The sequence below is a fragment of the Ovis canadensis genome, chromosome 16 (genome assembly GCF_042477335.2).
Source record: "Ovis canadensis isolate MfBH-ARS-UI-01 breed Bighorn chromosome 16, ARS-UI_OviCan_v2, whole genome shotgun sequence".
Classification (NCBI taxonomy): Eukaryota; Metazoa; Chordata; class Mammalia; order Artiodactyla; family Bovidae; genus Ovis; species Ovis canadensis.
Window position 1 is genome coordinate 35999795 of NC_091260.1, and position 246608 is coordinate 36246402.

At 41.7% G+C, this 246608-nt stretch overlaps 1 protein-coding gene and 1 long non-coding RNA gene across 3 annotated transcripts; both read left to right on the forward strand.

The window, feature by feature from the left end:
- The first annotated feature begins 43876 nt into the window (after positions 1–43876).
- On the forward strand, positions 43877–155992 carry ANKRD55 (ankyrin repeat domain 55). Of its 2 annotated transcripts, none has more exons than XM_069555951.1 (12): positions 43877–44172; positions 44478–44560; positions 75868–75990; positions 82513–82643; positions 85654–85763; positions 98992–99052; positions 109251–109379; positions 124293–124477; positions 134373–134540; positions 140332–140993; positions 153316–153408; positions 155515–155992. In XM_069555951.1, exons 2-12 carry the CDS (start codon positions 44503–44505, stop codon positions 155634–155636), a joined length of 1842 nt encoding a protein of 613 aa, XP_069412052.1. In that variant the 5' UTR covers positions 43877–44172; positions 44478–44502; the 3' UTR covers positions 155637–155992. The 2 variants fall into 2 exon arrangements, with proteins under 2 accessions (XP_069412052.1, XP_069412051.1); XM_069555950.1 differs by having other exon boundaries at positions 44139–44297.
- A 35441-nt stretch (positions 155993–191433) lies between these two features.
- LOC138421992 (uncharacterized) lies at positions 191434–201645 on the forward strand. The gene is made up of 2 exons (XR_011249707.1): positions 191434–191677; positions 201318–201645. It is a non-coding gene; the product is annotated as an uncharacterized lncRNA (long non-coding RNA).
- The last annotated feature ends 44963 nt before the right edge of the window (positions 201646–246608 follow it).

Sequence of the window (246608 nt, forward strand, 5' to 3'; positions counted from 1 at the left end):
ACATTAGATATTTGTTAGATGACCAGATTGGCTTAAAGTTATTCAAAATACTCTGGGCAGAAGCGAAGAGTTTCCTTTAAAGATCATGGAACTCCATTTGTACCCCTCCCCTGTGGTTTGTAGACTCATTCAGAGAAGACCTCAGGCCACACCTCAACCCTCAGGAAGCCAGATTTAACCGATGAAGTTCAGCTATAGGAACATGATCACACATGACCATTTTTCGCAAAAGACTTAAAAAATAAAATCTATCCAAGCATTCCATCACAAATGTGGGCTCCAAATAGAAGATTTTACTGTAAACTTTCCAGACGCTCAGACTCCACTGTTATTTTTGAAAAGGCATTCCAATAACAGATGCCCCTTCACTTGGGGCATGGTTTGATAGAAAGCAGCAGGCACCATTTAAAAGGAAAAAATAGCTCTCTTGAGGCACGTCAAAACAAATTAGCGGTGATGCCAAAATTATTTCCTGTTGGATTTAATAAAGTTAACAAGATAAGTAAATATGAAAAACAGCAGTAGGAAGCAGGGAATAATTTCCTCCCTAACACGGAGCTCTTTCAGACATTGATAACAATAGATCTGGATTTCCGTTTCTCTATTTTTATTTACCACAATACCCTTGTTCCATTTCTATTTTTCAAAACGTCCTTCAGGATTTTTTTCTGAGATGAAGTTATTTATGATATTATGACTGTTTTGAAACCTGTGATTCAAGCATTTTTGCTGCTTTTCATGTTCTATTTCCACATTAAATGTTATTGTTTAGTCGTTAAGTTATGTGGACTCTAGCCTGCCAGACTCCTCTGTCCATGGGATTTCCCAGGCAAGAATACTGGAGTGGGTAGCCATTTCCTTCTCAAGGGGATCTTCCTGACCCAGGGATCAAACCTGTGTCTCCTACATTGACAAGCAGATTCTTTACTTCTCTGCCACCTGGGAAGCCCTACATTAAATACAGAACCGTCAAATAAACTGTTCAAACAGTCATTGGGGAGAAGATTGATGCTATTATTTAAAGAGCATTTAGAGACTGTATCTTTCACTTAACTAAGTTTACTTGGTCCCAATTAGCATAAATAATCAAGACAGCAGAAAGTGAAAGAGATACAGTCCCTTCCCATAGTAAAATCCAATCTGAAAGCAAGCTTCCTCAAAGACAGATTTATTATTGCTTACAGTCATTACTCCCTTAGCTTATGCACAAAGAGCCTTAGAGATTTAGGAAGGCACAAGGTCTTGAGATCATCAGACTTGTTTCTAGTCCCAATTCTTTCACTATTATTTAATCACTCTATCTCTTTAGTTCGAGTCTTACCATCTGGAAAACCAAAAGGTGGAATCCTTGGGACTTCCCTAGTGATCCAGTGGCTGGCTTGAAAATCCCACTGCAGGGGGCCTAGGTTCAGTCCCTTGTCAGGAAACTAGATCCTACATGCAGCAACTAAGATGCGGTGCCCTTCTTTAGGACTCGGGGACAGAAGTTCAGTTCAGTTCAGTCACTCAGTCGTGTCCGACTCTTTGAGACCCCATGGACCGCAGCACGCCAGGCCTCCCTGTCTATCACCAATGCCAGAGTCTACCCAAACTCATGTCCATCAGGTCATGATGCCATCCAACCATCTCATCCTCTGTCAGCCCCCTTCTCTTCCTGCCTTCATCCTTCCAATGAATATTTAGGACTGATTCCCTTAGAATGGAATAGTTCGATCTCCTTGCAATAAGGGGCTCTCAAGAGTCTTCTCCAACACCACAGATCAAAAGCATCAATTCTTCAGCGCTCAGCTTTCTTTATAGTCCAACTCGCACATCCATACGTGACTACTGGAAAAACCGTAGCCTTGACTAGACGGACCTTTGTCAGCAATGTCTCTGCTTTTCAACTTGCTGTCTAGGTTGGTCATAATTTTTCTTCTAAGAAACAAGTGTCTTTTAATTTCATAGTTGCAGTCACCATTTGCAGTAATTTTGGAGCTCAAAAAAATAAAGTCTGTCACTGTTTCCATTGTTTCCCCATCTATTTGCCATGACGTGATGGGACTGGATGCCATGATCTTAGTTTTCTGAATGTTGAGTTTTAAGCCAACTTTTTCACTCTCCTCTTTCACTTTCATCAAGAGGCTCTTTAGTTCGTCTTTGCTTTCTGCCATAAGGGTGGTATCATCTGCATATCTGAGGCTATTGATATTTCTCCTGGAAAACTTGATTCCAGCTTGTGCTTTATCCAGTCCAGCATTTCTCATGATGTACTCTGCATATAAGTTAAATAAGCAGGGTGACAATATACAGCCTTGACGTACTCCTTTCCCAGTTTGGAACCAGTCTGTTGTTCCATGTCCGGTTCTAACTGTTGCTTCTTGACCTGCATACAGATTTCTCAGGAGGCAGGTCAGGTGGTCTGGTATTCCCATCTCTTGAAGAATTTTCCACAGTTTGTTGTGATCCAGACAGTCAAAGCTTTGGCATAATCAATAAAACAGAAGTAGATGTTTTTCTGGAACTCTCTTGCTTATTTGATAATCCAACAGATGTTGCAATTTGATTTCTGGTTCCACTGCCTTTTCTAAATCCAGCATGAACATCTGTAAGGTCTCAGTTCATGTACTGTTGGAACGTGGCTTGGAGAATTTTGAGCGTTACTTTGCTAGTGTGTGAGATGAGTGCAATTGTGCAGTAGTTTGAGCATTCTTTGGCATTGCCTTTCTTTGGGATTGGAATGAAAATTGACCTTTTCCAGTCCTGTGGCCACTGCTGAGTTTTCCAAATTTGCTGGCATATTGAGTGCGGCACTTTCACAGCATCCTCTTTCAGGATTTGAAATAGCTCAACTGAAATTCCATCACCTCCACTAGCTTTGTTCGTAGTGATGCTTCCTAAGGCCCACTTGACTTTGCATTCTAGAATGGCTGGCTCTAGGTGAGTGATCACACCATCGTGGTTCTCTGGGTCATGAAGATCTTTTTTGCACAGTTCTTCTGTGTATTCTTGCCACCTGTTCTTAATATCTTCTGCTTCTGTAGGGTCCATACCATTTCTGTCCTTTATCGAGCCCATCTTTGCATGAAATATTCCCTTGGTATCTCTAATTTTCTTGAAGAGATGTCTAGTCTTCCCCATTCTATTGTTTTCCTCTATTTCTTTGCATTGATCACTGAGGAAGGCTTTCTTATCTCTCCTTGCTATTCTTTGGAACTCTGCATTCAAATGGGTATATCTTTCCTTTTCTCCTTTGCCTTTCTCTTCTCTTCTTTTCTCAGCTATTTGTAAGGCCTCCTCAGACAACCATTTTGCCTTTTTGCATTTCTTTTTCTTGGGGATAGTCTTGATCACTGCCTCCTGTACAATGTCATGAACCTCTGTCCATAGTTCTTCAGGGACTCTGTCTATCAGATCTAATCCCATGAATCTATTTGTTACTTCCACTGTATGATGGTAAGGGATTTGATTTAGGTCATACCTGAATGGTCTAGTTGTTTTCCCTACTTTCTTCAATTTAAGTCTGAATTTGGCAATAAGGAGTTCATGATCTGAGCCACAGTCAGATCCTGGTCTTTTTTTTGCTGACTGTGTAGAGTTTCTCAGCTTCTCCATCTTTGGCTTCAAAGAATATAATCAATCTGATTTCGGTATTGACCATCTGGTAATGTCTATATATAGAGTCTTCTCTTGCATTGTTGAAAGAGGGTGTTTGCTATAACCAGTGCGTTTTCTTGGCAAAACTCTGTTAGCTCTTGATCTGCTTTGTTTTGTACTCCAAGGCCAAATTTGCCTGTTATTCTAGGGTATCTCTTGATTTCCTACTTTTACATTCCAGTCCCCTATGATGAAAAGGATATCTTTTTTGGTGTTAGTTCTAGAAGGTCTTGTAGGTCTTCATAGAACTGTTCAACTTCAGCTTCTTCAGCATTATTGGTTGGGGCATAGACTTGGATTACCATGGTATTGAATGGTTTGCCTTGGAAACGAACAGAGAATCATTTTTGAGATTGCATCCAAGTCCTGCAATTCAGATTCTTTTGTTGACTATGGGGGCTATGCCATTTCATCCAAGGGATTCTTGCCATAGTAGTAGATATAATGGTCATCTGAGTTAAATTCACACATTCCAGTCCATTTTAGTTCACTGATTCCTAAAATGTTGATGTTCACTCTTGCCATCTCCTGTTTGACCACTTCCAATTTGTCTTGATTCATGGACCTGACATTCCAGGCTTCTGTGCAACAGTGCTCTTTACAGCATCGCAGTTTACTTCCATCACCAGTCACATTCACAGCTGGACTTTGTTTTTGCTTTGGCTCAGTCTCTTCATTCTTTCTGGAGTTATTTCTCCACTGATCCTCAGTAGAATATGGGGTACCTACTGACCTGGGGAGTTCACCTTTCAGTGTCCTAACTTTTTTCCTTTCATACTGTTCATGGGGTTCTCAAGGCAAGAATACTGAAGTGGTTGGCCATTCCCTTCTCCAGTGGGCCCCGTTTCCTCAGAACTCTCCACCATGACCCATCTGTCTTGGGTGGCCCTACATGGCATGGCTCATAGTTTCACTGAGTTAGTCAAGCCTTCCCTCATAACTCAGTTGGTAAAACAAAAACCACAAACAAGACTACTGCTACTTTTCAGAGGACTATAAAATGCTATGAATTTTAGAGTGAGAAATAACTTTAGATATCAACCCCCACCCAATTTTACAGTTAAGAGAACTAGGGCCCAGAGTGGTAAACCCGCCCAGCATTGTAAGACTAATTAGGGACAGAGTTAGAATAACACTTAGCTACATTTTCCTGAGTCTAGACTTTTTTCTTTCATACCTCAGTACTTCCAAGTATGTACAACTTTATTTCAAGTTGCTTTCAAAAAATTAATCCATCATGCTTTGTGATATGTATGGAGGAAGGGATGACTATCTCCTACTTGTCTGACTTGTGAGAGTAGTATTTCCATTTTCCTCATATACATGATGCTGAGTAAACCTCACTGTATTTTGCATCACTGTCATCTCCTTAAGGCCTTAAGCCGCCGGTAAGAAGTTTATTCAAGAAATCACTAACTAAATTAATACAAGACTAGCTGGATCATTGGTTTTGCCACCCTGGATCTTCTTAAGGCCAGGAACTCAGTAACCTTCGGCCACTCACCCACATGACAACACTCTGGGCTCAGTCACCACCCAGAGCTCCTCAGGAACTTCTGATCCTCCCTCATCACATCCGTATCCTGCCCTCCCTGCTCTTCCAGCACATGGGTGCCACAAGTCCCTCGTTCTCCGTCTTTTCTCTGAACTTGTCTCGTCTCTCATGGATGCCAGCCCCCTTGTGCTGCAGTTCTTCCACTGCACGTGTCCCACAAAGCCCCAGAGCAGATCAGTAGCACTGCATCCTGCCTGGGCTGCTGTTTGGACCCTGGCTGCTAAGACCACTGCAGCACCATGGTCTTCAGTGTTGCTGTGCCCGTCAGTTCTTTGATTTGTCCACTGTGAGCCCCATCACTGCCTCCAAGCCTGAGGCTCAGCCTTCAGGAGCCTTCCTTCTCCTTCTCTAACACTGCACCTGGTCCCCTACTCTACCAAAAAAAAAAAAAACAAAAAACCCTGAGGCAGTCAGGAAGATCCCTTGCTGCTTCCTGCCTCCTTCACCCTAAACATGCTCACATCCACGCTCATCCTTTTTCCCTTTTCCCTGGTTTGTACAAGGGAGGTCTGAGGTTTGTACAAGGGAGGTTTGAGGTCTCCCTCCTTCTTGTTCAGAGCCCAGTCTCTCTCTTGAACCACATTCTGTTTTTCTACCTCTCTCTGTGACTCCCCCATCCTGTTCCTCTCTCAGGGCTACTTCCTTATTCTTACAGGAGAGTTTCTCCAGTCCTGGGAGACCCACCTCTCAGCCAGATGCTCCTCTAGCTTCTGTCGAATCTCTTTCCACCCCCCTTCTCACCCAAATGTCTCAAAAATGTGGCCTACATTTATTTTTCCTTCTTCCTCATTGCTTATTCCTCAGACCACAGCAATCTGCCTTCTGCCTCCTTGCTCAGCTGAAAGGAATCTCCCAAGGCCATGAATGACTTCCCGTCTGCCAACTGAATACTTGTCCCTCCTTACTCCAACAAACCCTCTGCTTGGGTTGTATTGATGATTACTCACTTCTCAAAGTTCCCTTAACTTCTGTGATTATACACTATCATGATTCTCTTCCTGACTTCCATTCATTCTTTCAGAAAAGGATTTATTTGATTCCTGTTATGTGCCAGGGTACTGCAGAGATCTAGAGTTTAGGAAAACAGACACAAGGTCTGTCCTCATGGAGTGTACTATCTAGTGGGAGAGACAATGTAAACAAGCAAACAAACACGCATATAGTCGATTCTCATGATTTACAATCATTATGTTCTATAAAGCCTCTGCAAAAACTGAATTAGCAAATATTATTAATTATCATTCTTAGGGGAAATTCAGGGTCAGGTTCCTGCAAGCAAGCCTCTAATAACATTTTCACTAACTTATCAACACAGAGTCTTGGTCTATATGTGTGTTTCTCCTTAAAAACCTTACTAAATATATATCTTACAAATAATAAACTATATGCTGTATTTTTTTAGAATAAAATACTAGTTGAGAGGAATTTAAGGTTTTCCTCTTCTTGGATCATATTTACCTCCTGAGTCAGGGTTTCTGTTCATTAAAAGCACTTTCTGAGCTGCTGTCTCATTTTGCTCCAACATTCAGGACCAATGGCCCAACACTGATGCTTTTATTAATTTCCTAGATATGTTTTTTTCTTTCTTTCTCTCTACCTCTCCCTCTGACACACACACACACACACACACACACACACACAGCATCTTTCAACTCAGGTCAAATTATCAGAGCTTGTGTCTCATTATTATCCTATAAATTATCTTGACATATTTATTTCTGCTTCTCCAACTATAATTTATAGGGTACTCTGAATAAATTTGAACCTGACATATCAGATTTTCCTGAGAGCCAAGATGAAATCGCATCAGCCAGAGGTAGCGATGAAGATTACTGTGGAGTCTGTGAGAGGCTGAAGTGTAGAAATAAGGGAGAGCTCCAGACTGAGACAGACCTGGGATAAGTTTATTTTTTTGGCTGACCAGGGTTTGAACCTGGGCCCTGGCAGTGTGAACACAAAGTCCTGACCACTCTACTGCCAGAGAATTCCCAGACCTGGGACAAATTATGACTGTCGTTTGCTCACTGAGACCTCAGCTCTGGTACTCAACTTCTCTGAGCCTTAATTTGCTCCCCCATAAAAGTAAAAGTACCTGTGAAGGATGCTGTGAGGACTAAGTATATGTTCCATGTAAATTGCCTGACACATCATTAAGGCCCAGTTGATGCCTTTCTCCTGCTTTAAACCTGTTCAGTTTTCAACACCATCTTGCTGTCCCCTCGACCCGTAGTGATGTTCTGGGCCCACTGGAGTACAAGCTGGTGTTAAAAGCATCTGACAGTGCTGCAGAGGAGGAATCTTCATGGCTTGAATACAGAGTCAAAGACTTAGAAGAGCAAGCAAGATCTTGGAAAAGCAAGAGACGGGGACAAGTGTGACAAGACCACTTTTAGCATCCTAGAAAGGGGGAGAGGGGGTGATGATAAGACAGTGATGGAGAAAAAAAGGGCTGGGAAGAGAAAGAGGAGTAGGCCTAGTGAGGCCATCAACCAAAGTGGAGAAAGCAAATGGACTGTCACCCCCTGAGCGATCATCCCTCTGCACCCAGGAGGAGCCAAGTGTCCCCCACCACCCCCAGATTCAGCTCATCAGTTCAGTTCAGTTCAGTCACTCAGTCGTGTCCGACTCTTTGCGACCCCATGAATCGCAGTACACCAGGCCTCCCTGTCCATCACCAACTCTCAGAGTTCACTCAGACTCACGTCCATCGAGTCCGTGATGCCATCCAGCCATCTCATCCTGGGTCGTCCCCTTCTCCTGCCCCCAATCCCTCCCAGCATCAGAGTCTTTTCCAATGAGTCAACTCTTTGCATGAGGTGGCCAAAGTACTGGAGCTTCAGCTTTAGCATCATTCAGCTCATAAGGAGGTTAATACTACAGGGAAAGACCCAGACAGTCATGGGTCCCTGGGCCCCAAGTGGAGAGGAAAGCATGCTAAGAGGTGTATAATCATGGCTGGACTGTTGAACCTGAGGGTGCAGAGAGAGATGGGGCAGAAGTGAGCATCTGGAGCAGTGGAGACTCCACCTATCAAGCCTGGATGGACTGAAAGTCCAAATTCCAACTGATTTGAATGTGAGGACCCATATATAAGTCAGAATGATTTGCCTCCTCCACGGAAGCACTTGTACTTATCCTTGCATGGCATACAAATACTGCTTAGTGCACACGTAGACCCTGAGGGCCCCTTGCAGTGAGGTCTGCACCCTGCAGGGATCCCAGCCTAGGGATTTAGAAACCCTGGTTCAGCATAAGGTGCCACTCCAAGAGAGAGAAGGGCAACCCCACACACCTATCATAGCCCTCTCTTCTTCAGTTTTAGAAGAGGGAGAGTTGGGGTCAGCATGTCAACTTTTCTAAGGGAAAAACCATCACCTGTCTCTTCCTCTGTGTCCACAATGGCAGAACCTGACCCATATAATTACATTCTTGCCTCACTTGGTTTCATCTCATTCATCCCCCTCCCCATTTCCCCTGGTGCCAAATTCCTCTTCCTGATGAGTCAGGGATTAAAAATGCTTGGCATCCTTGCTGAGTAAATAGTATTTGCCCACAGTGATGCTGGTCAATGACAAACTGCCTTTGCTCTGTGATAAGGAAATGTGAGCACGAACATTAACTGTTCAGGACCGACATGGCCAGGACAAGGAGCAGGGCTCTGGTCCTATGTGGACATTGAACTCATGTCCTTGGCCTTCCTTATATTCTGCTCTGACTAGCTGGGCTGCTTGCCCAAAAGGGAAGGTGAAAACAAAGAAGGCAGGGAGAGAGAGAGGCGGAGAGGGGAAGCGGACATGCTGATCTGGTGAATCTTCTACCACTTGATCACACCTGTGCTGTTGGGTGATAGCCCCATGAGGGCTTCCCAGGTGGCGCTAGTGGTAAAGAATCCGCCTGCCAATGCAGGAGACTGCCAATGCAAGAGATGTGGTTCAATCCCTGGGTCGGGAAGATCCCCTGGAGGAGGACATGGCAACCCACTCCAGTATTCTTGCCTGGAGAATCCTATGGACAGAGGAGCCTGGTGGGCTACAGTCCATGGGGTCTCAAAGAGTCGGACACCAACAAGTATGTACACACACAGAGAAATCAAGTCACTTGCTAAGTTTGCAAGCAGCAGAAAAGCTAGAGTTTGAACTCTCATTTTCTTGGTGACAGCCTGTCATCACTGGGGCCTCTGGGAGACCTGCCCCTGATATAATGCATTTGCAATGGGCATCAGAGGGAATCGGCCTCTTCCGCCTCAACTTGGCGTCAGGCTTCCTCGGAGATGGGGTCTGTGGTGTTTCAGGGGAGTCATTGTGCCTTAGGCAGCTGGAGAAGAGGCGTTTCCCCTGGGGAAGTGGACACGACAATCCATCCCCCACTACCCCTGTGACTCTCCCTGGGGTGAGGGTAGGGGCGGGAGGACAGATATGGCAGGTTCTGCCACCCCTGGTTCCTGTCTTAGCTCAGAAGACTGCAGGGTCCTCTCTGCCATGCAGGCTTTGTTCTCTCCTTTCCACAGCTTCGGAAATGTCTTTGAGTATTTTCTGAGACTCAAAAACTCTCATGGGTCAGTCTCTCCCAAAGATTCCACTCATGTTTGAGCCCAACATTATGCACACAGGGTGACCAAGGTTCAGAGAAGTCAAAGGACTTCCTCAAGGTCACACAGCCCATGAGTGACAGAAGCAGGGCCACAACCAAGGTGTCTGACTATCGTGTAGTCGTCCAACAGATACTCCCGGAGTGCTGAGTATGCGCTAGGCAGCGCTCTGGGGCCAGGTGCCGGACGTTATGTAGAAACATACCAGGCTGCTCTCGCTGCCGCTGCCTTGCTTCCCTCTTCTGGGTGTTTTCTATTCCCAGCCCCAGCGCCTAGCCCCACGACCACCAGGGCCACTCACCGTGGCATTCCTAGAGACTTAGCCACGGTGCCTTTGTGTGCTGCCTGGAATGCACGTTACGGGACTTGCTGATTTATAGCCTCGTTGCCTTTCAAAGAATTCCCTGGCCTGCGCTAAGTCAACAGATATGAGAAAAGGCTTGTTAAAATTCTGTCACGGGAGCCAGTTGTTCCTTGTGTTAGCAGGATGCTTTCTTTAACCCTGGCCCCTCGGGCCTGTAACAGCACACCCTGGTTTTACAATGAACTGCTCAGGATCTGCATGTCAACATGGAAACTCCCTGCAGTATAAATTTATTGGATGCCTACCCAGACTTGCCACTCCTTCCAACAGCCGTGTGTCTTTCTTCTCCCATTTGCTACTTTTTTTTTTTTTCTTTTTACGATGCTGTACTGTCTGAAAGGTTTCCATGACTGTGGTGGCTTGTTTTCTATTTTTACACACTAGTCATTCTGCTTGCCCACTGAGAATGGTGGCCACATCCTATCTGTGCATGTGAGCTTTCTGGAAAGGAACTCTTCATGCATTCATTCATTCATTCATCCACCCATCCAGTCAATAATTCTGACCCTGTTCTGGGAGCTAAGGATGCAGCCATAGACAAAGATCCGGTTTTTGTGGCTGTTGCCAAGATGCTCCACCCAGATCCCCCATCAGGAGCACACTGCTCATTCCCCAGCTGCCTGGAGTGCTGCAGGAAGGTGACCCACAGCTGAAGCCTCCTAGGACTTGCCCTCTGCCTAAGAGGGTTGTGTCATCCCCCATCATGCCCATCCCTGGTGCAGCCTACATCCCATGACTGGTTGCTATGTGGGTTCAAAGGCCCAGCCCCTTTTGTCTCTCTTTGGGACACCACTGAAGCACTGCCCTAGCTTCAGGGCTTCACCTCAGCCCCCGGCGTTAGCTGAGATCTAGGTTACAAATGCAGCTCTACTCTCCTCCCAGTCCTGTGTCCTCAGTCCCCAGCGCTCCCTGTTCCTGAGAGCAATGGCCCTGCACACAATCTCATCTCAGAGCTTTTTCCCGGGAAATTCGTCCTACAACACCTGCCATTATGATGCTCATATGATGGAGGACAGCGATAGCAAATAAACACAATTCATAGTAACGCACTATGTGAAAAGTGACATTGCTATGGGGAAAAAATGGAGTAGGGTCTAGGGGATCAGAGACATGGAATGGAGAGATCATTGATTTTCATTTTTGGGAGAGTGATCAGAGTAGCCTTTCTGAGAATGTGATGTTTAAACAAAGACTTAAAAGTAGCAAGCTACATGGTCAAAAGCTTCTGAATCCAAAAGAACAATAGAACCAACAGAATATGTGTCTGTATACCTATACAGATTGAGGTATGCATACACACACACACACACACACACACAGATTTGTTTCAAAGACATGGCTCACTTTGGATTTGTTTGCTGCTTACTCTTGATTAGATTCAGGTGTGATCATCCAGTTTTAGCAGGGTGATCACAGATGTGATGCTGGATCTTCACATTGCATCCCATAATATGACACATGCTGTTGGTCTATTCTGTCACCAGTTGATGTCAACTTAGATCTCTTGAGTAGTATGGTATCTGCCAGGGCTCTCTACTCTAGAGTTATTCTTTTTCCCTATCCAGTTAATCAGTGTTTTGTGGAAAGTTATTTTGAGACCATGTAAATATGTCATTCTTCATTTGACTTTCACCCACTACTTTTAGTATCTATTCATACTTTTTGCCTAAAATAATTTCACTATCTGTCTCAAATTATGCTTTTCTAATTCCATTAATTCCTTCCACATTTGTTAGCTGGAAATATAGTATAGGGAGGAATATTATCTTCCCATTGTGTGTTCACTTACTTATTTACATTAGGATAAATTAATGGATGTCTATGGTAGTCAGTGGGCTATAATTTGATATTATGATTTCTTTGACTCTCAACTCATCCAGTCTGGACCAGATGCATCCCTTTGAGTTATCTTCTGTGTCCTTTGGACATGTATCCATCACTCTGATTACTTGCTTATCATCTAGAATAATGAGATATACTAAATTTGCCTTATATTTTTCCTATTTCATCCTTGGAATCAACCGTTTCTCCAGAGAACCCTGTGTCCTTTTATTAGAGAATGGTGTCCAGAAATCAAGATCTAGGCCCTAGGCAGCCTCATCATTACTGGGATTTTAGTATTTACAAGCTCAATCAGGGACAGAGCTAGGAACTATATGAGCTTCTCTGTGGCTCAGCTGGTAAAGAATTTGCCTGCAATGCAGGAAACTTGGGTTCAATTCCTGGGCTGGGAAGATCTCAACCCAGGGAAAGGCTGCCCACTCCAGTATTCTGGCCTGGAGAATTCCATGGGTCGCAAAGAGTCGGACATGACTGAGCGACTTTCACTTTCACTAGGAAATATTTATATTTATGTATATGCATACTTGTTAAGATATAGATGTGCATACATACACAGAAATGTACATCAGTATTTATTTTTGCATCTGACTCCCCATACTGAGTGAAAGTGTTAGTCACTCAGTCATGTCCAACTCTTTTTGACCCCATGGACTGTAGCCCACCAGGATCCTCTGTCCATGGAATTCTCCAGGCAAGAATACTGGAGTAGGTAGCCATTTCCTTCTCCAGGGGATCTTCCCAAACCAGGGACTGAAGCCGGGTCTCCCGCATTGCAGGTGGGCTCTTTGAGTCACCAGGGAAACTTCCAGTCTTAATCCTACACCACATGGCCTTTTCCAGCTTTCTCTCTATATTCATATTCCCTTCTGTTAGTGAGAAACCTGGCTACCTAGCTCTCATTACCTCATTATATTGACTTGCTTCCTCAATCTTCCTTGTTCCCTGCTTTTTTTTCTTTATGGACATACAGTTGATTTAAAATGTTAGTTTCTGGTGTAAAGCAAATTGATTCAGACATATATACATTGGGACATATATACATTGGGATCCTAGGTGGCACTAGTGGTAAAGAACTTGCCTGCAATGCAGGAGACACAGGTTAAATCCCTGGGTCAGGAAGAGCTCCTGGAGGAGGGCATGGCAACCCACTCTAGTATTCTTGCCTGGAGAATCCTGTGGACAGAAAACCTGGCAGGCTACAGCCTACAGGGTCACAAAGAGTTACACATGACTAAGCGACTTGCCATGCAAGCGCACACACACACATATGTATGTATGTATGTGTGTGTATATATATATATATGTATATGTATATGTATATGTATATATACATGCCCTGCTGCTAAGTCGCTTCAGTCATGTCTGACTCTGTGTGACCCCATAGACGGCAGCCCACCAGGCTCCTCCGTCCCTGGGATTCTCCAGGCAAGAACACTGGAGTGGGTTATACATGCCCTACCCTGGTTCAAACGGTGAAGAATCCTCCTGCAATGTGGGAGACCTGGGTCCCATCCCTGGGTTGGGAAGAGCCCCTGGAGAAGGGAATGGCTACCCACTCCAGTATTCTTGCCTGGAGAATTCCATGGACAGAAGAGCCTGGTGGGCTATGGTCTATGGGATCACAGAGTCAGACATGACTGAGCAACTTTCACTTTCATATATATGTATATATGTACTATCTGATATCTAAAATATATATATGTGGAATCTCAAAAATAATACAAATAAGCAGGAATAGACTCACAGACATAGAAAATAAACATGGTTACCAAAAGGGAGAGGTAGGAGCAAGAGGGACAAATTAGGGGACAAACTAGACTAGAGTCCTTGCTTCAGAGTATCCATAGGCTTCACTTTGAAAGAGCTGACTGCCCTTTATCCCAAACCAGCAGAGAGGTTCTTGTTGGAAGCAAGTGGGATGGGAAGAGAGCAAATGCAAGAAGATATAAAATCAGCAAATTTCTTGATGTCTAAGCCAACCTTTATGGTAAAGCGCCTGAGATCAGCCACCTCCTGCTTCCACGGTGCTGCTCTTCCTGGAGAGAAGTTTGAACTCCAGGGGAGTTTCAGCAGGATTTGTAGGTCTTGGGGTTAAAGGTGCCCAACTGTACACCCAGCCTGAGCTTTAAGACATAGAGCACCTCTGTCCCCTGCTGGCTGCTAAGTGTGTTGCATCTCTGGGCTGGTCAAGGCCCCTTTAGAGCACTGCCCAGTCCCTATCTGCAAAGGATTCCTCCTCATGGGTGCCTTGCTAACTCTGTTTTTGTTCTATAGTCATCATTTCCTACCTGGTGCCATCTGTTTCTTAATGGCATTCCTTACATTTTTAAACCTCTTCATCTCCTTCTACTCTGGCATGATAGGTATTTCTACTGACTTTATATTGTATATGGATTTCATTTCACTTGATCAGAAAATGAACCAAGAGAAGATTAGAGGTTACCTGTGTGGTTGGTTTTGATTTCTTTCCTTCTGGACCTTTGAGTGACAGACACCAGGCCTTGCGCCTTTGTTTCTAAGAAGCCTTTCAGTGAGCTATTCTGGGTATTCACCTGAGCCCATGTTTTCTTGTGGTCCCTCTGACAGAGCAAAAGAACCAGCCACAGCAACAAAGCAGCAGAGGCCAAGCCCTAACTCTCTGTAAGAAAGTCAGGGCAGTCAACAAAATCCGAGGACAGTGGACCACAAAGCCCAGTCCATAGTTGGGATGTTCCACCTACTGAGCACGCTCAAGTGTCTGATCCCATCCTTTCACTTTGGTATTTCTACAGTACCTCTCACCCTGGTACCTTGGTAATCGGATTCATGGATTAGACTAGACTGGGCAAGCTGAGGGAAGGGCAAAGTGCTTATAGGTGAGGAGCAGGCCTTCCAGTGGGTTTACCTGCACAGACTGAGCAATCCCCACTGATTTCTAACCTTGCCGTTCACTGAAAATAAACTACAGTTGCGCACCACAGGTACTCTTCAAAGGAGATATCTTTCAGTGCTCTGTAGTAAATTAATTTTTGTTTTTGGATTGAGACCTGAATCTAATCATTAATCCTCTTTGTGGAGGGAAACTTGTCTTGCTATTGCTAGCTTAGTTTTCTCTCCCCATTTTATATCGTAACTCAAGGACTATTGCCCCCACCCAACAGGAACATTCTTGTCTATGTATTACATTCAAAAACAAAATTCAGGGTTTCTTAGTTCAAAGAACTGCTTTCTGCTCTTATTTCTCACAGCCAGCAGAGGGACCCCAGGGTAAGGCTCAGAGCCAGTGTGAGATCAGGCCACTTGGTTGTGGAGAAAGATTCCTAACTCTCTAGAGAAGTGACATTTCACCCTAGGGCTTCCCAGCACAGACACAACAGGCTTGAGAAATAGAGCTGAGTCTCCTGGGACCCAGGTACAATCATCTCTATTTGGGACTGAGAAGGGCTTTGCAACCACATCCATTCTGGGCAGGGAAAGAGAAAGCAGTTTAGTGCTGCTTTGGAGAATCATGAAAACTAGAGGAGAAAAGCAGTTGCATCCTGGACCTAGGCCATATTCATCACTCACGTCACAACACCCCAGAGCTGGTGTGGGGAAAGAAGACATTCAACTCAATCTCATGATGCTCTCTTGGTAAACTGTGCAAATATCCTATTCTTCATCGGTATCATTTTGTTGTGTACTTAGTCATGTCCAACTCTTTTCAACCCCATGGACTGTAGCCTGCCAGACTCTTCTGTCCATGGGGATTCTCCAAGCAAGAATATTGGAGTGGGTTGCCATGCCCTCCTCCAGGGGATCTTCCTGACCCAGGGATCGAACCCAGGGATCGAACCTAGGTCTCCTGCATTGCAGGTGGATTCTTTACTGTCTGAGCCACCAGGGAAGCCCAAGACTACTGGAGTGTGTAGTCTATCCCTTTTCCAGGGGATCTTCCCTACCCAGGATTCAAACCGGGGTCTCCTGCATTGCAGGCAAATCCTTTACCAGCTAAATTACCAGGGAAACCCAAAACTGGAGTGGGTGGCCACACCCTCCTCCAGGGGATCTTCCCAACCCAGGGCTCAAACTCAGGTCTCCCGCATTGCAGACGGATTCTTTACCAGCTGAGCTTCCACTTGTCATATTTTTCTCCTTTTTTCCCTCCTTCCCTATCCTACAGATAGTGTGAAATTGTGTAGAAAGTAATCTTTTGACTCAAAATAAATATTTCAGTCATACAGACTACTCTGTGTGAATTTTGAATGGCCAGTGTCTAGTCAGAAATAATAATAATATTATAATTTATTGCATTATTATAATAAATGTATATTATAATTTATTATAATAGTATTATAGTGTGAAAACTCTGTAGAGATTTTTGGCATGCAGCAACAGCATCTTCAACCAGTCTCTATGTGGCTTTGCTAAAAGTTAACTTGAGGATTACTTTTACTTCTTAATATGAAGTAAGCCTGAGCGATAAAAATTGTGGCACACTCTCTTGTTCGGAGAAAGCACAGGCAATACCAGGGCCACAGAGAAACATAAAATATGGTCCCTAAATACAAGAAGCTGACTGTATTCCTAGGTGGAGGAGGAGACATAATCCAAAAAAAGCAGTAAAGAAATATCAAGTAAACTAGTGATAATAATGACAATCATAATAACCACTGCGTGTGGAGTGCTTACTCTGTTGCAAGTATTGTGCTGAACACTTTATATACATTATCTCATTAAATCTTCCAAACAGCTTTATGGACTATTACTATTCTCATTAGGATATGATTCCAGAATGAACACCTCCGAAGACCATGTCTTTACATATTCAGTGATCAGTACTGCCTCATAAGAGCCGCGGGAGTTCTAAGAGGGGTGATCAATGTGGCCAGAGAAAGCCCTCTTGGAAGAGAGATTCTTGGAGAGTGAGTGTGGTTGGAGGGGATGGGGAGGGAAGAAGGAAAGGGAGTGACGTCACACACAGGCAGAGACGTGAATGGGCCCAAGGCATGCTGGGTTCCCGGAGTCAGCCTGCTGCAGATGCGGTGTGCACGGACATGAGTGCGTGGGACCTGGTGGTCACAGGACACAGCAGACTGAAGCTATAGGGGAGGACCTCCTCGAATAACACCTTTAGAAACCGGGGTTGAAGAAGGTAGAGTTGGAGCCAGGACCGACAATAAGTAGATCACTTCAGTGAGTCTCCATGTTAGATGATGTACTTGAGCTGCAGGTGGGAAATGACAACCAGGGATGAAATGTTCCCAGTGACATCTGCCTAAATTCCGGCTCCAAGCACTTTATGTTCTAATCCCTATGCGAAAGTATCAGCCACTCATATATTTTGCAAGTTTGGTCTGGTCACCTAAAAATAATAACTGTCTCTGACAGACACTTAGGAAGTCTTTTTCATATACTTTTTATTCTCACAACAAAACCTTAGGAATTATCACCATCACCATCATCATTATCATCAGTGTGTTACCAAAGAGGAAACTGAAACTCAGAAAGCAAGGACTTACTAAGAGTCTCTGGAATAGGAAATGACCAAGTCAAAAGATCAAACCCAGATCATCTTCCTCCAAGTCATTCACTGATGTGCTCTACAAACACCCAGCACTCTGCCTGATGTGTTCCCAAGGATAAGTAACTCATGCCCTCTGCTTTAGGAAGCTCATGGAAATTAAGCAAATAAAACCATAGAATTGAGAACTGTAGCTGACAATTATCTATCCTAAGCATCTTAACATTTGTAATTGGGATGAATGTGTATAAAATACATGAGAGCACCTTTCAAAAGTAAAAAGGTTAATTCAAATGCAGTTTACGTCATCCCTCACTTCATGCATGAGAGCTGATGAAAAGTGTCGGCTGCTCTTTCTACAGACTGGGACTAAAAAGTAATGAGTCTGATTTCTATAGTTTTCCAAGAAAATTTTTCTCGCGACTTTAGTTGCTTCCTCACGAGTGAAGAAGGGAAGCACTGAATGATACCAACCTGCCACCTGCTGGCGCAGAGGAGAACTAACCCAGCGTTCCAGGGAAGGCTGGTGACCAGTGTGGACCAACTAACAGACTGTTCTCTCCTGCAGATCTTAGAGTTGAGTTGACACGCTGCGACAGCTCCAGCCGCTCCTCTTTTCAATAGATTAAACTTAGTGAAACAGAACACCAGGAAGCTTTCAGGAAAGGAAGTTATAAGGGATTTGTAAAGAGTGGAGTCAGACAGACCTAAGCACAAATCTAGTTTGGCCGCTTATTAATTGTGTCACTTTGAACATTATTCAGCCTCTCTAAACCTCATTTTCACTGTCTGTAAATGAGATTGTGTGTGTGTGTGTGTGTGTGTGTGTGTGTTGTGTGCTCAGTCATGCCCAACTCTGCAACCCCATGGAATGTAGCCTTCCAGGCCCTCCTCTGTCCATGGGATTTCCAGGCAAGAATATTGGAGTGGGCTGCCATTTCCTTCTCTAGGAGATCTTCCTGACCCAGGGATTGAAACTGTGTCTCCTGAATTAGCAGGCGGGTTCTTTACCACTGTGCTACCTGGAAAGAAACTAAATGAGATTACTGGCAATCAAATACAAGTTGACCGTCTAGTCAAGGCTATGGTTTTTCCAGTAGTCATGTATGGATGTGAGAGTTGGACTGTGAAGAAGGCTGAGAGCCAAAGAATTGATGGTTTTGAACTGTGGTGTTGGAGAAGACTCTTGAGAGTTCCTTGGACTGCAAGGAGATCTAGCCAGTCCATTCTAAAGGAGATCAGCCCTGGGATTTCTTTGGAAGGAATGATGCTAAAGCTGAAACTTCAGTACTTTGACCACCTCATGCGAAGAGTTGACTCATTGGAAAAGACTCTGATGCTGGGAGGGACTGGGGGCAGAAGGAGAAAGGGACGACAGGGGATGAGATGGTTGGATGGCATCACTGACTCAATGGATGTGAGTCTGAGTGAACTCCAGGAGTTGGTGATGGACAGGGAGGCCTGGAGTGCTGCGATTCATGGAATCGCAAAGAGTAGGACATGACTGAGCGACTGAACTGAACTGAACTGAGCAAATGAATCAAGAACATGCATGACTATATTTTTGTTGGTAAGATTAGAAAAAATATATGTACAGTATCTATTGTATAATATGGCACCAAGTCAATAAAATGATAGCCATGAGATATTATCAATACTGTAGAAATTACATCAAGGAAGAGAGAAACTGTTTTACCCAGTTGACTTTGTACACTTTTGATAGGTCTTGCCATCCATTAGTGTGTGTCTGTGAGATAGAGACTTCTAAAACAGGTCTTGGGGGAGTTTTTGGAGAAATAATCCATGGATTATTGCATTTATTCCTTATAACAACCTGTAACTGAGATACCATTATCCCCCCACGTTGCAGATAAAGAAAATGAGGTTCAGCAAAACTAAGTGTAGCAGACATCAGTGGTCATTTACCCAGTAATCTCCTTTCTTATTGGCAGCGTTTAAATTTAGTTCAGTTGTATATCTCTTCCATGGTGTCTGTGGCTCCTACACAGATTTGGGAGGAAGCCCATTCCGTATACTGGGAACAGAAACAAGGGATCTAGTTATGTTCAATAATTCATGAGATAAGGTCTGCCAGGGGGGCTTTTGGGAAAAGATTACTAGCTAATAAAAAGAGATACATAAGAGGAAAGTTTTCTTTTTCTTTCATTGGATGTTGTGTCCAAATGTGACTCAGAGAACCAAGAAAAGTAGCTTAAGACAATACTGATATATGAAGATAGCAGGGTAGAAAGAAAGCGTCTATCTGAGTTCTTTGTGATGTCAAGACATTGAATTAACCAACTCTGTGGCTTAGTGATAAAGAATATGCCTGCCAATAAAGGAGAAACAGGTTCAGTCCCTGGGTCAGAAAGATCCCCTGAAGAAGGGAATGACAACCCACTCCAGTATTCTTGCCTGGAGAATTCCATGGACAGAAGAACCTTGTAGTCTGCAGTTCATGAGATCAAAAAGAATCAGACATGACTGAGTGACTTAGCATTCACTCTAACCTCAAACCTTGGGTGAGTTTATGAAAAATGGATTTGAGGCAATTTTTGTTTAATTTTCTCACACACAAAAAATATCATCCTGTATTACACAGCTATAGTGGAATAGCTGGCATCATACTAACCCTGACTTCAAGTTCAATTCAGTTCAGTCACTCAGTCGTGTCCAACTCTTTGCAACCCCATGAATCGCAGCATGCCAGGCCTCCCTGTCCATCACCAACTCCCAGAGTTCACCCAAACTCATGTCCATCGAGTCAGTGATGCCATCCAGCCATCTCATCCTCTGTGGTCCCCTTCTCCTCCTGCCCCCAATCCCTCCCAGCGTCAGGGTCTTTTCCAATGAGTTAACTCTTCGCATGAGGTGGCCAAAGTACTGGAGTTTCAGCTTTAGCATCATTCCTTCCAAAGAAATCCCAGGGTTGATCTCCTTCAGAATGGACTGGCTGGATCTCCTTGCAGTCCAAGGGACTCTCAAGAGTCTTCTCCAACACCACAGTTCAAAAGCATCAATTCTTCAAAAGCAACTTTAAATGTGAGACAAAGAACATAAAGCAATTGCCTGAAGGCAGGAGACAACAAACAAACATGGACAAGACTTGAAGGAAAGCCCACGTTATCTGACCTATTTTCCTCATTTTATCTGAACTATTTTCCTAAAGACATTTACAAATTTAAAAATGGGGATACAGAAAACAACAGACTGGGCTGGAAAGGCAGAAGTCAGAGTTTAGAGTAGTTTAGTTCACTACTAGAGAGTGAAGTCCTAGGGAAAACAAGAGAGGGAACCTAATATTCTGCATACACATTTCCCTAAAGTTATGGATTCCTAAGCTGAGCTTTCACAACCTGAGACTGAGAGAGAGAGAGAGAAGGAAGCACCTGAGTAGCTAAAGAGCTGACCAGAGATTTCTACCAGGGAGGCAAATGTTGTAATTAAAGCCTTGCTAAAGGGGGAGTGTCTTGGTAAATATCCCAGGCTTTAAACTGAAACCTCAGAAGGGTCATTCCCTAAGAGTAAGAACCATTCCTTAAGAATAAAAATTGGACTTCACTGGAGGGCCAGTGGCTAAGAATCTGTCTGCCAATGCAGGTAGACATGGGTTGGATCCCTGGTCTGGGAAGATTCCACATATCGTGGGGCAACTAAAACCCACGTGTCACAAGTACTGAGCCCTGCGCTCTACAACTACAGAAGCCGGCACGCCACAGAGCCCACACTCTGTGGCAAAGAGAGGCCACCGCAATGAGAAGCCCGTGCTCTGCAATGAGAGTAGCCCCTACTCCCCACATCTAGAGATGGCCCAAGCACAGCAATGAAGACCCAGTGCAGCCAAACAAAAATAATAAAATAATTTTTTAAAAAAGAATAAAAACCAATCCATAAAAAAAAACAAAGTAAAAAGTTAAAATAGATAAGCCCAAGAAGCATTCAGTTCAATTCAAAAAGCATAAAACTAAAATTTTACAAGACTTGACTGTTTGCCTGCAAGATGAAAACAACCTTGGAAGAAAATATCATCCAAAGTCCCTGTAATTTTTCATTTGGGACACCTGGCATTTAACCAAAAATTACAATGCCTACAAAAATATAATACAAAATTTAAAAGGTTGAATTACTGAAATCCAAATGAAAAATATATTTAATGGAAAAAGATTTATAGACAAGTTATGTATTAACATTAACTGACAGGGGGTTTAAAATAACCATAATTAATATGTTCAAGAAAATGTAAGAAATGGTAGTCAAAATAGAAGACAAGTTGAAGAATTTCAACAGAGAAATAACTCTCTTTTAAAAAGAGGCAAGCAACTAGATAGTAAAATTTTGAAAGCACCAAAAGCATCAATTATGTAGAATAAATGAAATGAAAAATGACCAGGAGCTCACACCGAAAACTACAGAAAGTTGCTGAGGAAAATAAAAGAAGACCTAAATAAATTAAAAAATATATCATGCACATGGAATTCAAAGATGTAAGATTGTTGTTATCAATACTCTTCAAATTCATCTATAAATTCAAAGCACTCTTAATAAAAATCTCAGAAGCTTTTTTTTTAATTGCTGGAAATCTGAAAGCTATTTGTAAAACTTATATGGAAATACAAAGGACTTATTGTAACTAGGCAATCTTGAAGAGGAAAAACAAACCAAGCATCAAAGCTAGACTAATTTTAAAAGTATGGTCTTGGTAAAGAATAAACAATAGACCATGGAATAGAACAGAGTTTAGAAAGAGGTCCACATATATATGACCATCGTTTGATTTATGACAAAGGCATTACAGAAATTCAGCGGAAGAAGGATGGTCTTTTGAATAAATGGTACTGGCTCATATGGATATTCATATGGGAAAAAGGAAACTTGACCGTTTCTCACACCATACATAAAAATAAACTCAAAACGGATCATATACGTAAAAGTCCCTGGTGGCTCAGCAGCAATGAATCCGCCTGCATTGCAGGTGCTTAGCCCTGTCTGACTCTTTGCAACCCCATGGACTGCAGCATGTCAGGCTTCCCTGTTGCTCACCATCTCCAGGAGTTTGCCCATGTTCATGTCCATTGCATCGGTGATGCCATCCAACCATCTCATCCTCTGTCACCCTCTTCTCCTGCCTTCAATCTTTCTCAGGATCAGGGTCTTTTCTAATGAGTCAGCTCTTCGCATCAGGTGGCCAAAGTATTGGCACTTCAGCATCAGCATCAGTCCTTCCAATGCATCACAGGACACATGGGTTCAATCTCTGGGTCGGGAAGGTTCCCTGGAGAAGGAAATGGCAACCCACTACAATTCTTGCCTGGAAAATCCCATGAAGAGAAGAACCCGATGAGCAAGGGGTGGCATGGTGTGGCAAGGGTCGGACATAACTTAGGGACTAAACCACCACCACCATCACTTAAAAGTACAAGCTAAAACAATAAAGCTTCTAGAAGAAAATACAGGAAATACCTTCAAGACCTTGGGGGTAGGCCACAGTTTCTTCCACAGGGCACAAGAAAATATTGATAAATTGGGTTTAATTAAATTAAGATATTCCATTCAATGGACGACACTATTAACAGAATGAAAAAAGAAAACTTGAGGCTGACACTTGTGCATACACACACACAAATGCACACACACGCACACACATGCACACACATACATGCACACACGCGTGCACACATGCACACGCACACACACACGCACACACACAGACACCTGGCAAAGCATTTGTATCTAGAAAATACTCTTCTCCAAAAATTCTGTAAATGAATAAGGAAAAAACAGACAACACAATCTTTAAATTGGGCAAGAATCCTGAGCAGATACTTCACAAAAGAGAACATCAAAATGGCCAACATACAACTGAGAAGATTTTCGGCATCATTACTCATGAGAGAAATGCAAATTAAACCACATCTTGATACCATATGTTGCTTGTAGTCCCAAAATATCAATGTTTCTCCTTGAAAAAGCAATTGCAAAACCACAGCTCTGCACACAGAAAGCAAATTAGAGTATGTGTCAGTAATTATAAACAGCCTAGTTTAACTTGAAGAGTGAGGTTCCTGTTAAAAGTGCAGTGAAATGAATTTTAATTCCCCATTATAGTCATATCGGTTACCCTTGCTAGCCTAGTACAAAATGTGAAAAGCTATAACAGAAACCTCGCTCTTGTTTTTAAGCATTACTGTACACAGTTAATGAAACATGTTCAAATTCACTTTATGATCTTCAAAGTTGTTTTATCATTGCTTTCTCATGAAGGAACTTTAGAGAAACAAGGCTGCACAATCTTTTCAAAATAACCTGTCCAAGATGTGGGAATTTAGTCCCGTTAGATGTGACAACATTTCAAGAATATGTCTATTTAGTGAGCAGTGAGAAAGTCTATTTATTACAGAGCAGCAAGAAGAACTAGCATGTGAAAATACACAACGTTTACACTGTCTGGGACTGAGACATTGAATTGGGTAAGCGGTGGAAACGAGAAGCGGTTTGCACATATGTCCATTGTAACTCTGGCCCCTCAGTGCTCACTGCACTTCTCCTCCATTGTCACTGGTTCTCAAAGTGAGGATCTTTATGATGTCTTATGTCCTATTTCAAAAAGAGACTTTTTCCATTACCCGATGGTTGGAGACTACTTTCAAATTCTTTAGTCTTGTGTAAGGGAACATGCGTGGAATGGAGAAACTAAAGAGCCAGTGGAAGCATGGGTTAATTCATTGCGCATCACTTAGCAAACTAGTACTCACTGAAACCTGCAAAATGTCTCAATAATATCTGCTGTCACGTGCTGCAACATGATGAACTTTGAGGAACTTATACTAAATGAAATAAGGCAAATATTCAAGTACTTAAAGCAGTTAAGTTCATAGAAAAAGAAAACAGAACGGTGGTTGCCAAGGACTGAAAGGCAGGGGAAGTGGAGATTAATGTTTAATGGATATAGAGGTTAAGTTCTGCAAGACGAAAAAGTCCTGGAGATTAGTTACATAGCAATGTGAGTACACTTAACACTACTAAACTCTACATGTAAAAATGGTTAAGATGGTAAGCTTTATATGTTTGTGAAAGTGAAAGTGAAGTCACTCAGTCGTGTCCGACTCTTTGCGACCCCCTGGACTGTAGCCCACCAGGCTTCTCTGTCCATGGGATTCTCCAGGCAAGAATACTGGAGTGGGTTACCATTTCCTTCTCCAGGGGATCTTCCTGATCCGGGGATCGAACCCAGGTCTCCCACATTGTAGGCAGACGCTTTAACCTCTGAGCCACTAAGGAAGCCTTTATATGTTTTTACTACAATTAAAAATAAAAGAAAAATGTTATAAATATAGAATATCTGCTCCCTGGGGTCTCCAAACTACAAGTGATTGTTCTTTCTTTAAACCCCTTGAGTTCTCAAGTTAGGGTTCAAGACTCCCTGAGGTGTTTACAGATAGAATTAAGGAGTTGCTTAAAACCTGAATAGAAAACTATTTTCACTAACCTCTATCTGAAGGCAGCATTTACTTGTCACACATCACAGTGGCAATAGATGCAATGTGACTGTCCCCAACAGAAATCACAAATATTTTCATATCATATATATCCTGTAGATATCTCATAATACTGTTTATGTTCAGTCCTACTTCAAAATTACTACAGTTATCAAAGCTACTACTAAGTCGTGCTATGTAATGTGTTAAAGCAGATGCTTATATAAACATTTTAAAACACTTTTCACTGTATTGCTATATAATTGGTTTCCTTTACAGTTCTATACTTGTTATCTTCATCATTTATCCTAATAGATTCTATAAATATAAGTAAATTCTGTTAAAGTCCATAGTTGTCACAAATTGTCACAGAGGTCCCTGGCACCAGAAAAAAAGGATTAAGGCTCTCCCCTTCATCCATAACCGACTTATTGTTCCATCATGCTTATCATACAATGTGTTGCTAACATGTGTTATGTAAACGTGCAGACACTGTATGAGACTGGAAGCTCCATGCTTCGTCGAGTCTGGCTGAATGTCTTGCATATCGTCAATGCTCAAAGTATTTTTGTTGATTTTTTACTTGTAAGATTTGGTGCTTGGGCCTGGAGTTGGACTACATCTGTTTACACTCTAGGCCTTGAACCTTGGGCAAGTGACTTCACCCCATCCAAACCTTAATATACCCATCTGAAGATGGAGCTCTTAGTACCACTTATCTCAGGGTGCTCTTGTGAGAATTCAAAGAAAGAAATACTCATAAAGAACCTAGCATAACATTTGCTCCATCATAAACTCTTAATACAAATTGACTATTAATTATGAACACATTATTGTTCATGGAAGTTGAGAGTGAAATCATGAGAGCAAGATAGCAAGTGGGGATCATGGACATAAGTGAGGTGAAAGGTGGCGGAGAGGCAAAGGTTGGGGTTGGCTTCTTCAGAGATTAGTCAGACAGACTAGGGCAAGCAGAGCAATTAGGCTTATTAGGGCTGACTCACACCTGATGGAAGACAGACTGTGTTCTAAAGTAATAAATGATTGCTGTCCCCTCATACCGCCCAGCTCTTAAAGACACAGGTCCTTAGCTAAGGTATCATCCCCAGAAGGCACCTGTGATAATAAATTAATGTCAACTTTCATGCACAGGTCAGGAGGCCACAGGGAGCAATGGAGAAAGCACTAGCCTGGGTCAGCTCACCTCTGTGGTCTTGATTTTCTCCTTCCTCAGGGTGTTGCAATGTTTGCCCTTTAAGTCCTCTCTACTCTAAACCTATGTGATGCTCTGAAAGAAACTGTCCTTGTTTGAAATGATGATTGTATCCACCAAGCTGGGTCTTGGAATAGCCCACCATTGCCGCCTGATTCACAGGCTCCAGCCTTGAAGGGTAAGTGTACCTGACCAAGGGGCAGGAAGGCTTTGGAGCACCCAGGACTTGTTCTGAAAAGTATTCTAGGGAGGCTAGAGTGTGAGGTTCATGAACCAGCAGAAGAGGTGAATAAAAATGAAAATAGGACATCAGAAGATGAAAGATGGACAGGGACCACCAGAGACAAAATGTAGACTTAATTCATATCTATCCATGCATAGAAAATTGGACTTTTAAAAAGAGAATATATTTCTCATTTCTGATGACTGAGGGGGCTAGGGTGCAGTTGGTCATAGAATAGCAGCTAATTTACAAATCACACTGGGATACTGAGTCAGCCCAAGCACTCAACTAATGCCCCATACTCACTTATTGATTAGGATTCAATGAATGATCTTCGCTAACTCAACTATTTGGTTTTTCACCAAATAAGAGAACTTAAGAATTCTGATTTGGGTCTCTGCTTGTCCATGGCAAGCATAGAATTTTATACACAAGAGTGTGTCTCATGCAAACAGAATTATGGAAACAGAACTTCATTGTGGAGCCTACCCTTGCCAGAAGGGGATTCAGAGATGACCAAAATCACCTCTTGCTTCCATCAAATATTTTTAGTAGGCTAGTAATGAAAATCACTTCTCTCATAGCTCAGTCTATCAAGCAAATAGCTAAAACGTCTCCCAGTGTGCTTTTTGTATCTTGAATTATAACAAAGTGAACATGACAATAAAATGATATTCCTAACCCATAGAATTTTTGTTTGTTTATTTAACTGGGTAAAGGAAAGCTTTAGCTTGTTGTCTGGAGAGTCAGAGATTTATTCAGATTCAGCCCTTAAAAATTACTGTTTTGTCTCCCTAAACCTAGCCCTGCCAAAAATTTCATTGTGCAAACTGAGTTCTCTTTTTCCTCCTCACTTCTCAGTTTGGATTTCAATAGAATTTCTTTCCCTGAGGGAAAGAGAGGGAAGTGTCAGAATAGAAGCTCTGGAAGCTTAAATCCTGAAGATAGGTGAAATAATATTCCATCAAGCTAAACTTGCCTAAAGGCTGATCTGTTGCTGTACGTATAACTCCTTTAGCAAATCTCTCACAGACAAATAGGACAAATTAGGCCAAAGAAGGATTCAGGCATTATTTCACTCAGAACCATACAAGTTGGGTCTACTTGGTACCAAAAAGATGGTCATATTAGGGACCCAAAGTCTACCATCAAACTAGCTGTTTAACATAATGTAGACAAAATAAAATACCCAATGACTGACTAAAAATTTAATTTTCTGCTCTGTAATCTTAATATAAATCTGTTCACCCTAATATCATTTTCAGGAGGAAGACAGTATATTTTTTAAAAATTGTGTCCTAAAAATATTGTGAAACCAAAAAAAGGGATTACTGATAACACGCAGCCTTTGAAAACTTATCTGGGACAACTTCATGTGAAAACATCCTTTTTGACAGGATGTAAAGGAAACCCCCAAACCCTTGATGTCATCAGATTGTTGATGCTGTGTTCATGTACCACAGTGTTGCTTCAACCAGCCAGGCAGTAATCCAAACTTCCTTATTTTTCTTCCTACAAATAAAAGAAAAATATTTTCTCTGATGATTATTGGTTTAGTTATCAGCTCTCTCGTTCTGATTGTAAAAAGACTATGGTTAAGATAGCTTTTTGTTCTAATCTGATTTACGCTTCATGACAGGAAGAATTCAAAGGTTAAAGTTCTCCTGAGAGGAAAAAGAGATTAGAAGCAGAGTTAGAGAGAGAGAAGATATGTAGATCGGGCCTGAGAAATGCCAGACCATCTTCAAGCAGCAGAGGATTCCATCTGAGCCCCATCTCTCTACTCAAGGGTTGGATCTTAGTCCTATGGCTGACTTTATCAACCCTTCATCCCCCTGCCTTAATCTCCTTCAGAGACAGTGTCCTTCCAAAGCCCTCGGGTATATTCATTCCAGCACGTAGAAGCCTGAGTTACAAGCCCAGACACCAACCTCAGTTCAGGCTCTGTCAGAGTCAGACCCAACTTGGACAGCTGGTGTATTAGCATAAAAATAAGAAGGCAAGAGTCCTGAGTACCTTGCTGGGCAAATAATTCATTTCAGTTAAATAAGTATTGATAGAGCATCTGCCACGTGTAGAGCAGGAGAATTTGAGCCCACATCCTGTGATCCCAAAGTTCACCATTATTTCTTCTATACCACACAGCCAAGGCTAAACTGCTAAGGCCCCACCTCTACCCCAAAATAACGCTGGATGCTCAAGTGGTAATAGCCCTGAGTAATATTTGAGTAAAATATTATTTCAGCCTGTATGTTTTTCATCACAAATGTTCCCAATCAACTCCCGCAGGCACTGGAAACCCGAATGTGGTCACTGGTGAAGTAGGTCCTAACAAGGTCCATAAGAACAGGTGTTGTCAGAGTGTCTGCACAGTAGTGCCCATCAGCAGCTGTAGAGCTGAAATTGCAAAGGACCAAGGAGATCTTGGGTACTCAGGAAGGAAAGAGCAACTGTAGACTTTCTTCCACCAAAAAGAACATCAGGAAAGGAAGAACAGGCCTGTTTGAAGAAATGTCACAGTTGGGACTTTCCTGGTGGTCCAGTGGTTAAGAATCTGCCTGCCAATCTAGGGAACATGGGTTCAATCCCTGGCCTAGGAAGATTCCACATGCTAGAGGGCAACTAAGCCTGAGTACCACAGCTACTGAGCCTGCACTGTAGAGCCCACGAGCCACAATTCCTGAGACCCATGTGCCCTAGAGCCCATGTTGTGCAACAAGAGAAGTCACTGCAATGAGAAACCCACACACTGCAGCTAGAGAGTAGCCCCTGCTTACTGTAACTAGAGAAAGCCCCCACACAGCAACAAAGAGCCAGCACGGCCAAAAATAGATAAATAAATAAATAAAGTTAATTTAAAGTATATGTGTGTGTGTGTGTGTATGTATATATATATGTATATAGGAAACATCATAGTTTTGCTTTTTATTATGTTAGTTTACTTTTAAGAATTGAAACATGTAAGCATACATATAGGCTAAGAGAAAGAATTTTGAGGAGAGGAAAGGGTAAAGTTGCAAAAGAGTTGGAATGATTGATGGAAATAATAATAGTAAATGTACTGTAATATAATTACTACGAAAAGCATTGCTCTCAGAGCTTGACATATTTAAGTGAACTTAATTCATTCCAAAATTTTATGAGAAACTTGCACAGATTAGAAAATAAGACCTAGTTTAAACAGTGGCAAGTTGTAAGACTTGGGTTTGAACCTAAGCAATCAGGCTCCAGAGTCCACGCTTTTAATGGTTGTGCAAATCCGCTTCTCTAGAGAAAGTTTTTACGTAGGAGGAGATGAACTAATGATAGCCTAGCAGAAGTAAATAAGAAGAGGCTAAGGAAAGAGCTAGACATTTAGAGGCATAGGAGAGAAAAGTTGAGGATTTTAGCATTGAATGGCTAGGCTGATTTTTACTGCTAAGTCTGCTAAGTCACTTCAGTCGTGTCCGACTCTGTGCGACCAGATAGACGGCAGCCCACCAGGCTCCCCCGTCCCTGGGATTCTCCAGGCAAGAACACTGGAGTGGGTTGCCATTTTCTTCTCCAATGCATGAAAGTGAAAAGTGAAAGGGAAGTCGCTCAGTTGTGTCCAACCCTCAGCGACCCCATAGACTGCAGCCTTCCAGGCTCCTCTATCCATGGGACTTTCCAGGCTGATTCTTAAGGTCCCTTTTATTCAAAATCATGCTGTCAGCACAAACACATCAAAGGAAATTACCCCCTCACTTACTATGACAGAGTAATTCTTTTTCCAATTAATCTAACAGCTAAAATTATTTAAACAATTGTGTGAAAACCTGTGACGGGGCCACAAATCTATAGAACTTATATATATTCTGTTTCTACCTGTTCTGATTCACACATACCTATCATTGGACATCCTAGGGAGGGAAATTCATGTCCTGGGATCTACCTTGAGATTGTTCTATTTGGATTCTGATGTTTCTTGTAGAGAGGATCAAAGCTGTTGGCGCAATGGACTCCAAAAATTCTGAAAGTATGCTCAATGTTTTCATTGGAGAGGTGAAATAGAAGGCATTGATTCATCATGGAATGTGGCAGAATATGGTCACAGCTTTGAGAGACTCTAAATCTTGAGAACACAATTCCAGAATATTTTAAGAAGGAAGCTGGTGTGGAATACCCAGCGCTAAATGATGTGTTTCAAACAAGCGCTAGAGGAGTTCAGAAAAGATAGCTAAGAAAGTAGTAATTAATATTTATTGAGCTCTTTTAGGTCCTGTAGGTATGATGGTAAATCAGCGCAAAAAAGAAAAAGAAAAAAACCAACTTGTAGCATTTGCCAGTTTCCTTGGTGTAAATACTCCCATCACAGCCAATTTCAAGCTACCAAACAGCTCACAGAATTCCTGAACATCTTTCAGTCAGTTCTAGAGGGCCAGGAGAAACTGGCTTGAGCACAACCTGGTTTTGTTATCCCAACTCATCCTCACAACAACCTGTTAAGGAGTGTACCATTATTAGCTCCAGTGTACTTATTAGGAAAAATACTCAGAGGTTTAATAATTTGCACAGGTGCACAGAGCCAGAGCAAAGCAGAACTGAGGGAAGCTCAGACTGCATGGCTCTAACAACGTCTGGCTGTAGACCTACTCTTTCTTTACTGAAAAACAGCAACGGAGATTCAAGGTGGTAATGATTGCCAGTCGGTAACCAATTTCCACCTTGGTTCACTTCTATTACAGATAGATTTTCCGAGACCCCTTGAGGACTTACTTTAGATTTCTAGGTTGTTACTCTTCAGAAGAGAATCTCTGCGCAAAAGCCCATACGTGTATATTTTACTTAGTATTTGACAAGTATTCTAGCCCTATGCTACCAAAAGATGGCCCAACTACCAGCATCATCTGGGTACTTGCTAGAAATACAGAATTTCTGGCTCCTACCCAGATCTACTCAATTAGGATGTATAATCTTAGGACAACTCCTAAGTGATACGTGTGCCTGTTAAAATTCAAGAAGCTTTACCTACAGGATCATACCAGGGCTCTCATCTACCAAGAGGGTCTCACATTGCATGATGTTCTTCTTGCAGTTGGCAGGGACTGGCACAGTTACAGCAATGCACTTGATCTTGTCCTGTCCCCTTTGTGGCTGCAGTCTATGGTCACAAAACGGAGACTTCACAGAGTGAGACTTTGGCCTCATTAGCAACATTTCTAAGCAAACAGCTACAGGTTTCTCTTCCATTAACCTGCTTAGTAACCTCAAATTTTGTTTTTCTAACTCTACAAGAAACTTTGGAGAGCCAAGTTCAACTAGATGTCTCACAAGGATTTCCTCTCAGAAAAATTAATGCAAAGAAAAATATCTTCTAAACACTCCAGAGTCTGCCAGGAAGGGGAGGAGGGGAGCAGTTAAGATTGCTGAAGCCAGGCCGCCTATGACTTGCCAATTTAATTCAAACCACAAGGCTTCATTTGAACTTGGCCAATAATTCATGAGTCGAAAATAGAAGGAAAGAATATGTGGCCAAAGTTAGAACTTTTTAAAAATACTTTTGAGATGTTCAGCAAGTTCACATCCACAGATATTTAAAGGCAAAGTGAGTTGGGTTTGTATTAGATTTTATTTTCTGTATTTTCCCAAATCCATTGCATTACTGGGGGAATAACCACAATCCAGATGCAACTGAATGTAAATCCTCAATCTTTCCAGTTGAGATGATATCTAAAATTGAAATAAATATAATTCAGAGAAAGAAGCATTTCAAAAATATATATTCTAGATTTCGAAAGACCAAAATTATTCTACTGTGTGAACACCTATGGTAATAATAGCAATGCCTACCAGCCAGTACTAGCTTAAATACATCCAACTGGAATAACAAGGTGAGCAACTCCTTTACATTTTTCATCTGGGCAAGGTAAGCTAGCAAACTTGTCTCTTCAAGAACAGAGGAGCAGCATTAGTCAATAGGAAAGAGGGGTAAAAGGAAGAACATTCTTTCTGCCCATATCTCTGTCAATCATTCAGAGATACTTCCCCAGCCTTCTGGTGACCAAGAAAAGCACCCAAGCCCTCTGAAATGCCAGGAAGCCACAGAAGAGCCCTTCTAAATCATCCCTGAACTGAAAGTTTCTCATAAATGGAGATCTCATCTCTATTTTGGTCACCACTATCTCCCCAGCACCAAGACCATTGTCTGCTACACAGTTCAGTTCAGTCGCTCAGTCATGTCCAACTCTTTGTGACCCCATGAATTGCAGCACACCAGGCCTCCCTGTCCATCACCAGCTCCCAGAGTTCACCCAAACTCCTGTCCATCGAGTCGGTGATGCCATCCAGCCATCTCATCCTCTGTGGTCCCCTTCTCCTCCTGCCCCCAATCCCTCCCAGCATCAGAGTCTTTTCCAATGAGTCAACTCCTCGCATGAGGTGGCCAAAGTATTGGAGTTTTAGCCTCAGCATCAGTCCTTCCAATGAACACCCAGGACTGGTCTCCTTTCGGATGGACTGGTTGGATCTCCTTGCAGTCCAAGGGACTCTCAAGAGTCTTCTCCAACACCACAGTTCAAAAGCATCAATTCTTCAGTGCTCAGCTTTCTTCACAGTCCAACTCTCATGTCCATACATGACCACTGGAAAAACCATAGCCTTGACTAGACGTACCTTTGTTGGCAAAGTAATATATCTGCTTTTGAATATGCTTTCTAGGTTGGTCATAACTTTTCTTCCAAGGAGTAAGCGTCTTTTAATTTCATGGCTGCCGTCACCATCTGCAGTGATTTTGGAGCCCCACAAAAATAAAGCCTGACACTGTTTCCACTGTTTCCCCATCTATTTCCCATGAAGTAATGGGACCAGACGCCATGATCTTCGTTTTCTGAATGTTGAGCTTTAAGCCAACTTTTTTACTCTCTTCTATTACTTTCCTCAAGAGACTTTTTAGTTCCTCTTCACTTTCTGCCGTAAGAGTGGTGTCATCTGCATATCTGAGGTTATTGATATTTCTCCCGGCTGTCTTGATTCCAGCTTGTGCTTCTCCACAGTTAGTGTTCATTAAATATTTACCATATAATTGATGAATAAATAAAGTCATTGCTACAGATTAACTTGAACATGCTAGAAATGCCGAATACTCACCAAATTCCCATCATGATGTGCATGAGAAAGAAAAGATTTTAGTAGTTTGGAAACTAAAAAGGAAAACATAGGACAAATCCAGAGATGGGGTGTCTGCACTACCCAGAAATGGGACTATACTGACCAGACAGGGGAGAGAGAGAGAAATACTGACTCTGCAGACAGAGGCTTCCATCACCTTCTTCACCATTTTGCCAAAAGTTGGGTTTGTCCATTTGGGCACTCAACATTTAGTGTTTAGCAAAGCAGTATCTGGTACTGGCTACTGACTATGTGTGTAGCATTGTTTTGGCGCTGTGAGAGAAGACCTGTCTTTCAACTGCCTTCTGGGAATGTAGAACTTGGTTGAGAGTGTGAAACTAACCTGATTATATTACAAACAAATATCAGTCAGAGAGGTATCCATAGGTAATTTTGACTGAGTGCTAAATAGGGTAAGGTTGAAATTTTCCAAGTCTTTTTCTCAGACAATTTCAACCTTACCCTACTTGTAGTTAGAGAATATTGTCTTTGTAATTAGAGAATATTTTGAGTTCTTGATATGATGAGTCCTTGACACATAGTAAGTGTTAAATGTTTGTTTGGAGTAGTAAGACCAAAGCCATATGAGAATTGTCCTAAGGATAACACACACTCATATTTTATATGCAGTATATTTTACAGGGGGAGAGTTCATACAATTGTTTCATTATACAAGAACTGGGTATAGTTGGAACTCTAAAGCAGGGGAGTTACAAGGAGAGGCAAGCGAATAAGCTGCAAAGACCTACTGTGACACACAGGGAAATGTGGCCATTGTTTTGCAACAACTTTAAATGGAGTCTAATCAGTAAAAATATTGAATCACTTGGTTGTATACCTGAAACTAATTTTACATTGTAAATCAACTGTATTTCAATTAAAATAAACTTTTAAAAAAGTAAAGGAGGCATAAAAAAATAATAAAGTAATAGGCAGCCTCAGTTTTTAATAGCGTTCTTCCAGGATTTTAGAAGGAATAGAGTTCAGAGTAAAACAGTGGAATTCTTAAGTATATGGGCTTTGTTGTTGTTGTTTAGTCACTGAAGTTGTGTCCAACTTTTTTACAACCCTATGGGCTGTAGCCCACCAGGCTCCTTCTGTCTCTGCGATTTCCCAGGCAGGAGCACTGGAGTGGGTTGCCATTTCTTTCTCCAGGAGATCTTCCTGAGCCAGGGGTCGAACCTGCATCTCCTGCATTGACAGGTGGGTTCTTTACCACTGCGCCACCAGGGAACCCCATATGGACTTGCTTATTAAGAGAATAGGCCTTAATTAGCTTATGAACAGTATCCGCTGAGTTTAACAGATTTTAAAGTGCTTTATGAAGTCCTTGACTCCAAGGACAGCATCAAGGACTCCTTTATCATGTGGTCCACTGTTCTTCTCCACAGTTGAGAATATTCTTGAGCAGCCGCTGCTTCTTCATCCCCAACTGTGTTGTCATAGAAGCATTCAATCAAGGATCAGGTCGGGGAGCTTCATGGTGAGAAGGAGGTGAGGGGCTAGAAGTGGCAAGAAGAAATATACCAAGAAGAAACTCCAGTTCCACAGAGACCTAAGCTAAGGCAGCCTGCACGTGCATGCGTGCGTGCATGCGTGCGTGCATGCGTGCTCAGTCACTTCAGTCGTGTCAGACTTTACAACCCCATGGACTGCAGCCCGCCAGGCTCCTCTGTCCATGGGATGGATTCTCTAGGCAGGAATACTAGAGTGGGTTGCTGTGCCCTCCTCCAGGGGGTCTTCCCAACCCAGGGATTGAACCCACGTTCTTACCACTGAGCTACCAGGGAAGCCCAAGGCAGCCTGTAGATTGACAAAAAAGAAAGGTGATGCTTGAAAGGTGGGTGATTGACTCCTGGGCTACATAATAGCGATGGTAACAGTGAAAATGATGATACTGGCTTCTCTGGGCTCTTCAGTCTTCCACGATCTTCAGTATGGCCATGCTTCCTTTCCTCCTTCTCTACCCTCTTTCAAGTTGTGGCCCATCAGTCCTACTACAATAAGAAATATGGCTGAGCCAGTCAGCTAACCAGACTTTCCTAAAGATTCTTCCAAGATCCTGTAAAATAGCACAGGCCAATAGAAATAAAGTACAGGCCATATGTGTAATATTAATTTTCCTAGTAAACATATTCTTAAACTAAAAAGAAGGTAAAATTAATTTTAGTGATTTATTGTATTTAACTGAATATTTTTAAACTATTATTGTCATAGTATGTAGTTAATCACCAACTCAATGGACATGAATTTGAGCAAGCTCTGGGAGATAGTGGAGGACAGAGGAGGTTGTTGTTTTCCATACAACAACCCTATGAGATAAATATTTTTTATCCTCATTCATAACTGTGGTTAAGTAATTTGCTCAGTATCACAAAGCTAGAAATGTGCTGAGCTGGAACTTAAGCTCAGGACTGTCTGATGCCCAGACCTGTCACTGCCTGCATGCTGCCTTTGTAGCTCCCACTTCCTTAATGTGAGCTCATCCCAGTGAAGGCTCTGGTTTCACCTGAATAAAATGTAGGAATGCCTGAAACCTCTCTGGAAGTTCACCCTCAGTTTACAACACTATCAGAATATTATTGAAACATGGCAGCACATCTGAAATTCACAAATACATGGGTTTTTGTTTACACAGGAAAATGTCAAGGTTATCAGAAGAACTCACCAGAAAGTTCTTAGGAAGAAAGTATTCCAATATGCAATGGTTAATTGAGTTCTAATGCAACATTGTCAATGAACAACAAGTCATCGACTTTGGCAAGGGAAATCCACCAATGAAGTCCTTCATTCACTAAATATTCATTAGTCTTCCCTTGTGCCTCACTCATCTGGACTGGGGTCACGCAGTGGACAGAGTAGACAAGAGTCTTTATGAAGTTTATCCTCTCCTGGAGAAATGTCTTAATCTAAGTTTTCCCAGAACAAGATCCTGAGACAATGATTCCAATGCAAGTGACTTATTGAGAAACACAAGAAATATGAGAAGGAAACGTGGATGGGTGGATGTCATACAGGAGGGGAATGGCAGCCCATAAAAAGAATGTTATTAAATCAGTTATTGTGGGTGGCAGCAGAGCTTAATCTGTAAAGGGAAATGGTGGTAAATGGTGTGTAACAGCACATGTCAGAATCATTACATCTAAAAGCAAAGCAATTAGAACTTATAGACCAGCTCCCAAGAGTCACTGGTTGAGGGCCTCTGTGGGCTGGGGGGAGGGAATGAATAGTTCCCTGGCATTTCTGGCCTAACCCCCAGAGCTGGCAAAGTGGCCTTCAGCATTCTGGAAAAATGCCCTCAGGCTAGGATGTAGACTCAGGCATTTGAAAGTCCACTGAAGCACGCTGAGAAGTCTGGGGAAAGACAGCTCAGGGATACAGATAATGAAGACATAATGAAATGCACAGTAATTACAGATGGTGACAGTCACAGAAGGGAAAATGAAGACATTTTATTAACTGCAATTGGAGTTGGGCAAGGAGTCAGCTTACACAGAATTAAGAGTTTGGGTGAGGCCTCTCTGAGCTGAGACCTGGATGGTAGGAAGAAACCATCGTGGTAAGAGTCAAAGGAAGAGAAATTTAAACCAAACTTAGGCAAAGTGTGAGCCACCACTGGTGCGAGCTTGGCTTGTCACCAGTTCAATACAAGATACGCTAAAAAATTGAGAGTCCTTATAAACATAACCATTTAGAAATAGCTGTAGCAATTAAACATTGCCACACCTCCAAGCCTGTGGTAAGGGGCTTGTCCCCATGATCGTGGTGTAGACCATTTTGGGTGCTCTCACACTGGTATGGAAAGTCACACACAGTAGGATAGTTGTAAATACATGATATTTTAAGGTTAGTTTGTTAACTACAATCTAAATGTGTATACAAATCTAAGAAAAATAAGCACTTATTTATTTTTCTTTCTTTCTTCTCTGGCAACCATCTGTTTGTTTTCTGTGTCTACGAGTCTCCGTTTTATTATGTTTGTTCATTTGTTTTGTTTTTTAGATCCCACTTGTAAGTGGAATCAATACAGTATTTGTCTACCTCTGTATGACTTATTTAACTTAGCACAGTATCCTCCCAGTCCATCATGCTCTCTCAAATGACAAGAGTTCATTTTCTATGGCTAAGTAATATTTCATTCTGCATCTATTCTTCTTTACCCATCCACCTATTGATGGACACTTAGGTAGTTCTATATCTTGGCTATGCAATGAACACAGGAGAGCATGTATTGTTTCAAATTAGTAAGGTTTTTTCCCTTCAGATAAATAGTCAGGAGTGAAATTGCTAGATTATATGGCAGTCCATGGGGTGGCAAAGAGTCGGACATGACTGAGTGACTGAACTGAACTGAACTGATGGTAGCTCTATTTTTAATTTTCAAGGAATCTCCATAGTGTTTTCCACAGTGGCTGTATCAATTACCCTTCCCACCAATAGTGCACAAGATTTTCCTTTCTTACACATATTCACCAACATTTGTTACTTACTGCCCTTTGGGTAATAGTCATTCTGACAGATGTGAGGTGATATCTCATTGTGGTTTTAATTTGCATTTCTCTGATGATTAGTTATACACTAATTAGTTAAACACTTTCATGTGACAGTTGGCTATCTGTATGTCTTCTTTGGAAAAATGTCTGTTCAGATCCTCTGCTATTTTTAAGTCAAGTTATTTGATTTTTTTAATGTTAAGTTGTATTAGTTCTTTGAATATTTTGGAAATTAATCACTTAGATATATTTTTTGCAAGTATCTTCTCCCATACAGTGGGATAACCTTTTCCTTTTTTGATAGTTTCCTTCACTGTGCAAAAGATTTTTAATTTGGATAGTCCCATTTGTTTGATTTTACTCTGGTTTCCTTTGCCTGAAGAGAGAGAGCTAAAAAAGTATTACTATGACCTTTATCAAAGAGAGTACTACCTATGTTTTCTTCACACTTATTTATTTTTAAAACTTGCTATTTTCATCCATTTGAATTTTTACAAGTGTGTTTTAAAACATTTTAGGATAACATTATTATCTAAATTACAGAAATGTATTTTATATTGCTTATTCTTTGAGGTTTGTTGAGATATGATTTAGCAATATTCAACGTATTGAAATGTTTATTTCTCTGAGTTTGTGAAGTGAATAGAGAGTGTATAACTATCACCATAATTAAGATAGAGAGTATTTATATCTCTGCAAAAGTTCTTTCTGGTCCCTTTGTACTTTTTTCCCTCCCATATGGAAAACACTCCTCTGATTTATATTTTCTTTGTATCTTTTACAAGGATTCCTTATGAGTGGAGATATGCAGAATGTAGTGTTTTGAATCAGGCTTCATTCACTCAGTCAAGTGCATTTAAGATTCCCTCATTCCTTGCATGTATAAGGACTTAATTCCTTTTCATTGCTGAGTAGTATTCCAGGAGATAGGTGTACCACAACTTGTTCATTCATTTACTCGCTGTTGAATGTTTGAGCTGTTTCCAGTTTGGGGTGAAAATAAAGTGCTATAAACATTCACATATAGGTATTTGTGAAAACATATGTTTTCATTTTTCTTAAGTAAATGCCGGGGACTTGAATTTCTGGGCCATATTTATCTTCGCTTTTTAAGAAACAGTCAAACTGTTTTCTGAAATGGCTGGGTTATTTTGCATTCCCATCAGCAATGTATCACAGTTCTAGCATCCTCACCAGCAAACAGTAGCTTTTCAGCTTTTCAAAGACATTCCAGTAAGTAGTATTTCATTGTGATTTTGATTTAGCCTTTCCTAATGAGCAATAAGGCTGAGCATGTTTTCATATACTTACTTGCCATTTATATATTTTCTTTGGTGACATCTTTGTTCACATCTTTGTTCTTTTTAAAATTAGGGCTTTTTATTACTAAGTTTCGAGATTCTTTGTGTATTCTGGATGAAGTGAAGTGAAGTGTTAGTCATTCAATCTTGTCTGACTCTTTGCAACCGCATGGAGTGTAGCCCTCCAGGCTCCTCCGTCCATGGGATTCTCCAGGCAAGAATACTAGAGTGGGTTGCCATTCCATTCTCCAGGGAATCTTCCTGACCCAAGTGTTGAACCCAAGTCCCCTGCATTGCAGGTGGATTCTTTACCCACTGAGCCACTAGGGAAGCCCATATTCTGGACACAAATCCTTTATTAGATATGTTTTATAAATATTTTCTTCCTGTTTGTGTTTTGTCCTTTCATTTTCTCACCTGCATCTCTTAAAGAACAAAAGTTTTTAATTATGATGAAATTTAATCACAGTGGCTGCTGTGATTGAAGAAATGATTTTTTAAATTTCATTTAATTTTAATCAAACTTAAAAAGTCATATGCAGCTAGTGATTATCATATTGGATGGCACAGCATATTAATGACTAAATGTACTTTCAGTGAACAATGTGTACATTTAAAAAATTCTTTTATTATTCCTTGTTTGGATTACATTTATTGATATAACTTTATGCTTGTTGAATCCAATAATAAAGATTGAGGCTTGCCTTCTATGAATCATTTTTTCTTTTTAAATTATTTTTTATCCTATTTTATTAATGCATCAGTTTCATGATGCTTTGAAAATTTAAAAACCTGGTTCTTTACCACACCCCTTCATAGGTCACAGCCTTATCGTGGTAAAGGGGCTTGAGTAACTCAGTGAAGCTACAAGCCATGCTATGCAGGACCACCCAAGACAGACGGGTCATAGTGAAGAGTTCTGACCAAAAAAAGTCCCTTGGACTGCAAGGAGATCAAACAGTCAGTCCTAAAGAAAATTAACCCTGAATATTCACTGGAAGGACTGATGTTCAAGCGGAAGCTTCTTTGGCCACCTAATGCGCAGAGCCAATTCATCTGAAAAGACCCTAATGCTAGAAAAGATTGAAGGCAAAAGGAGAAGGGGGCAACAGAGGATAAGATGGCTAGATAGCATCTCTGATTCACTGGGCATGAGTTTGGGCAAATTCTGGAAGATAGTGAAGGGAGCCTGGCGTGCTGCTGTCCATGGGACAGCAAAGTTGGACATGACTTAGCTACTGAACAACAGCAACCTTTACCATAGGCAGTCAGAGAAGCTCTGAACTAGAGAGATATTGTACATGGGCCTGTCTTCCTGCAGAGGGTATTCCTCATTGTTAATCCACCAAGTGGCATGCTGAAGAAGGAAGTGACAAATGGGGTGAAGGAATGAAACACTATTTTAGAAAATGTGGTCAGAGAAAGCCTTGATGTAACAGTGACATTTGAACTGGGGAAAAAGCATTCCAAGTGAAGGGAAAAAATAGCAAAGTTTTGAGAGTTTGGGAAAGGGCATGGCATGACCCAGGAACGGAAAGGAGACCAGTGTGGCCGGATGTGAGGACAGAGGGAGGGTGGTGAGAGATGATCTGGAAAGGGAGCGCAGAGCCAGATTTTGCAGTCACACAGACCTCCTCTCTTCCCTCCTACGTTACAGATAAGGGTTAGTGAATCACAGGCACCCGATATCTGTGAAAAGTGTGTGAATATGTCTGAATAATGGCCTTATTCAAAACACACTTGACAAAAAACAACCAAATGTTATTTTACACTTGGCTCTGGTTCTACAGAAAAAAATTATCTCTATGTGCAGCCTGAGAAGTGGACTGAGCAATAAGAACTCTCACAGGAAGCTAGTGGGTGGGGTACCCACACCACAGATTAAGACAGGCTCAAAAAGTTATATAATTTGCCCAGATCACACGGCTAACAAAAAACAAACTTGTGTCCTTTCTACTCTGATACTTTTCTTCAAAATGAGCCCCAAACAGCCCTTTTACCAACGTGGAATTGTCTGTATTTTCTTTTGGTTTTGGTAATGATATAAATGGGCACAGAAATATCACATTATAGAGACTTGCACCCATTTTGGGAAGCCCTCTTCTGTGTTAGTTTCCTGAAGCTGCTGTAACAAACTGGCACAAACTTGGTGGCTGAGAATATAGAAATTTATTTTCTCACAGGTCTAGAGACCAGAAGTTCAACATCAAGGTGTCAACAGCACCATACTATCTCTGAAGTCTCTAGGGGGCGATCTGTTCCTGCCTCTTTCAGCTTCTAGTGGCTTCAGCAGTACCTTCTTGGCCTGTGGCTGCCTCATTGCAATCGCTGGTCACATGACTTCACTATGTTTGTCTCTTCTAGGGACAACTGTTGTTGAATTTAGGGCCCACTCAGGTAATCTAGGAGTTCCCAGGTGGTGCTATTGGTAAAGAACCCACCTGCCAATGCAGGAGATGTAAGAGACAAGGGTTCAATCCCAGGGTCGGGAAGATTCCCTGGAGGAAGGCTCGGCAACCCACTCCAGTATTCTTGCCTGAAGAATCTCATGGACAGAGGAGCCTGGCAGGCTACAATCCACAGGGTCACAAAGAGTTGGACACAACTGAAGTGACTTAGCACACACAGATAATCTAAGATGAGTTCACCTTGAGCTCCTTAACTTGATTACATAGGCAAAGACCCCTTTTGCAAATAAGGTCACATTCATAAGTTCTGAAAATTAAGAAGCAAATGCATCTTTGTGGTGGGGGCACCGTTGAACCCACCGTACCCTCCCTGTGCCTCAGCCTGAAAATTCTCGCCAAGCAGCCAGCGAGACTCATCAGACTCAGTTCACTTCTCTTCTCCCTGAGATCTCTGGTCTACATTGCCTGTTGTCTGAAAAATATCATTTCAAATATTTTGCTTAGTTTTCTAATTCTTTGAACTGGAGAGTAAATCCAATCCCTACTCCTGCCCTGTAGCCAGAAGCAGAAGCTACACCCAAAGTGAAGTTCATCGAGCCTGGAGAACTTTCCTATCTTGCTTACAGCTGCATCATCAGTGCCTGTCAAAATAACTGGAGCATAGTAATCTTTCCATAGCCATTGATGAGTTAATGAACAAATGAATTAAAAGGAAGTTAATCTAAGTCCTTAATCTTTCTAGTGTTTGGGACCAAGTAGCCACAACTCCTTTTACCTCAGTCAGTTGGGTGAGTTTAGGCCATCTCTCCTTAGCAGAATATCCACTAGCTTAAGCCAAATTGTCTTCACCAATTCACTCATCAGTCCCCAAAGTCTGACTTTCACATTTAATGCAAAACAATAAAGATACACAGCACTGGGAAATTTAAGAAATGCATCTATGGAGCACATTTTGGGTAATGATTTATAAGAAGTAGGTTTTGCCTGCATTTTAAGTAAAATAAACACAGGGTATTTGTTGGGGGAAGGCTGATATGAGGAAGGCGAGTTAGTCATAGTATTGTCACAGGGAACTGAGGCCAGATCCTGTGTTGATGGGGAAAATGTGAGAGGCAAGAGATAAGAAAGAAGTTTGTGTATTGAAGAAAACTGCTGGTTTCTACTTTTATTTTTATAGTCACACACTGATTAAAAATTTTAAATTATTATCATAATCAACAGCATTTATGAGAGCATCTTCTACGTGACTGTTGGACTTGTCCAAATATCTGATTGTCTTGAATGTAGAGCTTTGTTTGTTTTTTTAATTTCTTATATCAGATTTTTAATAACAAATATAAAACAATAGGCTTATTATGATAAGCCTAAAAATACAGAGGTAGAAAAAGAACAAGTTAGAAATCTCCTACTGCAATTGGAAATTGAAAGTGAAAGTGAAATTCACTCAGTCGTGTCTGACTCTTTGTGACGCTATGGACTGTATAGTCCATGGTATTCTCCAAGCCAGAATACTGGAGTGAATAGCCGTTGCCTTCACCAGGAGATCTTCCCAACCCAGGGACCGAACCCAGGTCTCCCACATTGCAGGCAGATTCTTTACCATCTGAGCCACCAGGGAAGCCCAAGAATACTGCAGTGGGTAGCCTATCCCTTCTCCAGGGGATCTTCCTAACCTAGGAATTGAACCAGGGTGTCCTACATTGCAGGTGGATTCTTTACCAGCTGAGCTACCAGGGAAGCCCCTGAGGGAACCAATATTAATGGTATATCTTCATATACCTTCCTCTGTTCCTATGAACATACATAAACATGTTTATATATACAGTAGGTGGTTGCTGGTTTAATAAAAATGTAAACAAATGAAGCATATAACTTTTTCCATTTGTTAATAGAATCATCCTACCAAATAAATTCATATAGATTTACTTCAGAGTTTTAAATCTAGAGTATGAATTTGCTACCATTTATTCAAGCTGCTCCTCAACTGATACACATTCAGGTGATTTTGAGGCTTTTTTCCCCACCACGTATAATACTGCTGTAAACCCCCTTGCGATTGCACACTGTTTTAATTTTATCGTTATGGATATCTGAGCCCTGAAATGCAACCTTTCAAATGCTACTTCCTTCCCCCATCCTCCCTGTCATTTGGAGAACAGAGTTGAAGGGAGACTAGAGATGAGTGGGGAAAGCCTGTAACGACTCCAAACAGCACATGGGCAGCAGCCTCCTGCTACAATATTTACGTGCTATTCCATTGAGATGGCACGCTGCTCACATGACCCAAATGCAGTTCTCACTCCCCCAAGAATACAGCCGAATCCAGACTGCATTGGCAGCTCTGCACATGCTCTGTTTGGCCCTGTGAATCCTCACTCACCCATTGAGATTTCTTTTGGTTTAAAGCAACACACCAGCTGCTGAATCTCCGTGACCTCCAGTATTTTCCTGGCCCAGATCCAAGGCAGGTGGCCCTCCATGAAAACGATTTTTCAGGGTTTGAGCTTTTTTTCTCTCTCTCTTTGTTGGGGGCTAGAGAGTGTATAATAACTTACACACGGGGATAGCTGATGAGTGAGACCATAAGAAGTAAGTCTTTTTCCTGTCAGGTATTAGAGGAATAACATTTACCTATTTTCATTATTTGCCTTGACAACGACCTGCAGCTCTAATGCACACTGAATTCTCAAACAGAGGGCTTGGCAGGGGCTGCTGTATCTGACTGCTGTGTTGACTGTAACGTGTGAGACAGTGTTTTCTCCTCTCTAGAGACCTGGATTCATTCTGATGGTAGATGATGAGACAGGCAACCATGGATTTCAGTACTCCATCTGTGTTTGATCAACAAAAAGGTAAAAACGCTGCTTTAACTTATCCTTTGGTTCTTTGCATCTTTAGTTCAACATAGGGATTTGCAGTTTACAGGGAGAGTGTGTGTGTGTGTGTGCGTGTGTGTGATGTGGAAAGAGGATTTCACATAGGAAACAAACCTGTTCTAAATGTTCACTTCTCATTTGATAAGCATTTGCAAGGGAAAAACAAGCTTATGGTCTGTTAGTCTTGTTAAAGTGCTCCTACCTACAAATTTTTAAAATTGCGTTTCAAGCACACCAGTTATTTCAGATAGCTTTTTGTTCAGATCTTTAAAAATACATACATTATAATAAGTAACATAAAAAGAAAAAATCATATGTATATTTCAGTCTACTAATCCAATATTGCATTGCTATAGTTTTGTAAATATCTCTTGATTCCCTCCAGGAATAGATGTTGCCCAAATTTATCTTGCTGCTGATGCATTATCTCCTCTGAGGTTGTGTAATGACTTATCACTATGTTATTATTTGCAGTGAAAGGATATATCTTTCTGATTCCCAATTTCCAATGTGGAGGTAATTTTCCACATGAAAAAAATTACTGTGAAATTCACCTATTCTTATTAAAAAACATGTATTCAGCCATACAGTTTATGCATGTACATTCTGCATATGAAGTTTGTGTGTGTGTGTGTGTATATATGTATATATATATGTATACCTATGTGTAATCATGCACCTTCTCTTTGTAAGTATAGGAAATTTCCATTCTCTAAGTGTAATAAATATTTTTAGAAGATTTTTTTAAAATATCTGATACCTAAACCACTTTCAATAACATCTGAGTATTCCTCAGAATACTAAGATCCTTTGATTATTTCATTGTTTTGGCTATACCGTGAAAATGGTGGTCCATGAAAGACTCATTAAGAAAATTCCTTTTTCCCCCCTTTTCCTGCTCTAGGCCATAGTGTGTTTACTACCTATTCTTCAAGCTACATCTGGTTTCATGGGTGAATTATTTTAGTTCAGGGCTTTGTCAAGTTACAGATTTACATTTAGATTTCTGAGTAATTGCCTTATACATAAGTTTGTGTGTCTCTTCAGAATGTGCCGATTCACACAGTATTTGGATATGAACACTGTAGACAGAGTGATTGTTACAGCTGTGCCCACAGCAGCCTTTCCCTTTGTTTGTACTACTGATGGCAATCAGCAAGAGTAAAAATATGCTGAAATCCAAAGACCTCAAACTGGCTAAAAAATGACATTATTGAATTACGTAATCCAAACAGGAACACAATAGGTTTATTTATTAAGACTAATTTGAGGGAGCTAGAACTGCGTACGAAGAACTAATCCTTCATAATGAATTCATCTATTCCAGCATTGTGGTTCCTAACAAGACTGAGGCCAGAACACAGTGAAAATGTTAATTGATAATATTTATTTTCTTGTAGCACCTTTCACGTGAGCAACTCATGACTATTTCTCCACTGCAGGCCGGATTCTCCCCCTTGTAAGCTAACTCTTTCCCTGCGACTTCCATCTTTATTTCTCAATCGTTTCTCTCCAGAAGTGTTGTGGTATGGTGGAAATAGCACAGGCAGAATAGCTTGGAACTGTAGAACAACTGCGTCTTCCTGTGTGACCTTAGCAAGTTACCTGACCTCTCTGGGCCTTAATTGCCTCAGCAGTAACTTAGAAGAAATGATGCTTACCTAGCAAGGTTGTTGTGAGAATCTAAAATAATGTATAAAAAGCATCTGTCACTTTGCCTGATGTACATTAGGAAAAAATTGAAGTTGCTCATTCATGTCTGACTGTTTGTAACCCCATGAACTGTAGCCCACCAGGTTCCTCTGTCCATGGGATTTTCCAGGCAAGAGTACTGGAGTGGGTTGCCATTTCCTTCTCCAGGTGATATGCATTAAGTACTTTCAAACTGTGGTTGTTTTTGTTATTATTTTCATTAATATTATAATTAATATTTATAATTTATTAAACCCTGAACTCACCTCTCTATCTCTGGCTCAAATTTAGCAGTCTTCAGGACAAATGAGGATTTAGTTAAGATCAGTTGACCAGATTACATTAATTTTTTTTTTTTTAGAACTCCAGGGTACCATTTAGAGCAGCCCGCAGAATAACTGAATGATAGCTGAGTAGTTCTGTTATCATGTTAATCCTGTTATCATGTTAAAAATACATATCCTGTTATAAAAATATATATCCTGTTATCATATAATTCTGTTATCATGTTAAAAACATGAAAGGTCACGACAGATTTAGACAATTGCATAGATTCTAAATATTATATTGTTGGGTAAAACCATGGTGAAATGACTTTCTCTTGAAAAGTTGAGTGTGGTTGGTGCTTTAGTAGAGGATTTTCCTGGAATTCCTGATATCTGGGGAATCAAAACCCTAGTGGCCACTGGCTTTACATGCAGATGTGGACAAAAGACATTACATCTGGAAAGATCTTAGAAGTCATGTAAGACTGCTGCAACAACGGTGCCTTTATGGAACTGGCATTTATGTATAACTTTGCGTCCTGTTTTATTTTACCTTCAAAAGAAAAACATTTCAAAAACCAAGGAAATCCATGGTATTCTCCACAAGTGGTTGACATTTGACTGCTTGTTTGAATTACATATGGAAACTCATTGACAGGGTGGATTGTTCCTGGGGTTGGCTTGCTTTTTTATTTTGTTTTTATTTTTGATTTTGAGTCATTGCATCTTCTTTCAGCTGTTAACCATCAACAGGGCAAGGAGATGGGGAAGAAATATTGCATTACTGTTTGTAAGCTTTTTTTATTATTTTTTATTATGATTATTAAAGACTTGACTTTCCTCATCACTATGAGATTACAGATCTATCTAGATGAAATATAACATTGAAAAAAAAAAAAACTTGGTCACATATAAAAATCACCTATCCAGTTTTTGAAAATGTTTATGCCCAGATCCCATCACTGGGTATTCTAGTTTAACTGGTGAGGGACATGGCCTGAAAAAGCCCCCAGGAAGTTCTAATGTACAACAAATATGGAGAAGCACTCATTCCATCTATCCTCCTAACTTCTCGGATGGGAAAAGTGAAGCACAGAGAGGTTAAAATGTGGGCCCGCTTATGAGAATGGCTCACAGCTAAGTAGCAATAGGGGGCTTCCCCGGTGGCTCAGTGGTAAAGATTCCGCCTGCAGTGTTGGAGACGCAGGAGACATGAGTTCAATCCCTGGGTCAGGAAGATCCCCAGAGGAGAAAGTGGCAACCCACTCCAGTATTCTTGCCTGGAGAGTCCCATGGACAGAGGAGCCTGGCAGGTGACAGTCTATAGAGTTGCAAAGAGTTGGACATGACTGACTATCACTCACCAGGCTCCTTTGTCCATGGAATTCTCCAGGCAAGAATACTGGAGTGGGTTTCCATTTGCTTCTCCAGGACACGACTGAGCACCTGAACTATAAGTAACAAAGGGGACTGAGACCCAGGTGTCCACTATCCAGACAACAGAGTCCGAGGTTTCTTTTCCTAGGCAATCTCTGGTCTTAATAGCTACTTTGAGGTGGGGGTTGGGCTCAGGTAGCTTTGGCCTATGGTTGCCCAGAGAATGATCAGCAATGAGCACTTGGAAAATACTAATGTATAATGACCTTTGGGTTTTCCAGTTGGCTCTCATGGTAAAGAACCCGACCTCCAATGCAGGAGATGTAAGAGACCTGGTTTGATCCCTCACTGAGGAAGATCCCCTGGAGAAGGAAATGGCAACCTTCTTCAGTATTCCTGCCTGGAGAATCCCATGGACAAAGGAGCCGGGCAGGTTACAGTCCATAGGGTCACAAAGAGTTGGACATGATTGGAGCGACTTAGCATGAACACATGCACAATGACCTTCAGAGCACAAATTAAAATCAGGTAGATTTGGAGTTCTTCCAACTGCATTTTTCTATTTTTCTCATTGGTAGAGGTATTGGTATTTTTCTCATAAGACAACCCTATGCCAGGGTCTTGGGAACAGATGGACATTTGCTCTAGGCCAGTCTCAGTCCTCATCCCAGTTGCGTGAACTTGGACACACTGGTGATCTTCTGGTCTGTAAAATGTGGGTAGTGTTCTACATTCACAAGGTGACTGGGAGGCTCAAGGATTGTGTTATCTGTCTGACCAAGGGGGTTCAGGCCATATCTCTGGCTTTCTCTGTGAGGAGGAAGCCTGGGTCTTCACAGCTCTCCACTCTGGCTTTGTGCTTCTTCCTCTCACCATGGCAACATCTCTCTGGGCCCACGTGCTCCTGGCTGTCTTCTCTCTCAGAGCCCACACGCAGGGAAGGACCTGTAGTAAAATCACTTACTACAGAACACAGAGACTCCTACTGAAGCTGAGACTTCAGTTACGTAACTGAAGACATTTGCATGAGGGCTCCGAGAGAAAATCATACTGAGAAAGGTGCTCCCAAGGGCCTCGCCCAGCCCAGCCCAGCCCTTCCTGGCTCTATGAGAAATGTTTGAGCACGGTGTTCACAGGGGCCTGTCGGGGCAGTGGCCCACCCTCTACCAGGTTTCTCTCTGGTAGGGTTGCTGAGAGAATGTGAGGAGGAGCTCAGCCCTCCAGCCCAGATTAGTGCAGAGCGTCCATGTTCTGGGGCTGCTACAACAAATTACCACAAACTGGGAGGCTCCCAACAACTGACATGTAATCTCTCCCAGTCCTGGAGGCCAGAAGTATGAAATCAAGATGTCAGCAGGCAATGTACTCCTTCTGGAGGCTCTAGGAAAGAATCCTTCCCTCCCTCTTCCAGCTTCTAACCTTTTGTGGCTTCATCACTGCAGTCTGCCTCTGGTCTTCACGTGGCCTTTTCCTCTGTGTGTGCGTCTCAGAGCTCTCTCTGCCTGGCTCTTATAACAACACATGTGATGGCATTAGGGCCCACCCAGATATGCCAGGATAAATATCTACTCTCAAGATCCTGAACTCAGGCTTTCAACATATGAGGTCATATCCCCTCTTTTGCCTTCTAAGGTAATATTCACAGGTCCCAGGGACTGAGACATGGAGATACCTTTAGGACCACCGATCAGCCTACTTTATGGCATGAAAAGAGGTTAGATTTCAAGTTCCTTCTCAGATGTATGCAACCTCCTCAGTGGGGTTTTGGTAAAATCCATTCCTATTTAAGCTAGAAGGAAGTTTGGCATTTGAGAGATGGGGTGGAAAGAAATATGAGATAAAATGGCAAAACTGAGATCCAAACCTAAACCTGCATGACTTCAAAACCCATCTTCTTTCTACTGCAGTACTCTTCCTTGATCAACCATTTATTTTAATGAAGAAGTAAGATATTAACAAAAATTAAAATTAATGAAGCCTATGTTTTTACAATCAAGCTATTATCCCATTGTATTGTGGAATTTAATGCTCCCACATACAGATGTCTGGTTTTAATTTCCAACTTTTCATCCAAAATGGGAATTCTAAACAAAATGAACTTAGAGTGCCTAGATAATGCGTTTTGCTGGAAAAGCAAAAGTTAAAATTCTGCTCTGACAATCAGATGCCTCCAAAGGAAGAATAGGCAAATTTTCCCAGGGACTTGGGGAGGGAGTAGAGAAAAGGCAGTCAGAGGAGACTGGAGAGAGCGGGGACAGTTTGAGCCCAGCACAGATCTTGAGCGAGATGAAACCGGGACCACTGAGCTGAATTTTGTGATAGATTTTCAGACTGATGGTCCAGACAAAGGAAGATTTGATGGCAAATGACCATTCCAGTTTTAAAAGGAGATTATCTGTCATCTTTGGGAAAATACTCAACCTTCTCCCTCTCTTGGTCAAGAAAGAGGAGCCTAGGGAAGAAGAGATGGAAGAAGAATCCTTTTTCCAATCTTCTTGCCCATTCAAGACCTAACCCAGGCAAACATATTAACAGGAGGCCTGCCCCCTCCGTCCTCTGCCTCCTTTGTGCAGTCTCTCTGCAGTACACAGAAACCTCTTTCCCACCCGCCGACTCCTGGGAAATGATGTGATGCATCAGTCCACTCCTGGCTCCTCTACTGGTCCTAGCTAGAGGGAAAGTGAAAGTGGCTCAGCTGTGTCCAGCTCTGTGCGACCCCATGGACTATAGAGTCCATGGAATTCTCCAGGCCAGAATACTGGACTGGGTAGCCATTCCCATGCCCTTCTCCAGAGGATCTTCCCAACCCAGGGATAAAACCCAGGTCTCCCACACTGCAGGCAGATTCTTTACCAGCTGAGCCACCAAGGAATCCCAGCTGGAGGGAAGCCCCTGACTGATCTTATCCAAACAATTACTGTTCACAGCCTTAGAGAGCCAGGAAACCGAAAGTGATTCCGTGGGTGAGGGGAGTGGTGTCATTGTCAGCATTCTCTAGCACAGGACAGCCGCAATGTCCTCCAGAATAGGGCCTCTGGCCTGAGTATGCATCACAAGAAGGAGAATCTGGGACTGGTATGCAGAGGGAATGAAGGCCCACCTGGTGAGCCAGGTCTCCTGAATCAACCCTGATACTGTGTCCCACAGCTTGGCTAGATCAGCTTCAGAAGGCAAACCCTCAACTTAAGCCCCTTGTCTGGAAGTCAGCTGGGTCACCACACTGAGCTTTTCCTACTGTTCATTAACATTCATTATATTATTCATAATCTTCACCATCTCTGGTCATTAACTTCACATTTCATTAGTTACAGCTGTGTTGAGCAACTGATATCCGTGAATTTTCCTGCTGAGGTAACCATTTGGATGCAAGGAGACTGAAGGAAAAACCAGCAAAGTTGTAGCTAGTTTTATTACAAAACTAGTAGAATAATGAACATTTCACTCATCCCCAAATATGGGATAAGGTGAGAAGGTAAGGGTCTAGATACACTGAGACCCAAGATTGGTGTAAAAAAGGGTGTGGGCTCAATACTGTCTTGCACAAAGACCACATCCAACCATACTCATCAGCCTACTATATCCCTGAAAGAGAGCATGGCAACCCACTCCAGTGTTCTTGTCTGGAGAATCTCCATGGACAGAGGAGCCTGGCAGGCTACAGTCCTTGGGGTGGCAGAGAGTCAGACATGACTGAACAACTAAGCACACACAAGCCTAATGCATAGGTTCGTGTGCTTAGTAAGGGCCCTCAAGTTTGTTTTCTCTATGTAAAAACTTTAAATATCAGTTGCTTCTTGATGAGGCTGCTCTTATTTTATTGGGTTCATTGGGGGAGGAAATGAAGAGATAATGTTCCAGACTACATGGGAAATATTTCCATTTCTAAAAGTAGCCTCAGGATCTAAAAATATACACATGTAATATTTAATAACATTCTGATGCTTTTCTAACCTCTTGTTTGAAAACAATTTTAAACTTAAACATTGTAAGAATGGTATAAAGAAAACTGTATATCTTTTAACCAGATTCACCTAATATTAACATTTTACCCCATTTACTTTATTGTTAGCGCTTTCTCTGTCTCTACATCTCTCAGTCTTTGCGTGTTTCTCTCTCTGTTTCTGACTCTCTCTCTCTGCCTCTTTCTCTATATGTATGTATACGAGAATTTGTGTGTATACCTGAGTATATGCTCTTTTGTCTCATCTGCCTGCATTCCAATTTTGTCTATTGATCCAATAATGTCTTTTACAGCATGACCCCCTCCGAGCCCCAACCCAGTGCCAGATCCAGTCTAGAATACTGCTATAGACTTTGTCTTTTATGACATTGACATTTTTGACTTACAGTCTCTCCCTCTTTTTTAATACCAAGTTCCTTCTTGTGGGTTTGTCAACACTTCCTCACAACTAGATTAGATTATGCATTTGCAGACAGAACACCACATGGGTGATGTAGTCATCTCAAGTTATCACAATATTATTTAAATTCTTTTAGAAGGTAATTTGAGGTTACCGGCATTGCACTATTAGATATCAACTGGTTCTTATGGAGTTCTTTAAATACTCAGGTTTCTTTCTATATGTAAAACTAGTGTCACCTTCTTCAAAATATTCCAGCAATACAGAAAAGAATTCAGTATACAAAGTGCTGTATTCTCTTAACTAGCACAGGGCTCTGTTCTTCAGAGGTTCTCTTGGCCCCAGCCTGTTCCCAGCTTCTCAGCTGCCAGTATGGACCCTAGCAATTCATCTTCCATGTGGGTATGGAGAATAGCTTCTATAGGGAAACAGAGATCAGGACAAGAATATTAACCAGTAGTGATAATTAGAAGAAGAATAATAACTCTGGCTTATTAAGCAGCTCCCATTTATTCATCCAGACACCATGTGAAACTTTTATGCCTATCATCTCACTTGATCCTCAACACAGCCCTTGAGAGAGATTCAATTTCTAGTCCACCTAAGGTTACATGACTTATCCAAGGCCACATACAACAAAAACAAAGCTGCAATTTTAACTCTAGTTTCTGACCCTCAAGCGCTCTTCACACTCCTATTCACCATGAAGTTATACTCTCTGCATTCTTATAACACACCCCATCAACCCCTTTGTGACTCTTAGTACAAAGGAAAATAAAGGTGATGGTGGCTAAATCTGCTCAAGTTTCCCCAGGGCTGGGCTTTCATTTGAAATGAGCTCTGCACAGTGGGTTCAGCTTAGTGACAGGTTGACCTCCTCCATTATAAGAATGGATCCATGGCAATCTGCCCTTAGAACAAAGAAAGACACCAGCCTCCTAGGAGGAGGAGGAGGCTAAACGGGGAGGATTACCCTGGAATATGAGCTGTGGAACTGATGTGATAAGAATTGGGAATTTGCAAGGTCAGGGCTTGGCTTGCACCACAGAAACTTTGAAATCTGGTTCGTTATCATTTTCCTACTCAACATGTTTGTTCTGTGCAAAAACAGGTTAACATTTCTCCAAGACATAGTTCAGTAAACCCTGATTCTATAATCAAGGTCACAGACAACAGTTGATAAAGAGGAAAAACAATTATTCTAACCTTGACATCTTAAGCTTTGACCTTGGGTGACGCTGAGATCATTTCTCTGTTCTCTAATTCACAACAGCAAATCAGAACATAATCTGATGTTTGTTTTTAAAAAACAACTCCCCAGACAACTTTGGGGAACAAAGAGCCTTATTTTTTAAGAACCATGAGATGTATATCTGAAATTCATCTGAATTGATATTTTTTTCCTTCTTACTTTGTGCTATTCAAAAATGATGTCCTAGAGTTTTGGCAGCAAGTCGGCTGACTCAGCATGACCACTATCAAGAGGCCTAGAGGTGGGCTTAGAGGTGTCTACTTTCAGTTTAAGAATGGACCCTGGAAGTGCTTTGTCTTAGAATAGTAGTCACTGGTAGGACTGAAAGAAACTCAAGGAATGTATAATTCTATGTGAAAAAAGAAACAGAAGGGTTTGCTATGGTGCAGTATAGTGAACTGTAATGGGTCAAACCAAACAGTTCAAATCCCAGTGCTGCCACTCTTGTTAACGACCCTTTCCTGTCAGGCTCCAGCAAGGGTCCTTCTGACTAATGCCATTGGAGCCAACAGAATGAGACTAACTTTAGTGCAGAAGTAAAGGAGAATTTTATTCTTTGACCAAAGAATGGAGAGGTGCAAGCTCAGGCTCTAGAGCAACAGTCCCAACATTTTTGGCACCAGGGACCAATGTCGCAGAAGACAGTTTTTCCACCCACAGGAGACAGGGGACAGTTTGGGGATGATCCAAGTGCCTTACATTTATTGCGCACTTTATCTCTATCATCATTCATCAGCTCCACCTTGGATCATCAGGCATTCGATTCCAGAGGTTGGGGACCCCCGCTCTGGAGGACATGTTCTCCCCACAGGCCAGAGGGAGGGCTGCTTTATAGGGATCTGAGCAGCGGGGAGCGCGCGGAGCTCTCACAGGGGAGCCAGACAGCTCCATGGCTCAGGCTCCAGATCACAGTGCCGGAGCAGTGTCTCCGCCCAGGGCCCACTGCTGCCATCTTAAATTGAGCTGTTGTCCTCAGGGGCGGGAGGAGGAACTCTGGTCTGAAGTGCCAAGTACCAGTATGAGGCCTCTGTGCAAGGCCCACTGTGGTCAAGTGAAAGCAGACTAAGCACAAAGGAAAAATAAAAACAGTTGGACTTTATTACCCAAATTCTATTTTTCTGTAAATTGGTAATGGGCACGGCTGCTGCTGCTGCTTATTGCATGACCTAGTGGCTTAACATCTCTATACCTCACTTTCCTACTTGTAGATTAAGATAGTGCTACCACAAAGGACTGTTTATAGAGACTGGATTAATGAGTGCATGCATTGCTCCTGCAACCACTGCTGGCCCATAGTAATCACTCAGCAACTGCTAGAAGTGGTTATAGGGTTGTTATAAAGATGGTTATAACAATCTTCAGAGCGTGGTTATAAAGATTTAATGGCATAGTACATACAAAGCACTTGGAACCATGCCTGGTCCAGAATAATCATTTAGCAAGTGCTAGTGGAGAATCCCAGGGATGGAGGAGCCTGGTGGGCTGCCCTCTGTGGGGTCGCGCAGAGTTGGACACGACTGAAGTGACTTAGCAGCAGCAGTGATTCTTACAAATGATCTCCCTAAGGTCACATGGACAACTGGTCTTCCCTGGTCAAGAGACCATCCATTGGTCAAGTTATCTTCCCCTCTATAATGAATTCATAGCATAGTACTCCTTTTTAAACATTATTTTTTTAATTTTTATACAATTTTAAAAGTTAATTTCCATGGTGGCTCAGACAGTAAAGAATCTGCCTGCAATGCAGGAGACCTGTGTTCAAACCCTGAGTCGAGAAGATCTGCTAGAGAAGGGAATGGCTACCTGTTCCAATATTCTTGCCTGGAAAATTCCATGAACAGAGGAGGCTGATGGGCTACAGTTCATGGAGTCACAAAGAGTCGGACGTGACTGAGCAACTAACACACAATTATTACAAAATATTGGCAATATTCCCCATGTTGTATAATACATCCTTGAGCCCATCATATATATAATAGTTTGTACCTCCGACTCCCCTTTCTGTCCTCCCTCACACTGGTAACCACTAGTTTGCTCTCTGTATCTATGAGTCTGCTTCTTTTTCATTATATTCACTAGTTTGTTGTGTCTTTTAGATCCCACATATAAATGATATCATGCACTTATTTGTCTTTCTCTGTCTGACTTATTTCATTTAGCCTAATGCCCTTCAAGTCCATCCATGTTGCTACACATAGCAAAATTTCATTCCTTCTTGTGGCTGAGTAGTATTCCATTGAATATATACACCACATCTTTTTATCCATTCATTTGTTGATGGACACTTGGGTTGCTTTCAGGTCTTCAAAACTGTAAATAATGCTGCTATGACTATTTCAGTACATGTATCTTTTTGAATTAGTGTTTTTGTTATATTTGCATATAAACTCAGGGGTGGGATTCCTGGATCATATGGCTCTGTTTTTAGTTTTTTGAGAAACTTCCATATTGTTTTCCACAGTGGCTGCACCAATTTACATTCCCACCAACAGTGTAGGAGGGTTCCCTTTTCTCTACATCCTTGACAACATTTGTTACTTGTGTGCTTTTTGATGATGGCCATTGTGATGGGTGTGAAGCGACACCACATTATGGTTCTAGTTTGGATTTCTCTGATGATTAATAATACTGAATATCTTTTCTTTTGTGTGTGCATGTGTGCAATTGCTTTTATAAACAAATTTTAGGCTGGAATAAGTAGCTCCTAGTTCATCATGTTGGAGATTGTCCTCACTGCGATAGGCTGTTGAAGTGTGCCTCCCTTAACATCTGGTTGATGTGGGAGTAATGATCTTGGCATAGTGCATACATCTCATATAAGGACTGAGGGGTACTCATGCTGGGCTCAACAATGATCTGGTTTAAGCTGCTTACTGGACCAATTATTCCGTCTGGGAAGTTAACACTGCTGCTCCTGTTGTTGTCACTGCTTGAAGATGCACACATTTTGGTTCCTCTTAGTTGGCCTTCCTTTTGGTTTTCATTGCATCCTGAGACTCCTGGAAGATAGTTTCTCCTACTCCTTTTGGACTGGAGAGATGATGATTATCTTCTTTATTATCATTCCTTCTTCTTATCTGCTTATTGTGCAATGACTATGTTCCTAATTCCAATAGCATGTTGGTAATTGGGCCCTACATTCATATTTAGGATAAGAGAATGCATTAATACTAACTGAAGTGGCTCTGGCAACATTGGTTGAAGAAACAAAGTGAGATGATGGTGAGGACCAGAGATGGGCCAGTACAGGCCAAAGTGGCTCTGAAAAACCGTCCTGGCATGGCAGACTTCCTTTAATCCTGGCCCAGAATTATAGAAATCTTGATGTACCTTCATGCATCTTTTCATGTACTTGTTGACCATCTGCAATTCTTCTTTGGAAAAATATCTATTCAGTTCTTCAGCCCATTTTTTAACCAGTTTTTTTTTTAATGTTGAATTGTATGAACTGTTGTATATGTTTATATATGTTGGATACAAATCCCTCATCAGTCATGTCATTTTCAAATATTTTCTCCCATTAAGTAGGTTGTCTTCACATTGTTGATGGTTTCCTTTTCTGCACTAAAGCTTTTAAGTTTAATTAGGTGCCATTTGTTTAATTTTTGCTCTTATTTCCTTTACTTTAGGAGACAGACTCAAAAAATTATTGCTGCGATTTATGCAAGTGTTCTGCCTATATTTTCTGCTAGAAATTTTATAGTATCTGGTCTTACATTCAGATCTTTAATTCACTTTGAGGGTTTTTTTGTTTGTTTGTTTATTTTTTGTATATGGTGTTAGAGAAAGTTTCAATTACACTATTTTACATATATCTGTCCAGTTTTCCCAGCACCACTTATTGAAAAGACTGTTTTTTCTCCAATGTATATTTTTTCCTCCTTTGTCATGGATTAACTGACTTAAAGTGTATGGGTTTATTTCTGGGCTTTCTATTCTATTCCATTGGTCTAAGAGTCTATTTTTGATAGCACCCCTTTTTACTTGGAAATTGGAAAAGGCAGAATTTGCCTAGCAGGAAAACCACATCAGAAGGAAAATAATTCACCAGGAAAGCTCACAGGTCTTGGAGTACTTCTACTTTCCCTTCCCTCTTTTTCTGGGATTCTATCTTCTCAATCTAAGACTTGCCTTTTAGACATAACTCATTCCATTGCTTACAAGCCAGTCTATGTGTGAGCCTCTGCTTTCCATGCTGGTGACAGGCAGGTTTCTAGACTTTCTATTTTGTTCTAGGGACTGATCTAGTCCTAAAGCATAATCCTACTTTTTAAACTATTACAGTTTCATAACATTTTATTATTTGATAGAGGAATGCTCCCCCAATACCTTTTTTCAAAAATTTTTGTTGGTTTTTTACAATTTGGTGGAGGTGGTTCCTCTTTTTGTTTGTTTCTTCTTTTGGTATAATAATACATTCACATAATTTCAAGGTATAAAACAATATATAGTGAAAAATCTCCCCTCACACTAACCCCTCCAGCCATCCAGATGCCCTACTGGAAACAAAACATTTATGCAGTTTCTTATGCATCCTGACAGAGAGATTCTGTAAGGTAAGCAAATACTTAAGTATATTGTTTTTTTCCTTTTTAAAAACACAATGTTATCCATTTGTTTTCACAAATGAAAGTTAGCATCATTTTTCTCTACCTGCCCCCCACAAAGAACTGTTGGAACTTTTATTGAAATGACATTAAACTTAAAAATGAATCTGTGTAAAAATTAAAATTGGTTATGCTATTTAGACCACCTGTCTGGAAACATAGCATGTATCTTCATGAATCCAACTCTTTCCTTAGTTCTGTAGTTTTCCTCATTTAAATTCTGAATATTTATTAATGGGCATTTTATATTTTTCATTTTAATGAGTTATTTTCAATGAAAGGAGTTAGTTTCCTCATATTTAATATAGAAGAACTATTTAGTTTCATATTTATTTTTTAATCTGGCTAACATTAATTCTAAACATGATGAAACCAGATTGACTTGTTTCAAATCCTGCTCTGACATTTAATAGTGGTACAATTTTGGGGAATTATTAAATTTCTCTCTGCTTCAGTTCCCTCATCTGTTAAAAGGGGTAAAGATACTACCTACATCATAAAATTGTTGAAACAAATAATAACTTAATTCAAAGGAAGCTGTTAGGACAGTGCATAGCACATGAGTCATCTTTAAAAGTTAGCTTTGATTAAATTCTGAGAATTTTGTTCTTTCTTTATGACTGTCATCTCATTTCTTTTCGTTTCATATATTACTGAGTTTTCCAGGAGGCTCAGTGGTAAAGAATCCACCTGCCAATGCAGGAGATGTGAGTTTGATCCCTGGAGAAGCCAATAGCAACCCACTCCGATATTTTTGCCTGAGAAGTCTCATGGACAGAGCTTGGCAACCTATTGTTCATGGGGTCACAAAAGAATCAGCCACAACTGAGAAACTAAACAACAACCTTACTGCATTAGATAAAGCTTGTCTTCTTTCTTTCTCTATTGTTTCGCTATTAGGTGTGATGTTTGCAATTGGTTAGAAATAGATGTAGTGAGAATTCATATTCATATGAATGTTCACATTCATATTGAGAATGAAATCTGTTATTCCTAGTTGTTAAGCAGTTTTAAAGAAGATACCAAATTTTATTAAATGCCTTTCTATTCTTTATTTATGTAATCCTATATTTCCCCTTTGTTCTACTGATGTGATATATCTTATTAATAGGCACTGGAAAACTTAAAACATCTATATTCTAGAATAAACTCTGTCCAGTCATGGTGTATTATTCTTTCAACATCCAACTGAATCTAATCTGACAGAATTTAATTTAAACCCTAGAATTCAGAATTTACAAACTGGGTCCACATAGGTGCCTATATGCATGTGTCTTGAGCAGTGTATGCTAGCCTTAGAAAATAAATTAGAAAAATTTCACTCTCTTTCTGAGTTTCAGTATGAGTTATTTGTTCCTTGGTCATATGACATTTATCTTAATGTTTTAAAAGAATTCACTAATCCTCATTTTAGAATCTTTATGCTATTATCACTAATGTTAATTCTCTCTCTCTCAGGTGTAGAAGCAGCTCTTTGTAGATGCATTACAGATGTTCAGTTAATGTGTAGATTTTATTTTTTGCTACAAATAAGTATAAACTCCAGCACAATAATGCCTGTCAAGGAGATTGCTGAGCTTGTGAACAGTTTGGTGAACTTGTGAACAGCTTATGAACAGTTTGGTATAGGCTGCCGTGAGTAAGAGAAAATGACACGTGGAATATTGTCCAGCACCAGGAAAGATCATGAGTTCACTGAAACACATGAAGGCTTTGCCTCCTGAGTCAACAGGCAGTGACAGACAATAGTGCACATTGGTCAGAGGATCCAATCTAAGGCCTGACAGCCTGCAGGCTTATCTGAGCTTCGCTGCTCACTACTACCTGTGTGAATTTGGGGAAGTTACTTTTCTGCTTGGTGCTTCAGTTTCCTCATCCATAAAATGGGAATCATTCTCATTAGTGAAAGTGAAAATCTCTCAGTTGTGTCTGACTCTTTGCTACCCCATGCACTATACAGTCCATGGAATTCTCTAGGCCAGAATATTGGAGTGGGTAGCCTTTCTCTTCTCCAGGGGATCTTCCCAACCCAGGGATCAAACCCAGGTCTCTTGCATTGCAGGTGACCCATGCAGCTGGGCCACAAAGCATTGAATGAGTCGATTTCTACAAAAGGCTTAGCACAGTGCCTGGTAATAATAAGCATGGTATAATCATTGACCATCATTATGATCGCTCTTCACACAGTGACAGAGACCCCTTGGGGAAAGGCAAATAACAGTGGATGCTTTCATAGTTGCTGGGGGACGTTGTTGTGCCATGGAAGTGATTGTATCAATGTTTTTGCTAACTTTAGGATTGTTCTGAGTTTAATTCCTTCAAATAGGCTAGCAAAAATTCTAGAACTCAAAACCATACAGGAAACACAAAACAAGCTAAGAACCTTAACTATAGGCAGACGACAAGACTCTATGGAATGGGAGTGAGGTGAACTTTGGCCACTTTTCCACATTCACGCGTGTACCGCTGCAGAGAAATGGTTCTTGGATTCCTGCGTTCCAGGCTCCAGTTCCAATGAGTGGGCTGTAGGAGGCACCTCCTCCAAGGTGTCAACTATGTGTTAACTATATGTAAGTTTGCCCTTACAAACAAGTGAGGAAAAGGAGAATTATCTGATATTGGGGGAAAAAGGGTAATTATGGCACACAAAAACAAAGTTTAAAAGTTCCATATGTAAAAATAAATGAATTTTTTAAACTTAAAAAAAAATAAAACACTTGAGGATTAAAAAAAAGGTTTCATATGAATTATACTTAACTGTTAACAGAGGGTTTCCCTGATAGCTCAGTTGGTATAGAATCTGCCTGCAATGCAGGAAAGCCCAGCTTGATTCCTGGGTCGGGAAGATCTGCTGGAGAAGGGATATGTTACCCCCTCCAGTTTTCTGGGGCTTCCCTTGTGGCTCAGCTGATAAAGAATCTGCCTGCAATGTGGGATACCTGGGCTTGATTCCTGGGTTGGGGAGATCACCTGGAGAAGGGAAAGGCTACCTACTCCAATATTCTGGCCTAGAAAATTCGCAAAGAGTTGGACACGACTGAATGTTAACACTTAAGTATAAGGTTCTGTGGGTTATGACCTTTCTAATCATAAAAACAATGAATCATCAATGCAATATCCATAGGTTTTGAAAATGTATTTTTCAAAACCCAACAAAACAAACTGAGGACTTAAGTAGCAAACAGGGAAAAGTAACTGCAGCCTAGATAACAGATGAAGAGTTAATATCCTTACTGAAAACAGAGCTCTTTCAAACCAATCAGATAAAGACAAATGCTTTGAAATAATATATAAAGGACACCTATGAGTAATTCATTCAATGGCCATAAATATATGAAACACTTATTGCTCAGGAACAATAAAAGAAATGACCTTTGGGAATTATGTACTCATTTCCTTCTTTCAGACCAGCATTGAAAAAAAAAAAAAAAACAACCAAAAAACAGTAATGCAGTGTCATTAAGAATGAGGTGAGGGCTTCCCTGGTGGTGCAGAGATTAAGAATCTTGCAACGCAGAGGATGCAGTTTCAATCTCTGGTCCAGGAAGATCCCACATATTGCCGGGCCACTAAGCTCGAGTGCTAAAACTACTGAACCCACTTGCAGCAACCACTGAAGCCCACGCCCTAGAGCCTGTGCTCTGCAAGAGAGAAGCCACAGTAATGAAGAGCCCGCACAGCGCAGCTAGAGAGTAGCCCGTATTCTCCACAACTAGGTAAAGCACACATACAGAAATGGAGACCTGGTGCAGTTCAAAAAATAAATAGGAAAAAAAGAATGAAGTGAAATGTTTGCTGTCAGGTCCTGCTTGGGGAGGGTGAGTTGGGTCAACATTTCAGGAGGGCAATTTGACAAAGAGTCAAAAATTCAATGTTTCATAAGTTCACTTCTAGGAATGTGTCCAAAGCAAATAATCAAAGATTCACAGAAAGACATATGTGCAAGAATGTTATAATATTATTTGGAATAGCCACAGAATTAATAATTCCCTCCAAAAGTGAAAGAATTTAAATGTTTAATATTAACAGAATGATTAAATCAATAGTGTTAAGTCCAATCAATGGAATTTTATGCCATATTTTACAGATAACATTTTCAAATCTTACCTTATGGCATGGGAAAATATTTATGATCCAATAATTAAATGTTTGGGCTTCCTAGGTAGCACTAGTGGTAAAAAAAATATCTGGCAGCCAACACAGTTAACACAAGAGACACAGGTTCAACCCCTAAGTCAGGATGATCCCCTAAAATGGGAAATGGCACCCCACTCCAGCATTCTTGCCTGGAAAATACCAGTGGGCAGAGAAGTCTGGTGGGCTACAGTCCATGGGGCTGCAAACACTCAGACAAGTCTGAGCAAGCAACTGAGCACACATTAAATGTTTAAAAAAGAGAAAACATCAAATGAAAAATCAGCATGATCTCTCTCTCTCTCTCTTTTTTTTTTTTGTAAAATGTAACTCTGGCATTATGCTAAGGACTATTAGTCACTGGGTGTTTCAATCTTAATATATCTCTATATCTTCAGATCAATAGAGATTATATTAACCATTCCCCAGAAATACACCCAAGCCACCATACAGCAGCTTAAAAAGTTATCAACCCTTCTTTAGCTGTTAGGCCTGCCTCCAGTCTGATATGGGACCTGACAAGCCAGTCATTACATCCTTCTAATGTTACTCTTAATCTGGTCCCTTTTTGATTGTTTGTTTTGTTGTTGTTGAGTTGCGTGAACTGTTTGTATATTTTGGAAATTTAAACCCTTGCCAGTTTCATCATTTGCAAATATTTTCTCCCTTTCCATAGGTCGTGTTTTTGTTTTGTTTATGGTTTCCTTTGCTGTGTTGTCACTTTTTTTAGACTTCACAATTTTACATACTCACAGCTAGATGATACAGTTTGAATCAGCCTTAGGTAACCATATACCCATAATATATGAGAGCTGAAGAAAGCTACTTATTTACTTCAGCTCTACCTGAAATATTAGTGATATGCTTTATACAATTGTTTAAAGGAGCAGAAGATTCCTTCTTTTCCTAATTCTATTTCCAAGGATTGGAAACGATGAGACTTCATTTCCTATATCTACTTCTCTTCAATTTGTCAATTGGAAAAGAATATGCTAATTAAATCAATTTATCAATATATACAATATTGGAGAAGGGCATGGCAACCCACTCCAGTATTCTTGCCTGGAGAATTCCATGGACAGAGGAGCCTGGCAGGCTAGAGTTCATGAGGTCGCAAAGCATCAGGCACAACTGAGTGACTAACCCACAAACACAGACTCAATGTATCCACCACTCTCTATCTACTTCTACTATCTAACATTCAAGATATTTTTTTCTGCAATAAGAAGAAAGTCATACTGACAATATTCTAGTGAGGTCACACGAAGGGTGATTATTCACCAGTTTGGGTTTTATTCTGTGCCTTTTATAAAGTGACAAGCCCAATATAGTGAGTGATTCCTGATTCCATTTCAACTACATTAAGGAATCCATGAGATTATCGTGAAGAGGGAGAAAGCAGAGTCCAGACAATGAAGACAGCCACAGAAGGCCAGATGACAGAAGGGAACTGTATCGGGGCTTCAGGAGCCACGGAATCTCCGGGACTGCAGAGGGAGAGATTAATTCACTCTCTAACACTTGGACCAACCACCCAAACTGCATTCGTTTTCTTAAAATATTTTCAGGCTATCAAGGCTCTTGGGGCAGCTTTACAAGTGACCACAGAGGAGGGCCACTAGGAGGATGCCTTTTAAAGACCCAAGGAAGACCCACTTCTCCAAATCCTTTTCAGCCCAATTGTCATTGCCACCAAGAGTAAGTGATTCATTATTTGGCTCTACACAGGTGTGAGAAAGACACATAGAATCTCAATCACAGAGGGAAACTTAGAGGTCAACCTTATAGTCAATACAGACATCTCCTCAAGAGCATCCCAAAATATGCTTGATAAGAACCTCCTTAGACATGGGTAGTGAGAAGGAACGCACATAGCACAAGATAGTCCTTCCCAATGATGAACAGCTCTAGTCATTAAAGTCTTGACTTTGCCAGTTTCTATCCACCATAACTAGCTCTGCCCTCTGGGCTTCCATGGTGGCTCAGTTGTTAAAGAACCCGCCTGCAATGCCAGAGACCCAGGTTCAATCCCTGGGTCAAGAAGATCCCTTGGTGAAGGGAATGGCGATCCACCAGTATTCTTGCCTGGAGAAGTTCATGGACAGAGGAACCTGGCGGGCTACAGTCCATGGGGTCACAAAGAGTCAAACACAACTCAGTGACTGGGTCAACTTTCACTGGATCTGCAGAAAACAAATCTAAACTCTGCTCTAGCTTTTCCGATGTTTGAAAACAGCTGTCTTGTCCAGTTGAGTCTTCTCTTCCCCAAACTGAACAAACTCTGCTTCTTCACCTATTCCTCACCTTTCAAAGTCCCAGGTTAAAATGGCAAATTCCTGACATGAACATCTCCCATTTCTTGAAAGTAAGAGAGGTGAGTGGTGTCATAGGTTTGATCCAGATGAAAGTGAGGAAGACCGAAGGAACAGTGGTCAAAGTAACATGTGGATTACTTTTTAGTTTCCAAAAACCAACCAGGCTAACACAATCCTTCATAAAAGTCATTTAAGATTTATACTTGCCTACTTACAAAGAACTTTTTGACACAACATTGCTGATATCAGTGAGATTTATACAAGGCTCTAATGGGTGAGAAAGCCCATTGGACATGAAAACTATACCAATCAATCAATTCATTCATTGTACATATACTAAGGGTCCTATGTATTAAAAATTGAGATCTTATTAAGAACTAGTATTAAAATGGGGTCTTCCCAAGCAGTGCTAGTGGTAAAGATCTCGCCTGCCAGTGCAAGAGACGTAAGAGACCCAGGTTCAATTGTTGGGTTGGGAAGACTCCCCTGGAGAAGGAAATGGCAACCCACTCCATATTTTTGCCTGGAGAACCCCATGGGCAGAGCGGCTTGGTAGGCTCCATGAGGTTGCAAAGAGTTGGACACGATTGGAGCAATTGAGCACATTATTAAAATGAAAGTTCCCTTTATGAAAATGCTTCCTAGGTATTCATCATTACTGAAGTTCAACACAGACATGCTTCTTAGAACAGAAAATTCCATTTCCCAGCACTATCCCCCACCCCATGTCCAGTAGAGATGCTAACTGTGGAATGGAATTCATAGGTCAGAGGAATCACCCAGAGAAACACAGTGATTTTGAGATTCACAACATGTGTTGCATCACAAGTTTGGTTATGAAGAAAGGTCTGATTGTTGCCAGATATTTACCCTTGAGATAATATTGTTGCAAGACTTCCTTCCCACAGAATGAAATCCCTTCTTTTCCACTCCCACGGCAAGAAGGTTGCTTTGAATATCTTTTCTCAGCTGGTACATGCAGAAAGCTTGGAGCTATTTTTCTCTTTAAAATGTTAGAAAGAAACTCTTCTTTTGTACTTCCATATGACTGGCACTTTATAAAACACTCTTAAAACCTCAGCCAATACACCCTGAGGGACTAAAGGAGAGAACAGGCAAAATAGCAAAATGTTTCAGCTGACAAAATCTCTATCGTCTGCTGAGCAAGACTCATTATGGGGAAAGAAGACAGAGGTTCCTATCCCTATCAAAGTAGCAATAGCGAGGGCTTCCTTGGTGGCTCAGTGATTAAGAATTCGCCTGCTAATGCAGGAGACATGAGTTCGATCCCTGGTCTGGGAAGATCCCGCGTGCTGTAGGGCAACTAAGTCTATGTGCCGCAACTACTGAGCCCACACACCCGAGAGCCTGTGCTCTGCAGCAAGAGAAGTCACGGCAATGGGAAACACGCGCACCACAGCTAGAGAAAGCCCCTGCTCCCCGCACCCAGGGAAAGCCTGCACAGCAACAAAGACCCACCACAGTCCAATGAGTAAATCCATTCTTTTTAAAGTAGTAATAGTGATAGCATATGATTTGTCAAATTTGTCATAATTTGAATACTTTGTGCCAGGCATTGTTCTTTATGTGGATGAACCCATTTAGCTCCCCAAAACAACCCTGTGAAGTAAATACAGCTCTTATCCGTTTGACAAGTGAAGAGTGGGAATAAAGAAGTTATGTAACTCACCCAAGATCATACAGCTAGCAGGAAATGGCAGTGCTAGGATTCAAAATCAGGAGGCTGATTTCTTACTATTTTTCTATATCACTTCCATATCTGTATGCTGTGTATCACATGATGTATAAGGTAAGTCACATGAAACTCATTTGAGTTCAATGCCAGCAACTGTATCAGTGACTTTAAACTTGTTCCTGCATGGCCAGAGTATTCCCAGCTGGCTTTTAATTCTATCCAGCAAAACTGGCACCATCCTGGCTCAGAGCCCAGGTCAAGGCCCAGAGAGACTCTTATCACCAGTGGGTGGCAATATTGTTACATGGAGCCACTGAAGGCCTGACATCTTCCCTAAAAGTGGAAAGGCCTCACGACTTTATGGACGGATCATTCCAGGTAGCTCCCCAAAGACAATGTCTCAACTGTCCCCAAAGCACCTAGGATAATCCTCCAGCAGGATAGACTGGTCTGGATTATGAGAAGGCCCAGGAAACTATTCATTCAAATCATTTTTCCTTGGCCCTGCCATAATATCCCTGGTGTATCTCAATCATAAACGACACACTCCTTTTTGCATTACAGCAGCATGTCTTCCTCCGGCCTCCTTAGGAGCAGTGACTCTACAACTTGTGTACCTGCAATTTCACTAACCTAGGGTAGATGTTAAGCACATGGATGAATGAGTAACTCTCAGTTCTTCAGATGCAATCAATTCCACTCTAAAAAAACCATCTAAGAAATAACTGCAGAAGCCTCTGTAGTTGCCTAAAATGAAGCCTGACTTCATTGGTGACTCTAGGCTAGGTTTAGCCATCCAAGGATCCTCAGAATAGAATGAACCCAAGAAATCCTCCCAACATCCTCTGGTCTGGGCACTTAAAACTGCAGTACCTGTTCTGTCTTTACATTGACCTTGTTGTTCCACAAAACAGTCTCAATTTAAGCAGAACAAATGCCAAGCTGACCTCAGGGTAATTCCAATAAAGTAGGTTCAGTAACTGATGCCATCAAGGACTTTTCCAAGGAAGTCCACAAGAATCCAGGGACAGAGCCTTTATGTGAAAGAACCCACATTTGTGTAAGATCTGAGAAGCTTTGATTTTTTGTTTTTTCCCCCTAATCCAAAACATTTCTAGCAGACTGTCATATGTCTATAATCCTACTATTAAAAAGCTGGGCCCTTGAAATTAGGTAGATAATTTATGACATATGCAAAAAACTGTTACAAGGTTTTTAACCATGAAAAATGAGGGAAATAGGTGATTTTTTAAAAAATATATACCCTTTTAATTTTTAAGTAAAAATTAATAAAAATTAAAATATGTTCCTATTTTTTTAAAAAATTTACTAGGGTATTTATAAAGGTTGGAATTTTTAAAATACATGTATGTCTTTCCTTTCTCAGCACTTTGTCAAATATCAAGGACTTGTTTTCTCACTCAGGCAGTCACTCAGGCAGTCACTCAGGCTGTGTCTACCCTTCTAGTTGTAACATATTAATGTAAAGCTAGTAAGACTCTCTCATCATTAAAATTTGGTTTACGTTGATGATTATTAAAAATATCTGAGGGCTTCCCAGGTGGCTTGGGGTAAAGAATCAACCCGCCAATGCCTGTAAATTCAAGAGATGTGGGTTCGATCCCCAGCTCAGGAAGATCCACTGGAGAAGGAAATGGCAACCCTATACAGTATTCTTGCCTGAAAAATCCCACAGACAGAGGAGACTGGAGGTCTACAGTCCATGGGATCTCAAAAGAATCAGACATGACTTAGTGACTAAACAACAATAATGTATATAAATTCATTGTGGAGAATTGGTAAAATATAGAAAGTACTGAATAATATGTAAGAAATTATCTCTATTGATGTTTTGATGCATATTCTTCTTGTCTTATATTTTTCATTTATATACATATATACAGATAATTTTTTATAAAAATATAATCTACATCTGTTCATGGTAGCTCAGTTGAAAGAATGCCTGCAGTGAAGGAGACCTGGGTTCAACCTCTGGGTCAGGAAGGCCCCCTGGAGAAGGAAATGGCATCTACTCCAGTATTCCTGCCTGGAAAATCCTATGGACAGAGGAACTTGGTGGGCTACAGTCCATGGGGTCACAAGAGTCAGACACAACTTAGCGACTAAACCACATCTGTTCACATACTTCGTTCTTTTTATTCTTTAATGTCTATTTTCCATTTTTTCTATTTCAGTCTCTTTTCCTCTGTGAATGATAGAATTTTTCTTTATGCATCCATATATAAGTCTATCTGTTTAACTCTCACACAGTTGGAGAGACAAAAGCCATTCAAACCATGCTCCTCCTCTAAAATTAAATGGAAAGAAAGATAAACAGATGATAAATAACTGATTGATAGATAAACAGACAAAAAATAGATAGTAGATAACAAGAGGATAAAGAAAGATGGAAGGAGATTAGGAAGAATGTATGTATTGTTTGTTAATGTAGATCTTCTGCATATCTTAAATGGCTTTGTGACTTTTGATAGAAAAGAATTTTTCTTGCCTCTATTTTAGATTCCATCAGGACCATCAGCTGTTCTTCTCATACTTGTTATTTCTAAATCACCCTTCCTCATATCTACAGAAATTCTTTGTACTATCTCAGGTTTAGGCATAATTATTTGCATTGACTGCAATTTAAATTGACTGTTTCTATACAATTTCCTTGGAAGTTCATTCCTTTCCTATTTCCTAATCATTTTGTAATTTAGTATATTATCTTATGACCCAGTGGTAAAGAATCCACCTGCCAAGCAGGAGATTCAGGAGGCATAGTTTCAATCCCTGGGTTGGGAAGATCCCTTGGAAGAGGAAATGGCAACCCACTCCAGTATTCTTGCTTAAAATATCCCATGGACAGAGGAGCCTGGTGGGCTATAGTATGTGAGGTCATAAGAGTAGGACATGACTGGGCACACAAACATAGTATCTCAGGGCTAGAAGAAATTCTGAAATACATTCTGTTTTGCCTAACACATCTTCCCTTCCCCAGACTTTGTGCTTCTCTCTGTGTCTGAATTCCTTCTGAAACACACCCCCTTGGCGACCACCTAGCCAAGATAGACATCTTTAACAATAGAAGTTCACTACTACCTCTTGAGGTGACCCAGGACATTTTTACAGTGCTCTGACAATTAAAATACCCTTCTGTCATTACCATTGCTATTTCTAACTGCTGGAATTTCACAGGAAAGTTTAACCATAAACTTCTTTGCCTAAAAGCTCCTTGAAAAATAATTCTGTTTATAGTAGCATCAAGAAGAATAAAACACTTAGGAAAAAAATCAAGAAGGCAAAAGACTTACATATTGAAAACTATAAAACATTGTTGAAAGAAATTAGACACCAATAAATGGAAACATGTCTTGTGTTTCATGGATTAAAAGACAATGTTGTTAAGATGTCAATACTACCCAGAGGTTTATGGATTTGATGCAGTCCCTAGCCAAATCCTGGTGATATTTTTGTAGAAATATAAAAATCCATCCTAAAATTCATGTGAAATTTCAAAGGACCCCAAATGACCAAAAGAAAAAAAGAAACTTACAAAAGAAGAGCAAAGTTGGAGATCTCACACTACCTGATTTCAAACCATACTGTAAAGCTGCAGCAATCAAAACAGTATAGTACTGGCGTGGAGACAGACATAGGGATCCATGGAATAGAAGTGAGTCTAGAAATAACCTCATACATCTGTGATCAACTTAGGAGTCAACTGAGGGGTCAACAAGGGTGCCGAGACCATTCAATGGAGGGAAGAATTGTCTTTTCAACAAATAATTCAGAAACAACTGCACAGACAAGTGCAAAATGATGAAGTCATTTACACCATCTACAACCAATACCATCTACAACCAATACCATCTACAACCAATACCATCTACAACCAATACCTTAAAACGGATCAAAGACCTAAACATGAGACCTAAACCTATAAAACTCTTAGAAAAAATGTAGAAGGAAAATGATATTGAATTTGGCAATGATTTCTCAGATGTAATGACAGAAGCACAGACAATGAAAGACAGACAATTTGAACTACATTAAAGTTAAATGCTTTTGTATATCAAGACACTATCAACAGTGGTAAGGCAACACACACAATAGGAGAAAATGTATACAAATTACATATCTGATAAGGAGTTAATATCAAGAACATAAAAAAGAATTTCTACAACTGAACAGAAAAAAAAAAAACAATTAAAAATGGACAAAGGACTTAGATATCACTCCAGAGAAGATATACAAACACCAAAAAAAGCATGAAAAAAAAGAAAAAGATGTTCAGCATCACTAATCATAGGGAAATGCAAATCAAAACCACAAAACATTACTTCACACCCATCAGGCTAGCTATTATTAAAACAAACCAACACAAGAACCTAAAAACAGGAAATAACAAGTGTTGGTAAAGACAAGGAAAATTGGACCCTTTGAGCACTGTTGGTAAGAATATGAACTGTAGGAGCCACATTGGCAAACAGTACAGTGTTCCCTTAAAAAAATTAAAGAGAGAATTATCATGAAATCCTGCAATTTCACTTCTAAGTATATACTTGAAAGAATTGAAAGCAGAATCTGAAAAAATTATTTGTATACCAATGTTTGCAGCAGCATTGCTCACAATAGCCAAAAGGTGGAAACAACCCAAGTGCCCACCAATAGATGAATGAATAAACAAAATGTGTTACATATGCACAGCAGATTATTCAGCCTTTAAAAAGAAGGAAATTCTAAGACATGCTACAATGTGAGTGAATCTCCAGGACATTCTGTTAAGTGAAATAAGCCAGTAACAAAAGGACAGATAATGTTGATTCCACTTAAATGAGATATCTAGAGTGATCAAATTCATAGAGACAGAAAATGGAATGGTTTCCAGGAGACAGAGAGGGAGGAGTGGGGAGTTTTTGTCTAATGGATACAGAATTTGAGTTTTGGAAGATGAAAAGAATTATGGAGTTGGATAGTGGTGATAAAAATCATGCTGCTGAACTCTGCACTTAAAACTGGTTAAAATGCAAACTTTATGTTATAAATATTTACCACAATTTTTTTACTTAAAAAAAAATAGTCAAATAAATGAAGGCAACCAACACAGCCTCACAAAGGAATCTCACAGCCATCTCCTTCTGCTGTTCATCCTATTACATAAAGTCCAGTCATCCTCAGGTCACTCTCTGAATATCCTTCAGCTACCAGCCTATAACCCATTTAGTCCATGGGCCATAGACCTCGGCATGACAATGACCAGCTAGTTAAGAAGAAAAAAAGCCAAGACTTCCCTGGTGGTCCAGTGGTTAAGACTCTGCGCTCCCAATGCAGGGGGCCCGGGTTTGACCCCTGGTCCAGGAACTAGGTCCCACATACCACAGAAAAGATCCTGCATGCAGCAATGAAGATTCTGAGTGCTACAAGTAAGACTCAGCACAATGAAAAAAAGGAAAAAAACCTATTATCCCCTACGCTTCTGTTACTAGACTATTACCACTACAGCCAGAGTCCTACTAGTTGATTGTCACATTGTTAATTCCTATAGTGTTAACTGCCCAACTGCTAAAGGCTATGTGCTTTTCTAATATGCCACCACTAAAAACCTTTTGTCAGTTAAAACTCTTTCAGTGATTAAAAAGAAAAACAAATACATGAAATCTGTGCAAAAAACTTAAGCAAAAACAAGAAATGTATTGGTTCATGTAAATGTTCCCAAAATGGTGCTGGCTTAAGGTATGGCTTGATTCAGGGATTTAAACAATGTCACCTGGTCTCAATTATTTTCTTCTCTTAGCCCAGCTCTGCTCTTCTTCTCTTGTCTTCATTCTTAGGCCCTCTGCTCCTGAGATGTCCCCTATAACTCCTGGCTTCAGGGGTGGTAGGACAAAACTTGCTCCCAGCAATCCCAAAATATCCAAACTGTCACAGGTTTTCATGGGCTCTGATTGGGGCACATCCCTGAACCAATCTCTGTGGCCAGGATAGTGCTGGTGTGGATTGGCTTAGTTCTAGTCCCATGTGCCAGCCCTGAGCAGGAACTAGTCAACTCCCTGGGCTGAAAGAGGAGAGGAGATAGTCCATAGAGGATAATAAGGTTAAGGTCACCAGCAGGGTAGGGGGATGTTGAGGAACAAAAACTACAGGTTCAGGCTTCCTTCGCAGTCTTCTGGTTAAGAATCCCCCTTGGAATACAGGGAAGACGGATTTGTTCCCTTGTCTGGGAAGATACCACATGCTTTGGGACAACTGGGCCCATGTGCCACAACTACCGAACCTGCACTCTAGAACCCACAAGCTACAAATGCTGAGCCCCCATGCAGCAACTAACTGAAACCCGCACGGCGAGAGCTCGTGCTCTACAAGAGAATCCACTGCAATGAGAAGCCCGCATACTACAACTAGAGAGTAGCCCCTGCTCCCTGCAACTAGAAAAAGCCGTCACACAGCAGTGATGACCCAGAGCAGCCAAAAATAAACAAATAAACAAATATTAAAAAAAAAACCAAACTACAGGCTCAAAGTGAAAGTGTTAGTCACTCAGTAGTGTCAGACTCTTTGCAACCCCATGGACTGTAGCCCACCAGGCTCCTCCTTCCTTGGGATTCTTCAGGCAAGAATACTGAAGCAGGTTGCCGTTTCCTTCTCCAGCAGATCTTCCCGACCCAGGGATCGAACCTGGGTCTCCCAAATTGCAGGCAGATTCTTTACCATCTGAGCTACCAGACAGGTTCAACCATCGTTCAGTTAGTTCAACCGAATATTTTATGGACTAAAAGATATTGCCTTTAGTTTATCTCTACTAAATACAATGTTGTTAGAATCCTTCCGGTAAATCATACAGAATTCTATTCTATCAGGCAGTGCATTCCTTGTTTCTCTCAGCTGTGTGTACGTAACAGTGTGGTGAGTGTGCCTTACAGATTTTATTGCACTCAGTGATGAGTACACATTTATATATCACATTTATACATGTGATATAAACAGGTTATAAACACCATGTACTTCAGCCCACCACTATGACCTTCCTTTTGAAGTGACATTTCCAGTATCTTCGATATCAAGTCATACAACCTGACACCAGGCCCATCTTTATGCTTAAGTCTTGGCCCTGTTTCTTGTGTCCAGAGATATTATGAACAATCTTCACACAATGTCTGTGGTCCTGGGAGGGCTTCTAGTAGAGAGTGAATGCTCTATGCCATCTATGCATCCTTCATCTAGCCATCATCAGAAAGACCTTTTTCTTTATATCCCCCAGATTCCAAATGTTCTAGAAACATGCACACTCTCAAGAAAAAGGGGTAACAGTAGTAATAGCCAAGTATATGCAGCATTTACAACACACTATGCCCTGTTCTAAAAGCATATAGGGTTAAATATTAACTCATTTATTCCTCACAGCAACTTTATGAAGTACATGGTTATTATCATCATCATCTCCATCTTGAAGACAAGGAAACTAAGACCCAGAGAGTGTAACTGGCCCAAATTTACACAGCTGGTTAGTACAAACCAGGAATTGAACCCCACTGTTGCAGCCCCAGAGTCTTACACTTACAGAGAAGTGGCACTTGCCTTTCACATCCATTACCACTCACTCCCAGGCTTCAGCCAAATGTACATGTGGGTTGGCTTTGAAAGAAGCTCCTACAGTAACGAATCTACCATGGTTAAATTAGGGAGCAGCTACTCACTTCACGAGGCAGTTTGTTGTCGCAAGTGAATCATTTTCAGTGACAAGCTTCTCCTGGAACACGTCAGCTGGTTAAAAAGTCATTAGTGACTTCCCAGAAGTACTGGGAAAAGGAAACCAAGCCAAGGGGTTAGGACCACTGCCAACTAAAGATCCATTAGAACTATAAAGTGTCTCTAGTATAACGTCCACATTAGTAGAAAAACACAATTCTAAGAACTTTTCTTATACACGTATATTTTCCCTGAACCACGGCCACGTGTGGGAGATATTAAGTAGGGGGCCTCGGCACAGCACTTCACAAGAGGTGTCCTCATAAACAAAACTTCTCTCCCAGTCCTTTCATTGCTCCCCTGGGGTCACCTAACCCACAGTTCTCTTGTCACTTTTGTCAATACTATTAGTTGGTTCAAACATGCAAAAAGGTATAATCCAAGTGGCTAAGAAGAGGAGGAGAAAGAGATGGGGCATTTCCTCTTGCCTTCCCCTAGTACAGAGTCTAGCAGCAGCTGCTTCTCTTTCAGCAGGAGGGTCCTTTCCCCAGAACCAGACCTCACTGGGCTCACATGTAAAGAACCTGCCTGCTAGCTCAGGGGATGCAAGAGATGAGGTTCAGTCCCTGAATCAGGAAGATCCTTTGGAGGAGAAAGTGACAACCTATTCCAGTATTCTTGCCTGGAAAATTCCCTGGAGAGAGGAGCCTGGCGGGCTACAGTCCATGGGACCACAAAGAATTGGACACAACTGGGCAACTGAACACACATCAAATTCAAAGGAGTTGCATATAGCTCTGTTTCTGTTAATTAAAAAATCTTTATTGGAATACAGTTGCTTTACAATGTTGTATAAGTTTCTTCTATACAGCAAAGTGACTCAGCTATATGTATACATATATCCCCTCTTTTGTGGATTCCCTCCCCATTTAGGTCACCCCAGAGCACTCAGTACAGTTCCTTGTGCTCTACAGTAGGTTCCCATCTCATTAGTTATCCATTTCATACATAGCATCAATAGTGTATACATGTGAATCTCAATCTCCCCATTCATCCTCCACCCCCTCTCCCCACTGGTGTCTGTATATTTGTTCCCTATGTTTGTGTGATACAGCTCTGTTTCTTTTGGATTCACCATGTCATGAAACCCCAGATGGTTCAAATGAAGGGCTTTTGTGAAGGGACTGCATGCAGAGATGAGGCAGGATTGAAAGGACAATGTTTGTTACCACAGGGAGCCCAGTGAGGCCTGGTTCTGGGGAAAGGACCCTACTGCTGAAAGAGAAGCAGCTGCTGCCAGACTCTGTACTAGGGGAAGGCAAGAGGAAATGCCCCATCTCTTTCTCCTCCTCTTCTCCTCACCAGTCTCCTGCCATTGCCTCCCATGGACACTGAGGGCCAGGAGGCCTGGGTGATGTGCTCAGTAATGTTAGTCCACAGGATTCAGAGCAAGAGGAAAGGGTAGAGAGCCCATCTAGAGGGCCGAGAATAAGGAGCACATTATCTCCTTCAAAGGTGGGTAAACTGAGTCACTGAAAGGGAAAGTAACATATTTCAGATCAAAAAGGGAAACACAGAACCAAGATAAAGGATCCACTTTCCAATCTGTCCTCACTGGTTTCAAGTAGTCTGAACGCTTGGAGAGAATCATTAAATCTCAGAGGACATCTACTCCCTCAAGCTCCTTCCCAATATATGATGACGTTACAAGGCAGCCCACCGGGGCCCACCTTTCTTCAGAAGTAGTGAAGTTGTGTGTGATCAGTATGACTCAGCCTTCTGCTTAGATTCGCCAGAGATTTTCATGAATCACTTGTGTGGGTGACCCTCTGGGTGTTGTTACTCTTTCAGTGAATTCTCTGCACATACCAAGTTTGTCTCTGTTTGATTCATGAAGGTGATTCATCTGAAGAAGTTGATCTGACCATGGTTTATCAGGCAGCATCTAACGGAGATGTCAGTGCTCTGACTGCTGTGATTCGGGAAGACCCTTCCATCCTAGAATGCTGTGACAGTGAAGGTGAGCTATTTATTCATTTTGGAGCCTACAGAATGTCCTGATCTGTCCTTTCAGAAATGGCCTCCAGAGGTGAGCAATGTTAAGAAAATGATATTTGAAACGCTACTTTGATACTGAAGGGTCAAGGAATATCCTGCCTGTAACCATGTACAGTTCCCTCAGTATTTCATTTAATGAGAATCATGAACACAAATCTTCAAACTCTTTTATATCACCTCTTCTCATAAAGCTGTTCAGTCTGAGTTTGTTTTCAGCTTCTTTGTATGAGTGACAAAAGTAGATAGGCAAAGTAGATGACATTAGAAGAAGTATATGAAAAGAAGAGGCTATTTTTGGTAGCAGTGGATGTTAGGGAAAGTGTGGTTATTAAAGCCAGGGAGCTAGGACTTCTGCTTCTGGGAAGACAGGGCAGAAGTAGAACTTTTTTTTTCTATTTCTTCTGCTAAATGCAACTAAAAATCCTGAATATTGTACATAGCATAAACATGAGAACACTCTGGAAGGTAGAGAGAAAATGACAGACTAGCTAAGACCTTGAGACCCAAGGAATGAGATAGTGGTGAATTTCCTGGGCCTCCTTTTTGCCCCAAATTTCCAAGACTTAGAAGTGAAGAAGCTGACAATGTAAAAATGTCAATGGACAGAGAGCGAAAAAGCCCCCAGCAAAAGCCTGCTCTCTAGTCAAAGAACCAAGAAAGGGATCACATAGCAAGACAAAAAACTTTTAAACAATAATGAGTCTACTCCACCAAACACTCCCACCAAAACAACAACAACAAACTACAACCTCAACCCCATTCATTCTAGCAAAGACCAAGCTGGGAGCCTGCACCTCCACCTTCACCTGGTAATGAAGTCCCCACATCACCACCTCTGAGGCAGTGTCAGGGGATTCCTTCTTCAGAATTAGGATTCTCACCACCACCCAGTAATGAAAGGTCTTCTCCCTTAGATGTCAATGAAAGCTAGGTAAGGGGCTTAGACTTCTAATCTTACCTGGCAGTACTGAGGTGGTGTCCCCCCTTCATTTCCCCTTTGGAGCAGTATCAGAAAAAAACAGCTAAAATAGAGGATTTAAGCAAGACTTAGGCAACCTATAATGCAATACTCCAAATGTCCAAGTTTCAAAGAAAATCACTTGACATACCAAGTATCAATAAGACCTCAAGCTGAATGGAAAAAACAATCAATAGATGCCAACACTGAGATGACAGATGTTAGAATTATCTGGCAAAGATTTTCAAGTAACCATGGAAAAATGCTTCAGTAAGCAATTACAAGTATGCTTGAAACAAACAAACGAAAAATAGAAAGGCTCGGCAAAGAAATAACAGATATAAAGAAGAATCAAGTGGAAATTTTTAAACTGAAAAATACAATAATTACAATTAAAAACTCAATGGCTAAGCTCAGGAGCAGAATGAGGAAGCAGAGGAAAGGATCAATGAAATTGAAAATAGAAAAAATAGCAACGAAGCAATCTGAACAACTGAAGGAAAAAAGGGTTAAAAATGAAGAGGAAGACTAAGAAGAGGAAAGAAGAGAAGAGAAACAAAAAGGAGGAGGAGAGGAAGAGGTGGCAGCCTCAAGGGCCTATGGAACTATAACAAAGAAATTATCATTGGTTTCTCTATCCTAGTGTTTCTGGGAAGTAATTGATCATTTTTAACCAGTTGACTTGTCCTAAGAGGAGATTGGAATTTCCTTATCATGACAATAAAATGTGTTGTAAAGTGTGTGGTTGCTCCCTAATTTATCCATGGTAGTTTCTTCATTCATTTGTTTGTTAAAGAAGAATTACTTATACATCTGCTTTGGGGTGAGAAGTTGGAAATGAAAGAAAATTGAGAAAGTCAATGAACCAAGAAACTAATTCTTTGAAAAGGTCAATAAAGCTTTTAAACCTCTACCAATAAGGACAAAAAGGAAAATGAAAGAGATCCAAGTTATCACTATCAGGAATAACCCTGCAGACATTTAAAGGATAATAAGAAAATATAGCAAACAGCTCTACACACATAATTTGACCATTTAGATGAAATGGAGCAGTTCCTCAAAAAAGATAAATAACCACAGTTCACCCAATAGGACTTTATTTGAATAGTTCTATAACTATGAAGGAACTTAAATTCATAATTTTTAAATTCCCAGAAAAAGACATCATCAGGCCTAGATGATTTCACTGGGGACTTTGAGAAATTTTTAAATAAAATTAATACCAACTCTACATAATCTCTTCCAGAAGAGAAAGAAACTTTTCTGAGTTACGATTATGAAACTAATATTCAGTCCAGTTCAGTCACTCAGTCGTGTCCAATTCTTTGCGACCCCATGAATCGCAGCACGCCAGGCCTCCCTGTCCATCACCAACTCCCAGAGTTCACTCAGACTCACATCCATCGAGTCAGTGATGCCATCCAGCCATCTCATCCTTTGTCGTCCCCTTCTCCTCCTGCCGCCAATCCCTCCCAGCATCAGAGTCTTTTCCAATGACTCAACTCTTCACATGAGGTGGCCAAAGTACTGGAGTTTCAGCTTGAGCATCATTCCTTCCAAAGAAATCCCAGGGCTGATCTCCTTCAGAATGGACTGGTTGGATCTCCTTGCAGTCCAAGGGACTCTCAAGAGTCTTCTCCAACACCACAGTTCAAAAGCAGCAATTCTTCAGCGCTCAGCCTTCTTCACAGTCCAACTCTCACATCCATACATGACCACAGGAAAAACCATAGTCTTGACTAGACGGACCTTAGTCAGCAAAGTAATGTCTCTGCTTTTGAATATGCTATCTAGGTTGGTCATAACTTTTCTTCCAAGGAGTAAGCATCTTTTAATTTCATGGCTGCAGTCACCATCTGCAGTGATTTTGGAGCCCAAAAAATAAAGTCTGGCGCTGTTTCCACTATTACTCTGATATCAACATATGACAAAGATGATATAAAAAATAAACCTATAGACCAATACTCCACATGAATACAGATATAGACAGACATCCTTAGCAAAATATCAGCAAATAGGGACTTCTCTGATGGTCCAGGAGTTAAGACTCTGCACTTCCAATGCAAGGGGCACAAGTTCAATCCCTGATTGGGGAACTAAGATTCTACATGCCGTGAGGTATAGCCAAAAAATAAAAAGTAAATAAAAAATTTTAAAAACCAGCAAACAGAATTCAGTAATATATAAAAAAGAATTATATACCAGGACCAGATGTGGCTTGTTCTAGAAATGTAAGTCCATTTCAACACTTGAAAATTGAGGCTTCCCTGGTGGCTCAGTAGTAAAGAATCTGCCTACCAGTGCAGGAGACATGGGTTCGATCCCTGGTCCAAGAAGATCCCACATGCTATGGAACAACTAAGCCCATGCACCAGAGCTACTGAGCCTGTGCTTTGGAGCAGCAACAAGAGAAGCCAGCGTACTCCACCTAGAGAAGAGCCCCCTCTTGCCACAACTGGAGAAAAGCCAATGCAGCAATGAAGACCCAGCATAGTCAAAAACAAATAAACCTTGAAAAAAGAAACTTGAAAAATTAAGCAATGTGTCATTTTAACCAGCTAAGAAGAAAACCCACATGATCATATCAGTTGATACAGAAAAAACATTTGACAAAATTCATCACACATTCATTATTAAAAACTCTCAGAAAGATAGATGTGGAGGGGATCTTCTTCAATTTGATAGATAGTATCTACAAAAAACCCTGGAGCTAACATTTTACTTACTGGTGAAAGGCTGAATGCTTTGCCCCTGAGACGGGCAACAAAGCAAAAAAGTTTATTCTTTCTCATATTCAACATAGCCCTGGGAATTCTAGCCAGTGCAAAAAAGCAAGAAAAGAAAAAAAAAGAAAAAACAAGCATACATATTGAAAAAGAAAACTGTTCCTTTTTTTGCACAACTTGATTGTCTACATAGAAAATACTAAAAAATCTATCAAAAACTCAAACTAATGAATTGAGCAAGGTTCCAGGATACAAAATCAATATACAAAACCAAATTTATTTCTATTAATATATACTAGAAATGAACACATGGACATCAACATTCAAACCACAATACCAAGTAAAATCACTCAATAAAAAAATATTTAGGTGTGAATAAAACAAAATACATTCAAGACTTACATACTCTAAACTATAAAATGCTGATGAAAGAAATCAAAGATCTAAAATAAATAGAGAGAGCATGTTCATGGATTAGAAGATTCAATATAGTAAACATGAAATGCTCCCCAAATTCATATACAAGTTTAATGCAATTTCTATCAAACTCGAATAAGATATCTTTTGTGGATATAGACAAGATTATCTAAAATTTGTATAGAAAGCAAAAAAACTAGGAGAGTTAAAACAATTTTGAAAAAGAAGAATGAAGTAGGGGAGAATTCAGTTCAGTTGCTCAGTTGTGTCTGACTCTTTGCGACCCCATGGACTGCAGCATGCCAGGCTTCCCTGTCCATCACCAACTCCTGGAGCTTACTCAGACTCATGTCCATTGAGTCAGTGATGCCAAACATCTCATCTTTTATTGTCCCCTTCTCCTCCTGCCCTCAATCTTTCCCAGCATCAGAGTCTTTTCAAATAAGTCAGTTCTTTGCATCAGGTGGCCAAAGTATTGGAGTTTCAGCTTCAACATCAGTCCTTCCAATGAACACTCAGGACTGATCTTTAGGATGGACTGGTTGGATCTCCTTTCAGTCCAAGGGATGCTCAAGAGTCTTCTCCAACACCACAGTTCAAAGGCATCAATTCTTTGGTACTCAGCTTTCTTTATAGTTCAACTCTCACATCCATACACGACCACTGGAAAAACCATGTCTTTGACCAGACGGACCTTTGTTGGAGAAGTAATGTCTCTGCTTTTTAATATGCTGTCTAGGTTGATCATAACTTCTCTTCCAAGGAACAAGCATCTTTTAATTTCATGACTGCAGTCACCATCTGCAGTGATTTTGTATTACTAATCACCTCCAATAAAGTGTGTGCTGTACCTGTCTGCCTAGTCAGCATTGCTTTCTAAAGATACTTTCAGATTCTGCATTGTTCAAACCAACTCAGGCTTAACCCTGCCTGTTAAGTCCCAAATTATGCTGATTCCCAAGGTAGTAATAAATAAACTTTATCATCTGCACAAAATGTTTTAATCAAGCAGTTACAGCAAGATTGCAAAAGATTTAACGGGGTCTAAAAATACATAATTTATATTGGGCTGGCTAAAAAGTTCCTTCAGTTTTTAAGTAAAAACTATCTTATGTATTTTCTGCTGATTAATTCTAGACACTTTTCATCTAGTGCTGTTTTCAGTCGGTCTATCTGACAGCAATAGAAAGTGAAAGTCAAGTCACTCAGTCGTGTCCGACTCTTTGCAACCCCATGGACTGTAGCCTACAAGGCTCCTCAGCCCATGGAATTTTCCAGGCAAGAGTACTGGAGTGGGTTGCCATTTCCTTCTCCAGGAGATCTTGCTGACCCAGGGATCAAACCCAGATCTCCCGCATTGCGGGCAGACACTTTACCATCTGAACCACCAGGGAAGCCCTGGGGGCAATAGTTGGAATTAATTGTTTGGTTTTTCCAGGAGCTCATAATAGAGGACGACCTTCCTATCTCACCATATACATGTCACCTTCTTTGGATTGAAGACCGGCTTGTGGTGTGGTTGGTGGTGGTTCATTTTACTTGTCCCACAGTCTTTTATGTTCCCACATTATTGTACAGAATCCACTTGTCATTACCCATCAAAATTTGTTTCAAAAGTAAAATGTTTTTGTTACGTTTAAATAGAGAATCACATGCAGAAATATGGTCAAAAGCGTTTTTTGCTTAACTTATATGGAATCCAAACATCAAAGTGATTAGCATAACCAAGCAGGTGCAAATGATTTTCCATACTTGATTTGGAAATTTTGATATATCAGCTACCTTCTGTGTGGTATAACGTTGATCGTTCTCAGTTAATGTCTTGATTTGATCGTTATCAGCTTCAACTGGTCTACCCAACTGTGGAGCATCATCCAGCAAGAAATCTCCAGCATGAAACTTCACAAAATACTTTGACATGTTTGATCAGTCACAGCACCTTTCCCATACACTGCACGAATCTTTTTTTGAGTTTCCATTGTGCTTTTATCTTTGTTGAAATAATAAACATAATATGCCGAAAATGTTGCTTTTTTCTTCCATCTTCAATATTAAAATAGCTACAAAAATTCACCAATTTTGATAATTTTTTTAAATGCATGCTGATGTGACAGCTATCACAGTACAACCAAACAAAATTGTTTAGAATGAAGTTAGAGACAAGTGAGCACTACTAGAGACAGCTTATAGAAAATAAAAAAAACTGTTGACCAACCCAATATAAATGCAGCAACAATCATCATCTCTCTTCAGCTCAGCAGCTGAATTTGTGTTGAGGGTAGTTCATCTGCAAAGAGCATAATAAATGAACAGGTAAATAAAGTCGACTCATAAATTTCACAAGTCAAACATTTTTTAAAGCTGTTGAAATGTCTCATTCCAGGATGTACACCCTTAATGCATGCGGTTTCTGGACGTCAAGTGGACACAGTGAAGCTGCTGTTGAAGATGGGAGCCAATATTAACACGCAGGATGCTTATGGCCGCACGAGTCTCTGCCTGGCAACCTATCTGGTACCAACTGTATCTGTGGCGGGTGTGAAGGAGTGGGGTGGACTAGATGTGTTGTTACGGGGCCCCTACTTGCAGAAGAGTGATCTTTGATTTGTGCAGCTGGTCAATAGAAATAGAAGTGAAGAAATTTTGCCTTAATCATCTCCAACATTTATATAATCACTTGGAATTGGTAGCATGGATTTAAGTCGTTTTGGATCTTCCTGATAAGCCTCTAGGAGCTTCCCTGGTGGCTCAGTGGTAAAAAATTCGCCTGCCAATGCAGGAGATGCAGGATCAATCCATGGGTAGGGAAAATCCCCTGGAGAAGCAAATGGCAACCCACTCCAGTATTCTTGCCTAGAGAATCCCATGGACAGAGGAGCCTGACGGGTGACGGGCTATAGTCCATGGGGTTACAAAAGAGTTGGACATGACTAAGCAACTAAACAACAACAAACAACAAGCAAACAGAATACACTGGAATCAAGGGACACTTCTAAAATTCAAAATTTCACATTTCTTGGGCTAGATAGCCACTTCAGAGACAGGGAGAAGTTCTCTAGATCACGGTGAGCAGTGAGCTTAGCGAGTTGCCACCGTTGCATACAGCTCTTTCTGGGAACGCATTCTAAGGGCTTGCATAGGAAAGTATGCCTGCATGGCAGCATGGCATTACCCTCTACTGTTGACACCACCTCTGTTTGGAAGCCCAAGGCAGGGCCCCTCACTGGCTCTTCTGAGTTTCCCTGGAGGTGAGAATACATAGCGTCTTAGTGATTACACTGTGAAGCCCACCACTCTCTCTGGCAATGTTTGAATTAAAGTATTAAAGAGAAACTTGACAAAGGGAACATTCAGAAATTGTCTCAGTCACAGATTCAAACTCAATATACAAATAAACTTACCAAAGAGGTGTAGTCCTAGGCAAATTTCTTCACCTCTTTACGCCTCTTTCCTCATTTGTAAAATGTAACAAAAATAATACCCTAAGTTGGTCACAATTAAAGGAGAACCACATGCAGTCACCCAGCACATAGTAGTACAAAACATAGTTTTTTGGTTCTAAATAATGACCATGAAATTCAGATGTAGTCAATAGTTTTCTGATTTCTTTTCTGAAGAAGAAAAAAAGAAAACCGCATACATACTTCCATGAAATGTTGCAAAATGATAAAAAATGTTTAAAACCCTCCTCCATCAGAAGATTTGTTTTTCAAAAGCTATAAAACTTTGGCAACTCTGAAATTTGTCCAGTATGCTTTCCTTTTGGTCTCCTGCTCATATTTTTCCTTTTAATCAGAGAACTAGATGACTTAGGCATTAGGAATTAAAACCAGATTTAATATCTTAGTAAACGATGACTCAAGACTGAAAACTATTTGCCTCTACTTAACACTCAGATATTATTGGTCAGCTCTACAAAGCCATATTCAATCTTAGAACCTATGAATTTTACTGTGCTTTTGTTGAAAGTTTTTTTTCTAGACTTTTCAGAACTGAAAGGTCTTATCATTATCTTTCTTTCTCTTCCATGCATTTAGTAACATTTTTATTACTACCAGTATTGCAAGGGAAAATATTCAGTAATCTTTCTCGTTACTGGGTAATCTTGAGGCTTAACTATATAAGAACGGAATAAAGCAGGGAAAGAAATATAGTTATATTATTACTCGTAATCATAACTGAATTTACTTATAAGTTTATTTATAATTAGGTGGGAAACCCAAGTGATTCTGGATGAATGTTGGAGGTATTCTCCTTGACATGTGAGCCAAGCTCAGTTATCAGCAGGGTTGGGTCAGTTACTTAAAGTATTAATGAATAGAAAGGAAGGACTAGCCTGCAGTTACAGTTTCCCTTTGAAATCAGAGGGACAGTGGAGAAATGACCCAATTTTAAGTGCTAACCGAGGAGGAGTCAAGCATCAGATGTGGCAATATCAGGTCTCAATCTGGTGAATTTGTAGGCAACAGAGTTCACAGGAGGGGTCTTGGGGAATTCATAGGTGGATAAAACAACAATTGGGAGCACATAAGAGGGTGCTGGTAATAGATCCATATTCAAGAGCAGAAAGGGCAGTGAGTGGCTGGCAGGGTCCCAGCCATTGGAGTAGAGCTCAGTTTAGAATTCTAGGGATCAGAAAAGAGACTGACTAGAGTAACAAAGATATTATCTTTGGGGTTGCTAGAAAGAGAACATGGAAAAGGGGATGAAGGGCCATACCTCAGATATAGGTGAACAGAGGCATAGAGTGGAGTTTGGGACATAAAGACTTAGGGGCTTCTGTGGTGGTCCAGTGGTTAAGAATCCTCCTGCCAAATCAGGCGACACAGATTCAATCTGTGGCGTGGGAAGATTCCACTTGCTGATGGGCAACTAAGCCCACGCACCACAGCTGCTGAGTCCAAGCTCCACAAGTACTGAAGCCCTCCCACTCTGGACCCCATGCTCCACAACAAGAGAAGCCACCTCAGTGAGAAGCCTGCACACTGTAACTAGAGAGTAGCCCCCACTCGCTGCAACCAGAGAAGCCCTTGTGCAGCGACAGAGACCCAGTGAAGCCAAAAATAAATAAATTAAATAATGACATAGGAGCCCAGTTTTAAAAGCAGACCATGGTATCCAGTTTTGAAATTAGCATGATTTGGAGTTAAGCCCAAAAGGGTCTAGAGTTGACTAATCATCCTCATTACTTGCCACCTTTGGCTCTGGAAACTGAGTCTAAAAGGGGAATGAGTCTCAGCGAGTGGCCCTAGAATTGGGGAGACAGAGGCAGAAGACTCTAGGATCTGTCTGTCCCTGACAGGAAAATGTCCTCCAGAAAACTCAAAAATCCACACCTCAAGACCTTCTATCCTCTGCTGTCTGAATAGGAGGTATGGGCCTTAACCAACAACTTCAGGTCAAATAGAATATGTTTTTAGCCAAACCAAAAGAAGAGAGGGAAAGAAAACTGGAGAAAGTTTGTTGGACTCTGTTACTATGTCATGCAGGATTGTGTTGTATAACATTGCTTTTGCTCTTCCAGGGATGGCTGGAAGGCTGTGTGAGTCTACTCAGAAATGGTGCCAAGCACAATATTCCAGATAAAAATGGCCGTCTGCCACTGCACGCTGCCACTGCTGAGCCCGATGTGAGGTACGTCTGTAGCCAGGTTCACATGACATTCAAATCGGGATGTATCCAAGTTGGATTAGAAGCTCACCTAATCCAACCCTTGTAGCAAATAAAAACAAAATCTATCCATTTCTTTGGTATTTTCAGCACACAGGACCACATCTCAATGAATCAAAATACCCTGGAATAATCTCAACTCTAATATCACTCTCAATTTGACTTTGATAAAACCCTTTTCTCCTAGTCTCTGATTTAATAAGAAATGCTACGTGTCATCATCTGAATTTGTATATTCATTCACTCAGTCAGTCAATGATTAATTCAATAACTATTTATTGCATGCTTAGAGTGCCTATTATGGACCAAGCATTGCTCTAGGCCTTAGATTTCCACATGAGCCAGACCGTGGCTCTGACTTCACAGATCTTACTTTTGGGTGAAGGAGTTCAGTGACACACTAGCAAACAAATAAATAGTATAATTTCAAGTAGTGATGAGGGCTATGACGGAAATCAAACAAGGTAAGAGAACATTACTGTCTGAACTCAGAGTCATCAACATTTAAGGGTGGTGTCAGCTACAAATTGGCACTTGTCACTGGCCATCTATCTCTGGGTATTTCCCAACTGGCACTAGTGATAAAGAATCCACCTGCCAATGTAGGAGACACAAAAGATGAGGGTTTTATCCCTGGGTCAGGAGATCCCCTGGAATAGGAAATGGCAACTTGCTTCAGTATTCTTGCCTAGAAAATTCCATGGACAGAGAAGCCTGGTGGGCTTCTCTATACAGTCCACGGGGTCACAAAGAGTTGGACATGACTGAGCAACTGAGCACACATCTACCTCTATAAAGATTAACTCACGTGCTGCTATAGCTGCTGATTTTCAAACCCCGCCCCCACCCCTCTCCCACCCACCCCTCACCTCCCCACAACCAGGAAAGGAGTTCAGGAGTTCAGAGCAGAAATGAAACATGCTGTGCTCAGGGGAAAACTGGGAGAACAGGTCTTCAGATGGTTAGATATTTTCAGGAGCCAATGTTATGAGCCCAGTTCTTGTATCTCCTCATATCTAGAAAAGCACTAAAATCCTCCATGGTGATGACTGCTCCTTGTGACTAGCAAAAGCTTCACGAGACTGGAAGAAACCTGGAAAAATGAGCACTTGACTGCATATATTCCCCCCTCCCCAAAATCTCGTATATACGCTGACCTTCCCCGCTTCTTTTCTGGAGTAGTTTCTCAGAGCTACTTGAGTTCTCCCCAGCTACAGTCCTCATTTTGCCCCCAAATAAAACTTAATTCACAAGTCTCATGTTGTGCATTTTTTTAAGTCAACAGCTGGAAGGAGGCAAAGACCTAGCAAAGGAGACTGAGAGGGCAGGGGGTAACCAGTGGGTTAGCAGGAAAACCAGAAATGTGTGATCCTGGAGGCTATGCAAAGGAAAGTCCTCAGATAATTACTTTCTTGTAAGACGATTGTGCAACAAAGGAAAAAGCTTTGCCCAGAGAGTCCTCTGTACTGAGTGGCCTGGATCCCCAATCTTTCAAAAGCCCCTCCTCGCAGCTTGATAACAAAGTTTCCCAGTATGGAATCAGCAACACTCCAGGCACTTCCTGAACCTTTGCTGACAGAGCAGACCTCTGACAGGAATTTCACATCCCAGAGCTAGGCAGTAGGCCAGCATCTCAGGGGCTGCCTTCTGCTGCCTCCTCCTCCAAACCCTGTGTCCAGAAGTAAACTCAAGCCTGTGGGGGTTGAGGCGACCAAGGCCCCTTCCAGGTTGAGAGGTGATAGGGTTTCTTCATTTCAGTCTGGTTTACACTAAAGTAAGAGGACTTGGGAAATTCCAGGACTATTCCCAACCAAGTCTTGCCTTTTATTATCATTGGATCATATCCAGCAATAATAGAAAACTAAGATTTACTCAAAGCCCAACAAAACAAGGAAGTTTAGAGAAGAAACAGGAAGCCCAGAGCTAACAATCTGTGGACATCATAAAAAGATGACTACCTTTTGATGAAAAAAGAATGACTTTTCTAGACGACCCACAAAAATATTTAGTCACAAAATCATACTGTTTTCCCAAGAGTGTGTGTGTTAATCGCATCTGACTCTTTGCGACCCCATGGACTGTAGCCCACCAGGCTCCTCTGTTCATGGAATTCTCCAGGCAAGCATATTGGAGTGGGTCACTACTTCCTACTCCAGGGGATCTTCCTGACCCAGGGATTGAGCCTGGGTCTCCTACGTTATAGGCAGATTCTTTACCATCTGAGCCACCATGGAAGCCTTGCTGCTGCTGCTGCTGCTAAGTCGCTTCAGTCGTGTCTGACTCTGTGCGACCCCAGAGATGGCAGCCCACCAGGCAAGAACACTGGAGTGGGTTGCCATTTCCTTCTCTAATGCATGAAAGTAAAAAGTGAAAGCATTTTAATATAATATAAGTTTATTCCAATGGAGGTTTCCTGGACTGGGAGCAGGGGAGGTGGCTCCCCTCTACAGATGATTTAGAGATGCCAGCTTGTGGCTTCATTATTTCCTAGGATCACAGAATCCTTTTTGTTCAGCCTGCAGATAGGGTAAGAGGAGAGTATTTCTTTAAAAACTCAGCCTGTAAATGACACAGTTCACTTCTGCTCACATTCCATTAATAAGGATGAGTCATTCAGCCATAAGGTACGCTAAGTAACATAGTCCCTGACCAAGAAAGAATCCACATCCTGGCAATGACTCCAATCCAAGAAAGGGGGACAAGAATTTTGATGAGAAGCTGGCTCTGCCATTAAACTATTGCACCTGATGGGTGAACTAAGCCTTTGCATCAAAATCCTCAATTTGGTCAATAGAGTAAGCTTATCATCTGAAATCACTGCAATAATATATTCAAAAACAATCTAAGCATACTTCCTCTTTTGTGGATTTGTTAGACTCATTCTTACTATGTCTCTAGACTCTCTAGGACTTACATTACATCACTGTAACTGAGAGAACACAGAGCTGTGGTTTCCCCTTCTCATGAAACTGTCCCAAATGACCCAGTCACCACCTTTGGAAGAGCTGAAGCCAGAAAAATAAAATTCTCTTTGTACTAATGATATAGTTTCATTGTCCTAGATGGACAGTTTGCTGATTTTGGAAGATAAAATCTGCTTTAAATATGATAATGCTAGCTGCTGTAACTAGTAAAACCCAAAGGGTAAGATTAAATGTTCCAAAACCAAAATTAGCATTTCTGATCAATGTTATCCAAAAATGAATTGGGTTAAACCTTAACAACTGTTGAGAGAAGAAAATTATACAACGTAAGAGTTGTGAATTAAGTTTTATTTGGGGCAAAATGAGGACTATAGCCCAGGAGACAGCATTTCAGATAGCTCTGAGAAACTACTGCAAAGAGGTAGGGGAAAGGTCAGTGTCTATGTGATTTTGGTGAAGGGGGGAGTACATACATTAACCACGTATTTTTGTAGAAGGTTACTGCAAGTCACGAGAAGCAGTTGTCACCATGAATGATTTTAGTGCTTTTCTAGATATGAAGACATGTAAGAATTGGGCTCATAAAGCCTTCTTCTGAAAATATCTAACTCCTATTCTGAAGTTAAGGCCTATTCTGCCAGTTGTTTTTTCCAGAGCATGGGGTGTGTCATTCCTGATCTCCACCCTGATCTCCTTTCAGGGGGTTAGGTCAGCAATCTCAGCAGTTTGGACTGAATCTTTGTAGAGTTAGATGGCAAGGGCCAACCTTTAGTTTTGTACAAAAATATAACTAATCAGCTGACTTTGTTACCTAGAGAACATTTCAAAACTAGCTTGATTGAAAGGATTTCTTACGGAATTACATACTTAAAACTAGATACTTTATCATTGTTTTATTGAGAAATCTTATGGTTGTGGCAGAGCTTGATAACATCTGAATTAAATGTTTCAAGGCAAAACTAACCAAGCCAAAGAACTTGGGCTTGAACATAGCCCAAGAACATAGCCCATTTATCTGTCTACTTGAACTCAGAATCACTTTCTAAGAAAAAAATCTTAGTCTGCCTTACAGGCATCTTCTAATCGTAAAATCATAATGCAGAAGGGAGTGATCTTCCATTAAGTCATATAAATCTGTTCAACTATTTAATTTTCCTAAATGGACACAACTTTAGGCCAGCTTGTCTGACCATTAAAGCATAGAGGTCTATAGTTATAACAAGCATGATGATGACAAGCAGCATTGATTATTTATCATGTTCTGAGAAAATTCTGAGCACTTTCTATGTGCTATCTCGTCTAACCTTTACCACACCTCTGTGTGATAGGTAACATTTCTATCCCCATTTTACAGAGAAAACTAAGGCATCAAGAAGACAACTAATTGCCTAGTGCATGTGTAAAGATAAGTAACCTGCCCAGTGGCTCTGCCGTGCTCCTGGAGTCCACTGCTATGGATCCTGTTGACTTCATTGTAATGGCCACACTTTGTCATTAAGCCCTCAGTCTACCCTGAGAGGCCTTATGAGAAATAGTCTTATGGGACTTCCCTGGTAGTCCAGTAAATAAGACTCCGCTTTTGGAGACACAGGTTCAATCCTCAGTCCAGGAAGTTCTGCATACCACGTAGTCAAAACAAAAAAAGAAACAGCCTTACAGAACTCCTTATTGTCTGACTGTCAGGAAATATTTTGTTCATTACAGTGTCCAAAAACAATCTTTTCTGAAAAACCACACAAGAAAAATTTCTACTGAAGGAGGAATTCCTGTGCTGCTTCTGATGAATTATTTTTACTATGTGGACACTGTGACTTATGATCAGGTTTCTCTCTTTATATATTTAGAAAACTCAAAACCCAATTTGTGTCTCACCTCTGGCATGCGCATAGGACCATAATTATGTGTTCTTTATCCTGCCCTCATTTTCTCTCTGCCTACTTTCTTCTTGTGATCTTGTCTTACTATATGTATCTGAAAACCACCTAACATCCTTTTCTTGGATGGAGGTAAAGGGTGGGCAGGAGTGCCAGACCGGGCGTCAGACTGGCTGAGGATGAATCTGGCTCCATCTCTTATAGACACTATTATCTTGGGCAAGTTAACATATTAAGGTCCAGCTTTCTGTTTTAGAAAGTAGGAGTAATACAGTACTTACCTCCTAGGTAAGGAGGCAGAAGTAAATGAGAAAATATGTGAGAAAGCACTGAGCAGCATCAATTGTCAGTGTTCACTGTTAGTGACGATGATGAGGGTGAGGATATTGATGATGATGATGGAAGACAGAAATAAAAAGGTGCAATTGATCAGCACTAAAGAATGAAACCCCGAATACGCCACCCTGGCCTTTTCCACCTTAGCACACACAGGTCCACAAAAAATGCAACCACACAGGTACATGTACACACAGTCCTGCACTCACTGACATGAGCGTACATTTCCTGTGAAGTTCATCAGGGTTTAAACAGCACTTCCCTTTGTTTTAACCTTGGGACGTAGAGCATTGCAAGATTTTAGAACCCAGTGAACATCAAACTCAACCATTAGCTCCTCTGAAACTCCCTTCTCTGCCTTCGTCAGTGTACATGCATGTATATTTTTCCTCTAATCATAAGCACATGTGCTGGCCACATTGTGGACTTGTACTCAGGTACTCAGACTCCTTTTAAAATCTACTCATCCCTAGATTTCCAAACAGCACACACTCCTTCCACTCGGTGCTTGCTGGAGACTATTTAGAGTGAAGTCTCAAACTTCAGCAGCTTGTAAACTAGCCAGGGGGACACTTCAATTAGCCCTTTGCCTCCAGAGAGATTTTGGTTCTCTGATGGAAACAACTCACTAGCAAACCAGCCAGTCAATGTGCAGCCTTAACTAAGCGATAGCTCAGTGGGGAATCTAAGCTCCTGCAGGGAGGAAGGACCAATAATTAAGAACACGAGGGCAAGCTGGATGGACAAAAGCAAAGGAGCACAAGTTTCATCTCATGAGTCCCCTTGCTTTGAATACTCCACTTCTCAGCAGGTCTGAATTTTCTGCCTTTCAGCTCCCCATGGCTATTCTTGCTTCCTTGGCTAGGGCATTCAGAGGGCGCTGATGTGAAAGAAGGGGCATGATCATTAACAAAGCTGCAAAGAGCATGCAGTTGTGTTTGTACAACGTTGTGCATGCTAGAGTTGGAAGGCAAGCAGCGATTTCCTCTGAAAGCAGTCACAGGGCTCTCTGAAAGTCATTTTCATCGTCTCCACGGTTACCAGCAGATTTTTTTTTTTCTTGCCAAAGTGCCAGCAGCTCTGCCTCTTTTTATTCTCTTGATTGCAGCTAGAGGGAGGAAGGAAATCATTTCTGTGAGATTTCGCTCTCTAGTTTCGAGATGATGCCTCCTAATCTGCAGTGGATATTTCATGGCAGCTTACTCCCACCACTGGGCAGATTCTGGGACAGGAGAGCAGACAGCAGTCTTGGGGACCCTTTTCCTCAGTCATCCCCGGGCCGAGCCAGCTTCAGGACTGTGAGCTCAAGGGGCCAGCAAAACAGAGAAGCTCCAGGAGTCAAGCCTCCCTTCTTTCCAGGATACTTCTAACTGAGCTCTCCCTGGCCAACCAATCACCTCATGGCAATCAGGGGACCCCAAGATATAAGGGGTAGGACCTTTTTGTAGTAAGAAATCAACCATTATATAGAATTTATTATAGTATATAAAGTCCATTCTAAGAGACTTATGGGCATTGACTCATTTACAGTTACAACAGATCTTTAGAGAAGAGGTGTTATGTTTATTTTACAGGTAGGAAAATGTACTCACTGAGAGTTTCCTAATGAATCCAAGGTCTGGCTGATTGGTGAGGGAGCAGAGGATCTCACAGAGGCAGTCTGGCTCCAGCCTCTGTGCTCTCATCACCCCCACTCTGCCTGTCTGCTGGGACCTGGGTCTGCTGTCCTGACAGCTGGGAGGAGGTGGGCCTGATGCTGTGGCTGGAGATCTGAGAGATGGACAGAGTTTTAGCTAGTGGTAATAGATGGACTTGGGGGTTATATGATAAATACTCCTGGGTAAGCTTAGCACGTAACAGGAGCACTAAGAAAACAAAACTAAGAGGTCTGCAAGTCCACTGGTCATTAAGGCAGATGTGGGACAAGTTTCTTGCAGACTGCCTCTGAACCACGGCACAATATTGAAGAACCAGGCTGAAATCAGACACCTGGGTTCTGTCCAAGCTGGATAACCAAGGCAATGTGTGCTGGCCTTGGCAAGCAATGTAGTGCATTGGGTCATTTGTTCTCATAAAATGAGAGAGAGAGAGAGAATATCATCTGTAAATTTGTACCAGCTTTAAGATTGATGGCTTAGTGGCTTAAGGAATCAAATGGAGGCAAGCAGAATAGATTTGCATATATCACTCAGAGTCATGACAGGGAAAACATGAAATAGGGATGACTAAGAAAGTTTAATGAAAGGCTATTTGAAATTAGGGCTTCTCTAGTGACTCAGATGGTAAAGAATCTGCCTGCAATGCAGGAAACCTGGGTTCGATCCTTAGGTTGGGAAGATCCCTTGGAGAAGTGAATGGCTACCCACTCCAGTATTCTTGCCTGGAGAATTCCATGAACAGAGAAGCCTAGCAGGCTACAGTCCATGGGGTCACAAAGAGTTGGACAGGACTGAGCGAGTAACACATTTGAAATCAACTAACAAGAGATGGTGACAATTTCCACCCCCACTCTCCTCCTAACACAGGAAAATGTTTCACCCGGACCTCACAAGAGGTGAGGAAGGAAGCTCTTATTGGAAACTGTGTTGTAGTTGTAATTGGAATGCAGGAGAGGGGCCACCTGGCAGGAGCCCAGGCCTTTTGTAGAGGAAAAAAGTCATTGTCAGAAAGGGAAGTGGCTCCTCTCCTTCCTCTTGCAGGTTCTCCCACTGACCAAACCCAATGGAAGTCAGAGGGCAGAGGACCTGGATGATGACATTGTTGGAGGTCAGCCTTCAAAGCAGGAATCTGCAGGGCAGAGGCTGGATCTGAGAGGCAAAAAGAAATATCCAGCATAGGGCTTACCCCATGATCTTCGGAGGCTCACCCAGGATGTGAGAAGAGGTCTTGATCTCCCCACCTCCATTCCCATCTGGGTAGAGTTCGCTTCCTCCCGTGTGATCACGCTGCTCTGGAGCAGCCCCAGAACAGCCTGTCTGACTACAGACGATCTCAGTCTGCTCAGGGTCAGCCAAGGATAACCAGACTGGACACAACTGACCCCCTGCTCCCTCTCATTCTCCTTCACTCAGCACTTACACCAGATGTACCCTAGACGTCAGACCATGGCCATCAATAAGACAGTGAGACAGAGACAGAGGAAGGGAAGAGAAGAGAGGGCAGGGGAGGGGAGGAGAGAGAAAGAGAAAAAGAAAGAGAGAAAGAAAGTCACCAGTTACCCTCCCCTCATAAAGAAGCTGTAAAGGAAAACAAAAAACAACGTTAACCATAATGCAATTATTTTTGTAGCATCTTCCCACCGGATGGAAGAATTCTAGAATTCAGAAAGGATAAAATAAATATGCCATTTTCAGTCATAGCCACTGTTCCTTTAAAATCTGTATACTAGGAGCTTTACACCTGTCACATTATTTAACTCTCACCACCACCGTCACTGTTATTATCCTTTTTACAGCAGTGAGGACCAGAAGCTCAGAAAGGTCATACAGTGGTGAAACCAGATTTAAATCACAGCATTGTCCTGCCCCCTCAAATCAGTGATAAAACTAGATTTAACACAAGAAGCCCAGTCCGTTGCTCTGTGATGACTTAGAGGGGTGGGTGGAGGGAGGGAAGGAGACTCAAAAGGAAGGGAATATATGTATGATTATGGCTGATTTACATTGTTTTAGAGCAGAAACCAACACAACATTGTAAACATTTTTTTTTAAAGCCAACCACTACTTAAGCTTCCTGTTTATATCACCCTCACTGAAGAAGTCTATCCCATTTAAGTACTCTTTGAAATGCAGCATGATCAATCCCTCTGATCAGTATTAAGCAGTTTAATACTTAGGACTTTAGGTGTAACCTAAGCTGAGCAACAGTGAAAATCTGAATCAGCAGAAAGACAAGCCATTTTGTTTTTCAAATAATTCTTCCAAAATAATTTCTGAATTTTTTAATTGTTTCCACATAGACAACTGTTTATTGTCTTGGTGAATTTAGTTTGCTGTTGGGATGACCACAACGAAGTACCACAGGCTGGGTGGCTTAAACAACAGAAATTTATTTTTTCACAGCTCTGAAGACTGGTAGTCCAACATCAAAGTGCCAATAGGCTTGGTTTCCTCTGAGACTCTCTCCTTGGCTTTCAATTACCATCCTCTTGCTGTCTCTCCAAATGGTCATTCCACTGCAAAAGTGAAGTGAAAGTGTTAGTCACTCAGTCATGTCCAATTCTTTGGGACCCTATGGACTGTAGCCTGCCAGGCTCCTCTGTCCATAGGATTCTCCAGGCAAAAATACTGGAGCGGGGGCCATTCCCTTCTCCAGGGGATCCTCCCAACCCAGGGATCAAACCTGGGTCTCTTGCATCGCAGGCAGATTCTTTACCATCTAAGCCACCAGGGAACCCCACCATAAGCCTGTCTTTGTGTTACTCTGTGTGTCCTAATCTCTTTTTCTAGAACACTAATCAAATGGGATTAGGGCCCACTGTAATCATCCTTCATTTTAACTTGTGTGTGTGTGTGTGTGTGTGTGTATGTGCTAGTTGCTCAGCTGTGTCTGACTCTTTCGAACCAGTGGACCATATATGGAATTCACCAGGCAAGAATACTGGAGTAGGTTCCCATTTTCTCCTTCAGAGGATCTTCCTGAACCAAGGATGGAACCCAGGTCTCCTGCATTGCAGGTGGATTCTTTACCATCTGAGCCACCAGGGAAACCCCCATTTTAGCTACCTCTTTAAAGGCTCTATCTCCAAATACAGTCACATTTTAGGGAACTATAGAATGAGGTTTGTGACATTGTACAGGAGACAGGGATCAAGATCATCCCCATGGAAAAGAAATGCAAAAAAGCAAAATGGCTGGAGGCCTTACAAATAGCTGTGAAAAGAAGAGAGGCAAAAAGCAAAGGAGAAAAGTAAAGATATAAGCATCTGAATGCAGAGTTCCAGAGAATAGCAAGAAGAGATAAGAAAGCCTTCTTCAGCGATCAATGCCAAGATATAGAGGAAAAGAAGAGAATGGGAAAGACTAGAGATCTCTTCAAGAAAATTAGAGATACCAAGGGAATATTTCATGCAAAGATGGGCTCAATAAAGGACAGAAATGGTATGGACCTAACAGAAGCAGAAGATGTTAAGACGAGGTGGCAAGATTACACAGAAGAACTGTACAAAAAAGATCTTCACGACCCAGATAATCACGATGGTGTGATCACTCACCTAGAGCCAGACATCCTAGAATGTGAAGTCAAGTGGGCCTTAGAAAGCATCACTACGAACAAAGCTAGTGGAGGTGATGGCATTCCAGTGGAGCTATTTCAAATCCTGAAACATGATGCTGTGAAAGTGCTGCACTCAATATGCCAGCAAATGTGGAAAACTCAGCAGTGGCCACAGGACTGGAAAAGGTCAGTTTTCATTCCAATCCCAAAGAAAGGCAATGCCAAAGAGTGCTCAAACTACTGCACCATTGCACTCATCTCACATGCTAGTAAAGTAATGCTCAAAATTCTCCAAGATAGGCTTCAGCAATACGTGAACCGTGAACTTCCTGATGTACAAGCTGGTTTTAGAAAAGGCAGAGGAACCAGAGATCAAATTGCCAACATCCACTGGATCATGGAAAAAGCAAGAGAGTTCCAGAAAAACATCTATTTCTGCTTTATTGACTATGCCAAAGCCTTTGACTGTGTGGATCACAATCAACTGTGGAAAATTCTGAAAGAGATGGGAATACCAGACCACCTGACCTGCCTCTTGAGAAATCTGTATGCACGTCAGGAAGCAACAGTTAGAACTGGACATGGAACAACAGACTGGTTCCAAATAGGAAAAGGAGTACGTCAAGTATATTGTCACCCTGCTTATTTAACTTCTATGCAGAGTACATCATGAGAAACGCTGGACTGGAAGAAACACAAGCTGGAATCAGGATTGCCGGGAGAAATATCAATCACCTCAGATATGCAGATGAGACCACCCTTATGGCAGAAAGTGAAGAGGAACTAAAAAGCCTCTTGATGAAAGTGAAAGTGGAGAGTGAAAAAGTTGGCTTAAAGCTCAACATTCAGAAAACGAATATCATGGCATCCGGTCCCATCACTTCATGGGAAATAGATGGGGAAACAGTAGAAACAGTGTCAGACTTTATTTTTGGGGAGCTCCAAAATCACTGCAGATGGTGACTGCAGCCATGAAATTAAAAGATGCTTACTACTTGGAAGAAAAGTTATGACCAACCTAGATAGCATATTCAAAAGCAGAGACATTACTTTGCCAACTAAGGTCTGTCTAGTCAAGGCCATGGTTTTTCCTGTGGTCATGTATGGATGTGAGAGTTGGACTGTGAAGAAAGCTGAGCACAGAAGAATTGCTGCTTTTGAACTGTGGTGTTGGAGAAGACTCTTGAGAGTCCCTTGGACTGCAGGGAGATCCAACCAGTCCATTCTGAAGGAGACCAGCCCTGGGATTTCTTTGGAAGGAATGATGCTAAAGCTGAAACTCCAGTATTTTGGCCACCTCATGCAAAGTTGACTCATTGGAAAAGACTCTGATGCTGGGAGGGATTTGGGGCAGGAGGAGAAGGGGATGACAGAGGATGAGATGGCTGGATGTCATCCCTGACTCGATGGACGTGAGTCTGAGTGAACTCTGGGAGTTGGTGATGGACAGGGAGGCCTGGTATGCTGCGATTCATGGGGTCGCAAAGAGTTGGACACGACTGAGCGGCTGAACTGAACTGAACTGAACTGAAAATGTGCAAGAGACACAAGAGACTCAGGTTCCATCTCTGGGTCAGGAAGATCCCCTAGAGGAGGGCATGGCAACCAACTCCAGTATTCTTGCCTGGAGAATTCCATGGACTGGGGAGCCTGGTAGGCTACAGTCCATAGGGTCGCAAAGAGTCGGACACAACTAAGGCAGCTGAGCATGCACACACACTAGGTTAGAGCTTTAACATATAAATTGGGGGCCAGGGGACACAATTCTATGACAATGAATATTCATTGATAAATTCATTCAGCATCTTCCTCAGTAGTTTCCAAATTTGATTGTTTACAAGAATTTCCTGAACAGTTTATTTAAACATAGAACCTGGGCTTCGCTCCAGACCTACTGAGTCAGAAACCTTGAATATACAACCCAGGTATTTGTGGTTTTAAAAAATCTCCTCAGGGAATTCTGAGATGGAGCCTGGGTTAAAACTTCCAGGGTTAAGTATTCTAGAAATAACACTGTGCTCTAGGCATGCCTAAAATGCTGTCTGCATATTAACTCATTCAATCCTCACCCTGAGCTACAGGGTAGGCACTTTCATTCCCCCCATTTTACAGATGAGGATGCATAAGTACAGAGAAGTTAGGTTACTTGCCTGTGGTCACAGAGTTGGTCAGTATCAGAACTGGAATGTGAACCCAGGCAGTCTGGCTCCAGAGTCTGGGCTCCCAAGTACTAAACTCTATTGCTTCTCTCCCACAGATGGAATGTTGACCTCAGTCAACCACGTATGTGTCCCAAGTAGGATAAGAACTTGAACTTGGGGATCATCAGCAGTTGTTTCACACTGATAACTGTGACTGCATGCTTAGATATTTTGTGTTTTAGAAAGAATAAGCAAAATTGTAAATGCTGACTGCCTCCAGGTATAACCTATACATTTAGAAGGTATGGCACATGTTCCAAGTGGTGAAGCAATTTGAAAGCACTCGAAGTTTATGCAAAATGAATAAAGAATAAGCACTAGAGAACTTTGCTTCTTAGAGTGGACACAAAGGGATACCGGTCTAGTGAATAAGATAAGCCTGAGGATTTGCTTTCTGCGCTCCCTTTCACTCTCCAGAAGCGCTAAGATAGGGAGGAAGGGAGACAAGAGACAGAGGTCTTCCTCCTACCTGCCTTCCTGGGCCTTCTTACCTATCACCCTGGCTTCTTTCCCATAGATCTCTCCCCTAGTAAATGCAAAGGGTGTCTGGTCATTTGGAGGCCTTCAGCAGACAGTATTTTTAATGTCATGTTCTCATACAGGTTCTGTTCTTTAAAGCCACTTCTCCTGTTTTTCTTCACAGGCTCCTAACAGTCCTGGTGCAACAGTCAAACCTCAGCGAGATTAATCACCAGGACAATGAGGTGAGCCTGCCCTCGCAAGGAATGGTTGGACATTTTGCAGGTTAGAGTAGGAAGAAGGGTTTTCTGAACCACAGAGCTTCCTCTCTTAAAGGTGCAAGGAAGGGATGGAGCAGTTTTGTGTTTCTACCCTGAGAAGGAAGCCTGTGTCTCTATTATTAATTCTCAGGCAGAAATTTATCCCACTGCGGATAGCTTTTAATAGGGTAGGATTTATTGCATTAAGTATCTAAGCATTCATCTACCACTGAGATTTTGTAATTTCCCTTTGGACATTGAGAAATAAATATTGCTCTTTCCTGTCTTCTCGAGAACCAAAAATTTTGATGGCTGCTGATGCTTTCTCTTTGAGTGGAAGACGACAGATAGATAATAATTCTAGGCTCCCTGCTCCAGAAGCCACACTATTAATGCCAATGATCACAACTGCTGTTTCCTTTATGTTACAAGGCAAGCCTGTGCCAGGTGTCCAAGAAGACAGAGCAACACTCTCAAAGTTCCTGAGGGAGGGTGGATCAGACCAGGTAGAGCTGCCCCAGAGACACTGAGGGGCTCGTATCTATTTAACTCTTAAAAAAAAAAAAAAGATCTGGTTTTTATTAGCCAGGTTAATTTCTTTAATCAGCTTCTTAAAATAGATTTAAATATCTGATTTTTAATGGAATTTTTAAAATGTAAACTTAATTTGACTTCACTAAGAATGTCTGATAGAAAACCTGATAGTATTGAAAATGTATATGCCCCAAGATGTGAAATAACTTTGTTTTCAAGGAGACCGACTGGCCATAGACAGAGTGGGAGGGAGCTCCCTAAAAGGGACTGGGCCCCTACTTCGTATTTCTCCTGGGCTGCACCTCTTGTCTTCCTTGAGCCTTTGAATCAAAGGCCTCCTTCCAACTGGCTTGGCATTAATGACCACATCAAAAAGTCCCTACTTCACAGTCTGGGTCTGAGGATGGACACTTCTCTGACTCGGTGGTCACATGCTGTTTCACCTACCCCTCGTCTTCAGTAGTTTAAAGCAAAACCCTACATGAGAGAATATTGCACTGTTTCAAACTTCTGCTTTAAAAACGAGAACCAGAGATGAGAAAGTGCTCTTCTTGTGAAAGCAGGGAGCCTGGGGGCTTGCAGTCTGTGTCAGCTGATTAAGAACTTCTAGACTTTGGGCAATTTGCCAACCACTTCTTACACCTTCAGCTTCTTCCCTCACCCCCAGCCCACCCTGGGACTTATTAAATGAAAGGGGGCAAATTCAGTCATTTACACCCTAAAGTTAAATTTCCCAACTCTGTCCCCAACTCAGTGGAGCTGAACATCCCCTAGCAAAGTGACAGTTCCCTATTTTTCCCCACCCTGGGAGGCCCCTGGTTGGTTGGTGAGAATGAAAGTAGACAGAGATCTTTCTAACAGTGGTAGTTGTAACACTTTTCAGACAATATGTGGTTAATATTGGAAAAGTCTGTAGTTCCCTTTTGTGCAAAGCAACCTCTCAGAGAAGATTCTTCTTGGTCTTACACCAGCATTGAACCTACTGGCTTTTTTGAGCCGATGCCTCAACAAGGACACTTGCCTTCAGTGTCATAGCTTCGTCTTCACACCATATCACAGCATGTCTGAAACCCATCTGAATCCAACTACTAATGCTTGCCTGCGTTTTTCTTTAGTATATATGTTGCTGTGTGTGCATGTTAGTTGCTCAGTCATGTCTGACTGCTTATGACCCCATGGACTGTAGCCCTACAGGCTCCTCTGTCTATGGAATTCTCCAGGCAAGAATACTGGAGTGGGTTGCCTCTCCCTTCTCTAGGGGATCTTCCCTACCCAGGGATCAAATGTGGGTCTCCTGCATTGAAGCCAGATTCTTTATTATCTCAACCACCAGGGAAGCCCATATATATTGCTGGCATGAGCCAATCCATATAAATTTGCAAGGGCTAATTTGCTCTTTGCCATTGGGAAATAAGGATAGTTCTGAAATGGAAAGAACACAGCACAGGCTTTCCTTTCCATTTATTACCTTGGTAGAGTTCCTGCATTTGGCTTCTCAGTGTTCTGAATAAGCAGTCACCTTCAGCCCCACCCCCACCCCACTTTTCCAAATGAGTTCCAATTACAGTCTCCATTATATATGAAGGAGTAACAGTTAAAACACACACACCCTACATCTGTTAAATAGCAGGAAGCAAAACAGCAAAGGCAAAGAAATCAGGGAAAAGGTAAGCTAGTGCTGGCGAAGCATTATGGCTTACTGACGACAAGAGGAAAGAGCAAGACATATCCCCTATGGAGTTTGAATAGAATTATTTTCCCAGAATAACTAAAGGACTCCCAAGCTTGTCACAATAATGCTTAAAGATTAAATGATCAATTAACAGAAATCTAACTTAATTGAGACAGACTGTTAACTGAAACTAAGAATGGAGAGAGGGAGCGAAGGAAAAAGAAATGTTTTCTGCAGCCATCCTCTAATTGCTCATGTAAAACAAAACATAATATGTACCACTTTATATCAGAGATGACTATCACTCTAGAGGCTATCCTCTTCTGAGCTCAGTGACTTGAAACATTTTTTGTACTATTAGTTTTTACTTAAATAAATAATATATGAACACATTTGCTTCTTAAAAAGTTAAATATTACAAGTAATACTAGAAGTCCTTGATTATTTCCACCCTACCACCTTCCCCCCCCCGTAATTGTTCTTTTGTGTGTATGTATATAGTATGTATATACATACTTTCTCAATCTTTTGTATCTATTACCACATCTTCTTAATCTAGCCATCTATTGATGGGAACTCAGTTGCTTCCGTGTCTTGGCTATCGTAAAAAAATGCTGCTATGAACATTGGGGTGCATGTGTCATTTCAAATCAGTGTTTTCATTTTTTCTGGGTATATATACCCAAGAATGGAACTACTGGATCATATGGTAGTTCTATTATTAGTTTTTAAGGACCCTCAATACTGTTTTCCCTGGTGGCTCAGAGGTTAAAGCATCTGCCCACAATGCGGGAGACCTGGGTTCAATCCCTAGGTTGGGAAGATCCCCTGGAGAAGGAAATAGCAACACACTCCAGTATTCTTGCCTGGAGAATCCCATGGACGGAGGAGCTTTGTGGGCTACAGTCCACGGGGTTGCAAAGAATCGGACCCGACTAAGCGACTATCTCAATCTCATACTGTTTTCTGTAGTAGCTGCCCCAATTTACATTCCCACCAACTGTGTACAAGGGTTCCCAATTTTACTTTTTAGTATGCATGCGTGGTTGTTCTTCAAAACAACTGCATCAATTTATAACTCCACTCATAGTGTAAAACGTGCTTATCACTGTTTTCCTGTTGTCGGATTTTCTTATTATTGTTTTAATTTGCATTTCCCTAATAGCCAATGAAAATGAGCATAATTTCATAGGTACAGTGGGCATTTTTAGATCTTCTGTGAATTGCCTATTTATTTAGATCCTTTGTCCATTCACCTTTTCTTACGTATTCATAGGAGTATTTTTTTTTTTTTTAATCGCACCACACGGTGTTCAGGATCTTAGTTTCCCGACCAGGAATCAAACCTGTACCCTCTGCAGTGGAAATGCAAAGTCTTAACCTTTGGGCTGCCAAGGAAGTTCCCACAGGGGTTTATTTTATATTCTGACCAATCCTTTATCTGCTATTGAATTGCAAATGTTTTTCATAGTTTATTCTTTATTTTAGAACTGTTTGTGATGTCTTTTCCTCTACAGAAATTGTAAAATATGATATAATCAAGATGATCATTCTTGTCCATTATTGTTTTTGTTTTCAGTATCCTTTTTAAAGGCCTTTCCTACCCCTAGGGACATAACTACATCATGCTAAATTTTCTTTTAGTTTGTTACAAGATTTTTTTTTTAATATGTGGTTTCATTTCTGAACTCTGTTCTCATTCCAATGATCTATTTGTTTTTCTTGTTTCATTAACCACACTGCTTAATTATAAAGTGACTTGTTTGGAAGCTATCCACACTGCAGGATTTAACACTGTGGGAAAGGCACCATGGGTCAGATGGTCAGATTGTCCTGTGCCTTTGTTCTTTGGGAGGGACCTCAGGGGAATCTCTGACAAAGAGAGGGGCTTGTCTATTGCAGCCACAGAGAATTAAGTTGTTAAATTCCTGGAATCTAACCTCTCCTGCTTTCATTTTAGCTCTGACAGGAAAAGCACCCCATGAAGAGGGACTATAAAATATTGGCATCTGCATTAGAATTTTGAATGCATTTATCCAGAAAAGCACTGTTATGCATGGTATTTAAAATAGATAGTTGATCCTATATTAATGCACATTCTGATATAAGTAGATTTTTGTGAGTGACCTGACAATCCAAACTTACATTACAATAGCACTTGCAGAAAATAAATCCGAGTTGCAAAACCAGATGTGAATCTTTGGATATAATTCTTAGCAGTAAAATCTACTTACAACATTCCCAGGATTCAAGCACAAGCAGGGACTGTTTATTAAAAAAGGCAAAATCAATTGAAACAGTCCCTGATTTTAGGAATCTTTTTGCTCTACAGCTGGCAGAAGGTAAAATAATAAAGCCAAAAAATTTAATGCACCAGAATTTTTATTCTAAAAATGAACACCTTAACAAATAGAGTCTGGTGCTACGTAGGAGCTCTCACTTCCCTCTCTCCTCAGACCCTCTTTTCCCCATAAGGTCCCAGAGGCAGATCATGTATTTTTTTATCTCTATATCCCTAGAATCTAGTTCAGTAACTTGCACATAATAAAGTGTCCCTAAAATATATATTTAGATAAAGAATTAAATTATTAAATTCAAGAAAAAGGCATATGATTTTATTTTATTGTCCTTTCCCTCTTTGTTGTGTTGACCCAACTCAATGAATGACTCGTTTTATTTACCAGATTTGACTCCCTGTGACTTTTAATTATTTCCAAATTTACTCTCAAACAAAAAAAAAGATTTTGTATCATTTGAGAGCTTCAAAAATGTATTGTAGATTTTAGGGCGGGAGTCCTTGTCCAGTTTCAAAATGTGGACATATCTGGCATACTGGAGAAGGCTGTGGATCCCTTCTAAGAAAAATGTTTGAAGTTACATAATATGAAATACATAGCATTACAAAAAATTATATTGAAAAACAGATACCAAAATATTTTAAGAAGAAATTTGTAATATTTACATGCAAGCATTTTTTGCTAAAGCCTTACTAATCTTTGTGATCTATAATTGTAAGTTTTTACCCACATAAATTTGAAGAAAATGGTTTTCATTACTGCATTTCTTATCTTGTTTTAGAAGTTCATTTTAGACTCTTTTAAATTATATCCTTTATCCCAGTTTTTTGTACACAGAAGACCCTCTGTAACTTTTATGAGGGGTAGTCACAAAATTAATAGTATGTGAATATAAAAATGTCAGACAGAGCCAAACTGGACTTCTGTGAACTTCTAGATCCTTCAAATGACCTAGAATTGTTTTGCTGACCTCGCAAACACCTGCTAGAATTCTATCACCCAGTGCACCAAAATGCGGGATGAACCAAAGCAGCCAGCCACATCACACGTTTCTTTCTCTGTGCCTTTTAGCATCTGCAAGAGCTGGTCTAAAAGTGCAGTTCTGAAACAGAAAACTACTTAACACTGAATCAGATTTCTGCTTCATAAAGCACAAAAGTTACAGTGGTTTTGGAAAAAAAAGAAAAAAGTTCTGAGAAGACGATAGGACTTGAAAGCCCTTTACTGAAATGTTGGTGGCACAGGCTCAAGGCACAGAATTACTCATGTGCACCAGAGTGTGTTCCAAAGCCAGCCTGCCATGCACACAACAGCTATCACACACAGCTGTTTCTATCAACAATCTCGAAATGGCTCCTAAGTCAACCAAAACTTAACATCTCCCTCCAAAACTTTCTAGAGAGCTATGTTCTTAAATGAATATAAGTTACTCTTCGCTCAGAGCCAACATACCTTCTTTTTCAAAGAAGCAGAATTCTATTGTCACCAGGGCCATCTGGGTGTGTGTTGCAACGTATCTTCCAGAGACTCCTAGACTTTCAGCTCTCAGATTCTTTGAAGGCCCAGTTGGGTCCTCAGTGAGGGGCATCACAGTTTAGACACAGGTGGCTGGCTTGCATTCAACAGACTCTGGTGTTTTATACTCCCTGTGAATCCAAGAGAACCTGGATAACCTGCGATTCACTGATTAACTCTTCCTGTGAACATTTCTCAAATACATTCTGTGTGCTTGGGCATATCATAGTGAGTAAGCCACAGCCTCTGCTGTTAAAGTGCATCACAGCTAAATCTTAATTCTTGTCACAGCTCAGGGCAGACGCAAATTGCCAAGCTGGAAGTCTGCCCCTTAAATGGCCACCAGTCTTAATACAACTACGATGTGCTAGCAGTGTTAAAGAAGCTGAAAGAAGGAGGACGCGATTGTAGGAAACAGTTCCTGAACAAGTGTGTTGTGCCATGCAAAGAGTGGCATTTGAGCTGATTTTGAAAGTTTTGGTTTTCATATTACTAACTCTAAGAGGGTGTATTTTTATTTCTCATTAGCCCAACTGAAAAAAATAGCAACAGGAAATTTCTCTTGACTTGAATGAATGTTTGAAGCCTGTTTGTATTATAATATAAATATACAATGTATTTATATTATATATTATAATGTATTATTATTTAGAGACTAATTGAGTAATTCAAGTCTTGATTTGGAGCCACTCAGAGGATCAACAGTGATTTATAACACTGATCCCAAATTCCAAGGTAGAGGATGGGTGGGAGGGATTATATATATATATATTTTTTTTTTTCAATAGCTTACTAAACTAAATATTTGCCAACTGCACTTTCAGAAGAAAACTAGAAGTGATGCCAAATGAAATAAATAATAATACAGGGTGGCAACCCTTATGCTTGAGAATCACCATTCTAGAAAGTGAGAAGACCCCAAATCCAGCTAAAATCACAAAGAAAAAAATTGTCCAGTATCTGAGCTCATTTTGAAAATGAAAGCTACTAGCTTGATGTGTGGAACAAGCAATTTCCTCCAGAGTGGGAGGGACCCCAATTTGAATCCCAACTTGTCTTATACCCAGTCAGTCAGTGACCTTAGGGAAATCATTTAACCTGTGTTTCAGTTTCCTCACCTGTAAAATGAGTCTAAAAATACCTATCTCTCAAGATTGTTGTAAAGATTCAGTGAAGTGAATGAAGTTCTTGGCACCAAGTAGGTGTATGAAAAATAGTAGTGGCCTTTTGCACTGTTTTTCAAAATATGCAGGAGCCGAGGTTTTTTGTTTTCATTTTTGTTGTTGTTGTTGTTTGGTTTTCCAACAGGGAGGTAAGGGGTGGTGGTTGCTTTAAGAGAAAAATTCTTAAAGCCTAGAAACTCTTCAGGAGACAAGGCTTAACAGTGTCCTAACAAGGATTAAATTAATTCACAGTTTCATGCTGAATTCTCACCTGGCTAAATCAATCTCTCTGCATATGGTGATTGCCATCTACCTCATTTGGAGGACTCATCAAGAATTCTCACAGGTTTCAACAGGTTTCAACTGAACAGTTGATAACAATGATCATAGCAGACAAGTTCATTTTCTATAAAGAAGTCATGTTCTGTCTTTCTTGTGTGAATGATTTTAGAAAGCAAAGCCAAATTTTACAAAAGCAAAAAAATCCATCAAGAAGAATAAGAAGTCACTCATTCATTTAATAAGCTTTTGCTGAGCGTTTACAGTGTGCCTGGCACCGTTCTAGGTTCCAGGGACTCAGGCGGAAAAGGGCCCTGCCTTCATGAGGTTATACTCCAGTAACTCAGAATTGTCTCCGATGTCTGTAGTCCTGGAGCTGGTGGCACGTCATAATGAAGCCAATGATTCTAAAGCAAACGGTACTCAGCTCTGGGAAAGGGGTAATCACTGCACAGTAAAAAGAATCTGATTCCCTGGAGTCCAGATTTCTAATTCCAGCGGGCCAAATTAAAAATAAAGAGGACCCACTGAAATGCTTTGAGGTATTCTGAACCTCAAGTAAATATTCAGCCGCAGGAATAAGAATGAGAAGTTCCACTGTTGTTAGATGGTTATTATTTTCCATATGGAACCAATTTCATGAAATATCTTTAAGAGTATCTGGAGGCTCAGTGTTGTATGACACTTGACACTTGAAAGCAGGCCATAATGTAATGATTTAGAATGTGGAACTGGTCAAGGGGACTTACACTCTAATCTCACTGCCCCACAAACCTCAAACCCTAGATTCAGTTTTGTGCTCAGTCACAGGCTTGAGAACTTCCCTAGAACTCAACTTCCCCTTGCATAAAATGGAAAGGACAGAGACACCTTTCAGCGCTGACCAACTGCTATAGCAAAAACTCGAAACCTCAGTGCCCCACATAATAAAAGCTTTTTCCTGCTCGCTTCATTGTTCAGTGCTGGTTGATGAGGTGACCCTGTCCTGTCTCATCAACCAGGTTCCTGGACTTTTTAATCACACGATTCCAGCACCTTCTTGAGACTTAGCCTCCCCTCTATTCAGTTGCCAGGTGAGGAAAGAAAATATCTAAAAGGCTGCAGAGTTTTTATTTTCTAGGCAGGCCTTGGAGGAGTGGGGCTTCCATTCTTCCATCCTTTCTACTCACACGGCAGTGGTCAGGACCCAGCCTCGGGGGCCACACCTATCTGCCAGGAAACTGGGGATGTGGGCTGAGTATGTGCCCTGGAGAAAGAGGAAATCGAATTTGGTGAGCACCACAGACTTCACCACAATATTTAATCCAAAAGGTTATTTGGAGGATTGAGATGATATACAGAAGAACTCATAAAGCTCTCTAGAGCAATACATATTCATGTATTATCTGTGTGTGTGTTAGTCATTCAGTCGTGTCCGACTCTTTGTGACCCCATGGACTATAGCCTGCCAGGCTCCTCTGTCCATGGGATTCTCCAGGCAAGAATACTGGAGTGGGTTGCCATTCAATTCTCCAGGGAATTTATTATCTGGAATATTATTAATGTATTATCTGGAATAATAATAGCTCTACCCTTCTAGCCAGGCTGCAGCCTGTCTCCTCCATTCAGCTCATCTTGGATGGGCAGAGAAGGCCAAGGTGGTAACGCTGTGTTATATGCAGAGACAACTGCAAAAAGAGAAAGCTGTCCACTTCCTTTGCTCCCTTTACCAGGCACCTTAATCTAGAATCATTTTAGATATATTTCATGTAATTGTGAGCTATACGCAAGGAGAAGAGGCCATCTTTTCATAGTCTACTCTCAAATACTACTGGTTCTTTTTGGCAAATGTTTCCCAGCAGAAGTTCATTTTATTTATGAAACCATACCTAACGTGTGACCTTAAGCTAGGAAAGAAGGTGGAATTCACCAGATTGGCCCTTCCGGATCTGATTTCCAGGCTGCCACCGAGTGATTTCTTCTAAACAGTGTAAATCAGGTCATGTCAACACCTGCTTAAAATCCTTCACTGTCTTTCTATTGACTTCAGAATAAAATCCAAACGCCTTATATAGGTTATTCCCCATCCCACGCTCCAAGGATCAGCCCTGCCTCTTTCTCCAACTGCACCTCGCATGGCTCTCCTCCTCTCCCTATTCATTCATTCATTCATTCAACTGCTTTTCATCTAGCCTGGGTCAGTCTCTGGAATACTTTAGTAAACAGGCAGTGTTCTGGTCTGGTGGTGGGAGATGGCATCCCAGTGTACTCTGATCACAAGTGTCTGCCTCTGTGACTTGTTGCTCTTCAGTTTACCTCGATTCCCAGAGGCCCATGTAGAACAGTCCCTACCTCCGGGGTGGTTACTTGGTCATGGCACCCCAGGTGCATTCTTTATAGCATTCAACAATCCTGAAAATCCTTTGGCTTGTTTGTGTTATTATTATTTGTATTTGTGTTATTATTTGCATTTATTATCTATCTTCCTCTACCACAATGGAGTTCCCACAAGGACATGGATCTCATTGATCTTATTCCCTACAGTATGCTTGGCACCTGTTTGCCTGACATCAAGTAGGAACCCAAGGAGTATCAGTTGAATGAATGATTCAAGGAACAAGTGAACTGACAGACAGCAACCAACACATCTGGTGATGCCTTCGGGCCTGGGGAGAATGTGTGTACTCCACTTTCCTTCCTAATAGCCTGTGCTCATCTCAGCCCCTCTGACTGTGGTTTTGCAGGGGATGACAGCACTCCACTGGGCAGCTTTCCACAACCAGCCTCAACACACCCAAATGCTGCTGAAGAAGGGGGCAGACCCTACCCTTGTGGATAAAGACTTTAAAACAGCTCTCCACTGGGCAGTCCAGGTGAGAAATTAGCCAATGGGCTTGTCTCAAGCGTAAATGGTGTAAAGCAATGTTAACAGTTCTGAGTAGGTCAGACCTGTAAGGCACAGTCCCAGCATTGATGTGGGCTTTATATGTATGATGGACTTCCCTTGTGGCTCAGCTGATAAGGAATCTTCCTGCAATGCGGGAGACCTGGGTTTGATCCCTGGGTTGGGAAGATCCCCTGGAGAAGGGAAAGGCTACCCACTCCAGTACTCTGGCCTGGAGAATTCCATGGACTGTATAGTCCATGGGGTTGCAATGAGTTGGACATGACTGAGTGACTTTCACTTCACTTCACTTATATGTATGACAGAGCAAGCAAGATATATGCACGCTGCCCTCCTCCCTCCATCCATACCCAGAAAGGCAACAGCAGACCGGTCACTTTGGAGCATTTGGGTACATCAGTTGCTGAGAAGAAATCCTGCCAAGGTAAAGAGGGGAGGAGTTACAAAATATCAGGCAGAGCCCACCTTGGCTGTTACACACACACACACACACACACACACACACACACACACACACACACACACATATATACACACCTCACTCTCTCCAGCAGTGCTTGCTGAGGGCTCACAGTGTTCCATGATAATTCTTCGAAGAATTGCTAGAAGTCCCTTCAGAGTCTTTGGACTATGAGTCTCTTCTTCCTTCCAAATCCTCTGAAGCAGAATAATTCCAGGAGACCCTGAGTTCTACTCTGAACCCTGAAAATAGCGACTCATGACACTTACCTCGCTATCCCAAAAGGGAGTCTGTATCAGTACATATAACTGGAGAAATCAGAAATCTACAGCTCAAAGAGAGGAAAACTGAGACTGAGGTGAAAGAATGACCACTGGTAACATTTATTGAGGTGTTGTCTCGGGAAATCATTCAAAGGGATTGATTAACTAGGAGTTATCTGTTCTGTCCTTGAGAGCAGTACTATGCATCCTTTGAACAAAACTGCCAGCCCCTTCTGTCTTTTGATGCCTGATGTAGACATCCCCACTGTTTATTTCCATCAGCCCTATAAAGAGACCCTTGCTGAACTGTGGTCAGCATCCCCCTGATTCTATGCACCCCGACAGTGGTTTCACTTAGGTGTTTTCACGTGCCACACATGGCGGAGAAGGGCACCTGGCACTTTCAGGGTTGACATGTGCGCCTGAGATCAAGGGGAAATAGAAGTGATTTGGAAACTACTCTGTTTTTGTTCTTGCAAGCTTGGCTTCAGTTACTCTGTAGCAGGGCCAGCCCTGACAAAACTCTGAAATGAATAAAGCTTGTTTTTGTCATCCCCACCTGCCCTGAGCACCCTCCTACATACCTTCAGTATTTAATCAGCTGCCTTGCCAATCCCCCATGCCAGTCCCTGCCCAGCACCCAGTCCTCTGGCCAGAGGTCACCATTGCAGCAGTGGCCCCAGGGTAATACGGCTGGGCAACTAAGAAACATCCCACATGTATTGGTTCTCAGCTGGGGTGACAGTGGTATCAGAATCAAGCATTTTCTGTATCTTCACTCTCATCACCTCTGTTCTCTGATTCCATCGATCTAGGATGGGGCTCCTGTACGTGAATTTGACAAAATCTCCCCGAGGAATTCTTACCTGTATGCCTCCTCTGCTCCACCTTTGTCCACTGCACCCACAGTTTAGAGCTACTGCTTGGGACACAGGCTTGCAATTGAATCAGCAGCGCTTGTAAAATGACAAATTCCCAGACCCCACTCCAGATCTAATGAGTTGGGCTCTTTGTGGGTGGGAACCCCTGTTTTTATCCTCCAAGAGGCAATTTTGCAAAATCGAAAGAAAAATGTGCTCAGCTCAGAGGATCTGAGTTTGCATTAACAGAATCGGATTTGTTCTGAGAAAAGTCCCTGATGCCTGCTTGGCTTAACTATTGGTGTATCTTTGGGGTGTGAATGAGACTGTGTACATGACAGTGATACGTAATATTCTATGTGATTGGAAGAGATTATAGTTTTTATTATGGTTCCCAATTTCCTCTATGAAAGCTTAGTTAGCATACTATCTACATAATCTTTCTCTCTACTAAATGATGTGGCTTTTACCTGCTACATTGATTTTAATCCTGCCTGCACATTAGAATCAAATGAAGAGCTTTTAAGCAATACTGATACTCAAGCCCCACACCTATTTTCAGTCAATTATTCTGGGGTGCAACCCAGCTGTTAGTATTTTTGCAACATTTTCCCTTCTTCTAGGAGCTTGTAATGCCCAGCTAGGGTTGAAAACCACTATGATAAATGAGTTCATATGAATATGTGCTAAAACCTTAGCTACTCCTACCTAAGATATTTGCATTCTGACTCATGATTTTGTAAACTAAGTATAATGCCTCACACATTTATATACTTAATAACTTAATAAATGCTTAGTGAGCGCCTACTTTGTATGTGGCATGGGAAGGGGGAAAGATTAACACTACAGATCCCTTCTAGGACCCCTATAATCACATGTGATATTGCATGGGTGGATCTGTGAGGATGTTGGCATACGTTTTTCTGAGGAAGGTGTCCACTATTTCTTCAGCTCTTCAATGAGGATCTGTAACCAGACTCCAGAATGTTAAGAATCTTACTCTGGAGGAACTGTGCACCTTCTCACTCCCTGTGGTTAGCACTAAAATTCAGAAGTGATGTGCTTTGACCTTTACTCTTCAGAGAAGACCAAGGGTAATTCCAAATGTCAGGCAAAACCAGGATTACACTTGCCTCCTTTAGCCAGCTTCTTCATTTATAACACCTGCTCCGCTTGAAGTTTTTCCATATGAATAGGTCTATTTCCTGCTGTCATTTAGTCCTTTCACTGAATTTAGGGCTTTTCTCTGGAACTATAAGAGACCATACTTAAAGTGACAGGACTTTGAGTTAATAAAGCCTCTGTATTTGACCCAGGTAATCAACGCAGTAAAGATTTGAAACACTGGACCCAGAAAGTAAGGCCTTCCCAGGTGGCGCTAGTGGTAAAGAACCCACCTGCCAATGCAGGAAACATAAGAGGTATGGGTTCAATCCCTAGCTCTGGAAGATCCCCTGGAGAATGAAATAGCAACCCACTCCAGTATTCTTGCCTGGAGAATCCCCATGGACAGAGGAGCCTGGTGGGCTACAGTCCATGGGATCACAAAGAGTCAGACACAACAGAACAACTAACACTGTCTTGCAAGTATGCCCTCCCAGAAAGTAAACTACATTTGACTTCTGCCCCATTTCTCAGGTCCCTTGGTCGCTGGTGGGGCCCTCCTGTAGGCCCATTGCCCTCATTCACCTTCCCCATCTGCCCAGGAGACTCCACTGCTTGGCTCTCTCTGGGCTAACACTGAGCAGAACCCTGTCCCTGTCTGCATCCAGTCTCCCCTGATGAAATCTCAGTCGCTTTGGGGCATGTTCTCACCTATTTGTGATGGCACTCACTTATCAGGAGTCTACACAGGTCTCTCTCAGCTTCATCTCCCTCTCACTCCTCAACACTGCAGAAGTCATAAATCTTTTTTTCATTCTCTTTTCCTCAGAAAGCCCATCGGTTCCAATGACTTTAGCTACCAATTTACTCAGAATTTCCTCAGGTCAAAATCCAGCACTAACCTCTCTCTTGACACTAGGCTCACATTTCCAGCTCTACCAGGCATCTTCCCATCATTTCCCATGGATGTGTCAAAGTCAACTTGTTCAAACTGAATCCACAGTCTCTCCTTCCCATCACATTTCCATCCTCCCAGTTGTCCAAGACAAAGGCCTCCAGGTGGCCCATGAACATTCCTTCCTTATCATCATTCACATCCAGTTGGTTGTCAAGACCTTTTCCTTCCACCTCCTCAGGCCTCACAGTTACCTCTTTTCTATTCCCACGGTATAGATCAGGGTCCTAGCACAAAGCAGCCCACTCAGACGGGATTAATTGAGCATAGATTCATAAAAAGGCTGTTTACAGACAACCACAGGTTGCCATTAGGGAATCTGGGCCTAAAAGAGCCTGGGAGGGAAAGGTTACTAAGACACAGCAAAAGTTGTAACTGTAGGAGAGGGCCCAGGACAGAAACTGTTGCCCTGGATGGAATACTCAACCTGTGACCTAGCAGGGAGAGAACTGAACGATAAGTGCCCCAGTCACTATTTCCTCCTACGTCCATCTCCTGTCAGTGCCACTCACTGGCCAACCCCAACTAGAAGCCAAAGGGCCAAGGAGCCCATTTAATGCAACTCATACATGCTGAGAGCAGGTTGAAAACAGGGAGTTGACCAGGAAGAACAAATGGAGATGAGGAAGTACACCCACCATCACTGCCTTAGGTCAAGCTTCCCCTCTCTCTCATGGGATCAGTTTCAGCATCTGTATTTCTACTTCAGCCCTCTCTTTCTCTACGCTATTCTCACATTGCTGCCAGGTGCTCTTTCTACAAATCACAAAGGAATGTACTCCCGTAACCGTTACTGCACCAAAACAATTATGGTCACACTTGGTTCTTGGCTCAAAAGGCTTCAGCAAGTGCTGTTTTTTGGTAAAGAGCAAACTCTTTGATTTACACTGACTGCTGTGAACAATCACTCCCCACCCCACCCTACTCCCTGTTTCTCCTCTTCAATCTGTGTATACATTAATCCAGTCATACTAGAATATTGATAATCCCCTCAATACATGAGAAAGATTCATCCAATCTTCCCCTTGGTCATCCTCTTCCCCTTTGGTGAAACATTTCTTTCTACTTGTTTTTCTTTAAATGGTATATGCTGCTAAGTCACTTCAGTCATGTCTGACTCTGTGTGACCAGATAGACGGCAGCCCACCAGGCTCCCCCGTCCCTGGGATTCTCCAGGCAAGAACACTGGAGTGGGTTGCCATTTCCTTCTCCAATACATGAAAGTGAAAAGTGAAAGGGAAGTCGCTCAGTCGTGTCTGACTCTTAGTGACCCTATGGACTGCAGCCCACCAGGCTCCTCCATCCATGGGATTTTCCAGGCAAGAGTACTGGAGTGGGGTGCCACTGCCTTCTCCATAAATGGTATATACTTAACAGTAATCTTATTGATTTATTTGGCTGCATCAGGTCCTAGTTGTGGTATGCAGAATCTTTCCTTATGGTGCCCTGGCTCAGCAGTTGAGGCTCAAAGGTTAATTTGCCCTGCCACATGTGGGATCTTAGTTCCTCGGTCAGGGATTAAACTTGAAACCCTGCATTAGGAGGCGGATTCTTAACCACTGGACCATCAAGGAAGTCCCAATACTTTTTTCTTCTGGCCTTCCCTGCCTCATCCCTTCTAACTGCAGACTTTATACTTGTTCCTCCTTATTTCTCAAGGCTCAACTAAGTTTACCCTCTTTGCTGAACTCCCTTTTAGAATTTTCCCCTCTGTCCAGCACGTCCTTCCTTCTATTGCTGGTGTTACTATCAGTGGCATACCTACATCTCCTCTTCTAGACCACATGCTTAAGTGTAACATACCTTACTCATCCAGCTGTCTCTCAAGACCCAAAACAGACCTTTGTGAATCTTTATGAATAGCAAAAAAGTTTTCACTGAATTCAGTTCAATAAGCTTATCCATCACAAGCCACTGGAATTGGAATTAGTGTTTTATTGGGTTCTTTCTGTGACATACCATTTTCAGCTTAACCAAGACCTCCAGGAATGCATTGCCTTAGTATCAAGGAGCTTTTCCTAATGATATGTAATCTAGGATAGCTATGATGACAGGTCAGTGAGAGGGCCAAGTATCTACCGCCCCTCAAATCTCACCTCTAGCTCCTTCCTCCTGCTGCTGCTGCTGCTAAGTCGCTTCAGTCATGTCCGACTCTGTGCAACCCCATAGACGGCAGCCCACCAGCCTCCCCCATCCCTGGGATTCTCCAGGCAAGAACACTGGAGTAGGTTGCCATTTCCTTCTCCAATGCATGAAAGTGAAAAGTCAAAGTGAAGTCACTCAGTCGTGTCCGACTCTCAGCGACCCCACGGGCTGCAGCCCACCAGGCTCCTCCGTCCATGGGATTTTCCAGGCAAGAGCCCTTCCTCCTAACCCTAACTAATGTGTTTATTTAGAAGCTTCCTCAGTAGTACTCTTCTTGCAGTGCATTTTTCAAGAGTGAGTAGAAAAAAAAGAACTGCCCTAATATAAAGCAACTATTTCATGTTTTTTCATTCGGTATGTGATTAAGGAAATTATACACACACCCTTGGAGCTCTTGAATGGAACCATGAAGCCACTAGTGTCTGAGACTGATTTGGTCCAGCATGAAATTCTCCTCCTTCCTGTGGTGGCCAAGATATGTGATCAACTGTCTGAACTGTGTCAAAACTCTATAAATATACTTTAAATATATTCAGAATGCCAAAGGATAATTATAAATGTCATAGGCCAGTGGATCCAGACCATAGATGAAAGAACCTTAGAGCTGGGAGGGACCACACAAAGTCATTTAATGCAACCCCTCTGTTCACAGGTGGAAAACTAGTACACAGGGAGGTTACCATTGTCCAGGCTGACCCTACACCCACAGGTGCCCAGACCACACAACTCCCAGTGCTTGATTAAAGGAAAACTAGAAAACCACATAAGCCCAGAATAATCAAAGAGAAAGTCAAATTTACTAAATCAACTCCCATTACCCTGGAAGCAAAGATGGAGTTATCTTAAAAGATAGCCTAAATTAAAGTGGCCTGCATGTGTCAGCTCCCCAGGGCTTGGCTGCAGAGAGGGAAGGAGATGGGTGGACGGCCAAAAAATAGGAACTCACCTAGGAGTAAACACAAGTAAAGAAAGACGTGAAAAGATAGTGAAAGGTGGGAGATAGTGAGAAAAAGAGAAGAAAGCTAAGAAAAGAACGGGTATAATTCTAGTTTGGCTTTGCCCATAGTTTGTAAGGCTTGTTTTATTTATTTATTTATGCTCGGTTCAGCCAATATTTGTTACAAGTTACTCTTTATGAGGCTCCGTTTCAGCAGAAAGACAGTGTTTCTACACATGACCACAGTAAGGAAGGAGGTTTCGTGGGGGTGTTTTCCATATTAATCATTAGAACACCTGTGAAACGATGTAATTCAGCAGCTGAGGGTCACAGTGCCTCACTGCCCCTCACCCACCATTTCTATCTTACAGTAGCCCTCCAGGGGGGTCAGCCCCAAGTTTTGGGATACAGCAGACCCTGGTATCAGGCCAAGCAGAAAGCCTGGGTCCAAACAGGTTAATTATGAAAAGGGTCCTGACTGCAAGCTAGGATATTGGGCCCCTTTCTCTTCTAGTCAGGCTTCCCTGATAGCTCTGTTGGTGAAGAATCCACCTGCAATGCAGGAAACCCTGGTTCGATTCCTGGGTTGGGAAGATCTGCTGGAGAAGGGATAATACTGGATACCCACTCCAGTATTCTTGGGAGTCTCTTGTGGCTCAGCTGGTAAAGAATCTGCCTGCAATGTGGTAGACCTGGGTTTGAACCCTGGATTGGGAAGATCCCCTGGAGAAGGGAAAGTCTACCAACTTCAGTATTCTGACCTGGAGAATTCCATGGACTGTAGAGTCCATGGGGGTTGCAAAGAGTTGGACACGACTAAGCGACTTTCACTTCACTTCTCTTCTAGTCAGCCACAAACCCTCAACTCTCGTGTGTTCACAATCTACTAGTTCACAAGCTAGTAGGTCTTCCCCTCCGACTCCATTCCAGTCTGACACATTTGGCTCCAGATGAACTTAAGGGCCAGTGTTCTTCTCACAGCACAAAACCACCTAGCCCTTTAAAAGGGCCACGTGACCTGAAACCCTTTCATCTCCTTTGAGCAGTCACTGTCATGTGACAAACAGACCCCTACTTCCAAGAGAAGGACAGAGATTGGAGTTCCCTTCCTGAAGAACCCACCATAGAACTAATTTCTCCAACACGTTAACAAATAAACAACTAATCCTAAATCTTGCACTAAGATTTCTTGGGAAGTCACCTGGAATAAAAAGGGTCTACAATAAGGATATTGAAATCTTGTTTTTTATCAGTCTCTGATAACAAAATTACTGTACCTTAATCTAACTTTCTTCTTGGCAAGGCTTCTTATGAATTCTTCTCCTTCATGAGGTGTAAAAAGAAAATGACTAGGACTCAGTGGTTCCCAGCAGTCTTTAGGTTACATGAAGACAATTTCATGGATTACCCACAGATAAAAACAACACAATAAAAGAAAAATAAATAAACCCACAATCTTATTTGGCCACCCAATGCAGAATTCTAGAGCTCCATAATAAGATCTATACAATATTCTTTCCCTGTTGAACAATATTCCCACCAAATGGAAACTCACTCTCCAATTTTCCTAGGGGCCCTTGTGGGCAACACCCATTTCTTCTCTCCTAGTGCTTCCTGGTGTCTGTGACCGAGGCTTCCCAGGCCTGGAGACTCCATCTGATGGATGTTCAGCTGAGTTTGCCAAGAAGACCACTGAGCCAGGGCCTCTATTCACAAACTAGGGACCTCTCTTTGTTGTTGTTGTTTAGTCGTTTAGTCGTGTCCAACTCTTTCGAAACCCCATGGACTATAACCTGCCAGGCTCCTCTGTTAATGAGATTTCCCAGGCAAGAATGCTGGGGTGGGTTGCCATGCCCTTCTCCAGGGGATCTTCTCGACCCAGGGATCAAACCCGCGTCTCCTGCATCTCCTGTACTGCAGGCAGATTCTTTTCCCCTGAGCCACCAGGGAAGCCCTAGGGACCCCTCTAGGGCTCTCTCAAATTCTTGTGAGGGTGCACCATGGCAACCGTCCTAAGAGAGGCTTTTAAAGCACCAAATGTGGAAAGAAGGTCTCAGTTGGTAAGACACACTTTACTGCTACTGATGTTGCTGATACCAACAACAGTTTTCACTTTAATTCCTCCCATGTGAACATGCAGAATCAGATAAATAAACCATTCCTTTAACTGAAGACAAAATAGTGTAGCAGTGAAGTGCCAGGGCTCTGCAGTCAGTCCCAGCCTTGCCACCTATGGCTGTGACATTGGACAACGAATCTGCCTGGGATGCAGAAGACCTGGGTTCAATCCCTGGGTTGGGATTGAACAACAGTGACCTATTCCAGTACTCTAGCCTGGGAAACCCCATGGGCAGAGGAGCCTGGCAGGCTACAGTCCATGGGGTCGCAAAGAGTCAGACACAACCGAGCGACTCACTGGCAGACAGAATCCCTCTGTGCCTCCAATTTCTCCTCTACAATATGAGGATGATAAGAGTGCCTACCTTATGGTACTCACTTGTTTAGTCCTGACACCCACGGAGTTGTTGTCAGGATTAAACAAGTGAGAACAGGCCGTGCTGGGCACAGAACATTCACTTGGTAAACATCATTATCACCGTTACTCTTGGGAGGATATTATTATAAAAACAATGGGGATGTAAATGAGGGTTGGATTTGAAGACAAAGGAATTGTCTGAAAGATTCAGGACAAAGGCATTTTGGAGAAAAGGGGTAAGCGAGTGAAATTTCTCTTATCCAGAAAAGCCATGTAAGAGTCCAGCTCTCAAGGGAAATGCTGACAAGGGACTATCTGCTCAGGAAGTCAGAAGGGGCCCACTCAGACGTGCCAGACTGCAGCCCACCCCCACCCTGCATCTAAGCTGGTTGCTTCCAAAATGGCTCCTGCATGGGTCAGGCAAGGAGAGAGGAAGACAGTGTGTAAGATGTGGGTTCTGTTTTTTCCATCTGTGCTTGACGCTCCATCCCACACAGAAGGAGAACCCGTGACAGGCTGTTTTGCTGTTTAAAACACTTTGGCGAGCCGAATTCCTTTGCTCTTCCAGGAAACTGTAAACAAAATCAATTCATTGAGTGGACCCTCTTTTTTGCTTCTATTTTACTTCTCTAGGGGCTAATGCTTCTTAAAAGGGGAGAGGAGCTTCTTGATTGTCTTAAATATACATACGTCAGACCTTTCAAAATAAGTTTAAGTAACATTAGGTGAAAGAATCTTAGAAAAGCTGATAAAGCAGGCGTGAAAGCTTAGATGTGTTCACTGCAGCAACGTTTTGATGACAAGCATGCCATGGAACTGAACTCATTGATCCAAATTATTTAAAAGTCATTGTGAGAAGAAGGACGGAGGGAGAAGAGGATGTAAGGGGGAGGGTGAGACGCAGGGAAGGCTAAAGGTGGCCGGCAGGGACTACGTTATGGATGTGTCCCCTGGCAGGGCTCTGGGGATAGACTCAGGAAGGATCCGGACGGCGAACCAGAGCCCTAGCCACCTGGAGGGCTTGCACTCACAGTGAGAATGCCCAGCCCAAGGGAGTGTGACGTGCGAGCCTGCTCAGTCACTTCAGTCCTGTTCCAGTCTGCAGCCCTAAGGACTGTAGCCCACCAGGCTCTTGTGTCCATGGGATTCTCCAGGCAACCCAGGAGTGAGCTGCCATGCCCTCCTCCAGGGACCGAGTGTGATACTAAATAGCAAATAAAAATCTCCATGACAGGTCAAAAGAGACACCACAGAAGAAAGGAACACGTCATTCCTCTGGCATGTGAGCAGAGGGCTCCACATTTTTCCTGGGCCCCACAGATTATGTAGCTGGCCATGGTATAGTATTTTAAACCCAGTCAGCACTCTTCCTGGGGCTCAAAGTTGAGAGTTTTGATGCCCTCAGCCTTTGGTCCTGCAAGAGCTTTCAGAACTGGTGTCAGCCACTGTCCCCAGTACAGGGGGCAAACACTCCAGGGTTCACTGTGTAGTGGTTCTCTGAGAAGCCATGCTGAGTCATAGGATATCCGGAGAGATCTTGGTGCAAACAGGGAGAGGGGAGGGAAAGGAAGAGGAAAAGCCAAAATGAATGGGTTCTGTTCCACAGAATTGTGCAAACTGACTCAGAGGTTCTAAAACACAACCCGGGGTCAAATAATCAAGTGGGAAGAATGCCAAAAGAAATGTTACATACTTGGAAAATTTGTTGTGAGATGGCTGTTGAACAGCATTTGGAGTGTATTAGAATTGCAGCTTTTAAAAAGTTCAGTAATCCCTTTCAGCCCAGGGACCCTGAGTCTGGCATGTAACCTGGCTCCTGGCCCCCAGAACTACAGCCTATCTCTCCCATTTCTTTAAACTGCTCCTCATGCCTCCTAGGGACCTCCATTCTACCCATAAGACCTGCCGCCTAGAGATTCAGGGTCTCTGTGGATTCACTGAGAAAATGCAGATGAGTTATTTGGACTGTTTTATAATCTTTACCCAGATACCAGTAGAAAGCTGAAAGATAAGACTTTCCACAGTGTGAGACAGAATGACTTTATTTTATTGGCCTTTGAGGATTTATTGTTATCTTAAATTGCAAATGCTTATGTAGTGCAGCATGCTAAGCTGCTTCAGTCATGTCCAACTCTTTGCAATCCCATGGACTATGTGGCCTGCCAGGCTCCTTTGTCCATAAGATTCTAGAGGCAAGAATATTGGAGTAGGTTGCTGTGCCCAGGATCTTCCCAACCCAGGGATTGAATCCTAGTCTCCTGCATCTCCTGAACTGGCAAGCAGTTTCTTCACCACTAGAGCCACCTGGGAAGCGCTTACGTAGTGCTTTTTTTGTATTTTTCAGTCCAGTGAAAAATAACATGCACAATATTTACTTACTCGCTTATTCAAGCTAAAGAGATATAGGACACTCTCAAGGAAGAGCTGGTGACTTTTAAGGCTCGGACAGGTTGCTAAAAAGAATGTACAGCAATCTCATTCCAAAGATAAGATAAAAACTTATAGATCTACACAGAAAGAGGGATCCGATTTAAATGGTTTCCTGAAGCTCTTTCCTTTTCATACTTGTTTTACTTCTTTATTGATTAGCTACTAAATTATGACCCCGTTCAGTTCAGTTCAGTTCAGTCCCTCAGTCGGATCCGACTCTTTGTGACCCCATGAATCGCAGTTCGCCAGGCCTCCCTGTCCATCACCAACTCCCGGAGTTCAAACAGATTCATGTCCATTGAGTCAGTGATGCCATCCAGCCATCTCATCCTCTGTCATCCCCTTCTCCTCCTGCCCCCATCCCTCCCAGCATCAGAGTCTTTTCCAATGAGTCAACTCTTCGCATGAGGTGGCCAAAGTACTGGAGTTTCAGCTTTAGCATCATTCCTTCCAAAGAAATCCCAGGGCTGATCTCCTTTAGAATGGACTGGTTGGATCTCCTTGCAGTCCAAGGGACTCTCAAGAGTCTTCTCCAACATCACAGTTCAAATGCATCAATTCTTCGGTGCTCAGCCTTCTTCACAGTCCAACTCTCACATCCAACCATGACCACTGGAAAAACAATAGCCTTGACTAGACAGACCTTAGTCGGCAAAGTAATGTCTCTGCTTTTGAATATGCTATCTAGGTTGATCATAACTTTTCTTCCAAGGAGTAAGCATCTTTTAATTTCATGGCTGCAGTCACCATCTGCAGGGATTTTGGAGCCCAAAAAATAAAGTCTGACCCTGTTTCCACTGTTTCCCCATCTATTTCCCATGAAGTGATGGGACCAGATGCCATGATCTTCGTTTTCTGAATGTTGAGCTTTAAGCCAACTTTTTCACTCTCCTCTTTCACTTTCATCAAGAGGCTTTTTAGTTCCTCTTCACTTTCTGCCATAAGGGTGGTGTCATCTGCATATCTGAGGTGATTGATATTTCTCCCGGCAGTCTTGATTCCAGCTTGTGTTTCTTCCAGTCCAGCATTTCTCATGATGTACTCTGCATAGAAGTTAAATAAGCAGGGTGACAATATACAGCCTTGATGTACTCCTTTTCCTATTTGGAACCAGTCTGTTGTTCCATGTCTAGTTCTAACTGTTGCTTCCTGACCTGCATACAGGTTTCTCAAGAGGCAGGTCAGGTGGTCTGGTATTCCCATCTCTTTCAGAATTTTCCACAGTTGATTGTGATCCACACAGTCAAAGGCTTTGGCATAGTCAATAAAGCAGAAATAGGTGTTTTTCTGGAACTCTCTTGCTTTTTCCATGATCCAGCAGATGTTGGCAATTTGATCTCTGGTTCCTCTGCCTTTTCTAAAACCAGCTTGAACATCAGGAAGTTCACGGTTCATGTATTGCTGAAGCCTGGCTTGGAGAATTTTGAGCATTACTTTACTAGCATGTGAGATGAGTGCAATGGTGCAGTAGTTTGAGCATTGTTTGGCATTGCCTTTCTTTGGGATTGGAATGAAAACTGACCTTTTCCAGTCCTGTGGCCACTGCTGAGTTTTCCAAATTTGCTGGCATATTGAGTGCAGCACTTTCACAGCATCATGTTTCAGGATTTGAAATAGCTCCACTGGAATTCCATCATCTCCACTAGCTTTGTTCATAGTGATGCTTTCTAAGGCCCACCTGACTTCACATTCCAGGATGTTATGCCCCACTTCTGTTCAAAAAGGACTTTTGACAACTAAATTACATGCAACTTCTAGCAATTTGACTATTACCAGATCATTTTGGTCATCATTATGCCACTAATCAGTATTCATCATTGTCATTTTGTTAATATTAAAATTAACTGCCAGCTTCTCAGGGGTCAACCTCTACAGTGAGCAGGAAGCAAGATACATATATTTAATGAGGAAGTTATCTAGGTGGCCCACCCATCATGCTAGCTCTGATGTCAGTCAATTACACACATATTTATTTATTTATTTATTTTAATATAAATTTATTTATTTTAATTGGAGGTTAATTACTTTATAATATTGTATTGGTTTTGCCATACATCAACATGTATCCGCCACGATCTACACGTGTTCCCCATCCTGAACCCCTTTCCCACCTCCCTCCCCATCCCATCCCTCTGGGTCATCCCAGTGCACCAGCCCTGAGCATCCTGTATCCTGCATCGAGCCTGGACTGGCGATTCATTTCACATATGATAATATACATGTTTCAATGCCATTCTCCCAAATCATCCCACCCTCACCCTTTCCCACAGAGTCCAAAAGACTGTTCTATACATTTGCGTCTCTTTTGCTGTCTTGCATACAGGGTTATTGTTATCATCTTTCTAAATTCCATATATATATGTTAGTATACTATATTGGTGTTTTTCTTTCTAGCTTACTTCACTCTGTATAATTGGCTCCAGTTTTATCCACCTCATTAGAACTGATTCAAATGTATTCTTTTTAATGGCTGAGTAATACTCCATTGTGTATATGTACCACAGCTTTCTTATCCATTCATCTGCTGATGGACATCTAGGTTGCGTCCATGTCCTGGCTATTATAAACAGTGCTGCGATGAACATTGGGGTAAACGTGTCTCTTTCAATTCTGGTTTCCTTGGTGTGTATGCCCAGCAGTGGGATTGCTGGGTCTTTTGGCAGTTCTATTTCCAGTTTTTTAAGGAATCTCCACACTGTTCTCCAAAGTGGCTGTATTAGTTTGCATTCCTACCAACAGTGTAGGAGGGTTCGCTTTTCTCCACACCCTCTCCAGCATTTATTGCTTGTAGACTTTCCTCCCTGGATTTCCCAGGTGATCAATGGTAAAGAATCTGCCTGCCAGTGCAGGAGACTCAGGAGACACTGGTTCGATCCCTGAGTGGGGAAGACCCCTGGAGGACGAAATGGCAACCTACTTGAGTATTCTTGCCTGGAGAATCCCATGGACAGAGAAGCCTGGTGGGCTACAGTCCATAGGATCCAAAGAGTCAGACCCGACTAAGCACTCACATGCCTTAAGTCCTCCTTAGTTCACTAATTATGGAAGACAATTTAGCTCTTACGGGAGACAAAAATCCCTGCTGGGACTTGAGACAAGTGGAAATTTGTTGGTGGATTTGATAAAAGGCATTTTATTTTTGTGTGTGTTAATTTTGAATTTTTTTTTGCTTTGAATTTTTATTTTAATTTGCATAGACAGGGAAGAGCACTGGATTATACATAATGAGCTTTTTTTGACTGTTTTTCCAGAGTGGAAATAGAATGCTGTGTTCCATCATTCTGAGCCATCACCAGGGTCCGTCCATAATCAACTACGATGATGAGAGTGGCAAGACATGCGTGCACATCGCCGCAGCAGCGGGTTTCTGCGACATCATCAGTGAGCTGGCGAGAGTCCCTGAGTGCAACCTGCAGGCTCTGGATGTGGACGACAGGTATCTGTGGCCACTCTGTCACCTTTTCCAAGTTTTAATCTCAAAACAAAGGAGATGTTTAAGGAGTTATCTTATATGACTGTATCCTTACTGCCAGTAATATTAATATTTATACCTGGGATTGTGACAATAAAAACTGCCCTATATTAGTCAGGACAGGAAAAACCATTGTTATGAAGAGAAACGCTGTGACTGTATTGTCAAACTTTCCACTTTTTGCGAACTGTTCTCAGAAGGCTTTCTGTATATCAGCTTCCTGCTATATGCACTTTTTGTTCTTAACAGTAAGTCTTATTTTTTTCCTTCATTCCTGGACTATGTCATAAAATCAACAAGCTCTTGTTATCCAGAGAAGAGCACAATAGAGGCTTTGTGTTCAGAACTAGACATGACCTTATCAGGGTTCTGTTTTGGTTTTCTTTAGTCATTAAAGATGTATTTACATAGAAAAGGAAGCTGAGTCGAGAAAGGTGAAGAGACTTGCCTAAGAGGTAATTAGCAACTAAGTGAAAACTTGTTATTCAATCTGAGTCCAACTCTTTGCGACCCCATGGACTTCAGCATGCCAGGCTTCTCTGTCCTTCACTATTTCCCACAGCTTTCTCAAATTCATATCCATTGTGTTGGTGATGCCATTCAGCCATCTCATCCTCTGTTGTCCTCTTCTCTTCCTGCCCTCAATTTTTCCCAGCATCATGGTCTTTTCCACTGAGTCGGCTCTTCTCATCTGGTGGCCAGTGTTAGAGCTTCAGCCTCAGCATCAGTCCTTCCACTGAGTATTCAGGATTAATTTCCTTTAGGATTATCTGGTTTGATCTCCTTTCTGTCCAAGGGACTCTCAAGAGTCTTTTCCAGCACCACAGTTGGAAAGCATCAATTCTTTGGCGCTCAGACTTCTTGATGGTCCAACTCTCACATCTATACATGACTACGGGAAAAACCACAGCTTTGACTAGACAGACCTTTGTCGGCAAAATGATGTCTTTGCTTTTTAATATGCTGACAGAAGTGAGAACTACAATCCCATGGCCTCCAAAATGAAAACCCAAATCACAGAAAACTAACCAAAATGATCACATGGATCACAGCCTTGTGTAACTCAAAGGAAACTTGTACCCTTGTCTTTTAAATGTAGAGTTTTTCACCTACTGGCCCTTCATCCATAATCAACTATTAGAATTTTTCAGTTACGATCCTTATCTAACCTTTGCTTCAGTTAGGCATAGACTCAATGAAAATATAAGAATAATATAAAAACAAATAAGACTGTTGAAAACAAGTATAAGGCTTGTACATTATATATAGCTTTTTTTTAACCTTTTTCTATTGAAGTGCAAATTTAGCCACCTACTTCCATGATTTTAGATTCCCCAAGAAGCACTTCCTACTACTTCCTGATACCTGAAACCCTTATAACACAGGAGAAAGAAATCTTGGGTTCCATGTAAGTCTCAGAAGCTGGAGACAGTTAACAGGATGACTTTAATTAAAATTAATATGTAAATCATTGAAAGTAGACCTTTTCTGAAGAGTAGATATTGAACTTGAGCAGGTACAAAAGTAGAAGGATTTTGTTACATGAAGAGGAAAGGTGAATGATCCAAAAAGAGAAGAAAAGAACTCCTGTAGGGGGACTTCCCTGGTGGTCCAGTGGTTCAGCTCAGTTCAGTCTCACAGTCGTGTCCAACTCTTTGCGACCCCATGAATTGCAGCACACCAGGCCTCCCTGTCCATCACCAACTGCCAGAGTTCACTCAGACTCACGTCCATCGAGTCAGGGATGCCATCCAGCCATCTCATCCTCTGTCGTCCCCTTCTCCTCCTGCCCCCAATCCCTCCCAGCATCAGAGTCTTTTCCAATGAGTCAACTCTTCGCATGAGGTGGCCAAAGTACTGGAGTTTCAGCTTTAGCATCATTCCTTCCAAAGAAATCCCAGGGCTGATTGGTCCAGTGGTTAGGATGCTTTGTTTCCAATGCAGGGGGTGGGGGGTTGAACTTTGGTCAAGGAATACATGCCATGTGGCCAAATAAATAAAAGTAGAAATATATATACATTTTTAAGGAACACATTTAGGAAAAGAGGGCTAGAAAAAAGTTTGCATACTTAAAAATACTTCTAGAAGCAGCTCTAATACAGTATTTCCCACTTGAATTATCACATGCTTCAGTTCAGTTCAGTTTAGTCGCTCAGTTGTGTCCGACTCTTTGTGACCTCATGGACCACAGCGTGGCAAGCCTCCCTGTCCATTGCCAACTCCCAGAGTTTACTCAAACTCATGTCCATTGAGTCGGTGATGCCATCCAACCATCTCATCCCCTGTCACCCCTTCTCCATTTGCCCTCAATCTTTCCCAGCATCAGGGTCTTTTCAAATGAGTCAGCTGTTTGAATCAGGTGGCCAAAGTATTGGAGTTTGAGCTTCAACATCAGTCCTTCCAATGAACACCCAGGACTGATCTCCTTTAGGATGGACTGGTTGGATCTCCTTGCAGTCCAAGGGACTCTCAAGAGTCTTCTCCAACACCACAGTTCAAAAGCAGCAATTCTTCAGCGCTCAGCTTTCTTCACAGTCCAACTCTCACATCCATACATGACCACTGGAAAAACAATAGCCTTGACTAGACGGACCTTAGTCAGCAAAGTAATGTCTCTGCTTTTCAACATGCTATCTAGGTTGGTCATAACTTTTCTTCCAAAGAGTAAGCGTCTTTTAATTTCATGGCTGCGGTCACCATCTGCAGGGATTTTGGAGCCCCCCAAAAATAAAGTCTGACACTGTTTCTACTGTTTCCCCATCTATTTCCCATGAAGTGATGGGACCAGATGCCATGATCTTCGTTTTCTGAATGTTGAGCTTTAAGCTAACTTTTTCACTCTCCACTTTCACTTTCATCAAGAGGCTTTTTAGTTCCTCTTCACTTTCTGCCATAAGGGTGGTGTCATCTGCATATCTGAGGTGATTGATATTTCTCCAAGCAATCTTGATTCCAGCTTGTGCTTCTTCCAGCCCAGCGTTTCTCACGATGTACTCTGCATAGAAGTTAAATAAGCAGGGTGACAATATACAGCCTTGACATACTCCTTTTCCTATTTGGAACCAGTCTGTTGTTCCATGTCCAGTTCTAACTGTTGCTTCCTGACCTGCATACAGATTTCTCAAGAGGCAGGTCAGGTGGTCTGGTATTCCCATCTCCTTCAGAATTTTCCACAGTTGATTGTGATCCACACAGTCAAAGGCTTTGGCATAGTCAATAAAGCAGAAATAGATGTTTTTCTGGAACTCTCTTGCTTTTTCATGATCCAGCAGATGTTGTCAAGTGGATCTCTGGTTCCTCTGCCTTTTCTAAAACCAGTTTGAACATCAGGGAGTTCACAGTTCATGTATTGCTGAAGCCTGACTTGGAGAATTTTGAGCATTGTTTTACTAGCATGTGAGATGAATCCAATTGTGCAGTAGTTTGAGCATTCTTTGGCATTGCCTTTCTTTGGGATTGGAATGAAAACTGACCTTTTCCAGTCCTGTGGCCACTGCTGAGTTTTCCAAATTTGCTGGCATATTGAGTGCAGCACTTTCACAGCATCATCTTTCAGGATTTGAAATAGCTCCACTGGAATGCCATCACCTCCACTAACGTTGTTTGTAGTAATGCTTCCTAGGCCCACTTGACTTCACATTCCAGGATGTCTGGCTCTAGGTGAGTGATCACACCATCATGATTATCTGGGTCATGAAGATCTGTTTTGTACAGTTCTTCTGTGTATTCTTGCCACCTGTTCTTAATATCTTCTGCTTCTGTTGGGTCCATACCATTTCTGTCCTTTATCGAGCCCATCTTTGCATGAAATGTTCCCTTGGTATCTCTAATTTTCTTGAAGAGATCTCGTCTTTCCCATTCTGTTGTTTTCCTCTATTTCTTTGCATTGATCGCTGAAGAAGGCTTTCTTGTCTCTTCTTGCTATTCTTTGGAGCTCTGCATTCAGATGCTTATATATTTCCTTTTCTCCTTTGCTTTTCCTTTCTCTTCTTTTCACAGATATTTGTAAGGCCTCCCCAGACAGCCATTTTTCTTTTTTGCATTTCTTTTCCATGGGAGTGGTCTTGATCCCTATCTCCTGTACAGACCTAAAATATGCTGTTTAGGTTGGTCATAACTTTCCTTCCAAGGAGTAAGCATCTTTTAATTTCATGGCTGCAGTCACCATCTGCAGTCATTTTGGAGCCCCCCAAAAATAAAGTCAGCCGTTGTTTCCTCTGTTTCCCTATCAATTTGCCCTGAAGTGATGGGACCAGATGGCGTGATCTTAGTTTTCTGAATGTTGAGTTTTAAGCCAACTTTTTCACTCTCCTCTTTCACTTTCATCGAGAGGCTCTTTAGTTCTTCTTCACTTTCTGCCATAAGGGTGGTGTCATCTGCTTATCTGTGGTTATTGATATTTCTCCCATGCTTAGGAGAGAAAATTTAGTTCCCTAGTCTCAGGGAAGAAAGTATATCCAAAGGGAGTAAGAAAGTGCAAAAGATTGGGCCCTACAAGGGTTCAAAGTGAAGTAAAATCTCAAGAAGGGGCCAGTTTCTGCTCCAGAGCTCAGCTCATCCTGCTCTTCGTTTTGTCTCAGTTTCTGCATGCTGCATTGTATAGCTCTACCTTCACATTGACACGTAAGCTTGTGTTAGTATTTTAGTTAAGCTTATGTTTAGTATTTGTGTTAGTAGAGAATTTTTTAAATTTTTCATAGGTTTAAGTATTGAAGCACTTGCAACAATTGTGGCTTCACTTCCCTTCTTTTTTTATCCAGATAGAAAGTTTTTGAGAAAAGGGAAGAAAAATAAGGCAATGATTTTTAAAAATAAAAAAAGAGGATGAGGGAAAATATGAGGGAACTTGTCCTCCTAGATTAGTAAAACACATCATAAATCTATGACATTTTAAAACATTTTGGTGCTAGCCTAAGATTGATGGTACAGAACACACAACTCATAAATAGCTTGTATAGCTTAAAGGGCCCAAATTTCATCAGTCTATGAAGTCATGCTCTCCTTTAGCACCCAAGTCATTTATCTTCAGGAAGGAGAGTCTTTAATCAAACTCTCCTCCTTACATACTTCTGGGAATTATCTAGGGAATGTTTTCATGTGCAATAAGTGGTTCCTTGGCTTCTGACACCTTACCAACACTGCACTCTTATACCTATCATCTCCTGTCATTCAGAGACTGCCTTATCAGCCCACTGCTTGTCTCTGATGAATTTCTTCTGAATCATGGGCCCTGGTTCTCCAGCTCCTCACTGTGATAACTGAGTCCAATCTGCTATGTTTGAAGACTCTCCTGAAGCTTAGAGATAAGAAAGGGACTACAGCTTACATAACTTGAAACTGGATACTACATATTGCCCACAAAGGCTCTATGTGTATTAGTTAGAAGTTATCTATGCTTCTCTTGTTTCTGCAAAATAATTTTTTCCCTGTGTCCTTCTGGACCTCTTCTTCCATGCTGATGTTCAGAATGATCTCAGGGTGCCTCAGCCTGCCTCACTTGAAGCAGGGCTTCAATTCCTGGCTAGAGATTGAGGTCGGGTTGCAGCAGTGAGAGAGCTGAATCCTAGCCACTAGACCAAAGATCAGGGACAAGACTCTGGCCCTTCAACATGCAGAAAAATAATTCCCACAAAGACAGAAAGTAGTGAAATAGGTAAAGTATTTATTAGGAGGAAAAAGAGTAGAGTATATGTGGACAGACACACAGGCAGACTCAGAGGAAGAATTGCACCCTCATGGCAGTTTAAGTTACTTATACGGGGCATTTCCTCCAGGTTTCCTTGGCCAATCATTTTAATTTGCTTGGTTCAGAGTTCATATCTGTTATATCTCAGGATTCTCCCATGTGCACACACACATCTCTTAGCCAAGATGAAAGAGGTCTATGGGTGGGTGGCATCAGCATCACTCCCGTTTTGACCTCCAAGAAGCCTTTCTTTGTATGTGCAGTTAGGAGGTCTCCTGACTTCAAAAAATGAGAAATATGTGGGCTCTTATCTTCTGTGTGGGCAGGGCCCAGCCTCCTCTCTCGGTTGTCCTGCTATTGATAGTTTGTAGTTTCTGTCCACAGGGAATGAATCTCTAAACTTTACCCTGGGGACCATCTACCTCCTGCCTCAAGAGATATTAATATAATCACTCTTCAATTCAGTTAAGTCACTCAGTCGTGTCCGTTTGCAACCCCATGGACTGCAGCAGGCCAGCCTTCCCTATCCATCACCAACTCCCAGAGCTTGCTCAAACTCATGTCCATAGACTCAATGATACCATCCAACCATCTCATCCTCTATCATCCCCTTCTCCTCCTGCCTTCAATCTTTCCCAGCAATAGGGTCTTTTCCAATGAATCAGTTCTTCTCATCAGGTAGCCAGAGTATTGGAGTTTCAGCTTCAGCATTAGTCCTTCCAATGGATATTCAGGACTGATTTCCTTTAGGATGGACTGGTTGGATTTCCTTGCAGTCCAAGGGACTCTCAAGAGTCTTCTGCAACACCACAGTTCAAAAGCACCAATTCTTTGGTGCTCAGCTTTCTTCATAGTCCAGCTCTCACATTCATACATGACTACTGGAAAAACCATAACTTTGACTAGACGGACCTTTGTTGGCAAAGTAATGTCTCTGCTTTTTAATATGCTGTCTAGGTTGGTGATAGCTTTTCTTCCAAGAAGAAAGCATCTTTTAATTTCATGACTGCAGTCACCATCTGCAGTGATTTTGGAGCCCCCCCAAATAAAGTCTTTCACTGTTTATATTGTTTCCCCATCTATTTGCCGTGAAGTTATGGGACCATTAGTACTGTCACTCAGCAATTGTCATAAAGAAGTATTTCACAATGTGCCAAAGAGAATTGTCACGTGTTGATAAACCTGACTGCATTGATGTTCAACCCTCCATCTACTGAATTTATTGGCAATATATTCTCTAATCAGGAGGGTATAATATGGCTGGTGCCTTATCTTGTTTCATAATAAATATTGTCTGGAGACCTCTCAAATAGAATAGAATGAATCATATCTTGTACAAGCTCAAATAGGCAGTGCAATTGATGACTATGTTGAAGAAATATATGGTCCTATATTAAGTGTCCTCAAATTGCTGTCCATATCATGACATGAGGAGGATGCTTGATTGACACAGGACACAATCTACCCATGGGGACTCTGGTCATACTGTGGACACGGCTACTCTCCCAATACTAAGTCCTGAGCCCCTTCACAGATAGACCCAACTGAGTCCTTCTCTGTCTGGCCCCTAGACTGCCTCCATGTCTGAGAGACCTCTTGGCTCTCCAGGGGTGGTCATCTGCCTGGGGTCAAGCCCCAGAATGAAACCAAGGAGAGGCCTCCCATGCCTTCCTTTCCCGCCCCAGGATTGATCCTCTCCCAGACTGACTGACAGGAAGAATAGCCCTTCTCTTCATGGGAAACCCCATTCACAGAAATGTATCTGTCACCATTCCCTTCTTTAACCCCCCAGGGTCCCACTGTCCAGACACACCACACAGACATCCCCAACCACCTGCTTCCCAGCATCTCTGCCAAAGAAGCAAGGTTCAGGTCTCCTTTGTTCCTGAGTCCAAATGTCCTTTATGCTCTTATCACCTTCTTGTCCCATTTGCCTTGATAGTTCTTTCTACAGCTGGGGAACTGTTTTGCTCCACATCTGCTTTCAGTTCTGGGCTTGGCTTTTGGAAACAGAAAGACACTGACTATTTCTCTTTTCTACCCTGCTATATCCCTCCCTTAAAGTTGAGCATAAAGTCAACCATATCTTTGCATGGAGAAAAGGGGATGGGTAGAAAAGTATGTGTACAGTTCAGGATCTTAAAATTTGATCACACTGCATTAATAAATGGTATTGAGAAAAGCTGGCTATGTAACTGGAAAAATGGTCAGATTGGTTGCACATCTCACCATACATATCAGAATACACATTCAGATACACATGCAGTTTTGTTTAAATACAAATAAATCTAGAATAAAATATTGGTTTCCTATTTATTTACATTAGTAAACTACTTTTTTGGGATGTATAGTTCTATGAATTTTAACACATTCGTGCAACCACCACAAGGCAGAGCCAAAACAATGCCATCAATTCCAACACCAACTCAGGTTGTCCTTTTATAGTCAAGGCTTCCCCCATCTCCAAGCTCTGGCAGCCATGGATTAGTTCTCTCTCTTGGGTTTTGCCTTTTCCAGAGTGTCACGCAAATGGAAATATACAATATGTAATCTTTTGAGATTGCTTTATTTCACCTGGTAGAATGCACTTGAGATTCATCTATGTTCCATATACCAGTAGGCTATTCTTTTTTCTGCTGAGTAGTATTCCATTTTGTGGATAAATTATAGTTTGTCCATCCACCCATTGAAGAACATTGGGTTGTTTATACTTCTGGATGATTACAGACAGTACAGCTATAAACATTTGTGTATAAGTTTTTGTGTAAACATAAGTTTTCATTTCTCTAGTTATAGATATAGACATGAGATTGCTTGGCCATATGGTAAGTATGCTTAACTTTCGAAGGAACTGACAAACTATTTTCTGGTGTGGCTGCTTCTAAAAAATGTATAAAAGTTCAAGTTGCCCTGAATCTTCATCCATCCATGTATTGCCAGCTTGTTTGTTTTTTTTAACTTTTTTTTTCACTGAAGTATAGTTGATTTACAATGTTGCATCCATCTCTGCTATACAGCAAAGTGACTCAGTTATACACATATATAAATCCTTTTTTAAAAAAATTTAGCCATTTAAATCAGTATGTAGTGATATCTCATGTAGTTTTAATTTGCATTTCTCTGAATGAAAAATGTTACTGAGCATCTTTTCGTGTGCTTGTTTACCAATTTATACACTTTCTTTGATAAAGTGTTCAATCTTTTGCTAGTTTTTAAAATCGATTTGTATATATATTTTTTATTATTCAGTTTTTAAATACTTTACATACTCTCTTTGTTGGATGTGTAATTTGCAAATATTTTCTCCCAGTCTCTGGCTTTTTTTTTTTTTTTTAAGAAAATGATGGTTTTGCCACTTATCAAAGGTTTAAACACTGGTGAGTATGTATCTACCTTCTGGCTAATGAAGAACTTTCTAAAACATAAAATCATGAAACAAATAAAAAATGAAGAGGTAAATAAATGTGGTCATTTCTTAAAATTTTTATGGAAAACCACTAAAAAAAATTAAAAGCTAAATAACAAATTAGAGGAAATGTTTTCATAAACCTAACTAGAAAAAACCCAATATCTTAAATATTTTAAAAGCTTATATGAGTTAGTAAGAAAAGCTAACAACCTCATAGAAAAATGGACATAAGGCATTAAGGGTCATTTCAATGAAGAAACTAAAATGTCAAATAAACATGTATTTCAAAGGTTCTTCCTCATGTTATTTAAAGAAATGCAGATTCAACAACACTGAAGTACTAATTTTGCCTACCGAGTTGGCAAAGATCTTTAAAGATGTTGATAACACTTCATATTAGGAAGGAGTAGGGACACAGCGGGTAGTAGGAAAAAACTGAGTCAGTTTTCTTGGAAGGCAATCCTGGCACTATGTATAAAGAGCCTTCAAATTGTTCATACCCTTTGACCCACTACTTCCTTTTTGAGGAAATTCACAGAAAGACCAAAGAAGGGGAAAGGCCACAGAGTATCAGAATTAGAGGAGAGGCCTCTACACACATACACCATCACCCTGAAACCCCATTTAGTGCAACCATTTCCACACTGTAAGTAGCAACAAGTCTGTCCTGCTAGGACCCACCTTTGAGCGGGAGCTGTTGTCAGCTAGGTAGCCTGTATCATTCATGTACTCAGACACTTGTGCTGTCCCCCGCGGCCCCCCAGGACACCTCTGCACTGGGCTGCAGCTGCAGGGAAAGCAGATTGTGTGCAGTCACTGCTGGAGCTGGGAATGGACAGCAACCTGCGAGACATCAATGAGAGCACGCCCCTGGCCTATGCCCTGTACTGCGGCCACACCGACTGTGTCAAGCTCCTCTCCCAAGAGAGCAGGTGAGCGCACCAGGAGGCACTCATTTTTTTCTTCGTCTCAAAGATTTATAAAATTGGATGCAACTGTCTAAACTGCCAAAACCAGCACAAAACGATCTATAACTTAATAACTGTGTTTGCCATTGCCAACTACAAATTGGTACTTGCCATCTACCTCTACAAGGATTAAACCATGCGCTGCTGCAGCTGCTGACTTTCAACAGCCCCACAGCTGAAAGGAGCTCAAGATGGAGAGCTCTCTGTGCTCTGGAATAACTGGCAGAACAGGTCTCTAGATAGCTAGATGTTTTCAGGAACCAATGTTACGAGCTCAATTCTTGCATCTCCTCATATCTAGAAAAGCACAAAAATCTTTCATGGTGACGACTGTTCCTCATGACTAGCAATAAGCTCCTGCAAAAACAATGTGCTTGATGGCATGTACTTCCCCTTCACCAAAACCTTCCCAGCCACCTCTGCTCACCACTCTGAGCAGTTTCTCAAAGTGAACAGAAATGCTGTCTCTTGGGCTATACTCCTCATTTTCCCCCAAATAAATAGTGACTCACAATTCTCATGTTGTGCATTTTTTTTCAATTGACACCATTACCTAACAATGATATGTCCTTGAATCTGTGGAGCAAAATGGTAGTAGTAAGCCTGAATGTATCAGCCTAACATTTACTGAACTCTAATCTCTTCTTTCTGTTTTCTCTCTTTCCACATCCATTTAGGCAATATACTAATTGCTCTTTTGCCTAAGTCAGCATTTCTCCAAATCTTTGTTCTCAGCACCCGTTTATACTCAAAAATTATGGAGGATCCAAAAGAGCTTTTGTTTATGTGAGTTACACCTATCAATATTTATGGCATGAAACTAAAACGGAGACACTTTTGATAAAATATTTACTTAGTAACTTAAAGTGATAGTAACCCATTACACGTTAAGATTAATACCATATTTTTAGTTAAAAATAAACTATTCTTCAAAACCAACCAGAAAAAGTGTAATGAAAAGAGCAGCTTTATTCTTCTTTACTCTTCAAGTCTCCTTGATAGCTTTATAGAAGCTTAACAGAATACAGCAGGATTCCCACATCTGCTCTGCATTCAATCCATTGCAACGTGACTGTTTTGACTGAAGTGTATGAAAATAATCTGGCCTCACATAGACACAGAGGTAAAAAAAAGGGAGGTGTATTTTAATAGACTTTTCAGATAACTATGGATAATTTTCCTCTGATGCTACACCAAAACTTGACAAGTAGTATTAGGTTGGTACAAAAGTAATTGCAGTTTTACACTATTGAACTTTGCCATTTGATATTGGGATACATTCTTAAATAAATGTGGTTATGTTATACAACATTTTAAGGTTCATTTCTCACTTTATGTCTTTTTTCTAATGACTTATTATTTGCTGTTTCTTTTATATCGATTTTGACTATAGAAATGTTGTTAGGCGAAAAGCAAATTCGAATGATTTTTTTTATTCGAGTTTAAAATGGGTTGCAAAGAAGGAGAAACAACTTGCAACATCAACAGCACATTTGGGCTAGGAGCAGCTAATGAATGTATAGCGCAGTGGTGGTTCAAGAAGTTTTGCAGAGGAGATGAGAGCCTCGAAGACAAGGAACACAGTGGTCGACCATCAGAAGTTGACAATGAGCCACTGAGAGCCATCATCAAAACTGATCCTCTTACAACTACATGAGAAGTTTCCAAAGCCTTCAGTATTGACCATTCTACGGCTATTTGGCATTTGAAGCAAATTGGAAAGGTGAAAAAGCTCAATAAGTGGATGCCTCATGAGCTGACCAGAAATTAAAAAAAAAAAATTTGTCATCTTGAAACATCATCTTCTCTTATTCTATGCAACAAGAAACCATTTCTTGATCAGATTATGGCATGCAAAAAAAAGTGAATTTCAGACGATAACCAGTGATGGCCAGCTCAGTGGTTGGACCAAGAAAAAGCCCCAAAGCACTTCCCAAAGCCAAAGGTGCACTGAAAAAAGGTCATGGTCACTGTTTGGTGGTCTGCTGCTCGAGTGATCTGCGACAGCTTTCTGAATCCCAACAAAACCATTACATCTGAGATGTACACTCAGGAAATCAATGAGATTCACTGAAAACTGCAATGCCTGCAGCCAACACTGATCAACAGAAAGAGCCTTGTTTTTCTCTATGACAATGCCCGACCACATGTCACACAACCACTGCTTCAAAAGTTGAATGAATTGGGCTACAAAGTTTAGCCTCATCTGCAGTATTCACCCGACCTCTTGCCAACCGACTACGACTTCAAGCATCTCAACAACTTTTTTTTTTTACTTTATTTTGCTTAACAATACTGTATTGGTTTTGCCATACATTGACATGAATCAGCCACGGGTGTACATGAGTTCCCAATCCTGAACCCCCCTCCCACCTCCCACCCCATATCATCTCTCAGGATCATCCCCGTGCACCAGCCCCAAGCATCCTGTATCCTGCATCGAGCCTAGACTGGTGATTTGTTTCTTACATGATAGTATACATGTTTCAATGCCATTCTCCCAAATCATCCCACCCTCTCCCTCTCCCACAGAGTCCAAAAGTCCGTTCTAAACATCTGTGTCTCTTTTAGGGTTATCATTACCATCTTTCTAAATTCCATATATATGTGTTAGTATACTGTATTGGTGTTTTTCTTTCTGGCTTACTTCACTCTGTATAATCGGCTCCAGTTTCATCCACCTCATTAGAACTGATTCAAATGTATTCTTTTTAATGGCCGAGTAATACTCCATTGTGTATATGTACCACAGCTTTCTTATCCATTCATCTGCGGATGGACATCTAGGTTGTTTCCATGTCCTGGCTATTATAAACAGTGCTGCGATGAACATTGGGGTACATGTGTCTCTTTCAATTCTGATTTCCTTGGTGTGTATGCCCAGCAGTGGGATTGCTGGGTCGTATGGCAGTTCTATTTCCAGTTTTTTAAGGAATCTCCACACCGTTCTCCATAGTGGCTGTACTAGTTTGCATTCCCACCAACAGTGTAAGAGAGTTCCCTTTTTATAGGGGAAATGCTTCCACAGCCAGCAGGAGGCAGAAGATGCTTTCCAACAGTTTGTCGAATCCCAAAGCATGGATTTTTTCACTATGGGAATAAACAAACTTCTATCTCATTGGCAAAAATGTGTTGATTGTAATGGTTCTTATTTTGATTAATAAAGATGGGTTTGAGCCTAGTTATAATCACTTAAAATTTATGGTCCGAAGCCACAATTATTTTTGTACCAATCTAATAGTTTCCCAAAGATCAGTCGCAGTGTGGACTTTGTCACCTTATCAGTGAACTTTTCAAATTCTGTTACATTAAAATCCATTCATCTCTCTAGCACCTTAAATGTGTCTTATACCTATGCATGATTTTATATCTGGCATTGGTCATTTGAAAAACATTGGTGTGCTTAATTATGGAAGATCTTCCATTAAATAATACATTTCATTTTACAACATTAGAAAAAAAATCACATTTATTAATGTCACCACTGATCTCATCAGAAAAGGTTTTATGTATCAGGAAGCTATCAAGCTCAAAGTATGCATACAAATTTTCCAAAATTTCTAATTTTCGCATGAAAGCTAGATTTTTGTCATTGGCAATAATACTGTCAATTGTTTACCTTGAAATGACAGACTCACTCTGTTCATTTTTGAAAAATCAAATGCCCAACTCCAAATAACCATAGCTCGCCTAGAAGCCATTGAAATGATGTTTCATGGGGGAAAAAAGTATCTAGTTCAGCTCAAACAATCCCACAAATGTTTTACCTGAAAACATCCATCATATCTTAGTATAGAGTTGTTGTTTAGTCGCTCAGTCATGTCCAACTCTTTGTGAACCCATGCACTGCAGCACTCCAGGCTCCCCTGTAGTTCTCCCAGAGTTTGCTCAGACTCATGCCCATTGAGTCGGTGATGCCAGTATACAGCAGAATTGCTTATGAGTACTTTCTATTTTGTCTAAAAAAAAGGCATCTCAAAAATCAATATTATTAAATTAAATGGCAGTTTTGTTTTAATGAAAGTCTATTGTTACTACTACCTTGATTTGTGCCAAGGAGCCCATTGTTTTGCCCATTTGCTCTCTTGCATGCTTGGTGTAAAAAGCAGTCCAGTGAAAAAGACATCTTGATATTATTATGAATATAGTTTTAACCTCATGAGGCCTGTCGGAGACCTCACCTCCAGGGTTCAATGGACCACACTTTGAGACCTACTGGCCAAAATCACAACCTTAATAGGAAGAGGAAATTGATTATAGAAGATGCTGAAGTAGCATTGCTGCTGCTGCTAAGTCCCTTCAGTCGTGTCCGACTCTGTGCGACCCCATAGACGGCAGCCCACCAGGCTCCCCTGTCCCTGGGACTCTCCAACCAAGAATACTGGAGTGGGTTGCCATTTCCTTCTCCAATGCATGAAAGTGAAAAGTGAAAGGGAAGTCGCTCAGTCGTGTCCAACTCTTAGCAATCCCATGGACTGCAGCCTACCAGGCTCCTCCGCCCACGGGATTTTCCAGGCAAGAATACTAGCGTTTAGTTAATTTAGTTAGCACAGGGGCATATTCTATACGGGAAAACTTGCAGGAATGCTAGAGATCTCCTGGGGTTCTCTCTCTGCTAATGTCAGGAGTGCAGAATCTGTGTTTCATATTTCACAAAGCTTTTTGGAAGGTGAAAGGAGGAAGATAAAAATTCATCACAGGAATAAAGATTCAATTATACACTGTGTGACCTACAGGAAAAAGAAAAAACTTCATTATATGTGGCCAAAATGAGGAGTGATACTTTTCAAACCACAGGTTACAATATCTCACTGCAAAAAGAAATGTTGCAATATTGCTTTTAGGGCATGCACGCAGGTCCGGTTTCATCATTAACTCATACCGCAGAAAGCACTAATCAATTGTGGCCTCAAAAGAGAATAATACAGAACTTTCCAAGCAACAAAAACAGCATAGTGCCTCAGGGAAACTCCACACACGAAGAGCTAGGCAGACAACTGCAGATCTTTTTCCCCTGCAGAATTTGCCTGCCCATTGGACATTGCTCACTTTTCTTCTGCTGCCACGCCCAAATTCTGGCATACACACTTCCTGTTCTGCAGCCCAAGCCCAGACAAAAGCTTCTCTCCTTGGCTTCTTTTAGTATGTTTTATTTTAAGTGTTTTTCAATAGGAAATTTAGTAAAAACTCAACAGGAAACAAATAACACACAAACAGTGTAAAATGGGCAGGCTTCCTGAGGTGGATAATGTCAGAGCTCTGCCCTTATCTCCGGGGAGCCTTTACAGAGAACACCTGAAAAAATCAGACTCCTCTCCCCCAGCTCTGCAGCCTCCATCCAGCTGCTCTCTACAGCTTGAACACAACATGTGGCCTTTATTTCTTTGACTTAAAGCTGGCACTCCTACTGACTGGCCTTAAGAAGTGAGAACAATAACCCCTGAAGGTATTTGGTATTTTCAACTTGCTTGATCCCCTGGCAAAAACAAATTTTGAAAGGATAGTTCCCAAAGGAACAAGCAAAATCTAACTAAGAAATATTCTAATTATGGACAGCAAACTGACCATGCCAAGGAAGGGGGTAGCAAAGGGTGTTGTGAGTAGCGTTTGCACATCACCTTTAACTTGAGAGGGCGCTGAATGACTTTGAGTGATCTCCTTCCTGGAGATGGAATAGAGGGAGGTATTTTGTTTGATGACTGCTGTTGCGCCACTTCCTGTTCTCACAGAGCATCCTTGTTTTATATTCCTATAGAACAGAGCCTCCCAGACCCCTTCCTGCCCAGAACAGTAGACCCCAGAAAAAGGAGGGACGATTCGGCATGCTCAATCAAATCTTCTGCAAGAACAGAAAGGAAGAGCAGAGGGCCTATCAGAAGGACCCCAGCAGGGACTGGCACAGGGGCGAGCATACCTCGGAAGTCGATGACATCATCACCACCTTTGACAGCAACGTGGATACCAACTGCCAAGAGCAGCCTGGTGAGCAGGTGGCTATGGTTGAGTTTAAGAAGAGGACCTCAGAAAACTCAAAATATCACTTGTCAGAAAAGAAGCCTCTGGCCCGTAAAGGGCTTCCACCAATCAGAACACAGAGCCTCCCACCCATCACCCTGGGCCATAACTTCCTGACAGCCTCCCAGGGGGCCACTTCCCATGCTGGCCTGAGCTCTGGTACTCATCATGCGGCTCAGAGATCTCAGAAAAGCCGAAGTGAGCAAGATTTGTTGAATAACAGAACTGGCTGCCAGGCATTGCTAGATAACTCTTGGAAAGGTGATTCTCACCCGGTGCTCTGTAAAGCCTGGACTATGTCTTCATCTGACAAGCTGCTAGACAGGTTGCTTACCAGCAGATCTGGCCACCAGGAAGTATCAGGGCCCCCACATCTTCCTCATCTACCTAATCCTTCATCAGGTAATGTCCTTCCTCATTCCTGACAGATTCTGTACAAGAAACATGTCATACCATCCTGAGTGAGGGAGAGTAGGTAGCCTGGAGGACTTCCCTTTAGTCCACTGGATTCAGGATGTCTAGGCTATGCAAACAGTCTGCTTTTCCAACCTGAGGGCAATTATCAGGTAGAAGCATGTGCCTTCTCATCTTATCCCATCCCACCAAATATGTGTGGTGACTTGCAGATTGGAGCAGCAATATTATTATTTCCACCAGCAAGGATTTTTAAGCAGGTATCCTCAGCAATATCACCTACAAGGGGTTGATTTGTTTGTGTGACAGTTTGCTTTTAAATCAGGTGTTCAGTGCCCACTGTGGGCCCACTGAACCAAAATTTTGGTGAGGCAGAAGGGAAAAGAGTAATGCCTTCCACATGTATGTGTAGAAAAGGAACACATCACACACTTATGGTTCAAGACTCCAAACAAGTCAAAGGATTACCTGGCAGATTACCTGTGTCTGCCTGCAGCTATGTAGCCCCTCATCCGAAGCAAACTATGTTCTTAATTTTTTGCTTGTCCTTCCAGAAGTATTTTATACATATTTAAGTATTTGTGTGTGTGTATATATATATATATATATACATTTTAAATAAATAAGCACATCACACTAAAGAATCTATATTTTTGTACACATACAAGCAATATATATATGTACTTTTCACCCATTTCTAAACAAACATATCACACTAAAACTTTTATTTATGTTTTTTTTTAATCACCCACAGGTGATTCTGAGGTACAGTAGAGACTAAGATCTATTGTTCTAAAGCACAGGCTTCAGAACAGCTGCCAAAATCAGGTCATTACTATAATAGCTTATTTTGTCATCAAGTGAATTAACCGCTAACATTTAAAAATCATGAAGTTTTTACATAAAAATTTATATTTCTAGCTTCTCTTGAGAAATTGAAAAATCCAGCAACACGAAACACAAATTCCATTTGGCAGTAATTGGCTAGATCTGAGTAACCAGTATCCCTATGGACACCACTTGGACATCATTGTCCCCAGTTTAGCCCAGTCCACACCACTCTCTAGTCTCTTTCCATGGAGTGTCTATTGTTCTTTATCAATAAGTTTCTGTTGCTTTTCTTATAGTGGGGTTAAGAGGGAAAATGATATGTTTCTTGAATCCATACTTCTTTCAAAAGTAGAAAAGTAAAAGACCAAGAGGGTTTATGTATATTTTAAGAAGTAGAGGAGATCAATATATCTTTGGAGGTAAGAATTATTCCTTCCCATTTAATATGCAGCATGAGCCTGGCTCTCCTCACTCATTTACACTTGCCTGGTGTCTGAAACCTGTGAGGCAGCATAACTCTTCTCTCATACATATTTATTTGTATTTAAATGTATCTATTTGAATAATACCTGACAGCTATTTCCTGAGAAGAACTTCCCTCAAGGTCTTACTTCCTGCTCAGAGCACTGGAGTGTGGGTAGTTTTCCTTGTGTTCTGTGGAGGGGAAAGGAAGCAAAGATATTAGTTTGCTGTCTTTTAACACTTTGATGGCCTCCAGGGCCTTGACTCAGCCTGCTTTCTGAAGTTAGTCCTGTCCTGGCTAATATCTTCTTTTTAGAAAAAAAAAAAAATTTTTTTTTTTTTTTAAATTTTTGAAAGTCTTGTTCTTTTTCTGTTCCCAGGACAGTCTGGGGCTGTTTTTTCTTTATCAGTTAGAATTGGTTCATATGTTGTAACAGAAACCCAAAGTAACAGTGGTTTAAGCAACATAGAAGTTTATTCTTCTCATATGAAAGAAGTTGAACGTTATGGTTCCCAGTGCTTGGTGAACCATGATCACTAGAGACCCAGGCTCCTTCCATCTGTATTCTCTACAACTTAACCTATGGCTTTCATCCTTTGGAGAAAGAGCAGGAGACAGGAGAGAGGCAGGGAGAAAGGAAGAGAGGGGGGAGGAAAATGGATGTCCCCAAACGGAATTATCTACCATTAATAAGTTATCTCCCATTGCTGGAGAAGGCAATGGCACCCCACTCCAGTACTCTTGCCTGGAAAATCCCATGGACAGAGGAGCCTGGTAGGCTGCAGTCCATGGGGTCGCTAAGAGTCAGACACGATTGAGTGACTTCACTTTCACTTTTCACTTTCATGCATTGGAGAAGGAAATGGCAACCCACTCCAATGTTCTTGCCTGGAGAGTCCCAGGGACGGGGGAGCCTGGTGAGCTGCTGTCTATGGGGTCGTACAGAGTCGGACGCGACTGAAGCAACTTAGCAGCAGCAACAGCTCCCATCTCTTCTCGGCCTTTTGGCTAACCTCAAGTGTAATAAGTTATTGCCCATAAGTCCTAGAGTCTGCTTCCATCTCATTGGCCAGAACTTTAGTCACATGACTGCCTACCTGCAAGGGAGACTGGGAATTGTTGTCTTTTACTTGATCACATGACTGTACCTCCAAAACTGGATTTTCGTTTCTAAGAGAAAGAAGGGAGTAGATATTGAATAGAGAATTCATAGATTCTGTCACATGTCCCATCTAAAACTTTCCATATTACTTAAAATAAAAGAAAATTCAATAAAGTTGGCTTGAGGATTGATTTCACTTTTCCAGTGAAGTAACTTGAAAAGTCCCTAGGGGCAGGAAAGCAGAAAAGAACTAGCAGAATCCTCCAAGGGAATTTTAAATGATTAGCTGTGCCTGGATCAAAGCTTTTATTTTTTTCAACCAATGTTTTTGAGTGCTGATAATAACTAGGAGCCGCTGTAGGTAACTGAGTCATGACAAGATAAATATCCCAAGAATCTTCAGTCTATAAATGAACTTTCAGGAACATGGATTTTCTAAGTTGATTATACAACTCACTTTAAATTTATTTTCTTCTTATGTTTACATATGAAAATCATGAGGGTTTTAAATGGAAAGGACCCTAGTCTTCACTCATTTTTTAAATGATTATTGAGTGTCTATTATTATAATTTATCAAGAGGCAGCATATCCAGAGGTTAAGAGAAAATCTCTTTTTTTTTTTTTTTTTTCTGTTTTTGGCTACCACATGGCTTATAGGATCTTAGTTCCCCAGATAAGAACTGAACCTGGGTCCACAGCAATCAAAGACCTGAGTCCTAACCACTGGACCACCAGGGAATTCTCCAAGGGAGGTCTTTTAAAGTCACATTTTTGTTGTTGTTTTGTCAATAAGTCCTGGCTCTCTTTTACTTGCTGTTAATGAATCTCTCTAAACCTTTATTTCCTTGTGTCAAAAATGGGAAGAAATACCCAACTTTTAGGGTTGTGAATTGATAGTAAGGTTAAATAAATTGATACATTTATAATACTTAAAATAGTGACTTTAACATAGTACTATACAAATACACACAAATTTGTGGGGGGTTTTAAAAACTATGTGCCAGGCCCTACACTAAGCCCAGTGTCTTAGAAACAAGCTATAGATGATGACATTTAAGCAAATATACTATTCAACTGCCTTTTTGCTCTCAGACCTAATCTCTTACTTCCAACTCTATTCTATATCTCAGGAAACTATGCCTCCCCGGCTCCCTGGAAGCTGCCTCCAGGTATTTTTGGTGAAGTGCCAGGAGGCATTGGCAAAAGTAAGAGCAGGAGAAAGAGGAAAACCAGCGCAGTTCTCCTCAGTGTCCCTCTGCTTCCTATGGAATCTCCAGTAAGGGTTCCACTCCTCCTACTTCCTCCACACAGCCCCTCACTTGTGGTTCTGGCTCCCACTAGCTTCTGGGCCTTGGTAATACCAGCTCTTTCTCTTATACTCCAGACTAGAAGTGGTTGCATCCTCCTTCTGTGGTTAATTTCTGGATGTCCTTTAACCTTGTCATCTGACTTCTCAGCTTTTCCACCACCAGTATAACGAAACTTCTATATGAAATTGCCTCTCTTTCAGAGGCCTAAAGAGGGCTCCATTTTCCTGAATGAGCCCTGATTGATAAGGCAAGACATGTCATCTCTCTCAGTTATAATTTTCCTACTCTCTGGATACACAGTCTGGGGCTGTTTCGTTTCATGAAGGCCTTTCCAGTTATAATGTACATAGCCTAGAAAAGTTAAAACAATTTGTTCAGTCTTAACAACAAATTAGTGACGTATTCAGAACTTTAACCCAGATCTCCTAAGAAGTTACCACACAGCCTCTTGGTGGCTCAGAGGTAAACAGTCCACCTGCAATGCAGGTAGAGGTGGGTTCAGTCCCTGGGTTGGGAAGATCCCCTGGAGGAGGAAATGGCCACCCACTTCAGTATCCTTGCCAGGGACAATACCACGGACAGGGGAGCCTGGTGGGTTACAGTCCATCGGGTCACGAAGAGTCAGGCTGAGCACATGCACAATGGTGGTAGAAGCAGATCAGTCGCTAAGTCCTGTCTGACTCTGCAGCCCCATGCACTGTAGCCCACCAGGCTCCGCTGCCCATGGGATTTTCCAAGCAAGAATACTGGAGTGGGTTGCTATTTCCTCCTCCGGGTGATCTTCCCAACCCAGGGATCGAACCCACAAAATAAGGGCTTCCCTTATTTCTGTCTTTAAATCTCAAAGTCCAAAAAAAAATAAATTAAATACATAAATAAATAAATAAATCTCAAAGTCCAGTTGATAGCATGCTTACCAAATTATTTACAATGTGATTTTCTTAGAAACTATACCATCCTCCCTCAAAGAAAAATATTTCTGCCTTATGGATTTTATTTTTGCAAAAATTTTTAACCCAATTTGAGATTCTTTTTATGACTACTGAAACTTCCAGACTACAGTTGGGAGAGTTCACTTAAGTGGTTTAAATTGTTGGTTTAGGCGGGTTGAAACTCAGCAGATTTCTGCACTGAGCTCCCATACTTGATGTGAAAACCTAATGTGGTAAAGCAATTGGGTACTATAAATCATACCACTACACCACTGGATTGAACTTGGATCATCTCTCTCCCCTGGATTTTTTCTTTTCCTGCCCTGGGTTTAGTAGAAATAATATGGGCTAGCAGTGATTACTACCGTTTGAATTCCTGGAAGCTAATATCCTGTGCTGACTTCAGCAACCCTGAACATTTAGCTGTAATGATTATTGCTTAACATTTATTGAGACCTGTCAGTGGGCTAGATGGAGAGGATGGGGGATAAGGCACTTAACCTAAATGAGGAACTTGGAGCACATCAGTTTAATTCATTGCAAGCAGCTTTCAGAGAAAATGGAACAGAGAGTTCTGTGGTATTTGCTACCAGCCTGGTTATTTACAAGTCATCACAAGGAGTCTAAGAAAGTGCTTGCTTCCTTTCTCGCTCAAGAGAGAACTTTCTTCTCCAGAATTTTCTAGACTATCCCAGCAACAACTCCCTCTCCTCCCTGCATAGGTCTGATGTCATGACCACCGTTGTTTAAACCCATCAGCAGCTTTGCATCTTTCTAGGACAAAGGCCAGATTCTTTAGCTGGCAAAGTCCTCCCAACGTAGCCTGGCCTCACTTACCTTTCTCAACTTCTGCACCTCCCATTTCAATCCTTCACCCTGCCCCCATCCCCTTGAACAGTTCCTGGAATATCTCTAAGCTCTTGAGGACCCCATACCTTTTACTCTATGACGTCTTTGCCCATGTTTTGTTTTGTTTTTCTTTTAACCTTCCATCCACTGAGTGCTTGATAGATTTCTACAATCTTTTAAGAACCAGCCCAAACTTGCCTCCTATGTAGAAGGCTCCTGACTGCTGTAGGAGGTGTGGCCCGTTTTTACTATCCATCATGAAAGAATCCCTCCTCCGCCTTGTTAAGCCTCCTCAGGGGCAGTAAACCACAAACTTCCCTTTCAATAGCACTGCAGGAGAGGAATTTTTAATCCCCATTTTAGAGATGAAGAAATTGGAGGATTGGAGTGGTTACCCCACCTACCTAAGGTCATAAGGTAGCTAGGAAGTGGCAGAGCAGATGTTTAAGCAAGGTCTATGGGATTCAAAATTCTCCAAGACAGGCTTCAGCAATACGTGAACAGTGAACTTACAGATGTTCATGCTGGTTTTAGAAAAGGCAGAGGAACCAGAGATCAAATTGCCAACATCCGCTGGATCATGGAAAAAGCAAGAGAGTTCCAGAAAAACACCTATTTCTGCTTTATTGACTATGCCAAAGCCTTTGACTGTGTGGATCACAATAAACTGTGGAAAATTCTGAAAGAGATGGGAATACCAGACCACCTGACCTGCCTCTTGAGAAATCTGTATGCAGGTCAGGAAGCAACAGTTAGAACTGGACATGGAACAACAGACTGGTTCCAAATAGGAAAAGGAGTACGTCAAGGCTGTATATTGTCACCCTGCTTATTTAACTTATATGCAGAGTACATCATGAGAAATGCTGGACTGGAAGAAACACAAGCTGGAATCAAGATTGCCGGGAGAAATATCAATAACCTCAGATATGCAGATGACACCACCCTTATGGCAGAAAGTGAAGAGGAACTAAAAAGCCTCTTGAGGAAAGTGAAAGAGGAGAGTGAAAAAGTTGGCTTAAAGCTCAACATTCAGAAAACAAAGATCATGGCATCTGGTCCCATCGCTTCATGGGAAATAGATGGGGAAACAGTGGAAACAGTGGCTGACTTTATTTTTTGGGGCTCCAAAATCACTGCAGATGGTGACTGCAGCCATGAAATTAAAAGATGCTTACTCCTTGGAAGAAAAATTATGACCAACCTAGATAGCATAATCAAAAGCAGAGACATTACTTTGCCAGCTAATGTCCATCTAGTCAAGGCTGAGCGCCGAAGAATTGATGCATTTGAACTGTGGTGTTGGAGAGGACTCTTGAGAGTCCCTTGGACTGCAAGGAGATCCAACCAGTCCATTCTGAAGGAGATCAGCCCTGGGATTTCTTTGGAAGGAATGATGCTAAAGCTGAAACTCCAGTACTTTGGCCACCTCATGCGAAGAGTTGACTCATTGGAAATGACTCTGATGCTGGAAGGGATTGGGGGCAGGAGGAGAAGGGGATGACCGAGGATGAGATGGCTGGATGGCATCCCTGACTCGATGGACGTGAGTCTGAGTGAACTCTGGGAGTTGGTGATGGACAGGGAGGCCAGGCGTGCTGCGATTCATGGGGTCGCAAAGAGTCAGACACGACTGAGTGACTGAACTGAATGAACTGATGGGATTTAAGACGCATTGATCTCTCTGAACCCTTCTTTCCTCTGTGATATCTTCACAGCGCTACTCATAGCCTTCAAAAGTACTATTATCTGTTTCCATTCCCATCAGCCACTTTGAGCACCTTGCCTTCTCTTTGTACTCTAGTCTCTGGGATGCAAAGAGTTTGCAAGAGATGAGTGCTGAATGTATTTGTTATTATTATTGATCTTCATTCTCTTCTATTTCCTTATGTAACTGTGAAAAAATTTCTGCCTTTTTATTCTAAGATAGTGGTCATCCTCCACAGGCTGGACACTCCCTGAAAGCTCCCGCAGCACAGATAAGAGGTCTTTGAACTATGCACATTCTACCCTGTTCTTCAAAACTGAGCAAAATGTCAGGGTGGCAAAAAGTAACTCTCCTCCCACCTCCTCCCAAATCACTGCTGAAGTCCCTCTCTGCCACTGCTTCCATCCTATCTATACCATTTTGGCCCCTAAGGAGGCAGCATGGTGTGGATTTTAGGTCCAGACAGACCTGGGTTGGGTCCAGATTCTGTCACCTCCTGTCATATGACCTTGAGCTCCATTCAGAACTCCTCCAAATCACAGTGTCCTCATTTGGAAATTGGGGATGATAGTACCTTTCTCACAAGGGAAAGTGACCGTTAGGATGAAATGAGATTACATATATAGCAGTTAGTCCCGTGCTTGACCATAGTAAGTGCTCAATAGTGTTACCCGTAATTATCATCTCATTTTTGGTTTTTCAAATTTCTGCTCCACTGTTCATGGATAAATAATCAGATATGAGTTGATACAGGTTTTACTGTAATTCTACTCAGGAATTTTTTTTTTTAAACAATGGTTTATGAGCTTCCCTCATGGCTCAGATGGCAAAAACATCTGCTTGCAATGCAGGAGACCCAGGTTCGATCCCTGGGTAGGGAAGATCCTCTGGAGAAGGAAATGGCAACCCAGTCTAGTACTCTTGCCTGGAAAATTCCATGGATGGAGGAACCTCGTAGGCTACAGTTCATGCGGCTGGACAGGACTGAGCAATTTCACTTTCGCTTTCACCTATGAGATTATTTAACCTTCAAAGTTCAAAGGAATAAAAATATAAAGGCAAAATGTACACCCAGGAGACTGGAAATTTTGCTTAATATACATCAAATGACACTGTTCATACTACCACCCCTAAAACCCTACGACTGGACTCACCGAAGCAGATAAGCGGTGGATCTTTTCCCCCTGTTCTAAGGACTACTTTACTCAAACAGAAGACTTAAATCCTATGGGCCTCACTATAGTGACTCTGGTTCCTAGACTGCTAAGTAAAATATCAAATGAATACATGCTCCACTCTCTAGGAGATTATATTTAAAAATGCCACAGAGTAACACTGTAATAATTGCTAATGTCTATTGTTTACTTTATAAGCTAAATGCTTTACCTTTGTTCTCCTAGTTAATCTTTATAACAACTGGAAAAGACAGAGAAAGCTATTATCCACTTTTTACTTATGAGGAAGTTGAGATTTAGAGAGAGAACATCACTTGCTCAAGTTGGGAATTAAACCTAAGGATCCTGTCTGATCCTGTTGTTCTTGTTGTTCATTCACTCAGCTCTGTCCAACTCTTTGAGACCCCATGGACTGCAGCATGCCAGGCTTCCCTGTCCTTCACCATCCCTCAGACCTTGCTCAAACTCATGCCTATTGAGTCAGTGATGCTATCCAACCATCTTGTCTGTCATCCCCTTCTCCTACCTTCAACCTTACCCAGCATCAGGGTCTTTTCCAATGAGTAGGCTCTTTGCATCAGGTGGTCAAAGTATTGGAGCTTCAGCTTCAGCCTCAGTCCTTTCAAAGAATATTTAGGACTGATTTCCTTTAGGATTGACTGGTTTGATATCCTTGTAGTCCAAGGGGCTCTCAAGAGTTTTTTCCAGCATCACAGTTTGAAAGCATCAATTCTTTCAAACAGCTCAGCCTGCTGTATGGTCCAACTCTCATATCCACACATGTCTACTGGAAAAACCATAGCTTTGACTAGACAGACCTTTGTTGGCAAAGTAATTTCTCTGCTTTTAAATATGCTGTCTAGGTTGGTCATAGCTTTTCTTCCAAGGAGCAAGCATCTTTTAATTTCATGGCTGCAGTCACCATCTGCAGTGATTTTGGAGCCTAGAAAAATAAAATCTGTCACTGTTTCCATTGTTTCCCCATCTATTTGCATGGAGTGATAGGACCAGATGCAATGATTTTAGTTTCATGAATATTGAGTTTTAAGCCATGTTTTTCATTCTCCTCTTTCACTTTCATCAAGAGGCTCTTTAGTTTTTCTTTGCTTTCTGCCATAAGGGTGGTGTCATCTGCAAATCTGAGGTTATTGATATTTCTCCTGGTAATCTTGATTCCAGCTTGTGCTTCATCCAGCCTGGCATTTCTGATGATGTACTCTGCGTACAAGTTAAATAAGCAGGGTGACAGGATACAGCCTTGACTTACTCCTTTCCCAATTTGGAAAGTCTATTCTTCCATGTCCAGTTCTAACTGTTGCTTCCTGACCTGCATACAGATTTCTCAAGAGGCAGGTCAGGTGGTCTGGTATTCACATCTCTTGAAGAATTCTCCAGTTTATTGTGATCCACAGAGTCAAAGGCTTTGGCATAGTCAATAAAGCAGAAGTAGATGCTTTTCTGGAACTCTTTTGCTTTTTCTATAATCCAACAGATGTTGGCAATTTGATCTCTGGTTCCTCTGTCTTTTCTAAATCCAGCATGAACATCTGGAAATTCACGGTTGACGTACTACTGAAGCCTGGCTTGGAGAATTTTGAGCATTATTTTGCTACCATGTGAGATGAGTGCAATTGTGCGGTAGTTTGAGCATTCTTTGGCATTGCCTTTCTTTGGGATTGGAATGAAAACTGACCTTTTCCAGTCCTGTGGCCACTGCTGAGTTTTCCACATTTGCTGGCATATTGAGTGCAGCACTTTCACAGCATCATCTTTCAGGATTTGAAATAGCTCCACTGGAATTCCATCACCTCCACTAACTTTGTTTGTAGTAATGCTTCCTAGGCCAACTTGACTTCACATTCCAGGATGTCTGGCTCTAGGTGAGTGATCACAGTATCATGGTTATCTTGGTCATGAAAATCTTTTTTGTACAGTTCTTCTGTGTATTCTTGCCACCTCTCCTTAATATATTCTGCTTCTGTTAGGTCCATACCATTTCTGTCCTTTATTGAGCCCATCTTTGCATGAAATGTTCCCTTGGTATCTCTAATTTTCTTGAAGAGATCTCTAGTCTTTCTCATTCTGTTGTTTTCCTCTATTTCTTTACACTGATCACTAAGGAAGGCTTTCTTATCTCTCCTTGCTGTTCTTTGGAACTCTGCATTCAAATGGGTATCTTTCCTTTTCTCCTTTGCCTTTTGCATCTTTTCTTTTCTCAGCTGTTTGTAAGGCTGCCTTAGGCAACCATCTTGCCTTTTTGCATTTCTTTTTCTTGGGGATGGGCTTGATCACTGGCTTCTGTACAATGTCATGAACCTCTGTCCATAGTTCTTCAGGCACTCTAGATCTAATCCATTGAATCTATTTGTCACTTCCACTGTATAATTGTAAGGGATTTGATTTAGGTCATACCTAAATGGTCTAGTGGTTTTCCCTACTTTCTTCAATTTAAGTCTGAATTTGGCTATGAGTTCATGGTCCGAGCCACAGTTAGCTCCTGGTCTTGTTTTTGCTTACCGTATAGAGCTTCTCCATCTTTGGCTGCAAAGAATATAATCAATCTGATTTGGGTATTGACCATCTGGTGATCTCCATGTGTAGTATCTTCTCTTGTGTTGTTGGAAGAGGGTGTTTGCTATGACCAGTGTGTTATCTTAGCAAATCTCTGTTAGCCTTTGCTGTGCTTCATTTTGTACTTCAAGGCCAAATTTGCCTGTTACTCCAGTTATCTCTTGACTTCCTACTTTTGCATCCCAGTCCCCTAACTTTTGCATTCCAGTCCCCATGTGCTAATAAATGTTTAATAGGTGGCTGTTCAGAGAAAAATCAGTGCTTGTTGATTTCTCTGATGTAAGTACTCCCACCATGGCTGATGTCAAGCCACTAAGTGTGATGTCAACCATCTCACAAAATTCCTGAAAATTGGTATGCACAGCTCTAGTATAGCACTACTGGTCATTTAAATGATATATTCCAGGTCTCCAAAATGCTTTCATTCACCTCTCGTCTTCCATCTCATCATTCTCAATCCTGGATTCGTATTAGAATCACCTGGGAGCTGAAACAAATCTAGCATTCTATCCAGCCCCTGAGATACTCATTTAATCGGTGTTTAGTCAGAGTAGCATCTTTTTTTTTTTTTTTAACTCCTCAGATAATGTCTCAGTGCAGCCAGGATTGAGAAACACTGATCTTGAAGAATATATCCTACTCATCACCCACTCTTCAACACAGATTCACAAATACATGATACATTAATACCCTATTTTATTTTTCCAACGTTTAAGTTTTGTGCAGTATATGACCAACAATGCTTGGGTTTTTGTTTTTTAATTTTTATTTATTTTGGCCGCACTGGGTCTTTGTTGCTTTGTTTGAGTTTTCTCTAGTTGCCACGAGTTGAGTCTAATCTTCATTGCAGTCCACACTCTTCTCTTTGCAGTGGCTTTTCTTGTTGAAGAGCACAGGCTGTAAGTGTGTGGGTTTCAGTAGCTGCAGCACACAGGCTCAGTAGTTGTGACTCCCAGGCCATAGGGTTGTGTGGGCCTCAGTTTGCTCAAGAACTCAGGCTCAGTGGTTGTGGCGCCCAGCCTTGATTGCTGCAGAACATGAGGAATCTTCCCAAACCAGGACTCAAACCCATGTCCCCTGCATTAGCAGGTGGATTCTTATCCACAAGGACACTGGGGAAGTCCCTAATTGTGCTTGTTTATATTTTTTTAAGCTAGTTTACTCAAGAAATTATTTTGGATACATTTTTCCTTTCACTTAAATGGTGACTGGCATGTGCTAGAAACTGAATATTGTGTAGTTATTTTGTTGTTAACATCATAAATTTTATGATCTATAACAACTTGTATGATTCTCTAATCCACTGGATTTTATAATTTGCACTTGGTTGAGTCTCAAATGATTGACGCAAATTATGTTTGTCCCCAGGACAAAATTTTCAGCATCTCTCCCCAAACAGACCCAAAATCAGAGATCTTCCTTTTACTCGGAACAACCTAGCTCCCCTACCAGACCAAAAATGTAAGTATTTTCAGTCTTCCTCAGCTTCCTTTGGAAATAGTAGTGCTGTTATTAGGACTAAATGTTATTTCGGTTTACTTTCATTTTTCCAAGAGAACATCAAGTACCAAAATTTGAAAATTGTAGGAAAATAGACTAGAGACAGTCTTTAAAGCTCCATCCAAAATGGTAATGCTTGTTTAAAAGAAACACTCGCTTCCTTGAGGAATTTTTATGTTTGGACTATAAAAACAATAACAGAAGTTTACTTTGCAATGTACTATTTAATGTCTTTAATGCTTTAAAAATTATTCTAAGACTGGCTTCCTGACATTGTTTTCCTTACAACGTTGGACAGATAGAAATGTGTGTTACTTCGGTACTCACAGGCCTGCAGTCCTTAGCAGAAAGGAATAATCAAGTATGATGTTCATCAGGTTTACCTTTGGCATTATTTTATATAAAACTTCTCACAATATAAACTGTTAATATATTCTATTCACCAAGTGATCAAGTTTGCCTGTGTCTAAGTATTATCTGGGGTGCTTATTATAAAATGGATTCCAGGGCCCCACACTCAGAAATTCTGAGTCTGTATATGCTTATATCTGTACTCTGGGACAGTGTAGATTAGAAAACTGATTCAGAGAGGTCACATGACTCACCCATTATTATTTAGGCAGTAAGTTGCAGAGCTATAGGATACTGAGTCAGCTGCTTCAAGGAACAAATAGTACTCACTGGATTCTAATTTCCTTTCTTCCTGTTCTTCCTATCCCAACGCACTGGTTTATAAAGTGTGCAAGCACTCGCATGCACATGTACACATACACTCTCTACATCATCTTAATTGCAGAGATTAGATGATTTAGAAGCTGCTCTATTTAAGACAAGTCCCTTACCCTTTCTTTACTTCAAATCCTTCAGGTAGCCTGTAAGAGTATTGCAACCTGAAAAGATTGTTGAGAGGATTAAATGAGATGACATACGCAAAATCCTTGGCAACCATTTGTACAGAGTAAATATTCAACATATCTTTTCTGCCCCAGACGGCAGTTCGAATGGGACAAGTCAAGAGTTCTAGAACCCTTTGGTTAAAAACCATGGGGTCTTAGGACAACTCTGTCTTTTTTTTTTTTTCCAGATAAGGAAAGGGAGAAGTGGAGATTTGTCCAAAGTCATACACAGACTTAGTAGCAGAAACCAAGACCTCTTCCTTGACAGATTATTTTCCTTGCCCTTACTAATTGGTCTAAAGAGAGAGTTTTGGATGGTGTGAATTCAATCACTGAATGAAATTCAAGTCTGACTTTGTCTTTAAGCAGAAATGTAGTCACAAAGACATCTAAGGAAAGAGTCACTTAGTCTTAAATCCAGTATGGCCTAGACAAGCCAAAGAGAGAGGATTTTCTTTGGCAGAGCCCAGCAGCTTTGCTTTTCATGATTAAATTTAAGGAGACAGGGAAAGATAAAGATCTTTGATCAACTATAGCTCTATGAAAAAGAAATGGAAAGGTACAGCGCCTGTCCTGAAAGAAAACTGAGAACCTTTTGAGGTTTGCATAAAAGCACAGTACAAACATCTTGGGGCTTATTTAGGGCCTTGTGCTGACTTGGCTTTCAAGGGCTGCTCCACCCAAGGAAAAGAGAACTTTGCCAGGCACGCACAGCCTGATCATGTTTTCACCAAACTCAGCTCCACCTCATATTGTGCATATTTGATTTCCCTGACTGGAGCTTCCTAGGTTGCACCAGTGGTAAAGAAAACCTGTCTGCCGATACAGGAGACATAAGAGACGCAGATTCAATCCTTGGGTCAGGAAGATCCCCTGGAGATGGGCATGGCAACCCACTCCAGTATTCTTGCCTGGAGAATCCCATGGACAGAGGAGGCTGACAAAGAGTCAGACACGACTGAAGCAACTTAGCATGCACACACAACATCCCTGACTACGTGTAAGCTTGATAGGTAGATACACAGGACTATCCCCTGAAGTTTAGCTCTCTGCAAGGAAAACTTCTTAGAAGCGCCTCTATTCCTTCAGATATAACGCAGTTCTTCTACCACCATTCCATTCCTAAGAGAAGAAAACCCTGAAAGTCTTTCCTTCTATTCTTTCCTCCCAGTTCTGTCTGGAGAACCTCTACGGACCAACCGAGTGCTTCCTGCTATTCCAAGCCAGCGGGGACACAGTCCACCAGCTGAAGAGAGTGAAAAATCTGCCAGTTCCACCAGTGATGCAAACTAGCTGTGGGTCACTGAAAATATAGACAAGATCTATTTTCAACTGTCAAAGAACAAGATTACTCTAGTTCATAAGAACAAAGACTGATCTAGTAAATTGCATTCTATAAGCCATTCATGGTTTTATAACTCAAAGTTCTTTGTTCCACATAAGCACTTAGAATCTTTGATTGTGTATATATTGTAAGTCTGTGAGTTTCTGTGACCTCTACAAGTCAAAATAAAAAGTCACAGTATGTTATCAGCAGGGAACCTTAGTTATATTTGGTTTGTTTTGTGGCATGTTTGCTGATTTTTTTTAATGATTTTCTGTTTTTAAAAAATATATGCCTTGCTGAATAAAAAAGAAAGCACATTCCATATGTGTTATTTACATTGACTGCAATTCCACTTTGGGTTAACAAAACTTAATTAAAATTAAAACAGTAAATTTCTTTCATCAGTCAGTGTTTATGGCTTTTAAGTGTACAATCATCTACAAAATATTTTCCAACACTGTCAGTTCCTGGCTAGAGATCAAATCATTCAACAATGTTTATATATCTTCTTTGTTACAAGATTATTTCCACCTATTGTCATTTTCAGATATGATTGTTTGTTCTAATAGAGAAGATCATGTGAGTTAGAAAGGTCTACATCTTGACCTAATGGAATGAAATAGACATTTCTCATGCATTCCTCAAACACTCTACATATTTAATCATTTTTTTTTTCTGTTTCAAAATAATGGTCTCTGTCTACTCAAGATATTCCCTCTTATGACGTAGCAAATTTCAAAAAGACTATTACTAACTACAGATCTCCTTACTAAATGGTTTGTGTATTGTTTGGATTAATTGAAACTTCAAGATTTAGCCATATAAGATCATACTCACTCCATGTTATTACCAAACTTGGTAGTAGTACATTTACTATTCTATGTTAGTATTATTAATATTTATTTAGGGAGATCAGACTGTGCCATTAGCTAGATAGAAGCTCTTTTGAGGCCAAATCATAGTAACTTGGCTTTACACATCTAGAAATGTGTACAGTACTTGGAACATACTTAGGCGCTCAATCATCTATTCTTTTTTTCTTTAGGAAAGAAGGAAGGAAAGAAAATAGGGAGACAGAGAAGTAGTTGGCAAGGTAGAGAGATGTAAGAAGTGATAATGAAAGAAGTTACTAGTCCACAGTCTCATTTTGCTATTGATAGTTATCTGTATCAGGGATTATAAAAGAATAAACCTATCAACCTCCCAAGCTAGACAGTAGCTAGAGGGAGAGCAGTTTCTGGTACAAATGGAAGAGCTCCCAGGACATAGATTCTGAAGGGCTTTCTTTGTGTGTGTGTGTGGGGGGGGGGGGGGGGGGGGGGGGGTGGGGGGCGGGGGGCAGCTAGTTTTGTCTTTGAATAATCATTCTTTACAAATATCAGGCTATTCAGTTGTATCACTTAGCTACTTGTGAATCCATGAGTAGATACTGGCCCTACACTGCCTCAACTAGCCAGGATAGTCTAGCCTCTGCTTCAGTAATAAGCAACTCCAGAATCTCATTGGGTAACACAATATTTTTTTTTCTCATTCACAATACATGTCTCATTTCTAGCTGGCAGAGTTGGCTGATGTAGATTCCCCTTCAACTTGCACTTCCTTAGTCACCAAAATGGAGAAAATCAGAGGTGAGTCTCAGCACTTCCTCCCACATTTTATTTGCTAAATTAAGTCATATGGACATGCCAAACTTCAAAGCAGATACAGAAATGCAATCTTTCTGTTTGTGTCAGGAAGGGAGAAATTCAACTCTTTATGAATTATCCAAAAGATTACCACACTAACCAAAACTCAGGCCCTAAGAGATCACCAAGTGGAGAGTTAAGAGGTCAAAACAATAAAAGAAAACAAAACACCCTTTATAAAACCCAACATCCCCCAACACTTGCACTTATATATATGCACATGGAATCTTCTAATGTTGGGCCTTTCCATCCAAGTTAATTTAAGAATCTTTGCTTAGTTAAAAAGAAGTAACATGCTGCCTATCCCCACCTCTTTAAATAGGGCAACTACCCTTTTGCCCCTAGATAAATTTGCTTGCTTGGTGTAGAATATTCCTCAGCCAATATTTTACTGACCATATCAGATAATTCACCAATTTGTGCCGAATTTTTTTTCAAGAAAGTTTTTCTTCTAAAATTATTTTCTGTTCTTCTACCACTTACATTCCCCTTTATTGCAAAGCACATAAAAATAGTAACTTTGCATACATTGTTTCATTTGGATCCATACAAGAACCTGTATTTCCCAAGTACCGACAAGGTACCAACACAGAGAAGTTAAATAATTTACTCAAAGTCACAGAGCTAATACAAGCGTATCTTGGCAACATTGCAGATCCAGCTCCACAGTTAAGTAAATACTGCTCTCATTTTTCCTAGTCTGTGGACCACCAGCAATTGCAAGAGAATTACCATTCACCAGAGATTTAATAATTAACAAGCTATTTCCTGTTTTTTACATATTAATGTTAGAGCTACCTTTGTTCTTCTAGTGACAGCTATGCCAGAATAACATGGCTGACAGGAAACTCTTCAGCTTTTCATACAATGTATTCCCTGACCTCCTAGATTTGACCTCTGGAAATATCCTGGAACTCATTCAGCTGCCCAAAAGACCAAGGTTGGACTAAACTGAAGGTCAGAATGGGAATGTATTTGCTCTGAAGAACAAGTTTTGATAGAGACCTATAGTTTGTTGACAGTATTCATCTACCAGTATTGATATTTTTATCTCAATGTCTAGGGAATATGTGACTCTGATAGAATTGTCTGATTCTAAAATAAAATTTTCCCTGAAAGTAATGAGTCTAGCTACTGCATGTGAGAGCTGCTATCATGTTCCTTTAATTTAGTGGTTGGCTTGAGTGTTATATTTCATGCTGAGGGGCTTCCCAGTTGGCTCAGCGGTAAAGAGTCTGCCTGCCAAATCATCAGCCAAAAGAGACAAAGTTTTGATCCCTGCCTGGTCCAGCAAGATCCCCTGGAGGAAGAAATGGCAACCCACTCCAGTATTCTTGCTTGGGAAATCCCATGGACACAGAAGCCTGGCAGGTTATGGTCCATGAGGTCACAAAGAGTTGGACACAACTAAACAACTGAACACACACACACACGCACACACACACACACACATGGTCAAATATGTTCCTTCTTAATTAACTCATTTAAGCCTCTGGTGGATTCCAAAGGGTTATTTTCAAAAGACCATCTTTAAGACGCAAGGATACACTTGCTTGAAGACATGCATCAGTACAGTTTGAAGAGTACAGTACAGTTTAAAGAGGGACAAAAATCAAAATCAATGATTATGTTTGTTTTGAGGGGAAATGCTTTATTTCTAATCATTCATTTAGTGAGATTTTCTAAAATTGTATTATGTGTCAAGCTGTGACCTAATAGACTTGGAAGGGATAATAAGCTGAAGCAACAGAAATCTATTTATATTGTCTTAATTCTAGGGAGATGAGCGCCTTGGAATTAAGTGTTTACTGGAAAAAAAATACATCTGTGTTAAACCAGGTAATTACTGAAGGAAACTAAGGAAAATGAGGGGGGGGTGGGCTGGGAGTGTGGACTATAACTTCCAAAAACTAATTTAGCAAAAATTACTGGGTTGGTGGGCTTTTTGTGCAAGTGTTAACTGTAGCTCCACTTTGCTTGGATGACAGATAGGCTGAAAAAATAAATTCAGAAAGGAGGCTCTGCCAAATGTGTGCCACACTTATGAAGTTTCTGAAACAGGAATACTCTTGTTGGGGAATTACGTATGTGGACCATGGGACTAGAGACACTTCACTGCTAAGCCCTGCTCTGCCATTTGCATTGTATTGAGCCAAACATCAATTGCAGTTGAAAGTATAATTTAAACTGCTGAGCTAGATGACAACAGCAGGGTTTCTGAAAGTATGTAAGAGAACAAAAAACAGAAGGTGAAGCTAATCAGCGTTATAGTTTATAGCTAGAAGGAGCCTATTAGATGAGTTTTGTCAGATCTATATGAAAAAGCGAAGCAAACCTTTGAATTCAAGAAAAGCTGAAAACCAAGGCACTGTTCTCATGTGTCTAAATAGTTCACTCAACGAAATCAATCCCAGTGTTCTCTGAACAAGTGACTTGGGGCAAGGTGGGAGCGGGGAGGGGTGTAATACAAAGGAAAAATGAATTGAAGAGATTTAAGAGATCTTCCCTCAAACTCTGAGAGCTAGACCATTACATCTCCATCTTAGGGAGCTTAGCAAGCGCCACCTTCCCTTTGCCATATCCTGTCTTCATCTACGGATAAAGATCAAGCTTCCATAAAGCCCTTTGTATGATTCTAATAAAGGCTTACAAAGTGAGTAAGATTTGCTTCAATGAATGTGCTAGAGTTCGCTCTTACCAGCTTGCAAGATTTGATTGCTGAATCTAACATTCAGGAATTTGGTGAACTGGTTTTTCAACCATTGGTGGCTTGAAATTGGCCATGGTGGGAACATTTACACCATGAAAATTGACAAACACTATAAATCAGGGCATGCATTTTTTTTTTTTTGAAATCTTGTTTACCAGTATACCACTGGATATAACATCTGGGGTAGGGGGGAAATCTTTCAGAATTGAAAACATGTAAGAAAATTTTTCCTCTGCAAAGTGCTTAATTGTTTCTATTTGGTCCACAACTGGGAGAGAGGTTTCAAAGGTGCCTCCTGACTGCAGTGTGCATCTGTGCTCAGTGTGCGCATGTATGCTCAGTTGCTTAACCATGTCTGACTCTTTCCAACCCCATGGACTGTAGTCTGCCAGGCTCTATGCACATGTGTGTGCAGCGTGCATGTGTGCCCAGGATGTGAATGTGTTCTCAGTCACTCAACTGTGTCTGACTCTTTGTGACCCCGTGAATTGTAGCCCACCAGGTTCCTCTGTCCATGGAATTTCCCAAGCAAGAATATTGGAGTGGGTTGCCATTTCCTACTCCAGAGTATCTTCTCCACCCAGGAGTCCAACCCAAGTCTCCTATGTCTACTCTATTGGCAGGAGGATTCTTTAACACTGTGCCACCTGGGAAGATCCTGGGCATGCAGATCCAAAAGGGCCTGGTTTGGCTTCTTCTCCAGAATCATGGCAGCTTCCACAGCATTCAGGGTTTTACCTACTCATCTTGGGACCTCCTGGGAGAGGGCACCACTATGGCATTGGTTTTGCATCTGTAAGAGACTTGTGGAGCCCTCAGCATCTCCTAAGCCACCTTACGGAAGAAGTGATTCTAGAGCCATGTCATCAAGGTCAAAATAGATGCCTAGAGAGAGGTAAATGTAGGAGACTTGCAGATGCAGGTGGACCAGGCCATTGGTGTGGCCTTCACCTTGGGGGAATAATTCTGACACACCTAGTAGCTCATCTAGTTTGATCTGCAATAAGGAACTAAGCTCAAAACCAGTGTTAGTTGATTATGGAGGCAGACAATGGACGAGAAGATGGTTCCAAAGGTTGTGCCTAGAAAAGAGGTTGGAGGATGGTCAGAGACTAGGAGAAGACACATCCCCTGGTCTGTTCTGTCCAAACACTGTTGAAGCAAGAGGTTGCCTGCAGAACTGAAGGGATACCTCTTTGCTAACACTGATTTTACCTGTTGTTGTTTAGTCACTGAGTCGCATTTGACTCTTTGTGACCCCATGGACTGCAGCATGCCAGGCCTCCCTGTTCCTCATCATTTCCCGTGCCCAAGTGCATGTCCATTTAATTGGTGATTTTGCCTAGGTTTCACTATATTAAATTATTTCCAAGTGTTAATGAAACCCAGGTCCTATGTGCATGCATGAATGATTCAACACAGCAGAATGGGATTCCCCTCAGAATTCATCCTGAATGAGTATTTTCCAATGAATGCTGTCTCTCCCTGATGCCTTGTGAGCCTAATTAACAGTTCACAGCCGAATTTAGTCAGTTTTTCTGTTCAGGTTCAGTTCGGTTCGGTTGCTCAGTCATGTCCGACTCTTTGCAACCCCGTGGACTGCAGCACGCTAGGTTTCCCTGTCCATCACCAACTCCCAGAGCCTATTCAAACTCATGTCCATCGCGTTGGTGATGCCATCCAACCATCTCATCCTCTGTTGTCTCTTTCTCCTCCCACCTTTGATCTTTCCCAGCATCAGGGTCTTTTCCAATGAGTTGGTTCTTCTCATCAGGTGGCCAAAGTATTGGCACTTCAGCTTCAACTTCAGTCCTTCTTTCAGGACTGGTTTCCTTTAGGATTGACTGGTTGAATCTCCTTGCAGTCCAAGAGACTCTCAAGAGTCCTCTCCAACACCTCAGTTCAAAAGCATCAAATCTTTGGCGCTCAGCTTTCTTTAAAGTCCAACTCTCACGTCCATACATGACTACTGGAAAAACCTTAGCTTTGACTAGACAGACCTTTGTCGGCAAAGGAATGTCTCTGCTTTTTAATAGGCTGTCTAGGTTGGTCATAGCTTTTCTTCGAAGGAGCAAGTGTCTTTTAATTTCATGGCTGCAGACACCATCTGCAGTGATTTTGGAGCCCCCCAAAATAAAATCTGTCACTGTTTCCATTGTTCCCCCATCTTTGCCTTAGCTTGTTGTGAATCAGTAGCCATTCATTCTTTCAAAAACCATTCACTGCATTGGGGTAGATGCTGCAGGAAAAAAAAATATGTAAAGTATAAAAGATATGACAAGTTCATATGAGGTTAAATGATAAAGATTTTCCTATATTTCTTAGAGAAAACATGGTTATTATTTGAGCTATATACTCTCTATTTTGATTCTTTTATCTTTTTGTGATTTGAAGCCAGTAAATTATGTTCTAATAAAACCAAGTCTTGTCTCAACATTATTTCACTATTTTTATTTCTCCCAGAGTCACACTCTCTGAGCCTAAAACTAAATAAATAAAAAGACTCTAGACATGAGTAAATAAATTTGGAGGAAAACTGAAATGATAACTCATAGTATCAACATTGTACCTCTTTAAGCTCCTGACACTAAAAACCAGAATCTTTTTTTTTTTTTTTTTTGAGTAAAAACTAGAGTCTTTTTGTAGGTGGTACAAGTGGTCAGAGTATGAAGAAACCTGGACTGGTTCTTATAAAGTGGTAACCTTACTGGTTAGGCAGAAAAGAAAACATATTTGACAAAGCAGCACCGATATCAAAAGTGTTGGCATTGCTGACTTTTTCTTCCTCAAACTGATACTTCATGCTAATTTAATCTCATTTCTTCATCAGTAGACCTATTCAGGAAAAGAGAGTTAACTTTGGAAACTCTGTGGGAAGTGAAGAATAAGATTGGGGTAGGAGGTGATGAAGCTGATCCTTTTGCCAGCCAGTCCTGAACCCAGTCAGGAGTGGCAACTAGAGTTTCTCAGGGTGGAGGGGCAGGAAGAACATGATCCAACAATTTTCCTTTACAAGAATTACACTAGTAGAAAGTGAGAGGTGTTGATGGTACTCCATCAACAGGCAGTGTTTTGATGAGTTATCCATTAGTTTCTCTCTCTTCTCTCAAACCTTTTAACACCCACAGCTCACAAGAAGCAAAACAAACTGATTTCTGTGTTCTCATTTCTCTTAACCATTTACCCGTCCTGTGTCTGGGCTCTTGGACTGTGGAAGGGGGAGAAGGAAAGAAAGAGGTGAGGCCTAGACCCATCAACTTTCAGCTTCTGATGATGGAGAACTGGCTGTGTGTAGCTCAGACCAATGTATGTGCACGCAGAGACAGGAAGCATTGGGTTAAAACAATCCACCTCTTGACAGGTTCTCAGTTAAATGCTGGTTCTTACAAGAAATGAAACTTAAAACATAAAGAAGCTTCTCGTGTGTTTTATCTTTAACATTTGAAAGTTAATTTTACAAATCATAATAATATAATAGAATGTAATGCTTTGCTCTGATTTTAGTTACTTTAAAATTTCACCAACATGAACATAAAGCTCCAATACTTTGACCAACTGATGCAAAGAGCCGACTCATTGGGAAAGACCCTGGTGTTGGGAAAGATTGAGGGTAAAAGGAGAAGAGGGTAGCAGAGGATGAGATGATTAGATAACATTACTGACTCAGTGGACATGAATTTGAGCAAACTCCAGGAGATTGTGAAGGACAAGGGAGCCTGGTGTGCTGCAGTCCATGAGATATCGAAGAATCGGACATGACTTAGCAGCTGAACAGCAAACAACAGTGTGAACATATGAGTAATTGTCTTTTTTCAATTAAACTGTATCTGAAGACTACGTCTTCCTGACAATTTTTAAAAGAAAATGAATAATATGATGAAGAGGAATGGCCATTTAGACCCAAAACACATGCTTTTATAAAAATATGCTAGTCCTTCCAACTTTGCTAGTGTCTTTGATACAAAGAAAAAAAAAACTTGTTAAAATAACCTTACTCTTTCAATTAAAAATTCATAAAAAGTGGTGATAGAGAATAATCTTTAATAAATGCTCTCTTGGTCTCATTTACCATTTACCAATTCCCTTCTGCTGCTAACAGTTAAGCAAAAAAAAAGTTGTGAACATCCATTAGGTGCACGGTTCCAGTGAGGGAACTACAGCTATGAAAAAAACAAAATGCCTACTCTCATTGTCTGTGAAGATGCCAACCCAAATTCTCCAGATTGCATTTATACAGGTAAAGAAATTATGAAAACTGTTAATTATCTTAGGTTCTGTTTTCTGACTTTGTCCTTTCAATATCCCAGAAACTCCATAAAATCTGGTTCCCAATTACTGGCATTGCTGCTGCTAATAGCCCAGATTCCGCTAGTTTCATTTCCTCTGAGAATTGATACAATAATAAAAGGAGGGGGAAATAGAAAAGTAGAGGGCACCACTCCACTTAATTTAGAGTGATTCTTTAAGTGGGCAATAAAGACAAGGTTTCATTAGAAGGAACTTTTCAGGAAGTATTTGATGGAGGGCAGGGGACTGGAGGCCAGAGTCAGACATAAATAAAGGAGACTTTTAAAGCTCGTGGGTACATGATGGAGGAGAAAGGAATAAAAATCAGGGACAGAAATAGCCATCCAAAATTTCAGCAAAGAAGAGAACAAGAAAGAAAAGGAGAAGCAGATGGAGGTCAGTGGAGGACACTGAACATGTTGGAAAATTACATTTGGGGATTTCCTTGGTGGTCCAGAAGGGCTTCCCTAGTGGCTCAGAGGTTAAAGCATCTTCCTGGAACGCTGGAGACCCAGGTTCGATCCCTGGGTCGGGAAGATCCCCTGGAGAAGGAAATGGCAACCCACTCCAGTACTCTTGCCAGGAGAATCCCATGGAGGGAGGAGCCTGGTAGGCCATAGTCCATGGGGTCACAAAGAGTCGGACACGACTGAGCGACTTCACTTTCACTTTTTCTTTGGTGGTCCAGGGGTTAAGACTCTGTGCTTCCATTGTAAGGGGCATGCGTTCCAGCCCTGGTTGGGGAACTAAGATCCCGCATGCTGCATGGAGCAGCCAAAAAAAAAAAAAAAGACATTTGTAGTTGAAGTCACAATAAATGAAAGGAGAAATGATACAGCTACTACTCTCTGGCATCCTCTTATCAGATCTGGTCTAAGTGCTCCCATTCATAATCAGCACTGAGTATTCCTCAGGCATTTACCATGTACCACTGTTGTTCTGAGTTCAGTACATACTTACAGGAGTCATCTTGTTTAACCCTCACAAGAGCCTGAAAAGGTAAGCACCATTATTACGGCTGTTTTAGAAAGAAGGTGACACAGCTGCAAGTGGCAGCGCTGGGATTTGGTGCGGACAGCCTGGATCTAGAACTGTGGTCACTGTGTTTGGATTCAGATCACATCCAGCAAGTGGCTCCAAGAGAGAATAAACTGATGGGTAGTCATTCAGCTAATTCAGTCATTTTATTGTATTGTATTCCAAGGGCAGGAAGGTTTTTGTTGTTAAGATCTCTTTTTTCTGGAAAAGTTCCTTGTCATCTAGAACTATAAAGGAAAATATCAGTGAAACAACAGAGTGGTTATTGGCTTTGCTTTAGAACTAATGTTTCTTCAGAATTCTTAGTAACCAGCAACCCAGGCAATGTGAAACCTGCATGTTCTTACAGGCCAGGAAGGCTTATTAGCCCAGAGCTGGTACAATCTGAATCTCCTAGTAGAGTCAACCTGAAACTGTGCTGGGGAATCCCTAAGGCTGAAACAGAGCTCTTTTGCTCAAACCTTCTTCTCCTTCAATCCGCAGGCCATTGAGATGCTGGACTCCTGGGTTCTATCAGTTCATATCGCCCAAGGGATTTCTCCAGGGAAGTTCCACACACACTTGTCACTGCTCTGTGTTTGTCTGAATATGCAAGACCCTGACACACAACCCACCTCCAGACAATGGCCTCTCTGCTCTGAGACTAACCACTCAGTCACTGCTGCTACTTCAAAACCACTGAGGGCCTATGAAGAGAAAGGGAGTACTATTAGCATTGTTAGGGCTCTATCAACCATGGAATGCTCACCAAACTGCACTAGAAGATGCCTCCTCTTCCCACCTCCTTCCAGTCATATTCTACACATGATAAGTGATTCCTGAGTGGTACAGGAGAGGCAATTTGGTGAGGTTAAACTGAGAACTCGGAAGGAAATGTGACAAATGGAGTGTGGCCATAGCCTACTCCTCTCGTTTCCTGCCTAAAAGTCCTCTAAAGATCCCCCCTGGATTGGCTGCTAGAGTGGAGAGAAAAACCCGAGGATGCAGAACCAACACTCCATGGAAAGGCTGACATCTTGGAAGCCTAAATCTCTGGACCAAACATTCTCTGAATGTAAATAGGAATGATCTTGCCTAAACCAAGGGCAATCTTTGGACTCTGTCTTTGGCCTCCCGGGCTGGGCTCTTGGTCAAGCACTGCAGTTATTCAAGCTGGCAGATCCCCAGTCGACATTTAAAAAAAAAAAAAAAAGCAATCAGCCTTATGTTCTTTTCAGAAACAGTGAACTAACTGGTATCTTGAGTGCCTCCTCAACACCAGAGGCTACTTCATTCTGCTTTACAACAGTCTAATGCATGTCCTTAAGAGAGCGGTGTTGTTTCAACATCTTCTATGAGTGATTATCAATACCAAAAAATCTTAGAGAACTTTGGAACTGAAAGAGATCCTAATGAAACAATTTTCCTATGTACAGAGTACTTTGGACTAGAACATCTCTAAATATCCTTTCAACTGTACAAGTCTATGATTATGTATCTGTGATCTGTCCATACACAAGAAAAGAGGCCATAAAGTATTGAGCTGAGGGTTTTTTTAAGCAAACATTCTAAATGTGTATGTAACCCATTTTTCTAATGAGTCGTCATAACAGAATCTGAACACGAAAGCACTTTTCATCTTGTCCACCACTCCATAGTAAACATGGACCATTGTTTGAGGCCCTAGATAAAAACTCAAGCAGGTCCCGTAGGCCCAGGTTCCAGGCCCAAGAACAGCCTGTCATTTTAAAAGTTCAGAACAGTTTAACATCGAAACTCCAGCCCAATTCTTATCTAAATTTCTCGCTCAAGTTGTCTTCAAGTTTGAGAGCCTGCAACCGAAAATTAGGTGTTATTGGCTTCTTCTCTCCTCCTTTATCCACCTTTTCTCCAACTCCCTAGCAAAGTTTTAGACCCCTAGGGGTCAGAGTCAGGGAGAGAGAGTGGAGGCAGGAACAAAGAAACAGTCTACCAAGACCTCTGCCTTCTGGGTGCTGGCTGTGGTGCAGCTGCCTCTTTCCCCAGTGGGACTTCTTAAAGCTTATCTCACTGTCTCCATTGCTGGATCTCCCTACCTACCCCAAGATTCTGATCACCTGCCTTTCTCTTCAGGTCCTTTCTCTACCCTAGGAAGCTCTCTTGGACAGGATCCATCTACCTTGTTCCATTCAGGCTGCTATAGCAAAATATCACAGACTAGGTGGCTTATAAACAACAAAAATATATTTCTCACAGTTCTGGGGGCTGGAAATCTGAGATCACGGTGCCAGCATGGTTGGCTGAGGGCCCTCTTCTGGGTTGCAGACTAGTGACTTCCCACCGGTCCTCACATGGTGGAAGGGGCCAGGGAGCTCTGTGGGGTTTCTTTTACAAGAGCACTAATTCCAGGCATGAGGGCTTCAGTCTCCTAACCTAATCACTAATTACCTCCAAAAGTCCCCACTTACTAATACCATCACCCCTGACTAGGTCATGGGAGTAGAGCCCTCATGAATGGGATTAGTGCCCTTATAAAAGGACCCCAGAGAGCTCCTTTGCACCATTCACTGTGTGAGAACATAGGGAGAAGACAGCCATCTCTGATCCAGGAAGCCAGCACTCACCAGACACCAAAACTGTTGGCACCTTGATCTTGAACTTCCCAGCCTCAGACCGGTGAGAAACAAATTTCTATTGTTATAAACCACCCTGCCTCTGGTACTTTTTTACAGCAGCCCAAATGAACTAAGATACCTTTTCTCCCTGGTCTGAATGGTGGTTTAAGGAAGCATTAAATAATGCAATTTCTTCTCTATGAAGAAGAAATGGAATAACTTAATCCAGGAATGCCTGGCTCTTCCTATGCGGTCTTTGCAAAATGTTCTATGACAAATGTGGGTAAAGACTCATGGGATGGCAACTGCAAGTTCAGAAATGCAAGATACATTGTTTTCTTTCAGCCTCTGCCAGATAAGCTCAAAAGCTCAGACATGTAAATATCTGTTTGCTCTAGTAAACCAACAAAAATTCCACTCACTCATAAGTAATGACATCATCGGTCCCCACAAATGACCTCCTTTTCCTCAGTACATATTAGCAATTGCATGCCTACAAACAAACCAAGAGATAGATTACTAGCTCACTATTCATTTAATTATTAGAGATGGGAAACACGTGGTCCAACTCAACAAGTTAAAAGACAGTCTCTAAAGAAGCACATTTTTAAGCAATGATGATCTGGCATTAACATTCCCAGGCATCTAATGAATGGCTACATGCATGTGGCCAAAATATATCATGGATAATCCATCACCCTGAGGTCAGTGTTGCTTCAAGCCAATGATTAGTCCTTGGGGGTTTTATACACCAATCTCTACAAGAATGATCTCAGCTTTAATCACCACTGGAATAAAAGAAAAGAAAAATGAAAGTGAGTTTATTTAAATGTCATTTCAATGGAAGAATAAGGAAGTGGTTTGGCTTCTTTCCTTAGCCCTGGAAAATTGCATGACACACAATAAGTGCTCAACGAATGGAAGCGTGAGGACAATCATCTTAGTGTTCTCAGGACAGACAGCGTGTTCCAAGGTGCTTGGAACAATTAGGGAAACAAGCCAGGAGACAGGCACTGACAATAGAGGGAGGTGAGATTTTTGGTGGAGGGACTCTTAGCCCCCGGGAGCACCTGAAAATCAGAAAAGGCTTTAATTAGGGACTTACATCTCTAACCTGGGATCTAAGAAATAAGCTTGAGTTAGCCAGGAAGAGGAGAAGGACAGGGAGTCCCAGGAACTGCACAAAGGCTAGGAGTTGAGAAAGGGCATCCAGGATACTGGAAACAGTTCAGTATGATGGGGTGGGGGTAGGGATGATGAGGCAAGAGACCAGGGAGGCTCACAAAGAGCACAAGATGAAGGTCCTTGCAGGGCATGCGGGGAAATCTGGACTTTGTCCTTACATCGGCAGGATAATGAGGCATCATCAAAATGGTGTAAAGTAGGGAGGGCAGGTTGCATACGCCCTGATGCGAATGCACAGAAAGAGCTCCAGCTGCAACATGAAGAACGGAAGAAAGAGGACAAAAATGGAGTCAGGGAGACTAGTTAGGAGTTTGCCGCATTAACCAGGTGAGAGATAGAGTAACTCAAATGAACACAGAGGCACTGGGGATAGAGAGAAATAAATGGATTTTAAATATTCAAGACATAAAGTGAATGGGTCTTGGTGAGTGACTGGATGTGGGGTACATGGAGGGAGGAGCTGAGCGTGACATCAGGATTATGACTAGGAAAACTCAAAGATGATGTCGCTATTTACTAAGAAAGGGAGTACAGGGTGGGGTCAGGAGGGGTGGGGCACTGGGGACAGGCTCAAGGGTGGAGATGATGAGCTCAGTTTAGGAAGTTCCCAATCTAAAATGCCAGTAGGATATCCATGTGGAGATGACAGCACACTACTGAATTTTCTGTGGCTTCTATGATGAACAGGTAAACATAAATGAAACCCACAAAGGATTCTAAGAAATTATCATGGAAAAGATGAATATCACTAAACCAAGGGAAGACAGCTTCAAGGGGATAGTGGTCACTAGTATTGGATGATCCTTAAAGCTCAAATCAGATAATGTCAGGGAAAAAAACCTTAAAATTTAGCAACAGTGTTATTAGTGATCTTGGTAGGAGAAGCAGCAGAGGAATGTTGGAACAGAGGCTAGATTTCAAGAATTTCAGAGTGGAGGATAAGGAAGTGGTGATGGTGAGTACAGACACGTGTTTCAATACACTTGACTGAAGCCAGAAAGAACCAGATAAGGAAGTAAACTTCCCCAGTGGTAAAGAACCCACCTGTCAATGTAGGAGATACAGGTTTGATCCCTGGGTCAGGAAGATCCCCTGAAGAAGGGAATGTCAACCCACTCCAATATCCTTACCTGGGAAACCCCATGGACAAAGGAGCCTGGCAGGCTCTAGTCCAGGGGGTCTCAAAAGAGTTGGACACAATTTAGCGACTAAACGACAAGGAAGTAGGTGAATGTTTTAAAATATAGGTTTCATTATTATTCTAGTAATGTGAGACCAACAGATCAGGAGGGGTGCCAGGCCTCACAGGGTCTTACAGGGAAGCCCCAGGAGGAAGAAAAAGAGGGAAAACATAGACAGGAGATTTGATTATGGTTTTTACAGGAAGAAAAGCAACACAGGGTAAGAAGGTTTAGGATTGGTTAGTTGAAAAAATTTTAGTAGGCTGTCATAGAGGCTGTTTTCAGCCCTCTGGTATCTGGCCCTGGGGTGATTAGGGCAGGAGGATAATGGGCCAAGCGTAAGGACCCTATGAAAACCAATAAAGGAGGTGGTTGGGGTATGGGCTCTGGAACTGGTTACTTTGCATAGAAAAAGTACACTCTCAGGTGAGTAGTGTTATATCGCTAGGAATTAGTTATCTCTGGGGGGTGGGGGAGTGGCAAGGAAACCCTTCCCTGATCAGCAAAGCTTCAAATGCCAGAGTATCAAAAATATAGAAGTATCTGGTATGATGTAACATACCACTGAATGACCTCTCTGCTAACACCCTTTATGTTTCAATAAATTTCTCTAGATCTCAAAAAAAAAAGAATATAGAATTATGAAAATATCATTAATACATTAGAAAGGAATGTAGAAGCTGTGGAAGATATTATTTTCAGCCTAGGAGAAATAACTTTAAACAACTTAGGCTTGTTTAAATACTGATGAAGGGAATCGGTAGCAAGTGAGGCAGCAGGACAGAGGAGGGATCTGCAGTGGAACAAAGTCTATCAGACTTGCAAGAGAAACATAGAACCTTACAATGACCTTGGCAATGAGCAATCACTTCAACTATGATGGAAGGAAAGGAGGAAGATAAGTATCCTTGCAGATGTGGCAAGATTTTGAGGGAGTTACTTTCTAGTGGCTTTTATTTTCCCTTACAAAGTAGAAGATTCCCCAATAGATTATACATAGGGCTTCCCTGGTATCTCAGTGGTAAAGAATCTGTCTGCCTAAGCAGGAGAGCTGGATTCAATTCCTGGGTCCAGAAGATCCCCTGGAAAATGAAACGGCAACCCACTCCAGTATTCTTGCCTGGGAAATCACATGGACAGAGAAGCCTGGCTACAGTCTGTAGCCCACCAGCCTCCTCTGTCCATAGGACTGAAAAAGAGTTGGATGTGATTTAGTGATTTAGGGCTTCCCTTGTGGCTCAGCTGGCAAAGAGTCTGCCTACAATGGTGGGAGACCTGGGTTCAATCCCTGGGTTGGGAAGATCCCTGGAGAAAGGAAAGGCTACCCACTCCAGTATTCTGGCGTGGAGAATTCCATGGACCTATGCAGTCCATGGGGTCGCATAGAGTTGGACACTACTGAGCAACTTTCACTTAGTGACTAAACAACAATTTTTTGTGTGTATGTCTGTGTGTGTGTGTGTATTGGGAGAGAGAAAGATGCCAACTTTACAGTCAAAATTTTTCTCTGATAGTGATTTCACTTATAACTAGAAAATAAGACAAAATAAAACTTGTCATTAAGTGTTCTCTTTCCTTCCTTTAACAGGTAGGGCTTATGTCCTAGCCACAGCTGTAGGCCCAGGAGATGCCTTCCAAGCTCCAGGGAGCAGCGTGTGGACCAGCACAGCTATTGATGACTCCTGGGCACCAGCTCAGATCATAGGAATGATTGCTGTGTGCCCAGTGAGACTTCAGTCACTGGAACACTGGGGAAGGACAGAGAAGGGAGGGTTTCCTAAAGCCCAAGAAGCGCTGGTGGCCCAGGAAAGAATTACTGAAGAAGTCGGGGGCTGACCTCAGAGAAGCAGAGGCTAAAGAGCAGGAAGAAAGAACCTAAAGATAGAAGTCCAGAAAGGGCAAGTGCAATTCACATAGACAACCAAGTCAACTTCCTGAAACTCACACTGCAGATTATTCAGAACTTGAAGACACTAACTCCAACCACTCTCTCCCTCCCTCTCCCACCAACACCCTTTTTGTTTTTGTTTGTTATACAAAATCTTTCGGCTATTTTCTGTATTCATTGCCTTCAAATAAAGTATTAATCTGCTTTAAAGCTCAAGTGATGATTTCCAGTTACTTAGTCAGGTTCCTAATGTACTTCCAGAAAGCCAAAGCTGTTTGAAACTCTGAGGCCCCACTTCCCACCGTGGCTTCACACAGGAATTTCCACCCCACATGGCTGACGCCAGGAAATGGTAGGGCCCTCCGCATGCCCAGGTGATCCATCCCTGATTGTGCGTTAGGAAGGCCCTGACATAAAAGCGATTTTCAAGGTTCCAGCTTTCCTTGCTGTTCTCAGCAATCTGCTTTCCAAATCAACCATGTAGCAAAGCGGAGGCCAAGTGACCTGCCAAAAAGCCCAGGCCTCCCACTGGATCTTGAGGAGGGCACACAGAAGTTTCTACCGCTCCTGCCGTCTCCCTACTCTGGGGATCAAGTTGCTATTGTGCCACAAAGAGGGGAGTCCTTGAGGGGTCACCTGATCTCTCACCAGCACCCTCCCCCCACTCTCCCTAAGCTGTTGCAAAAGAGACAGGCTCAGATCCGCCTTAATGAAACCTCTAGAGAAAAAGATTTCATAAACTTCCGCAGTGACTATTTCAAAACCAAATAATGTTCTGATTTTGCCAGAGAGTGGAATGTGACTGTGTGTAGGGGGGTAGGGAAGAGAGCACCACAGCAAAAGGGAAAACAGGAAACAGAGTTAGGAAAAGGAAAAGCCAGGAAATGAAAAGTTTTAACTATAATCTCCCAGTTGAGAATTTTGTGTAAAAGTATAGCTCTTTGCAACCCCATGGCCTGTAGCCCACCAGGCTCCTCTGTCAATGGAATTTTCCAGGCAAGAATACTGGAGTGGGTTGCTATTTCCCTCTCCAGGGGAATCTTCCTGACCCAGGAGTCAAACTCAGATCTCTTGCATCTCCTGCATTGGCAGGTGGGTTCTTTACCAGCTGAGCCCCCAGGGAAGCCTGTAAAATTATAAAGTCCTCTTGTTTCTCCTCTTCGGTATCAGGCATTTTACCACGTTCAGGAAGAATAAAACAGGACCTACTCCACCACTAGACATGAGTTGTTGGAGAGTTTTTTCTTTGTTAAAAAAATAAATAAACAACTAGAAATTCCACGGAGCCAAAGTAAACAGATATTCATATCAGGCTGGCTGGAACTGTCCCTCCAGGGGTTCCAGCCCACACCCTCTGCTGCCATGACTGTCCTCCTCCACTTCTCTCTTCCCCTAAAGAGGGATCAACACTTTCAGGAATCCTCTGTATGCCTGAATTTTCATGTTCTCTGACTGCCTGTGGCCTAGGACTTCCAATTTAAACCCACAGCTATTCCCAGCCTGCCCCCACCCCCCGAACTTCATTCTTTCTCCCCACTCCAAGCTGCCCACCACCTCCCACCTCCACCCATCCCTCTGAAATGGAAAGTAGATCCTACTCTTCCCAGGTGATTTGCTGGAGCATCTCAGCCAAGACAATTGTCCATTGACTTTACAGCAGAGGCTAAATCCTGTCATGTTTCTCCACCAAATCAGTGGAAATCTCTTTGTTGCCAGCAGGAGTCAGTGGGAATGATTTTCTGCCTGGAGACAGACTATTTGGGGGCAAGAGAGTCGGGGTGGGACTACTGGACCTGACATCACTTAGAAAACAGGCTCCTTTCCTGGGATGAATTTAAGAGGTTTAATGACTTCATGGAAAAGGAAATGGCAACCCATTCCAGTTTTCTTGCCTGGGAAACCCCATGGATAGAGGAGCCTAGAGGGCTACAGTTCATGGGGTCTTAAGAGTTGGACATGACTTAGTGACTAAACAGCATTGACTTCATGGAAGTTGAAGGACAGCTTATTGTTGCTTAGTTGCTCAGTCGTGTCTGACTCTTTGAGACCCCATGAACTGCAAGACACCAGGCTTCCCTGTCCTTCACTATATCCTGGAGTTTGCTCAAATTCATGTCTCATTAGCATGAGACAGTCATGCTATCTAACCATCTCATCCTCTGCTGCCCTCTTCTCCTTTTGCCTTAAATCCTTCCCAGCATCAAGGTTTTTTCCAATAATTTGGCTCTTCCCATTAGATGGCCAAAGTATTGGAGCTTTAGCATCAGTCCTTCCAATGGATATTCAGGGTTGATTTCCTTTAGGATTGACTGGTTTGATCTCCTTGCAGTCCAAGGGACTCTCAAGAGATTTCTCCAGTACCACAATTTGAAAGTATCAGTTCTTCAATGTTCAGCTTTCTTTATAATCCAACTCTCACATCTGTACATGACTACTGGAAAGATCATAGCTTTGACTATATGGATCTTTGTCGGCAATGTCATCTCTCTGCTTTTTAATATGCTGTCTAGGTTTGTCATAATTTTTCTTCCAATGAGCAAGTGTCTTTTAATTTCATGGCTGCAGTCACCATGTGCAGTGATTTTGGAACCAAAGAAAATAATATCTGTCACTCCTTCCACTATTTCCCCTTCTATTTGCCATAAAGTGATGGGATCAGATGCCATGATCTTAGTTTTTTGACTGTTGAGTTTTAAGCCAGGTTTTTCACTCTCCTCTTTCGCCCTCATCAAGAGACTCTTTAGTTCCTCTTCACTTTCTGCCATTAGAGTATCATCTGCATATCTTAGGTTGTTGATATTTCTCCTGGCAATCTTGACTCCAGCTTGTGATTCATTCAGCCTGGCATTTTGCATGATCTATATAAAAGTTAAATAAATAGGATGACAATATACAGCCTTGTCATACTCCCTTCCCAATTTTGAACCAGTCAGTGGAAGCCCCTTCAAGGCTCATAGCCTTGTCATGGTGAAGGAGCTTGAGTAACTCAATAAAGCTATGAGCCATGCCACTCAGGGCAACCCAAGATGGATGGGTCATAGCGGAGAGTTCTGACAGAATGTGGTCCACTGGAGGACAGAATGGCAAACCACTCCAGTATTCTTGTCTGAAGAACCGCATGAATGGCATAAAAAGGAAGGAGTTTAACTTCACTCAAAATGGGGGCTCCTGGTTGCTGCCACTGATAATGAAAAGATTCATTCATGGCGACTCAAGAGTCCTAAGTTCAAAGACTTTCTCCCCAACATGTTTTACGGGCACCAAGGTCTCGTGTGGTTGTTGCTGGCAGTGATGGGAGAGCTGTGCAGGCCCCTGCTTGGTTGGAAGGCTCACACTAGCTGACGGCAAGGACAGGAAAGGGACATCCAAGCAGAAGGTTTGAGAGCACAGGGTTGAGTCTCCAGTCTTGATGCCTCAAGGATCTGTGCTGAGACGATGAGAACAAAGAAGAGGATAGAGTGGGAGGTCCTTGACATGGAGGAGACTCCTGCAGCGGTGCCTATGGTTCTTCCTTAGGTCAGCTCACCTCGGAAGTCTGGCAAAGTTAAACAACACCAAGAAAGTGGGACTTTTGATAGAATTGGCTAGATTTCTTCAACAAGTCAATAAACATGGGAAAGAGGGGAAGGGACTGTTGAAAGTTAAGAGAGATTTAGGAACATAATAGCTGAATGTCTCCAACTGGTTGGTCAAGGACCTACTAAGGTATACCCAAAGTGGATTCTAAGTTAAATAAACCATTCATAAGAAATCTTCTGGGGACAATGGTGACATTTGGGAACTATTTGTTAGGTGTGATAATATGAATATGTGTGAAAATGGTATTATGGTTCTGTCAGAAAATGTCATTATTTTCAGAGATGTATTTAGGGGTAAAATGTTATTAAATCTGAAATTCACTTTGAAATAGTTGAGCAAAAACAGAACAGGTTGAGCAAAAACAGGTGAAGTAAACATGGCAAGGTGTAAGCAATTAGTAAAATGGTAAATCTAGATAAATGAGTATTCACTGTGTGCTGTTCTATATTTCTGTTTATATGAAAATGTATGAAAAGTGTAAAAATGTGAGAGCTGAGGAAAATAAGAAGATAAAAACTCCCCAGGCAGGTCAATTATCCCTCAAAACACTCCTTGCAGGAACTGTGGGGAAGGATGAATAAAACCCAGTTGTGGAGGTAACAGCTTCAGGTGAAAGGCAGTCAAGTAGACAGACCAGATCGATGATCAGGCAGCTGCCATGTGAGCCAGAGGAGTAGGTCTCAGGTGGGTGGGAATTGGGGACTGGCGCTTGAGGGAGTGCCGGCCTCCTAAAGGAAAATACGCTGGGGCTGAGGCTTGATAAACGGAAGGCTTACTGGGCAGTCCTGTAACTGGCCCACCTCACTATCAGGAAAGCACACTCAGATTTGGGGGACAAGAGTTGTGAGACTGGGTGGAAAGCGAGGTATGGGGAAGGAAATTGTCAGAGGATATGGCTTTTTAAGCCCATTCATGGCAATATGCCCCTGAGAAGGGGAATGAAAGTTTAACTGAGGGTCTCTGGATAGTGCATCAAGAAAACCATTTTTCAACATAGTCAGAAACGGGTCACAACAAGGCAAGACAGCCTTAAGGAGACACGGAGACTATTAGGCAGCCCCAAACATCAAGGCAAGGGCTGGTAGCCTTCCCCTGCAAGTTTTCCTCAGCCGTGCTGGTGTCCTGCTTTTCTGACTAGAGGCCCTGTGCTCAAGGCCTAGAAGTCTGTTCTGCTTTCACAGGGCTCCAGAGTAGACCTCAACCCCTGCCTGGGCTTCCAGGATACAAATATTCACAATTAACACTTAATCTTCCTTAAATTTAACTATCCACTCGTGGTTACACTGATCTAAAAAAAGGCAGACAAGAGCATTAAGTAACTGGGGCCACCCCAAAATCAGCAAGTTAAATATGTCCCTGCAGGTCTGAGCAGTAGTCCCCACAGCCCTGCAAAGTGGCCCAAAGTGCAGCTGATGATCCAGCTACCAAAGGAACTGAAGGGTCTGGAGAGCAGCTAATGTGCTTGGTTAAAGGAAAGAGACCATCAGTTATTCAGAAAACTTGGTTCTAGTAAATTTAGGGCTGCTGGAATATCACTACAGAGTGAGAGGTTTGAGAGGAAATTTGGAGAACTTCTAACCCAATATTCCACCCGGCAGGGGTTCCTTTTACTTGGAAGTTTATGCTAAGTTAACTTATCAGAGTGTGTTGTTGTCAGTTTCTTAAGCAAAGGCCTCACCCATGATGAGGGTTAATTTGCAAGGAGACAATGTCACTGGAAAGAGAAAAGGCAAACCAATACAAAACAAAAATAACCTCATTTCACACAGAGATCTTTTTTCACTGTGGAAAGTAGTTTTCAAATTTATTTGCCCAATATTGGAGCAAGTAAACTAAAAGGATCTGAAGTTTTCCTGGCTAGGGACCATCTTTGTCCTTAGATACAAAGTACAGTGTTGTAGCATCTTTAACTGCAGTTGGGTTCCAAAAGTAGAAACTCTTTAGTTTTCCTAAAAGAAGGATATATAGTTGGATTATCGTCTAGCCTTTGAACTCAGTTCAGTGTCCTCGGTTAAACACCAGATAAACTAGTCAACTTGTATTTAAAGGCTGTGTTGTATAAATATTTAAAAATGCAGAAAAAATAAACAAAACCCAGCACAGCACAGTAGAAGCAATAGAACCACATTCAGAGGGAAAGTACCATGCACCACACTCTGAGGAGCCCTTGGAATGGAGATCCATCCAGTAGAGGGAGGCTACAGGTCCTGGTGCTCACCCACAGATAGAATCACTGCACTCTCTAAACTGACTTTTTTCATCTCACTTTCTCTGGTGCTCACTGATTTGATTTTTCAAAAGTTAGACATGCTGATGACACAATTCCAGACAGAAGTTTAAAGAGCTCATTTTCATTAGTCCATTTTCTATTTTGCAAGATCTCATTAAGATTTCTACGACTACTCACATGGAGCTAAGATATTTTTTAATAATAAAACACCGGCTGTGTATTGTGTGCTTACCGTTCACCAGGCACTTGCTAAGCATAATTGACTGAGCGTTAAAAATAGAGTCTTTGCTCTCCAGGGGTGGACAGCAAAGTTGAAAGAGAAGACTCTAGAATGCTGAGTTGCAGAGACTAATACAGGATGATTTGCTAGCTGATACCATGTTAGTTTGTGAGGAGAAGTGTTGAGGTTTTCTGAGAGGAGTGAAACACAGCAGGTCAGGGAGAGCTTTGTGAGGGTGGGTGGGTCTGAGCTGGGAGGCAAGGGCCTCAACCAGACCATCCGGGCTGACTCTGGCCTCTGCTGCTTCTGAGCTGTGTGACTTTCTAAGCCTCGGTTTCACTTCTGTTAAATGAGGATAATAATAACACATGCCTCCTAGGGCTCAGTGAGGATTAAATAAGATTGTGTGTGTTTGTGTAAGGGCCTGGTATACAGAAAAAGAAAAAAAAAAATGAAGTCGCTCAGTCGTGTCCGACTCTTTGCGACCCCGTGGACGGTAGCCCACCAGGTTCCTCCGTCCATGGGATTCTCCAGGCAAGAATACTGGAGTGGGTTGCCATTTCCTTCTCCAGGGGATCTTCCCGACCCAGAGATCGAACCCAGGTCTCCCCCATTGCAGGCAGACACTTTAACCTCTGAGCCACCAGGGAAGCCCAAAAGCACTCAGTAAATGCCAGTAGTAATAGTAGTATGACCAGGGTCCTGAAGGATTAGCAGGATTTAGACAAGAGGGTCAGGGAGAGACAGTAGCGTCTAGGCTTGGAGGCCATCTGGAGTGAAGACAGCAGGAAGGAAGTACTTTAATGATGAAACTGCTGTGAATTCTGATCCTGGTTCTCCTACTGGGGCAAGTTCACACTGGGCTTCAGTTTCCTCATCTATTAATAAAAATGATAATAATAGTTACTACATAGGGTTGTGGTGAGGATAAAATGAAATAATATATCTTAAATGCTCAGCACAATAACTTGGAAGGCAAACAGAAGAGACTGGTGAGCCTGCTGGATTCTGGGGGAAAGATTAGGGAACAAGAAAGCAGAATTACTTTTGATACTTCCCACTCTATGTTCTTCAATTTCTTGTATATTTTTTAGTGGGTGAAGATGACCAATTTAAAAAAACAATGTAATCTCAAAGAGCATATTTAGGGATTTCCCTGGCAGTCCAGTGGTTAAGATTCTATGCTTCCGTTGTAGGGGGTACAGATTCAATCCCTGGTCAGGGAAGTAAGATCCCACATGATGTGATAAAAACAAAAAAAACTGATTTAAAAAAAAAAGGCATATGCAAAAATAAATCAGTACAGAGGCTGGTACATAGTAAATACAAAAAAGGGAATCAATGTTATTATTGCTATAATAATTGTTATTATTGCTATATGTATTCCACATGGAATAAGACCATGTTCTTGCTCATCCTGCTAAAAAGAAAGAGTGCAGAATAATTTCAAGATATATTCTAAATCTACAATATTTTGAAAACTAAGATTTACAAAACAAATGCCAAAATCATGTTTAGACTTCTGAAGGTAACCAACTGTTTTCAAGTACTTAAAGTATTTTGGCTTACATTTAGATAAGAACAATTAATTGCCCTGATCACAACTTTGTGATTGCCAGGAGAAATATCAATAACCTCAGATATGCAGATGACACCACCCTTGTGGCAGAAAGCAAAGAACTAAAGAGCTTCTTGATGAAAGTGAAAGAGGAGAGTGGAAAAGTTTGGCTTAAAACTCAACATTCAGAAAACTAAGATTATGGCATCTGGTTCCATCACTTCACAGCAAATAGATGGGGAAACAATGGAAACAGTGAGAGACTTTATTTTGGGGGGCTCCAAAATCACTGCAAATGGTGACTGTAGCCATGAAATTAAAAGATGCTTGCTCCTTGGAAGAAAGGCTATCACCAACCTAGACAGCCTATTAAAAAGCAGAGACATTACTTTACCAACAAAGCTCTGCCTAATCAAACCTATGGTGTTTTCAGTAGTCATGTATGGATGTGAGAGATGGAGTATAAAGAAAGCTGAGCGCCGAGGAATTGATGCTTTTGATCTGTGGTGTTGGAGAAGACTCTTGAGAGTCCCTTAGACTGCAAGGAGATAGAACCAGTCAATCCTAAAGGAACTCAGTCCTGAATATTCATTGGAAGGAATGATGCTGAAGCTGAAACTCCAATACTTTGGCCACCTGATGCGAAGAACCAAATCATTGGAAAAGACCCTGATGCTGGGAAAGATTGAAGGTGGGAGGAGAAGGGGACAACAGAGGATGAGATGGTTGGATGGCATCACTGACACAATGGACATGAGTTTGTGTAGGCTCTGGGAGTTGGTGATGGACAGGGAGGCCAGGCGTGCTGCAGTCCATGGGGTCACAAAGAGTCGGACATGGCTGAGTGACTAAACTGAACTGATTTCTTTTTTTCCCTTTAGGCATTTAAGCCATCCCAAGAGGATTTCTAGCTGTTTTCTTGGCTATTTAATGGTTAAAGAATAGGTCTTAAAATGGTAAATTTATTTTAACTCTAAAAATGAATGTATTCTTTACGTTTTTATCCAGATCAGGCCTCTTCAACACTAGTCTGTGGATATTGAGAGTTCATGTGGTTGTATACTTCAGAACAGTCTGTGTCTCTTCTCCAGACTTTGGGCTTGAATTTCTTTCGGCTTTCTTTCTTTCTTTTCTTTTTCCTTCATGCACATTGTTTCCCATTTCATTCCTTTTCAGAGTCCCCTATAAAACTCATTGGTCAATCAGTTTGACACGTTCCAGTTGGCAGCCCTATGGCTGCCTAATCAAAGATGTCAGTTCTAAAAGGGTTCCCCAATTTGTGCAGAGACCTATGGACCAGAAAATTAACTCTCAGCCCTGAGAACCTCAGGCTTTGCTTTCCAGCCCCAGCTCAGAGCCCTGCCTCCCCTGAGTACTCACACTCACCAAGGAGTTGCTCATCCCATACCACCTCCCAGGGACCTGAACTAGATCACTTCCATGAAGGAGCTGCCAGGGGCTCAGTTACCACAAGGATCCACAGCCATATAGGAGGGATCTTCCTGTGTTTGACTGCTGCTGCTGCTGCCAAGTCTCTTCAGTCGTGTCCGACTCTGTGGGACCCCGTAGATGGCAGCCCATCAGGCTCCGCCATCCCTGAGATTCTCCAGGCACTGCTGACTTCTAAAAAAAATCTGACCACATTTCATTTTTGTGTTAATCATCAGAGGGCCTTGCTTTCCTTCAGATAAACTCAACCTATGACTTTTTCCTCTTACTACAGGAAATCTATTGTGTGGCAAATATGCTAACACTGCTTAAATCCCAGAGTAAAATTACAAGAAGTGAGAGGAAAGTCAGCAAAACTGGCATCATTTTAAAAAATAATCCTAGTTTTTCTCCAAGTCATAGGCAATAGTTTTCTAGAAGTAGATTTTACTTTTCACTTTTCAGATTGGAGACTGTTTTTCCATCTGGTTTTCCACATTCAAATTCATTTGTTACAAAACTGAAGTCAACATTCTCACAGCTAGTCAGTGGCAACTTACAGCTTTTCATCCAAGAAACAAAAGTAAAATTGATTCGAAGAGAGGACACGATGTACACAAAACACATTCAGAGATATCAGACTTTCCCAGCTTCCTGCTGTTTGCCTCACAGAGCAGAGCCAATCTCACATTCCTCCTCTTTGGCCCCAAAAACTTCTCTGGAAATTCTCTCACATGACAGCCTAAGAGCCATATTTAGAGCTATGAGTGAGGGCAAAGGATCACTTTAAAAAGAATGAGTCTGGGAGCTATTATTTTTTCCAGATGGATATGAAGTCATTTTCAAAAAAATAGAGACATTGATTTCTTTGGGGTCTTGTCAATAACAGTCCAAAGTTTGCATTATCAGAGGAAGGAAGAAGCTTCATCTTCTAAGAAAAGATGATGGACTTAGTGATGGGAACCCAAAACAGGATTTTCTCTCAAGCCATAAATTAATGTCGGTTAAGCTGCAGGGTCCCTTACTTGCAGAGGCCTCTGCGAGTGCTGGGGGTTACTTGACGGTGGAAAAGGGAGGAAACATTTCTATGTAAGCATTTCTGGTAAACTGCCTAATTTCAGAAAGAATGCACTGAAATCTCCACAGATCTAGTCATTTGTTGCGATTTATTTTCTCCTCTTTGTTTATTTTCATGCCCATTTTTTCATAATTTTATGTTCTTTACCTTAACAAGAGTGCCCAAAGTTGTATAAACTTCAGTATCCACAGAATCTGACTCCACTGTTGCAAAAGAATAGATAATATTTAATTATAATTTATTGCCTAGTGTCAGTTTACAGTGACTTTAATTAGTGGCTCCTTTTTAATTTTAAAAACAATTATAGTATACCCTTTCCCTCATTCAGCCAAGGCCTGGAATGTGAATTTGAGAAGTGTTTGTGTGTGTGTGTGTATGTACAAGTGTGTGTGTGTGTGTGTGCACACGTTGCATACCATAGATTGGAGAAAGAACAATAATATTAGGGCTCTGAAGGCAGGACTTTCTCCTTCTTCTAGAAAAATGGACTATTAATGTTTTTTCCTCACTGAGACATTGAAATTTCCTATACTGGCAATATTTGGTGGCTTTTCACAGTTGTGAACATGTACTGATATTTCAGGGAGCCCACCACTACCACCACCCACCTTTCCCCTGAGTACAACTTGCTGGCCTAAAAGATTTTATCACTGCATCTCCTAAAAAATATGGGCTTCCCAAGTGGCACTGGTGGTAAAGAACCCACCTGCCCATGCAGGAGATATAAGAGACGTGAGTTTGGTCCTGGGTCCAGAAGATTCCCCTGAAGTAGGAAATGGCAACCCAGTCCAGTATTTTTCCCTGGAGAATCCATGTCAGCGTTTCACACTGTCCTATCCAGGAGACCCTCCAAAGAATTTGTCTGGTTTCTTTGGAGGGAATGATGCTGGAGCTGAAACTCCAGTCCTTTGGACACCTCATGCAAAGAGTTGACTCTTTGGAAAAGACTCTGATGCTGGGAGGGATTGGGGGCAGGAGGAGAAGGGGACGACAGAGGATGAGATGGCTGGATGGCATCACTGACTCGATGGACGTGAGTCTGAGTGAACTCCGGGAGTTGGTGATGGACAGGGAGGCCTGGTGTGCTGCAATTCATGGGGTTGCAAAGAGTCGGACATGACTGAGCGACTGAACTGAACTGAACTGAACTGAGTACCAAGAATGATTTACTTATCAACTATGTAAACTGTATAACCAGTCACATCTCCCACTTTGAGTTGGTTGCTGGTCAGCCTGGAGTTAAATCTGCACCCAGGTCATGGCTAATAATTATGGTGTGCATTTTCAGTCACATTCCTGGCTCTGTTTTGTGTTGTCCTTCTTCTTTTATTTCCAATTATTATTCATGCTGTACTGTTCAGTTTATATATCCTTTCTCAAAAGAGTATGAATTAATAAAACATTATTTCCAAAATATTCTGTTAATAGTTTTATCATAGCCATAATGATTTGTAGCAAAAGTTCTCTACTTACCACATCAAAAACTAAAAGGATTTTAAAGGAGGAATATGTAGCTGTGAAGCAGCCTTCTTGATGCTTCCCCCTTACTCTCTCCACACTCACACTTCTGCTTGCTTACCAAGAGTGTCAAGTGTGCCTCTTCCACTATCCCAGCAGTCTGTCACTTAATCTCAGGGAACACTAATGGTGACACCTGTTTCTATCGCATCTGTGCCTCTTAGAATTTGTCCCACCCTCGATCTCTCCCCACTCCAATTCCTGATACAGAATGCTCTGAGAATGCTTACCAAGATTCAGACTGTGCTCAGGGTATCAATAAAATGCACTCAGGGCAGATGGATACAAACAGCATTTTAGGGAAGATTCTTAAGAGTTTGAAAAAGAGTGTGAAAGACGCTCTGACCCTGGGGATGGCATTACATATAATTCAAACAGGAAAGAGATCTGATTGGCGGAGGAGCAGGCCCAACCTCACTGGACCTGTCTCAAGACTTCAGTTATCTTTGTGGAGACACTAGACCGGCTGGAAGCAGCAGGCAAGGATTGATGTACGGAGAGGCCTGAAGGTGGGGAAAGCTGCCGATTAGCAGAGACAGGGCTTTAACTCTTGTCAGGAGAGTCTTCCTCTGGACTAATCTGAATTTAATAGCCCCCATTCAAACTTCTAATCACTCAAAATTTCAGATTCAGGTCAGAGTGAGAACAGAGTCTAACAGGAAGGCACTCGCCATTACTGCAAAATTTTAGTTCTCATGTCCTTTTGCCCCCATGCTGCTGCTGCTGCTAGGTCACTTCAGTCATGTCTGACTCTGTGCAGCCCCACGGACAGCAGCCCACCAGGCTCCCCTGTCCACAGGATTCTCCAGGCAAGAATACTGGAGTGGGTTGCCATTTCCTTCTCCTTTTTGCCCCATATGCCCCTCTTGTGTAAGTATTCAGTCCCAAGAGTGTCTGCTGTAGTATCATCCACCTGTCTGACTTCACTCTCCTAGAAGCTCTCTCACTGATATCGTTGCTCTCTTTTCTCTATTTCAGTCAGAGGTACATTTCTCAGACTTTTTCTCCTATTCCTAAAAAGAGGGGGTAGGTTAGCTCTGGGTAAATTTGAGATTCTGCATGAATATTTTATTTCTACCCACAAATGGAGAGATGACTACTACTGAGTTATGTCACCTAGGAAAGGAAAGTCAACATTCAAAAATACTTCAAGACCAGATGGAAGGAGGCACTGGATGGTGTCTTAGTCAGTGTGGGCTGCTATAGCAAAGTATCAGAAACTGGGTGGCTTATAAACAATATAACTTTGTTTCTCACAGTTCTTGAGGCTGGGAAGTCCAAGATCAAGGTGCCCGCAGATTTGGTGTCTGGTGAAAGCCCACATCCTGGCTCACAGACTCCACAACTGAGGTTGCAGACATCCAGACTGTGAGGATGGCAGACACTCTTTGTTGCTTCCCAACATTCATTCTCCCACAATTTTCTTTGCTAACAAAATTCTAGTTTTGTTCAAGTACTAGGTGACCATGTGTCTCAAACACAGGGTTCTTCCCCCTTCCAGGGGTGAATCCTGATTCATCTAGGCTGGTTACGGTATTCTGTTTAGGATTATAAAGCAATTGATTATTGATATTGAGCATATTTTCAAGTGCTTATTGGTCATTTTTTATCTTCTCTGGAGAACAGTCCAAGTCTTTTCTGCATTTTTCAATAGGTTGTTTGGTTTTTTGTTTTTACTTTGTAAGAATTCTTTATATTTCCTGCATATTAATCACTTATTAGACATATGATTTGCAATTATTTTCACCAGTTCTGTGGGTTGCCTTTTCACTGACACACACAAGTTTTAATTTTGATGAATCCAGTATATCTAATTTTTTCTGTGTAACTCCCTGGTGGTGCAGAAGTTAAAGCATCTGCCTGCAATGTGGGAGACCTGGGTTCGATCCCTGGTTGGGAAGATCCCCTGGAGAAGGAAATGGCGACCTGCTCCAGTATTCTTGCCTGGAGAATCCCATGGACAGAGGAGCCTGGCGGGCTACAGTCCATAGGGTCCCAAAGGGTTGGACACGACTGAGCAACTTCACTTCACATACTATAACTGCATGTAAATCTGCAATTGTCTTAAATTTAAAAGTTCAATCAATCAGATAAAATGTGCAAACCCTTCCTAGCTTGTGAGCCATACTAAAACAAACATCATTTGGCCGCAAATCCATGATCTGCCACCTCCTGCTACAGATAGAAAATAGAGCTGCAACTCTTTCCCTGTATTCAAAAACTCTGTCCTGTCCCTCATCTTGCTCCTAACCCACTGTTTCTGAGCTCAAGAACTTAAAATATTACAGCCACATATATTTCCATGTATAGGACTATGTGTATAAAATCAAAGGATGTAAAAAATAGCTACAATTCCACATTTAACTTTAAGAAACCAATACTTCAGGGTTTTAAATGCCCCTGTAAAGCTCTACTTTTCCTGTTTATTTCTTCTCTTTGTGGCATCATGGCAGAGGATTTTAGGACAAGCACGTTTGCATGCATCCACCCAACCTCCCTCTGCTCCTGGGAACCCTTCCTCTGCATTCTCACACAGACTGCTCTTGACCTCCCACGGGCTCCTGAAGCAGCTTCTTCCATTGCCTAAAAGCTCTAATTGTTAGAAAGTCCTGATATCACCACATTCCAAGGAGAGTTTTCAATCCCTCTTTAAAATTAAGCAGAGTCTGGTTTAAAGAAGATTTTCATAACAATAATGTTCTGATTCTGAAACAGGGAGATGGCTTTGCACAGTTTTCATTATGTTCTCGATGTTTACCTTAATGTTTTACATAAATTCTCTTTTACATGTTGAATATTTTATAATAAACACATTTTTAAAGCAAGCAATTCATCATTCTTCTTTCTATTAGAAGTATTGCTATTTCTAAACAGAAATATTTCTATTGTTATAGAAAAGACGTCAGCTCAAACTATCATCTCAGGCGTTTGGAGGGTTAAGGAGAAGATCCCCAAGGCCACAGCCCAACCCACTGTGAGCTATCCCAGACAAGGCAACTGCCTCCCCACAGTCCTCCGCAGCTCCCTCCAGCCTGTTCTCTGCACTGCAGCTGGACTGATCTTTTCAAAAGGCATGTCTGGTTATCTCATCCTCTTGCTTCACACATTTTAATAGTCTCTGATCAATCTCAGGATAAAGACCAAAGACCTACCAAGCTCAACACTGGCTGTCTCCAGCCTCATCTTCTCTCCTCTCCCACCCTCCATATCCTCCGTTCCTACACCTTGTCCGCTCTTGGAGATGCTGTTTGTTCAGCCTGAATAGTCTGTTCCTCCCACATGCACCACTACCTGCCAGGGACATAGGTTTTCATTTCTCTTCAGTAAATACCTAGGAGTTTGAGACCGTTGTATGAGCTAAGTGTGTGTTTCACTTTATGAGAAACTGCCAAATTGTTTTCCAAAGTGGCTGCACCATTTGCATTTCCATCAGCAATGTATGAAATTTCCAGTTGCTTTCATCTTTGCTAGCACTTGGCTTTGGTAGTCTTTGGTATAGGCTGTATTTTTAACAAAGTGTAGAGTAACATCTGATTGCAAGATTTTGCCAAAATGCATAGAAGATGAGTAACTTCTTTGAACTCATTTCAGTGACAGTGCTCTGGTCTAAGCAATCTCCCACTCATCCTCCAGTGTTCATCGTAATAACCTTTAGCCAAGCTGCTATGAAAACACAGGGGGATTTAACATGCTTAACCACAGAGGTTGTTTTTCAGACTGAGTTGATAAATGCACTGCAGCTTCAAAGTCTTACCTTAACATCTCAACAAAGTTTAGAGTTACCCTCGACCACGACTTCTCTGCTGGAGTCAAAGTGATGAGGGTGAAGGTCACATGTGTGGAAATGTCACAAAGGGCCTAGTCACAGAGGGTGCAAAGACTTCCGGAAACGGAAATACTTTTGAAGGTTGGTTAACATATTTTCCAGATTAACTGCTTGTTAAACTCTTTAGAAAACTACCCGTGAATTTTCTTTTTTTCCTTAACACAAAATCTACCTGTTGGTAAGCACCAGGAGATGCAGGTACTTTTGACAAATGTAGTTTGCAGTACAAATAATAAGTGTGGCTAATATTACACCAATTAAAAGGCTGATGTGAAAATTGCTAGGAGTATTTTACAGAGAATTTGCTTTTTATTTCATCAGAATATTCCACTGAGAATGTTTGTGACTGAAAGGTAATAGGCAGCTAGCTCTGGAACTAGCTTTTGCTAAGGTAACACATTAATGAGTCATCAGAGGCTATAAATAGAACACAGTGTGAACTTCTGTCCACAATTACACCACTATTCCCACAAAGGGAGCTGTTACTAATGACAGAACACGGCCTGCTAGCCACTATTATAACCAAGGAGGGGTGCAGACCAGGCAACCACAGCCCTCTGGGAAATGTGCCTTGAGGTACATTTTGCCAAGATGTCATTATGTGCTTTTTTGGTCTCCCTTACAGCCTGTGAAGCAGCTGTGCTTTTTCCCTTAGGGATCATCATTGTGTGTACCAGCCAAGATTTTCCAATTCTCTCTCAGTCACTGCCTTAAGGCATCTATTTATCTTATCTTTGTCTCTTCCCTACTCCTTCCCAACATATATTATAATGTATCATATAGCACAGTAGCGTTATATAGGAGGGGTCCATAATTGTTTATTAGATGGATGGATGGATGGATGGATAGATGATGGGATGGGTGTATAAGCAAGTTAACTATGCTTCCACAGAATACTCTGGAATTTTGACCTTTTAGATAAACTGAGGAATACATTCAAGTCAACTTCCTATGTAACATGCATGTAAATGTTTCCTTGACCGAAAAAAATTTCTTTACCAACAGTCCTACTGTGTGTTCTCACTCCTGCCTTGCTTATTTCTTCAGGTGATAATGAGGAGAGAATAAAATATCAATCACCTGGAAGCAGAGAGAGAGCAAATATGTTCAGATATTACCACTCTCCACACCTTAATTCCGATTTCACAGTAGCCTTGAAGGCAGGATAGAATACAGGAAAAATAAGGGTGAGGAGATAGAAGTAGTCAGAAAATGGTCTAGTACATAAAGACCACTGGGTTAGATAGCCACAGAGCTCTCCACCCTGGGAGTCTGTCTGTAAAGGCACCAAGTTGTAGGGAAGAAGTCCAGAAAAGGGAGATAAAGAAACAGCCAATCCAAACAAATTATCTTCACTGCTGGTTTTTTGGCTGATTATTCCTCTTCTCCATGACCAAGTCTGCAGTGAATGCTTCCAGCCCTGAGTCAGGCTGAGGAAGCAGGGGAAGGCAGGAAAGGCAAGGTATATGTGGTAGCACAGCAATTTCCTGTTTTGCTCATGGTCAGATACGATCTGAACACTGGGGAGTTCAATCACTGAATCTTCTTCGCTGGTTCAAGTCCAAACTGTAACATCCTTGTGATCTAACCCCTTGGTAAGTCTCTGGTGAGAAGAATCTCAGCTACACTGATCCACTTCAGTACAGGCTAGACCCAGTCAGTTTAGTCCGACTCTTTTCCACCCCATGGACTGCAGCATGCCAGGCTTCCCTGTCTATCACCAACTCCCAGAGCTTGCTCAAACTCATGTCCACTGAGGCAGTGATGCCATCCAACCATCTCATCCTCTGTTGTCCCCTTCTCCTCCTGCCTTCAATCGTTCCCAGCATCAGGGTCTTTTCCAATGAATCAGTTCTTCACATCAGGTGGCTTAAGTATTGGAGCTTCAGCTTTAGAACCAGTCCTTCCAATGAATATTCAGGACTAATATCCTTTAGGATGACTGGCTGGGTCTCCTTGCAGTCCAAGGGACTCTCAAGAGTCTTCTCCAACACCACAGTTCAAAAGCATCAATTCTTCAGCACTCAGCTTTCTTTTTGGTCCAACTCTCACATCCGTTGGAGAAGGCGATGGCACCCCGCTCCAGTACTCTTGCCTGGAAAATCCCATGGATAGAGGAGCCTGGTGGGCTGCAGTCCATGGGATCGCAAAGAGTCAGACACGTCTGAGCGACTTCATTTTCACTTTTCACTTTTCACTTTCATGCATTGGAGAAGGAAATGGAAACCTACTCCAGTGTTCTTGCCTGGAGAATCCCAGAGACAGGGGAGCCTGGTGAGTCTATGGGGTCGCACAGAGACGGATATGACTAAAGCGACTTAGCAGCAGCAGCAGCAGCAGGTTGGTCATAGCTTTTCTTCCAAGGAGTAAGCATCTTTTAATTTCATGGCTGCAGTAACCATCTGCAGTGATTTTGGAGCCCAAGAAAGTAAAATCTGCCACTGTTTCCATTGTTTCCCCATCTATTTGCCATGAAGTGATGGGACTGGATGCCACAATCTAGCTTTTTTTTAATGTTGAGGCCATACTAATTTCTTGGAACTATTATTAGACGGGAGCAGAAATCTGATGATCTCAGAGTTCTGTGTCCAACCAAACTTGGCGCAAACTCCAAGAGGGCACATAAGCTACAGTCTACCTTCTAACCACCAGAAGTTGTTAAGACTCTTTGAACTTTCTCAAGAAGATTCAGTTTGTTACAGATTCACACGTTGAAGCCTGGACCCAAGATCCAGTTCCATTCTCCTGAGACCAGCCTTTAACAAATACAAACATCTTAAAAATGAAAGCTATCTACATACAGCCTCCTAAGATCAGAACGTTCAAAAATTAGAATCACTTAGGGACCATTTTTTAAGTTTCTTTTAAATTAAAGCAAAAGTCATATAATGTAGAATTAACCATTTTAAGTAGACAATTCAATGGCGTTTAGTACATTCACTATGTACAAAAAACATCTATATTTCTTGACATTTCCTCACCCTAAATGAACATTCCATACACGTTAAGAAGTCACCCCTGCTGAGCATTTTAAAAGTACATATTCCATGGCCCCAAACCCAAGGGATTGAAATTCAGCAGACATAGAAATATTTTTCAGAACTTTCCAGGTATCTCAATCCTAGATATTTACCCAAGAGAAATAAAAATGTCCACACAAAGAGGTACATATGAATGGTTATAGCAGCTTTATTCGTAATCATCCAAATTTGGGAATAACCTAAATGTCTCTGAGCTGAAGGTATATAAACAAACTGTGGTATATCTGTATAATAGAATAGTACTCAGCAATTAAGAGGAACAAAGTTCTGATAAAAGCAACAACGAGGATGAATCTCCAGTATATTGTACAAAGTAAAGGGATTCCCTTTCTATACTATAATTCCATTTATATGACTTTCTGGAAAATGTGAAACTGTAGTGATGGAGAATAGATGAGTGTTTTCCAGAGTTTAAGGGTGTGGATGGGTTTTGAGTACAAAAAGATAACACAAGGGAATTTTGGGAGGGGTGGTGAAATGGTTCTACTTCTTGATTGTGATGGTGGTAAAAAGCATTTATCAAAACCCATAGAACTTAACACAAAAAAGTGAATTTTACTCTTTAAAATAAATTGGAAGACATTTTAAAGTTTTCTGGATGTGTATGGGGTGCAACCTGTTTGGGAAACAGTGCCTAATAATACTGGACAACCTGGTTATTCTATAACCCAGTCAAGTTATACTTTGGACACCTAAGGCCTGCCAACTTAACTTTACTATCTCTCTGTTTGTCATCACGGCCTCTGGATATTTTCCACAGACAAGTATAAAAGTAAGCTGTCAGGTGAAGCAGATCACAGACATCGGCTATGCAGCTGTTCTGTTCCAGTGTTTGTCAAACTGAAATCATCACACCAAATGCAGTGACTTTAGAACCTTTCTTAGAAATATGAGTTAGGAGTTTGAGATGGGCATGTACACACTGCTGTATTTAAAATGGATAACCAACAAGGACCTACTGCACGTGGAACTCTGCTCAATGGTATGTGTCAGCCTGGATGGGAGGGGAGTTTGGGGGAAGAATGGATACAAGCATGTGTATGGCTGAATCCCTCCCTATTCACCAGAAACTATCACAACATTGTCAATCAGCTGTACACTAACACAAAATAGAAAGTTCAAAAAAAAGAAAAAAGCCATATCCTGCTGTAGTTAACCATCTACTTAAAATGGATAAGATTCAAGTAGAAGCTCCCAGATAAGAGAAGAGAAATGAGAAGTAGTCAATGCTTAAGATTGGAAGATAACTCTCATTTCAAAGGAAAGAAAATAATGCCAAACCCCTCCCTGTGTAGTTAGATAGATTTACCTAATGTTTCCATTGCACTAGAGTACGTTTCCGAATCTACAGTTCTTTTTTGCTTGCGCTAGCCTCAAACCTTTTCTGTTACCACTATTGCTCTGCTTCCTCATCACTTTGCAAACGAAGCATTCTGTTCGCCTAGTTTCTTTTTTTAGACCTGCTTGTGCCTGGGAGGAAATGGAACTACAAGTGTTTCCTTTCCATTCAAAACTGGAACTTTTTTGTACTAGGGGAGGAAGCTGAGGACTTAAGAACTTACTCCCAGCAGTTTGAGACAGTACTGTTGTTTATTGTTTAGTTGCTAAAGTCACATCCAGTTCTTTGCAACCTTATGGACTGCAGCGTGCCAGCCTCCTCTGTCATTCACTGTCTCCCTGGGTTTGCTCAAACTCGTGTCCATTAGTTTGGATGGTTGGATGGTTCAAACTCATGCCATCCAACCATGCCATCCTCTGTCGTCCCCTTCTCTTCCAGCCTTCAATCTTTCCCGGCATCAGGGTCTTTTCTAACAAACAAGCTCTTCACATCAAGTGGCCAAAGTATTGGAGCTTCAGCTTTAGCATCAGTCCTTCCAATGAATATTCAGGGTTGATTTCCTTTGGAGTTGACAAGTTAGAACTTCTTGCAATCCAAGGGACTCTCAAGAGTCTTTTCCAGCACCACAATATGAAGACATCAATTCTTTGGCACTCAGCCTTCTTTATGGTCCAACTCTTACATCCATACCTGACTGCTAGAAAAACTATAGTTTTGACTATTTAGACCTTTGTTGGGAAAGTGATATCTCTGCTTTTTAATACTCTGTCTAGATTTGTCACAGCTTGCCTTCTAAGTAGCATGCATTTTTAAATTTCATGTTTGCAGTCATTATCCACAGTGATTTTGGAGCCCAAGAAAATAAAATCTGTCACTGTTTCCACCTTTTCCCTTTTTATTTATCATGAAAAGATGGAACTGGATGCCATGATCTTAGTTTGTTTTTTTTTTAATGTTGTTTTAAGCCAGCTTTTTCACTTTCCTCTTTCATCCTCCTCAAGAGTCTCTTTAGTTCCTTTTCACTTTCTGCCATGAGAGTGAGATCATCTGCATATCTGAAGTTGTTGATATTTCTCCTGACAATCTTGATTCCAGCTTGTGATTCACCCAGCCTGGCATTTCACATGATGTAGTCTGCATAGAAAGTCAAATTATCAGGTTGACAATATACAATCTTGTTGTACTCCTTTCCCAATTTGGAACTAGTCCATTGTTCCATGACCAGTTCTAACTGTTGCTTCTTGACCTGCAAACAGGTTTCTCAGGAGACAGATAAGGTTGTCCGCTATTGCCATCGTTTTAAGAATTTTCCAGTTTGTTATGATCCATACAGTCAAAAGCTTTAGCGTAGTCAATGAAGCAGAAATATATGTTTTTTTGGAATTCCCTTACTTTCTCTATGATCCACCGGATGTTGGCGATTTGATCTCTGGTTCCTCTGCCTTTTGAGACAGCCCTGAGTTTTCCCACAAGCCTCTCTAGAAGCCCTTGTGTTATAAATTATACATGAATTTTATCACATCCTCCAGAAAGCAAGTTGGGCAAATTCTCCTGATGCCAGATGGCTCGGCAGACTTTCCTGATGTTACTACTCTATTGCACATCTTTCCCTCTATTACCCCACGCCCCAAGTACATCCAACTAGAAAGTGCATAAAAAGCTCATTATTTCACAGGTCCTCAGGCAAAAGTTCCTTCTCTTTGAAGGAGTCATTTGATCCCTCCCCAAACTGTGAGTAGTGAGTCTTCCTCCACTGTTCCAACCTGAGCACCTAAGTGGGGAGGAGTGCGTGCACTCCTGGGAACCTAGGGTATAGCCAGGCATTCTATTCAATAATATGGTTATTATTGAATGATTTGATTTAGAATAAAAATAGTATTGAGGACTTGCACAAATTTGATAGCAAAAATGACTTTTTAGGAAAATTGCCACACTTATTATATAAATCAGAATTGTTTGGTTGTAAGTGGCAAACCATGTTTGAACTAGCTTAGAGAGGGAAGGTCATATAGTGCTCATATAATCAGAAAAGATTAGGACTTCCCTATAGCTCAGATGATAAAGAATCTGCCTGCAATGCAGGAGACCCAGGTTCGATCCCTGGGTCAGAAAAATACCCTGAAGAAGGGAATGGCAACCCACTCCAGTATTCTTGCCTGGGAAATCCCATGGACAGAGGAGACTGGTGGGCTATATAGTCCATGGGTTTGCAAAGAGTCAGACTCCACTGAGCGACTAACACTTTCACTTTCAGAGGGAGAAGGTCATCTAGTATTCATATAATCAGAAAAGATAAGGGAAAGCATAATCCAAGGGCTGGAGACCACTAATACAGTTTTCCTTTCTGCCTCTTGCTTCTGCTTTTCTCTGCAAAAGAAAAAGAGAGGGAACAAAGGGTGCAAACCACATTTGTGTACGTTAAGATGGACACACACACTCACCAGTCACATTTAAAAGATTCAATCTATATATTAGAGCAATGAGATGCAAGGGAACAATGTCCAAAAGGAAGAGGACAGCACAAACGTGGCCCCTGGGAGAACTGTTCTGAGCCAAGAAGAGATTATTTTTATCTTAAGGCATCATATATTTCTAGGCACAAAGCCTCAGATTCCCAAGAAGACATTGGCGTCATTATGAGAAGCCCAGACATGTCATACAGTACTTTAGAAGGCCTCAAATCCATGTCCTATAAAGAATTCTCTAATGAAGCATTGTCTGTTCTTTGAAAAGACATTTAGATGCACACTGAGAGCCTCAGGAACTTCGGGAGATAAGACAATGAGAGAGAGTTAAAAATCCTTTTCAGAAAAAAAAAGAAAAATGAGCGGGAATGTTGGATTATTAAAATAAAGAAATGGATGAAAGGAATCAAGTGAGAGAACAAGTCGGCATGAGCCTGAGCACTACATTGAAAGTCCCTCATAGTTGGAAGGCCGAGGAATCTCTAAAAATCAGGAGCTATAATGTTGAATGTGAAAAGATTTGCATCTCTGCGGTGTAAGTCCTCTGACCAAGGCAGATTTGGTGTTGTACAAAGCCATTTTCTTTTCTTCCTTGGTTCAAAACTAGACTATATTTCCCAGCCATCCTGGCAGTTAGGTGTAGCCACAAAACTAGTTCCAGTCAATGGAATGTGGGCAGGAGAGATGTGGGCCACCTCCAGGCCTGGCTACTATAGCTCCCACCTTATCCTCCACAACTTGTCCTGGGCTGCACAGGATCAGGTGGAGGAAGTGAGGGCCCCAGAAGATGCTGGAGCCACCAGATGAAGAACTGGGTAGATCAGGCCCCTTCCCATAACCACTGGACTATGACTTGGGTAAGGGATCATCCTTTTCCTCTTCTGCTCTTGTTGTTAACTTCTTGCAACTGGGACTGGTTTGCTATAGTGGTTAAGCAGACTCATCCTGACTAAAACTTCTTCATCTCATTCCCTTTCAAAACTTTTTTAAAAGTCTACTATATATACAAATATGATAGCTCTGTGGTGATCATAAAGGAGGCTGGCTGAGTTTCACATCTGAGTTAACATGGCATGGAACAGAAATTGCATTTATAGGAAAGCAATATGTTCCATGATCTAAACCCATCTACAAAAGCAGGGGTGATTCAGGATGAGATAATTGGACAGCATCACCAACTCAGATGACATGAGTTTGAACAAACTCCAGGAGATAGTGAAGGACAAGGAAGCCTGGTGTGCTGCCATCCATAGGGTTGCAAAGAGTCGGACATGACTTAGCAACTGAACAACAACAACAAAAGCAGGAGTTCAGGCCAAGCCATGACCATGAGGTCATAGACTCTTTCAATACTTTGCAGAAGTATTGAAATGGACTTTGACTTCTACAAAGCATGGAATGAGGGAGGTTTTATGAAACTTTATCTAGATCTGAAGGGAATGACATGGACTATGTTGCTATTTTTATTGTGGGTCAACATGCAATGAGTGAAAACAGTTTTTGACTAACGTGTCAAGGGTGGAGATTTTAAAACTCTTAGAACCACAACTTCCAGATGTTCAAGCTGGTTTTAGAAAAGGCAGAGGAACCAGAGATCAAATTGCCAACATCCTCTGGATCATTGAAAAAGCAACAGAGTTCCAGAAAAACATGTATTTCTGCTTTATTGATGATTCTGAAAGAGATGGGAATACCAGACCACCTGACCTGCCTCTTGAGAAATCTGTATGCAGGTCAGGAAGCAATAGGTAGAACTGGACATGAAACAACAGACTGGTTGCAAATAGGAAAAGGAGTACGTCAAGGCTGTATATTGTCACCCTGCTTATTTAACTTCTATGCAGAGTACATCATGAGAAACGCTGGACTGGAAGAAACACAAGCTGGAATCAAGATTGCTGGGAGAAATATCAATAACCTCAGATATGCCGATGACACCACCCTTATGGCAGAAAGTGAAGAGGAACTAAAAAGCCTCTTGAGGAGAGTGAAAAAGTTGGCTTAAAGCTCAACATTCAGAAAACGAAGATCATGGCATCTGGTTCCATCACTTCATAGCAAGTAGATGGGGAAACAGTGGAAACAGTGTCAGACTTTATTTTTTTGGGCTCCAAAATCACTGCAGATGGTGATTGCAGCCATGAAATTAAAAGACGCTTACTCCTTGGAAGAAAAATTATGACCAACCTAGATAGCATATTCAAAAACAGAGACATTACTTTGCCAACAAAGGCCCGTCTAGTTAAGGCTATGGTTTTTCCTGTGGTCATGTATGGATGAGAGAGTTGGACTGTGAAGAAAGCTGAGCACCGAAGAATTGATGCTTTTGAACTGTGGTGTTGGAGAAGACTCTTGAGGGTCCCTTGGACTGCAAGGAGATCCAACCAGTCCATTCTAAAGGAAACCAGTCCTGGGTGTTCATCATAAGGAATGATGCTAAAGCTGAAACTCCAGTACTTTGGCCACCTCATGCAAAGAGTTGACTCATTGGAAAAGACTCTGATGCTGGGAGGGATTGGGGGCAGGAGGAGAAGGGGATGACAGAGGATGAGATGGCTGGATGGCATCACCAACTCGATGCACATGAGTGTGAGGGAACTCCAGGAGATGGTGATGGACAGGGAGGCCTTGCGTGCTGGGATTCATGGGGTCGCAAAGAGTCTGACACGACTGAGTGACTGGACTGAACTGAACTGATAACCACAAAATCCTGAATTAATAATACTTAAATCACTTGGATGCTTACAGAAGTATTTTGCTCTGAAAAATCCCTGATAGCTGAATGGAATCTGTTTTACAGGCAAGGAAAAGAGCAGCCAGCATCTACTTCCCTGGCTCCTCAACATAAATTACATTCTCCTCATTTTTGTCTCTCATAACACGCTGTTGTTTTCCTTTAGGCATTAATGAGATATTTATTATTGCATTTGTTTGTGTTGTGTTTCCTCCATCAGACTCTAAGCTCTAAGAGGACCAGTCTGTGTCCGTTTCATCACTCAGTGTATACATACTGTCTAGCACAGCACCTGGCACACACATCATGAATATTTGTTGGGATGAAATGAAATTTGTAGGTGTGGGAACTTCAGATAGTCCCTGGTTGTTTTCAGAGAATTCACCTCCTAATAGAGGTTTAACAAATCAAATATTTTTTTTAAACTATCTGGTCATTTGCAAATGCATTACTACCTTTATTTAAAGAACAAATGACATCTCTCACACATGAATATGATATGGGTATGGGTTCTCATATGTGAATCTTACAACAGAACAGCTATATAGAGTTATTATTATTTTTATTATTATTGATAATATCTGCTTCTTCCTAGAAAACACATGAATCCTTTTTCCATGTGTTATAGCCTAGGCTGAGTTTGAAGCTAATGTCTCTTTCTCTTCAATCCAGGCAGCAACAATATTAAGTAAATAGCCTTTCTGGCTGAACCTCAGCTGACCTGACTACTGGAACCTTTCTTATCAGAGTTCCAGGAATAATCACTTTTGTTTTTTAAGAACGAGATATTGATAGAACATAGCAGCATCCTTTTTTTCTGATTGCTCTGCACAAGTCTGGCAAATCTTCCTCAAGCAGGACAGCTTAGACTCACAATTATGTTCTTTCTCATTATATTTTACCCTTCCCCAAGCCATTGGCATCCAGGAGTACAAACTTCCACCTTAAAACTGTCTTAGCAGATTTTAATCATTTTGTGCAAATTTATACTGAAGACATACTTATCTTCTTTCCTTTGTTTGCTTATCAGATTACGGAGACAGATTGAATAAATACCTATTGATCTTCTTTTTTCCTTCATTCTGAGAATGAGTCCTTGGGATAATTATTATTTCTTAGATTAGCAGAAGAACAATAAAGTCTAAATTCTATATCGACCTCTCCATTTGACAGATGAAACAACTAAAACCTAGAGTAACCAAGCTGACTTGCTTGACATCAGATAGCTAATTAGCAGCATGTCATTTTCCCTCTGACTTTACTGCAATATTATAATACACTGATATTTCACATGACAACATCTTCACAAACAAAACAGCCTCACTTACATACCAAATGATTACTTTGAGTTCATCATGAAATTGCAAAGTAATTTACAACACACCATTGTAAGTGATTACACATCACCTCCAGAGCAGAACTTTTAGTAATGGTAAATTGCCCACAGTTTCTCAAATACGTCACATGATCTTGTTAAACCTCCATGCTATTATGAATGATTTTACCCTAGTCTAGGTTCTCTAGCTTCCCTGGTGGCTCAGATGGTAAAGAATCTACCTGCAATGCAGGAGACCTGAGTCTGATCCCTGGGTTGGGAAGATCTCTTGGAGGTGAGAATGGCAACCCATTCCAGTATTCTTGCCTAAAGAATCCCCAAGGGCTAAGGAGCCTGGAAGGCTACCGTCCATGGGGTCACAAAGAATCAGACACGGCCGAGTGACTGAGCACACAGACTCTCCTTTGCTGCCTGATGAATCCTTTTCATCCATCAATACCCAGTAAAAGGGTCACCTCTTTGCAGCCTTTCTTGCCTCCTCAAACACACTCTCCTCTGTATTCCCGTGGCTCTTCGTTCTTAGTTTGTACTCCAAGAACCTGAGCACTTCAAAGCCAGGACCTTGTCTGTATGCTGCACCCAAGCACTGGCTTTTACACTTAATAGATACTTAAATAATATCACTGACGGAATAAATGAATGAATTAATAAGTAAATTGAATTAAATATTCTCTGCCAAAAATCATTCACTTCTTGGGAGGTACAGCAGAAAAGGAAGATTAAAGATGCTTCTTATACTCCGTCAGTGTGGTTCTTCTAGCTGCTAGATGACCTCAAATATCTGTAGCAACTTGCAATGTGCTGACACAGACACTTAGGAAATGTTCTTTTGTTTTTCTTCTCCTATGTCCAGCCTCCATTATGTATATGTGATTAACGAAGTGAAACGAAAATCAGAAGATCAATATTTACAATTTTGTCAAGTATTGTGAGGGACTTCCCTGATGACTCAGTGGTAAAGAATCTGCCTGCCAGTGCAAGAGACACAGGAGACACGGGTTCAATCCCTGAGTCAGGAAGATCCCCTGAAGGAGGAAATGGCAACCCACTTCTGTATTCTTGCCTGGAGAATCCCATGGACAGAGGAGCCTGGTGGGCTGCAGTCCACAAGGTCACAAAAGGACCAGACACAGCTGAGGGACTGAGCACCCATGCAAGCAAATACTGTGAGGAGGGACAGGAGTGCCTTTGTCCTTTAAAGACTGGACTGTCTCAGAGTAGGCTGATGTCCAATCACACTTGAAATAATATTTTGGTTTCTAACACAAAGAAGAAGACGCAGATCTATGTGGCTGAAATGACTGGGATTTAATTCTGAGGTGACACTTTATAAAATGCTCAACACATTGTTAGCCCTTCCTCTCAATGAGCAGTGGCTTTACAGAGCCTAACTGTAGGGAAAGATTATAAAACTTTTCTGCTCAGAAGGGGAAAAAATGCCATGATCAATTAGTTGTGTCACCTTGGGTACAAGATGGGGAAATAGAACTTCTTTTTCTGGATCTAGAATCTATTGCCTTAAGCGTAAGCAAGCTTCAATTAACTTTCTGAATTCATGTTGCTCACAGAGAGACAAAACAGAAGTGAATTTTTGATGTACTTTGTTAATGTTGGTGGAGTGACCAAATATCGTTGACTGTAGATAGCTGCATGGCACAATACAGGAGCCACTAGCCGCATGTGGGAATTTAAATGTAGACGTCAATTAATTAAAATTAAAAGAAATTTAAAGTACAGTTCCTCACTTTTCCAGCGCTCAATAGCCACATGTGCCTATTGGCTACCATACTGGACAGCATAGACCTAAAATATTCTCATCATCTCAGAAAGTTCTACTGGACAGAGCTGACCTCTAGGACACCTTAGATGATTGTGTTAATGCTTAAAGCACATTTTAAGAGCTTCGGAGCCTGGACCTTGTACTACTGCTGCATATCGTCTTTCCTTTACTTTAGACAATTTGCGGAACCTAGGTCTAAGAACAGTTAGGCTTCTAGCTAATTTTTACTTTATCATAAAAGTAAACCAGCTTTTCCTCCCATGTGGTTTGCTCCTTGGGCCTTGCTATATGTTACAGATCCACTCTTTGATTTTCAGCTCATCTCCCTTGGCTATTCTGAGGGCACACTGGCATATCTACTGTATACTTTAGTACATATGCTGTTTGTGCTAAGTTGCTTCACTTGTGTTCGACTCTTTGCGGCTCCATGGACTGCACCCTGCCATGCTCCTTTGTCCATGGGATTCTCTAGACAAGAATACTGGAATGGGTTGCCATGCCCTCATCCAGGGGATCTTCCTGACTCAGGGATCAAACCCATGTCTCTTGTGTCTCCTGCATTGGCAGGCAGGTTCTTTACACTGGCACAACTTGGGAAGCCCCTCATATGCAGTTTACTTAGAAGTAATGAAGATATACTGGCAGATTTAGGAGGAAAAAAGGATCCCTAGATAAACAACAGATAAATTTTAGTATAAATATGTCTCATGCAATATTTGTGTTTTATCTGGGAACCTTAATTGAAGATACCACTGGTTCCATACCAAAGGGATCAGTTGTCCTACCATGTGATGTATGGGAAAGTTTAACAGGAACGTGGTAAATTAAAGATGGTCACAAATTCTTTGCCACTTCTCCGGTTGAGAAGATCAGTTTATTCCCCTCCTTTTGAATCCAGGCTAGCCTTAGAGATGTTCTTAACAAATATTAATATAATGTGGCAAAAGTGACGTTCTGTGATTTCTTAGGCTAAGGCACAAAAAGCCTTGCAGCTGTTACCTGGGTTATTCGAACCCTCAAGAAGCACTGAGAAGGCTAGCAAGAAATTCAAGCATCTGGAGATCACCATGCTGGAGAGGACACATGGAGGTGCCCTGGTTGACCAGCCCTGCTGAGCCCAGACTTCTAGTCAACCCTGCTGAGATATCAGACATGTAAGCAAAGCCATCCTGGGCCCTCCAGGCCAGCTTACCCCACAGTTGAATACCAAGTGACTAAGTTAACACCTCACCCTGCCCAAATTTCTGACACACAATTGTAAACTATTAAAAAAAAAAAAAAAGTTGTTTTCAGGGACTAAATTTTGGGGCTTTTTGTGACACAGTAGTAAATAATCAGAACAGAAGAAAACAAAACTATTTTATTACTTAATATTTTAATAATCAGTGTACAGAATATCAGGAATAGGGTGTTTGCTCACATAATAATCTCATTTAAATTAATACCAAAATCATACATAAGGGTGAAACAAAAGCAATGTATTCATTAACATCAAAAATATAAGAATGATTACTCTCAAAATTATCATTTAGGTTTTCTGGAATTTTAGGTGCATTTCAATGAGCAATAGTAACACAAAAACTCTTTTATTCTTTTTGGTATCTGATACCTCTAGTGGCCAGGCCTGACATCCTCTCAGCCCACACTTTCCTCTAGTCACTGCTGGGAAATCTGCTTTTTGCAGGTGTAACCTGGAAGCACCCTCCTTCAGCTTCCCCTCATTTCTCTAACTCTTCTGCCCCTGGGGCTTCTCTGACATCCAGGAAGATGCCTGCCAGAACCTGCTTAGCACCCAGGTAGACAACTAGGGCCTGAGAGCTTGGTCATGAGGCTTATGCAGTGTCCCAGGCTCTGTGCTCAGAAAGGCCCCAGGCTTGATTTAAGACTCTTCTATCATTCATTGTCTTGAATTTCCTACTACTTTTTGAACAAGGATCTATAAATTCATTTTGCACTAGACCTCATGAATTTTATACCTGGTCCCACATGCACCCATTGAAATGACAGCCCTCGACCCGAGCTGCAACAGAATCTAGTAGGTAAATACCCACTTCCTCTGTCCCTTGAATGGACAGTTCTGAGACACATTCTACGTGGCTGCACAGCAAAAGCCCGTCTCCAGGATCCCCTGTCTGAGTAGCCACTTGAGGACAAACATTTGTATTGGCTCTCCTGCTTCACTGTTTTTCTTCCCCAACCCCCAATCTTACATGAAATCATTTCCCCCAAATGCACACAAGCCCTGGTAGCAGACATCATTTTCTAGGAATAATACGGGCTAAAGCAGTGTTTTTCATGTGCTTCTTATGCCATGGTTCTGGATACCAGGGATTCAGACGTAATCTGGTGTAATCAGAACAAACCAAATCCAGGTGACAAACACATGGTTAATTAGTGAACAAATAAACAAGATCATTACAGATTGTGATAAGTGCCTTGACAAACACAAACAAGGTGCTCTGAGGGCAGGAAGTGTGGGGACATTGGTATTGGATATGATCCCTGAGGGGCTTCCTTGGTGGTTCAGATGGTAAAGAATCTGCCTGCAATGAAGGAAACCTGGGGTAGATAGATCCCTGGGTTGGGAAGATCCTCTGGAGAAGGGAATGGCAACCTACTCCAGTATTCTTTCCTGGAGAATTTCATGGACAGAGGAGCCTGGCAGGCTACAGTCCATGGGGTCACAAATAGTTGGACACGACTGGGTGACTAACAAACACACATGAGGCCTGAATCATAAGAAGGTGAATATATGCCAAGGGTTAGAGTGAAAAACATGCTCCAGGCAGAAGGAGTAGCAAGTCCAAAGGAACTGAGGTGGAAATGCCCTTTGTGTGTTCTAGAGAAAGAGAGAAAGCAGAGTGGCAGGAGCCCAGAGAACAGGAAAAGAGAATATTAGATGCTATTAGAGATAGAAAGGAGAGGGCAATGGCACCCCACTCCAGTACTCTTGCCTGGAAAATCCCATGGACAGAGGAGCCTGGTGGGAGGCCTTCTGTGGGGTCGCACAGAGTTGGACACGACTGAAGCGACTTAGCAGCAGCAGCAGCAGCGGAGACAGAAAGGGTTTCCCTTGTAGCTCAGCTGGTAAAGAATCCACCTACAATGCGGGAGACCTGGTTTGGGATCCTTGGGTTGGGAAGATCTCCTGGAGAAGAAAAGACTACTCACTCCAGTATTCTGGCCTAGAATATTCCATGGACTGTATAATCCAAATCACATGGCACCATGTTATGGAGTTTGCATTTCATTCTAAGCCCTATTGTTAGCGAAAGAGTATGTGCATGGAATCTAGCTGCTCATTGCTCAAAAGCCAATTAACAGGCCAGATTGGTGGAAAAGAAAGTTTGCTTTATTTCAGTTGCTGGCAACTATGGGGTGGAAGGGTGGCAGACATCTGTCCAAGGACATCTGTCCAACTCCCTCAACTGACAAGCAGGGTGTGAGGCCTTTTATAGACAAATTGAGGGGTGGGGGGCACTACATATAGAAACAGCACCGTCATCTCTAAGTCGTCTTCAAATTGGTCATTAGTGGTCTGACCAGCATTATCCTGATTGTTTTAGGTACAGTTAATCTTCACTTCTAGGGTCCATTCATTCCCATTTCTTTGCTGTCAGTTGTCAGAACTGTGGCAGCTCACATCCTAGGAATAGTCTGGTCATCATGTAGTTAACTTCTCCACCTGGGGTTTTGTTATCTATAAGACAGCTCACAGGAATATCATCTGTAACCCTGAGAGAGAACTAAATCTCCTTGACTATGCTTAATGATTTTATTATTATTATTATTTCATCTTCTTTGACTGCTTTCCTTTGTTTCAGCATTTCTCACTTCTCTGATTCAACTTATGCTTTGATTAAAATTTTCCACAGACAAAAAGCAGGCACAGTACATGGGGACATGATGGGGGGTGGGGGGTGGCAAAGACCGTAGTGTCCTCCTCCAGTTCACAATGGGGACTGAAAAGTTTTTAACAAGGGAGTGCATTTCTGATTTTGGTTTTTAAAATATGTTCCTGAAAGGAGAATGGATTGGAGAGGAACCATTTAGAAAACTAATGCAAGTGTCAATGTGAGTGCTATTAGTGGCTCATAAGAAGCTGGGAGCAGGGAAGATGGGGAGAAGGGAGGAATTGCATCAGGACAGGAGCTTCCCAGGTGGTGAGGTGGCTAAGAATCTGCCTGCCAATGCAGGAGATACAAGAGACACAGGCTTGATCCATGTGTCAGGAAGGTCCCCTGGAGAAGGGAATGGCTACCCACTCCAGTATTCTTGCCTGGAGAATTCCATGGACAGAGGAGCCTGGTGGGCTACAATCCATGGGGTCACAATGAGTCGGAAATGACTGAATGACTAACACTTTCACTTTTAGGAGCATAATTGCACTCATCTTACACTACTAAAGTAATGCTCAAAATTCTCCAAGCCAGGCTTCAGCAATACATGAACCGTGAACTTCCAGATGTTCAAGCTGGTTTTAGAAAAGGCAGAGGAACCAGAGATCAAATTGCCAACATCCGCTGGATCATCAAAATAGCAACAGAGTTCCAGAAAAACATCTATTTCTGCTTTATTGACTACGTCAAAGCCTTTGACTGTGTGGATCACAATAAACTGTGGAAAATTCAAGAGATGGGAATACCAGACCACCTGACCTGCCTATTGAGAAACCTATATGCAGTTTAGGAAGCAACAGTTAGAAATGGACATGGAACAACAGACTGGTTCCAAATAGGAAAAGGAGTACGTCAAGGCTGTATATTGTCACCCTGCTTATTTAACTTATATGCAGAGTACATCATGAGAAACGCTGGGCTAGAGGAAGCACAAGCTGTAATCAAGATTGCCGGGAGAAATATCAATAACCTCAGATATGCAGATGACACCACCCTTATGGCAGAAAGTGAAGAGGAACTCAAAAGCCTCTTGATGAAAGTGAAGGAGGAGAGTGAAAAAGTTGGCTTAAAGCTCAACATTCAGAAAATGAAGATCATGGCATCCGGTCCCATCACTTCATGGGAAATAGATGGGGAAACAGTGGAAACAGTGTCAGACTTTATCTTTTGGGGCTCCAAAATCACTGCAGATGGTGATTGCAGCCATGAAATTAAAAGACTCCTTGGAAGGAAAGTTATGACCAACCTAGATAGCATATTCAAAAGCAGAGATATTACTTTGCCAACAAAGGTCCGTCCAGTCAAGGCTATGGTTTTTCCAATGGTCATGTATGGATGAGAGAGTTGGACTGTGAAGAAAGCTGAGCACCGAAGAATTGATGCTCTTAAACTGTGGTGTTGGAGAAGACTCTTGAGAGTCCCCTGGACGGCAAGGAGATCCAACCAGTCCATCCTAAAGGAGACCAGTCCTGGGAGTTCACTGGAAGGACTGATGCTGAAGCTGAAACTCCAGTCCTTTGGCCACCTCATACAAAGAGTTGACTCATTGGAAAAGACTCTGATGCTGGGAGGGATTGGGGGCAGGAGGAGAAGGGGATGGCAGAGGATGAGATGGCTGGATGGCATCACCGACTCGATGCTCATGAGTTTGGGTGAACTCTGGGAGTTGATGATGGACAGGGAGGCCTGGCGTGCTGCGATTCATGGGATCGAAAAGAGTTGGACACAAATGAGCGACTGAACTGAACTGAACTGAAGGACTCTTAGAGCTGATCCAAGGTCCTATCCCTGGCCAAAGATGAACTGGCTCCTAGTAGAACTAGAAGCATGTCAGCAACTTCTTTCCTGGATGCAGAGGCTACAGCCCCTGCCATATCCTCCCCTCAAGGAAGGAGGAGAGGGAAAAGCAAGACTCCAGGCAGAGAAATGGGAAAAAAAGGAGCGAGAATAGGCCGAGAGCCAGCCCTCAGGTTACAGCAGTTGTGCTATGCGGGCTTCTCTGTCTCTTCCCAGATAAGTAGATAAGCATGACCCTTGCTCCTCTCCCCACCCTCAACTCATCCTCTGCAATTTTGTCATACAAGTGGAGGGCACAGAGAAGAAAAGATTGCTTTAGACATAGCATTTTCCATACATTTCCGACAATTAACAATATCCATGAAACAAAAAAGATACAATTATCTGAAAAACATTAATGTTATGCCAGGTGGTCTGATTATGAACTAAGAAAATCTGACTAACTCAACCATTGTAGTTCAGTCGCTATGTCATGTCTGCCTTTTTCCAACCCCATGGACTGCAGCCTGCCAGGCTTCCTGTCCTCCACTATCTCCCAGAGTTTGGTCACATCATGTCCATTGAATCAATGGTGCTATCTAACCATCTCATCCTCTGCCACCCATTCTCCTTTTGCCTTCAACCATAAGTCTTTGAAATTCCTAAGAAAGTTCCTCAGAGTGGTCAAATGCAAAACAGCCAGAAATCTGTAGATGTCTCATATGTCCGCAATAAGTTAGGTAATATAGTGGGAGAAACAATCCAATTTATAATGCAAAAATATTTTTTAAACTGTAGACATAATCCTAGTAAGAAACGTATACAACTACAAAAACAGTAAACCTGTGTAACTTTAAAACTAAAATTGTAGTAAATGAAGAAACAGTTCATGTTCCTAAAACAGATTTAATTTATGAGTTAAATCTTGGTCTAATTAAAAATATTTTCCATGTATGGGAACTTTACAACATGATATGAAAATAACTGAGAAACGAATATTTCCTGCCAAATCAGTAAATGAGGATTTCACAATCCTCAGTAATTGCAGCCCTCCATTGTGAGCGGGTGAACCCTAAAGGAACCCAGGAAGGAGAAGGATACCTGCTATCTAGCAGCCATCAGGCTACAGCCACTCCCTAAGGCGAGCCCTGAGGAACTCAGGATGTGAAAACAGGATACTAGCCCCAGATAGCTGAGTGAGTGAAAAGTGAAGTCACTCAGTCGTGTCCCACCCTTTGCGACCCCATGGACTGTAGCCTACCAAGTTCCTCTGTCCATGGGATTTTCCAGGCAAGAACACTGGAGTGGGTTGCCATTTCCTTCTCCAGGTGAACTTCCCAACCCAGGGATTGAACTGAGTCTCCCGCATTGTAGGCAGACACTTTATCATCTGAGCCACCAGGGAAGTGGTTCATATCAAAGGAATGATTTCACTGAGCCCAGACTTTTGCATCTTCCCCTATGTAGAAAAGTTCCTAAATTCTTTAACTTGGGATATCTGGTTTTCTTTAATTTAAGGAATCTTCTGACATTCAAGCCACCTGCCCTTTGCTGCAAAATTTCTATATAAACTAGATCCACCTCTCACCTCCTCAGAGCAGTATTCACAGGCCACTTGAAATGCTATCTCTGTCTTGGAGTCCTAAAAATTTCCACCAAATAAAACATAACTCTCCACTTTTAGGTTGCATGTATTTTTTCAGTCGACATAATTATAAACTGAAAGAAAAAGAATTAAAGAATATCTAATAAATTTTTGAAAGAAATAAGCTATCAGGTATTAAAACATAAAGCTAGAATAATTAAAACATGGTATTACTGATGCAAAAATGGAATCTTTTAGTGAATCTCTAGACTTTGGAATATAAAAAATCCAGTTTATGAATGAATGATAAAGAATGCATTATAAACTAATGTGGGCAAAGGGCTGGATTTCTAAGTATAAAAGCAATAGAAAAATATGTCAAAGATGACATTATATTTGACCACATAGAAATTAAAGCTTTTATATAACAAAAAATTTATAAAGATTAAAAGCAAATCACAAACTGGGAAAAAATATTTGGAGTATAAGTGACATGCATGAAGTAAATCTCCTTACTATGGAAAAGTCCCAAAAAAATTTGTAACAAGAAAACTGCAACCCCAGTTGAGAGTAGTCAATGGACAGGAACAGTAATTCACAGACATACACATTGGCCAAGAAGCATGAAAAATATTTATCATCACTAGCAATCAAAGAATGCAATTTAATGTAACAATGAGATAGTTTTCATATATCAGATTGGAAGGGAATTTTACTGATGATCATAGACCAGCATTTATTGGTTATTTTCTATGTACTAGGTACTTTTCTGAGTGTTTATGTATAATATGTCATTTAAATGTCATAACAACTCTGCAAAGTAAGCAATATTGCTAAGCCCACTTAATAGAAGAGAAACTAAGACACAGAATAGCTAAGCAACTCCTCCCAGCCAAGAACTCTTGCTAGTCCACAGAGCTAGGATGTGGTCAAGACTCAGTTTTAGACAGTTTGATTCAGGAGCCTGATCCCAGTGCTAACCTATGAGGCAAGAGTTAGTATTGGGAGGAAATCATGAAACAAACACTCTTCTGTACTACTGGTGGTGGAATAAGTTGGTAATGCCTCTTTGAAAAGCAGTTTGACTCTAAGTATCAAGGATCTCAAAAGGATTTGTGGTTCTTGATTCCAATAATTTCATTTCCAAGATTCAAATTCTAAAGATGTTAGAAATAGAGAATTACATGAAGAATATTTACTATAGAATTATGTATAAGACTGAAAATTTTAGATACAAGCCAAAGTGCTCAACAATAGGAAAGCATCTACTAAAATAAATATGGATTTTAAAATACATTTAATGATATGAGGAAATGCAATAATATAAATACTAAATTTTAAAAAGCAAGACATAATATGTATATAGTATGGTCTAGGTATTTTAATAAAGAACAGAAAGACTTGAACAAACACATCAAGGTGTTCACAGTGTTTATCTCGAAAAGGTAGAATTACAGGTGAACTTGATTTCCTCTTAATACTCTTCTGTGCCTTGCAAACTTTCTACAAAGAAATCTGAGATTTTTTTCTCTGTAATCAGTAAAAAGCCAATGAGCATTAGATTATGCTTTAACAGAATTATTTGGAACATTATGAATGACTTTTATTCCTTTCAGGATATAAACTGCATACCAGTTAGAGGTATCTCCCAATATTATCCAAAACTAAAAACAGCAGCAGAGTGATTATTTCTGTCAAAAGCAGAGCTGCAGAGAAGGCCACAACTCTTTCCTCCTGGAGTCAGAAGAGGAACCACCTGAACTGCCCAAGATGTGAGCAAAGGAGGCTCACAAACTCACAGCCTCAGTTTTTGTTGGCGCCCTTGTGCTCAGTCATGTCTGTCTCTTTGTGACCCCATGGACTGTAGCCTGCCAGGCTCCTCTGTCCATGAGATGTTCCCAGCAAGAATACTGGAGCAAGTTGCCATTTCCTTCTCTAGGGGATCTTCCCGAACCAGGGATTGAACCTGCATCTCTTGTGTCTCCTGTATCTCTTGCATTGGCAGGTGGATTCTTTACCACTGTGCCACCTGGAAAGCCCTATAGCCTTCATGGGAGGAAACAAAATACATCAGCATACCTTCTTGAAACAATTTCCTTTGATAAGCACAGCTAAGGTCTGAAAAAGAAAAGTCCATACTCTCTGGCTGTTGTATTTTTATAGCACCCTACAGAAGAGTTGATGCTAGAAGACATGAACTCAGCTCTAAATTTCTCAGCTGCCTGACTATGGGCCAATCATTTTATTAGTTTCTCTGAATCTTAATAGTGTCATTTCCCAACTAGGAATACTAAAAGTGCAGGGCCAATCAGCTTAAATGCCTTCAAATATGTAGGAGTCATTTGGATATAAAAAATTCCCTAGGTAAATGAAAATTATTATTATAATTATACCTTTCTCCATACCCCAAAAGACTGTCATTATCATCAATGGAACAGGTTACCTGTCATCAAAAAAAGGACAGAAGCTGCATAGAACTCCAGAGGTGCTGGACCATATTTCTCTAAACTGATTTTCTGAGGTCCTACCTGCTCCCCTGTCAATGCTCCCAGGCCCTCAGGAATGAGAGAGAACATGAGTTCCTTTACTGAACTACATCTTGGCCTCCTCTACCCAGCTTCAAAAGTGCTTCCTTCATGTGACCTCAATAGACGTTTAATGTAAACAAACATTTCCTTTGAATCACAAAGGGCCATATTTGCTATAGTCATATGTTTGTCTTAATGGGGGTGAATAACAGTCTGTAAATATTCAAAGTCTTGCCCTAAAAACTTATTAAGCACTTTTCCTAAGTTAATAAGTATAAAGAAAAATGCAAATAATTACATAGCAGCTAGCTATGTATGTTTTTTAACCAAATGCTTTTGTCTCATCAACCCTGGGTCAAGCAGACATGAGTAGCTCTGGCCCACAATGAAGCAAGAATTCTTTTTTTTTTTTTTTTTTTTAATAATTTTATTTATTTAATTTTGGCTGTCCTGAGTCTTTGCTGCTGTAAGGGCTCTTCTCTAGCTGCAGCGAGCCAGGGCTACTCTCTAGTTGTAGTGTGCTCTTTGTGGTAGCTTCTTTTGCTGCACAACAGAAGCTCTAGGGCGAGCAAGCTTCGGTAGTTGTCATACATGGGCTCAGTAGTTGTGGCTCCCAGGCTCTAGCAGGCAGGCTCAGTAGTGGTGGTATATGGGCTTAGTTGCTCTGCGGCATGTGGGATCCTCCCGGATCAGGGATTGAACCTGTGTCTCCTACATTGGCAAGCAGATTCTTTACCACTGAGCCACCAGGGAAGCCCAAGAACTCTTAAAGCATTCTCCAAAGTTCTTCTCCTAGCAAATTTAGTAGGCCTCTGGAAGTTAATCCAAAAATTAGGAAACTTGAGCTAATAATTAAAAAGAGTATCTGCCCAAGATTTTAGAAAGCCAAAGTCTCAGCAAGTTTCTCTGCAAACTGAAAAGTCTATAGACCTCAGTTTCTCCAATTGTAAAACCAAGTCCAAATGACCCCTAAGGTAATTTCTAGCTGAAAAGTGCATGGCCATAATTGCCAAGGTCCATTTAGTTCTTGGGTTTCCCCAGTGATTCCAGCAGTAAAGAATCTGCATGCAATGCAGAAGATATGAGTTCGATCCCTGAGTCAGGAAGATCCCCTGGAGGAGGAAATGGCAACTCATTCCAGTGTTCTTGCCTGAAAAGTCCCCTGGACAGAGGAGCCTCCAGGCTACAGTATAAAGGATTGAAAAGAGTTGGATCTTGGCCTAAACTCCCAGGCTCAGTCTCTCTCCCTGGACTAAGTACAAATGAAATTCATAGATTCTCCACTTCTCCCTGAGAAGGACCATGCTTAGGGCTCAAAAGGCTTCCTGCCCCAAGGCCCTCTCTTTAGAGGAACTCTTTTGGAGAGCTCTCCTCTGGTTGCTTTTCCTGCACACAGATCAAAGACCCTGCAGGGCCAAGCGATGTGCCCAACAAGAGCCTGCCCCACACTCCCTGTATTAGCCAACTCCAGCTGTCATAATAAAATACTACAGACTGGGGGCTTAAATAATAGAAATGTATTTTCTCACAGTATAGGGAGGGGTTACAGGTTTCCCAGGTGGCTCAGTGGTAAAGAATCTGCCCCCAATTCAAGAGACACGGGAAACATGGGTTTGATCCCTGGGTTGGGAAGATCCCCTGGAGGAGGAAATGGCAACCCACTCTGTATTCTTGCCAGGAAAGTCCCATAAACAGAGGAGTCTGGGAGGCTACAGTCCATGGGGTCACAAAGAATCAGATACGACTGGGCGACCGAGCACTCACACACACTTCCTTAGAGGCCCTGTCTCCAAATATAGCCATACCGGAAGTCAGGACTTCAAAATATAAAGTCGGGGGTTGGGGGGACACAACATTTAGTGTATAACATTCCCCTTAGAAGGAGTTCCTAGTGTCCAGGACTCCACCTGGGACTTCCCGCGAGACTGCTAGGTAGCACACTTTCAACTCTGAGCTGTGTGTGGTAGTGGGGATGAGGCGGGTACACCTTCAACAACGAGGCGGGGCACAGGAAGAAGCCGGGCGATGGAAGAGGCTCGGGGCCAGCGGCTAGACTCTGCCTCCATTTCTACCTCCAAGTTCCAACACGGAACTCTGAGGAGTGGTTGTAAGGAAATATTTCTCAAGATAGGAGAATTTTGTTAATGTCTTACTTAACAGCTTTCTAGCTTGATCTATAACACTTTTCCATTTTTATTGAGATATAATTGACACATGACATTGCATAAGTTTAAGGTCTACAACTTAATGATTTGATGTATGTATATACTGTGAAATGATTAATGCAATAAGCTTAGTTAACATCCATCACCTCCTATATGTACACTTTTTTTCTTGTGATAAGAACCTTACTGTTGACTCTCTTAACTTCCAAATATGTAAGACAGCATTATTAACAATAGACACCATGTTATACCTTACATCCCCAGATCTAATGTGTTTATTTATGAGGTATGGTTTACTTGATCTCTAACATTTAAGCAGTTAAAATATGGCAGACGGGGCTGATTAATAATCTGTCTGGTGCCCTACAGATGAGAGGGGCAAACCTGATGGCAGTGCTGTCCAGGTTCCCTCTGGACTCCCTTCTCACTTCTCTCACTGATGAATTAGCCACCATCATCAGGTAAGGAAGTTAAGGAGAAAAATACTAGTCTGATTCTACCTGATAGCAGGTTCTTGACTCATCCCTACTATATCCTGAGAAAAATTCTTTGTCATGATTCCTATATCACAGGACTAATACTTAATTCAAATTTATGCCAATACTTAATTCAGCTATATGCCAATTGATGTTATAAGCCCTTTACATGCAGTGATTCATTTGATCCTCCAGCAACCTGTGAAGTAACATTATTACTATTCCTATTTTATAAATAAGGAAATAGAAACACAGAGAAGTTAGGAAACATATCCAAGATTACCCAGCTAGTAAATGGCAAAGCTCAGATTTGAACTAAACAGTTTGGCCTCAAGATCCTGTTCTTAACCACTTTGCTGTACCACTCAAATAAGAGGTAATATATATTGAGCACTTCCTGTGTAACAGACCCTGTGCTATTGCTAATACTATGAGGTTGGTACTATTATTTCCTCATTTTATAGGTGGGGAAACTGTACTTTAAAAAGACTAAGAAACCACCCAAAGGTACACTGCTTTCAAGCCATGCTGGTAGATTCGAACATGGGTAATCTGATTCCAAGCACATGCCCTTAACTAGACCATTTCTGTTTGTTCAATGTCCTTCCTTGAAGGAGAAGACACAAGTGGCCAGGAGAGCCTGATATATCATTGGGTCAGATTGTGACAGTTACCACAGAGGAAATTCATCTATGCTCAATGAAGAAATAGGCTGTTTTGAGTAATATGGCAATTTGAGGAAGTTAAATGGATTAAGATTACAGGTTGTGTTTCGCATTAGGAAATATAGTTGCATTTTTAGTTCCTGTGGCTTGATATGAAATCTCAGAGTGAATCATTAGATTCTGACTTTAAACATGTCTTCAGTCCCCGTAAGAGTGAAGCTCATTCTATTCCTCGAGAATTTATGAGCTATATGAAGCAGATGCGATCTAAAGCAGTCTATCCCTTAGACGTGTTTCAGTCTATAATAAATTCCTCCACAACAAATAAATCTGAAAGTTTGTCAGTGGGGAGGCTTTTCCAGTGATATCACAGTTTTCCTGCTCCATTGCTGAAGTCCTCACTGATGAGATCAAAAGCTGGAAACATAATATGAAGCATGTGTAAAAACACACAACTTCCCACCTCCAACGTTTCATATCTAAAGGTTCCCTCAGAGCCAACAGGATCACTGAGGGACAAAATGGATCAGAAAATATCGTTCTTCAGCTCCAACTGTGATGACACAGCTCTCTGGCATGACCGAATCATGTTATGGCTGTAGTCAAGGACCCAGTGGATTCCCAGGGACACGTCTTGGCTCAGGGTGACTTTGAGTGCTTTCAGTCCTTTTGTCTAGTGCAGGGTTTTGTTTGCTGATCTTCATTGTCTTTGAAATATTGTTTGATTATAGGGAAGGGCCTACGTTGAGTAGGTTAAAATATAAGCTTATAGTCAATACAAAAAGAGCTTAGCTCAGGGGAGAAGATGTCAGCTTATGCAGTGTGATTTCTTGGGTAAAGAACCTATACCTCAAAGCAGAGTCCTCTTCAGTTAGTGTCTTAGATTTCTGTAGACACACTTTATTTAGCCAAGCAAAGCCTTATCTATATTCACATTTATAACTAAAATGTTATATCAGAAAAAAATAGGTATCTAACCCAATTATGGGTGTCCCCAGTGGCTCAGCTGTAAAGACTACCTGCAGCACAGGAGCTGCAGGAGACAGGGGTTCAATCCCTGGGTCGGGAAGATTCCCTGGAGGAGGGCATGGCAACCCACTCCAGTATTCTTACCTGGAGAATCCCATAGGCAGAAGAGCCTGGAGGGCTACAGTTCATGGCGTTGCAAAAAGTCTGACAAGACTGAAGCGACTTAGAACGCATGCAGGCAACCCAATTATATTCAGATTACGAGTTCAGAATACTATAGGTTAAGTTAGGACAGTGGATCTCAAATTTTACTATACATCACAATCATCTGAAGGGTTTTTTAAAACATATATTTCTGGACTTCACCCTGAGAGTCTCTAATTTAGTAAGTCTGGAGTTAAGCCTGAGAATACGCATTTTCAAAAAGTTCCCAGGTGATCCTGATGCTGCTGGTGTGTGAACTATAGTTTAAGAGTCACTGGGCTGATGGTCCCCAAGTTTTTTTCCTCCACACTCACACTCCTGGGCTTAGGACATGGAGGATGGGTTGCTCTTCTGTCAGCAACAGGGGATCACCAGGGTGGTGATCCTGGCTGTGCATTAAAAGCACTTTGGAGCTTTCAAAAAATGTCATTCAAGATTGTACCTTAGACCAAAGAACTCAGAACACCTGGAGGTGGGCCTCAGGCCTGGGAATTTTGTTTTTAATTCCCCAGGTAATTATATAGTGCAACCAGGGTTGAGAATCTTCACTAGCATGAGATCCTCTTGGGAGCGTCTGAGGCAGAGATTCCCAGTTTAACACCACTCCATCAGGTATTTTTGGACTTCATTGGTGGCTCAGATGGTAAAGAATCTGCTTGCAATGCAGGAGACCCAGGTTGGATCCCTGGGTCAGGAAGATCCCCTGGAGAAGGAAATGGCAACCAACTCCAGTATTCTTGCCTGGAGAATCCCATGGACGGAGGAGCCTGGTAGGCTGCAGCCCATGATGTCGCTACGAGTCGGACACGACTTCACTTTCACTTTCATGCATTGGAGAAGGAAATGGCAACCCACTCCAGTATTCTTGCCTGGAGAATCCCAGGGACAGGGGAGCCTGGTGGGCTGCTGTCTATGGGGTCGCACAGAGTTGGACACGACTGAAGCAACAGCAGCAGCAGCAGCAGCAGCCAGTGTTTTTGCCTGGACAGGGGAGCCTGAATGGTTACAGTCCATGGAGTCTCGAAGAGTCAGATGTGATTGAGCAACTAACACTTTCACTTTATTTTCTTTTTCAGTTTTTTTTAATACATCTTCATGGGGTAATATGTCTTCTGTCCATTTTTTAACCAGATTGAAAATCACCAGATAACAATGTTCAAAAGTTAAGATGTGAACACATGCAGGGTCAGGCCACTCCAGAAGTTCTCTTCCTCTTTGTCCATCCCCTGCTCAGCCAGCCCTGCCTTACCGACACCCTACGCATGTGAACATGCTTGCCCCCTGCCTCAGTGTGACTGTTCTAACCCTTAGGCCGAAGTGACTCCATCTGCTAATTTATTAAAGGAAAACATTTGTCCTCGTGACAGTCATTAACCTGAGGGCCTGGGAGGGATGTCGTTCAGCTGCTTGTTTCCTGGGTAGCTGATGAGTCCATCTGAGGTCAATTTCTCCTAGAAACGGCAGCCTCCTCCTTGCCGCCCCCTCTCCCCCCACCTCGCCACTGCACCAAGAGTGAAGATTGCTGCCACATTCTGCCTACTGTCTGTGGTATAGTGGCATGTTGCTCCAGCACCTTTTGCTGCAGACATGTATGATCCCCTCCTCAATAAATCATTGCGGTCTCTGTCACTGTCTACACACTCTATTTGGCCTCCAGGCTGGGCAACTACAAGGCTTGCAGCTCTGTGGGTGCAGCCTAACAACATGACATTCCCAAAAGCTAAATGGTCCGTGGCACTTGTCTAGATTCCTTTAGGATTGTCATTTTCCTTTTTTTTTGTTGTTGTTCCTATAATTGATTAGGAGAAGGATAAGTTACAAGCTGGGAGTAGCAGTAAGATAAAGGAACTGGAATAAACATGATTGCTTCCTTCTTCTGGCCTTTTCTCCTGCCCCACTTTCACCCCTACACCCTCCTTCTGTATCTGCTGATACCTGGACTAGAGGGAAGGCTGGGCCCCATTGGCTAAGACAGATGACCTGGAGCATCCTGAGAACTGCTGCTACCTGAGGCCTTTTGACACTGAGAATGTGGACCTCAGAAACAGGGGAGGTCAGAATGAGTGTTACAGTGAAAGGCCCTTGGCTCCCAGAGACACTTGGAGCCAAAGCTACGTGATCTCTTACACTAACTGACTCAAAATCAGATGTTGCTAGACAGTGACCCTGAAAGCTACAGTTTCCCATTGCCATACTAACACTGCCTGAGTGACTAAGTGCAAGATACCTATCTTCATGGTGTTTCAAGTTTCCCCACAAATACAATGAGGAAAGCATGCTAATCTATCTATCAGAGGAGATATTTTAAGACCAACCAACATGTTCTTGCTGCTGCTGCTGCTAAGTCACTTCAGTCATGTCCGACTCTGTGCAACCCCATAGACGGCCTCCCATCAGGCTTCTCTGGCCCTGGGATTCTCCAGGCAAGAACACTGGACTTACACAATGGTAAAACAAAAAAATGAAAAATACTCATCAGTTCAGTTCAGTCGCTCAGTAGTGTCCAACTCTTTGCGACCCCATGAACTACAGCACGCTAGGCCTCCCTGTCCATCACCAGCTCCTGGAGTTCACCCAAACTCTTGTCCATTGAGTTGGTGTTGCCATCCAGCCATCTCATCCTCTGTCGTTCCCTTCTCTTCCTGCCCCCAATCCCTCCCAGCATCAGAGTCTTTTCCAATGAGTCAACTCTTTGCATGTGGTGGCCAAAGTATTGGAGTTTCAGCTTTAGCATCAGTCCTTCCAAAGAACACCCAGGACTGATCTCCTTTAGGATGGACTGGTCGGATCTCCCTGAAGTCCAAGGGACTCTCAAGAGTCTTCTCCAACACCACACTTCAAAAGGATCAGTTCTTCGGCACTCAGCTTTCTTCACAGTCCAACTTTCACATCCCTCAGCTATATTCTTTGCATTAGAACATACTGCCATTTTTTAACTTCACAATATTTCTAGACACCTAATTCTACCTTTATAAATATCCAGGAATTCTAGAGTTTGTAATTCTTTAATTATAACTCTAATACATGTCCATATAAATCAACTTTCTGCATAACAAGCAGTCCATAAATATTTGTTGACTAAATGATGGATGATGGGTCAATTAACTAAATGAAGGCATTTCAAAATCAGATATATCACTAATAAATAAAATCACAAGTTGTTACTCTAAGTGAATAACTCAGTGAATATTTCCTAAGCTGAATTAATTACCAGAGTCTACAACAACTCTGCATTAGAGATATTAAATATGTGAAATACATAATAAATTTCCAAAGTGATCAATTTATCCATGGCTGAGTTTGAGGCAACAGAAACAGAAAAAGTTAACAACCATGTTAGTGAACAAGTGCTTCTTGCTGTGCTCTGACCAGAAGAATGTAATCCCCAGAACTCCTACTCTGCTTTCCTTTCTCTTGTTTTCCATAGAATTTAGCCCTTTCCAACATACTATATAACTGACTTACATGTTATGTAAACCAATTGGCTCTTGGAATTCACAACTATATGGTGAAATCCCATTGACCATTGAAAAATGAGGAGGTTAGGGACACACATGCACTGAGATATCTGAGTTTAACTTTCTAGTCAGCCTTCCACATCCAAGTTTCCACATTCATGTATTCAATCAACTGAAGATCATGTAGTGCTATTTATTGTGGGTGGGGTAGAAATGTTTAAGTTTAAACTTGTGTTGTTCAAGGGTCAACTGTGTCAGTTGTCTTAAAACTTCTACATTTTTCTTCGTATGATCTCATAGTTGGTATGAGCCTATTGGATTACAGGACCCAGAAAGAAGCTCACTTTAAAAAATATGCAGATTTTAGGTGGCCACAAATTTAACTTGTAAATAATGTGTTCCTGAAAACCCAAAACTTATGTTTGCATGGCCCACAGTAATACATGCAATCTAGCATAAAGAAAATAATGTTTTGATGTATACTTCGCTGGCCAGAATGAATTTAGAATATTCTATGTTCATTTTTAGACAAATTTATTTTGATGAGACAGACCCAAGCTGCACAGCAATTAGGTAAAATAGAACTCACGGTGAATCTTCATCTTAAAGACTGTATTAGGATAGGCATGATAGCTGAGACCTCTGGTATTGAAAAGGCAGTCTGTACAGCATATTTTTATCAGCTCAGGTCACTATAACAAAATACTGTAGTCTGTGTGTGCTAAGTCGCTTCAGTTGTGTTTGACTCTTTGTGATCCTATGGACTGTAGCCCAACAGGCGCCTCTGTCATCAGATTTTCCAAGCAAGAATACTGGAGTGAGTTGCCATTTCCTCCTCCAGGGGTGTCTTCCCGACCTAGGGATTGAACCCGTGCCTCTTATGTCTCTTTCATTGGTTCTTTACCACTAGTGCTACCTGGGAAGCCCCCACATACTGTAGACAGAGTGACTTAAATGCAGAAATTTCTTTCTTACAGTTCTGAAGGCTAGAAGTTCAAGATCAAAGTACCAGTCTATTCAGTTTCTGTTGAGAGCTCTCCTTGTGGCTTGCAGATGGCTGTCTTCTCACTGAGTCCCCACATGGCCTTTTCTCACTCAGTGCATCCAATGGAGAGAAGGAGCTCTTTCTTCCTCTCTCCTTATAAGACCACTAGTCCTATTAGATTAGGATGCCACCCTTATCACCCCATTTGGGGCTTCCCTGGTAGCTCAGCTGGTAAAGAATACACCTGCAATTCAGGAGACCGTGGTTCGATTCCTGGGTTGGGAAGATCCCCTGGAGAAAGGGATAAGATACCCACTCCAGTATTCTGGGGCTTCCCTGGTGGCTCAGGTAGTAAAGAATCAGCCTGTTATGCAGGAGACCTGGGTTGGGAAGATCCCTTGGAGGAGGGCATGGCAACCCACTCTAGTATTCTTGCCTGGAGAATCCCCATGTACAGAGGAGCCTGGCGGGCTGCAGTCCACGGGGTCGCAAAGAGTCGGATATGACTGAGCGACTAACCACAGTACAGCACAGTTGTAAGTCACTGTAAGAAAACTTTCTAGCAAAACTTTTCAACAAGGAAACCAATCCCCCACCCTTTGAAACTATGGCCTTCCTATCACTAGAAGCAGTAACTCAGTTTAAAGAACCATTTTCCCAGAGATGTTAGAGAGGGGATTCCTAAATGATTAGTTTAGAGAAGAAGACTGCTAGGCTCTCTCCAACTCAAAACTTCTACCTTGTTTAAACCTTTATAATATTGCTGTTTTACTAGTTTCACCCCAAGTTGTCTTCCTCTCAAAAGATTGAAACCATAAGTGACTACATTGGCATAAGAAGAAAAGTCTAGTAGAAGGCTTGGAACAACACAATTCAAACAATTTTGAATTAAGTAAAATTTCACAATTCTTGGTTTCGCAAAGAGCAATGAGATATCTATGAGTCTCATCTAGATTTTGCTTGAATTTATGATTTTGTGTGGGGTTGGGAGGAAGTGGTTTAAGTAAACTCTTAAGCTGCACCCCAAACACTGCTTACTATCAGTTTCTTAAGAAACTCAAGAGGTTAAATCTGATTCTATGAATAAGATGGGAGCTATCTGATATGTAAGATCATTCCAAACCTAGTCTTGGTAAACTTTAGGTAGAAAAAAACTAAGAAAAATATACTAGATTAAGAAAGAAAAACAGGAATATTTTTTCACTGCTTTTCTTCTAGAAATTACACGGCCTTCTACTATGACTGCCAGATGTAATAAATCTTCAACAAAAATTTTTAGTTCTGGATGAATCAGAAGTACTTGGCAACTAACACTATTTATTAATTCTGGACTCTGTTTTACTGTGAACTGTATTATGGTCAAAGTTTTTAAAATAGAATATTTTAGATTAATATACATGTTTCCTACTTTCATAAAAATTATGTCAATAAACATGAGACATTAAATGAGTTATTTGCAATTGATGCCTTACAGCTTAGTAAATTGATACAGAACCCACCAGCCAATTCAGCAGACATAAAGAGACTTGGGTTTGATCCTTGGGTTGGGAAGATCCCCTGGAGGAGATCATGGCAACCCACTCCAGTATTCTTGCCTGGAGAATCCCCATAGACAGAGGAGAACCCCATAGACATAGGAGCCTGGTGGGCCTTAGTCCATAGGGCCGCGAAGAGTCGGATACAACTGAAGCATGTAGCTTAATAAAATGAGTTATACTGTTAAGAACAGTATAAAATGAGTTATACTGTTAAGCAAAAAGGGTATCAAAAGCTATATTTATTTTATGAATAGAGGATAGTTTCCTAATAAATTAAGAGCAATTCTCCTACCACACATCAGTCAGGACCCAACAGTATAAAATATAATTGATACTTTTGGGTTTTCCCCCTCTTTTACATCCTTGGACACAGGACAAAGAAGAGATTTCCCAGTTGGAATACATACTTTACTGATAGATCCTAGCCTGGGCTCACTTGTAGGGAAAGGTCTCCGTCTTCAGATAATGGCTTCATCGAGCAACTAAACAGTGCCAGTCAGATATATTTGACTATAACTTATAGTCAGATAATCATGTAATTTATACGTGAAAGTGACCAGGGAACTTTTAAGAGTAAAGGAGACATAATCACACTGGCTTAACAGACATAAACAGGAACTGGATGCCAGATAAATGAGTACATTTAGTGGCCATATCCATAGGAGACATTGTGATCAAGGCCCCAACCTCCGCTCCACCCCCATATGAATAATCATTCTAAGATAGGGCTTCCCAAAGTGTGGTTCCAGACCAAGCAGTACTAATCATACAGCAACTTGTTAGAAATGTAAATTCCAACCCAAGACCTACTGAGCCAGAAACTCTGAGGGAGAACAAGGTGGCAATATGTGTTTGTATGAGCCCTCCAGGTGAGTCCAATGCAGACTGAGGTTTGAGATCCACTGATACAAGCCATTCATAGTATTCAATTTCCTTCAATGGTGGGTTTAGGAACAGGCAGGCCTAAAGCCAGTTTGAGCCGATGAAATACATAGACAGGTTAGTTTGAGATTTTTGGTAAAGATAAATCAATCATTCTTTTGTTGGATATGAACAAGGGAATATCCTGCCTGACTGTTAAATGTGACTCTGGGAACTGCAGAGCAAAGGCGTGAAAGTCTGGCGCTGTTTAGTTGCTGGATGAAGCCATCCAGAAGCCCCTCCAACTTCTGGATTGTATTAAAGAATTAATGTGTGGAAGCCATCTCTGGCCCAATGAGCAGGAAGCATCCTTACACACTAATGCTCATTCCCACTTTTCTTGAACCTACCTTGGCACTAAACCTTCTTCCACAATGGCATCCTTTCTCACCTTTCTCCCTTCAATCCTGACCCATTTTCACATAGTCAAATTCCATTCCTCTTTCAAAGTCCAATTCACTCCCTCCTTCATAAAGTTCGTCCTGACTTCCCCACCCCAAATTGTCTCCTCTTCTTTAGAATTCACTTACTTTCTGAGCCACCGAGTTGTTTTCATCATATGCTATCTTCTATCACTTTCTTTTAAGTTTAAGTGCCTTATTATCTGTAAGTCCCTGGCACCTGGCTTTGTGCGTGGCATTCCAGCCATGCTCAGGAAATATTTCCTACAGATGGTGATTCCATTGGTCCACGGAGGTAAGAGTTGGTGTGCCACCAGTTGCTGTCACAGCTGTTGTTGTTAGCAACTGTTCCCCATCTCCAGGTCACAGACATCCCTTGGTTTATGACCACCTCATCAGACCCTGCCTTGCAACTTCCCTAGTGGTCCAATGGTTGAGAATCCACCATCCAATGCAGGGGTCATGGGTTCTATCCCTGGTCAGGGAACCAAGACCCCTCATGCCATAACTAAGCCCACAAGCCACAACTAGAGAGGTCTGCACACTTCAGCTATTCAGCCCTGGCACTCTAGAGCCCATGCTCCACACCAAGAGAAGCCTGTGTGCACCACAAGACCCAGCACAGCAAAAAAACAAGAAAAACCCTGACTTAATTACAATGCTAATCCTGTGGTGGCCTAAAACTAGGGTTAGACAACTTTATGACGCCTATTAGCCAGAAACTCCAGCAGCAAAAAGACACAGGTAACCAGATAAATGCTTGGTCACCCTTCCAGGACAGGACTTCACTGCACTGATGCAGCTCTACATGGTGAGTAGGAAATGGAGTTTCTAGATCATCATTAGCACCCAACCCCCTTCTCTGCATTTGCTTTCTTCAGAATCTGGATCCCACCAGTGGGGTTTTGTTTGGTGGCAGGAAGCTAAGGCTGTGAGAAGGTAGAGATTACTCGGGCTTCTAAGAAGACAGTACATCTCAGTGTTTGAGGATGTGGGTTTTAGAGTCAGACTACCTGGATTAAACTCTCAGTGAAGACTGCTGTCTACTTATAATCTTGGGCAAGTCATTGGACTGCTCTGACTCTCAGTTTCCTCGTCTATAAAATGGGATAATACTCATACCTATCTCATGTTCTGACATGCAAAATAAATAAGACCATCTATGTAAAATCATTGGCATCATGCCTGACACATAGTAGATAGCAGTTATAGTTAGGAACCCAACTTCTCTGTGGCTCAGTGCTGGCTTCCCTGCTCTTTGTGGTTGTGGGATGTGAAGGGTCTAGTACTTCCCTTTTCACAGACAAGGCAGTGAGTGAACAGTGCGGAGAGGAAGTAAGAGTCTCACATGCAGTAGAGAGAGCAGGCTTGGCCCTGGCTTTCTGCCTGCCTGGCAGCTGTGGTTTAACATCTGAATGTAAGCACTACCAATGTCCTCCTCAGCACCACACTTCCACCCCCTCCCCACCTCCCCACCCACTACCCTCTCACAGAAGCCATGCACAAAGCAAGGAAGTTCTGCGGTTGCTACTAACTCCCTACACCTCCTTAGCTCTTTGTGGTCTGTGTCTCATTTGGCCCTCACACCATCCCTGTGCAGTACCCAGGCGCGGCCTTTGTTAGACCCATGTTACCCATTAGGAAAGTGAAACTCAGAGAGATTATGTGAATTTCTTTTCCAAAAGCTGAACAGTCAGGAAGCTACAGAGCCAGGACTCAGAGATGCTCTGACCCTTGGTCATTTGCCCACCTGCTTCATGGCCCATATGCCTGTCATACGGAATGAGGTTTTCCAAAGGAAAGCATAATGTGTATGTTCTACATGTAAGATAATTGAAGTCAAATTGTAGAATAGCAAAAGCTTTCTCATCTTCCTCTCCAGGATCTTTTGCTCAGTACTCAAGTATGTGTGCTGCTTCCAGGAAACACAGGGGCCAGGTCTGTTCTTCAGTTAGTTATCCAAAAAGTGTCTAATGTCATGTTTTAGGGCTTCCCTTGTGGCTCAGTTGGTAAAGAATCTGCCTGCAATGTGAGAGACCTAGGTTCGAACCCTGGGTTGTGAAGATCCCCTGGAGAAGGGAACGGCTACCCACTCTAGTATTCTGGCTTGGAGAATTCCACAGACTGTATAGTCTGTGTTGTGTTTTCACCCTAAGCTGTAATCAAATCCTATTTAACTTAAGTGCCCAAATCTCTACTTCTTGTGTTTATTCAAACCAAAGTTTCCATATGTGACTAGGTATAATGATTCTTTTCCTTCCCTTCAAGTTCCAGGCAGGAACGTGAAGTGTTTGGAAAGATTTGGAGAGTTGGGGTCACCGCAGTGTGAATTCACTGTAACGAGGAACATTCCAAGCACTTATTTGAAGTAGAGAATTTTAACAGCGTGACTTGTGTTAAGCAAGAAACTCCGCTTTAGGACAACTAATTTTGGGGGCAGAAGTTTTGTTTTCAGATTAGTTAGAAACTAAAGATATGGCCATCAATGAGACAATCAGTCTTTGTCTCTGAGTTGTCCATACTAACTAAGAGGTAGAAAGAACATAGGTTTCATTGCCTTACCGACCTGGCTTAGAATCCTGGGTTTGACATTTACCAGATCTGTCACCTTGAATAAGCTCCCTAATCTCTCTGAGCTTTGATTTCAGTGAAATGGGAAACTAGTACCAACTTTCCAGATTGGTGGAAAGATAAAGTTACCTTAAGTAGAATACCTGTCACATAATACATGGTTAACTCATAATGGTGGGCATAATTTCTTATCCTAAACAATTAACAAGGACTATACTATGGCAGTGTTTCCTAAACAGTATCCTTAAGATGATATAATGTATGGTATCAGAACAATCTGTCTCTGACCTCTATCAAGCTCAGCCAGTTACTCAAAACCCTCTAATATTTATAGACAAAAGACTCTGTATCTCCATGTAATGGGATCACTTGAGGGTTTAACATCAGACCCAGGCTGCTCTGTGTCATTGGGTCCTGTATCTTACCTACCTGGGACAATGGAAAGAGCCTAGGACCATGGGTTATCAGCCCAATTCTGCCATTAACGATTTATTTGAACCACGGTCTAACTAGAAGCAGAGCAGGTCCCAATTTTCTCATCTGTAAAATAAGGTTGGATGTACAGTCAAATTTCTGGAATATTTACCAATTCTTGAAAATTAATGATCCTGGAATTTGAAAGAATCCTGCCTTGACTACTTTGCAAATGGGTGGCAAAAACTAGAAACATCAAAAAACACTACCACATCATTACCAAGGGCACCAAGTAAACGAATTGCAGTGCGTGTGTATATGTGTCTGTCTGTGTGTCTATGTATAAAATCAGGGTAGATATTTGTGTTTGTTTTTGTAAAATGGGAGACTAGTACCAACACTTATGTTTTTGTTGTTATTTTGAGACCCTAAGCCACAGATCTCTACCAAGCTATCACAGTTCACTAGTTAATATGCAAGTGTTTGAATGGTTAAACTTAATAAAAATAATAATTTTAATGATAATAATAACATACCTTAACATTTATATTTTTCCACATAAATCAGCTTTACATATACTATCTGATTTAGATTTCATAATAACTTGTATTTTTATAATTTTTTGAATATGGTTGATTTACAATGTGTTAGTTTCAGGTATGCAGCAAAGCAAATTATATATCTATCTATATATATATAATATGGTGAAAAAAGTGAAAATATTAGTCGCTCAATCACGTCCAACTCTTTGTGACCCCATAGACTGTAGCCTACCAGGCTCCTCTGTCCATGGAATTCTCCAGGCAAGAATAGTGGAGTGGGTAGCCATGCCCTACTCCAGGGGCTCTCCCCAACCTAGGGATTGAGCCCATGTCTCCCACATTGCAGGCAATTCTTTATTGTCTGAGCCACGAGGGAAGCCCCATATATATGCAAACTCATTCTTCTTCAGATTCTTTTTTCATATAAGTTATTAGAAAATACTGAGTAGTTCCCTGTGCTGTGTAGTAGGTTCTTACTAGTTATCTACTTTACATATAGTAGTGTGTATATGTTAATCCCAATCTCCTAAATTATCACTTCTCCCAAAGTTTCCCTTTTGGTAACCATAAATTTGATTCGGAGATCTCCAAGTCAGTTTCTGGCTTGTAAATAAGTTCCTCTGTATCATTTTTCATTTGATTTCACATATGAAAGTGAAAGTGAAAGTTGCTCAGTTGTGTCCAACTGTTTGTGACCCCATGGACTGTATAGTCCATGGAATTCTCCAGGCCAGAATACTAGAGTGGGCAGCCATTCTCTTCTCCAGGGGATCTTCCCAACCCAGGGATCGAACCCAGGTCTCCCACATTGCAGGCGGATTCTTTACCAGCTGAGCCACCAGGGAAGCCCAAGAATACTGGAATGGGTAGCCTATCCCTTCTGCAGCGGATCTTTCTGACCCAGGAATCAAACCAGGGTCTTCTTCATTGCAGGCGGATTCTTTACCAGCTGAGCTACCAGGGAAGCCCAGACTTCACACATTAGTGATACCATATGATATGTGTCTTTCTCTGTCTGACATAGTTCACTTAGTATGATACTCTCTGAACCCATCCATGGTGCTGCAAATGGCATTATCTCATTCTTTTTTATGGCTGAGTAAAATTCCATTGTACATATGTACCAATTCGTTCCTCTATTGATGGACGTTTAGGTTGCTTCCATGTCTGGGCTATTGTAAAGAGTGTTGCAATGAATGTTGCACATATCTTTTTGAATTATGGTTTTCTTCAGATATATGCCCAAGAGTGTGATTGTTGGATCACGTGGTATTTCTATTTATAGTTTTTTAAGGAACCTCCATACTGTTCTCTATATGGCCATAATAACTTATGGAAAGAGATTATATTCCCATTTTACAGATGAGGAAATGGAGGTTCAGATGAGACCTTCCTAAAGTTAGTGACCTGCCTAAAGTTACTAGATCTGAGAAGTGGTAGAGCTGTTTGGTCTTCTGTCTCTTCTGAGACCCATAACATAAACACCAAATCATTACTAATTGCCCCTCATGTGAAAGGCGAGTGTCTACCTCTATTCACCTAACTGGTTGCTTCCATCCAGGCCCAGCAGAACAGAAATCAGAGCCAATAGCTGCCCACTGCTTGGCCAGTGCCTTGCACCATCACGCATAATGTGATCACTATGAACTTCACTTACAGACTAACACACAAAGCATCAAGTCATCTGAGAGCACAAAACACTGATTAATAGTTCTCCATATTTGTATAGTTCCCACTCTTCTAGAATGTTAGCTTTATAAATACTATCATATAACCAACCCCCACCCGACCCCTGCCAAGGCAGTGTTAATGATGTGACCTATTTCCTTATATGTGAAAGGTCCAAGTAGAATATTGGAACTTGTTACTCGCCTCAAAGAAGAAAATATTTTGTTTGGCACGTATTGACTGTTAATCCACAAGTTCAACCTGCCTATTCTGCTTAGGAAAAGCACAAATGAGTATGGACCCACAAATTCAGGATCTAAAATATTCTGTCCAAATCCAAGAGAAATTGGCCCTCTTGCAAGTGAAAATCCAACCAAAGTGAAAAACACCTCACACAGAGGCGGATACTGTATGTCTTCAGAGACTGATGCCAGGGCCATGCTGGGGGTTTTCAGAGTCATGCAGTGGGAGCTCCTTCCACCCATAACTTGCCATAATCCTAATTAATTTATCCACACTGTTTGGTCTTTTTACTCAAGCTATAGAGTTTCTCGGGTCATGAAGGAGTATATATGTTGGTGTCTACAGTTTTTTCCGTTGGGGATAACTGTGACGAAGCAAAAGAGGCTGAATACTGCTGGGAAGTTAGAACCTACATTCTCCTCATCCTCTCCCCTCACAAACCAGACCCCAAAAGCCATGCAAAGAGGGACTTGAAGCTTGGCTATAGGAGAGGCAAGAGTAGTGGGGAGCAAAAGAAGACATACAGATGGTAGTAGTCACATGAAAAGATACTTGACCTCACTAATTATTAGAGAAATACTAATAAAAACTGCAATGAGGTACCACCTCAAAGCAGTCAGAATGGCCATCATTAAAAAGTCTACAAATGCAAATGCTGGAGAGGGTGTGGAGAAAAGGAAACCATCCTACCCTGTAGGAAGGAATGTAAATTGGTGCGGCCACCATGGAAAACAGTACGGAATTGCCTCAGAAAACTAAAAATAGAATTACCATATGATCCAATAATCCCACTCTTGGGTATATACACAGGCAAAACCATAATTCAAAAGAAGACATGCATCCTAGTGTGTTCATAGCAGCACTATTCACAATAGCCAACAGAAACAACCTAAATGTCCATTGACAGGGGAGTGGATAAAGAAGATGGGGTACATATATACAATGGAATACTACTCAGTCATAAAAAAAGAAAAACAATGTCATTTGCAACACCATGGATGCAACTAGAGAGTAACGTACTAAATGAAGTAAGTCAGAAAGAGAAAGACAAATACCATATGATATCACTCATATGTAGAATCTAAAATATGGAGCAGATGAACCTATCTATGAAAGAGAAATAGGCTCACAGACATAGAGACTTGTGGTTGCCAAGGCAGGGGAGAGGGAGAGAGATGAACTGGGAATTGGAGTTAATAAATGCAAACTATTACATTTAGAATGTATATCAAGGTCCTACTACCACAGGGAACCGTATCCAACCTCCTGGGATAAATTATAATTGAAAAGAATAGTTAAAAATATCTCTGTGTGTATAAAACTGAGTCACTTTTCTAAATAACAGAGATTGGAACAACATTGTAAATCAACTGTACTTCAGCTAAAAAAAAAAAAAAAAAGAGCAGTGGGGAGCAGCCAAGCAGCTGCCTCTTTCCAAGACCACACCCAGGCTAATTTGAAATTACTATACCTTCCAGATGGGCTTCCCAACTGGCACTAGTGATAAAAAAAAAAATCCACCTGCAAATGCTGGAGATGCAGGAAATTTGAATTGGATCCCTGGGTCAGGAAGATTCCCTGGAGGAGGGCATGGCAACCCACTCCAGTATTCTTGTCTGGAGACAAAGAGTTGGACATGCCCAACTACATACATATACCCTCCAGCTATGTCTATTGTTAGTATCTATATCAGAGGGATTTATTTGAAGATCTCTTAGAGCTAAGAAACACATGATGAGTGTAGTCAGTAGAATGAGTTTCTAACAATATGGGAAATTGCTTGGGCTATAATGGTAGGATGAAGAAGCAAAAAGTATATGGAAGTAAAAAATATTCTTAGAAAATATGAATAATTCTCAGCCCTAGGAGCATGGGTGTCATTGGTAATTGCCATTTCCTGCCCAGCATATATTCTCCCTCCATGAAATAACCCCCTGTATTTGCTTTGGGGAACCATCCTCTCATTCTTAGACATGTCTCTTGTGTGAACTGCATAAGTGGAACCCAGCGAACTGAAGCTAATCAGTTTAGCTCATTCTCTTGCTCATGGTTTATGTGTGGACGTGCAACCTAATTAGAGCCAATGAGACATGAGGAGATGTTTGCCAGAGCTTTGGGGAAAGGCAAGCCTTCTCTCTTCTCCCATTAAAATGGTGTAGTAATGTTAACTTTCAAACTTTTGCAGGTATTTTGCCACCATAGGGTGAAAATATGTAATGTCTCAGGTGACCACTTCATAGAGCCCAAGGCTCTATCTATGCCATGGAAGCAGAGTAGAGAGATAAGAGAGAAGACACATCCGTGGTGCCAACATTTGAGCCATTGGATCGAAGTTTTCCTGGAGCCTCTGGACTTCTCTCAGAAGTAGTACTGGGTTATTCTGTTATTTACAGCATAAGGAGCCCTGGCTGATCTAGACATTGATGCTGACTACATATTTTAAATTATAAAAATAACTTTATAGACTATAATTTATAAATAGCTGTTTCCAGAGTGTTCAAGAGCACAGTCTCAGGATTCAAGTCCCAGATTCTCCAGTTAGCAGCAGTGAGATCTTGGGAAAATTGCTTCACCACTGAGACTCAGTCTTTTCCTTTTTTTTAATATTTATTTAATGGCTGCCCCAGGTCTTAGTTGTAACCTGCAAGCTCTTAGCTGCGGGATTTGGGATCTAGTTCCCTGGCCAGGGATGGAACCCTGGCCCCCTGCACTGGGAGCATGGAGTCTTAGCCACCAGATCGCCAGGGAAGTCCCTCAGTTTTCCCATTTCAAAAACAGAGATAGTAACTATACCAATTTCATAGAATTGTCACGAGAATTGAGAATTAAGATATAAAGCACTTAGGAAAATGTCTAGCGCATAGTAAGCACTAAATGTTTGTTATTATCACCTTGATGTTCACACATAGTAAACCTTACTCATAGAAATTACTGCCATGACATCCCTGAATGAGACGGAACAACATGACAGAACTCTGTGGCTAGAAAAGGCTTTTCTCCAAAGCCTCTCTCAATACAGTTTGATAAGCTCAAAATGGTCTTCCCTGGAGGCTCACTGGTGAATATCTGCCTGCAACGCAGGAGACACGGGTTCCATCCCTGGGTCAGGAAGATCCTTTGAAGGAGAAAATGGCAAGCCACTCCAGTATTCTTGCCTGGAGAATCCCTTGGACAGAAGAGCCTGGGGGGCTACAGCCCATGGGGTCACAAACAGTCGGACGTGACTGAAGCGACAGAGCACGCACAGCAGCTCAAAATAATGAAAATCATTAGAAAGCATTTATGAGACATGTAGTGAGGTGACAATGCGGCCTCATGAAACAATAGACTTTCAGCAAAACAGACTTAGGCTTCAGTCTCCACAAACACATTTCTGTGTGTCCACGGCCAGTTGTTTGAACTCTCAGGGCTTTTGCTTTCTAATATATAAAAAGGGAATGACAACAGTTTCCACATTGGTTTATTGCAAAGATTAATTGGGACATAAAGTACCTAATATGGTGAGTTCCTGTCACATAGCTATGCTCAAGAAAATGGTCACTGTTATGATTACCCTTGTTAGTCAGGCATTGAAAATTTGTCTCTGATCAGTTAGAGAATGCAGCATAATGTATTCCTACCTAGAAAAAAATGATCTTTAAAAAGAAAATCAAAATCACAGTCTAAATGGTTTAGAATAGCTTTCTGCATTTGAAGTTGGATTATTTAGTTCATCTGTACAGCCCATGAGGTCGAAAAAGAGTCAGGCACAACTTAGTGACCAAACAAAAAAACAACAAGCTAGTCATTAGATTTAAAGATAGTCCCTGGTGGCTCAGAGGTGAAGAATCTGCCTGCAATGCAGGAGATGCAGGTTCGATCTCGGAATCAGGAAGATCCCCTGGAAGAGGAAATGGCAATCCATTCCTGTATTCTTGCCTGGAAAACACCAATCCATGGGGTTGCAAAAGAGTCAGACATGACTAGAAGACTAAATAACAAGCAACAACAGCTTTCTTATCATCTCCTACCAGGTAAACACTGCAGAGCTATTGCTCATTCTTTTATTTCTTGTTCTGCCTTCACATACGCAGCAAAAGACAGGATATGGAAAAACATTTGTGATTATGATGTTAAGAGGTAAGAGAGTTTAAGAGAAAGGAAAGCATGAAGAAAGCCAAAGGGGGAGAGATGTGTGACAGGGGTCCTGCCTCCCACAGCTGCACAACGCACTACTGGGTGAGCCACAAAAGAAGTTTGGTGCCAGGCAGCTTTTTCAGTTTCCCCCTTTATTTACCACAATAGAGAGTGTGGCCTACCTTGAATGTCGCTGGGAAATTTTCTACGTGACCTCTGAGGCTCAGTCCCAAGTCAATCAACCTCTGGGAAAATATCCCATTCTAAGCTCTGGCCTAGGTGGTAGTGTTGTTTAGTTGCTAAGTCGTATCCAACTCTTTTGCAACTCCATGGACTGTAGACTCCCTGGACTATAGTGAGTTGCCATTTCCTTCTCCAGGGTATCTTCCCAACTCAGGGATCAAACCCATGTCTCCTGCACTGATAGGCAGGTTCTTTATCACTGAGCCACCAGGGAAGCCCCTGGCACAGGTACTTGAGAGCAAGTTTTCATCTAGTTGATCTTTCCCCTCTTCTACCCACACAGCAGATATCGGACTAAAGAAGTAGACACTCTTCATTCCAGTATGAATCCAGTATGACTTTATTCAGGTCAACACCTATGACTGTGTTGGCCAGTGTAAGAAGAGGAAGCCTAGATTTGGAAGAGCTAACAGCTTTATTCTGGCATGTTAAAATATTTTAGTATTCATTCCAAATTATGCTTTTTCTCTCTGCACTCCCCTTTTACTAAATTTTCCCCATTGCTTTAGAAAAATTAGTTCATCATTAGCAGAGAATCAAGTTGTCAGACTCTTAACGTCCAAGTTCAGACGATTTGACCCAGGTATAAGACAGAAGGACTTGGGAAAAGTGTATGCTGATCAGTTTTAACTGCCCCTCTACTAACATCAAGCTCCCATCCATTCCCATCTTCAGACTAGATAAAGACTTTGCAAGTTGAGGATCACAGAAGTGGATAAATGAGGGTAAGCAAGAGAATTCAAGGTACTGAAGGTATAAGAAAGTGTCCTTCACTATGCCCCTTACCTTGAGGTTGGCTCCAAGGTGGGGCAAGATGATGAAGGCTCATGATGCTGTCAGGAATCTATTACTGTATGAAATCCTGGGAGGCAAGAGCCTAGTAGATGCTTCTTAGTGTACAAGGTTGTGACAGTGGTGAGTTAAAGATGACCACACAGCAGGCCGCAGGTAGGGAGAGCCTGAGACAGCCTTTCTAAATCTCTAGCAGCCCCAGAGAAGCAGAGGCAAAGAGTTAAATGCCCCTCTGCCCCCAAAAAGGGCACAGAATTTAGTTGACAAAAGGCCCAAGAGGCTACGTAATTGAGACAATGAGTCATTAAAGTGAAAAGTGGCATGGAGTGTACATCAAGAGTCCGGTTGGGCCAAAGATATCTCCATAGGTGGCTAATGTGGGGGCGATGACACCTAAGCACAGGGCTATTGCTTATCTCAACAGATGTCAGGGCATGTCAAAACTGAGGACAGAAGCCCTCTCCTACTGACGCAGAAGTCAGCTTATTCTGGAAAAAAAGGAGGAGATAGTGGATAATGCCTAGAATTGTTTGCATTCTTTTTCTGTGAGTTTCTCAGGGCCTAGAGCTGGGAGAAGTCAGAAAAGACTTCTGGAAGGAGGATATAACTCCCAAGATATTGAAGGAAACTGATCAAGTTAGATAAAGAGAATGAGGAAGGCAGGGATAGGCCAAGGGAGCAGCATCAGCTATCTTTGCTTGGCATGGAAGCAGGAAATTGTATGCTGGAGGCTGGCCCGGGCACCATCAGCAAACTGGTAATGTGATGGCTAGGAGTTATATTAGAGATAAGGTTAGAGAAGTGAGTAGAGGTCAGGTGAAGGGGGACTTTTATGACTTACAAAAGGGGCTAAGGTAATAGGAAGGCATTGACAGACCCTCAAGAGTGAGATGGTCAGATTTTCAGCACTGTGCATTTGGATGTGAGGGTTTCATTCTGGATATTTACTGCTTCCTAACAAAACTTCAGTTCAGTTCAGTTCATTCACTCAGCCGTGTCCGACTCTTTGCGACCCCATGAATCACAGCACGCCAGGCCTCCCTGTCCATCACCAACTCCTGGAGCCTACTCAGACTCATGTCCATCGAGTCAGTGATGCCATCCAGCCATCTCATCCTCTGTCGTCCCCTTCTCCTCCTGCCCCAAATCCCTCCCAGCATCAGAGTCTTTTCCAATGAGTCAACTCTTCACATGAGGTGGCCGAAGTACTGGAGTTTCAGCTTTAGCATCATTCCTTCCAAAGAAATCCCAGGGCTGATCTCCTTCAGAATGGACTGGCTGGATCTCCTTGCAGTCCAAGGGACTCTCAAGAGTCTTCTCCGACACCAAAGTTCAAAAGCATCAATTCCTTGGCACTCAGCTTTCTTTATAGTCCAACTCTGACACCTATACATGACCAAAGGAAAAACCATAGCCTTGACTAGACGGACCTTAGTCGGTAAAAAATGTCTCTGCTTTTGAATATGCTATCTAGGTTGGTCATAACTTTTCTTCCAAGGAGTAAGCCTCTTTTAATCACATGGCTGCATTCACCATCTACAGTGATTTTGGAGCCCCCCAAAATAAAGTCTGACACTGTTTCCACTGTTTTCCCTTCTATTTCCCATGAAGTGATGGGACCAGATGCTATTATCTTCGTTCTCTGAATGTTGAGCTTTAAGCCAACTTTTTCACTCTCCTCTTTCACTTTCATCAAGAGGCTTTTTAGTTCCTCTTCACTTTCTGCCATAAGGGTGGTGTCATCTGCATATCTGAGGTGATTGATATTTCTCCCAGCAATCTTGATTACAGCTTGTGTTTCTTTCAGTCCAGCATTTCTCATGATGTACACTGCATACAAGTTAAATAAGCAGGGTGACAATATACAGCCTTGACGTACTCCTTTTCCTATTTGGAACCAGTCTGTTTTTCCATGTCCAGTTCTAACTGTTGCTTCCTGACCTGCATACAGATTTCTCAAGAGGCAGGTCAGGTGGTCTGGTATTCCCATCTCTTTCAGAATTTTCCACAGTTTATTGTGATCCACACAGTCAAAGGCTTTGGCGTAGTCAATAAAGCAGAAATAGATGTTTTTCTGGAACTCTCTTGCTTTTTTGATGATCCAGCGGATGTTGGCAATTTGATCTCTGGTTCCTCTGCCTTTTCTAAAACCAGCTTGAACATCTGGAAGTTCACGGTTCACGTATTGCTGAAGCCTGGCCTGGAGAATTTTGAGCATTACTTTACTAGCATGTGAGATCAGTGCAATTGTGCGGTAGTTTGAGCATTCTTTGGCATTGCCTTTCTTTGGGATTGGAATGAAAACTGACCTTTTCCAGTCCTGTGGCCACTGCTGAGTTTTCCACATTTGCTGGCATATTGAGTGCAGCACTTTCACAGCATCATCTTCCAGGATTTGAAATAGCTCAACTGGAATTCCATCACCTCCACTAGCTTTGTTCGTAGTGATGCTTTCTAAGGCCCACTTGACTTCACATTCCAGGATGTCTGGCTCTAGGTGAGTGATCACACCATCGTGATTATCTTGGTCATGAAGATCTTTTTTTGTACAGTTCTATATATTCTTGCCACCTCTTCTTAGTATCTTCTGCTTCTGTTAGGCCCATACCATTTCTGTCCTTTATCGAGCCCATCTTTGCATGAAATGTTCCCTTGGTATCTCTAATTTTCTTGAAGAGATCTCTAGTCAAATCTCTAACAAAACTTAGTGACTGAAAATAACAAACACTTTACTATATCTCACAATTTCATGGGTGAGAAATTTGAGCAAGACTCAGTAAGGCAGATTTTCTGCTATGTGGCCCTGATTGGCATCACAGTAATATTCGCCTGGCAGCTAATACAGTTTGAAGGTTCTAAGGTGGCTTTATTCACATGCCTCTTGCCAGGACATGTGCCTGGTGCCTGGTCCCTCTCCATGTCACCTCAATCCTCTCCATATGGTCTAACAAGGCAGGGGGACTTATAATGATAGCTTAGGATTTCCAGAGACCAAAGTGAAAGCTCCTCTAAAAGGCTAGCCCACCCAAACTGGCATACCGTCACTTTCTCTGCACTCTATTGAATAATCAGCGCAGTACTCAAGCCTATGTAAGTGAGAAAGGAGGAGAATAGACCTCATCTTCCACAAATGAGTATTAAAAAATTTGTGGCCATCTTTAACCCACCACAGTCTGAAGATGTGAGATCGGAGGTAGAGAAGAGTACAGAGTTTCTATAATTCCCAGTTCCTGAAGTATTTGTGCAGGGAATATTCCCTGAATGGGCTTCCCTGGTAGCTTAGTCATAAAGAATCCGCCTGCAATGCAGGAGCCGCAGGAGACACGGGTTCAGTCCCTGGGTTGGGAAGATCCCCTGGAGGAGGGCATGGCAACCCACTCCAGTATTCTTGCCTAGAGAATTCCATGGACAGAGGAGCCTGGTAGGCTACAGTCCATGGATTCAGGTCGCAAAGAGTCGGACAAGACTGAAGCAAAGAAAGCTCTCTTACTTTATTATAATTAATGATTTATTTACTCCCTCTTTCTCTCATTAAATTTTGAGGGAAGAAAAATATGTATCTTGTTTAGATCCAAATCTAAGTGTCTGATACATAGTTGATACTCAATAAACATTTATGGAAAAAATAAACTGAATAAATTGAAATCCCCTTAATTTCTGGGTCTTTAGGACACCAGAGCAGCCTCCTGTTTGATATAATTTCCTTCACCAGATACAGATGTTCTAATTGACTTAAGAACTGCTTGAATTGAATGTATAAAAATAACACTCACTATGAACATTTACATGAAGAACTTTGAGGTTTTGCTGGCTGTATTAGTCTTCTAATGTGGATAACACCAGCCTCTAGTGGAGGCAAGGCTCTTGTCAGAGGCTCTGGAGGAAAAGAAGGGCGGGAGAGTGGCCTCCTTCACATTTACCTGGGAGTCTCCACATGCCTTCTCTAGGAACCTTGGGGGTACTTGGCACTTAACAGCTCCTCCCCCAAACCTTCAGGCCCCAAGTTGCCCACAGCTGATGCAGCATTGATTTCAGGATACCAGCAGCATTCTTGGAGCATTGCATCCTGATTGCAGGATACCAACCTGAGGATCTCCAAGTAGCTGAGTGATACTGGGTATCACGGCCACCAGGGCAGGTCCCAGGGGACCAGATTGGTATGTTGCATTGCCCATAGCCAAAGTGTCATCACGCCACACAGCAGTGCCCTTGTCTCCAAGCCCCAGCAGCAGAAGGTTGATCAGTCCTTCCTGGCTCAGCAGGGCCCCGCACAGGGCCATACTATGTTGGGGCAAGTGTCCCAGGAGCCTATAAGTACAGGCCCGCTCAGAATTCTACTAAAAACTTAGCACCTGCAAACAACACACATTTATCTCACAGTTTCTATGGGTCAGGATTCCAAGCACAGCTTGACTGGATTCTCTCCCTTGGGTCTCCAAAGGTGGTGATCAAGTTGTTGGCTGGGGATGCTGTCTCATTTGGGGTTTGACTGGGGCAGGATCTCCTTTTGTTGGCAGAACTCAGTTCCTTGAGGTTGTAAGACTGAAGGCTTCAGTTTTGTACTAGCATTTGGCCAAAAGCCACCCTCTGTTCCTTGACACATGGATCTCTCTATGTGGTAGCTTGTTCATCAAAGCTGGCAAGGGAGAAATAAAGAGTCTCTTCACAAGATGAGCACTATAATCTCATGTAATACAGAGGCCATGACATGGAAATTTGATTTTTCAAAGCCACAATGAAGAGACTAGTAAGACGGCACTAAAATCTATGCAACATAGTCACACATATCCCTTTACACTCCTGGGAAGAAAATCACACCAAGAGCACTGGGAAGCAGGGAGTCAGAGAGTTCACCCTACGAGTCTGCTTACCATGCTTCTTACAGCAACATTATGATTCTCATAAAAGTAAATATGAGGTAGATTCGCTTTCTCTCCAGTAATTGGACTCTGAAACAGATTTCCATTTGTTATTTGTTGATCATGGAAAATGATCAACCTCTAAAATTCTAGAGAAAAATCAGGACAGTTTTCAGGACATTCCAGTTATCTCAGAAAGTGGTGTTATTTAATTTTTGCCTTTTCATCAGGCACTGCCATCTTCCCTTGAGGAGACAGACACGCATTTGCCTAAGCCACCATTGAATGCAATTAGTATCAGATCTTTATCCAAATCCTAACCAAGGGGCTGGGAATTCTTACCCACACAAGCCCACAAAGCACATATTTTTAAACATTCATGTTGGTACTTTCTCACCTATCTGGTTTTAGTATAAGTATCAGACTTGGAGCTAAAGAATGTATTTTGTAACTGAGGAGGATTCCTTCAAACAAGGGCCAACATAGGAGAGCCCTTTCTTCTGTAGGAGTTGTCAGAGTAAGCAAAAAGAAAATCTGCTCCAACTCCTCAGGATGGTGTTCCAAAAGCAGTCTGGGCCATCCCAAAGCTATGGTCCCAATGCCTGACTTCTTTATCCTATATGTGTGTCTAGGAACAGCATGAACCTAACTGCTACTCATTCCTGCATTAGCCTTTCCTTCTCTGGAGCCAAACTGCCTGTGAAAAAGGTAATACATTATTGACCAGTGCAGGGCCATTTGACAGGGTTTCCCAGAAGTCCAGCGTTATAAGAAGCTAGACTCCCTCTGCTTCAATTTGTGTTGTTTGCCCTTCGACAGTTCAGTTCAGTTCAATCGCTCAATTGTGTCCGACTCTTTGTGACCCCATGAATCGCAGCATGCCAGGCCTCCCTGTCCATCGCCAACTCCTGGAGTTCACTCAGACTCATGTCCTTCGAGTCAGTGATGCCATCCAGCCATCTCATCCTCTGTCATCCCCTTCTCCTCCTGCCCCCAATCCCTCCCAGCATCAGAGTCTTTTCCAATGAGTCAACTCTTCGCATGAGGTGGTCAAAGTACTGGAGTTTCAGCTTTAGCATCATTCCTTCCAAAGAAATCCCAGGGCTGATCTCCTTCAGAATGGACTGGTGGGATCTCCTTGCAGTCCATGGGACTCTCAAGAGTCATCTCCAACACCACAGTTCAAAAGCATCAGTTATTAGGCGCTCAGCTTTCTTCACAGTCCAACTCTCACATCCATACATGACCACTGGAAAAACCATAGCCTTGACTAGATGGACCTCAGTCAGCAAAGTAATGTCTCTGCTTTTGAATATGCTATGTAGGTTGGTCATAACTTTTCTTCCAAGGAGTAAGCGTCTTTTAATTTCATGGCTGAAATCACCATCTGCAGTGATTTTGGAGCCCCCAAAAATAAAGTCTGACGCTGCTTCCACTGTTTCCCCATCTATTTCCCATGAAGTGATGGGACCAGATGCTTTACCTTCATTTTCTGAATGTTGAGCTTTAAGCCAACTTTTTCACTCTCCACTTTCACTTTCATCAAGAGGCTTTTTAGTTCCTTTTCACTTGCTGCCGTAAGACGTTCGACAGAGTAGTACTTATTTCATTTCAAACTCTCTTGCTTTACTGTAGTTATTCATAAAATGAAATCAAATAAGAAATAACATTAAGACGTTTCTGCTAACATCTCAATTTTAAAATGACAGTCATAAAACTCTGGTATTACAGGTCTGAATATGGTCAGAAATAATATGAGTGGCCTTCTAGTAACTAGGAGGGAGGAGGAGGGGCTTTTTGAGGTTCTGGTCATGTTCTGGTTCTTGATGGAGATGCAAGTTATATGGCTGTATTCAGTTTGTGAACATTTTTCAAACTGTACCCTTATAGTATGCTCATTTTTCTGAATATATATTATCCTTAAGTAATATTTTAAGTGTTTAAGTGATTTTGAGTTGATCTTTGTGTATGGTGTGAGGATGTGTTCTAACTTCATTGATTTACATGTAGCTGTTCAACTTTACTGTCTGAGCCACTACAGAAGCCCAGACTTTCGCAGTACTTCTTGCTGAAGAGACAGTCTCATCTTCATTGTATTAATATATTCTGGCCTCCTTTGCCAAAGATTAATTGACTGTAGGTGTGTGGGTTTATTTCTGGGCTCTCTATTCTGTTCCAGTGATCCATATGTCTGTTTTTATGCCAATACCATGCTGTTTTCATTACAGTAGCTTTGTATTCAGTAGCATTTTTGAAATGGAGATGTAATGTTGCTAAATTTTGTTGCCATAAAGTGAATCTTTCCTGTTTTCCAGCTTAGAAATTTACCTACAACTTAAGTTCATATTTCATTATAAGCTTCTTTTATTAAGTGGATTACAATGTGCCTTAAATAGCTTCATTTTGAAATATATATTGAATTAATTACATTTAATTCTTTTCAGTGAGTTAGATGCTATTAGGTTCCAAAGATTTTAACACATACAACAATACTGTCTCCAGTTCTTTGAGCTGATGTTTAATTTTTTTAATTTTCCAAGGTTTTATGCTAATAATGAAAAATATAAAATTACGAACAAAGCTAGTGGAGGTGATGGAATTCCAATTGAGCTATTTCAAATCCTGGAAGATGGTGCTGTGAAAGGGCTGCACTCAATATGCCAGCAAATTTGGAAAACTCAGCAGTGGCCACAGGACTGGGAAAGTCAGTTTTCATTCCAGTCCCAAAGAAAGGCAGTGCCAAAGAATGCTCAAACTACTGCACAATTGCACTCATCTCACACGCTAGTAAAGTAATGCTCAAAATTCTCCAGGCCAGGCTTCAGCAATACGTGAACCGTGAACTTCCAGATGTTCAAGCTCATTTTAGAAAAGCCAGAGGAACCAGAGATCAAATTGCCAACATCCGCTGCATCATGGAAAAAGCGAGAGTTCCAGAAAAACATCTATTTCTGCTTCATTGACTATGCCAAAGCCTTTGACTGTGTAGATCACAATAAATTGTGGAAAATTCTGAAAGAAATGGGAATACCAGACCACCTGATCTGCCTCTTGAGAAACCTATATGCAGGTCAGGAAGCAACAGTTAGAACTGGACATGGAACAACAGACCGGTTCCAAATAGGAAAAGGAGTATGTCAAGGCTGTATATTGTCATCCTGCTTATTTAATTTACATGCAGAATACCTCATGAGAAATACCGGGCTGGAAGAAGCACAGGCTGGAATCAAGATTGCTGGGAGAAATATCAATCACCTCAGATATGCAGATGACACCACCCTTATGGCAGAAAGTGAAGAGGAACTAAAAGGCCTCTTGATGAAAGTGAAAGAGGAGAGTGAAAAAATTGGCTTAAAGCTCAACATTCAGAGAACGAAGATGATGGCATCTGGTCCCATCACTTCATGGGAAATAGATGGGGAAACAGTAGAAACAGCATCAGACTTTATTTTTGGGGGCTCCAAAATCACTGCAGATGGTGATTGCAGCCATGAAATTAAAAGATGCTTACTCCTTGGAAGGAAAGTTATGACCAACCTAGATAGCATATTCAAAAGCAGAGACATTACTTTGCCAACAAAGGTCCGTCTAGTCAAGGCTATGGTTTTTCCAGTGGTCATGTATGGATGTGAGAGTTGGACTGTGAAGAAAGCTGAAAACCAAAGAATTGATGCTTTCTCCAACTGTGGTGTTGGAGAAGACTCTTGAGACTGCAAAGAGGTCCAACCAGTCCATCCTAAAGGAGATCAGTCCTGGGTGTTCACTGGAAGCACTGATGCTGAAGCTCCAATACTTTGACCACCTCATGCGAAGAGTTGACTCACTGGAAAAGACCCTGCTAGTGGGAGGGATTGAGGGCAGGAGGAGAAGAGGATAACAGAGGATGAGACGGCTGGATGGCATCACCGACTCGATGGACATGAGTTTGAGTAGGCACCAGGAGTTGGTGATGGACAGGGAGGCCTGGCATGCTGCGATTCGGGTCACAAAGAGTCAGACACAACTGAGCAGCTGAACTAAACTGAGGGGACTGAACCTGGTAAAACAGGACCAAAAACTTAGAAGAAGGGAAACTTTTAAAAGAATAAGATTGTTCTTGGGCATTCGGAAGAGAGGAAAAATTTACTCAAAAATGATGGTCCAGGTTTTTCCAGGGAATATTGAAACAAATCTCTGCAATAGTGTTGGGATAGAGCTGCTAGTTTAGGGAACTAGGATATAACGCGGAAAAGGTGCCATGGCTGAAGGTCAAGGGAATTGAAGATACTAGTGAGTTCAGTTCAGTTCAGTTCAATTTAGTTCAGTCGCTCAGTAGTGTCCAACTCTTTGTGACCCCATGAATCGCAGTACGCCAGGCCTCCCTGTCCATCACCATCTCCTGGAGTTCACTCAGACTTACGTCCATCGAGTCAGTGATGCCATCCAGCCATCTCATCCTCAGTTGTCTCCTTCTCCTCCTGCCCCCAATCCCTCCCAGCATCAGAGTCTTTTCCAATGAGTCAACTCTTGGCATAAGGTGGCCAAAGTACTGGAGCTTCAGCTTAGCATCATTCCTTCCAAAGAAATCCCAGGGCTGATCTCCTTCAGAATGGACTGGTTGGATCTCCTTGCAGTCCAAGGGACTCTCAAGAGTCTTCTCCAACACCAAAGTTCAAAAGCATCAATTCTTCAGCGCTCAGCCTTCTTCACAGTCCAACTGTCACATCCATTCATGACCACAGGAAAAACCATAGCCTTGACTAGACGAACCTCAGTCAGCAAAGTAATGTCTCTGCTCTTGAATATACTATGTAGGTTGGTCATAACTTATCTTCCAAGGAGTAAGCGTCTTTTAATTTCATGGCTGCAGTCCCCATCTGCAGTGATTTTGGAGCCCCCAAAAATAAAGTCTGATGCTGTTTCTACTGTTTCCCCATCTATTTCCCATGAAGTGATGGGACCAGATGCCATGATCTTCGTTTTCTGAATGTTGAGCTTTAAGCCAACTTTTTCGCTCTCCTCTTTCACTTTCAAGAGGCTTTTTAGTTCCTCTTCACTTTCTGCCATAAGGGTGGTGTCATCTGCATATCTGAGGTGATTGATATTTCTCCCGGCAATCTTGATTCCAGCTTGTGTTTCTTCCAGTCCACCGTTTCTCATGATGTACTCTGCATAGAAGTTATATAAGCAAGTTGACAATATACAGCCTTGACGTACTCCTTTTCCTATTTGGAACCAGTCTGTTGTTCCATGTCCAGTTCTAACTGTTGCTTCCTGACCTGCATACAGATCTCTCAAGAGGCAGGTCAGGTGGTCTGGTATTCCCATCTCTTTCAGAATTTTCCACAGTTTATTGTGATCCACACAGTCAAAGGCTTTGGCGTAGTCAATAAAGCAGAAATAGATGTTTTTCTGGAACTCTCTTGCTTTTTCCATGATCCAGCGGATGTTGGCAATTTGATCTCTGGTTCCTCTGCCTCTCCTAAAACCAGCTTGAACATCAGGGAGTTCATGGTTCATGTATTGCTGAAGCCTGGCTTGGAGAGCAACTAAAATGGTTAATAAAGGGGTTCTCAGAGTTTAGGAAAATAAGAGAAGGTGGGAAGTAACTGATAAACCATGAGAAAAAAGATTGGAGGTCACACTAAGGACAAATGACAGACTCAAGAGGCAGAAGGTGGGTGGCTGTGGGTAGAGAGGGAAACTCACAATCCAAAATTTTGCAGGTAGTGTACTTTCATCTGATGACTAGCCTCAAGGTGTGGCTACACGTGTGGGTTCCTGATATAGAGTGAAGTTGAAGATGACTGAAAAAAAGAAAGATGAGAAATTGTGAGGTCAGGGTGCTAATGAGTCATTATTGGGGATGCTGAAATCATTGGGTCGATGAAGGACTTGGGGATAGTTCAAGGCTGACACAGAGTTTCAGAAACACAGTTGGGCACAGGCAGGGAAGTGGATGGCCAACCTGGGCAGGGCCAGATTTATGCAAACAGCAAGGCAGGCAGTTGGTCTTTAAAATTTATCACCTTTGTTTGTTCTGTAGCATTATCCCTTAGTTTTGTTCATTTACTCTCAAATAGCCTCCAAGTTCTCATGTTGTCCTCTCACTGTACAGTTTCCCCCTCTGCTTCTGCTATATCTAAAATCCTGAATAAGTCTCAAAGCACAAATGGAAAGTTCTCAATTGTTATATCACTTTTTCCCACTTTTCTTTGCATTTTACAGGGTATTCTAATGACAAATCCTTATCCTGAAAGTGGTTGTTTCAGGACCAGTACCTTACAGAAGTTTTGCAAAGTCATGTAAGTCCAGCCCAGGGGAGATGAGCTCTTGCTATCCTGAAAAATCTATCTCCAATATTGATTTACTGTTTTAGCCAAGGACTTTAACCATTCCCAGGGCTTCCATGATGGCTTGGCAGTAAAGAATTCTCCTGCAACGCAGGAGATACTGTTTGACCCCTGGGTCAGGAAGATCCCCCGGAGGAGGAAATGGCAACCCACTCCAGTATTCTTGCCTGGAAAACTCCATGGACATAAGAGCCTGGCAGGCTATAGTCTGTGGGGTTGCAGAGTCAGACATGATGAAGTGAAGCACACAAATTAACCATTCCCCACAAAATGTGAGTTTTTTATGGGTTAGTGTTAGCCAATATAAAGATATCCACAAAAGAACTAACTCAGTTCTTTGCTTTCCTGCCTAGTGTACAATACAGGCTAGTGTGCTGTGAAATATTGATTCCCTCTATCTACTTCTATGCCAGAGAAGTATTGTCATTTTCAGTATACACTGCAATACAAACAAAAAGGTTGAGGAAGCACTTTCATAGTAGACATTCAAGAAAGACAACAGAAGATGTTTATTGAGCATCTACTGTGTGCCAAACATTTCATGTATTTTAGTTCATTTAACCTTGGTAGCAATTCTGTTAGGTTGCTACTGTCAACTACAAATTGGCATTTGCCGTCTATCTCTACACAGATTAAATCATTTATGGCTGCAGCTGCTGATTTTCAACACCTCCTGAAAGGAGTTCAGGAGGTCAGAGCAGAAATGAGGCATTCTGTGCTCTGGGAAAAACTGGCAGGACAAGTCTTCAGATGGTTAGGTATTTTCAGGAGCTGATTTCAAGAGCCCAGTTCTTATATCTCTTCATATCTAGAAAAGCACCAAAATCCTTCCTGGTGATGACTGTTCCTTGTGACTAGCAGAAACCTGCAAAAAAAAAAAAAAAAAAAAGTGCTTTAGCCCATGTACTCCCCTTTCACCAAAATCCCGGGTATATGGACCTTTCCCCTACCTCTTTGAAGCAGTTTCTCAGAGGTATCTGAGGTGCTGTCTCCTGCGCTATTGTCTTCTGCTGCTGCTGCTAAGTTGCTTCAGTCGTGTCCGACTCTGTGTGACCCCATAGATGGCAGCCCACCAGGCTCCTCCATCCATGGGATTTTCCAGGTGAGAGTACTGGAGTGGGTTGCCATTGCCTTCTCCGGTGCAATTGTCTTCATTTTGCCCCAAATGAAACTTAACTTGCAACTCTCACATTTTACACTTTTTTAAAGTTGACGGTACTGTTTTCTTCTCATTTGATTGAAGAATCTGAGAAGACCTGCCCAAGTTCATAGACATGGAAGGTAGCAGCACCAGTATTCAAACCCATGCAATTTGAAAAGAGAAAATACACTTAACTGGTATATAGTGCCCCTAAATAAATGTCCATTAGATCTAAATGAAATTTTTAAGTTTTTTTGTGTGTGTGCCTGTGGCTGTGTTGTGTCTTTGCTGCTGCATGGTTTTTTCTCCAGTTGTGGCGAGCAGGGGCTACTCTGTAGCTCTCTAGTTGCAGTTCGCAGGCCTCTTATTATGGTGGCTTCTCTTCTTGCAGAGCATAGGCGCTAAGGTGTGCAGGCTTCAGTAGTTGCAGCACATGAGCTCAGTAGTTGTGGCTCCCCAGCTCTAGAGCACAGGCTCCATAGTTGTGGCACACAGACTCAGTTGCTCTGTGGTACTGGAGTGGGTTGCCATTAAGCCCCAAATATTTTTTTTTAATTTTCATTTTTTAAATTGAATAATACTTTATTTACAATGTTGTGTTAGATTCAAGAGTATAGCAAAGTGATTCAGTTACATATACTATTTTTTTCAGATTATTTTCCCTAATTGTTGGTGTTCAGTCACTAACTTGTGTTCAGCTCTTTTAAACCCCATGGGCAGAAGCACACCAGGCTTCCCTGTCCTCCACCATCTCCCTGAGTTTGCTCAAACTCATGTCTGTTGAGTCTGTAATGCCATCTAACCATCTCATCCTCTGTCGCCCACTCTCCTCTTGCCCTCTATCTTTCCCAGCATGAAAGTCTTTTCCAATGAGTTGGCTCTTCGAATCATGTGGTCAAAGTATTGAAGCTTCAGCTTCAGCCCTTCCAATGAATATTCAGGACTGATTTCCTTTTGAATTGACTGGTTTGACCTCCTTACAGTCCAAGGGACTCTCAAGAGTCTTCTCTAGCACCACAGTTTGACAGCATCATTTTGGCGCTCAGCCTTCTTTATAGTCCATCTCTCACATCCATACATGAGTACTGGAAAAACCATAGCTTTGACTAGACAGACCTTTGTTGGCAAAGAATGTCTCTGCTTTTTAATATGCTGTCTGGGTTGGTCATAGCTTTTCTTCCAAGGAGCAAGTGTCTTTTAACGTCATGGCTGCAGTCACTGTCCACAGTGATTTTGGACACCAAGAAAATAAAATCTGTCACTGTTTCCACTTTTTCCCCATCTTTTTTCCTTGGAGTGATGAACAGGGTGCCATGATTTTAGTGCGGTTTCTTTTTTCCCATGATCTTAGTTTTTGAATGTTGAGTTTTAAGCCAGCTTTTTCACTCTCCTCTTTCACTTTCATCAAGAGACTCTAGTTCCTCTTAACTTTCTGCCTTTAGGGTGGTATCATCTGCATATCTGAGGTTGTTGATATTGACTGTAGTTCCCTGTGCTACACAGTAGGTCCTTGGTTATCTGATTTATATATAGTAGTGTGCATATAAAACTCCTAGTTTATCCCCCCTCATTTAACATTTTATAAGTTTGTTTTAAAATAAATATACCCATAAATGGCTGAGCTAGGATACAATCCAGTCACTCTCTGGAGGTTAGATATAGGATGACAGGAAGCAGCAAGAACCAAACACACAATGGAGCTTTGTCTCTTCTGCAGCACAACTCCCGAGCTGCCCTGGGACTCCCTTAGCTGGACACAAAACAGGCC

Coding starts and splice junctions, on each gene's coding strand:
- ANKRD55 (XM_069555951.1), top strand. CDS start 44,503: ATGATGAGACAGGCAACCATGGATTTCAGTACTCCATCTGTGTTTGAT. Junction 82,644..85,653: donor TCTGCCTGGCAACCTATCTG/GTACCAACTGTA, acceptor TTGCTCTTCCAG/GGATGGCTGGAAGGCTGTGT. Junction 140,994..153,315: donor TCTACCTAATCCTTCATCAG/GTAATGTCCTTC, acceptor GTTTGTCCCCAG/GACAAAATTTTCAGCATCTC.